General features: G+C 42.5%; 6 protein-coding genes across 37 annotated transcripts; 3 read left to right on the forward strand and 3 right to left on the reverse strand.

Moving 5' to 3' along the window:
• Nucleotides 1–5,632: 5,632 nt before the first annotated feature.
• Nucleotides 5,633–73,043, reverse strand: CAB39L (calcium binding protein 39 like). Of its 7 annotated transcripts, none has more exons than XM_074859681.1 (10): nucleotides 73,027–73,043; nucleotides 52,756–52,980; nucleotides 43,808–43,956; nucleotides 32,562–32,726; nucleotides 27,906–28,024; nucleotides 21,452–21,620; nucleotides 17,890–17,949; nucleotides 16,264–16,329; nucleotides 15,455–15,598; nucleotides 5,633–7,547 (listed from the first exon to the last, which is right to left on the reverse strand). In XM_074859681.1, exons 3-10 carry the CDS (start codon nucleotides 43,907–43,909, stop codon nucleotides 7,368–7,370), a joined length of 1,005 nt encoding a protein of 334 aa, XP_074715782.1. In that variant the 5' UTR covers nucleotides 43,910–43,956; nucleotides 52,756–52,980; nucleotides 73,027–73,043; the 3' UTR covers nucleotides 5,633–7,367. The 7 variants fall into 7 exon arrangements, with proteins under 7 accessions (XP_074715782.1, XP_074715781.1, XP_074715780.1 ...); XM_074859680.1 differs by lacking the exon at nucleotides 73,027–73,043 and adding an exon at nucleotides 70,088–70,155; XM_074859679.1 differs by lacking the exon at nucleotides 73,027–73,043 and adding an exon at nucleotides 53,516–53,613.
• Nucleotides 73,044–73,340: 297 nt separating this feature from the next.
• On the forward strand, nucleotides 73,341–96,336 carry SETDB2 (SET domain bifurcated histone lysine methyltransferase 2). 11 transcript variants are annotated; one of them, XM_074859694.1, is made up of 16 exons: nucleotides 73,341–73,425; nucleotides 73,818–74,184; nucleotides 74,977–75,024; nucleotides 77,379–77,501; nucleotides 78,871–78,936; nucleotides 79,755–79,857; nucleotides 80,532–81,098; nucleotides 82,658–82,777; nucleotides 83,992–84,161; nucleotides 84,571–84,799; nucleotides 86,808–86,898; nucleotides 87,850–87,958; nucleotides 88,747–89,075; nucleotides 90,265–90,353; nucleotides 93,077–93,201; nucleotides 94,867–96,336. In XM_074859694.1, exons 2-16 carry the CDS (start codon nucleotides 74,151–74,153, stop codon nucleotides 95,058–95,060), a joined length of 2,397 nt encoding a protein of 798 aa, XP_074715795.1. In that variant the 5' UTR covers nucleotides 73,341–73,425; nucleotides 73,818–74,150; the 3' UTR covers nucleotides 95,061–96,336. The 11 variants fall into 11 exon arrangements, 10 of the variants coding, with proteins under 10 accessions (XP_074715795.1, XP_074715798.1, XP_074715801.1 ...); XM_074859697.1 differs by having other exon boundaries at nucleotides 73,353–73,425; nucleotides 74,036–74,184; XM_074859696.1 differs by lacking the exon at nucleotides 73,341–73,425 and having other exon boundaries at nucleotides 73,454–73,941; nucleotides 74,036–74,184.
• Nucleotides 96,337–100,356: 4,020 nt separating this feature from the next.
• On the forward strand, nucleotides 100,357–127,836 carry PHF11 (PHD finger protein 11). Of its 4 annotated transcripts, none has more exons than XM_074859718.1 (12): nucleotides 100,357–100,445; nucleotides 103,247–103,396; nucleotides 104,789–104,904; nucleotides 107,327–107,462; nucleotides 109,082–109,189; nucleotides 109,945–110,078; nucleotides 113,987–114,033; nucleotides 117,183–117,241; nucleotides 118,702–118,768; nucleotides 120,432–120,554; nucleotides 121,903–121,974; nucleotides 125,913–127,836. In XM_074859718.1, the coding sequence occupies exons 4-12, from the start codon at nucleotides 107,355–107,357 to the stop codon at nucleotides 126,050–126,052; spliced, it is 858 nt and encodes a 285-aa protein (XP_074715819.1). In that variant the 5' UTR covers nucleotides 100,357–100,445; nucleotides 103,247–103,396; nucleotides 104,789–104,904; nucleotides 107,327–107,354; the 3' UTR covers nucleotides 126,053–127,836. The 4 variants fall into 4 exon arrangements, with proteins under 4 accessions (XP_074715819.1, XP_074715817.1, XP_074715820.1 ...); XM_074859716.1 differs by having other exon boundaries at nucleotides 103,247–103,390; nucleotides 104,786–104,904; XM_074859717.1 differs by lacking the exon at nucleotides 100,357–100,445 and adding an exon at nucleotides 101,773–101,919 and having other exon boundaries at nucleotides 103,247–103,390; nucleotides 104,786–104,904.
• A 236-nt stretch (nucleotides 127,837–128,072) lies between these two features.
• RCBTB1 (RCC1 and BTB domain containing protein 1) lies at nucleotides 128,073–153,521 on the reverse strand. Of its 10 annotated transcripts, none has more exons than XM_074859706.1 (12): nucleotides 153,323–153,521; nucleotides 146,990–147,160; nucleotides 145,972–146,122; nucleotides 145,335–145,501; nucleotides 142,557–142,715; nucleotides 141,368–141,475; nucleotides 140,284–140,426; nucleotides 137,040–137,230; nucleotides 133,303–133,429; nucleotides 132,658–132,809; nucleotides 131,833–131,963; nucleotides 128,073–129,033 (listed from the first exon to the last, which is right to left on the reverse strand). In XM_074859706.1, exons 2-12 carry the CDS (start codon nucleotides 147,131–147,133, stop codon nucleotides 128,893–128,895), a joined length of 1,614 nt encoding a protein of 537 aa, XP_074715807.1. In that variant the 5' UTR covers nucleotides 147,134–147,160; nucleotides 153,323–153,521; the 3' UTR covers nucleotides 128,073–128,892. The 10 variants fall into 10 exon arrangements, 9 of the variants coding, with proteins under 9 accessions (XP_074715807.1, XP_074715811.1, XP_074715810.1 ...); XM_074859710.1 differs by having other exon boundaries at nucleotides 146,990–147,140; nucleotides 153,323–153,498; XM_074859709.1 differs by lacking the exon at nucleotides 153,323–153,521 and adding an exon at nucleotides 153,101–153,295 and having other exon boundaries at nucleotides 146,990–147,140.
• Nucleotides 153,522–164,252: 10,731 nt separating this feature from the next.
• Nucleotides 164,253–165,507, forward strand: ARL11 (ARF like GTPase 11). Its single transcript, XM_074861002.1, has one exon. It carries the CDS (start codon nucleotides 164,253–164,255, stop codon nucleotides 164,856–164,858), a length of 606 nt encoding a protein of 201 aa, XP_074717103.1. The 3' UTR covers nucleotides 164,859–165,507.
• A 13,570-nt stretch (nucleotides 165,508–179,077) lies between these two features.
• On the reverse strand, nucleotides 179,078–230,955 carry KPNA3 (karyopherin subunit alpha 3). Of its 4 annotated transcripts, XM_074859721.1 has the most exons (18): nucleotides 230,800–230,918; nucleotides 227,268–227,329; nucleotides 211,209–211,253; nucleotides 199,371–199,460; nucleotides 199,130–199,159; nucleotides 198,995–199,047; nucleotides 198,813–198,908; nucleotides 196,397–196,482; nucleotides 193,351–193,437; nucleotides 192,787–192,956; nucleotides 191,653–191,697; nucleotides 188,934–189,065; nucleotides 187,642–187,770; nucleotides 185,824–185,928; nucleotides 185,617–185,688; nucleotides 185,354–185,516; nucleotides 184,297–184,391; nucleotides 179,078–181,821 (listed from the first exon to the last, which is right to left on the reverse strand). In XM_074859721.1, exons 3-18 carry the CDS (start codon nucleotides 211,248–211,250, stop codon nucleotides 181,723–181,725), a joined length of 1,494 nt encoding a protein of 497 aa, XP_074715822.1. In that variant the 5' UTR covers nucleotides 211,251–211,253; nucleotides 227,268–227,329; nucleotides 230,800–230,918; the 3' UTR covers nucleotides 179,078–181,722. The 4 variants fall into 4 exon arrangements, with proteins under 4 accessions (XP_074715822.1, XP_074715821.1, XP_074715825.1 ...); XM_074859720.1 differs by lacking the exon at nucleotides 227,268–227,329 and having other exon boundaries at nucleotides 230,800–230,955; XM_074859724.1 differs by lacking the exons at nucleotides 227,268–227,329; nucleotides 230,800–230,918 and adding an exon at nucleotides 227,121–227,250.
• Nucleotides 230,956–267,761: the final 36,806 nt, after the last annotated feature.

Here is a 267,761-nt window from a genome sequence, read left to right on the forward strand (position 1 = left end):
ACTCATAAATAGAGGGGAAAAAAAATGGGGCTGAGGTGATTGTCATGTAGGTAAAGGGCGTCGCTTGACTGGTAACAGCACAGGCTGAACCGTGTCTGGGCTAGGAACGGGCATGCAGAGGAAAGCGCTGAGCACGGCTTTTTCCCTGGGGTATTTTGCAGTGTGACATTTATCTTCTGCACTCCAAGTCATCATCTGTTTGTACCTGAAATGTTCCACTTGGCTTTTCCGAGGAGCCAGGCTCTGCCCCAGCGCCGGGTGGCTTCCTGAAGCTGCAGGACCTCTGTGCCTTCTCACTGCTGCTGAAGGGATGGGGTCTGTTCCAGCTTTAACGTCGATGGTACGTCTGCAACGTGTTAACCGCTGGCACTAGGGAGGTGTATTAACAACAACAAAGCCTTTGCAATCTGCCCGTGGTTTTTTTCTCCTCCTTCGCCTTCATTGCTCAACCCTACTGTGGCTCTGGTGAGATCACCTTACTGCTTTGCCAGTAAATTTTCCCCCAGGGCAGCTAAATTTCTAAAATTTCTAACTTGGAGGAAAAATAAGGGATTGAAGAAGCCTGGGGAGACCATGAAGCATTTCAACAATAACCTTAGCAAGAGCCAGGCCCTAGGGACATGTCATACAAATCCCAGCATAGACACATTTCCCACCCCCCACCCCCCCTTCCCCAATATTTCAGAAATGCCTGAAAGATATATGCAAGATAGTATGAATGCCAGTACATTCACCTGCGGTTAGTCTTTCATTCCTATTGTGGGGCAAGACAGATTTAGCTAGAGAAAACAAAAACCAGTAGAAGCAGAGGAGCTTTGCTGCATGGCTAGAAGTGGAATTTATTAGCAGGAGAGCTGGGTCTTTTGTTGGAATGAACATATGTCTCTCCTTGCTTTGCAATGCTTGCCATCCCCTGGGACATGCTGCTGTCTTGCCTGCCAGTCAGCCTGTCCCCAGTGTCACTTTCCTTTGAGCCTCTGACAGGAAGCATGAGCCACTGCTGTCAGCCCACAGCGAGAACCTGCTGTATCCCGTGAGCTAATTGTGGCTCTGCCCTTGACACTCCTTGGGGTACAAGGCGAGTCCATCTGTGAATATCATTTTTCCCCCACACCCAGCTTTAAAACAGGGAGGAGGTGCCATTCTCCACTTCCCCCGTGGGAGTTTGTGAGACCTGCTCCCTGCAGGCTCCTGCTTGTCCTACGCACACAGAGCCCGTCGGGCATCTGACCATCTGCCTGAGCAAATGATGGGTTTGTTTGCTCCCTGCTAGTTGCCGGGGCAGGGCTGTGCCTGGGTGTGCCGCCTGCTGAAAAGCGAACCCTGACTGCATGTTTGCACAAAGCTCTGAACAGATGCAACGGGCTCTGCTCTGACAAGGGTATTTTTAAATCCGCTCCAAACCCTCATCAAGCCAGCTGTTCTCCAAGGAGTTGAAGGGCATTGCCAAAGCTGTGTGTTAGTAGAGGTGATGTACCCAGCAATGTGGAAATAAAGGGCTTCTGTTCATAAGAGTTGAGCAAGGCACCTCATGGCCCCAAAGACGTGGTCCTGCCTTCAGAAGAAACACCTCCATCCATTAGCAGACTGGCAGCTCTCCCAAGGAGAGCTGCGCTGGGGAGTTGGGTGGGTTTTGTTTAACTACAAGGAGCTGCGCTATGGTGCCATGACTGGGCTGGCACCTGTCGTGCAGCCAAAAAACTGTTATACCTGTCACCTTGGTGGTCAGGTGCTTGTTGTGTCCAACTACTTGCAAAACATCAACATGCTGGAGGTGCCTGCTGGCACAGCGTGACAGTTAAAACACACACGTTACACGTTTGGCCATGGCACAATGAGGCTTCGTTCCCAAATCTGCGCTTGGGGGAGAGGATCTGAAGAAAAGCGCACACCATCCCATAGCCCTGTGAGCATCACTATGAAGGAGCAAGCCAGGCACACCAAGGGAGGGAGGAGGTGAGGCGGCATGGGGCACACACTGGGCCATACCTCACATGCTGCACCGCAGCAGATATCTGCAGTCTCACGGATGGCCAGGGCAGTGCGATGCTTTCCTGGAGCTTATAAAGGTCAGTAGCAAAGTCCTCCCAGCTGTTCCCAGTGCCATACGGTGATGAAAAACAGCCACTGGGCCCTTGTAGCAACGGCGAATTACAGCATTCGGCTGCACGAGGCAAGGCAGATGGCTGTCTCACAGGGTGTACCGGGACACCCCCTGACCCATCCCCAGCACACCAGTCAATAGTAAGCCAGCTAGGTGTGGGTGTTGGGGCGGGGCAGTCCCCTCCCCACAGCGGCACGGCTGGGCATGGCCATGGCTTGGCCAGAGCCGAGCTGGCGCTGCACCCAAGGCACAGGCTTTCCTCATGCTGCGACACAGCCTGAGGTGGAAAAGCTTATTTTTACTGTGGCTTTGCAAAGCCACTCATGCCCGGTGCCATAGGAAAGGGGTTGGTTGTTTGATTTTTTTCTCCTTCTTTCACATTCCTGGAAAGAGGGGCCAGCTCGAGGCAGGCGCTGTGGAGCAGGACCATGAGTCAGGAGGGCTGGGCTCACCGCCCGCCTCTCCCTGGGGCTCTCGGGGGAGCTGGGCCAAAGTCACAGCCCTGTGAGATGGTTGGCTTACAGCGGAACCATACGGCCAGAACTGCTAACCTTGTCCTGGGTTTTCCCTCAGCCTTGTCCCATGCTGCCTGCCCAGCACCCACCATGCTGAGAGCTGGCTTGGACCGTTGCTACCTTGTGGCCTCACGCACCGCAGGCTGAGAGATTCCAGCCTTTGCTGGAGTCAGGGCTCCCCTTCAGCATGGGCTGGGGTGGCGGGGGCTTTGGCTCCTTCTCTTCCCCAGGCCACAGCAGCTCTCACCGGCGGGATTGCCTCTCTCGCTATGGGGTTGGACCTCCCACTAGAGGCTCTGGGACACCTCTTGCCCAGCCTTAACTACTTGTGCTGCTCCACTTGGTGCGTGTGTATGGAATACATGTGCAAGGGGGCCTGAGCAAGTAACTCCACAGCTCACTGGGCTTGTCACTCAGTGGGAGAGGAGCCCTGGATTTGCTCTGAACAGGTAGAAAGACTGGCTGAGCTCTCTCTTAAGGTGCTGTCTGGAAGGGGGAACATGTCAGTTACTGAAAGTGGCCTGCATTTAGGCCAAAAACTGAGGTCAGCCAGCAGCCCCAGGACTTGGGGTCCAGCAGGGAAGGCTGCATTCCTCACCGGGGATCAGTGAGTGCTGGGTGGCTCCTGCTCAGACCCCAGAAGCACTGCAGCCCAGCAGAATTTCTGCCAGCTATCTGCTCTGACAGGAAAGCAGCTGGCCACTTTAGGGTCATCAGTGTAAGAGCTATGAAACAGGCTTTCATTGCTTGGCAGTAAATGCAACAAATCCTTATGGTCTATCTACATAATCCCTCAGTTGCTTGATGCTGTTCAGCTGCAGACAGAGTGTACAAGTCCAGTGGGTGATGCTCAAGGCAAACACAGAGTGGGCTCCACGCAGGGAAAGTGGCAGGTGCCAAAATGAAAGTCCAAAACCGGTAGAAGGCCATGGAAACCTACATTTTTATGCAAGAGTGTTTAGTCAAGAAGGGGGAGAGCTAGGTATAAATTCCCTTTCATGTCACAGAGACCAAAACTCATATCCCCTCTGCCTCATAACAGCCTTTACCGCCAGGCATAAGGTGTTCTGCAGGAAGATGCTTCCAGCCAAAATGTTGAAGTGCTTCTGCTTCAGACAGAAAAATGAAGCATTTGTTGGCCCAGAGAAAAAAACCTCTCTACTGACCAAACATCACTGCACCCTTTGGAAAGAGGCCTGGGTTCTCTTAGCGCCGCTCCAATTTCATAGACAAGAGCAAAGGACACACTAGAGAACAAATGGGATCCAGATCTCCTCTCCCTCATGCGAGTGCTTTTGTCATTAGATTACAAGGGCCAAGTCATTCTTTCCTTCCCATCTGATCTTGTCGCCAGAGCATGCAGATTAAGAGGCTCAGGCGCTGTTAACACCCACATTTCTTGAAGGCCAGAGTCCTGCATCCTCCCCTGGGTTCACACCTGCTGGCGTACATGCCATTGCAGACAGGAGAAGCTGTTGCTGCTTCCAATCACATTTTTCTGATTTCAGCACAAGCTGCCCAAATCCCAGGACAGAAGCTTATGGTTCAAAGATTCCTGGCACTCTGCTGTATCAAATAAGGTTTTATGTGCAGGATCGTACATTGCATGTTGGCAGAGATTCATTTGTACGATCCAAACCCCCCTGAATGTTGGGTGGGGATTGGAATGGAGAGGCTGCAGTCCAAGCATCTTCCAGCTTCTTTCTTCCTCCAACTTCTTTCTCTCTCCAGACTACAATCTTCTTCCCTGTCCTCACTCTGATGAACTGTGTCCTGCATTCACACAGCTCCCCCAGATATTAATTTCAGAGAAATTGTGAGTTCCTGGTGGGAGCAGTCGCTTAGGCAGAAGAACCACCTTGATTGAACGCACCAAAGGAAACTGGGGAGTTCTATCGTTATTTCAAAGTTGCATTAGAAAATACCTCATTTTCATTTAATTAGGAATGTGTCCCCACCTGCTGTGAAATATTATTATGGTGCTTAATTACATCTTCACCGTTTGTTTTGTTTTTTCTTTTTTCAGAGAGCTAAGCAAGTCAAGCTTGGGGAAGACCTGATTACTTTGAAGCATGTTGGCAATATCTACTTCAGGACCAGCTTCTTTTATGATAAGCTGCCAGGGGCCTGGCACAAGTAATTTCACTGTAAAACCTCTCCTTTTTTCGCCCTCTTTCTCGCAGACACACATGCACACAGACCCCTTTTTCACAAGCCCCCCCCCACTTACTCGTGCAGTCTGATGCATGCGCGCCCTGGGAAAGGCTGCAGGGATGGGGCCCATGGCTCGGGTGCCCATTGGCCCACCACATTGCTGCCTACACAAACACCGGCGTGTGGGTGTAACCTCGCTCCTCATATTACAGCCAGGTTTTGACGCCTTGGAGCATTCTTCTGTGTCCAGACCACGCAGACAAGAGCAGCTCACAGCGCTGACCACCCTCACAGATGCGCCGGGCACCCCTGCATGGGTTGCCCTCACGTTGTCACGGGCAGGCATACCCCAGCAGTACACCGTTAGACACTTTTTCCGAGCGCGGGCTGGGAGCCCGATGTTCTCATGTGACTCCAGAGGCTGAGGCAATGGACACGTGTCTCTGTGTTAATCCAGCCCTGGAGACCGGCCCCACCCCAGGAGCTCAGAGCGCAGCCGAGCACCCTTCAGTTTCAGGCTCCAAATCTCAGAGGACTTAAATGATCAGCTCTGAGGACTGCGAATCTAGAGCCAGTCCTTTATCGACCCACAAGCTACCACTGATGGTGAGCACTACCCACGGGGCTGGGGGAGACGATCGCAGTCAGGCTAAGCTGGCCTGCAGCCTGGGTTGCCAGGCCCCGTGCCAGCCAGGGCTGCAGATGCGATGCTTGCGGAGTGCATTAGCTCTGAAGAAAGTGCTCAAGCTCCCTCTCTCTCTCCATCTGTTGAAACTGGTTGGCAAAGGAGAGAAAGAATTTAGCACTGCGCAGAGTCTGGCTATCCAGAAAGGCAAGAGGAAAAAACCAGAGATAGAAATAAAGGGTGGTCAGTAACCATGCCTTTAATAGCTTGTAAATATTTATTTTTAATTCCAGGCAACTAAGATGTACGTTTGTTGTGTATATTTGACATCTGAAAAAAAACACGAGTCCACAATCTGTTCCATTTCATCTCTTTTCTAAAGCACATAAATTAAAGTATCAGTCACCCCAATGTACAACAGTTTTATGAAGGAAAAAGTCTTGTTCTGTTTTTACAATTCAGTGTCACCTTTTTATCCGAAGCATTAGCTAGAGTTTTAGCTAGATAACTGCCTTACAACAAATAGGAAAACTCAGAACTTAGGCTGTCCAGAAAAATTCAAGAAATTTCCACTCCTTGCTCTCAAACTCCACTTCCTAATAAAGCATCAAAGTAACATTTTCATTTCCCACTAGAAAACAAAAGACCCCAAAAACCTCTTCAAACACACCTGGGAAACACTGTTTGGACCACAGAGCTTATATAAACTTAAAACATTAACAGTGCAATGATTTCCCCGTCTACAACTTCAATGCAGAACCTGAATTCACATCAGGATGAACAAGGATAGAAAACGCCAGGCCTTTGGAGCCTGGGGCTGCTTAAATGGCCTCCCACACTTGATTTAGGTATCCGATACACACTCTAAGGTCTGAGAGCTCCTGCAGACTCGGGGACCCCAGGCCACTCAGCAGTTCAGGCTGAGGCCATTTCAGCGTCCCCTTGCTGAACTCGGCTCAACCCCACTGAACTCGGCTCAACCCCACCTCACGCAGCCGGGATTTGAATCTGGATGGGAAGATACTGAGCACCCTCCTCTCGCACTGGTGCTGGGGCTCAGCGCTTGGCATGATTCAGCCACGTAGCTCCAGCCACCACCCAATATCATTCCCACTGAAACTGATGACAGACTTCCTGCTGATTTAGTAGGTGCCGGCTCACTTTATTAGCAATACAGCAGGGGCCTTGACAGAGGAGGGTTGCTCTTGCCTTCTTCCCATCTGGTGGGTACACGGGCACTGCATACCTGGGGCTGCTCCTCATCAGTCTGCTTGGGAGCTGGTGGGAACAGCCTGTGCTCTAGCCCAAGGTAGATCATGTACAGGAAAATGGGAGGCAGGCACAAACAGCTCATCTGGCTGATGTCTTCATCTGTTCCCTAGCACTGAATAGAAAACCTCTGATCTAGGGGAAAAGAAAACTTAAAGATGAAAGAACTCAAAAATAAAGCAAAAACGTGACCTTTACTGCATTTTCATCTCTCACTGTTTTGACTAAAGAACCCAATCTATAAGTGCAGCTAACTCCAGAGACGAGTATACTCTTTCACAGTCTTGTGTGTGTGCAGCGCTAGAACAAAGTCACAACTACAGGTGCAAAGGGACAACGTTACAGTCCTCAGAAGACCTACTCTGTGCACTCACCAACAGCTTGAGTTTGCTGATAAAGTTAAGCAAAGAGGTTCATTCTTCTTGAGCACAAATGAAAATCTGTCAAACCAGCTTCTATTACAGAGAGATTCTAAACTGACATAAATAATTATGGTCTTGATTAAAAATAATATATTATTCTCAATTTTTGGTTTTTTAGTTTTCATGAAAAACCCCTATACTCTTGACATCTAGGAACAAAGACAAAATAAAAACCAGGCACTTGCTGTGCCTTCTCAAGCACTATTGTGGTGTTTAAGGGACGCAGAGGAACTTAACAAATGAGATTAATGCCTACAGTGGAAAACGAGAGGAGTTCTTCATGCCGTTGGTTTTTTCAAGTCTCGGATTTGCTTGATCAGGTAGTTCTTCTCATCAGTGAATTGTTCGTCATCCATCCTCTCTTTCTGGAAATTGCTCAGAAACTCAATTAGCTTGGGTTGGTTTTTCAACAGGATCTCCACAATAGGCTGTGTTTTGTTTGGACTGGCCACAAAAACCTAACATGCAAACAAACCCAGGCACAGCGGGATGGGGCGGGGGGGGCGGGGGGGGAGAGAGAGAGAGAGAGAGAGAGAGAGAGAGATGAACATCAGTCACAATATCGCCGTAAGTTATTTTCTAACAAGTCAGCTGAAGGCTGGCAGGCAGATACTCTGCTGCTACACACCTTGTCCCAAGGCGCAGAGAGAGGAGTTACAGACATGTCGGTTCAACAGCAAACTGAAGCAAAGTTATGCTTGCATGTGATATCGCTTCCCTTTAATTTTGCCCTTTGTTGATAAAGCGTTTGATTGCAAACCAAGCTGTTGAGAGTGGGCTATCAATTCTCAGCCTCTTCCACATTCAAGACTTAAATACACAGCAATTAATTATCAAGAGAACGGAAAAGCTTTGTGTCAGTATTGATACCATTTCCATACTAAACCAGGCCTAAAATTAGACTTGCCAGCTTTGTTTTGATTTGGAAAAATATGTCAGAGGCTCCACTTCCCCCTGCGTAATCCATTCATGGGAGCGTGGAAATTTCCAGGAGCAGGAGCGCCGTGGTGCGCCCGACGCTGCCCTGGCCGAGCAGAGCAGGAGGGCAACGCAGGGAGGTGACGTGACACGCAGATACTCACCTGGCACAGCCAGCCCAGTGCTGTGGCCTTACTGGTCTTCTCAAATAGTAATTTTCAAGAATAAACCTAGCCGTGCTCTGATTTTTCCTCCTGCAAAGCCTAAAGTCACAGAGTTTTCCAGCTCTCAGCACAACCTCCTACTCTGCAACACTGTTTCTTTAATGTTTTCTTGGAAACTTAAGGCTGGTTGTAAAGGCCAGTGGTGACAAGCTCTTCCCAGGGACCTCAGGATACCACGGAGATGTGGGCTCTGCGGACATCAGTCACGGGGGGCAGACGGGGCGGGGGGCCGGCAGTGGGAACACACGCACAGCACAGCCCCGGCCACCCCGGGAGGAGCTCCCACATCTGGCTCACACCGAGGTTACCATGGCTGGTCAACAAAACAGCGCCCGAGCGCTTGTGCAACAACATAAATAACTTGAGTTATTCTCTACCCGACGAGAAGAAATTAAGGATGGACAGGACTGGAAAACGTCCAGTTTCTCTACAAGCCTGTTCAAACCAGAATGAAAACAAACATATGCTGACAGTACAGAATGGCATGTTGTCCGGCCAAGTGCAGGCGGCACCACCACTCACCCAGCCCCAGACCTTCTGCAGGTTCATTTATCTCCACTGAGATTGTGCCCACATGAAAACCTGGGCCACGTCCAGCTGCACAGGGACGTGCCATGCTACATGATGAGGAACATGCACACGCTGTCCCGGGGGGCTGTGTTACAGCCCCTTGCCCCCAGAAACAACACCTGGTAAAGCCTGGGAGAGGATTCAGACCGGACCCATTGCTAGGCTTTGTACGTCCCAGTTACGGGATTTTATACAAGTGGTGTGGAAAATGCCACGTGTGAGGAATGTGTGGAAGGAATGGGGCTCAGCACAGATCAACAGTGTCACACTAAGTACTTCTGCCCAGACAGGGAGGTAAGACTGTTTTTTTTCTTCCATAAAGGTGAGGCAAAGAACCTACTCTTAAACTCCAGCATCCTGATGCCCTAAGAGTCCTAATCCCTGCCTATGCTTTTTTTCTCCTCTGGACCCCTCCTCCTCAGGTAGCTCCTAGGAGTCCCTGCTTCAAGGTACTTTTCCCTCTGGGTAAAGAGCTGCAACCTCTGCCATGCTGGGTGAACGCTCCCTGGTCCCAAGTCTTTTACAAAGTTTTCCTTGATCTAGTGGCCAGGCATGGTCCCTGTGACAGTAAAACATCTACAGTTATTTATGTCTTCTTTGCACAGGCCTCCATGTCACCTTTCTCTGAATACCTTGAGCTATAATCTCAAATAATTTCTTTCTATGCCTACCTGCCACCTAAAACTTCTCAAGAGTAGCACCAACAGCCCCAACTCTCAAGGATCCCTTCAAGGCAGCCACTCTAAAATAACAGCTTTCCTGTGAGAGGCTCCCAAGCACTCAAAGTGCAACATCTTACCAGGGATGCATCTGTTAGTGGGTCGGACAGCCACTTCACAGCTCTCACTGCACTTAATGGACTGTCAACAGCTGGTTGTTCCATCACTGCCTGCAGTATCTGAAAGCAATATCCCTTCTCTTGCAAATAAATTCGATACACTGCTATTGATGCATCAGTTCCCCATATGAGAAAAATAAAAGCTTTGGGGATGTAAATCACTACTGAATGTACTTTACAGCTTTCCAGTTTGTGCCTTATCCAAGGAATATGAACCCTGAAATCTTGTGGGTACAAATGTTTGGCTCTGGCTGAGACTGCAGCAGTTCACGGTCTCAGCTCAAGCAGCCCCACGATGCAGCTCCCCATGTGCTGACCTACAGCAGGTCACCACACTGATGGAGGTGGGATTCTTCAAGGATGTGTACTGTGATAAGTTCCAGGTCATCTGGACAAGCTTCCTTTGAGAAAAGCAGTACGTAAACCCATGGGCAGGGATGAGGAAAGTAACCATTACAGATCTTCATTAAAAGTTTTTAATTTTGGAGTTCAGTTCCCCCTTTGTGACCAGGAGAAGACAACCATCAAGTACACTGTCAGGACCCACATTTTCAGAAATAATCTGATTACAGGGCAAATGGGATCTGTTAAAGTAGTGTTGAACATCTTCCTTCAATGAATATTAAGCCTCCTTACAAAGGTAGGTGAAGGCTGACTCTCAAAATGAAGAAATCTAAATCACTTCTTGTAAAAGCTATCTGGTCTGCAAACAGACCCAGAAGGTTTCAGTGGTAAACCTAGTAAATACCAGCATTTCATAATGGTCCTACAACTGGTATTATCATAGCAGATAATTAAAGAACTTAGTTTAATAGAAGACATCACATCCTGTTTATCTTCCTGCTTGATTATTTATAGATTATATCTTCTCCTTGCAAAACTGTCAAACTGAACTTTCAAACAAAGATCATCTTGACTGCCAGTCTTGTTCAGTGTCAACAGGGACTCGTAAAGAGAGAATGTTAAAGGACCAGAGAATTCCTGAAATGTTATTCAATACTTTGGCTAAGCAAACAGAATCAGTTCTGCCAGTATCAACTAATCAGCTTCACAAAGCCCAGGATTAGGACCACCATAAGACTTTACTTTTAAAAGAGCCCCCCACATTCAGAGTTCTGTATTGACACGGAGGAGGAGATAAACCCCTGAAAACATAAATCATTATTAACTCTGTCTGGAACATTTCTGCTAAAATGAAGTATAACTGAAGCTAAAACACTTCACAGACAATTTTAACCTATGGTTTTAATATGAAAAGTTACGTATTCTAGAGCACTTAAATCAGACATATGAGAGAGACAGAGACCAAAATAAAGAGAGTATTCATACTAAAATTCCAACTCTAAAAATAGCCATTTCAGCACAGTTCCATTTTGTGAATACTTGCCTGGAATGAAAATCAGCTCTGAAGCTACAAAAGTTGTCCAAAGTGGAACTATTTCTCTCTTCTCCATTAAAAGTCATACACTGTATTTCTTCAAACAAATACCAAAAGCACTTGATTAAAGAATCTGACCTTGTTTCCTTCGAACTAATAGCTGGGCATCACCACCCTCTGGGACTACAACAGGACAAAAGCGAGTACAGAGGTTGGATACCCGGGATTGGGGATTTAAGATTTACTCTGGGGTCACGCACAATCTTACTGAGTCAGGAAACCACACAAAAGTGCCTTATGGTTCATGTTAGTTATAGCGCAATGCTTCGCCTGACACTTCTTGCCCTTTAAACTCTTCAGCTAAGAGACAGAGAGGACACATCCCCACAGACGTGGTTTCAGCTTCGTACCAAGAGGAAACTGTCAGTACAGTCAAATTATGTGAGCCCATTTGCAGAGCAAGCTGCAGGAGGTAGCTCTGTAGTGTCCATGAAGGAGAATGGAAAAATGAAACTAAGGTCACAAAACACAGTGTACCCATTCTATTTTTAGATTTAAACAGTTAAATATCTCTTGCTAAATGTCTGCTTAAGAACAAGAAAGTTGCATAATCCCAATTCACCGCTACAGGATGTTTTCCTCAAAATAATCTAATTGTTTATGAGAAAACCAAGGGAGCCTTTATTTGTAAATCCATAAGGTCAAAGGAATACCTGCACCATGTTCTGAAAGCTTTGCTCTCCCCTACAGGCAAACTCAAAGCAGCCTCTACTAATAACTCTCAAATCCACCACAGGAGCTAGAGAGCCCTTCCCAACATTTGGTCCTCAAAGTGTGCATGCTCAAGACTGGGACCTCTCCACTGAAATCAATGCAGAGAAGGTGCCAATGCAGGTGACTCTCAAAGCCTACAGCTCTAGGTAACCCCATTGGATTATTTATGGATGAGGAGGAAAGGGGTGAGGTGTGTTAGCTTTTCCTAATGATTAAACAATGGCTGATCCTCATGCATGCACGATGTCTGAGACATGCAGCTTTACAAAGCAGCTGCAGGCCTTTAGGATGGTGCCTCAAGGCAGAAGCTTCATTTTGCTCAGGCAAAAGGAAGAGAAGGAGCTGGAGCTAGGAGGAAGATCAAGCACCTCCCCAGTGGAGAAAGGGAGGAGACACTGCATGTGGGCATTCTGGTTGTCTTCATTTTCCCACCCAAAGCACCCTGGATGAGTGAAAAGTTCTCAGAGCTTGAAGGGGTACAGTCCTGGTTTAATCTCAGCCAGCAACTAAGCAGCACACAGCTGCTTGCTCACTCCCCCCGCTGGTGGAATGGGGGAGTGAATCAGAAGGGTAAAAGTAAGAAAAGTCGTGGGTTGAGATAAGAACAGTTTAATAATTGAAATAAAATATAATTATGATAATAATAATAATATAAAAATGTAATGGAAAGGAAAATAACAAAAAGAGAGAGAAATAAAACCCAAGAAAAACAAGCGATGCCAATGAAAAACAATTGCTCACCACCAGCCGATGACCAGGACCAGCAGTGGCCCCCCCAGCCTGCTTTCCCCCCAGTTGATATGCCGAGCATGTCGTCATATGGTCTGGAATATCCCTTCGGCCAGTTTGGGTCAGCTGTCCTGGCTGTGTCCCCTCACAGCTTCTTGTGCCCCCCAGCAGCCTCACTGGCAGGGCAGTATGAGAAGCTGAAAAGCCCTTGACTTAGTGTAAGTACTGCTCAGCAACAACTAAAACATCAGTGTGTTATCAACATTAGTCTTATCCTAAATCCAAACCACAGCGCTATACCAGCTACTAGGAAGAAAACTAACTCTGTCCCAGCCAAAACCAGGACAGGTACTGGCATTTTCAGCCACAAAATGTTCCTGCAAAATATTTTTGCACTAGAGGTGCTCATCATTTTAATCTCTATCTCACAGTTTTGAATCTTCAATAATTAGAAATTGCCTCAGGGAGGTAAGAGTCATATGCCTTTTTTTGGGTCAGCAGAGGCATGGGAGTGTTGGAATCTGCATGCTTACAAAACAAGCACTTTTTCATTTCAGCTGTGTCTAACTGGTGAAACATCTAAATCAGGTAATTTAAACCCAAATCTTTTGGCAGCTCAGACAGAGCAGCAAGTATCCACTTCTCAGCAGACCTTTGATTTCAAATCACTGTGGTTAGTCTACTGTAATTTCAACCAGGACTGCACAGATATTTTGCAAGCACAATTTAAAAATGCAGGCACAGTTTGAAATTTATGAGATTAAAAGCTGAGCATAAGATTCCTCTCGCAGTTACATTAGCATGGAATTATTACAGCTGACAGGAGAACTGGGCTGAGGGACACTAGCCCGGGAACAGGAGGCAGGGACACTGCAGAACAGGGCACAACCAGCCAGTAGTGTTTTCCCCCATTCTCTTAAATGTTTAAGGATTTCCTTCAGTCGTTGTCAAGAAGTTAGAATTCAATTTAAGAAGTGAAATCAGAGGAAAACAATCTTCTCTGACCCGCTCTACAAAGCTAATTCACAATGCAATTTTCCGTATCATACCCTATAACTACCCTGCCCACTGGGGAGAAGCTGAATGCTTCTACATCCAGCTAACCCAGATCCTCAGTGAGGACATAAGAGGGGAGTTCTGCTGCACCTCTAAAGTTACTCTAGTGTGCTACTGATGGTTATAAAAGAGCAATTTCCAGCTGACCAGGTTCTGCTCTGAGTCTGCAATCTCTCCACAATGGACCTCATGCGTGTGAGATAGCGTGAGGAATGCCATGGCACTACTTAAATGCTGCTGATGGGTACCACTGGAAAAACCCAACATCCCATGGAGGTTAGTGTCTGAGGACAGAGTTTGGCCCTTTGAACTGAAGAGTTACCACCGCGCACTGTTTCTTTTGCTCAGCACCCCAAGGCCTCAGCATTATGTCCACATGGCAGCAATTGCAAGTGGTCAAGCAAGGCTGAGCCTACAGTATCTCCAACTATAACTGGAAATGGGATGCACATACTGGAAAAGGAAAGGGAGGGAGGAATGGGAAGGCAGAACGGGAGCAACAGCAATGCGTGACATGGTTGCACACTGGAATCCTTTCAAGTTATTCCAAATCCTTTAAAATGCCTCTTAAAATAAGCGAAATCAGCTGTTCCCAAGGCCTGGGCCGTGCCTGTCATTAATTCAGGAACAGCAATGCATGTGTTTCATACATAAAAATCTGGCATTTATTCACAGAGTGGCTAAGAGAACCCAATCCTCTGATCCCTTCCCTCCATAGGCATCTCAAAGGCTTCAAGTGTTTGGAGCCTGACTGCTCACTTATCTTGGAGCCACATACCTCCTGATAAGGAGGAAGAGTAGAAGTTACAGTGGTTCAGCTGACTATGGGGGAAGTCAGCAAGGGAACAGCTTACCAAGCTGCTTATTTCAGGAAGGGATTTTTTTTTTTTTTAATTCTCCTTGAAGCTTTTTTTTTTTTTTGAAATGAAAAGCTTTTCGGAGAAGCTGCACATTCTCTAAACCTCCACACTGAAGATCTAAAAGCTTTTTTCCAAATCAGAAATGTTAGACGTACAAAACTCAACAAGTCAACCTGAATTCGTGGAGGGTGATGTAACCTTTTTCCTATAGCATGCCTTTTGGTGTGATCTGGTATCTTTCTTAACCATCTCAGGGAAGGATACCCTTACAGGCTCAATATTCCTCTTCTGAAAATCATTAACAACTCTATTTACATAGTTTGAAATTAATGTGTTCATTACAAATTAAAGGTAGTTTTGCATAATAACAATCCAACTCGCCCTCTGTCCCAGAGCAGAGAACTTTTTTGATAGGAAAATGGTAAACTTTTCACTTATTAACATTATTCATCATGAAAGAAGGGACACTGGTTGGATCTGGCAATTGTTTTAAGACTGCATTAATGATCACTGCAAAAGGACGGAAGGATTAAACTCATTTCAAGCTCAGATTTACCAAATCTTTTTAATACCTTTAAAAAGCAGATTGTGTTCGCACTGATGCACAGAGACAGCTCCCTCTATTTGTAGTCTTAATGTAGAGTTTTAAGATTTTTTTTTTTTAATTTTTACCCAGAATCACATGGTAAAATGACCTAAGAGTTGGGGGAAGGTACCCTGAATACTACCTAGAAGCTGTGTATTTTGTTACCTGTAGCGTCCACCTCATCACTACTTGACTGACTACCCTCAGCCCAAACCAAAACTGACGCTGCTTTAAATATCACCTGAGGAAGGCAAACAGAAATCAGAGGCTGAGCGATAGAAAGATTTTCAATTAAAACATTCTCAAATGCTGAAAGTGACTGCAAATCCCAACCTTTGCCTTAATTTTCTGGGCTTTCTCTTGCCCCTCTTGAAAGATACTTTTATGAGGCGAAGAGAAAGTCTGCCACCTCTACAGCTCATACTAGCTCACCTTGAACACGTGGAATGCTTCAAACTGAATGTTGGGGCTTTTATCTCGCAGCAAGTTCATCATCAGCTTTAGATTTTCTGGTTTGCTGATGTATTTTGTCATGATGGCGAAGTTGTGTCGGTCCAGAATCAATTCACCCAGCAGCTATAGACACAATTACAAAAAACCACAGTTTTTTCAGTTCACCACATTATTTTTGAATGCAAAGAAAGAAGCAACATATTTTAATGCTTGCTTAAGAGGTTCCAATATCACTACCTTTTAAAAAGAAAGTAACTAGACTTGTTATCATGCAGTGAATTACTTAACACCCAGTAATGCTCATCTTTTAAATACTTCAGAGAGGGATCCTACATGGGCTGGGTGTCGTAGGAGCTGGTGTGAGCCAGCTAGGACAGAAGCAAGCGTAGTGCAGCTGTCCCACAAAGACACCTTCATTTCATTCAGATGTTACATGAACACGCCCATCCGCAGGCCATGTCAGACTTGGTGCTGTGGCAGCAAGCAGCACCAGACAAACAGAGGCTTTCACGTTACTCTCAAGTTCATTTAACCTACGTTCTGTACAGATTTGAGGTCTGAGGAAAAATGATAGTGCTTGTTCCCTAGAAACAGTCCAGTGCTTCACCAGAGATCCAGGAAAGAAAAAACACAGCGAGGTCTTGTGCATTGTAAGAAAAACATCCCAAGCACTTATTTCTTTTCTATTAGAAAGTATGTGGCTGCTCTGTTGCCATACATGCATCTTGATATTCTGCATAACAGGGAGTTCAAATTTAGAAGGAAAGTGCTAAGAGACTTGACCTTACCTTCAAAGATTGTCTCTTTGTTACGTAATTCTCAGAATGAAGGAGTTTTTCATAATCCTCAAAGATCTAGAGTAACAAGAAAACACAAATGCATCTGGTTCATGTTCATCCTTCCTCCTCCCAGTCCTTCCCACCCCAGAGGAGCAGCAGAGGCCACAGCAGTGCCACCCTCTAACACTTCACTACAATGCCAGGCCCAGCTCTGATGGCTCTTTTTCTTGGCTGGTTATCATGCAGTTAATTAATGCCCAGGAACACTCCTCTTCCAAATACTGCAGAGAGGGATACCACATATGGACTGGATGTAACAGGAGCTGGTGTGAGCCAACTAGGACAGAAGTAAGCCAGTGTCTGTACAACCTTCTCTTACAGGAGGGTGAATCTGCTGCCAGGACACGTTGTCCAGCACGTGACATCCACTCATTCATATCATAGTCATGACTTGCTGTGTGATTTAATACAATATCCCAAATTGGTGATGGTGCATCCCATAGTGGCGTATGCCAAAAGCTCCTTTTGTGAGGTGCCACCTCACCTTCCTTCAGCACCCTCACTTGTTACAGCCGTTTGCCCAACAACGGTCACTAGGAGTTGAACACGTGCTGGCTTTTGCAGGATTGGGCCAAGGGAATCTTGTGGTCAAGAAGACTGAGAGAGAAGGCTACAGTATGTTCAAACCATCTACCAAACAAAGAAAAAACCCCAACACTGCTGTCCAAGAATCATCTAAAAAAATGCTCACTTCCACAATTTATACTTAAAAAATTTAAATGTTAAATAAACATAGAACAGGGACTGTTCCAGTGCAGTACTTCAGGATTAAGAGAAGAGATTAGCAGAGACACTAATTTTGCTCCAGTTAAGCTGCATTTGTGACTCAGTGATAATAAATCTGATCTTTATTTAACCTTCTTGGTAACTCTAGAATGAAAGAAATAGTCTTCGGCCTTTTCACTTTGGCAATGAAATAAAGAATACCTCACGAGAACATAACCTGTAGTCTAATTCCATGATTCATATCAGTCCAATTTTAGTTGATTCCAATGGAATTTTTCTGACCCACATTTGGTTCAAAACCAAGCCAAAAAATCAAAGTGAAAAATGGCAGAAAACCAAGGGACTAATTGCCTTTGGATGGTAAGAGGAATACTTACACCTCAGTCCCCCATTTAGGTACATGTAATTTCCAGTAATGCTAAAACTTCTTCCAGTAACTCTTCTCCTCTGTCCCAAAGTATTCTAAATAACACCAGTATGGCCCTATTGGTGCTGGGATATCACATAACTGTTTAAAAATGTGCACTTTTTTTCCCATGATCTATTGACATACAAAGTTTACAGGTCCATTCACATATGAGGAGATACGATGCATGCAGAGAGGAATAAAACTTGCTTTTAAACTACGAGTGCTCCTGAAACCTTGGTGCATGTCCCCATGTGTGTGTAGAGGGGGTACCTGTATTTCAAATGCCATGCGAGGATTCTGCTTTAGTAAGAGCAGTGTTTAGTTTTGCAGTCCTGTGTGACTATTTTATGTGGAGCATGAAATCCTCTGCTATTGAAAGTGTACTTTTTCCAGCTAAGCACTAACAGATTTAGAATAATTCTTCTAGCATTTATACTTACTACATCATAATTTTGTTCCAGAAATTCTGCTACCAATAATTTGTGTCGTGTTAACAGGTCCTGGGGAAGAACAGAGAAAGGTTACCTGAGAGACCGTGCTCATTTGATTGTCCCTTGATTCTCAAATGTATTTTACCAGGTCATCTTTTAGAAGGTATTTACAACATGATTTCTATAGACAGAAAGCATTTAAAGACAATACTGTGTTTAGTAGGATTTTAAAGAGAACCCAGTTAATGATAACAGAATCAATATAAAACTATTCTAACACTCTCTTCATATTCCTTTTCCCTTCTACCTTTTCTTATGGTCATCAGTCATAGTGCACAGTACTTACAATAAACTGGGGTAGGGGAAAGGAAGAAAGTAAATTAACCCTTTATGGAGGGATCAGCTGTACTCTCAAAGCCAGAAGTGATCTACATGCTGCTCCATAGTTGAAAATTATGCTAAACTGGATCGACTGCTATTGCTCATCTCCAAGAATACAACAAGAATGACCCAAATTCAATCATTTATTTATTGTAATAGATATATATATATACACACACATTTATTTATTTAAAGCCTAAAAGTTAGGCACCAATCTAAGCTAGTCATCCAGGCTCCCTCCGCAGAAGGGGGTCTCAGGTAGGTGGGATGAATCCCTTCTGCAGCTCTTTTTCTGCCCAAGGTGGGCTTACTGACATAGGCACAGCAGACCTTTTAGACAGCTGGATGGGCTGTCTCCCATGCTAAAAGGCCAACTAATTAAAATTTAAATTAAAGCAACCTCTCCCACAGAATGGGAATGCTGGTGCTCAGCAACCGAGATGCAAATATTCAGCTCCAGAAGAGATCAAGTCTCTTTACTGGATGAATAGCTATGAAATGAAGTGTCCAGTTTGAGGCATTTAAGTTTAATTTTTATCTTATTGCCTCTTTTAAAACATAACACTGATCACAATAAATGCCTGATGAAGTCCACTGAAGTTGATATTTTTTTCAGTGAATCAGTTTCTGCTCTCTTTTTCATCATCTCTTCCCTGGTTTCCTTACTCACAGTCAGAGACTGAAGCTGATGAGTAGCTGAAGCAGATGCACAGACACACCCCTACAGCATCACAAATACAAGAAATCCTTTACATACTAATCCTTTAATTTATTTTTGCCATCTATTATAAGAGAAAAGCAGAGTGCTATAAAATCCAGTACATGTTTTTAATACATTCCTTTATTTAGCAGAACTACAATGATAGCCATTTAAAAGGCTGAGTGCAACGAACATGATTCACAAGCTTTTGTGCAGGGCACTTAGGAGGCAAGTACAACATTTTTCAATAGGGGGCACAAATGGAATATAATCCAAAATGAGTTTTTTGTAGAAAATCACAAGAGAGTGTAGAGCAGCAGTATTCAATCAGTACTCTTCCAACCGCTGCTGGTACCCTCCACAGCCGACTAAATCTCTAAATACAAGCTGCTTTCCTCTGCATTTTTAGCAGCTCTGTTTCCTCTGCAGTGCACCTGGCTGAATTTAATTAAGAAGTACATCTCCAGATCATCAAAAATTCCAATACTTCCCTACTATAAATACCCTCAGAATTTAATGCACATTTAATTAGCCTTCCTCTGGTGCACAGACTATCCAAGGCTTTCAGCTCTGATCCAGACACCCTGGTGGCACCACTACAAACCCAACATGGGGGAAATAGAACTGAAAACATGAGTTCTGTAATCCAGCCAGCGAGCTGGTAATAGAAATGAGGTAGCTCCATATTTCATGATTCAGTCACTTCCACATCACTTCTTGCTGTCCCAGCTATTCAGAGTAACAGACAGATAGGAGATGAGATGAACAGCTGGTTTATTTCCAGAACTGACCTTGTATCAGATCATGCAATTTAAAATAAGAGGCAGTTTTAAAAAATGCAGTTCATAGATTTTCCCCAAGCATTTTAAAAGGTGATTTCTGCCCTATGTCTGAGGATGAACTGCCCTCATACTCCTCTCCAGCGCGCATGAGGATGTAGAATCCTATTTTTAAATCCTGCTAAAAATACATGCAGATCACAGGGGACAGAAGTAAGCTCCACAGCTGTAGACCCGTGAACGACATCAATCCCTCTTTTCCGGGGAGGGTCGCAGCAGTCTGTGGTCCCTGCCACAGTTTAACTGACCCTTGTCCCCGTCCTGCCTCCTGGCTGAGCTGAAGCCTGTCCATCACCAACCACACACTGCTGTCCTGCTCAAAGCAGGACCTGGGGAAAAGATGTAAATCTCTTCTGTCAAGCTGGGAACAGAGTCCAGGAGCACTTTTGCTGACCAGAGACAAATACTCTTCTGACCATAGGGTAAAATGACAGAGACAGGGGATTTAAATATCTCAGTTCTGTTGCATTTTTATACAGCCTACACTGTACTTTTACTTGTCTGTGTTTCTGTGCTACTTCCACTTTCATAACATTTACCTGATGAACACAATAACAGCACAACTTAAAATAATGGAAATATGCTATTGAGGTGGTTTGAACTGGTAATCCTGCTCAACTCATTACTGAAGAATGCAACATTATCTCCTTATGCAAATCTTTACCGTATTCTGTAGGTTAGTAAAAAATGAGGCCACGTTTCAGTATGCATTGAATTGCTGAGCTGAACTAACGTTCCTTACAGTTATTCCTAAGGTCTATCTAATCATGTTTCTAATTAGCTTTGAGAGGAAAGAATGAACAACTTGTTTCTATGACAGCAAGGAACTCAATGACAGAATAAAAATGGACTTACGTCTATATTTAGAAGAGTCTTTACCTGAAAAGAATTTTCCCCAGCTTGCTTAAATTACTTTTCAGAAATAAACTAATCTTCCCTGTACATTAAGCTCATAAGCACCAAATTTTGCTCAAAGATTATACTAGGACCTTGCAGGAAAGATGATGGTCACATACAAACTCCAAGAAATTTGGCAAACTTCACCCAACTTCATTTTTAATACAACATAGAAGCTCTATGCAGAGTCTACGCAGTGCTGTCACCTGCTTAGCTCTTTGTAGTGTGGTCCTTACACTGAACCATGGATCACAAAAGTAAGCATATGAATATGTTGTAAAACAATGCATGGACACGGCATTAATCTAAACTTGACTGCCATACTCAGAAGGGACAGCAAAAATTACAAGGATTTCAAAAGTGAGTTTTAAATGATTCCTTCTATTTACTGGTTGTGATCATGATGGGCAGTGGTTTTGTCTCTGGGGAAAGGTAGGGAGAGAAAAAGGTTATGCATTTTACAAGAACTGTATGTAATACATGATTAATTTGAGTTTTAAATGGTTGCATAAAAGACCTTGGGTTATCAAGATGAAGAGCATTAGTGAAATGTAAATCGGTATTGAATTAAAGATTCCTTGCAGACTTCATCACTGCTGTGAATTCAGTTACAAACAGACCAAGGATTAATTATGCCCTTTACTGTACAATAAAAAAAGCCACCCAGTTTAGAGGCAACACAACATTCAGTGATGACTATTGATGGAGTGCCATTTTTGACCCAATGATATGATGCAGGTATTGAATAATTTACCTTGAATGTAGCAAAGGCATCAGAAGCTATATCAAATGTTGACATTTCCACATATTTAAAAAAGTCTCTGAACTGTTCCGAAAAAAGTATAATTTTGGCCAAGGGTTCATGCCGGATACATTCTCTCAGCATAATTCCACAGCGTAAGGCAATATTTGGGGATTCATATCTGAAGAATGAAAAGAAACAGAAAAGATCAAAACATGGAAGAATAAAGATAAAAGGGCACTCTTCCAGCAATGGGGAACTTTGTAGTATAGGGAACACGTGCACCAGAGGGGACACAACACGCAGATGGCAGCTCCCAGTCACAGCACAGCAACCAGCTTCAGGACCTCAGCCCAAAGCTAAGGAGCAGACACACAGATAAGGCTGCCAGTGTTTCACATCGCAAAACCTCTGCCTTCACAAGCCAAAACACATTTTGGTGTGTAAATATGCACTACACCTCCTCTCTGGAAAGACACTGGGGAGTGTGTAATGTTTCAACAGAGTTCATTCACCCTTTTAGATTTATGAGAAAGCAAAGCCCATACAATATAACAATGTCCCTTTTCAGATTCAATTCTGTGGTCCTCAGTTTATCCGAGAAAAAATATAACACCTCATGACCATTCATCACCTCCTACTCTTCTTCTAGAGGATGTTGCTCTAGAAAATTAATGTCTAATGAGGAAGGTAGGAAGAGTCCATCCAGGCAGTCTATACAGGATTAAGTTTTCTGTAGCTCTGAAGATCTTTTTTGCAGTTTAGGAGGAATTCTGCTCAATCCCTCCTCTGCAGAGACTACAACTTTGTTCAGGAGATAAGTATTCGTTCCTCAAATTACAATCCTGTTATGGCACACACATTCAACAGCCAGGAGCCAGCACACTTCTCCATCTTGGAGAGGGAGGGAGGAGGGTAGCAATTCAGATTATTTTCTAGTTCTATAAAGTCTTGATTTCTTTAAAACTGAAATTAATCTGAAACAAAACTGTTAGAAACACAACTTTAAAAAAAAAAAAAAAAAAAAGAATGAAATCCAGCATTCAGGAATGATGTAAAATGAACTTCTTCCAGCAATCTTTAGTCATGTGAAAGTGGTGAAGCCCAAGGGGAAAGAAAGTCCTTCTGTTTCAGTAACCTGGTTATACTATATCAGAACTGTGTATTATCACCCAGAGCTTATCAGCATCATTTTTCCTTTGCACAATTAATTTCTATCACTAGGCCAAAAGAGAAGAAAAAAAGAAGAAAAAACACAAAATGCCATCTGTGCTGTGAGTGAGTGGGCCCTCAAATTTACCACCAGCTTGCAATTTAAAAGAATGGTAGTGTTTTGTGAGCATACCAGAGCTGCATACTTCAACCTGATGTCAACAATAGTTGGCTTAATGAAAAATGAATTACTATTCCAAACAGGCAAATGAAACTTCCCACCCTCAAGGAAATGCAGGCACTCAAGCCCCTATTTGTTTCCTTTTGGGAAGCATTTGCAAACATGAATTTATAACTCTTTAGACAACGGAGATTCACTGATGTTTCCTGTTGAGGTATACCTCTCCTCAACTCCGTTAACAGGAATACTAATTTTCAAGGAAAAAGAGGCGGAGTTGCTCCTAGGAGTGCAGCCAGGAAAATATTTAATAGTTGGCTAAGGAATATTTTGCTTGGAATAAAAGCAAATTACATTGTTTCCAGCACAATAACTTTTTAAAACATAAGTATCAACAGAATCATTCTTAGTCAAATGCTCCATTATCTGGAAGTGGGTTATGGACCTTTGGGTGTTCACGTAAGTGAGGGAAGTTGGGTTTGGCTCTTGGAATATGCCTGGAAGAAGTTTACAGGCTGCCCAGTCATAACTGGCATGTTCTTTGCACCCACACTTACATGCAAAACCATCAGGCAGGAATGATAGAAATGTGTTTCAAAATCACTTCTAATGAGCAGAAGAAAATGCAGCAGAAAAAAATATTGAGTTCTTCTCTGCTTGGATGTACTTACAACCTAAAGAAACCCCCACATACTGACTACGGGGGGCAACCAGAAAAGGAAATAATGGACTTGAAAGATTTCAAGATACTTGTGGAGGCTGAAAGAGGCAAGACTGAGAGCAGAGATGCATCTCAGTGCAAAGGGAATCATACTTCCATGGCTAGTGCAGAAGATGGTACAAGGTAAGGAGCGCAGGCAGACAATTAGGAAGGCATCGAGACTGGGAGACACAAGGTCTTGACAAACATCTACAGTCTGATCTGATTTTACACTAACTTCAGCCAATATACCATTAGAGCTTTAAGTGCACTGTGATAAGAAGAGGTCATCACAGAACAGATCTGGGCAGTGACTAAGTACACTAGAGATAGCATGTGGCATGACACACATTCACAAAAGACCTTATAAATTTGTCACTTGTGAGAAACAATGCAAGTGCCACAAACTTCAAGTCCTCTACAGTCACTGTATGAGAGGGGAAAATACTTTAAATTACAAAGGACCAAAGTTGTTTCTGGGCTAATGCAATATGCTGACACCAGAGAAAAAAATTGGCGCAAATACATCCAGTACTCTATATACACCAAACATTGTACTCATCTGAAATCCTACTCATACACAAAGCCTGCACACACAGAAAATAAGATACTATTAAAGCAAGTCCTCATGCAGCAGGAAGGTCAATTAACCTACCCAAAAAAAGAAAAAAAAAAAAGTAGTGAATTATGTGCTGAATGTTTTTCTGAAGCTGAGAAGCTGGAAGGAAGTAGCCAATAAGTAAAACGAAGCCTAAAAGGTAAGAACAGTTATCTCAAACTGGCAGTGCCGCTGGAGTATTAGGCAGGAAACACTGGGCGGGAGCTCCAATTCAGGATCCTTCCCACTCAACAGAGCTCACATTATGCAATGAAAAAGCAATCTTTTGTTGGTGGTGTTGGGAACTGACTGTCAGGGGGTAGAGGAAATTTTGCATCCAATACAAGTAAAACAATGACAACCCTTCACAATAGTCCTGAGCTGTTTCTTTTATAGTCATGGTAGAATTTTTTTTTTCTCTCTCCAGATAATGTCATGTAATAAACACTGAATGGTACAAACCAGCCAAATCCACTTTCCTTCCCTTTAAGTACATTTTTATTTCATATATTTCATTTAGCATTAATGTGCTGTAGGCACACATTTTAAGTACTGTTTTTAGACAGTGCCAGCAGCAGGACATAGGCAGGTAAGTGTGTTGGGTTTGTGTGTGTGTAACAGGGGGTTTTGGTAGCAGGGGAGGGGGCTACAGGTGTGGCCCCCTGTAAGAAGCTTCTTGAAACTCCCCTGGCTCCAAGTCGGACCCACCTCTGTCTAAGGCCGAGCCAATTAGCAACAGTGGCTGCGCCTCTGTGATAATGTATTTAAGAAGGGGAACCTGGGAGGAGGAGTTGGAGTTGTGAGGGAGACACATCTGTGAACACTGAGGTCAGTGGAAGGAAGGAGGAGGAAGGGGAGGAGGTGCACCAGTGCAGAGACCCCCCCTGCAGCTCGTGGTGAGAGAGCAGGGCCACTCCCCTGCCACCACAGAGGTCACCAGTGGAGCAGATGTCCACCTACAGCCCGTGGAGGACCCCAGAGCAGGTGGATGCACACGAAGAAGGCTGGGACTCTGAGGGAAGCCCCCACTGTTGTAATTCCTGTAGTTTAGTGCTGGAAGGACTCACGTTGGAGAGAATTCATGGAGGACTGTCTCCTGTGAGAGGGACCCCATGCTGGAGCGGGGGAGGAGTGTGACAAGTCCTCCCCCTGAGGAGGACAGGGGCAGGACTGACTGCACCCCCCATTCCCTGCCCCCTGTGCTGCTGGAGGGGAGGAGGTAGAGAAATCAAGAGCAAAGCTGAGCCCGAGAAGAAGGGAGAGGTAGAGGGAAGGTGTTTTTAAGATGTGGTTATACTTTTCACTGTCCTACTCTGTTAAGTGTGGTTAGTGTTTGAATTAAATTGATGTTCTTTTTCTTTCCCTAATGAGTCTATCTTTTGCTGGTGACCATAATGGGTCAATCATCCCTTGCTGTCCTTATCTCTATTCCCAAGCCTTTTGTTATATTTTTCTCCTTCCCATTCCTAAGGGGGAAGGGGTGAGTGAGTGGCTGTGTGGTGCTCAGTTGTCCTCTGGGCTCAAACCATGACAGTAAGGCAGTGTCGTGTTTGACATCATTATGCCGTTCTGCAGCAGCTGCTCAGATACCGTCAGGGCAGGATAGGACTGTCTTCTGGACTACTGCTGATGAATTCAACAGCACTTTTTAACAAGAAACTCCAGAAATGGCAATTATGATACACTGCAGTGCTGCAGAGAGATAGTCAAGAAATCAAGAACAAGGCGCCTGAGGACCAAACTAACACAGACACACCGCTACGTGCAGCAACAATCTCAAAAAAAGCACTTAAGTGATGCCATTTAAATACATCCACTGTCTCAGGTCACCTACAGTAAAATGTCTGTCAGCAGCAGATATGCATAACACAAAATCTTTACTATCGTCTTAATATTCTCAGTTGTTACAGATGCAAAAGAATATCTGGGACATGATCCAAAAATATTTTTTAGCTTTAAATAAAGCCCAGACGTATGGTAGTGATACATGTGCAATGTGCAAAAACAAAGTGAGTGAAAAATCAAAAAAGCAAAGACATAGAAAAAGGAAGAAAATTATTGTATCTGTATATGAAATTGAAAACAGTTGTACAGCTTAACGACAACAGAGATAATTATCACCACCATCCTGAAATGACTAGTTTGCAATTTATATAAATCGTGAATTTTAATGAACAAATCAAACCAAAAATCATTTAACTAGCTTACTGGTTTCCTGTCTGAGGAAGCTGGCATTTAGTAACACAAAATAAGTCAAGACTTTCAAAATTAAAGCTAAATCACAAGAAATCATTATACTTGTAAGAGCAAGTCCTAGCTCAGCCCAGCCACCTGCCCAGGCTCCCCACCGCCCTGCCTGCAAGGAAGACAGTGGGTCCACACCTCCTCCTGTCCAGGCAACCAAGAGCTTTGCCACCACATTCAAACCACAAGCTCACAGTTCTTGAAATCCCTGGTACTGACCAGTCCTCTTGGTTACTTTTTTCCCTACTCAGCTGTGCTGGAATGTGGCCAATTTTGAAGGAAATCACTATTTTAGAGGAAGGAAATCACTATTTTAGAGGAAGGAAATCACTATTTTAGAGGAAGGAAATCACTATTTTAGAGGACTCCTGTGCCTATCGCCCTCCTGGCTTGGGTCTGCCCCTGGAAGAGGGGGGAGGCTGGATGAAGGGAATTTTACCCTTGGGGCTGTAGCCTTCTCATGCACAAACCTTAGATGGTGCTTAAGTATTTTCCTAACTCTAGCTGTGGAGCAAATGGTAAAAATGTAAATCTTCAACCTCAAGAGCAACAAAGACACTTAAAAAAAAATAATCCTCTTAAGAACCATTAGTTTAAAAGGCTTATATAATGCTTTTGCACGGCTATTACTAGTGTGACCAAGCAACGACTGTGAAAGTCTACTTGATTTCATACTGATCAGCTAATAAATGCACTTTTTTTCTACATCAGTTATTTAATCCCAATCATATACATTCTCCTTTCCTTAGGGAAAAACAAAATCTTAAAGCCAAAAGAAAACTGAGCAGAAAACAGTAGACTACAAGGGTTGGAAAAGCAAAGCTTCTTGCTGAATGCAAGGTGCTTTTAGTTAAAAATAAAGGGGACAGAAACCTCAGAAGTTTTAGGCCAACACTTGTGCACTCCTGTATGCAACTACAGCAGATGTCCTTTCCACACAGCAGTCTACTACCCCTCCCTGGCCAACTTACCTGGGGAACCACTGGGTTACTGCTGAGCACTGACTCCCTCAAAGGTTAAAAGACACACAAAAAAGAAAAATTTAATGCTGAAAGTTATGGAGTTCATCACAGAATTAATTTAAAGTTGAAGTTCACATCTAGCTACAAGCACTGGAGAAGTCTGTCCCACAGACATGACTATTCTTTTTACGCATTTTTGCCTCTCTCTGTTCTACCACATAGTGGTCCAGTTTGACTCCAGTTATTTACAGACACCACTATATCTCACTCCTGCAATGCAAAAAGGTCTAAATGAAACAGCAGTCATCAACAATGCTACAGAAGAGTTTAGGGCAAGAACTGAAGTACGCATCATGTGGGGAGCAGTCAAAACCAATCAGCATATAATTATTCCAACATGAAGTTTGATGAAGAAAGAACAGCCAAATAAAATAATCCAGTCATTAAAAAGTATACAGTTAAGTAGAAAGTCAATATGAAAGAAACAAAATAACAAACCTGAAACAAAATCTGAAAACCCTTTTTTTTTTCTTTTTTTTTTTTTTTTATCTAAAAGTGAGAAAGTAGATCAACTGCAATGCCAGCATGTTCCAGGCAATGCTCTTTAATGAAAACCAAATTAAAGTACCCACCCTTTTAGAAGCATGAATAGGATATGTGGATGGGCACTAATGTATTCCACAGTAGGGCTGCGTGTGCCAATCTGTCTTCTCAAGATGTTGTTAAATATCTGGGAAACATCCTTTTTGCCCTGTTAAAGAAGCAAAATATATCTTCAATTAGAAAAACATGAACAAATGATCATTTACTATAATCTCTACTTAAAGTGGAAATGAAATTGAAAACAAAACAAGTCAGTCTCTTTTTTTGGGCTATCCACAGACCCACCACCTCATACTTGCTGTTTCTTCCATGCCACAAGAAGGCTTCCTCCATCAGGTGGCTCTGAAGACTACCAATCCCCCCACTCCTATTTACACCTTTCTTTTTCTGAGTTAAGATGTGCATCCCTCTTATTCTGTCAAGCAAGTTCCTGGCTATGTTAAATAACATTAAAGTACCAAAAAAGCAAGCCACTACCCTGAGCCAAACATGCTTTTGCAGTGTGTACTATTGCTCCTGCAGCCTCCAAATTTAAGTTGTCAAGCTAGTACCAAGTACACCACCCCACAGTCTAGACTTACAAAGCTAAAGCTTTTCATTATTCAAATGCAATCAACACCAATTGTGCATGCATTTTTGAAAATCAGGGTTAAATTTAAAACTGTGCCCATTATTTCACCATAAAGAATGAAATAATCACAGCTGATAAAATGGCTGCATCACATACATGTCTCTGCTTTAGTCACAACTAAGATCCTTCATTTTGTCCTAATTTTCTCCTGTATACACACATCTGCACAAACACGTTTTGTCTTCAAATGCTTCCCTGTGCGAACAGCTTTTCAGAAGGTCTTTCCAAATTATGTTCTATTCAACCACAGGGTTTGCCAATACGTCTTGCATTAGAAGTCCCTTCCTCCCCCACTGCTTTCTCCCCTGGCCACGGGAGACAAACTGACGTGTGAAATTAATGGAGGCAGGAGACTGCTGCATTAATGACCAGTAACCAAGTCACTGAGTCAACAGCAGGTCACTATGCACAGGGCAAGCTAAAGTAAAAGGTTACTTATAATCTGTACATGCTCATTGATCTGTCTCGAGAGAACAAACATTCCTTGGCGGGGAACATATTGAACGTTTGAAGCCAAGGAGCAGATAGTTTCACACAGAGGGAAATTCCCTGGTTTCACCTCTACAAATAAATCACTGCTGAGAAACACAAAATATTCTGCTTTCCTACTCATTCCAACCCAGCTGGCTTGGAGACTTGGGGACTCAGGGAATTAAATAGGCGAATCAAATTAGAGCAGGCCAGTCCATCTGCCTGCAACACTTTTGACCCTTGGACATTCTCTTAATTAGGCTAATTCTTTATAAAGTCATCCCATTCTCCCCTATCTTTACAACACTTGTAATGTATGCCTGGAATTCTGTGATCCCCAGCGGCTTCAGCAGTTACTCCAAGATGAAAACAATCCAGACAGAGAAGAGCTGTTGAAAGGACGAGGTGAAAATGGCCAAAAATTAAGTGATCCTCTCTGCACTGCCAAATTTTATATTAGTTACTTAATATCAGGTGCACTGCAGCATTATATGCAATAGAGGAGAGAAGATTATTAGAGAGAGAGATCGAGATCTGTTTCAGAGAGATCTATATATCCAGTTATGTCCAATTTTCTAGAGACCAGCAATGATGAAAGCCAGAGAAGTTGGTCTCTCTGGGCTCTCCTGCAGGGAATGGAGGCAGGTAGGAGAGAACCAAGGCAGACTTCCCGCACCAGCAGATATTTGTAAAAATTGTAGGAATACTTTTGCAACACTTCCTACTTGGATCTGCAATTTGATTTTGCCTTACAATGAAATACATATGGCCACTGAAGCACAAGAACAAAAAAACTGCAAAGGATGCCATTATATAAATAACAAATTGCATGATACCTATACCATAATTTAGCTCCTGTTTCAAGACAAAGTAAGGGAAAGCTTCTAACATCACAAGTCCTGGGCTTGTGGCTACTTACTGCCTCTTTTAGTGGCTTTACAGCTTGGGAACCTTTAGGCTTACACACAGTTGGTAACATCTGCTTTTTTAGTTGACTTTTTCTGTATGCACACTTTCCTCAGTTCTTCAAAGTTCATCAGTAAATTTCATATTTTAAACTTCAAAAAATCCAGTCTGATCTTGATTCTGGGCTCCTACCCAAACCCAACTTTAGTTCTTCATTACAATATCATCACCAAAATTATATCTTGTTTCTTGAGTGGCAGAAGCAATAAATCTGTGTTTTCTATAGATGTGTGACGGACGTGTGCAAGTCTCCCCTACACATGCACTCGCCCCCAGTCACACATGCTGTAAGGGTACTGGCAGATGAAACACAAATGAGACAGGACTCGAGTCTGTGCTTCTGCCTTTTTCTCAGTGGGTGCATTAACTCTGGCCTCACTCCCTCTAAACAGGCATCAAGTTTCATGAAGACTTTGAAAACACATCTTCAAAGGGAAGTACAGTTGTGCAAAACTGCGATCAAAGTGGGCAGCAGGGTTGGTGAGGAAGAGACAGGGAGTCAGGATAAGACAAAGTAACCTACATAAACAAAGACAAAGTAACCTACATAAACATTCCCTTCAGAAATCAGATTTTCAAGTAATTTATGATTTTGCTTTCTACAATTACATACATATCAAAAAATTAATTTGCATGTTATGAAGTGATTAAATTGCTTGTTCAACAAAGAAACCTAAATGCCAACTATGGCCACCAATAAAACAAAATGGAAGCAGAAAAGTTGATAAACTGAAAAAGTCAATGGGAATATGAAGACAAAGCAGCACATGCTCTTACTATCCTCTTGTTCCGTGACATTCCTTCTACTGTTTTGCCAAGAGTATGTATAACAGCTTTGCTAAATGCTTCAAAAGGTTTTATCATGGAAAAATCTATTTTGCAGTAAGTTATTAGAATTGTTTGTAATAACAGTAATTCAGCAACAGATTAGGAATTTCATTCCCTGCTTGCATTTGAAGACTGTGGGTCCAATATGCCCATACAGAACTTGCTGTCTGACAAAAGCAATACAGACTGTCAGGTAACTAAAAAAATGCAGTACGTTCCCTTCTGTGGTGTATTTGATAACAGTATCTTCTCTTCCCCCCTCTCCCTTTTTCTTAAAAACAAATAAATAAATTACTGGATTTTTAGGGGGGTTGGGGTTTTTTTTGGTTGTTGAGTTCTTTTTTTTTTTTTTTTGTAATTAAGACATTTAACCATAATCAGGGGTGGCAGGGAGAAGACAAATTAAAGGATCTCAATAAATTCTAGCATTAAAAAAACCTCCTGAATTTAAGACCTGAGGAAGAATGACAGGACTCCACTAACAACATTTTCAAAAATTAATACAAAATAAATAAATCAGTCCCTTGAATCCTGGTTTTACTGGGATTTTGGGGATGAAGAGGAAAATGAAAATCTCCCATCATTCCTCCCTTTCATTAATTTACAAAATGGAAAGAAAAGTAAAGTAACTTCAATAAGGGGAGAAAACTTCCACAAGAAAGTCACTCCCCACAAAAGATGGCTCTGAGAGCATCAGACAATCTCTCCAGGGAACTGGTTTTTAAATTTAGCAGCCACCCTGCCCTATACACTGGGTACTGCTGTGGCTTCAGACCTCAGCAGCAAAGATTTCATTCCTGGGAGCTGGGGATTTCTCACCGTGTGGAGATGCTTGGACACTTGTGACAATTCACCAGCACCTGGGAGCCATAGAAATTGCAGGACTCATAAAAGCAGTCCCTGGGGACCACTATCCGGCTAACTGTGGACCACAGGAGTACCATAATGACCTGCCAGTGACAAAGTTTCTTCCCAGTCCAAGGTCAATTAAAAGGGTTTATATTTATCCTGAATTACTGCAATCTTTTCTGTCACCATAACTCTTCTTCTCCTTACTCATAAGCAAGGTCAGTTGTCTTAGTAGTTGTCTACTAAGTTTTTGGCTTTAACAACAAAACTGACAAAGAGTTCCATGGAATATATAATTTTATATATAAATATATAAAATTAAATAATGTATATACATGTATATTCACATTAATCTTTCTGCTGGCCAAAAAAAGTTGTATTTCTTTCTTTTAATCCAAAGAATTAACTGGGGGCAACCCAAATTTACCTTGCCACCTGCTCCCAGTTTTTAACACCTTTTTCAACACCTTTCCTCTCAACTAAACCATCCTAATTTTTTTCAGTCTTTGTCACATGAGATTTTCCCATGCTTCCAACTGTTTTTATTCCATGTCCCTGGACCCCTTCTAAATTGGACACACTCTTCAGAGATGGCGGTTGGCTCTAGTTGCACTATCCCAAAGAAAGAGGTTCATCACTGCAGCTTACAAGGTCAGTCATAGACAGTATTCTCAGCATTATTTCCTATCTTGTTTGTATACACATGGCACTATTTCTTTATTGGTTTTGTTTTAATAAAAATATAAATCAGATGCATTGCATTTACTTCCCATATACGAGCACATCTATCAGGACACTGACCAATCTACAGCAGCTACTTTCTTCAGCATGTGAAAAACAGTTTCAAATGCAATAAAATTATTTAGACTTCAGAAGAACACAGCTCTACTCACTGACAACACTGAAATCAAGGAGATAAGATTTATGGACGCTGACCTACCTCAAAATCTATCAGCTGCAGGTTGGCAATAAGTGTCACTAGAAGGCCACTGTTGTATAGCTCTTGTGCCAGCTGAGCCACAATTTCTGTAGGTGGCTCCTTGTCTGTGGTCCCACACAGAATTTCCTTCATTGCTTGCAGAGATTTTGACACTTCCTCTGATGCCTGGTCACCAGTGGATATGGGTTTGGTTTAAGAAAAAGAAAAAAAAAGAAGTGTTTTATTTTAAAAGACAAGCAGTTCAAAACAAAACCGGCTAACTGTACTTACAATGATTGTTATCTATTGTAAAATGGTTTAATAATTTTATATAATCACTGAGGCTGGAGCATCCACACTAGGTCCTGCAGGTCCTACACAGGCATACAGATATATTCAATTTAAACATGGCATGTCATCCCTTACAGACCACAGGCATAAAATAGGGACAGGAATGCAATACCAACCAGCATCAGCAAGATCCTTTATGGGTTTGGAGACAGACACTGCCCTGCAGAAGCAGCAGCACTTTCACCATCGCTCCCCCTGTCCTCCCCAGTGGGCTCCATCAACACACGTGGGGCAGCGTGGCCGTTGTGTGGCTTCCCCATGAACTACTTGTTGATGGACTGTCCTGGCTCCTCTACCGGTAACCCAAATAAATTCTTGCATCCCTGCCAGCTCTGCATTGCCACCACTTATTTCTCCTCATCATGTGTGATTTGAGCAGAACCTTCCACAAGGAATCTGCCTACTGACTGTGCGGGCACTTCAGTCTCAGATTGGGAAATTAATTAAATTAAACAATTTGCTTTAGTAAAGCTCCACAGCTGCCACCAACTGAACTAAAATAAGTCTCAACTTTTTGCTCCCACCTACCGTGAACTAATTCTGTGTTTCAGGTATCTAACGTAGAGGACAAATCAGGAATTACCTTACAAAATATCCTGACCAGAAATTTTACAACAGGAAAATGAAAGGCAAACAGGTATAAACAGGTACAGCTTAGCATTCATGGCCATCAGCAGGTTCAAATCAGATGTGAATGATAATGTCCCACTTCCCAAGGGAAATGGCCACTGGCCACAGGGGAGCAGCTCTGCTCACGGCTTTCCTCCCAGGTTTGCTCCACCTCCTATAAATAAAGACTTAGTGGAGCAAAGGCCTTATTTTTTCACGTGTGTGTGTGTGTGCGCACGTGCACTTTAAATCCCACCTGCTCTAGCCATGGGGCTATGGAGGCAATGGCTCTTTCTGGGTTGGGGTATATTTAATACACATGTGACCCACAGCAAGGCTGGTTAGACTTTTTGGCAGGGAGTGGGAAGGAAGTAAGGGAGAAGTTTGAAAGCAAAGCCAAGAATGACAGCAAAGTGCCAGGCAATTAAAATGCTAAAGGTAAGGCAGCATTTCATATGTATATTGCAAAACATTTATTTGAAAGTAACGTTTTGTTAGCTTAGCAGGGGGCAAAAATAATAACAATCAACCACACACAGAAAACCCAAGAGTCATTTGTAAAAGCTAACTGAACATCAATGGATGTTCAAAGCCAGATCAATAATTTCAATACATCTCTCACATAAGATGAAAGGAAAAGTGTCATGATTTCAAATACCACCTCATCTATCTGCATAAAATAACTCCACAGTGCTCCGGAGAGGCATCTCTAAACTGCTGCTGATCTCCCAACATTTTAATACTGATTTAAGTCACAGATTTTATTCACATTAGTGAATAAAAAGCCTAGAAAAAAGCCTAGAAATCCTAAAAAAAAAAAAAAAAACAAAACAAAACACCACATTAAAAAGCCACTTTTACACTGCATCTACCTGGAAGAGTCAAACATTGATTTTGCACAGCATAAAGCAATGTTCTCTCACAATCTGTTTGTACCTACTCTCAGTTTTCTGCTAGTTGAGATAGGTCAGCATGAGCAGCATGTAAATGAATATGACTATGTGATAACTTTAACCATAGCAGAAGTCTTGTTGTTCCTTAACGTCGCTCAGCAAAAGAGCCTATTTTTACCTCAAATGTTAGTGGTATGTCACTAGAGATATCCCACAGAGTACAGATGGGATTAACAACAGGGGTGCTATCTTGGAAACTAAAGCTCTAAATCTTTATAAGAGCTGTGCAAATATTTTCATATCAAAGGAAAAACCCATACATTTTTGGCTTTTCACCAATTCTGCTGGGCAGGGTGTGAATATCTCTGGTATTCTCTGGTTAAAAAAAAAATAAATGAATACTTTTCCTCTCAAATATAAGTAGCCCTTTTTGATATGCAGAAAAATGTCTGCAAGACTCAGCTTTAGGTTTAATTCTCAAAAAGGAAGCCAAAAAGTAAAGCACTGCAGGAGAAAATGAAACTACAAAACACCATGGTATTGATGGGCACCACAGCTGTATTTCTCTAATCATCTGCCATCCCATCCGCTCATCTTCTCAACTTTTCTACATGCAGTTTACATTTCATGTTTAACTTCCTCCCTCTTCATATCCTCTGGATAGTCTGTGGTTTGACATTTAACCCGCCACAAAAACCTATTCCCAGTCAAATCTGAAGACTGCTCTTCGGTGCCTATCCCTCATAATGTATCTGGAGGAAAACCATAAAGCTGAACACAGATTCTTAAATTAACAGCCACTTCTAGCCTCCACTTTGACATTTCCACTTAATCTTACAGCATTTTTAGACTAATACCCTAAGTACATAAGCACTGTTTCTGGGATAGAAACTTGCTCAAGACTCAGGGAAGAAAAAAAAAAAAAGGACATTCCAAGATACAAAGACCCAAGATTTGTCCAAAACAAACAACAAAGCAAATACGTTCACTCGAATACATGGAAAATACAAAATGACAGAAATGTAGTGCAGAACAGCTTGTCATAAGAAGCCAGACTGGTCCTGATTCTCTTTAGGAAAATTTGCAAAAACCATCAAAAACCTCAGCAAGACACCCTTCCCCCCAACAATCCCACAAACAGACTTTCGGTGACAGAAAAAGAGATTTGCTAGAAACTCCAAAGTCTATTATGACTTCTGTACTACTTTTTATTTTCCATCAGTGGCAACAGCAACAATAGCAAAGTGCCGCAACTGTCACTTCGGCAGAAGTTATAGAGGAAAAGTTTTCATGAAATATCTAAGCACTTGAAGCCATTTGCCTCGTTCTTGCAATTGAGCACAATCTTATCTCCAGCAGATTTTCCTTTTACCCTCTAGGTATGATTCCCTTACATCATGACTGAATTTATGCCATTATATTTAGAGAAGCTGGTATTTACAGAGGGAAAAAAGGGGGAGAGGACAAAACTAAACAGAATACTAAACAGAACCACTTATATATATTACGTACAAATGTCAAAAATGGGATATGCTGAACTTTGGACAGTTAAAGTTGCAGACAGGGACAACAAAGCACAAGATGAAATGCAAGCTGATTCCCAGCACACACATCCATTTAGCGTTTGCATTGCTGTCACTGCACAGACATCAGGATCTTGACCTCCAAAAGCAACTTGCAGGTTTCTAGCCTGCAGGCATTTTGGTTCACAGTGTCCAAACTTGGCACGATCCAATTCCACCACAGAACACTAAAATTCAGGGTGGATACATATGTAAGTCTCAAATGAGTTACAAGGTTGATTTGTAATAGCTGTGTAAGGGGACTGAAGGAGAGCACAACCCGTACTCACCTGTGCAATGAAGGTAGTTTTTTCAATGATGGCCATTTCTTGTCTACTTTCACCCAACACAAGACTAACAAGTTATTTCCAACAAGAAATAACTCTTTATCCACAGAGGATACTTTACAGTGACTGGCAACCCACAACAGGTTTCTGGGTCCATTTTGAAATACAACATTTGGTGTAAATGTTGAAATCTAGCAATCCTTGGATTATTCTGCCTTGGAGCTGGAAAACTGACGACACAGATAAGCCTATATAACTTCACTAAGTTAAATTATAAACCGGTTCAACCTCCCCTGCTTATAAAGTTGATTTTTTGTCAGCATTAATCTGTTTTTCTAAACCTACCAACAGCTTCAGCAGGTGGAGAGAGAGCTGGAAATTATGAGTTGAAGAACTTGTCTCAAGCTTGTTTTCCTTATAGATCAAAGTCTTGTCATTGTTGACTTGATGGGATCATAACACAAAGAAAGGAGCTTACAAAGAAATTATTCCCTGAAATTCTACATGAAAAAAAATCTTCCCTGAAAGACCTCAAGACCCTCCTCTCCGCAGCCTAACACACATGTGAAGACCAGCTGATCTTGTTGCAAAGGTCCAATCTGTGTTACAGAAGGGGTAACACTACTATGCCTATATTGAAATATTTCCATACTCCAGTGTTGACATACCTTTTCCACAGTGCTAATATTGGGTTCTTCAGTTTAACTTGCTTTGTCAGGTCTAGAAAACAATTTCTGAGTTTAATCTATTTTTTTTGTACTGATCTCTACAGGAGGGCCAAAGTGCATGACAATGTCCTTCGGGCAGTAATTTAGCATTGCTAAGAAATGCTGCAAAACAGTTCATAATTTTTTCTCTATATTCCACAAGTATACAGGACAGATCAATAAGGAGTTTTTTTGTTTTTTCATTAAGAGATCACAAAGAAATCCTCCAAGTCTTAAATTTTTCTGTTCTTCTAAAATCTTCCAGAAAGATTTTAAAGAGTACATGGAAAGCTAAAACAAAGGTCTTGTCTGTTGTTCACACAGAAAACTGAATTTTTATTTCCATAATTACATGAGTTGGGACTTTCCATACTCAAAGGCTAAGCTGTTTTAACTGCAACTCTGCTTGTGCATGATACAGATCTTCTGCTTCAGAAATCAAGCTTCATATGGACAGTTTTTTAAAAATCCGATAGCACAACACAAAGATACTTTACCAAAAGTCCCCAACTTCAGCAACTTAAATCTCTAGTTATTGCAACTAGCTTAATAAATACTTACTAACCTTGCCCTTCCCCTCTCCTTAGCTACTTACAGCAATTTCACATTTATCTTAAAAGTGTCTTATTAAGTGCTTATGATCCAGACCTACTAGGCTTGTCAAAGACAGAGATGGATCTCCTGTTATGTAATGTAGATCCATTGCATCTTTTTACTCTTCTCCAAGGAAGATTACAAAAAACATAAGGGGAAAAGTATCAGGCCTTGAATAATCAACAGTCAAAGCTCCTACATCTGAACTGTAACTTTTCAAAGCTTTCAGTGGGTTGTCTCCATTTTACCTCTGTTTCACCAGCAGGTTAGAGGTGTCACACATACGTACATATGTTACAGGTTAGAAGGGCTTATTCTTGCTTTTATTCATCTGGGGACTTAATACAACATTTATGACCAACCATAACAGTGAAGAAAAAACAGATTGCATGAACTTTTTCCACCTTTCCAAACTCAAGTACCAAATATACATAAGAAAAATACAGGATGCCTGACATCCGGCATCTGCGTAACGATCAGGAAATCCTCAGTTGTTCATAAGAATATGGTGAGTAAGACTGTACAGCTTCTGTTTGTGTACCCAGCTTATTTCCAGAGCAAAAATCTCTTTCTAAACTGTTGCTCTCTTGCACAGCAGCAGACAGTAACACACATAGATGCCTGACAGCGTGATGTTAAGTACTCCAATGTGTGATTCAGTGAACTGTGAGTACTCCACACCATGTATTACAACCAAAAGCATAGAGCTCCTTGGTTTGGCTTTTATCTTGTTTAAAATTATTCTGTGTGATTCAAATGAATTTTTCTCCTAAAAGAATATTGTTCTTGGTACAATTTCATGCTAAATGGATATAGAGGAACAAATTGTGGACATTTTGGATCAGGAAGCATGAACTCTGTCATTTAGCAAAAATATTATGGCCTAGTACTCAAGGAAGTTGGCAAAGTCAATCTGGCCAAGCAGGCACAACAGGGAAACGCCTTTTAAAAGGACACAGGATTAAATGGAAGAGACAGGTTTGCCCCACCTGGAAATAAATTCCTTTCCCACTATTAATCCTGCACTTAAGACAGAACTAAAGGTTGTAAAGTCCTTAAGAATTATTAAAAAAAAAAAAAAGGCAACCAGAAGAGACAGGTTTTAAACTCTTGGCACCAGCACCTGATAGCATCTGGAGTTTCTCCCATCTCTAGAGCAATAACAGGCCTTAGCAGAACAGGAAAGCTGAAACATGAAACGCTCCACAAAACCCCAGTACATGCAGAGCTAAAAGGAAGGGGTGCCAAGCCCTTCTTATCTCATTCCCTCGGTTTCAATGTGCAGCAATGAAGTTGAAGGCAATTTTGCAACTGACTTTGGCAGCTGCACAATCACATCCATGGGTATTTGTGTTGACAGTAGTCATGCAACTGTTCTTCCATGCAAATGCACATCACATCCTCTGCATGCACCTCATCTCACACACCGGTCCCCAGCTGCTTTATCAGTGCAGGAGCAAGCAAGGTGAACAGAAGCTGATAATGGCTTCATTGTTGCTATGTAAAAAAGCAGGATTTATTGATATAAATATTTGTTCCATAAATCTTAGTCTTTTAACTGTAGCCTTAATAAAATGCTGCTCTCCTGACTCTTGAACAGTACCAAATTTGTTACAGTAGATGGAGATGAAACAGAGGACAGATTACAGTGACCTTACCCGAACAAGCAGTCTTGTTAGATATATTTCAGTGAAAGGGGAAGAAGAGACACTTCAGGTTATTTTACATCTAGCTTCATGACGTTTTTGAACACTGACTAAAGGCACTGCAGCCTGCCAGGAAAGCACTCAGCACAGCACCCTGAAGCAGCTCTAACTCACTTGGGTTCATCTTCCATGACAAACACAAGTCTTGGACCAGCTACACCAGAAACTGCAAATCTTTCAGCCCATCTAGGCCAAACTCAAAGATTAGGCCAAATTTCAACAGCCCCCATATCCATTTGCTGTACTAAATTAAAAGCCTGTGACACTCTGAAGAGTTTTGCTGCAGGGCAGGTTCAGAAAATGTTACCAAACCTGTAGTCACTGCAGATGGCACTGAGTCACCAGTGCCCCACCCGAAGGTGTTTGGTTACCAGAGAGAGAGTGATGTGTTCACGGACATCCTTCAGTGACATACTGGATGCCACCTGCACTGCTTTGTGCTGACCAGACTCAGTGGCTGCACACAAGACTTTAAGAAATTGGGATGTCAACCCCCTTTTTTTTGTGAGATGGGCCAGGCATCCTTTCTATTAATGTTCTTTTATGACATCCATCAACAAAAGACATGGCAGCATATCAGTAATAAATGAAGCAGTATGACCAGCATGTCACATGCTGTCCATTCTTCCTCAGGTTCAACAGATCTGTCCACTTGATAACAGGGTTTCTCCTCTCTTGCTCCCTATTTGCATGCATCCTCCGAACACTACAGAAGTTCATGCCAGAAAGAAGGAAGACAGTCTAAAGCGCAGAAGGCTTCATTTCCTAGGTATTTAAATACCCCCCTACTTTTCTAGTTAATTCCAGAAAGGATATTTCTCACTGAATCCGAGCACAGTTTGGTTCTACATGACCGAGATTAATTTTTTATGGCATTTATAGAATTCTGTAATAAAACATAATTAATTGTTCTTCACCGCATCAAAGCCTGAATAGGATGTCAGCAATTGCACGTGCCACAAGAATACCTTATTCATTTCAGATGTTGGAAGAGAGGAGGATGGTTGATAAAGAAGGCTTTAGTCCACTTACCCTACTTATTCTCCCAGTTGTTACATTAGATATGCCAGTGCTGCAATACCTTCTTTAAAATAGATGCTATTTCAAAAAAATTTTAAAAGCAAGGTATTAGAAAGAGCACTTCAGAGGAAGAGGAGCCATGTGTGGTGGCACTTCTCAACCATCAGAATGTAGCTGAGAAAATGTCAAAGCCTTAAGGACACATACATTCATGCAAGCAAGCAAAAAAGCCCACCCATAAAATAACAGTAAGAACCAAACATTCAACTTAGCCTATTTTTCAGTTGAGAATGTTTAAAAAGCATTAGGGCAACACTACACACATTAATAGTTTTAAAAAAAAAAAAAAAGACAGACACATGGGGGAACTGGGTCAAATTTAACCCTTATCTAAGAAGACAGATGCTAGTGCAGTCAATAGAGTTCAGTCAAAGTCTGAACGGGTCCTATTCTATGACGAACAAGAAGCATCATGAAGAAAGTGTGCAAACTTCTGTATATTATGTGTGTACATGGAAATGTGTCTTGGAAAAGATGTATAATTGCCTTTACACTTACAAGTGGCTTCTCTGCATCCTGTGTATCAAGTCATGTCCTCCCCCCTCTTCCCATTACTCAGAAAGTCTTAACTGATCTGCTGTAAGGCTCCCTCTACCTGCATACTGCATAGCTTGGTAGGAATGATAATTTCTGCATTATCTAAAAACAGTCCTTTCCGAGGCACAGATGGTTCCTGCTGAAAGTTGCAAAAAGTTGTATTAGCAGCATCAAGCCTCTCCCTGTCCAACCTCACGCCCCCCGGGCTGCCCAGGGCATCTTCGCCTCATACCTACGATTTTTCAGCTGGGAAAGGAAACAAGGAGGTTCTCCGCTAGCCCTGCAGTTAATTTAGGCTTTGCCACACTTCTCTGCCAATTCCGGCTGTATTAGCAGCTTTTAGCTGTCTCAGCCCACATACCACACTGGCTGTGCTACAATAACAGCTCAATTGTCACAGGATAAATCTTCTTGTTTAAGCATCTGAGGCAAGTCCTAGTTGGAAGCTATTCTGCACGCGAGCAAAATCGGGGATGCTGTGGAGCTGTACCCCAGAAGTCCTGTGAACCTTGGTTTTATGGTGAGGCAAAACAGCACCTCCCCAGTTCACATGGAAGACAACAAGGAGACAGAAATCTGAAAAATCAGAGAGTCCTGATTCCCAAGCTTCTGCATTCACATGTCCACAGGGTCCAAAACCAGCTCTGGGATATCCAGGGTCTGTGGATCTTGCAGGAGCCAGAGCTCTGGGCCCTTTTGTGAAAGTTTGACACATTTCATCTCCCTTTGGAAATCAGATTGAAGGTAAATTTAAAACATTGCCAGGTTATGAAAAGCACAGAGTACAGCACTGTACTTTGTTTTTCTTTGCTTTTGTTTTCAGTTAAATTTCTCTAATCATACTCATGAAAAGACAAGATGCTATTCATTAGTATTACCAAGTAAGTTTTGAAGACCTGTGCGCACTGAAAGTCTCCCCATCATCTTTTCTTCTCCAATTCAAAATGCAAACAACACTTAAAAATTGTTTTACTAAGCCCACAAACCTGTATGGATAGTAAGAGATGTGATGGGGTGATTGTTTTTGCAAGAGTTATTTTTCCTGCCATTTTTTGAAGTTTCTTGTTGTCACAGTAATAAAGATATTCCTTATGATTTACTTCCCTAAACTCAGGAGAATGAATCCTTCTATTTTCTTTAATAGGTATTTATTTCAGAACAGCTCAGTGAAACACTGTAGAGGAAAGGTAGTGCTGCTGAGGAGTCTCATATCTTGTCTTCTGAAGGGAGAAAGGCCCTATGTGCTTCCTCTACATCGCAGCGCAAAGTCCTGAGTCAACAAACCACATAAAGCATATGTGTAAATACCATGCAAAAAAAAGGCTGCTCTCCTCCCTTTCTGCCTTGCTGCTGAAGTGCCTGCCTTATCCCCCCTCTCTCCTCTCCCCAGATCACCCACATTCACCCCAGGAACAGCCTCCATCCCATAGTGATAAAGTACGGCAGAAAACACTGAAAAACAATTTCCTCCTGTAAAATAAGCGTTGTCATTAAATTCACAAGCTGTTTCCATCCTAATACGCCGGGGGAACGCTCCCATATATTTTGCTGCGTGAGGAAAACACACACCAGCTGTTCTGACTTTATGAAAAATTTACATCGAGTTCTTGATTTTCTAAGTCTGAATTTCTCCTCCTTTGTCACTGACACCCAAATAAACAAACCAGCTCAAAGCCAGAAATCCTCAAAACCACAACGCAGAGGAGTCATGCTGCAAAGCAAATCAAAAAGAAACCCGAGTCTAGAGCTTCTGCTTTGAATGTCTTCTTTAATCAGGCTCTGAAGGATGAATTCAGCAGGGGAGGGCAGATTCTCTTGGTTTATTTAGTTACTTATTTTAAGTTTTAGTTCAGAGTCAAATTCTCTCGGTGCTTTTCAGTTAACTGAAGGTATTTCAGCATGAGACATCAAATACCAGAGGCCTCCCTGAAATCCGTGTGACTGACTTACATAATTAACACACACTGAGCTACTTGCTTTGAACCAAAAAGTTTCAGGACGATTTCACTAAGGGCACGAAGGGCTCCATGCCTGCCTTTTGGGTTGGGTTCATTTTAATACAGGCTCCTGCACAAGGTGGGGGAAGCACAACATGCACACACAAACATCAGCTGCATGAAAATTGTGTTAATATCGCTTATCAGCTATTTCTCTTTCCACTGGCATTCAGTTTTAACCTAAAATTTGTTTGTTGTTACTTAAAATCATATACTTCTACTACACTAAAAATATAGAGGGTCAGAGTCTCAGATGAAAAAAAAAAATATTTGATTTTATGTAAGCACAAATTTCTAATTGGGAGCATTTTGTATGCTGGGGTGCATCTTCTCAACTGGTCACTGGGAGAGTGGCAAAAATAACTCAGGTCTGTGTCACAGAGTTAGAGGAGAGCAACAGTATTAGCGAAAACCTAGCACAATAATTAGAATATGAGTAGCACTGCTCATTTAGGAAGCACTAGCACCCAGAAGATTGGAAAGGATCAATAGAGTCAGGTATCTTTTATATACATCTGAATACCTACAGGTTTGCTGTTTTATGTGAACAATGTTCATCAGGAGTAAGTTTTGCTCTGTGTGTACCTACACATTAATTGGCAGTCTCATTTGTTATCCTGCTAAAACAATTAACAGTAAAATAGTTTTCAAATAGCCTTCCAAGCTGTTTTGTTAGATGCATTACTATTTGAAGTAGTAGGAGATCACCCTTTGTTTTGGCTGAGGCTTCCGGATCTCAACATTTTCTGCTTGACCCCCAGATCTGTTGTAATTTATTTATGCAAAAGCCCCCTGATTTCAGCAGAACTGTTCAAACACAAAGCTACTTACATGGGCAAGTTCTTGCAGGATCAGGGCAGTGAGCGAACACAATTTTATTCCCTTTATTCTACTGTTTCCCCGGCATAAAAACCTTATTGGTCTTCTACAACATCACCTCATACCTTGTCAGTCTTTTTTTCTTGTTTTTCCAATATGGCCATGTTTTCTTTCAGAATTTTCACAATCTCAGCCGGATTTTTGTGCGATTTACTAAACAAAGGCATGGTTTTTCTTCACCCGGATTTCTTCCTTCAGGACAGAAGAGGACTGCCTTCAATCAAACGAGAAACAAAAATAGCTTTTAAGGTTTATACGAAAATGCAATAAAACCACACAAAGACATTATGAACAAGAAAAGGTTATGCCTCAGGCACTATATTTTGCTTCAGCTACTCATTAGAGCAGTAAAAGTTCTCATGTACAGTTACTGCAAGTTCATCCAGAATTCACAAGCCACCATTAGCACATGGAAAGCAACTACTCAGCACCTGCACAGGAGCTGCATGCTTCCTAAAGACCCTGACAGGTAGGCTTGCTCCAGCAAGTTTATGCCTGTGTCCAACATATTTTGAACACTGCATATCTGGCAGACTCCACTACATTTCTAATAGCGGTTTCTGCCAAACTTCACTGGTTTCATCATGATGCAGATAACCGTAGACACCAGCATATCAAAAGCATCCTTTGTTTAGAGCATCACAAGATAAGGTCCCAGCTTCTCTGCCATCACTCCTTCTTCTTCAGCTGTTTTTCTTTTTCAGCCTAAAGCTGAAGAGGAAGCAGTTTAAGGTATCCCCTAAGTCTGACAGACTTCAAGAACCTGTGGGTCAGATCTCACGTGTGTAAAACATTGCCTGAATTAAATAAGGAACAGAGGATCAGGCCCAAATATGGACACAAATGTTTTCATGACATTTAAATGAAAGAGAGCATTTTAGAGAAAATGGTTTTGTTTGTTTAATTTAAAACATTGTTCCTCTGTATGGTTAGAAAGGCAAATACCACGTCACTGTATTTACACATGAAAGAAACCAAGTAGTTTAGTTTCTAATCCTACATAGCATTAAGTTATGAATTCCCATGGGTTTTGCTGAGGCTCCAATTCAAAGATGTACCGAAGACAATGGACAGACTACAGAGAGGAATATGCTCTGGTTAAGGCAGTACCACTTTCCAGGGAAAGCTCAGCAGCATTACGGACTGCATTCCAGTTTGTACAATAATGAAGATGAGGTAAAAAAAAAAAAAGCAAAAATAATCTCAAACTTTCATCTCCTTCCACAACAGAATACCACCATCGCCATCCCTCCCCACACACATTTGGAAGATTAGTCATGAAAACATAAATATATACCACAAACCACTTCAATCTCCTGATTCTTCTTCAACTTTTATAATTAAAAAAAAAGCTTTATACAAGAGGTTTTAAAGGAGAGAATTAAACGAGCACAAGACACACAGTATAAAGAAGAAAAGAGAACAGTGTAACGTTTTCCCAGTCGTCCTGAAGAACCCACTCCTCTCATGTTTCGTTGTTGCTACTGTCACACTACAGAGTCCATCAGGGAGTATGACCCCATTTGTGCCATACATCCATGTGTTACTAATCCCCAAATACCCTATGGAATTAATACCCAGATTAGATATACATTCTATTACAACTATAAATAGCAACCATAACAAACAGCCAAGTACAAAATTCAAACCATAGAGGAGTACTTTACTTTAAAAAAATCAAAAATGTAAAAAAAAAAAATCTATAGAGAGTCTGTCCTAACATCTTATTAAAAACATTTTTTCAGATTATCCTTACAAGAACAGTTTCTATTACATGCAGGAAATACTTTTAAATGCCTTATTTAAACCAAAAGTTCCTTTATAGTGTCCAGAGTAGGTGAAATTGTATATAGTTTCTCATTTGTTGCTAAATCAGTTTTACAGGAATATTTTCATGTTCAGCATTGGAAAGTTCACCTCTTTTGGATTTCCATTTTCAAGCTCCTCATGGTTCAGTTCAAATTCACTTTTATTTCTGCAGTTTTGGCTATGTAACCTTCACTCTGTGGCCCAGATCTCAACTGCAGAGTCCTGCTCCCATGGAGCTCACAACTGCAAGCTTTGGTAGCACCATCTGACCAGCAACACAGCAGAGTCACACCTCAACCTGACAACACGCAAGACTGAAGACCAGGTACACTAATGACTAACTCATTTGGGCACGTTCAACTACATACAAGCACTGGAAAAGACTGGGTTGCCAGTATTATACAATATATTTATTTAAACACTGCTAGCAAGCAGCAAGCACCCCATAATTCTGCACATGTTGCAATTAGAAGATTAGTAATTCACAACACACTTTGAGAAGGACCTGATTCTGCATGTTTTTATCATTCATGAAGACAGGGCATGAGGATGTGAAGGTACAAGAAAGAGAGTCTGAGAGCAGGAGGTTAACAGGCACGTTGCATTTCAGAAAATAAGTATTTCCATCCAAGGTGGCGTAGGTTTATTCAGATTGCTGAAGCCAACCCTGCATTTTCTCCTTTTAGAAGTCTCCACACAAGGAAAAGCAAAGGGGGAAATAATTTACTTTTCAAATTGAAGCTAGAGGTTCTGAGGTTTTTAAAAAATGAAGTCCACATTTCTAACTGAAATGTTGATTATAAATTATACACATTTTTCTCCCCAAAAGTAGCTTACATAGCTGTCTAGAGTATGGTGTCTGCATTTCAATGATCATTAATTTTGCCATAAAACTCCAACAACCAGGCCACCACTTTTCCACTGTATGGTTCCTGTCTCACCACCAAGTCACCAATGCACTGCTCAGTGATAAAATACCATTTCTCTTCAATTCATACCCTACCAGTGTCCTAATTGCAACAGCAAAACCACTGATAATAGGGCAGGAAGGGACTCAAGAGACTGTTTAGTTCATCCCTCTGCTGAACAGAGACAAGTCTGCTTCACTTTATTTATCAGTCTTACAAAGCAAAGCACCTGATGTATGCAAGGGGAGGGACGCTGAGAGAAAAAGGGGAAGAACCCCAGATGTGTATTGAAGAACATTTTTGGATTTACCCCTTTTCAGGACACATTTTTTAACCCCTCAGTATCTGGCAAAAGATGATCCATCACTTTAGAAAATACACACTGGCAACTGCAGGTTATGATCCCTTTTGCTTCTCCATGCAGAAATCTCCTGAGGGGCACATGCTATTCACAATTACAGGTAGAAGCAAACAGAGATAAAGTCCCTTTGCTGATATCTGGGAGTTGTACTCCTTAGTCTTATGGCTGGCTATTCCATAAGGCACATGGCAAAACAAGGGCTCCTCTCCTCCAGCTTTGCTCCTCATGACTGGATTCTCCATCATCAAAGAAAACATGAGCTCTTGCTAAAGTTCTTTACACAGCTGGGCATTTCTGCCCTGTCCTCCTCCTTGTATCAGCTCTCTGCTCTCTAAGCTTTACTTGGAAGGTCTTCTCTTCATTCAAGGACTAATTTGGTTTAAATTCCCTATTCCTTTCATCACTTCTTTTCAGTCCATTTTCTGGATCTTGGTATTTTCCAGGCATCTAGCCCTCTGTCAAGGTTGGTTGAAATTAGCCAGTAAGTTCAAAAGTTACCGTGGGAAGAGAAATAGGATGAGAGATGAACAGTGTGACCACATAAGGTTCATTTTGTCAAGAAACCAGTCTAAAAATAACTGAAATACAAAGATGAATGACAACTGAAGAGAATGCAACACAGGCTTACCAAAGGTACCTCATACTAAAATCCCTCATGAATATATTTTTAGACAGAGAAAACACAGCAGAACTCATACATCTAACATGGAAATACAGTAAATTGAATATAATAGAAAAAAAACTAGTCAAAGGAAAACTATCATGTAGAGGGAGACTGTCTGAGAAGGTAAGAGCAATTTGGGGACGGGATCATATTAGAGAGGCATAGGAATTAATGGGAATAGGAAGATATCAACACAGAAGAGAACTGGAATATCATTACCTGAGAAACTAAATTGCCTCAAGGACTGAGATAATAAAAATGGGATAAAAATTAAGACTGGAAAGTATCAGCTAATGCTGAATGGCAGAAGAGACAGAGAGTTTGTAGATGCCCCATCCCTGGAAACATTCAAGGTCAGGTTGGATGAAGATCTAAGCAACCTGATCTAGTTGAAGACACCTCTGCTCATGGCAGGGGGTTGGACTAAACGACCTTTAAAGGTCCCTTCCAACCCAAATCACTCTATGATTCTATGAATATCTGCATCAAGCTGAGGACTTACCGTGAGAAATGACAGACACCTGGTGACTACACCCGTATTTTAAAGACAGGAGAAAGACAGACACAAATCTGTGATGAATTAAGAAAGTAATTACCAGTAGAAATACAAAGTCTTGATGGAACTTCATACAGAACATTGTACACAATCCCGAACACCTGCAGCCAAGTAAAATTAACAGATAAGAGCGGATGTAGAGAAGGACCCTAGGCTGGCCAGAAAAACAGGAAGACCAACATGTCAAGGAGGCTGAAAGTGCTTGCCTTGGTAAGCTTAGAATAAAAATACAGAGAAGACAAAGAAGTTATTTCAGCTCAAATAACAATAACACTTTATTTATGCAGAAGCAAATGGCTATAAACTGCCAATGAATAAACTTAAGCTGAAAATGTAAAGGTTTTCAGCCACTGGAGCTTTGAGATTTTGAAATTACCTACTCTACTAGGCACCCTACAGAGCATCAGTTCATAAATTTTTGACACTGCTGTCTGGCAGCAAGGGACAGGGCTGAATAAGCCCCTTTCTTTCCTACTTTCTAGGAAAACTTTTCCATCTAATGGTTATTCAACAGCATATGTTTTTATAACATCAGAAACGCATTGTGGACACTCCTGAATTCATAACGGGGGACTAGCCAACTTCTAAAACATTTAGTTGTGATGATGTTATTTCACTGGTGCTCTTGTGAGGAGCTTATGAGACTGAGGAAAGAAACAGCTGTATCCCACTGGACTGACTCCCAGCCTCAGAGGTTGACTCTCCTGGTCACACGGGGAACGCCCTGGCAGCACTGTAGCAGGAACAGAGGTTTCCAAAGCTTGCTGTTGCCATCAGTATGAACAGGACGTTTTAGCCGCCAGAGCCGGATTCTCCAGCACATTTTACGAGCCCTACTTTTACAAAAATACTTTCAGGGAATATAATTCCATGTTTGTTTGGGAGAAAAAAAAATGGGACCAATTTTATTTTAGGTAAGCGACAAAAACACCAAAGGGCAATTTTAAAGCACAACTTTCTAAATGTTTGGCTGTTTCTGTTCAAGTCAGAAAAAAATGAAAAATACATCGCACAGGCTAAAGCAGTGAGTTGAATCCAGAGGTGGGTGAGGTTTACAAGATATGAGTTTTAGGGTATTCAGTAGCCTGTCAAAGGTAACATAACATCCCTTCATACTCAGGGCCTGCCTTCCCTCAGAGACCTCCAGCTCTGCAAACATTTAACCAAGATGAAAAACACACTTCCAAAAAACCCTATATTCCTGCTGTTACTCTGCCCCCTCTGCAAAGGGAGAAGCTGAAGCACAGAAAGATTAGAAGATCACAAAAAAAAAAAAAAAAAAATCACAAAAAAGTTGGTGGCTGTGTCAGGAATGAAACCTAGATCATTTGACACCAAAGTCTATGCTCTATCAGTCTTCAAAATATCACTTCTGCCAGTTTATCTGCTCATAAAGGGAACACACTAAAAAAAAAATTAATGCAACTTGAACTCTTTAATACAGCTATAAAATACAGTAAGAGATCTAGTTCTGCTTACAGGCACTCTCCCCACTTTCTTTGCTCTTAATCATATACTTTCTGAAAAGGTTACAACTGACCTCGTAAGCACGATAAAGGAAAAATGCAGATGGAAACATCACTCTATTCACCGGCCCATCCCACTATGAAGTGACTCAGTTAAGCAGCTTGGTAACAAATGCTTCCTTCTGCCCACAAAGGCAAGAGTGGGAGAGAGCACGTGAGTCCATCCAAGTGCTGTTCGCAGACATTCCTCCAGACAAGCCATTTGGGCTTCAAAAATGGATGAGCGAAAAAATTTCCTTCCCTTCAAGTATCAGACATCTGTCTTATCTTAGTTTCTAACCTTCATCAGCTTATTGTTCACAATCAAAACATTTCAGTAACTCATACTGGGTGAGAGGTTCTTGAATGGAAAAAAAGACCTTCATTTTCCATTCACCCTAGTGTGCCTAAAACTCATATTTGGGGCCTGAATTAGCACACTTTCTTCATAATTTTGCCTAATTCAGTCTCTACGTAAGAGAAGAGACACTTTATTCCCTCCTCATTTCTCCCTCCTGCCATATTTGGGAAAGTTGCAACAATTGCAACAATTACAGAGTCACAGGCTCAAACCAGGGGATGGAAGCCCCCACGTGTGATGATCACCTGGAGAAGTCCAAACCATCCTCCCCCATGCAGTTCTCTGACACAATGTATGTTTCATTCGATACGCAGAAGTTATCAAGGCTACACAACAAGCAACCTCTGCAAATCCACAATGAGTTGCAGATTTTGGAAAGTACATTGCTAATGAGACAACATATTAACAGAAGAGAGGATCAGTTTTACGGTTAGGGTGAATAAATGCCATCTCTGCTTGGCAATAAAATTATTCCAAAAACTCAAGAATTTACTCAACATAAGCCTTGCTTATGGCTACTTGTTGCATTACCTGGAATGAAGGTGAATATTGGTGAAACTTCACCTGAACACACAAAACACTGCAGTAACGCCTACCATTGCCACAAACATCTTTTTTTAGCAGATGGCAAGCATCCTGAAGATCAGACATGGAAAATAAGTAGGCAGCTCTGCCCTTAATCTGATCACCTCTACCGAATGAGAATAATCTCACATAGTTGTTCAACACTGTCATGAAACTGAAGGCATTCATGGTGACACTCCACTCAAGTGCTGTGGTGTAGCTCCATGGAAGCACTCAAAGAAATTAATAATTCTATTTTTAATTGAGTGCTTGAATGTCCACTCAATAAAAACCAAAAAGCCTATATAGTCTCTCAGCAAACACAGGGGATAAAATGAAACACCAAATAGCTACCTGGTCACTTAGGCCACGGTTTGATAAATGCTTGTTTCATGACTGTGCCACCCTGCTCCACATCTATTCACATCCCTACAGCCTCTGTTGGCATGGGTACAGCTGTTTGCAGGGCCATGCAGTGAGCCAGGTCAGGGAACCAACCCAGGTTAACAAAAAATAGCCTGGTGGGGAAAAAAAGGTCACATGGGTTTCCAGTCTGGTTCTCCCCACAGTCTTACAAAGAGCTCTACCAGCACAAAAGGGGAAGAAGGTAATGGAAGGAGGGTAGAGACACAGGGCTGCTGGAGCAAATGCTACAGCTCAGGTGTTCACCAGCCAAACCCAGAATGAGGCAGTGATGATGACAAAGGCAGTGTAAATGTGTGATGATATAAACTTCATTAAAGTATCCTGAGTAGGGTACAGAGCACAGATCACATTGGCACAGATAAATAACAGAATCAAAAACAGGAACTCTCTGAGTGTTTGACTTCGCTGCCTAGAGTCCTTTTATGCAGCAAGTCCTGTGCTACCACAGCTATTATTATTATTATAAAATATTTATTACAAAAGAGCATTTGCACACTGCAATGCCAGGTAACGTTCAGATTCTAATCCCATGCAGAAGTGGCATCCTGTGGCACCATACTCACACTGGCATCCATTATCTCTGTATCACAGGATTACACAGGCTCTCCCACTCATGCTAATGAACTAGATAGAAGTAGTGGGTTATTACTTTACGTTGAATAAAACTAGAAAGATAAGAAAACAGCAGTTTTACAGCCACTGAATTTGCAGGATTTATGAGTCAAAAATATCTGGGATCTCTATTTCCATTTGTCACCATGGAGGTCTTTCAACGCTAAAAAATTAAGAATTCAATTCCATGCCTAGCTGTAGTCCACAGCAAAACTCTCACAAGCTCAGTCATGCAGAAAGAGGTCTCTTAACTAATGTCTCTGAAATACACACAATTGAACAGAACAGCCCTTAATAGCTTTTCATTTACTTAAGTAAAAGGGAAAACAAGTTAAATTTCCATTTCTAGTAGTAATAACTGTAGAAATAATGGAAACTGGTAATATAATTTAAATAACATAGGCAGCAGCCAAGAGGGAATAGGACTTCTTCTAAACCCATTACCGAGGAACGTGAATACTATTTTTGCTCTTTGTGCGATATTACTGAAAGTTACCTCTCTACACAGCATTCACTTGACCACATTTCTTAGCAAGCCTGCTGTGTTACTTTCAATAGCTTCATAACACATTAAAATAATTTTCTATAGCAGCAATTTCACTTCACTACTAGTATTAGCCCAAGAAAGAGTCTTTGCTCAGAAAAAAAACTTCCCTTAAGCTCAATGAAAGTTCTGCCTGATAACAACTTCATGAATAGCCCATTGCACAGAATTGGCATTTCAGGTTGACAAGACCTATTGACTATAAATAACGAGATGGTTAATTTACATACGCCGTTTCTTGTGACAGTTCACACGCACACTCATCTTCCCTTCATCTCTAACTGTTTCCCGATGTCTTATGCAAGTGGCCACGCTCTCATTCCTCTGCATCTCAAGAGCCAGTCCGCAGCTGCAGGCAGTCAGCGGAGAGGAGCAAGAGAAATGATATATTGCAGATATTTTATTTTTGGAAACCACACTGTAAATAAAGCCATTTCCAGAGATATTCCATGGACACAGAGCACTTGGTCGCGGAGCCAGTGCCTTATGTAACAGGAGGAGTATTGTTTAGGGTTGCCTGCTTTAAAAAGCCACTCCTGGTAACACAGTTTACAAAGCTATAAAAAGCTAACAGCGTAACTATCGAGAACAAGCAGGCAAGCGGTTTATTACAAAAAGCCTGATGCTAACTGGAAAAAGAAAAGTTTTATTAAATCACTTAACTTTCTGTCACTGGGAGGACATCATCTCAACTGACACTTACTGCGTGCGGAAAGGTGGGGGCTCCTAGGCAGCCCCATGCAGCCCCATGGCCAGGTGCTGAAGACAGCTCTGCCACCTCCCTGCAGGCCACGCCGCCAGCAGCTGCCTTTAGTTATCTTCCATTTGATTCCGCTTTCTGCCCCCCTGCGATTATTGACACGTGGCAGAGACAAGGGATTCCTCGACTCGGCCTCCCGCTCTTCTTCTGCCGAGCGACCGTCAGCCTCTGGAAAAGCGTTAGCAGAAAGGATCGCTTGAACATGCACAGGCGCTCACAAGCAGCTGTAAATTTCCACTCCCCACTGCCTGCGGCCGGACTCCCGGCCTCACTCCGGCTCCTCGTCGTTCCTGCTCCAACTAGCTCGGTGGCTGGGTGTGCATTTTTCCCCACTGCCCTCCCCGCTTCCCACTCCCTCACTCGTCTTACTCGCAGGCTCACCCCCCACCCCCCCCCCCACCCCCCAACTCCACGTCAGAGGAACGCGTGGAAAAGCAAAGGAAGAAGCGATCGCTCCGCCGACAGATTTCTCCAGGGTTAAGGGAGGAGATGCGAGGATTTCGCATCACTTCTGTAAGTTTCCATTCCCTTCCAAAGTCTGTCGGCACAGGGGAGGCATCGCTGACGGGTCCTCGCACCATCACGTGGCAGAGGCTGCTGGAATTAAATTATTCACCTTGCTGTCCTGCTGAGAATGCAGATAAGGGAGCCCAAGAGCGGGTTGCTATTACAAGACAATAATAAAATCAACATGCTCACATACCACATCTTTCAGCAGAGTCCTGCTCAGAGAAGCCAAAGTTAAGCTGCTTCCTGCCTGACTATATATTATAACATAAAGATCTGAATATTTTTCCACAATAATAATGGAAGAGGAAAAAAACCCTGCAGTATACTTTAAGCAAAATTTAAATCCCACTGAAGAAAAACATTAGCCTAAAGTATTTTTTCAAAGGCTATTGCGATGGGGAAAAAATCATACTATTATTCTGAAACAAGTACTACCAGCTATTATCAAGCACACAAATATAGCAAAATGCAATTAAAGGAATTTTTAATGCTTCACTTTTCTCTCTTGGCAGCTATCGCTCAGCAAGCGCCACATATTCCCAAAGGGAATGAATGGCAAGTGCCTTTCCCTCCACCCCCCACCCCCCCAGCTGTCTGACAGGCGCTGAGAGCAGGGAAAGGCGGATGCTTTACCAGCCACCACGGGCACTGCAAGATGGGATGTAAATCCCATCCTCACCCAGATCTCAGCCAAGCCCCAGCGAAGATAAGACCCCAGCATATACTTATGTTGAGCTCACCAGCTCAGGGGGACATTTCACCTCCCAGCCCCTCTTCCTTAGGGCAAAGCCCAGCCAAAGTCTCACATTATTATCAATAATTCTGTATACTACAATGTTTGCTTGGGGAGATAATCTCAGCCTCTGCCACATACCAGCACTACAAGCGCATCAGATCTTAATTTAGGACTCACCTGCAGTAGCTATTCAGAGCCCTACATTAGAGGCAACCGAAAAAGCATGAGAAACCTCATTTCTGAAGAATACAGATGCCAGTCACCTTTTAAATGGCTAATATCCTTTGCTATCAATCCCAGCTCCTAACCAAGGCAAAGTATCCCAGATTCTCACTTTGAAGAGCCAAGAACTACCAGCCTGCCTGGCTTCCGTCGCTCCCGTACCTCCCGGGCTCAGAGGCAGAAGCAGTTCCTGCTCTCTTAACCTCCCTGAATTTGCTTCTGCGTTTGCACAGGAGGTGCTGAGCCGACCTCAGATGAGCAGATTTATGCTCTTGACTTATCTGTAAAGCACGCCGCTGTTTGTGCTTACGCTTTACCTATCAGATCATCAAGATACCTCAGCCCCATGGTTTTGGACTGCCTTGAACAGTACCGGGAACAGTCACTAGTGCTGCTCCTGCTGCACCCAAAAGCACTGCAACAAGTGACACCAAGTGGCAATTTCTGCTCCAGACCCATAGTGAAATATTCCTCCAGCACAGAATTAAAGGCTTCATGTTAGACACCCCTGGCCAGGTTTCCTCTCTAGGCCACCTCCAGAGAGAGGTCCGCGAGGATGCCAAGCTCGGAGAGGGATGAGCCTCCCTCCAAAGCAGCATCTCTCCATGAAGCTTGGCGGGCAGGTGGACAACCAGCACAGGCTGACATTTCATGACATGAAGGACTTGGGGGAAAATCCAGCGCCAGGCACCATTTCATGGGCACCTTGCTTTGCCTGGCTCACTGGGGAGAGGGAGGGGGCACTGCGCCCTGCAGCACCTTACACCCACTCTGGGGTGGGTCCTTTCTTTTTTATCAGATACCACAGCCTTTGAGTAAATGTCATAGTGAAAGTCAAACGATAAAAGCTCTGCCCTTGGGCTACTACTGAAGGTACCGGCCTTTCCTAAGGCAACACAAAAATCTAAGTATACCATGTCATTAATTTGCACTGTGTGTTTTTAAGAGAATAACTTTTTTTCCTCTAACTCTCCTGAGAGAAATTATACCCTTTCCATAGTGTATCCACCACCACTTCAACAGGTAAACCCCTCTGTTGCCCCAGAGTTCAACATTGGTGGGTACTACCCTGCAGTTGAATAACCACAAAAAACATTCAATAATCATTAAAAAGCTGTTTTAGTTGCACTTTAAGGGGCCCCACTGGATAATCTGTGTATCACTGAGTTCCCTGGAGTATTCACAGACTATTCTGAGTAAGCAGCCCTTTGGAAGCATAAGAAATTTATCAAGAAAATTACCATCCTCTGTTTTGGACTAAATATCCCTGTTTTCCTAGTTCTGAGGAATAAATTGAATACGCATTCAATTACAGTTCAAGTCTGTTGGTCTTCTACTTGAGGAAATACTTTTGGGCTTCAATAGGAGCCCTCTACACACCAGGAGAGCAAGAAACACGCCTGTCCCCATCCCTGCATTGCAGCAGGAGAAACAGTGCAAAACAGAGTAGCTAAAGGGACAGGGAAAAAAATTTCTCTGCTATACCAATACTCTGTTTCATCTTCAGTGCAGTTAATTCTCAGATGACAGGAGAAGGCCCTGAAACATCCAACAGGAATAAAGCTGTAATTACTTAGTGCTCTTACCTGTTTGGTTTTTTTGTTGCCAAGAGGTTATTAAATATTTCAAAAGAAATGTTTTCTTCGATTCTTAATTTGTAGACATCTCAAATCTGGAATGATGTAATTATAAACAGCCAACAATTCTTTATAGTCTGAAAGTACACTGGAAAAAAAAATCTTTGTGCACTGCTAAAGGACTCCAGCCTCCACATATTCAAATTCTATTATATTTGTTTCCTTTAAAGTGAACAGAGTCCTCAGGCTAAAGCATGGTTAGAGTACTTTTGAGAAATGTTTAGCCTTGCTTTTGTAACTGAAAATCATTCCATCCAATAAAGGCCAAAGGAAGAAAACCCCAGTCCATTATTCCTGCCCTTTTCATTTATTTTCTGAAGTGGAAAAGAGAAATTAGGGAACTTGAACAATGAGTGTGGTAGCAGTAAATTACAACAGCAGATGATAAACACACAGTACATATATACTAATTCTGCCCATTTAATCACCCACTTCCAGTCTGTCTACCTCCTCCGAGATTACTTCCAACATTCCAAAGCCCTAAGCAACCTCAGATAATAAATTAATAATAATAATAATAATTCCTTTCTTCCCCCCAGATTGCTCAGTGCTAAGGCCCCAGGCCATCAAAATTCAGTTCTCCACAGTGACAGGTTTAGTTGTGTAATACTAGATATCAAGAGGAGAAACTTCAGAATACTAAAAAGATTCCCCCACCCTCCAAAACCTGAAAACTAAAGAACCCACACACACGCACACAGGATTTCATCCCACTCTTACAGATCCCAAGATATCAACATTATGGCAGTTTATCAGGGTGGAGGGGAACTAAAAACAAATTACTTATATTATCTACATTGTAAAGCTGTTACACTTTAACTCAAGGCATTTAGCTTTACGACAAAGTAATATAAAAAGCGTGCCTGACAACACTTCTAAAACCTCAAAATATAAGAGGAGAGACTTTACAGTAACTTCGTGCTTCTATGTAATTCCACATGTCCACAGATACTCATTTTCCTCAGATGCCCTGCAAGAGCCACGCAGTCACTCCAAATAAATGCCATTAAAACTCTTCTTCATCTAATCAATCCCCCAATACAGACATACACCAAGACCTCCACTTTCTCTCTTTCTCAACCATATAATCTCAGAGGGAGACAAGCTCAAAACTGAGCCTATACACCAATCCTCCCAAAACAGCCACCAGCACCCAAAGGCGAATTAACGTTTGGTTGCTCATCCAAACACAAAGCAAGGCAAAAAAAGGGGCTACAGTCTACAGAGGGGCAGGTGGTTTTCCCTATGGCCATTTAAAAATCAGCAAAGCTTTGGCCTCTCTCAGAACTAGAAAATTGAAATTTCTGTAGTGAAGCATGGGGGAACAGAGAGCAGCCAGAGGCAGTGGCTGAGCTGTAGCTGCATTTTAGCTAAAGTAAGCGGTAGGATTTAAATGGATGCTTTGTATAAGCTACTCCTAAATATGTAAGCATGTCTTCAATGGTTTTCCCCTCTTCTTCCTCCTGGCTCCCTCTAGTGCTTTTAAGTACATACTGCCTTTTCCTTCCTGTTTTATTTCATGCAAATATACACGTTTATATGCTCAGATGGGATGCAAAAGGAAGGGCAGGGACAGGTGACATTATAGTGGGGGTCTGCTGCGGGCCACCCGACCAGGAAGACCAAGCAGATGAGGCCCTCTATAGACAGATAGGAGCAGCCTCACATTCACAAGCCCTGGTCCTCATGGGGACTTCAACCACCCCGATATCTGTTGGAGGGACAACACAGCAGGGCATAAGCAATCCAGGAGGTTCCTGGAATGTGTTGATGATAACTTCCTTCTCTAAGTGACAGAGGAGCTATAAACGGCAGGTGCTGTGCTGGACCTTGTTCACACCAACAAGGAGGGGCTGGTGGAGAGTGTGAAGCTCAAGGGCAGCCTTGGCTGCAGTGACCATGAAATGGTGGAGTTCAAGATCCTTAGGGCAGCAAGGAGGGCACACAGCAAGTTTGCTACCCTGTACTTCAGGAGAGCAGAATTTGGTCTCTTCAGGGATCTGCTTGGTAGAGGACCATGGAATAAAGCCCTGGATGGAAGAGGGGCCAAAGAAAGCTGGTTAATATTCAAGGATCACCTCCTCAAAACTCAGGAGCAATGCATCATGACAAATACGAAGTCAGGCAAAAATGCGAGGAGGCCTGTGTGGATGAACAAGGAGCTCCTGGACAACCTCAAACACAAAAAGGAAGCCTACAGAGGGTGGAAGCAAGGACAGATAGCCTGGGAGGAATACAGAGAAATTGTCCAAACAGCCAGGGATCAGGTTAGGAAGACCAAAGCCCTGATAGAGTTAAATCGGGCCAGGGATATCAGAGACAACAAGAAAAGCTTCCATAGGTACATCGGTCATAAAGGAAGACTAGGGAAAATGTGGGCCCTCTCTGGAAGGAAATGGGAGGCCTGGTTACCCAGGACATGGAGAAGGCTGAGGTACTCAACGACTTTTTTGCCTCAGTCTTCACTGGCAAGTGCTCCAGCCACACCACCCAAGACACAGAAGTCAAAGGCAGGGACTGGGAGAATGAAGAACTGCCCACTGCAGGAGAAGATCAAGTTCAAGACCATCTAAGGAATCTGAAGGTGCACAAGTCCATGGGACCTGATGAGATGCATCCGTGGGTCCTGAGGGAACTGGTGGATGAAGTGTCTAAGCCACTATCCACCATATTTGAGAAGTCGTGGCAGTCTGGTGAAGTTCCCACTGACTGGAAAGAGGGAAATACAATCCCCATTTTTAAAAAGGGAAGAAAGGAAACCCAGAGAACTACAGGCCAGTCAGTCTCACCTCTGTGCCCGGCAAGATCATGGAGCAGATCCTCCTGGAAACTATGCTAGGGCACATGGAAAATAAGGAGGTGATTGGTGACAGCCAATGTGGCTTCACTGAGGTCAGATCGTGCCTGAAAAATTTGGTGGTCTTTTATGATGGGGTTACAGCATTGGTGGATAAGGGAAGAGCAACAGACATCACTGAAACTGTTCCATACAACATCCTTGTCTCTAAATGGGAGAGACATGGATTTGACAGAGCCACCACTCAGTGGATAAGGAATTGGCTGGATGGTCCCACTCAAAGAGTTGCAGTCAAGGGCTTGGTGTCCAAGTGGAGAGCAGTGACGAGTGGTGTTCCTCAGGGGTCAGTGTTAGAACCCATGCTGTTTAACATCTTTGTCAGGGACATGGACAGTGGGATTGAGTGCACCCTCAGCAGGTTTGCCGATGACACCAAGCTGTGTGCTGCCATTGACACGCTGCAGGGAAAGGATGTGCCATCCAGAGGGACCCTGACAGGCTTGAGAGGTGGGCCTGTCCAAACGTCATGAAGTTCAGCAAGGCCAAGTGCAAGGTCCTGCACGCGGGTTGAGCAATCCCATGCACAAATAGAGGCTGGGTGATGAGTGGATTGAGAGCAGCCCTGTGGAGAAGGACTTGGGATATTGGTGGATGATAAACTGACTATGAGCCAGCAATGTGCACTTGCAGCCCAGAAAGCCGACTGTATCCTGGGCTGCATTAAGAGACGTGTGGCCAGCAGGTCGAGGGAGGGGATTCTCCCCCTCTACTCTGCTCTTGTGAGACCCCACCTGGAGTACTGTGTCCAGCTCTGGGGCCCCCAGCATAAGAAGGACATGGACCTGCTCAAGCGAGTCCAGAAGAAGGCCACAAAGATGATCAGGGGGCTGGAGAACCTCCCTTATGAGGACAGGCTGAGAGAGTTGGCGTTGTTCAGCCTGGAGAAGAGAAGGCTCTGGGGAGACCTTTTAGCAGCCTTCCAGTACCTAAAGTGGCCCTACAGGAAAGATGGGGAGGGACTCTTTACCAGGGAGTGTATTGCTAGGACGAGGGGTAATGGTTTTAAACTGGAAGAGGGTAGATTTAGATTAGATATTAGGAACAAGTTCTTTACTGTGAGGGTGGTGACACACTGGCACAGGTTGCCCAGAGAAGCTGTGGCTGCCCCCTCCCTGGCAGTGTTCAAGGCCAGGTTGGACGGGGATTTGAGCAACCTGGACTAGTGGAAGGTGTCCCTGCCCATGGCAGGGGGGCTGGAACTAGGTGATCTTTAAGGTCCCTTCCATCCCAAACCAGTCTATGATTTGTTTTTATTTTTTTGTTTTAAAGAGCTGCACTAACTCTTATACACTGCTCGGGAGTTTTTACCAAACATATTCACATGTACATCACTCCAGCAGTCACACACTGACACTGGCTGTTCTACCAGAAACCTTTATGTATTAAATCCTTTATGTACTCTTCAGTGTATTTAAATTTTTTCTCATTTCAAAGGCATCCATTAGCTCCATCCTTAGAGAAAGTCAGCTAAAATGAATCCCCTTCCTTGCACATTCCCACCCCCAAACAGGAACTACGTCTAAGCAGGAGGTTACTAAAGCCCAACAGCTGAAAAATAAAACAGATTAAAATTTTATGCCTGCTCTGAAGAGTCACTTATAAAATGTTAATTGCATCTCTTATCTGCTGTGTCCCAACATAAAACACAATTAAGAACCACACCTGCACTCCCACTTTTAGGAGTGGAGGAACACTGAACTCATGACAATATCATGCTATTATGCTTTTTATCTGTGGACGTACGCAAACAGAAACTATTACTCCAAAATCAGTAACTCCCTGAAGAGCTCAGCAGGTATTTTTTATATAATTAAAGCCTTTACCTATCCAAACTGCTTCTATTCCAGTTCTGTATAGTCAAATCACTTCAGTGGCCATGTTTGTTTGTTTGAAGATCCATTCACAGAATTAAAAATGTCAAAAGGAAATCTTATTTCAGAAGGAACGACAAAAAGAGCTTTGCTGAAGATCTAAAATTTAACCTCTCATCACACGTGTACCATGAGAGGTCCATTCTTACACTTTGTATCACAGCACACTCAAAAAAAGTTATTTACAGTAGCAACAAACAAAAATTATACACGACCAAATAAGCCCTCACTGTCTAGTATGCTGGAAGATAGTCCTTGCATCACTGCCAGCACTTTTCTTCATAGATTGCAAAATTCTTTCATGTGTATAAGAGCATTTATCTGCCATCTTCCATTTCTAAAATATTCAAACAATATTAGTACAGTTTAGTCTTCTTGCAAATGCTGAATTTAGTTTGTTGGTTTCCACGTAACTTCAGCAAGCAGTTTTCTTAATGTTAGGCACATGTTAGTAAGAGAGCATGGGGTACTGCATGTTAAGACATCCCCTTCCAACATTGCTCAAGTATGCAGAAAAACCCCTGTATATGTTCCTTACAACTTCCTTTGCAGTGAAAGACAACAGAGCATCCCTAACCAGAACTTTAAGCTTCCTAATAGTGCTTGAAGCTGAAAGCTGTATTAGTGCAGATTCCTCTCACTAATGGTGATGTGCAATGAAAATACTAGGCATATCAACTGCCTTTTGATAACAATTTCTTTATACATAAAGTGTGGCTCTGTTTCTGACAAGGTGGAAGGCAATTTGTGACTAAGACTTTTCCTCCATTGACCACTACTATAGAAGTCTAAAGCATTTTTCATTAGATGCTCTCAAGATGACTTGCAAACAAACAAAATAAGCTTAATTTGAAACACAAGTTAAGCACTCACTGGAACACCCATTTTAGTATGAGGAAACTGAGGTGCCAGTAAACACCCAAAGATGTGCACTCTAAAATATACTGTTAAAGAATGTCCGTAGATAGGAACCATCATTCTGGATCAGACAAAGCTCTATCAAATTCCATCTCCAAGAGCAGCTGACACCAAGTGCAAAGTAGAAAAAGAAATATATACCAGAAGAAGGACCACTCTACTCTTCTCCTGCTTCTGGCAATTTGCACCTTTGAGATTTCCTGAAGTGTCATCCAAAATCACCATGCTAAATAGCTACAAATGGCTTCATGCCCCTTTGCTTTAAAGATCCTAAAAAAGCAACTATTTCTCTTCTTGGCTGACTTTGAAATCATATCTGCAATACTTAGATACAACAAATTGCTCCAGATTGCTTCTGACTCTCAAGACTGAGCAGCCAAAATAACTTTATCTCCATCAAAATTTATACTTCTGAAGGGTAAAAGACTGCTACTGTCCACTATGGGAAAAAAAAAAAAAAAAAAAAAAGCCATGATTAGCACTCAAAGGTGTACCCCCTCACAAACAAAAAAGGAGTCTCCCAGACACGAGAAGTTATCAGTATCTTTGCAAAAAAATAATATTTACATCATAGTCAGAAGCTATCTGAGTCTGAACAACTGCAGAACGCATTTTCTAATATCATATACGCATTCAAGACCTCCGTTCTCTCTCCCATATGACATTTCTCAATATCAGGTCCAAGCCTAACATCACAAGGAGACAAAATTTCATATCTACTAAATCAAGAAGAAATTCCCAAAACCAAGGAGTCCAAACTGTAGGCCTGATAGTGGAACTGAGAAAGAAAAGTCCCAAAACCATATCTATCAAAACAGCAGCACTCATAAGGACATAAAATCATGTCTGGCATTATTGCCAATTTTGGAGTTTCCACCTCAGTACCAGTGAAAAGAAATGGCTTGTTTTCTGAGACCAGGCAGAATCCCGTGAGAAGGTCACCTAGCGAGAGTCATACCAGTTCAACTTCCCATGACCACAGCAAAACAGCCTTTACTAGCTGTCATCATGGGATGAAATTACTTTCACAAGCATAAGACCTTCCATTGAAAGATTGCAGCACACAAAGACCTGTATCCAAACAGTTGCATATCAGCCAAGTAACTAAGGATGTAAAACTAAGCTATTTAATACCTCGTTGTTCGACCCAACAACCACACCACCTATTTTTACGTTTTTCCATTTTAAATAAATATAGATGGCATGGTCAGGAAATTTAAAAATAACAAGTAATAAGAATCTGTGATAATTTACACAAAACTGGCTTTTCTTTCAAAATTGAAGACAGGTTCTATACGCTTTCTATAGATTTGTAAAATACCTTATTTGGAAAGAAAAGTTTGAAACAGAATTTTTTCTCTTCTCAAAACAAGGAATGAATATTGCTACTATCAACAAATTAATTTCAAAATTGCAAAGATCCATTCTGATTCTCACAAAGCATGAATTATTGTCTGATGTAGCTCAACAGTTTCTTGAACAAAAGCAGCTTCTTAAAAGATCTTGGATCTTGACATTAATTTCAAGTGTTGGAGAATCTATGAAGTCGATCAATAAATTAGTGCAATAGTTAGCTGGCTTCCACTTTAAATATTTTTTCCTTTTATGCAAGTTCATATTCTTTTTTACTTTCTGCTTCCTGTTGCTGACTCCTGTATTTGCAAATGTATGCTCTTTGAAGGCTCTCCATTTTGCTCATGCATAGGTACATGATCAAATCACTTCAGCAAACTCAGAGTTTACTTCTTCATTACTATCTACATTAAGTGTAAGGTAAGTTTTTCCAACACTTACAACTAGTCTTGACTTTGATTTAAAAATATGTCTTGAATTGAATCCATCAAACCTGATTATATACCGGAAGTGAGGTCAATAATAATGGAAAGGAAATCTCCCATTCTGCATTCAGTGTATTCAACTATTATCATCTCTTAGCTGCCACTTACCTACAGGGAGTGTCTTATCCACTGTCAGTTGCCCGTGAGCCTCAATACCTTGCAGTACTGTTTTTCCAGATACTGTTCCTCATCCTTAACGTGCACCCAGCCTTTTTTCATGGTGATTAACTTCCCAAAGCTTTGAGTCCATCTCTCAAAAGAGTCAACTAATGTCTTCTTTAAATCAACCAAATACATGAGGCTATGCCATCATTTGTCATTTTTCTACTCTGCATGGCCTAGATAAAACTGTCAGGAAGCATTTAGCACTTTCTTCCAACTGTGTGTTCGTTTGGGGTTTGGGTTTTTTTGCAAACAAACATCCAAGGACTGAATATCACAAAATTATATCTTAATTCAATGATTCTTCATGGAGTGTAACATTTTCAGGAGTCAGTTTCTTAGACAGTCTAGATCAAACCCTTAATCCAACTAATATCCTAGACATTTTATAATACCCTTTTTATTAATCATCTTGAATAGCATTTGCTACATGAAAATCCTTAAAATTCTTGAGTTTTACGTTAGCCATTTAAAAAAAAAAAATCCTCAGTCTCCATAAATTTGTAACACAGATTTTCAAAGTGATCTTTCAGTCTTTATTTACTGCTGTAACATGATGGATTTATTTATAGTTATATGATTATTTGTAATACTCAGCTTCGTTCTCACTACAGATATACATAACAGTTCTGTATTTTCAGCATAGTTGTTGACAACTTTAGTGCAGCCATCAGACATATGTCACTGTTCTTTTTGTTCCTGATATTTTTAGAATGTCTCCTTATTAGATCCTAAAGAAAATATGGGGATTTTTCTTTAATCATCTTTATAAAAAATTACTTATACTTATTCCTATATATTGGCTGCTGCCCTTGAACCACTTCTGAATCAAGATGGGACTCTTCCTTTGCTTAATCTATTTTTTCATATTCAGGTCTGCACATTCTGGATAGCCACATGTTCTTGCATTTCCCCGCCCCCCCACCCCCAGCTTTGAAAGACACTCTTGTAAACAATGTTAGAAGTATATTAGTGATGTAACAGCACGTCACATCAGAAGATTTGCTTAGTCCCTCATGTTTTTTATCCTCAAAGACAGGAATGTTGTGTAGTTTTGCAACCGTCTTCTCCCATGACCTTAGGAACTGTGATAAGACCTTATGAACCATGAACAAGGAGATACTCAGTTTACAGGGTGGAGAGAGCTCAGTGAGAGAGGAAAAACAATGGGTAACATCTCTGTGCATGTTTTCTCAGCATTTAACTGCTGCCCAAGAAACTAGAATAGCGTGAAGATATCTCAGGAAACCCTCTGGCAACATCTTCCATCCCTGAAAAAAGGGTGGAACACAGATTAATTGCAGGGGCATGTATCTCCTTACATTAACGTTGTTTTTTTAAAGGGAAAAACCTTTTCCAAACAAGACACGACTTAAAGACTACCAAGCCAATTTGATCTCAGAGTTTATTCAAACCTGTCTTCATTCAAACTGCCTTTGACCACAAGTACTTTGTCTTTTACTTTTGTATTTTGCCCAAGGCTGCGTGCGATGCTTGCAATAGAGAAGTACAGATGTCACAGGCAGTTACAGACCTAAACACAGGTTGTAATGTAAATGACAAGACCTATTAATGGCCTGCAGATGAGGAGTAGGACCAAAGGGCAACACAACTTCTATGTAGTAAGCTTGCGTTTAGAAGGTTCAATCCTTCTTAGCCCATTTGCTTAAACAACAACAGAACAAAAACAAACCAAACCAAAGTGGTATAAAAAAACACCCCAAAACCACAGACTTTTCCCAGGAAGGGATTATGGGATATTTGCCTTAACAGAGGACTACAACCATCCCGCAATCCTGCCCTCACCCTATAAAGTTCAATTTGGTGCCTTATTTCTAACAACAAATTAATCATATATTGCAGACAGCTTCTCTTGTATCCAAAAACAACAGGTAGTGAATGATCACTGTGAATTGGTAGTCCTTTGTTTATTTGCAGAAGTGAAAGACATCTGCCTGACTGCCAATGAACTGCGGAAAGTGAGAGTACACAATTAAAAAGTACACTTGAGGAGGGAAAGCTGATACAGCCGTGCCTCTCTGCTGACGTATGAAAAAGGTGTAACAAAAAGCTGAATGTTACATGTTGCTCAGATCACTACAGCTGCTGGAACTGAACTCTCCTTCCACATAATTTTGATCTCTTCCTATTCTGAATCCTATCACTGAAGAAGTGATCTTCAGCGCCCTTACCTTAAAAAGCCCCATACAACTTCCTTTGCACACTTAAGAGCAAATGCACTGTATTCTTTGCTGCAATAAATTTGTATATATAAATTTGTACAAGTACCTTTGTAGTAGATTGACATAGGTTCTTTAACAAAGATCACCCCATCCAACAGTTGTCACTCAGCTGTCCCCACATTTCAAAGTCTAGTTATGCAGCAGTACTTTCTTCCATCTTAATTATTGTCTCTTGCAACAGAAAACACAAGGCACAAATATTACTGAGATAGCAGAAGTTTTTTTAAAACTCATGCTGTAAAATAATTTAAAGATGTTGTTTCACAATTGATTAAGTTGCTCTAAGATTACTTTGTTGCTGAAAAGGGAAGTCCAGCCCTTACTGCCATCATCTCCTTGCATCAGTTGTAGGAATGGCACAACTGCAGAGGGAGACAGATCAGCCTGCCGGGCACCCTGAAAATTTAACAGCTGAAAAAAACCAAACCCCTTTTACCTCCCGTAAAAATGCAGCTTTTGGAGAAGTGAGAGAAACTGTGGGAGGACTTAGTAAGTATAACTTGTGTGAAATTTTTGGAACTACCTTTATCAGTAATTTCTAACATGGACAATGCAGGCTACAATACTGAAAGAACAAAAGAAAATTAAAAAATCCATCCACCCATGAAGACTTTTTTGGAGGAGGGAGGATGCAGTTTTAAAATACTTCTACAATGTGTGGTGGCAAACACAGTTAAAAAAAAAAAATCCTGTCCCTTCCTTTTCATTCCAATACCCAGGCTGTAACCACACATCTTGATCTGCTAATGCAAGGGTTGTAGCACCTTGATATGAATTTGTTAACAAAATCAATTAATCTTTAAAATAATCCTTCACTTAAAATTTATGCTATCAAACCACAACTCACGTAACTGGTTCATCATAAAGTTGACAGAACCCATATCTGCACACTCAACTAAGCTAACCAGCAGTACTTGGTGGACATTTTTTTTTTTTTTGGCAGATACACATGAAATCTATTTGTCTAGCAGCGCTCAATCTTAGTACAGCTTTTTTTTTTTTTTTTTTTTTTTTTTTAATGTCAGTCTGCATGCAATCTAAATTGATTCTGGTATTACTTTGTAACAAATAGCACATGTATCCACTTCTGTGAAAGCAGTGCCAAACTCATACATTAGAGTCACTGAAGTAACATTTCTTATGAAAAAGGGTTGCAAAGTTTTGGGCCCACAGTTCACTTATTCAGTGCTGCTGAAAGGACATCTCACACATTTTCAACATAGCTTCTCTGGTCCCAGTCATTCAGGAATTTTACAGAATAATTAAAAAGTTAAATTCAGTCACCCCCAAAAGAAATCCATTCATCTTCACTGTCTGTAAAAAGCTGAAGGGGCTTTTGGTCTAGCACAACTGAGAACATAGAGGGCTCCAGGCTTAGGACAGCTCTGCTGTGTGATGGAGACTGTCCACAATAACCCCGATAGAGTAAGTGTTCTGCCTATACCCCCTTTTGCTCATTCTAAAGAAGTAGTTGAAGAGATACTTTAAACTGGGATAAATAACACAGACAATAAAATTAGAAAGCAATTCATCTATCTCCAGATGCTCATTTTGCCCCCAGTCCAACTCCAATTCCATAAGAGAAGCTGAAATACCAAGTAGCTGCACAGCAAATTAGGTGGGGAAAGTTACTCAGATAAAATTAGCTGAGCCAAATAAGTAACGTTTTAAACCCCAACCAGTTCCCTGAGCAATGACACAAATGGACAGGGGAAGGCTGAGAAGCACAGGGAGAACAGAACTGTTTCTTTCTTTGCCAATGCCAATTTAAAATTTTCAGGGGACTGTGCCTTCCCTAACCCTTCATAATGCTTATTAATAAAACCAAACACAATAAATATTAATAGGACAATACTGCTTCCCATCCTTGCTCCTCCTATTCTCCACACCTTACTGCCAGTTTCCACACCTCTGCAAAGTTAGGCCAAACCAACTGCTGATGCAGCACAGTGAACTGGATCAGGAAAAACAATCAACTAAAAAAATAGGGTTTTCTTCAGCTGAATTAGGTTTTCCACAGGAGGCTGCAACTAAGGACTACTTAGTCCAAAATATTATTTTTAATAGCCCAATTGTTGAGCCTCTACACCATGACATGTATTTACCCTGTTTTCTATGGTTGTAGTCAAACTCCTTTTAGTATATTTGAAACCTTACAGGCTTCAGTTTTACTTGAAAGTGGTTATTCCATTTACATACAATAATGACTTTAAGGTTTTGCCACATGCCTTCTTTTGATGGCTTTTTTTTTTTCTTTTTCCGGTCAGGTCCAATTGTATGCCAGGCACTCGCTCCCTTGCCTTTGTACAGCTGCTACCAAGACCAGCACTAACTGACCAACCTTACATCAGCTGGCATCACCTGTAGAGGACACCTTCCTCTACACTTTGATTTAAAAAATAAAAGGCAAATCAAAAAAGTTGTGAAGGACCTCACAGAACATCTCTTAAGAACACCACAAATCCATTAAATCTGAAAGACTGCTTAGAAATTTTTGTCTACTACATCTTCATTTAATGAAAAAACTTTGTGCACATATTTTAATCTGTGTGCAAACCCACAAACAGAGCCCATCAAAAGGGTCAGAATACTTTACAACCACTAGGTTTACTTCAGAAAATACTAGTGAAAATTTATTTCAGATAAATATATAGTTATGTTCACATGGAGAAATGAAGATAAAAAAGTTTTTAGGTATCCTTTTATTTTTGGGTTCCTTTCATTATATATTTCTACTGCCTGGTTTCCAGAGATCTCAGGCCCTTTCAAGTGGAACTGTAATCACAGGCTTTCAGATCTTGTTAATTCATCTGAGTCACCCAAAATTAGAGGACAGAGTTTTAGGTCTTGATCAGTATATTGTGGTGGGGCTGCGGCACAGTGAAGACAATTCATGCTGCCCAACTTGGTCCGACATTATCTAATGTTTAAACCAGTCCTTGCTTTCTGTATTCATGCAACTGTCTGGAATCTGTTGGCAATGAATACTTAAACTGTAGGACAGAAATATAGCTAAAACTAAAAACGTTTCTGATACATAAACAGTCTACAAAGATGAAATCCATTACATTACCAGTCTCCAAAGGCAGACCTTGAAGGATATGCCAGCTAGTGGATGGTTAAGAGTTTCAGCATATTGGGCCAGACTCCAAACCCCTCAAGCCAGTTGGTAATTAACAGACATCTAGGTCCTCCACATGAAAGAAGTCTATTGTTTAAATAGTGACACAAATTTTTCCTTTCCATTTCATAGCCAGTCTCTGCCTGTGTTTTAAGATTCTCTTAGGACCATAGCAGCCTATGATTTTGGAAGCTCCACTTCTCAAATAATTTGTTTGACTTTTAGTTGCCAGGAATGCAAATGTGCTTACATCACAGGTAGAACAAAACCATTCTACAGACTTCTCAGAGATCCTAAATCTCCCCTTTCGTTGATTTAATAGCTGGGAAAATTAATATCCAAATACCCTAATTAAAATCTAACATATCTACAATAGCAACAAAATTACAAAACATAGTAACAAAACATACTGAGGGCCTGTAAATAGTCTGTGATAAGTCCAATTTGTCAGCAACATACCTACAGGGAACATTAGTCTGTGTCTTCATAAATAATGATGTGTTACAGCAAAACTAAGATAAACCAAAAGACACTCCACTGAGTACATTTTGTAAAGAAGGAATGATCTATGATCTGTATAAAATTGCCTGTTCTCTGATCAGTTATCTTACTCAAGATAGATTAGATGTGTGAAAAACAAGAGACTACATATAAACCACACTTAAACTAATCAATGTAATAAAAGAGAACATTATGGTGAGGTTGCATTTTGAAAGAATAAGGTGTGGACACTTACCTATAAGGGAGCAAGTTAAATCACCAAGAAGGATAACAGGGAGGATGTAACAGAGAAGGTGCTGGTAAAAGTACTCAATTGACATGAAGATACTTTAAGAAGAGTCAATAAAACAAAGAGCCAATCCAGTCAGAAAAGGACAAAAAGCTAAATGAGAATTATGAAACATTTTCCAGATGCCCATTGCTTTCCAAAGTCTATGGCTTTGACTGCTTTGCTATTTTCTGGAGTCTGACTGGCATCTCTGTACCTCACCCAAGCCTATCCGGCCATATGAGAAAACATCCAAATCCCCACCACATTCAAGATGATAAAAACATCCCTGGAGAAGAGAACTGGATGAGATAGTTCCTTTTGGACCAGCTTCCATCTCCTCCCACTCAAAGGAGCCATTTGTGGTCTGTCCGTCTATGCAAACACTCACCTGAAGTCTCTAAATACAGCCAGAACTATATAACACAAAAGCATAATTCAGCAACTCAGTCAACAGCACCATTCACCAGGACAGTCAGCCCTTTCACTGTCACCCTAACAAAGGCGCTAGCAAATATGTAAGCATGTGGAACCAGCTGTCCTCACCTCTAGGTGCAGTTGGTCAGTCCAGGTCTAGACTGCAGAACCCCAAGAAGCTTGTACGGCTGCTAGAGGAGTACTGCAGGCAGGTTACTGGGATGTCAGCTCAGCATCGCTTGTGAGCTTCTGCCACCTAACAAGTTTGGGAAGAACTGAGATCACTGTCTCACTGGCAGAATTTGCTGCTATGTTGCAGAAAGCCTATCTTACAGTTCTAGATAAAAGCAAAACCAAGGAAACTTGGCTGTTTCCAAACTGCCTTCTTATAGTCATTAATTTTGTTTTAAGAAAGACTTACTTCTCATTCCTTTTGCTTCAAATAACAAGCAAAATGTATTACTAATTTCTCCTTCATCTGAGAGGCATGCAGTCATGTGCTTCCAGCTTCTTCCATCGCTCCCAGCTGCTGACAAAAGCTTCTGAGTGCTGCTAACACTTCATAAAGAATAACAGAGATTACACCACTGTACCTCTTCACTACGTGTCCTCTGCATTCACTTGCTAAAATACAGAAAACTGCATTTCCAAGCACACTGACGTAAAGCACATTTATATACGCGTGAATGCAAAGGTCTGATTTCAATTGGTCCTAAATTTCATTTTAGTAGCTTCCTTGAGTTAGCCTCCACAGACAGCCTCGGCACTTCCCTGCTCTCTTTTCTGGAGCTAGGCCTCACCGTGAGTGACCACCACGGACCGCAGTGGTGCGTGCTCACTGACAAGTGCCAGGCGAAAGACCCTGCTATGGCAGATGGAATAAGCTCCAGCAGTTTGCTCAGAGCAAAGGGGCTGCAGGATAATGCCATTGACTGCTTCCAAGTAAAACCGGCATCATGGTGAGATTCCTAGTACTTACATTTCAATGAATTATTGCTGGAAAAAGGCTCGAGCTCATTTGCTGCTCATGACCATGAAGCATACAGCAACTTTATCATCACAAAAACTCAATCAAACCATCACCCTAACCATAGGAGGCAGACAGGCATATACAATCCTGTTATCCAACCATAAACACAATTACTGCACAACACTCATCATGAGATTGCTATATCATCTCCATATTGCTGATTAATGCTTACCATATAGTTTCAAAGCATGCAGGCAAACACAGGTGGCCATTTAGGAGTCATTTAAGGAAGGAAAAGTATGAGGAAATAATCTTTTAAAATAACTTCTAATTAATAGAGATCATTATGATGCTTAGCGCCATCTTCTCTGTATTTGATATATTCCTCATATACAATTTGTAAAGCCACAGGTGTTTCATAACACTCAGTATTCACTTGCATGTGCACATACATTAATAATTCAGTAAAATGAAATTACTTAATCTGCAATCATCATCTCATAATGCAGTATATTCCAAGAGCAAGAAAAGCTTGTACTTAATTTTAAAATAAACAATTACAGGAGAGAAATCTCTCTTTTTCAAACATAAATTACTATTTTTATTGCAGGATTTGTCAGCACACTAGTAATGCTGAGCCACCCTGTTCGCAACAATGTTACTGTTAGTTGTTTCATTTCTCTCTGTAGTTAGGTAGCACTCACGAGCTAATCAGTGAACTTCAAACTCAGGCACAGATGTAGGCATGCCTATGTAAACATTTAGGTTTTATAAAAGTACAAAGCAGATGCTGGACATCAAAATCTTCTCGAGGATCCTGAGTCTGACCAGAGCTCCCAGTCATGTAAACATAACACTCCCCCACAGACAGATTAAATTTCTATTCCCCCCCCCCCAACTAAATACTTTGAGTAATATCCACAAGATTGAAAATGCTTTGACAATTATTTGAGCATATTATGTTTATCTCTACAGTTTAATGTGGTGGTAAAAAGAGCGACAAAAAAGTGATGACAAACCACTCTCCCCACCTTTTAAGACTGGGTTAATTTTTGCTTCTGAAAAATCCCTTTACATAGCCACAACACAAACACTTTTAAAGTAATGCTGCTGAAAATTTTAAGGACAATATAAACTTATTTTCACACTGTGAATCAAAAAAGCAGTAACAGTTTAGCACCTCCCAGGGTACAGCTAAAACCAGCAAAGGCAAATGGTGGGAGCCAGCAGTGAAGTTCAGCAACTCATTCATTTACCAAATATTTTAATTTTGTGGACTGGAATCAAAAGCCCAAACACCCCTCAGTAACTTTTTATTCTCCCCTGCTCCCCACCTGTGTGCCTGCAGCCCCACCGAGCTCAGCCAGCTGCCGGGACCCCTCCGGTCAAGACAAACTTGCCACAGGGGTCCAGCGACTGCCCCGACTCCCCGCAGCTGTGGGAAACCCCACAGGCGTGGGGAGGGGGGTTCAACAGGTGCTGTCACCCCACACCAAGCCCACACCACACGCTGAGAGACACCACGTCCCCCAGCGCCTGCCAGGCCCAAAATAAGCGGCCGGGGCCATCCCTGCAGCCCAACGCTCACTCAAGCAGAGCAGCTGCCTCAACCAGCCCTTTCCCCCTCACCCTCCCCGGCCGGGCGACTCTGTGCCAAGATGGCGACGGTCCCACAGCGCCCAGCCCGCCTCGCCACGGCCACCAAGGGGTTACGGCACCGCCCCGCCCCCACAGCAGGGACACCCGGCCCGGCCCGGCCCGCCCCGCCCCCAAGATGGCGGACGCACCTCCCGGCTCTGCCCCCGCCCCCGCGGCCTCTCCGCGGCAGCACGGCCCGCCCTCCCCCTCCAGCGCCGCCCCATTGGCCAGCGCCACGAGCGCCGCACCCCCGCCGCAGCCAATAGCAACAAAGAAAACCGCGCGGCCTTCCGCGAGCGGCCCACCTCCTGCGTGCCGCCATTCGCTCGTGCGGTACGGCCCCGCCCTGCGCATGCGCAGTAGCCACAAACCGGAAGAGTCGGTGTCCAATCATCAAGGACCGCAGGGGAGGGGGAGGTGCTATGGGCTCGGTGCATGCGTCCTGGCCCCAGCCGGGCGGAGGGCGGGGCTGTGTGGCGTTAGTGCGCATGCGCGCTTCCCGCCGTAGGGGCGGGGCGATGGCCGGGGGGGGCAGGAAGCGGGGGGGGCGGGCAGCGGGGGGGCGTCCCTGGAGGGGTGGCGCCCCCTGGCGGGCGACAGCGGCGCCGGTGCAGAGCGCGCTCCCGGTGGCGGAGCGTGCCCGCGTGCGGGGGGGAGCGCGGCCCGGTCCGGCCCGGCTCGGCCCGGCCGTGCGCCGCCCGCAGGTACCGTTAAGCGGGGACGGGCTCGGGGGCGGTGGCGAGCGAGAAGGAGGAGGAGGAGAAGGAGGAGGAGGAGGGCGGCGGCGGCGGCGGCGGCGGCTGGCCGGGGCCTGGCCCGTGGCTCTGCCGGGGCCGCACCGTCCCCTCAGCAAAGCCCCGGGAGGCCTTGCGGCGGTAAATAACGCCGGTGGTGCAGGCGGGGCCGTGTGGATCCTTGGCCCCGGCTCGGGGGCTGGGCCTGGCCTCTCCCAGGCCGCAGCCCATTGCTCCCCACACCCCGAGGAACGCCTGCCTGAAGGAGTAGGGGGGTCTGGGTATCCCCCGCGCCTCAGCATGGCGGTGTGACCTTCTGTCGGCGCCGCCCGACTTAATCCTTTTCTCTCCTCCATCCCCAGATGAGCTGAGAGTCATTGGCCAGAGGAGGGTGGAAGGTGCTGGGGCGAGGCCTTGAATGGTGTGCGAGTGTCCCAGGGCCGGCCCCAGGGTGGTCCCTTGATCAGAGTCTCGCCCCCAGGAGAGGTTCGCCCCCGCCCCAGGTTCGCCCCATGTCAGCCCTTGGCGAGCGCTGGTGCAGCGCTCGCAGCCTGACGGGCAGCCTGGCTCCTGTCCGCAGGCCCCTCTCGCTGACCCTGCAGTGGTGTCGGAGGACAGCAAGATCAACGCACCGCTCTCCTACCTGAGCTGGGCTCAGTGCTGGCGGTATCCCAACGACTGTAACAGCCCCCTCCATGCAGCCGCCCCAGAAGATGGAAGAGAAAAGAAGTACGCCTTAAAAAAAAATGTTTTGAGCAGTCATTAGGCAGATGGTGTGGAAAAGTTCTCTAGGAATCAGCAGTCTTCACTTAACCTCTTCTCCCAGTCAGCTAAATGAATTTTTTATGACAGAATGAATAGGAGTGTATTTTCAGTTATAGCATAGAAAAAATTAAGTAGTTAACTTATAAATATGGTACATTTTATGTTCTCTGTGTCATTTGTGGTGATAGAAATATGGTGTCTTCGATGTGGTCGAAGAATGCTGCCTTACTTCTACTGAGTGTTATTACAGCGGAGATATCTTGTTTTATCTTGCATCTGTTGAGAAAAGATTCAGTAATTTTTTTACCCAAGAAAGCCTTAATTTTTTCCTAAATAAATTAGTTTAGTTGCAGTACCAATGTACTGACAGCATTAATTTTAAAAAAAAGAGAGTAATGTGAACTAATAGAAAGTGGGGATTATGTAGGCTCAGCTGAATGTGCTGGAGAGGATGGGTCATCTCGTGACAGATTCATGCTTGAGGGACAATAAGAAATGACCTGTGTGTAAAAAAAAAAAAAAAAAAAAAAAAAATTCCTCACACAGCATGTTTCATTTGAGTGTTCTTCAGCTAGGTCTTGACAAGACATGGGATGACTGAAAGTGGGATGACTATTTCATCACACCTCTTTCTCACAGTGCTCCCACTGATACCTGCTGTAGTATTTACTCGTATAAATCTTGAAAAATGAAGTAGCTACAACCATTTTAATTTTTCACCTGATCTCTTACTTGTCCATTCTGTACCTCTTGCAGTGCTTGAAGTGCAGGACCTTTCCAGTTCCAGGGAGGAGAGGATTGAAGGTAGTATAATTTTGTTTTATGGAGGGAAAGGGGAAGGTAGTATATATTTGGCATCACTTCTGGTGTGAAAATGGTAACTAGATGATAATATTTTGCCTTTTATGGTGTATGCATAAGATGTTAGTCAGACCTGTTAGTCAGGTCCTTTATAGGAAACACGCACCCAAGTATTTTTTCCGGTGGCTGGCATAAGTAACCCTGGCCTTGACTGCCTGTTTCTTACTCTAGCATCATTCCCCTGCACAGTGCTGAAAAAATATGGCCACAGGGGTCCTACAGAGGGAAAAGAAAATCATCCCAGAGATAATGGCCTCAGCCAGGTTTAGAACTTTAGAACTATTGCCACCAGATGCCAGTCCACACCCTGAGATCATTTTGAATGCTGACAGGGTAGATGCATCCTGTGTCTGTCCATTTCCTGTCTGGGGTTGATAATAGCAGCATTAACACTGGAGAGATTAGTGATGTGGACATTTGTCTTATTTGAAATTAAAATTATTCTATGAACTTCATATGCAATCTTTGCTTTTCTAGGCAAAAGCAAGTTTTTGCCGCTAGAGTTTTGGGGCACTCCATCATGAGAATTAGGAAAACGTTTCCAAGTTGAGTGAGTGGTTTGAGCACTACATGTAGTAGTATATGTTTTATTTCCTATCAGCCTATGCAAGATTAGAACTGATGATCCAGAAATGAGAAACTGTTCTGTCACCCATCATCTGAAGTAATCTATCCACCAGTGCTATCCAAATTTAGTAAATGTTTTGAAATATCTGAAACCAGATAAGAAATATGGACAGCAGTTTTAATCTGCAGTGGTGGAAATTCTTACTAGAATTTCTAAATGTATATTTTTAAATACAGATATTAAATATTCTTATTTCTTGGTATTTAAAATTTGTGATACTGTCCTGAACAGCAAAAGGATAGGAATGGCACAGGGCAGATGTTGTCTCTTGGAGCAGTAGTGTAGGTTTCCAGAAAGTGCTGTGGGCATTTTTTGTAACAGGACTTTGACCTTTTCACATTTTTTTTAAAAAATTCTTATGCATATAAAAGCTCATTAAATGATGTTGAGTGTTAGTGTCAAATCAGTTATTTTACAAGATAAAGTACTTTCACCATTGCCTATTGATATTAAATATGATCTTTAGCTGCTGGTGACATAAGCAGCTGGGGTTGTGGTGACAAAAGATTGTTATTTTCTTCACCGCTATCATGATGCTTTTGAGAGTAGCCATAGGCTCTGTACTACCATAGCGTTATTTAGCTTCTGGTGTCTAGGGCAGCAGAAGTCATTCTCTGCTAAATCAAAAATTAAGGAAGTACTTTTTCACTAGCCTTACAAGAATGCAGTAATTCATGACTGCTGGGGAGGTGTCACCCTAGCACATTTGCCAACTGAGATTTGCTGCCTGAAACTGAAATGTAAACCTATAATGGTGACAGTGGACTCTGCCTCCAGAAATGGAGTAGGAGAACAGATTTCCTTATTCTTTTGTGCTTGATCACTGAAGAAGAGAAACGTTAATCACGAGAGAGAGCCTGTTCTCTTTTCTGGCATCGTCTGTTGACACACTGAACCATACTCCATTTTCAGAGTCCTTGCCAAAGGTGCACTGCTAATGTTTTAACAAGAATTTCCATGAATGACCTTAGTACCTCAAAGGCACTTACACTTGGAAAAGAAGAGCTTCTGAACCAGTAGCTTGAAAAACATCTTTAAACAAAATGTTCTTTATAAATATTTCTAGTGGATGAAGGAGGCACGATATAAGGGGTATATAAATTACTACAACTGATATCGCTTGGTGAACAAAAATTATCAAACTAGTTTTATCTGAAAATATTTTGAACATTTTCTTCCCTAGAAAACATACCAAAAATATTGATGGGACAATAGAGTCAGCTTGTGTAGCCAAGGCAGGTTACAGCTATAAAAAAATTTCCAAATTACTTTTGTTTAAAAATATGTTCAGTTCATTCAGTTGAAAATATTCTTCCATTTCATTTCTGTGAGTTTCAGTGGTGATTATAGTATAATTTGCTAGTGTTTGGAGAAAGGCTTCCACAGCACTCTTTGTAGAGATGCCTGGAGAGTTACTTGAAGGGAGCATCACGTACCATCAGAATCCACTCCGTTTTGTCACTCGACTTCTGGTTCACTTTCATGATAGGTTTAGGAATAGACTTCTGAAGGTTTAAGCCTACGAAAGAAGACAGCTGTCCTGGCTGGTTTTTCAGAAGTGCCTCCCAGTGAAATGAGTGGGAGCCTTTGAAAAGTCCTCTAGGAGCTACTTGTGGTTTTAGACTTCTTAGGAGCTTTACAGATTTGTAAATGGAAATTTGTATTTCAGGTGATTTGAAGACGTTTTGGACACAACTAGGAGGTAGAAGAGTGGACGTCATATTTGAGCAGGTGCAAAATGTGCTGCTGTTGCTAAAGCGAAAGATCAAGAATGGAACTGCCACAAACCAAGGTTTGAAATCCTTGCAACGCTTAAGCTGGACTGCAGGGGAGCTGTGGTCTGCTTTGTGTAGGAATGCGTGATAGCTGCCACAATTCAGATACCTTTGACTTTAAATTACTTGGCGTTTTTAAGCACTTTTAAAAATACATCTGCTTTTTAAAAAAAGACTAATAATTTCAGATGCGTTTTGCCTGTACACTTTTTCAAACAATGTGTGGCTCTTAAGCACATGGAACTGAAACGTTTATTCTTGAGAAGTAACAAAATATCTGCAGTGTCTTGTGTTTTATCGTCAGAAGTTTTAGCCTTTCAAGCTGATCTCAGTGATTATAATCATATAAGTATTATTTCATGTCAGAGACACCATTATAACTTGAAACATTAGTAGGAAAATGTGACAGCAATGTGTTTCAGATTGTTCCTGATTTTCATGGAAATAAGTTTCCTTTATCCACGTCAAAATCAGAAGTCTGATAAGCTTGGAGCAGTACATAGGTTTATTTTTACTGGTTTATTTAATTCAGAAAAATTACTTTTTTTTTATTAAGTCTCCATGTAAATGTAATCTATGGATCTTATTGCTTTTTTATGCAAGAAAATGTACAATAGTGTAAGATGCTTTTAAATTGGTATAGCCACATGCTCTGCATTGTTCTGCTAGCTCTAAATTGGTAGCTCAATTTTTTGTGTACTTGAGCTCCCACATCTTGATTTTTATGACAAAATATTGCAGCAGTGCGGAGATAAAAGTTGAACTTGAATCCCCAGATGACACAATGAATCTGTGACATAGTTAAATTTGAATTTTTCTGTGCTTTGTTCTGTAACAATTTCAAACTAAAATATTAACATGGATTTTTCTGACATTTGCCTGCCACCTTGAAATATTTATTTTATGGGGTAAGAGGTTGAGAGAGAACTGGTCTCTTCTTTTGTATTCTTACTATCTGAAGCCCATTTCCACCAATTTAGGAGTAGTGTTAACTTGGTCTACCAAGATCCAGCCCTTCTTAGCAGGAAGATGACTAGTCTGATGACAAAGTAAAGAGAGAAACTTACACTAAATTGTGTTTATGTTCATTACTGCCACTGGAGGCTACTGGTTTGTGTGTGTTTGGAAGCATTCCAGCAGCTTTCCAAAAGCTGGAGGATATTTGGTGCTGATTCACAACTACTAATATGAGCTGTAATTTTACTGTAATTCATAGGTGTTTCTATTAAAGACTGTGGTGCAAAAGGTTTCTAAGAGTATCAGATTTGCATAGTAAGGAAACAAGTGTCTCTGGAGGACTTATACCTTGTTTTTCCTATTATCATTGTCCCTATTATCATTGCTTAAATTACACTTATTATCTGTTTTGTTTTGGTTTTTGCATAGAATGCTGGCAAGCTTGGGCACTGGTGAATGAAGCTAATCTAGGTGATCTCCTAACCTTGACAAATGGTATGTACATCTCAATTGTATTTTTTTGGTACGTGGATTCAATTTGTCTTGTTTTACCCACCAGGAGCTTATTTCCCTTTGTTGAAATCACTAAAATAGCTCTGAGAAGCCTGTTAGCATTACAAGGGAAAAAACCGTAATTTTTAGTTTCCTCAGGTACTGAACTGAGGACTCTCAACCTGGGTTTGTACTTTTGTGGTTTGTGTATACGTGTATATGGCTTGTGTGAAGTGAAGAGAGTTTGAACTAGTAAGCCCTGATGAACCTGAGCTGGCTGCAAGCAGAGTCATCTTGTGCATGGCTCCGCTAGCTATAACACCTTGGCATCCTTTCACTTCAGATAATGAAGGGAAATCTGTATATGTGTTTCATATGCGTGTTGTCTCCATGCTCTTTGAAAGCTACATGGAAGATTTTAATGTGCAAATCACCTGGTGGTCTGTGAAAAAGGGTAAACCTTCATGATGCATTTCTGCCTCAAGTTTGTCAATGCACACTTAAGTTTTTCCCCTTTGGGGAAAGGGAAGGAGAGAGATGGAGGGAGAGAAGAGGAGCAGGAGAGAAAGTGTGAGAGCGTGTGTTGTGTGTCAGCTAGTCACTCACTTGCACACCTATATGCAAACACATGACTTAGTTATAAAAAGCAGCTTCTTTTTTTAGTAGGGCACTTGCTAGCATGCTCTTTGTCAGCTGTAGTTCATAGCAATGCATTGTTTTTAATGTATTTTGACAGGTATCTCTTTAGTAACTAAAGTAAGTTTGATTATAAATTGAAATGTGGATTGCTAATTTTTTGCTTGCATTCCATTTTTTTTCAGTAAGTGATGTGTTTGATGGAGAGGGCATACAGGAAACCAAACCCAAATCGCACTGTCTTCTTACAGATGACAACACTGCAAACTCTGTAGAAGGTTCTCACAGGTCGGTGTATTTAATAGTTTATTCCAGTTCCTTATTTGACACACTCTTTAGTGCATTTGAGAGAGATTTTAATCTCTCTCTTGTATTTCTAATTTTGAATTCTGCCAGTTTTCAAAGTGAAAATATTTTTTAACTTGACCTACATGGAATACCTGAGGTTTTGAGTAGACTTGTCTAATTTACCATGTGAGAGCGTTGCAGAGTAAAACAGGGCATTAGGTTGTGAATAAAGATCCATGAGTATTTTCAAGGTTAGGACTTAACAGTTTTTGAGTTCAGTTCTCAGGCTTTCACAGACTGTGCAGATTGTCAGGCACGTGACTTAGTGTCTCTGTATTTAGCCTTGGGTACTGATTTGGAAGATGTGGGTACAGATATCGTTCCTTTTTTTTTTCTTTTTTTTTAATGTCCGTTCTGTGTTTTAGTATGTAAGTTCTTTCTGGGAAGAAGCTCTTGCATTTTGTTTTTTCTTTCTTAATGTCACTGAATATGTCTTCGTATGATGTTAGGACAGTAACACAATGCAAACGGTGATTCAGTGAAACCCTTGACCTTCTAGCAATGGGCTGTTTCTTTCCTGCACTAATAATATTGAACCACCAAAAACCACCATTTTACTGGTTGTCTAACATGCTGCTTTTTTTATTTTATTTTTTTTCTTTTATTCCAAATAGCAAAAAGGAAGAGATGGAAAGAACAGGTTCAGGGAGTAAAGAAGCATCTAGTAAAATTCAAGATTTACCTTTAAACCCGCAGTATCAGCACCACAAGTGCTCTAGTGCATGTCTTGCCAACAGATCAGCGGGCTTCTACAAGGGCGAAAATCCTCTTAAGATACCAATCCTGTTTCACTTTCAAAGACGCCATGCAAAAGCAGATTGCCTTTCAAAGTCACTGGATGTGAATTATAAAGCTCCTTGTGGTCGAAGTCTGAGAAGCTTTCAAGATGTGCAAAATTATTTGTTTGAAACAGAGTGCAATTTCTTATTCGTTGATCACTTCTCCTTCAACACATACGTACTGTTGGGCAGGAACACTGTAAATCCCGAACCCCTTGTGTTTGATTTTGATATTAGCAATGGGGCCGAGTCTGTCCCCATTTCCTTCTGTAATGATCTTGACCATGCAAGACTACCTTATTTCAAATATCGGAGGGCATCGTGGCCACGTGGATATTATCTCAACAATTTCTCCAGCATGTTTGTTGATTCATGTGACTGCACAGATGGTTGCATTGATAGGTAGGTAGAAAAGTCTAATCCCAAACAAATGACACATGATGCCTCAATAGTAGGGTGGTGGTGTAAGTGTGAAGGCCTGCAGTACCAAACAGTGCCAAATAACGAAGGACTGATGCTGCTGAAATATCTGCGGTGGTTGTCTTGTGCCATGCTCTGTGTTGACTGACACCACTGTGTCTTTGTCTTCTCCAGAACTTGGGTGCTCCTACCCGTCCAGCCTCTGTTGTAGGGAAGGAAGCGATCAACAGGTGGATTATTGTGTTCCTTTCCCTTTCTTCCCAAATTGGCAGTGCTTCTCCTCCAGGTGGAGTTGGGAAGCAGATCTCTCTGCTTTGGGAAGGGAGTGGGGAAGGGAGAGTCTTGTGCCAGCAGAGGAAGGCTCGTTTTCCTGGCAGGCAGGGAAGGATCCTGCATGACAACTTCTGCTGCAGCTCCTGCTGTGGGATGGTATCCTAGAGATGGGATGGGAGAGCCTGGAGAGACCAGATCATTTGGAACTCAGAAGGTTACTGAGGGAAGAGGAAGAAACATCCCCGTTCACAACCTCTACATCCCATCCTTCCCTGTGTCTAATCAGAAACTCAGAAACCCTGTGGTCACAGAACACACTGATGTTCTGCCCAGTTCAAATGGTGTTGGTCATTGCTGTCTTTTTCTAAAGCCCAGTAACTCTGGGCTACATATTACTCTGTGGGAACCTGCCACAGTTCACATATGTGAGTTTGGTGATAATTTTGTCTGCTTTCTTGAAGGGTGTTTGTCTTTGACCTGATCTTTGCCTGTAGATATTATTTGGAGTTGAATCCATTTTATATTATTGATAGCTAGGGCAGTTCCATGTGCTAGTGTGCGGTGTAATTGCCCATGACCCAACAAAAGCTTGAAATCACAGCCTAGTATAATGAAGCTTCAGTAATTAAAGTTATTTAGATCCAGCTGAGCAGTGGGGAACAGCAAGCACATAGCATGCTGCTTCTTTGCGCTGAACTCTCCCAAGAGTTGAGGTGCTTTTGATGTGCGGTTTTCGGGTTCGGGATTTGGTCCATTGCTGTTTGCACAAACGCTGGGGGTCTTTGGAGTTATCATGACGTAAGATGGTGAAGACCAGCATTATTGTTTGAGTTCTCCACTCCACACTGTGAAATTCTTCACTTCCTAGGGGCTAGGGTGGGAGGAAGGTAGCAAAGGGATGGCTAACAGGCTGGGATGCTGTGCCAGAACCGGTCATTTTCATTCAGTCAGTCCATTTGACAGCGTCCTGTTTATAATAAATTTCAGTTGTACTTCAGCTGTTTGCATGTGCCTTTTAAGGAGCTTGACAGAAGAATGGGGTTGGGGTGGAGAGAACATGATTATTGTAAAGCACACATGACCAGCCAAGAGACAAAGAGAAGGGCAGGGTGCCTGAAATTGCCTTGTGGAGTGAAGGGGGGTGGGGGAATATAGGTATATATAAAAGTGTGTGTGTGTATAGTCAAGTACATTTTAAATTATCTAGATTTATATTGGATTTACGCTGCCCCAGATACATTCTGAGATGTTTTACTGTTATTTTTTAGGTCAAAATGTGCATGCCTACAGCTAACAGCAAGAGGCTGTAGTAAAATTTCCCTGTCTCCAAGTATTAAAACATCCCGTGGATACAGTTACAAAAGACTGGAAGGGCCTGTACCTAGTGGGTAAGAAAGATCAAACTATAACGTTATTTTATTTGTATGCTCTTATTTTACTTCTGTAGTGTAAGTGCTACAGGACTAAAAGAACTGCAGTTTCTGGATTACTGAAACCTTCTGTTTTTGTCACAATTCTACAGACAGATCAGGATGATAAAAAATAATTAATGTGACTTGAGTAATAGGAGGAAAAAACCACTTTTGTACTGCAGATACTACAATTTTCACAGCTTAGTTCAAGGTCCAAGAAGAGTGTGAAGAGTAACATAGTATTAGCTGGTTCAGGAGTTCAGGCCATATCTGGTGCACGTGCTGGTTCATTCAGGCATGCCAAGGGGAGAAGGGAGAGGGGAAGGAGACCTGCCACAAGGGAAGGAGGTTTATCACACGATCAGCACAGCGTATATCAGCCAAAGAAATGGGAAGCGGAAGTCACCCTTGCTTTTTGCCCTGTATCTTGTCTGCCCATTTGCTCTGTAGCACCAGAGTCCTAAAGAAACATCAGCCAGTTCCTGTTGCCAGACTTGGTTATGTGTGACTATTCCAAGAGTCTTCAGGGCTGTCCCAGTGCTGCAAGTGTTTGTCCTCTCTCTTATTCAGCTCCCATGGATTAATATGTGGCCTGGGGAAGGTGCCAGTAACCTCAGGTGCTTAGGAGAGGAATTGTGCAAGGTGGTTTTCTGCAGTAGCCAAGGGCTGAACACACAGGCTTAAGGAGGCCCTTTCAGTCCTTTGTTGCTGTGTGATGTTAGTTTATGGTCGGCATGCAGAATTAAAGCTGCCAGTGAACCCAGAAACAAATGCAAAAAAAGCACAATTGTGAATTCTTTTAGAAATATTTTGTTAAATCCTAAAACTCATGAGAGCTACAGTGAGATCCAGGCAGACAGGATGTCTTTGCTAAAATCTGTTCCAGCATAGAATGAGGTGCTTCATAGGGGTTTCTGCTTCTGTGTAATTTATTCCTATAAAATAAAAAGGTAGCATTTATTTTTTCTTGTCTACCTATACCAAAATCTGGCTGACAGACTTAAATTTAATGAATCAACAATCAAGAAAGTCATGAGCTTCAGAGCACTGCTGCACAATCAGTTTCAGCTAGAGTGTTTATCTTTTTAGTCAACTGCCTTATTAATGCTGAGGAGGGAAATTAATAATAGCAACTTTGTTTTGGTAATGCATTCTTTTATATTGTGTTTTGTTTTGCTTCCTCTCAACAGAATTTATGAGTGTAGTGTGTTGTGCAGGTGTAACAAGATGATGTGTCAGAACAGAGTTGTACAGCACGGCATTCAAGTCAGGTTGCAAGTGTTCAACACGGAGAAGAAAGGCTGGGGCGTCCGCTGCCTAGATGATATCGACAAGGGGACATTTGTTTGTACTTACTCAGGTAACAGAAGATGCATAGTATAATTCTTCCTCTTCTGTGGCCTGTGCCCTGGAATATTTTTGAGAACCAAGCAGAGAAATACAGGGTTGGAAGAGAAGTGAGTCAGTATAAGCTTAACTTGCAAGATGATCAAACAGACAGAAGAACCTTGAAGAACTCCACACGGGAATGGTGCTGGAGAAACAATCAAAACATCCTGGAGTAAAGCCTATCTCAGACTGTTGATTTTTCCCTCACGGATCTGTGCATCCTGTGCCAGGACTAGTTTTCCTTCAATATTAACTGCATTTTATTTTGCTTTCCCAAATAATTTCCTTGTATTTTTTTAGTGTAAGCTTGAGCTGTGATAGTGAGTGTGACCCATCTTAGCAAACACACAGTTGAAAAAAAAAAATTTTTTTTCTTCCAGGCAGATTAATGAGCAGAGCTGAAGCTCAAGTATTGGGAGATGCTGGTCAAGAGCTGAAAGAGAAGAGTGCTGTGAATGACAGAGGCCATGGCTTTTTTTTCAAAAAAAGAAAAGTTGACACTGATTGTTCAGACTCTGTGATTGAACTAGTGCAGACTGGCAAAAATGACATTCCTGAGAAGCAGGAATCTTTGTCTCGGACTGTGCATAGTGAAAACAAATCAACCCAGTAAGTTTACCAAAGCAAACTTAAGCATAACAAAACTAATATTCTGCTATTCTAGAAAGTCCTTTGTAAAACTCAGAGTAGAACTGAATGTCCTCAGCTGAGGGTGGGTTTTTTTCTTTCTCAAATTTTTTGTTAATCCCTGATTATTTCTTCTAGTGGGACAGTTTTTCCTCTATATTAATTTTACTTACTGTGTGTACCACTTGGTGTTTTCTAGAAATCCAATTCATTTCCTAGGTATAGTTGATCTGTTCAGGGCATTAATCATTATGCTAGTTTGAAAGAATTAATAAAAGATACTTGAGATAAATGATTTAAAGATACTTGATGACACCGAAGGGTTTGATAACAAATTAGCCACCAACTTTCCTGTCCTTTACTCCCAGTCTCTAAACCTCTTGTTCTTTGTAACTTAACCCTTCCTGCAGGAGTCTTAACCTTTCCCATTAGGAGTGTGATGACACCTCACTTTTGCAGTGAATTACACAAAAGTTCTGGTCCTGTTTTCATTTTACAGTCAGTGTTGTACACTATCAGGATTCCTAAAGTAAAATTGCTGCAAAATAACCCTGTGGCTTTGTCAGTAGCATGCTGTAGTCTATTCAGAAGGAAGTCAGGATCTTCTTTTCTTAAACTTTATTCCTTGCTCTGTCACAGTATTTTGTAAATGCTTTCTTTGTACTAGCCATAAATGATTGCAAATTCTTGCTCATTTCATAGTAGGAGATTATTGTGGATCTTTGAGAAGCACCATGAAATTGCAAATGGAAACTTTTTTCAATACCTGCCAGTATATTCTCACTTGCATTTCAGTATCTTGGAAACCTAATGAATTCATAATTTTGTAAATTACATAATTATCAGCAATCAGCTAGATTTTACTTCTACTAAGTGCTGTTACTAAAAATTGCAGGGAAGCACAGTTTTAAAGTTGTGTTTACTGCACTGCTACCTTAAATTTCATAAATTTCCTTTCCTGAGGATAAAAATGTTTGGCATGTGGGCTATGTAAAACATACGACAGACAAGACGACTTTGTTATTCTGCCTCTTAAGAAATGACAACCCAGCTGAGCTGAGGAACCTTTGAGAGGACATCAGTGTGCTAAGCTTGACATGTCATTCAGCCAAACAGATTGCCTTTAAAAGGACAAACAATATAATCGTGTAATAAGGTCACAATTTCTTGTGGCTACTGCACCTTTTGAATTTACAAAGGTTTTTAAGTCATAAGAAAGCCTTAAAGAGTAGCATTTGTTGCCATTATCAGTAGCCCAGAGAAGTGCCATGAGGTTTTTTGTGGCAAGAAAACATATATACATTTTTCATTGAAAATTTTCTCAAATAAAAGCTGTTTACTTATTGCTAGACATTGTACAGATACTAAGATTAGTTTTGAAATGTGTTTTCTACTGCACTCTGAACATAATCCAAATGAATGTGATTTTAGATGTTTTAAATGTATGTGCCAGATACTGCTTTTCATACTTCCCCAACCTTCTTTTGATGTGAAGGAGTGACGTTCTTCTGTGGGAGAGTATTTTCTGTATCTGCCATATATTGCCTGTCTCCCCCTCTGTCTCTCTGTCCCTTGTCCCTGCAACAGTTTTGCTTTCCTGTTTGAAAGCTGCACTGTCAAAACTGTTGAAAGTGGTATCAGGAAAAAGGTTAAAATGTCTGTAGGTGCTCTATTTTGAGATGATCTGATATATTAATAGTAAGAGAATTTGGTTCTTGGCTGGAGAACTGGAAAAGGAGGTAAAAGCATCTGCTGTTCTCTCAAAAAAGCATGAATAACTGGAGGTTTTTTAACAAATACTATTGGGAACTTAACCTAGGTCCTCAATTCTAAAAGGCAAAATAGTCACAGAACTTGGGGCGAGGCCTGGCTGCAGGCTCTGGTGTAGTCTGTTTTTTATGAACTAGAGACTGTTAGAGAAATGTGTGTTGCGAGAGTTACTTAGGGGTCTTTCTGTCTTTTATAATTTCCTTTTGACCTTTCTGTACAGGGTCCATCCAAGGAATTTAAGTATTTCAACCGCAAGAAGGCCTGGAACTAGAACAGTTGCTTTTCATAATCACCAGCTAAAAATGGTAATAGTAAGTGGCTTTAATGGATTCATTTTGCACTGTGCTGAATATGTATGTTAATATTGACCTTTTCATTTTATACATTTAAAAAGTTCTAATGATCTTTCTTCATGAGATCGTGTCACACTGTGAGCTAAGCTGGTGTGCTGGAAGCTATGTATCAGTCCTTCAGCATGTTCCCTGAGACCAGCACTAACTACTCCCACAGCCTCCCCTTCTCCGCCCTTCACTTACACTCCAGCCTTGAGAATCTTAAGAAATCACTCTTCTCCTCCACCCCCTGTTGTAACTAACTCCAGGGTTAGGTGGCCAGAGTGGTTATATTTTTGTGATGTCTCCCCAAAGAATGACATAGCAGGGAGAGAAGAAAATCTTGGGAGTCGGATGCAGTTTTCTCATGCAGTGGCATAGTTGGGAGAATTTGATCTGGGTATGAAGCGTTGGAAAGGAGGGAATCTGGGGTAAACTTACTCTGTAGGTTTCATTGGTTTCATTGCACTTAAGAAATGCATGTGGGATTTTCATGCTAACGTTTGGCAGTGCTGTCCATTCTGGAGCTCCCATAACTAATTGCCTTTTTGGGGTGGGAGAGAAGAAATCTTGCTACATCTGTTCATTTTACTCAAACTTTTTACAAAGCATGTTTGGGCTTTGGTTCAGCAACTTACACAAATGTGTTTAAATTCTGGTGACATTGTTGGGACTTAAGCACTTATTTAAATGTTTTATTGAGTGGAGAGCTCCTTACAGGTTATTCTGAAGGATAATTTGAAATGAAGATAAATGTTGCATTGCAGTAAATGTATGAACTTTTGAAACTCAGCCATAGCCATGCATTATAGTAGGTTTGAAACTTCAACCTTAGAGTCCTAAAAGCCACTTGCTATCCTGTGTTGACCCAGAGTTGCATACAGCAACAATATATCACAGCCTTTTCATTATCTTTTATTCTGTTTAAAGGAGATTGATACACTGGTGCACAGTGCCAGCTCAGATGAAGATAATAGTTCTCAGATTCATCAGTCAAGCAAAACAAAACTAACCAGTGGAACAAAGAAAGGAAAAGAAAGTAGGTTTGCAGAGCTATAAATACTGCACTGTTAGTACAATTGTGCCCCATCAGCTGATAAGACTTAAAATGTAGAAAGTGATCTTTGGATGTGGGCAGGCATATTCTCAGAGTAGAATAATGTTGTCCACATAATGCTTAGGCTGTCTTAAGAGAGCTCAGCGGTACAGAAAGTATTGCTGCCTTGCATAATACAGTACATTAACTGGTACAGAGCAGTCTTTTGCCTGCAAAGTTGATCCTGGGTCATGCTGAACATTCCTGACAGCAGCTTCTCAAATACAGTGCAATTGTGGGAAAGTCAGTCTTGCAAATCTGTGTCACACCCAATATATGTTCCAGTCAACAAAATTGAACAGGATAATATAATGCAGGGGTGGGGGGACCTCAAGTTGGAGAGACAGTGTGAAACTGATGCTATTCACACATGCATCCTGTTTCTGTTTTAATTACAGTTTGTGATTTTCTCAGGAATTAAGGTGGAGAATGGTGATAAAATGCTGTGTGGAAGAAGTCAATCTGGAATGGGATTTGAGAAGAATGAGAGACTAGGTCACTCACAGGAGACTTGAGCAAGTGCTTTAGGCACCATAGCAGGAAACAGTCGTTTGTGGGAGGATTGATGAGAGACATGGAAAAGGGCAGTTGTGTTATAGACTTGTAAATAGCAAGGAAGCTGCGTACATTTTGAAGAACGAAGGGTGGGTGGATAAGAGTTCAGGGCCAAACAAGGGAAAGGCTTTGGCCCTAAACTGGTGTTGACAAATAACTTATGTGTTCATTGACAGAACTCACTCAGCAGCAGAAGGAAGAATATCCAATGGAAATTGGACAGACTGAGTCTGCTGACATGGACAGTGCAGAATGCAAAAGAAAGAGTCTGTCTCTGCAGGGTGTTGATTGTGGCAAGTCAGGTGTGCTGGATGACACATGTGTTGTGAGGCCATCCAAAACTGTACCTCTAAAAACTGACTGCAAAGAGGAAAATCACAGGCAGTCAAAACGAGACACATTTTGTGAGGAGACTGATGGTGACAGGACACTTATGAAGAATGCTAATGAAAATATTTATGTACTGGATGCCACAAAAGAAGGAAATGTGGGTCGTTTTCTTAACGTAAGTAAGAAGTTGCATGTGTTCTCTTAGTTATCTTAGTTTAAATAAATAAATGATGAACTTGCATAAACTAGAAAGCTTTTGCGCATAAACCATATGTGTGGTAGGTGCACGATGAGGCAGGCTATGTGGTACTCCCTGCACTCCGAAGTGACAGAACAGCAGCTTGGGTCAGACCAGCTGTTAGTGCCTCCATAAGATGATGCATGCTACGTACTAGCTGTAGTTTTTTGGCACCACTAGGTTCCTGAGTGAAATATTCCCCAGTAATGAGTGACATCTTTCTCCTGAGTTTTTGAACAGCCTTTTTTGGGGGTCCAGAGAGCAAATGCCAGATTTTATTGAACCACAAGCCTTCTCCCAGCCTCATTTTTTGTTCCCCAACCATTGTAAATTCTAGCTTGTACTGATTTAGGATAAGTGTTGCGGTATTGTAGGAAATTTCTCCACCATTCAATCATAGTTTCAGAAAATGGTCTGTCATAATGTGTACATATCTGCTAAATATGTCTCTCAATTTTGACTTGCCAAGAAATAGTAATGAATTACCAAGCATCTCCAACTAAGATGAATGGTTCATAGACACATCTGCATGTACTCTTCGAGTAACTTATTTCTCTTCATTGGCATGAATATGTATCTTACAGCAAAATCCTTGCATATGTTTAAGCTGTTCTTCATTGCAGAGGTATTGTGATGTTAAGATTAGTGGCATATCTTGCTGAAACCTTTCTTCTGCATCCATGAGCACATGTGTGTTCCTGCATGCACCTGAATGACCTTTCACATCTCGCATCTCTTTGCCAACGTACGCAATCATTTGATCTATTGCTTGCTCCCTAGCACTGCACCCCTGGCTGACAGTGAGATAGGTCTGTCACATATTGATTATTTGTGGTGCATCCTGAATCTAAGATGAATTCTCACCATAAATTCTGGAGGACAGCTTGGTAAAACAACTTGGTTTTCCTAGGCAAAAGTACCTTCATAATATGATGGAAATCATATTTAAGGAGGCACAGTTACTGTAAAAATAAGTGGCAATGGCATTGAGTAATAGAGATTCTGTGTGGGCTGGAGAAGGGAAGGAAGAAACTGCCTTTAGTAGTGACAGATATCTGACAAAATAGGTTCTTCAGCCAACAGCAAGGTGTTTCACTATTTCTAATTCAGATGTTCTGTTTTACAGCACAGCTGCTGCCCAAATCTCTTTGCACAGAGTGTGTTTGTAGAGACTCACAACAGAAGTTTCCCATGGGTGGCGTTCTTCACAAACAGGTGAATTTTTGGAAGTTTAATGTTGTTCATTCAAGGCACTAGGAGAAAAAGCAGTGTTTAGTTATTAGGAAATAATTATTCTAAGGGTGTGCAGACACTTTGTTTTGCTGATTAAGGATACCAGTTAAACTCAGACACCAGAGTGAAAAGACTAGGCCTATTTTACTGGGGATAACTAAATAATGTAACAGAGTAATACAGAAAACATACAGTGAGAAAAGACAAAATAGTGCACTTAAAGCAAACAAATGGGAAAATACAGGGTAATGCATCAAATCATTACTACAAGAGAGAGAGAATAGTGATTAAGAAAGATCCATCACCACTTGCATACGTTACCATCATCCAGACCCGCAGGCGCTGGGCAGCCCCGGTTACAGCGAGGATTTGGAGAGCCTGTCCCAGCAAGTGGGAAATCCTACGCGGTGCGTCCACCCGTAGGTGAGGCTTCCAAAGTCGCTGTGAGCGGGTCCAGCCTTATATACCTAAAAATCAGCTAGCCAGAATAGCTGGCACCTTTGTTTTAAGTGGAAACATCTGGTTTCACTCTCACATTAGATTCCCCCAGAGCCTGGCCAGGGCTCAGGGAAGAAGCTAAGGGATTTTCCCTGCTTATCTAATTTATTTATGAGCAAGGTCACACATCTGGTCACAAGGCCAGACAACTGGCTCCATGGCCATGTGAACTTGCCCCTACACAAAGAAGGATAAAGATATATTCAGGATAGACATGTTCTATGATATCTAAGCTACATCTTTTGTTAACGAGCATACATATTTCACTAATGACTACATACAAGTTAGCAGCTTTGGCTCAGGGCCTGTTGTTCAGGCTTCAGTACTTCAATGCTTTAGCACTTTTTACATCAGAGTAGGTGGTTTGTTATAACCTAGTACAATACCTACTAGCACAATAGTTATCAGTTATAAAACATACAGGATTCACCTATAGGTCAACTCTGGCTTGGGCCTGTTGTCCAAGCCCTAGCACTTCACACTTAGATCATGAAACCATAAAACTACCTTCTTATTGGTGACTTCTTGCTGTGCACTAAAGACTGAAGGAATACAGCTGATGATTATCACTAAATGAGTTTTTCTTCAGTTTTGTACTGAAATGTAAAGTGGGGAAGCTTAATTTTGATGCCTCCATTTCAGTGATAATCTTCAGTGGAAAAATAGGTTTAGCTCAGCATGGTCATTTTGAAAGACAAGATTCACTGATCCCAGTGTTGTGTCTCAAGGAATAGCCAGCAGATCTGGGTCCCACAGTGCCAGATTGGACCCTACAGGGTCTTAAGGATGAGACACTTTGTGGGCCAAACAGGCAGGCTCCAGGCCTTCTTCTCACAGCTACCAAGAGGAGCAAGACTTTGTGTAGCACATGTCCTGGGGAGATGGCATTAGGATACTCAGAGTTGAAAGCTTCCTCTGAAAGCAAAAGATGTGGGTCTTCCCTTAGTGGATGACAGAAAGGGAGGTACAGAGCGCGGGTGCCAGTGAGACACAAGAAGGTGGCAGCTAAACTCAGGAGTGGAAGGATTAATTGTATGTATGAAGCTAGCTGAGGCACATGACAGCGGGAGTACTAGGTAAGAACTTAGAACAGAGAGGAGAGGATTTGCTCCAGACAAACAGACCCCAGGGGACACATATTCTCTTTGGAGCCTTGCAACCCTGGTTCATACTGACACAGATGCTGTGGATTGTGCTGTGAGAAGGGCTGTAAGACTGGAAGGAATACAGAGAAGAATGCAGAGAAGGAATACTGAGAGGAATACAGAGAAATTGTCCAAACAGCCAGGGATCAGGTTAGGAAGACCAAAGCCCTGATAGAGTTAAATCGGGCCAGGGATATCAGAGACAACAAGAAAAGCTTCCATAGGTACATTGGTCATAAAAGAAGACTAGGGAAAATGTGGGCCCTCTCTGGAAGGAAATGGGAGACCTGGTTACCCAGGACATGGAGAAGGCTGAGGTACTCAACGACTTTTTTGCCTCAGTCTTCACTGGCAAGTGCTCCAGCCACACCACCCAAGACACAGAAGTCAAAGGCAGGGACTGGGAGAATGAAGAACTGCCCACTGCAGGAGAAGATCAAGTTCAAGACCATCTAAGGAATCTGAAGGTGCACAAGTCCATGGGACCTGATGAGATGCATCCGTGGGTCCTGAGGGAACTGGTGGATGAAGTGTCTAAGCCACTATCCACCATATTTGAGAAGTCGTGGCAGTCTGGTGAAGTTCCCACTGACTGGAAAGAGGGAAATACAATCCCCATTTTTAAAAAGGGAAGAAAGGAAACCCAGAGAACTACAGGCCAGTCAGTCTCACCTCTGTGCCCGGCAAGATCATGGAGCAGATCATCCTGGAAACTATGCTAGGGCACATGGAAAATAAGGAGGTGATTGGTGACAGCCAATGTGGCTTCACTGAGATCAGATCGTGCCTGAAAAATTTGGTGGTCTTTTATGATGGGGTTACAGCATTGGTGGATAAGGGAAGAGCAACAGACATCACTGAAACTGTTCCATACAACATCCTTGTCTCTAAATGGGAGAGACATGGATTTGACAGAGCCACCACTCAGTGGATAAGGAATTGGCTGGATGGTCCCACTCAAAGAGTTGCAGTCAAGGGCTTGGTGTCCAAGTGGAGAGCAGTGACGAGTGGTGTTCCTCAGGGGTCAGTGTTAGAACCCATGCTGTTTAACATCTTTGTCAGGGACATGGACAGTGGGATTGAGTGCACCCTCAGCAGGTTTGCCGATGACACCAAGCTGTGTGCTGCCATTGACACGCTGCAGGGAAAGGATGTGCCATCCAGAGGGACCCTGACAGGCTTGAGAGGTGGGTCTGTGCAAACGTCATGAAGTTCAGCAAGGCCAAGTGCAAGGTCCTGCACGTGGGTTGAGCAATCCCATGCACAAATAGAGGCTGGGTGATGAGTGGATTGAGAGCAGCCCTGTGGAGAAGGACTTGGGGTATTGGTGGATGATAAACTGACTATGAGCCAGCAATGTGCACTTGCAGCCCAGAAAGCCGACTGTATCCTGGGCTGCATTAAGAGACGTGTGGCCAGCAGGTCGAGGGAGGGGATTCTCCCCCTCTACTCTGCTCTTGTGAGACCCCACCCGGGATTCTCCCCCTCTACTCTGCTCTTGTGAGACCCCACCTGGAGTACTGTGTCCAGCTCTGGGGCCCCCAGCATAAGAAGGACATGGACCTGCTCAAGCGAGTCCAGAAGAAGGCCACAAAGATGATCAGGGGGCTGGAGAACCTCCCTTATGAGGACAGGCTGAGAGAGTTGGCGTTGTTCAGCCTGGAGAAGAGAAGGCTCTGGGGAGACCTTTTAGCAGCCTTCCAGTACCTAAAGTGGCCCTACAGGAAAGATGGGGAGGGACTCTTTACCAGGGAGTGTATTGCTAGGACGAGGGGTAATGGTTTTAAACTGGAAGAGGGTAGATTTAGATTAGATATTAGGAACAAGTTCTTTACTGTGAGGGTGGTGAGGCACTGGCACAGGTTGCCCAGAGAAGCTGTGGCTGCCGCCTCCCTGGCAGTGTTCAAGGCCAGGTTGGACGGGGATTTGAGCAACCTGGACTAGTGGAAGGTGTCCCTGCCCATGGCAGGGGGGTTGGAACTAGGTGATCTTAAAGGTCCTTTCTAACCCAAACCATTCAGAATTCTCTGAACTGTGAAGACAATATTTTGAAATATGTCAGAAAAAATTTTGGTTTTAACTAAGTCTTTTGCTCAGGTACTTGGTAAAGAAGTGTGTAGTGGGGACTGAGGCCAGTGGAGAGAGGTAATAGTGGTCAGCAGAAGACACTTAGGGAAGAAGATTGTTGAAGGAATGTTCCCCTGGCTGGCCCTCTTGCTTTCTGGAAATCACCCCTTTACAACTTTTCTACATTAAGGACTGCATCTGGATCATCGAGCTTAATTGTGTATCTCCCGTGAACTTGCCCAGTCACCTTTTAGTTGTTTTACATTTCTGGCCTCCAGAACAATCCTAAGGCAGCAAGTCCCAGGGTGCAATTAATGTGCTGTTTGAAAAGTCATCTTGTTTGTTCTCAGCCTGCTGCCTGCTTACTCACTGGATGTCCCTTATACCATATCCAGTGGGATAGTAAAAATAACAAAACTGTCTGTGTTCTCATTTAGTTGTATTCACTTATGTGTTTTTTCCTTTTTTTTTTTTTTGTTTGATTTTTCTTTCCCAGAATTAGCCTTGAAGTTAGAGCAGGTTGTTTAGACTCTGGCCCTATTGCTTGATAAGCGATTCTTTTCTCATAGTTGTGGGTATTTGTGCTCTCCATAGCTCTGGTAGGCCAAGCAGCATGCATGTGCCAGACACTCCATATCTCTCTTGGTGCTCTCCCAACAAGCTGCCTGTGTGATGCTCCCTGCCCCCTACGATTTTGGGGTTTGCATGTGAGTTGGTGACAAATTGTAAGCACAGTACTGTTTCACTTAGTTCAAACAAATTGACCAAATGTTTTAATTTCTTAGGCACGTCAAAGCTGGAACTGAGCTCACGTGGGATTATGGTTATGAAGCTGGAAGCATGCCAGAGACAGAGATTTCCTGTCAGTGTGGAGTTCAGAAGTGCAGGAAAAAAATCTTATAGGCAAAGCTTTCCTACTGTCAACACGTCACGTACCTGGAGATTTGTATGCTGGAAGGGACTACTACACAGAAAATAGTACACTTCAGTCTGTGGTGCTAATTACATTCAACTAAAATGCCTTTCACCTGATCGTTTTTAAAATTTACATTTAATTGTTATTTTTGTAGTTTACAGAATTAGAACTGTTTGTCATAAGAACAGGCGTCAAACTTTTCCTAGATAATTTCTGTGCTCCTGGTCTTTCCTCCCACCCCTTCATTTGCAAACAAAGTTCACAGTGCACTGGAAGAAGTCATGCTTCTGTGCTGTCTGCAGCAGAGACATGACCAATGCAGAGCAATGGTTAGTTGATGTTTTCTGTGCCCTTCCACAATGCTGAGTTAGCAACACTCAGTTTTCTGAAACTCATTATGAGTGCAAGTCTTCCTGTTTGGGGGCTAAGAATTATTAAAATATATCCAAGCCTGATGGATCCAGTGGGACAGATAGTCTTCAACAGAGATGAGATTAATCAGAACAAGTTTGCAGAGCTGTGTTCATGCTAGAAAGTAAGCTGGGCAAGCCCTGCTGCTGCAGGAGAGAGATGACTGTTTTTTGATGGGTTGCATCCCTCTCCATGCTTGTGACACACAGAGTAGTCCTTGAGAAATCGAGTGTGCCTCATTTCAGTGCCATATTGTGTATTGTGGAACAGGTGGGCCACAGAAGTCCCTGCTATGTGGTTTGTTGATAAGAGAGAAACAAGCTACATTAGGTGACACTGTGTGCAGATGCAGGGGGTGGCTCTGAAATGAAGCAAGGGGTGCAAATGGTGCAGGTGTGTAGCTTTTGAATGTGTTGGAGCCTTGTGCAAAGAAGGTGGTGTTGCAGACAGGCGACTTAGACTGCTTGAAGAACCACCACCAAAGGTATCAGCAAAAGTGGTTTTGTTGAAGTAAGGTGTTGTACAAGTGAGACTTAACAAAGGTTGATGGCAAGGTTCACTCTATTACTTAATGCAGAGTATATAATGATGATTCAGAGTTACCAACATAAAATGAAACTTACCAACACAAAATCTAGTGCACTATAATACAAGGTTATGTGCAATACTCGTCACTTACCAAAGATCCGCAGTTGGTACGAGGTCTCTCAGCCTTGAGGAGTAACCTCGAGAGGCGTCCCACCTCAAGGGGAGATCACTGCTGTGCAGCCAGCTGCTTAGCAGGGAGAGCTCAAAGCTGGCTCACTCACGCTATTTATGGAATAAAGTGCTTGGCTTATAGTCAAATTACCTGCGATGGAAAAGGTAAGCATGAGACTCCTTGTACCCACAACTTTCTTTGTTCCTTGATAAATGAGTCTTGAAAGAACCACCTGCTATTCATGTATTAATTGTGTGATTGGTGTTCCAGTTTCCAAGCCCATACGCATCAATGCTCACCATGTCACCCTGTTCCTGTGGGGGTTTTCAGAGAACAGGCTGGAACTAGAGTTTTTGGCCCCATTATGGCAAGGCCTTTGCTTGCTTTGGAGACTGAACCAAGCTACCACGAGTTTGGTCAAGGAGTCGAGTACATCTGACACAAGTGGATTTAAAGCTGGCCCTGCAGTTCACCTTACCTTCACCTCCTGAATTTGTGGGAGGCCGTACGTGGCAGATCATGCAGAATTGTTTGTTGGTATTTTCTCGGCCATTAGAAGATTTTGTCATTGGATTTCCTGTTTTACAGAGCAGAGAGAAGTACTGTTTACAAGACTTAGGGATGATTTAGGCAATTGTATATGGGAATGAAACATGCCTGTGAAAGGCTGCCATGGCCACAGAGTAGAGATTTAAAGCCTACAGCTATACTGCAAAAGAAAGGGAAGCAGGAAGCAGTTCTCAGCCCTGAGGCCAAGAGGCAACAGATGGCTTACGTCCACATGGCTTAGGGTTAGTCCTCTTTTAATTGGGTTGCATCTCTGCTGTGTAACTGTGGACAAACGTGGTACCTGTGTCCTTAAGCTGGTTTTTTGAGTTCATTTTGGATGCTTCAAGCTTAAAAAACATGGGGTTGTGCTGCAACACACAATGCTCTCGAATTTCTCAACAGTCTCAGCATGCATGAGGAGTTTAAGCCTGTTAAAAAGGGGTCTTTAACAGAGATAACAGACCTGTGAGCCATTCTGCTCACAATGAAACCTCAGCTCTTCTCTCCCATGGCCCTGTTTGAGAGCTTGATATATCCATCAAGCAAACCCCGCCTCAGGTTTTGTCCCAGTTGTCCTACTACAGGTTTGTGTCTTCAGGGCTAAATGCAGAAGAGCAGGGTTACACCCAATGTTGGTGCAGTACCCCTTCAAAGGGTCAGAGCCACTTACTCTTGCCCTGATCAGGCCCCTTCCACCCCTCTGTCGCTGAGGACCACCACCATGTTAGCAGCAGTCAGCATGCAGCTCAGTTGCTTCTTGCTTCGTTGAAGATCTGTTACTCAGAGGGAATACACCTTAGGATAACGTCGTGCAGTGTAAAAACCTCCAGAGACACGCGGAACTGCGTGGCAAGGCCACTGGTAACCCAGCACTGGTGTAAGCCTTCTAAACAAGTGAGGATGTGGAAAATATCTGTCTCTAAGCTCGACTTGGATGTGGAAAAGCAGGTGGGAATGTCATTAAAGTATCAAGGGAGGAGGAGTACATTTTACTGCTGTTGATTATGTTTTTCAGATCAGTAGTAGGAATTACAATCCTGGGCTGTTGAGAAAAAGCTGTTTCTTGCTGCAGAAAACAGACCTGATGTTTCAAAAGATAAAGCACGTACTTGCTCTGTGTGGTCTGCAGCTATCGAGAGCCTGCTATCAGCATGGATTTTACAGTAGGCATGTGTGAGATGGGACTTTTTGGCTAGCTGTGTTTATCAGGTCTGTCTTCAGGCTGGTGCTTTTTCATTCTCCTCCTCCACGTGAGGATACACTAATAGCAGTTGCAACCCAGCTTCTAGTCCCCTCGCAGTCTGATGCTTTCACTGCTTGTGAATCTGACATACCAGACCAGAGATCATAGCCTGTCTTCTTGCGAAATTACCTTACAAGGTATGTTTTCTGCCTGGTTTTGTAATTTTATTAGAATGGGTTCTGCTGAAGGTGGCTCGCAAATATCCTCTGCAGATAATGGCTGTGCCAGTTCAACAGACATTGCGAGAGTGCTCATCTGAACTTGCTCTCAGCTATCAGTTGCTCTGCTTGCCTTTACATAGCTCAGAGATGAGTGTATTTCTGAACATAGCCCCTCCTGCCACCTGTGCTTTAGCAGAGTGTCATGTAAAAGCACTGAGCACAAGCACCGACAGAAGAATAGGTGGAAATGCTCCAAGTGAAACAGCCAAAAGCACCTGTGGAATTACACATTTGGGACTTGTCAGCCTGTCAGGGGTATCAAAAGAGGAGTGCCTGATGGGAATTAGTTGCATTGAGACATGAGGCAGAGCTCTGGAGATGCCCCAAAATCACAGTTTCTATTGACCTGCAGGGAAAGTTCATTTTGGTAGGTTTTACAGCACTGATGGAGGACCTGCAGAGGGGAATTCTGAAACCAATTTAGGCTTTTTCAGGGTGGTACCTTGTTCCTGTGAAATGGTGTCATCCAGCCATACAGTGTAGAAATTGCTGACTCTCTTAGGGTAAGCAGGAGAGTGAGCAAGACTGTCCCAGTGGAGGGACAGTAGGCATGTGAGGACGTATAAGGGCTCCATGACCTACAGGGAAATAAATATTAGCACCCAAGGTGAGCATACAAATGCAAAGGCAACTGAAATCACCTATGGCATAGGTATAAAAGAAACTGGAATGGAGCACATTACATTGATTTTTTTTTTTTTTTTCAAAAAAATTACTGAGCACTAATTTCCAGCTCCACCTATGTCAGCAGAACTATATGGCTCTGTAGAGCAGGGGTTTGGAAGAAGAGATCACAAGGGATTTCCAGCTGGGTTTCCTCCACAGATAATTATTTTTTCCGTGTTGAAGAACAGACTTGTGTTAGGAAAATTTTCTATAGTAAGATTTATGCACCTGTGAGGGTGCTTGAATCCAGTTGACTTGTACCATCTAGATAACAGATTTGGGAATTGGTGTTGCGTAGCAGCATCTGGCTAATAGATGCAATCTAATTCAAGCCTGGGCATGAGGACTGACCTTAGCTCTGAATTGCTGCATCTGGGCAGGCAAAAGGCATTTGGGAAATCAGCTGGATTAACACCAGTCAGCCCTGAAAAGCCAAAGCTCTTCTAGCCAGTAAAGGGAACGGATCTTAAAAAGCTCCATCTTGTGTTTGGTGTGACTTCCCAGTAGGCCAGAACATGCCTGTTAGGTTGTGCCTGGTGAGCTGTATGGGGGTGGAAATCTAGGGTTTGTATCCCACGCAACGCAGAGGAACCTCATGTGAGCCTAAACCTTGGTGTCACTGGCACAATTTTGCCTTAAGCCTTGAATTGCTGATGTTACATTGCACCTGTGAGAAGCAGGAAATCTCCCAGTGATGTGTGTTGTGTTGAGGCCTGCAGGGCAACAAGCTTGTCCCAGTATTGCTTATGCCTTGCTGTTAGCTGGTGCACACTCATCATCTGTTTGCATGGGCAGCTGGAGGGGATCAGCCTGTGTATGAACCATCAGGAGCAAGGACACATCAGCAAAGCAAAGCCCTGCAGCGAGGAGCTGGCACAGTAGGAAGTCTTATATCCCTGGTTGCCCAAGGACAAGCCTGTCTTTGACCTCTTGACCAAGGAAAGCGCTGACCAGCAGCACTGGGATGGTCTTGTCCTTCGTTTGCTGGGTGAGCACCACCAGTGTGCCGCGGCCACCTCTGATGTGGAGGGACTGACTGAAGGAAGGGCCTGGTGGCTGCGGGAGGCACACCGCCTTGTCCCTGTCTTTCCTGCCCATCTCTTGAATCAGCTGCTCAGTCAGATGTCACCCTGCCAAGCCCCACGCTGGGCACTGATCGAGACCTTCCCATCGCCTCAGGCCCCCACCTGCTGACCCCACCTACCGGCCTGCCTTCCCTGGTTAAGGGACGTGCGAAAATGAATGGGGGGCGATGGGAGGATGCAGGATGTCCCCTTCTCCATGGGGAAATCCCTTGGGAAATGGCCGACTGACGGCGGCCGCCGGGCGCGGGTATCGAACCGGCGGACCCCGGCCCCGGCACGCCCAAAGACGCGGGGGGATGGGCCGGGCGCAGCTCCCTTACCACGTGACCGGGGGAGGCGGTGCGCCTCCGCCCCCCCGCCCCGCCCCGCCGGAGCCGCAGCCAATGGGCGCCGCGCGCCGCCGGCAGGCGCAGGGGCGGGCGCTCCTTGAGCGTGCTCCGTGCCGCCGCCGGACACGCCCACTTCCGCGCGGGAGAGTTGGGAAGCGGGGCGGGGGGGCGGGCGAGCGCGGAAGCGGCTGTGGGCGCGGGCTGGGCTGTGAGGACGGGGGTGGGTGGTTCCCGCCGCCCCGCGGTAAGTCACTGCGGAAACGGGGGAGGGGGAGCTGGGGCCACCCCGCGTTCGGCGCCCCCCAAGTGCCTGTCGTACCCTACTTCCACCCCCCCCCCCCTCCGGAGTCTCAGTGAATGGGCCCGGCTGGAGCTCGGGGAAGAGCGGGGCGGGGCGGAGCGGGGGGGGGAGGGCAGGGCTTCTCTCCGGTAGCGGTGGCCGTTGTCCTGGAGGCCCCCCGCTACCAGACCGGGTTGGCCTCAGCCCTGAGCCTCCCGGGGCTGCTCTGGCGGCTCTGCCGCCCCGAGAGGCTCAGGGCCGAGGCAGGCCCAACTAGGTGATAGTTCGCCCCACTAGGCCTCGAAGCACCAGGGCATGAGGGAGGACATCACTTCAGCAGGCCCCGGCCTAGCCCTGCCTCAGCGCCCAGGTGTCCATATCGGTGGAGAGTCATCCGCACCCTTCTCCCTGAAGTTCTGCCGTGTGGCACTTAGTGGTTGTGTCAAGGTGGGAGCTGTTAGTCTCTTAAAAATGATGCTGCTGTGTTTAAAATGCTGGTGGTGGCATGTCAGTAGAGGGTAAGGTGTTATTCCATGAAGCGTGTCAGGGAGCAATTGAGGACTTCTAACACCAGAATTCCAGACATCTCCCATCTGGAGTGCTGTATCTGTCTCTGGGGCCCCCAGTACAAGACAGACATGGACCTGTCAGAGTGGGGCCAGAGGAGGGACATGCGAATGGTCAGAGGGCTGGGACACCTCTGCTATGGAGAAAGGCTGAGTTGGGGTTGTTCAGCCTGGAGAAGAGGAAATTCCTGGGAGACCTTTTGTGGCCTTTCAATATATAAAGTGGGGTTGTTAAGAAACACTGGGACTTTTTCTCAGGCCCTGTTGTGACAGGACAAGGGGCAATGGTTTTAAACTGAAAGAAGGTAGGTTTAGATCGGACATAAGGAAGACAGTTTTTATGATGAGGATGATGAGACCCTGGCACAGGTTTCCCAGAGAAGCTGTGGCTGCCCCCTCCCTGGCAGTGTTCAAGGCCAGGCTGGACAGGGCTTTGAGCAACCTGATCTGGTGAAAGGTGTCCCTGCCCTGGCAGAGGTGGGTTGGACTAGATGATCTTCAAAGGTCCCTTCCAACCCAAACCATTCTATGATTCTGTGATCTTTTGAATAGGTGAGAGTTTAGATCTAATGAGGAACCCTCCAGTCACCCCCATCACTTGGATGGGATATGTTACCATATGCCTTTCTTAAAGAAAATATTTTTTTATAATCTTAAAAATATTTCCCCTGTAGCAAGTGAAAGCTGATGAGAAAGATAGATTTCTTTGATTTTGTTCTGAAATCCTTGCAAAGGCTGGGTGTGTTTATGCTGCTAATGACTTGGGGGAGAATGGGAGGCGGTTTGCGTAGGTCATGCCCAGCTGATATGTGACCAGCAGTGCTTCTTTCCCCACAAAGTGCAAGTGGAGGACAGTGAGTGTGGGGTAACAGGTGTGTAATTTCCTTCTTTCTCCCTACTTCAGTAGATCAAATCCTTCACAATTCTGGGGTGAAAAGGAAAGCAGAGCAGGAGCTGGGGCAGTGGATTTCAGTAACGTGCTGGAAGTCAGGGACTTGGGTTCTTTTCCTTACTTCCCTACAGATATGCCGAGTGACATTCGGTGCCTTAGTTTTCTCCTGTGTAAAATGTGTGTATTTACATACAAGGATGCTTTCAGAATTGGTTCTGGAGAAGAAATACTTAGACAAACTGGTAATGTTTCAGCAAGGTTTATTTGGAAGTGGCACAATCCGTGTGCAGTTGTCAACTTGTCCCTTTTTACTTTCTGTTTTGTTTCCTGTTTTCTTTTGTTTTGTCACTTGCAAAAAAAACCCAAACCTGCTTGTATCAAATGGCACAGGTACCAAAGAAGCAGCCAAAGGCACATGACTGTTTCTTTCCCTTAGCTGTTTCTCCTCTGTCTTCTGTTTTGCAGCTTCATTTGCTCTGTCATTAGTGGAGAGCAGTGGAAGGGTCTCCAGCTCTTATATATGAATCAGTCTCCTTAGGTTCCCACAGTCCATTTCTATGGTAGTGAAAGCTGGCTGTGAAGAGCTGTAGAATTTTGTGACAGTGACTGATTTGACTATAAAATAGCAGGTGAAAGTCCAGCATTGATAAATGGAAAATTATGCATTGGTCAGAGCAACAATCTGATGCCCTCCATACTATCTGATGCCATTTAGGAGAGTGATCTGGAGGATTATAATACGTAGTGCTATGAAAGTGTCGGCTCCATGCTCAGAAGCGGTCTAAAATGTGATTGAAATATGAAGAATTATTAAGAAAATAAGAGAAAAATACAGAGTGCCATTGTGACTTTGTATTGTAAATGGTAGCCAGTCCACCCTTTTGAAGGAACATAGCAGGAGTAGAGAAGAGATTGAGAAGTGACAGGGAATGGAGTCCGTCCAGTCTTAAGACCTGCGGAAGCAAGGGGTTGTTTACGTGAAACGTAATTAAACGATGGAGCTGGAACCATGCTCTTAGCCTCTCCCTTCTCACTTGAGAGCACCCAGCTGGATCCATTGCCCCATTTAGCTCAGCATCCTCTCTCTGGAGGTAATCTGTAGCAGCAAGCTAGGGAAGAGCACAGGCCTGAAGCAGTGCTCCTGTGGGGGACAGAATACTGAGCTAAATGGGACAGCGGTTGCAGTCTGGCTGCTTCTGCAGTGAGGAATGGCTAAGAGCTGTCCTTCCACCGCTTCAGGGTTCCTGGAAAGGCACTGGCGTAACCCCAAGGCTGACCTTGACTGCATGTCCTCTGTTCTCCTACAGCACCAGGATTTCTCCTCAGCCTGTAAGAACACCAGGGACTGTAGACTCCACCTTCAGCCTCTCCCTCACGAAGTTCCCAGGGCCCCCGAAGCTGGATCCTCTGACTGGGCCTGAGCAGGGCCTATGTATCTGCACCGATTCCAGGTATTAGTTTGCTGCAGAGAACTTTTCTGGAGTTCTAGGCCATTCAGACTCTAGCTTATTCTGCTTTTTATTTTTTTTCCATCTTTGTTTTCTATTCTATTTCTAATATTTCTATACATTTATATTTGTTTCTATCATATTTATTTAATCCTTATGTTCTGAGACTCATGTGATGGTCGCTGTATAGATGGATGTTTGAAATCAGTCCCTACCTGTGTGGTTTGAGCCCAGAGGGCAACTGAGTACCACGCAGCTGTTCACTCACCCCTTCCCCCACCAGCACTGGGAAGGAGAAAATAAAGCAAAAGGCTAAGGAATGGAGATAAGAACAGAGAGGGGTGGCTCACCCGTTATGGTTACAGGCAAAAGACAGACTTGTTAGGGGAAGAAAAAAAAAGAACATCACTTTAATTCAAACACTAACAAAACCAATACTTAACAGACAGAGTGGGACAGGGAGAAACGTTACCACATCTTAAAAACACCTTCCCCCACCCCTTCCCTGGCTCAGCTTTGCTCCCAATTTCTCTACCAACTCCCCTCAAATGGCACAGAGGGTTGGGGTGCAGTCGGTCCGTTACACGTCGTTTCTGCTGCTTCTTCCTCCTTAGGGGGAGGACTCCTTGCACTCCTCCCCTGCTCCAGAGTGGTGTCCCTCTCACAAGAGACAGTCCTCCACGAACTTTCTCTGACATGAGTCCTTCCCATGGGCTGCAGCTCTTCACAAACTGCTCCAGCGTGGGTGCCTCCTGGGCGTTGCAGTCCTCGCAGTGCCAAACTACAACAGTGGGGACTTCCCACAGAGTGCCAGCCTTCTTTGGGCACAGCCACCTGCTCTGGTGTGGGGTCCTCCATGGGCTGTAGGTGGGCATCTGCTCCACTGGTGACCTCTGTGGTGGCAGGGGGGTGGCCCTGCTCTCTCACCACAGGCTGCAGGGGAGGCTCTGCTCTGGTGCACCTCCCCCTTCTTCCTCCTCCTTTGTTACACTGACCTCAATGTTCACAGAGGTGTCTACCTCACAACTACTCCCACCCCTCCTCTTAGGTTCTCCTTCTTAAATGTGTTATCACAGAGGCGCGGCCACCATCACTAATGGCTTGGCCTTAGCGCAGAGTTGGGTCTGACTTAGAGCTGGGGGAGCTTCTAGCACCTTCTCACAGGGGTCACCGCTGTAGCCCCTTGCCCTGCTACCAGAATTCCTGCCACACACACAGAAAACCCAAACAGGTTGGCTGTTGAAAGCTACAGAAAGGTTGTGAGATGTGCTGGACTCTGAGGTTTCCCACCTGTTTTGTACTTAAACCTTACTGCCTTTCTTTCACTAGAATAAATTAACTTCAAATCTTCTTGTTTCTTGAAAGTAAAAACAGACTTTTCTTACCCTTATCCTGCAGGAGTTTGTGCTGTCAGAGGTGACGTCTCCAGCAAAGGGCAGTTTGGAGTATCACACCTAGTAGGAGTGGGATATTGTTGAAGATTTCTGCAGTGGACTTGCACAGCAACCACAGACAAAGTAAAACTTCTGCTAATAGTGTGTGGCATGATGCTGTAAACTACCGGTGGATGTTGTGGGTAAAGGCTTATACAGAAGCATTTAGTCTGTTTTGTGATAAGTAGCTGGCCTTAAAATTTTGCAGCTGCTGGGGAAAAAAAGAGACTGTGTGAAGAAGAACAATTAAGACTTGAGTGAATATGTCCACAAAAGGAGAGCAGATGTCCATGGGGAAAATCCCAGGGTATAGAGAAAATTATGTCACTCATGTTAGTGTTCCACCTCATTGAGAGGGAGTGGTTCAGATCTCTTGTTTCTGACTCTGTCTTCTGCCCTGTTGTCATGGTTTGAGCCCAGAGGACAACTGAGCACCACGAAGCTGCTTGCTCACCCCTTCCCCCTCAGGAATGGCAAGAAAAAAAATACAACAAAAGGCTCAGGGATTGAGATAGAGACAAGGAGGGAATTGCTCACCCATTATGGTCACAGGGCAAAGACAGACTCTACAGGAAGAAAAAGAACATAGATTTAATTCAAACACTAACAACAACAACAATTAACAGAGTAGGACAGTGAGAAGTATTAACCACATCTTAAAAACACCTTCCCCCCACCCCTCCCTTCTTCCCTGGCTCAGCTTTGCTCCCAGTTTCTCTACCTTCTCCCTTCCATGGTGCAGGGAGCAGGGAATGGGGTGGTGCGGTCAGTCCTGATTCTTCTTCCTCCTCGGGGGGGGGACTCGCATTCTTCCCCTGCTCCAGCATGGGGTCCCTCTCACGGGAGACAGTCCTCCATGAACTTTCTCTGACCTGAGTCCTTCCCACAGGCCGTAGCCCTTCCCAAGTTGCTCTGGTGTAGGTCCTTCCTGCGTGTTGCAGTCCTCCCAGTGCCAAACTACAACAGCGGGGGCTTCTTCCCTCAGAGTCCCGGCCTTCTTCAGGCACAACCACCTGCTCCAGTGCTGGGGTCCTCCATGGGCTGCAGGTGGGCATCTGCTACACCAGTGACCTCCATGAGCTGCAGGAGCACAGCCTGCCCTCTCACCATGGGCTGCAGGGGAGGCTCTGCTCTGGTGCACCTCCCCCTCCTCCTTCTCCTCCTCCTTTCTTCCACTGACCTCAATGTTTGCAGAGGTGTCTCCCTCACAACTACTCCCACCCCTCCTCTCAGGTTCCCCTTCTTAAATATGTTATCACAGAGGCGCAGTCAGTGTCACTAATTGGCTCAGCCTTGGCACAGAGGCGAGTCTGACTTGGAGCTGGGGGAGCTTCTAGCACCTTCTCCCTCCCCTACTACCGAAAACCTCACTACTCAAATCCAGCACATTCCACCCCTCACCTCTGTGAATCACATATTTAAGAATTGTCATTAAAGTCCATATTCGTTACACAAGACAGTATTCACAAGCTTACTCACATTAACACAAAAAAAACCCAAAACAAAAAACTTCCCCACACTAAGCTAAAAATAACATCATCACAATACTGAAACACAACCCACCCCTCGTCTCTCCACTACCATCGCAACAACAGAAATTCCCTTGATCGTTCCACTAACAAGGTTCAGTCTGTGTTTTGCCCGTTACCTCTCCCAATTATTATCCTTACCTGCTTGCATTCCTCTGCCCCATGTTGAGCACCAAAAAGGACTGTCAGGACTGTGTGGTTTGAGCCCAGAGGGCAATTGAGCACCATGGAGCCACTCACCCTTTCCTCCCTCAGGCATGACAAGGAGAAAATACAAAAAAAAGACTCTGGAACCTTGATGGGGGGGGTGTGGGGGTGTGGAATGACTCACCCATTATGGTCAAGGGCAAAGCATAGGCTTGTTAGGGGAAGAAAAAGAACCCCTGCCACCTATACAAACACAACACACCTCTCCATGTTTCTTTGCTATATCCTTTTTACAGGAAGGAATTAGTGGTTTTGCCTTGTTTTCTGTGAACTGGAAGGCACTGGTGAAATTTGGCGACAGCTATTTTTCTCTCCTTGGTTGACTTGCAGACCCACATGTGGCAGAACTAGCTTAAGGAAAGCACTGATATGAATGACTGCCCTCCTCCGAATAAAAAGGGTTTCACATCTAGGGCATGACTTGTTGGCCCGCTCTTGGGCCTGTTGTTGGAGCAGATACTGCCGAACAAGCTTGAAAACTATTGTATTGCCCATTATGACTTGTTAGTGACTTTCCAAGAGGAAATAAACCCATTTTCCTTCTGCTCTAACTGCTGGAGCTTCTGGGATTTGGTTTCCAGCCCACTGTTCTCCCAAGAGCTGTCTTTGCCTATTCCACTAGTAGTTGTTGCTGGAGAAGCAAAGCACCAAGGTTTAGGGGATGCAGGTGAAGGAGCAGTTAGAGGACAAGCACTGGCAAGCTCTGCTTTTCTCTGTTCGTCCTGCTTGGCATATGATAGTTGCATGAATTGCTTTGTGTTTTGTCCCAGTTTTCCTGCTCTAGGTGTTTTCCGAATAATGGCGAAGATGGTGAGAAGAACATGTGCGTTTTGTTCAGAAGGGGAGGCTGGTTCTGTAATGTATATTGCCAAAGAGCGAAATATTGCAGCTCATCAGGATTGTCTGGTGAGTGGCTTTTAGTTGGTTGGTACCTAAGAGGAATGGAGAAGAAGGGCTAAAGGGGAAGTCTCCACTGTGTGTCTATTTTTGACTCTACAATGGTGTCTGAATTAAAAAGTTGGTTACCCAAACCATCAAGTTTATATTAGTTTGAAAAGCTATGAAAAGCAACAGGGCTCGGCCAGAATTTTGGAGAGGGGGAGGACATGGCTGCACCGCTGGACATGTTGGTTTGCGACATTTTCGTGAATGTGTGTTCCTGGTCAACGGTTCTAGACACACATACAGTCTAGCAGTAGGGATAGGTCTTCCTGAGACACTAAATTGGATGAGGTTTCTCAGACCACAGAAAGTTGTGTATTTACTTAAACTTTTGCAGGAAAATATTCACATCACTTGATATATCAAGGTGAAAAACTTCCAGTCTGTGCCTTATATAAAACAAGGAATAAAAGTATCAGAAGTTTATTAAATGAAAATATCTGTGAAGCTCTAAAGTATGCTGTGATCCTAGAATATATTTACTCTTCTTGCTGTCAAAATGTCTCCACTTTATTCTGGGATCTTAGTGGAGCTGGTTCTTGGTGTGCAGAATCAATTACAGATGCCATATTCTCCCTTAAGTGAGGGTCGCTTAGTGCAGATGTGTCTGCTGCTGGAACAGCTTTTTGGCTTTCACTGTTCCAACCATCTTATTCTTGCAAGTTTTATGTTTACATCTTAGTTTTTCTACCCCTTTTTTTTTTTTTTAGTAGCAGAACGTTTCAGAAACATCTGATACCTCTTTTACAGTGTTACTTGAATGTTTTGTTAGGACTCTAATGTTGCTTCAGTGTTGAAACTTTTTCTTTTTTTTTTTTTTTCAGTTAACTTTACTAATTTCTCTGCCTTTCTGCCTTAGGCTTCTCTGCGCTTTTTGGCTTTTTTGTGGTTAGCTATCACCTTCTGAACAGACAGACTGTGCCTGCCAGTTGACATAAGGGTAGCTCACTTTTGTTTGGAATTAGTTATATATAACAATTAGAAAAAAGTTGCTAAGAACTTCTCTTTCCTCACTTGTTGACATGGCTCAGCACTTCTGTGGAAGTTAAGAGTGGCCCAAGTGTGCATGTATACCTTTTTTGTGGGTTTCTCCCAGGCTTTGTACAATGTTCTTATGTTTCTCATGCAGTCAACTGTTGTCAGCATTGGACTGTGTGGAAATTTTATTAGCATAGAAGTGTTGCATCCAGCTGTAAGGCTGAACAACTGGGCAGATAACAAGATGTTCAAGGTGTGGAGGCCTGTCAGCCGAAGTGCTTCTCCTCCTTGCTCTGGACAGCCTGAACTTCCAGACTTTCTTCATTCACACTTCTTACTAAGTTCACTTTTTCACCTTGTTATCTTTTCTTGGTTCACCTTCAGGTCATGTGAAATCTCCTATATAGACAGAGGAACTTTTGACTGGATAAAGGTTTAAGCACAGCTCCTTGTTCAATGTAGGTGAAACCTGTTAAAAACACAGAGAAAAATCAGCCTTCTTAGGTAGGGCAAGTGCAAGAAGAAAAGATGTACCCTTCCTCTCTTTTCTGCCCTGGTGACTGAGTCCCTCTATTAATTCGTAATATTGTTTCTTTTGTCTTTAGTTATTTTCCTCAGGATTTGTGGAATCCGAAGAATATAACCCAGATAATCTGGATATAAGGTTTGATGTGGCATCAGTGTTGAAAGAACTCAAGAGAGGAAAGCGGCTGGTAAGGAGTTTCTTTCTGAATCTGCCCTTAGTCCTATCTCACAGTACTGAAGGTTGTCTGGCCTGTTTTATGCTTGGAAAAAAATGCAGAAAAGTACTTGGTCCTAATCTACTAAGGTTAAGGAAATTGCAGATGTAGAGTTAGAAACATTGATTTAACATTTTATTTGGTGAAATTTAGTTAATTTTGTATTAAAATGTGTTGTTCTTCCTGGCCTTTAAGTCCTTAGTCTGAGTTTCCTGAGACTTTGGTAAAGGGCTAAGGCAGTGCCTGAAACAAAATTATGCAATCTGTAAGCATAAAGGGAAACACCTTCTGGTTTTAGCAGAAGGAAGGTTATTTATATGAGGTTTTCTTATTGGCTTTGTCTCCAGCTGCCCTCCTCCCTTACATGCTGGGTGGAACTCTTTTGATTACAAAGTTAGCCTAGAAAACATAAATACAAGCACTAATACCGATAGGTATTGAAATAACTTGGGCAAGATTTAGGGGAGGGGGCAAATTTGCCCAGTGTCCTCACGTGGCTCTTGGCATCATTTTACAAGTTTGTCAGTATGAAATAGAGATAAGATAGCAAAAAGGTGTCTGAAATAATGACCAGGGTAGGAGTTTTCAGGAGTGAACTAGCCTGATGAGTTAGAGGCAACTTGCAACAAAAGATTTGATTTTCCCACAGAGGATAGTATTTGCCATGTATGGCAGGGTTTTCAGTAGCTGCCTGTAATGCTTACCTGCTAAACCTCATCCTGTTCTAGGTGTGCAACTTCTGTCGCAAGAAAGGAGCCACTGTGGGATGTGAGGAAAGAGCCTGTCGCAGAAGTTATCACTACTTCTGTGCACTCTGCGATGATGCTGCAATAGAAACAGATGAAGTAAATGGAGTCTACCGGTATTTAACCAAGTATTTTCTAACTAATTATTGTTTTGGTGGTGGTGTCAGGAAGAGAGACTTAAAAATTGTGGTTTTTAAAGTTTTTTAAAAAGGAAATATGTTCTCTCAAAGTGATGCTCGATCCTCTGTTCACAAGCAATGGGGGAAATGTTTTCCTTTCACAGCAAAACAGAACAGCAATGGGAAGAAATCTATTCAGTGTTTGAGCCTGCAACACACCTGAAAGGTCACTAGGCCAAAACCAAGGAAGTCAGACTATCTAGTTAGTCTTCAAAGACCAAGATTTTTGTTAATGTCACTCAGATTCTCAGTTTCTGTTGGTTCAGAAGCTTCAGTAAATGTGGTCTGAACACAGAGCAGGCTATAGCACTTCTGGATCTGTTCACATTAGGCAAATTCTGGTAATTTTCCCTCCGTATGCTAGCAGAGAACTTTGTATTCCCAAAGTTATATTTTGAGTATATTGCTAGCATTAACACAATTAAACAGACTTAAACTTTTTGTCTTAATCGTGCTAGTCCTGGTGTCTGCTGCCCGTGGGCTGCCTGCATTGCCGTTAGTAGATGGAAAGAGTTGTTTGGAGGATGCAGATGAAGGGGTTGAGAAATTGGGACTTTAGTGACCTTTTGAAGTGCTGAAGTTACAGTAAAGTCTGAGGCGCATAAAACCCCCGATCAATGTCCATTTCTGTTCAAGGCCAGAGAGATCACAGGCCATGTTAGTCTTAGATTAATCTGGTAGACCATCTAATCACTACTTGTTTCAGGAAGAGGTGCAATCTTAGGTAGCAGTGGATGATGGGTCCTTTTGTGTCAGAACACTTGCACTCCTGGCTGCTTCATTAGGGCTCAGTCCAAAATAAATACGTCTTTCTGCAAGGCTGTAAGCCCAGCTGTATGGCGAAGGTGATATATTTAGCTTATGCTTATAAAGTCTTTGGAAATCTGCAAAGTTCTTGAAAGAGTGTAGCTGGGAAGATGAAAACCTTCTGTGATCACAGAAGTAAGTGGCTCTCATCATATAGCTTTAGAAAGGTGTTTTGCTGATTAAGGATACCAATTAAACTCAGACACCAGAGTGAAAAGACTAGGCCTATTTTACTGGGGATAACTAAATAATGTAACAGAGTAATACAGAAAACATACAGTGAGAAAAGACAAAATAGTGCACTTAAATAGGAAAATACAGGGTAATGCATCAAATCATTACTACAAGAGAGAGAGAATAGTGATTAAGAAAGATCCATCACCACTTGCATACGTTACCATCATCCAGACCCGCAGGCGCTGGGCAGCCCCGGTTACAGCGAGGATTTGGAGAGCCTGTCCCGGCAAGTGGGAAATCCTACGCGGTGCGTCCACCCGTAGGTGAGGCTTCCAAAGTCGCTGTGAGCGGGTCCAGCCTTATATACCTAAAAATCAGCAAGCCAGAATAACTGGCACCTTTGTTTTAAGTGGAAACATCTGGTTTCACTCTCACATTAGATTCCCCCAGAGCCTGGCCAGGGCTCAGGGAAGAAGCTAAGGGATTTTCCCTGCTTATCTAATTGATTTATGAGCAAGGTCACACATCTGGTCACAAGGCCAGACAACTGGCTCCATGACCCTGTTATCTTATCCACACACAAAGAAGGATAAAGATACATTCGAGATAGCTACATCTTCCATACATATTTCACTAATGACTACATACTGAGTTAGCGGTTTCAGCTCAGGGCCTGTTGTTCAGGCTTCAATACTTCCACTTTTTACATCAGAATAGGTAGTTTGTTATAACTTAGTATAATACCTATTAGCACAATGGTTATCAGTTATAAAACATACAGGATTCATCTATAGGTCAACTCTGGCTTGGGCCTGTTGTCCAAGCCTCAGCACTTCAAAAGGATACATCAAGCTGAAGAAGACTGAACCTCTCAAGATGTTGAAAAATGAGCTGATAACAGCCTAGGTACAAACTGGTAAAGAACTGGTTGAATACATGGTTTAATTTGGTGGTTTTCTGAACTGGTGACCTTGGAAGTGGGACCCTTAAAATGCTTTGTATTAAGTCATGGTGTGAGACTAGTAGCTTGTCCTATATAGAAATACAGGAAACTAGGCTATAGCAATCTGTATTGAAGAGATGGAGAAGGACTGTATTAGAGAAAGATTGTGAGGCAGGTTTCAGGGATTTGAACGCAAATACTTTTGCACAGTATTAGTGGCATAAATAAAGCACAAAATTTGTAGCTAGCTTGAAATTATTGGAGAGAAGACGAACAAGACTTGAAAAACAGTGGACGTTGATTGACAGCCCCCTGCACTTTTTTTCATGGTGGAAGATAACATTCTGAAAAGCATATCAAAAGAGAGAATCCCTTACTTCAAGAGAGAGAGACGGTGTTTGTAAATTCTGAGTTGCCATCATTGTGATGATGAGCACTGATTATCAGAACAAAAAAGAGAGGGCGTACAGTGCTATGGAAGTGGCTAGTAACAGTAGAGGTGGGGAAATAAGCGTAATTTGTCCTGCCACCTTGCAAAAATGGTAGTAGGGAAGTGATTCCAAATAAAGTGGCCTGAGTAGTAAAAGTTATTGTCTTGTACTTAGGAAGGTTGGTTTTAACTGGAAAGAATAGAATTAAAGGGAGGGAAGAAAAAAAACAGCGTCCAGAGAGTAATAGTAGAAATTCAGGGATGTAAATAAAGTGTCTCCAGTACTTAGCTTTCTGATTGAATTGTTAGGCATGCATAAATCTGGTTTTTTGTACATCAGAATGCATTTCATGCAAAAAAGCTGGCTCGTCAAGGAAACAGACTGCGTTTCTAAGGTCAGTGCTTCTATTTTGTTAAAATAAAGGAATGACAATAATTAGAAAATGTCCTAGAAAATGCAGTTCCTTTTAAAAATTGCTTCTAAACACTTGAGCATTAGTCTTGGCAAGTAGATTTGTAATGAAGAGATCAGCTAATCACACTCTTGACAAAGCAACTTTGCTTAAAAAGTGATTTGGGATCCTTCTGTAAGAAAGGCATATTATAGAAGCTGATTCACGTTCTTTACACATTATTGTATCCAGAAGATAAGGAATGCTTCCAGCTGTATTTGTTGCATTTTGCCTCTTCCAAGGGATTCACATTGCTCTCCTAGAACCAGAGAAAATATTCCCATCTCACATATTACTAAAGTCTTTAAGGAATGAATGGATTGAGCAGCTTTAAGCTACTGGATCTCAGAGAGGGTGCCCTACTTCCTCAGGATTTGGGGAACACCTCATCAGCACTGGGCAGCGGAAAGGGAGTGGCACAGAGATCTCCAAGCAAGTAACTGGTACTGTGTGTGGTGGTGCCGTGCCGTGTGGCTGTGCCAGCATGTCAGGCAGGGCTTATAAATTCTTATAAATTATAAATGACTAGTAAGCAGATATGTCTAAAGAGGTTCTGGACCTGGCCTGAGTGGTACAGGGCAAGGGGGCAGAACTTCTGTAGCTACAATCAAGCAATATGGGTACTGTGGTATTTCATCGTGATGGCATTAATCTCGTTTTAATAAGGTGTTTCAATAAGAGTACTTCTGCCACAGTGATCGCTGCACCAGATGAAATGTGTCTGACTCAGAATTTGAACAGTGAGCAAGTCCAATCAGAGTGGGGTAATGGAACTGGTAATTCAAAGCTTCAGTGTTCAGAATCCACTGAGGCTCTAAAAGTACAAATACAAATTTGTGCATGTACGTGACTTTACAATAGGTGCTTTCCTAGGTGGATAATGCTGAACAAAAATCCTGACAATTCTTTTAAGCGTCTTTCAGTTTACATTCAATGAAAAGAGGGGAAAATATCTGTTAAAATCAGTCAGCATAACTCTGTTTACATATTTATTAATACTTTTTCTCTTTTTCTTAAAATTGAACTTAAATTTTAGAGTGTTCTGCCCAAAACATGACCCAGGCAATAGGACCAATCACTATGGTGAGTTTCTTTAATGGCTTCATTGATTTCATTTGTTTTAAAAGTTTGCATCCTACAGTCAGTAATTCATTTGAACAAAATAAATGTTACTCCACCTTTATATTGAGCGGTGGATTTCTAATCTTGCAGGAGTGGTTTGGTTGAGGTCCATGTGTATGCATAAAAATTGAGAAGATTTTTTGAAGTAGGAAGTGTTTATATTTGATCTTCCCTGAATCTCTTTCAAAAGTGACTTAAAATGCTGTGGACCTGATCCTTCATGGACTTATTCTGACTCTGTGTGGGCAGGTAGGCCCAAGCAGCCTGTAAAATCCATGTGAGATATGAGAGCCACGCTAACAAGCGATACACAAGCTTGCACTTGATTAGCAAAGAGACGGCTGTTACAGGAGTGGTCACCTTGGGATTTTTATCTGTGTTAAAACCTTCACATTTGCATTTTCTGTATTCACTGCAGTAGTTTTTAACTAGGGCCTTTCATTCTGAAGGATCCCAAAGAGCTTTTTAAGTGTAACAAAAGGGTTATACAACTCCTGCTTAAGGATTGCTTCCTTTGCTACAGAAATGTGGCTTAATTTGGCAGTCCTGGTCCTTGCTGATTCAGAGGTGGTCAGGAATCTCACTGAATAACCAACCAAAGCTGTGACTTTGTTAACCTAATGTATACAGTCCTGCCCAAAACGGAGTGAGTCCTAGACTGGCCTTCACTTTGAAGTTAAGCTCAATCAAACTGTGAGCACTAATGCTGAGAGTGGTGTGCTCCCCCTGAAGTCTAGCAAACTTTAGCTAATCTTCTTGAGAAAGTCTGGCTCCACCCTGATGTCACTCAAGGGGTGGGTTAGGTGATTATCATTTAAACTTTTAGTCATAGGGTCTGGGGCTTCTTGGCCAGACATACAGTCTGTTTAACACCTGATAATTGCTGTGGTTCACTAACCAAATGCAGCTTCTTATTTCACTAAGTAGTTTTGCTTTTTACTTACCTGTAGATCTGAGGCCTGACATTCCCTCCCTTTTTAAAATTAGTTTGATTTCTGCGGTCTAATGGTTGTCAGTCTGTTGGGTCTGTCTGGGACGCCAGGTTGTCTCCTGCCCAAGTACTAGACAGGGCCAGGATTGCTTTTGTTTTCAGTATGATATGAGATTAAGGCATTAGGTCCAGCCCTGTAGACCACCTCCTTCATAAGGAAGACTTAAATCTTATGAGGTTGAAGGTCTTAATGTCTTCAAGTGCTGCATATACAGTGTATGACCTGTTCCCTGAAAAAAGAGTTTTCTCCTAGAGGAGATCTTCCAGAGGCACTTAATTTGGAGACCCTTTGTTTATGAGGGGTAAATGGATTCTGCTGGCAGTGTCTGCCCTGCCTCCTGAATGAGCTTCTGTCTGAGAGAGTAGCTGCACCCCAGGAGGTGGGGAGCAGGTGCGAGAGTTGAGTAAATGACACTTGGTTCTCCGAGCCTGATGTCTCCTGCCTCTGAGCAGCTCTCGGACGCATGCGTGGCACCCACAATAGCCAGGGGTATCTGCTGATGAGCTGGCTGAAGCAGCATGTTCTCTGGCCCACTCCTGGCCCGTCTGGGCAGGCAGAAGACACCTGTGCTGAGTGTGCTTGCAGGTCCACACAGGGTGGGGGGTGAGACAGGCTGGGATGGAAGCACTGTGGCTCCATGGTAGAGTTTTGAATTTCAGGATCCCAACTCAGCTGAAGCAACTCAGCAGTTCCTCTGGGGCAGGCTGAGCCAGTGCTAGGCTGTGTGGGAACAGGAGCTGGTACAAAAGGGCTGCCTCTCCAGGCTTGTTTTCCCTGGTAGCTTGGAGAAAATGGGATCAAGGAACATCCTCTTGTTCTTGGTCCAGACAGCATTCCTGTGCTGAAATGTCAGGGCTCTGCTGTCCTTGGAAGGGGGGGATAGTGTGCCTTAGGGGCCAAGACATCTCACTGCAGCTCTGTGCAGCAGGCATGGGAGGGCAGTTTGGACTTGGAAACAGGCTCCAACCTCCGCTTAACTGGAAATATTGAATGTGCAGAGAGTAAAGGCAGAAGAACAGAAAACACTGGGTAGCAGGAAGGGTTGGGCTGTTCTTCAGACTGTGTTTCTCTTGTTTTATAAGACATCTCTAAAGAAAACATCAGAAAGAGCTGAGAAAAATCCTACCACAGGTCAAAGATGTTGTGCTAGACAGCAAAGAACACTTTGTGCCTACACCAGTGTCTCCTAGACTGCTCCAAATTAAGCCACCCAGTTTTATTTTGGATTAAATGAGAGGCTATGATTTCCTTTCAGGACGTGAAAAATGCAAATATACAGTGCCAGTACCCAAAATCTAGACTTGTTTCAACAGTAACTCCTCATTCCTCTTAATAGGATGGTTTCTAACACGAAAAACCTTACTAAGTGATGCCCAAAGGAGGTAGAGTTAAATGAGAAGGAGACATATAACCCCGCTGCATTTAAACCCCGCTGCATTTAAAAGCCTCAGGTTTTGGTTCTCTAGTTTTCTCTGCTCCTGCCATGTGTTCCTTGCCGGAGTTATCCTTCTCTGCTTCTGATGCTGCAGCTGTTTTCAGCAGCTGCCAGTTCTGATGTTGGAGAGAGGCTGGTCCATGCTGAAAGAAAGGACAGAGTGAAACAGATAATTTTGCAGAGATCTCATGCCATGTCACTAAAAACACTTTGTAGTGTAAATAATATTAAACTTACAAGTGAAATTACTTTTGGAGGCTTTCTAGGAGGTTCATTGTATCAGTGAAAAACCTAATGCCCTTTGTATGTCTTTGGGACACCTAAAATAATTCTTTATGTAGTCTTAGTTTTGAGGGTGTATTGACATAAACAAGAATTGACTAAAAAAAAAAAAAAAGTCATCTTAAATTTGCCTTAAGTTTTTACCACATAGAGGTAGTGCTGCTGCCGGAGAGAATAAGTTCACTCTGCCACAGTCAAAAATCTTATGTTCAAAACTGGGGTTTGAATAATGTGAATTCCACTGAAATGTCAGGTATTTGGGGAAGCTGAAACATACTCTTGCCTTGCCACCCAAAGTGCCTCACTTTTGTAGCATATTGGGAAAAGAGAGAATTTGAATGATGTGAAATCATCAGTCTGGGATTGACACATTTGTAACTTTGTTGTTTCTCGATGCCTAGATGCAGCTAGTAAGAGGAGAAGATATGAATTGAAATCTTCCACCATCACGGAACAAATGGTAATTCTGAATTTGAGTAGTTCTAAAACAGGAACCCACATCTGCTACAAGCAAAGGATTTTCTTAGTGAAGTATTTTGACCGTGTATTCAGACAGACTTCCTCACAGAAGCAGTAACTTTTTCTTTACAGCTGCCTTGTTTTGATCTTGTCATGCTGTCAACACAAAACTGTTTGCGTGCTGCCCTCGGGTATCGTGGCACAAATGCGATAGGAACCTCCAAACCAAGCTGACTCAGTGCCTGTGATGTTGACACCATCAGAAGTACTTCCTTTTCTTTGGAAGTACTACATCCCTCAGGTTTGCTTAGGGCTTGACACAGTTTCCATGAAAAACTGCTTTTGATGAGTCTCTTGGCCTTTTAAATGGGCACTTAGCTTGTTTCTGAGCCTGTGCTCATGGTAAATGTGGCAGATTTTCATTGCAGATCAGGCAGTTCTCAGCTCTGCTGATGGAGATGGCCTTCCCAAGCGTTCAGGAGCTATCAAGCATCCCTCTGGTTGCAGGGGAAGTGGTTAAAAACTGTTAACAACAGTGAGCCCGTTGTTAAAAGACCTGTAAATACAGCTTATTTTAAGTTTTGAGGTGATTCTCTTGGCTCCATGGAAGTATGCATGGGAACTCTCATTGACTCTTGGAGGGATCGGGATTTCTCCTTTCTAAAGGAATCAATAACCAGCTTTCCTTGGTCTTGAGGTCTTGAGATTAAAGGGGGGGGGGTCACGTGAGGGAATGTGGATGATCTTTGCAGATATTATGTAGTACTCTCGTAAGGGTAGGTTATTTGTCTCCCAAGAATTTCTCAGCTGTAGATCTGCTTCCTGGTATTACAACTGAGATTCGTTTGACCTGTTACCAATGATAGTGTGTCGTTCCTGCTGCTCTCCAGTGCTAGCCACCTCGGAAATCAATACAAACACTGCAAAATGAGAAGCTGAGGGGCTCCAGGTTTTACCACTGCGGGATAAATTGTTTACCATTGTGCATTCTTACAGTGGTGGAATTTTGTGACCGAGCTTAAGAATTGTTTGTAGAACTGTGGTATGATGTGGAACAGCAGAGAACAACTTGGTCCTGTCCAAAGGAAAAGAAAAATATTCCCCCTCTCCTCTCAAATCCTTTTTAGTATTACATCAGGTTTAGGGAACTAAACATCATTTGCACTGGGAGTTAGCAGTAGGCATTTAACATCTGTGCTATTTGTGAATGCAATAATTAAGGAGGGTGGTGTCTCTGGTGTTGGGCTTTTCTTAAAGAGTTTTTGCTTTGAAGCAATTTCTGCTTCCCTTTTTAAAAATGGAATGTTTGGAGAGGAATAACATTAGCTGTGCAAAGAAGCTGACTGTACTCACGTAAATATGAGCTGCTTTTTTATCTTTCTGATAATACAGAGGTAAGATAATGAAAACAAAGCAGTAAATATCAGTATGATGTAAAAGTATGTTTTGATTTTCTTACAGAGCACAGAAGAGATGGCAGAAGAAAACAGTTTACAAATGCTAAAAAGAAAAAACAACAGGCATAAAGGTGCGACTCGCTTTATAGAACAACTAGGAGATACTGTGATCTGTTATGTTGAAGTTCAGAGCATGGAGATGGTTGATAGCAGCGATGCTGCAAATGTATCTTTTTTATTCTCCTGAGACGAGTGACTCTCAAAACTCTGGCAAGATAGTGGAAGCCTGATTTGCAGAATGACTGTGCAGGTTTTAATAATTGTGCAGCAAACAAATCTCTGTGCTTTGGCCGGCGTTCGCTGTGTGATGTGAGCTGGTGAATTCACCCGGGAATGTCCCTGCGCCGGTTGGCTGCTGTGTTCAGCTGTGTGTCTCCAGTAAACAGGGGTGCCTCTGCCTGACCCCCTCACCCCCATGTCGATACAGTTACATTTGAAAGGGAATCACCTCGGTCTCCTGGTGCCGAGCCTCTCCTGAAGGAGAGGGGTGCCGTTCTGCCGGGCAGTGCTCTGGAATGGGTTAGCAGAGGAGGTGCTGTGAGGAGCAGGGGCTGAGCAGCAACCCAGCAGTGAGGGGAGTTCAGCGCACCTCGAAGAGGAGCTCTGCCTCACGGGGCAGGCGTGGGGCTCGCTAAACGCTGCTCCAGTTGCTGCTGCCACCGCGTGCTTATCTTACCTTTTGAACCCTAGGTGGACATAGGGTGCTTAACACAATGTAGTATTTTACTGCTTAAATATGGTACTGCAACAGCGAAATCAATGACTGAACCCTTCCTTCAGTTCTGCAGTTTTCAAGTTACCCTAGAGGTCCTGCTGCAATTGCTTGTCAGGATTATGCTGTCCCTTGGAAGCTTGGGAGGTGTTAGTGGTGATTATTCACCTTCCCATGGCTATGCTTAGTACATGGGCATGGTGTTGTAACAGTAGGTGGCTGCCTAATGTTTTTTCTGAATTTTTACTACCACTATAAAGAACAGGGAACCTATAAAGAATCCTGGAATATTTGTAGGGCATCTAGTGTAAGTGAAATGGCATTTTTTTTCTCACAAATGTCTCCAGTAAAAAAGTAACATTGTTTTTAATGGAGACTGGCAGACTTCTGTGAGCTGTCCGATAGCTCTTTCCTTTTGAGCAGCCCATCAGATTGATCTTACTGAAACCTGTCACTGACCTGCTGCTCTGAGATGAAGAAAAAAGAAGTAGTTATTTCCCTAGCAATCCAAATCTGAGAAAGCAGACATATAAAATGGGCTGTAATAAACAAGTTTAATGCCTGGATCACTTGGAGTAAAAGTGGCCTTAATTCTCTTACCAAATCAGTACTGATTCACTTCTTGCACTATTTTCTGTCCTTTAGCCCGTTTAGTCCACAGTGTGGCCCTGAGGACTGGGAAAAAAAAAAAAGCTAGACAAATCACTTGCTTTGCTATACTAGGGGGTGTCAGGAGGCTTTAGGAATGGTGCGTTTAGAGTTGTGGAGATACTTGCTTTTGATGAATGAAGTCAAATCTAGATCTCAGGTAATTTTGCACCCAGCACACTGCTTAAGTTTGCCTGACCACGTTTTTGTTCCTACTGAAAAGGGCTGAGTGGGTAGCTGGAGGAGCCAGAGATTTGCATAAGTATTTGTTACTGGAAGGGGGGACTTTGGCTAAAGTTTTAGTTTCTGAAGCAAGCGAGTAAAGCCCGCTTTAGAGATTACTGCTGTATAAGTGTGTTTTTGTGTTTTAACAGTCCGAATAGACTTTCTTAGGAAATGCAAGCAAGCCGGGCTTCTGGATGACATATTTGAAGAAATGCTGGACACACTTCACCTGGCGCAGGAAAAACTGATGGATGACAACACTTCAGAAACAGGTATGGAGACCCATGGGGGACTCTGCTCTCAGAAATGCTGATCTGAATGCCAGGCACTTGGCCCTAGGTCACCTTCCTGAGGGTTCTTCTGTAGTGCCAAATAACTGGGTCCTGTCTTATTTCTGCAGCTGCACAGCAGGTGGAGAGAGTATTTTTTTTGGTATACCCATGTGAGCAGAGGGGAAGAGCTGCCAACTCAGCATGCTCTAGTAAGGCCTTCTAACCTGAATTTTTGAAGCTACCTTTTAGCCGTTGGCAGAAGCATAGGTGGGTTCAGCCTGACGTCTTCTCCCGGGCACTGAAGAGGAGAGAGGTCCTGAATAGAATTGGAAGGTTTTATTTGGCTCATAAGTCTGTGTTGTTCTTACAGCTTCACAGAGGGACCAGCTATCTGTTAATATCAGTACTCTCTTTTGAGGGAAAAATCCCTGAGTATGTACATTTTAAGTCTTTGGGAGATTGGTTAGAACTTCATTGTCAACTGTTAGTGTGTGTTTGAGGGTTTCATCGATTTCAGTATCAGCTTGTATGAAGCACTTTGTTCTTGGAGGATTCCACTCTAATGTTGCTTTGTCCACAACACAGTGAAAAAAGAAAATACCAGACCTTCCTCTCCTATTGTCCTCCCAGCTTTTCAAAGTTATGAAAATACCTTTGGATAAAGAACGCTAATTTATGCAAAGTAACTGAAGCACGTGCATGGGAAGTGAAATGTCCCACCTGGCTAAATCTTCCTCACGAGCAGCTTGCATGTAACATGACAGCAGCTGCTAGAAGCAGTAATGAAGTCCAGGACACAGCAGGGATTCAAAGGTTTTTGCCATTAAGGAAACCTCTTAATGGTCATGTGAACTCTGTAGGTGTTTTGTATTTTGTTTCGTTGGAAGCCTCAGTTATGAAATTGAGGCATAATTCTGGGCTGGTTTTTACCATCTGACAGTGATAGCACTGTCCCACGAGTCACGTGATCTGTCAAGAGGAATTGGTATGGTTGGCCCTGCCATTACACATACAGTCCTGACACAATGGAATGAAATATCATTTAAGTATATTGCTCTTTTTTAAATGGGCTGTTCACGTGGTGCAGACCCAAGAAGGGAATTACAGGTAGGCCCCGTTTCCTATTTTCTGTATGAAACTAAAAAAAAAAAGTAGAACTGACAAATTGATCCTTCTTTCTCAGTATGGATTATATGAGAAGAAAGACATCTTAAAACCTCAAGCAATTGGTATGGTATAAAATAAATAATTGTTGTTTTGTGCTACTTCTAATGTAGGGCTCTGCGTTAATGCGAGGGTTCTGTAAACCTTTACTCAGTAATATTAAATCAAATATCTCTTTCCTCAGAGTATGAAGAGACAGTGATGTCACTCTTTGACTGTGGACTGTTTGAAAATATACTGACCAATATACATTCAGGTATGTGAAATAAGCTGTCAGAGCAGTAGCAGTTGGTATGGCTTTTGGCACTGAAGTTATTCTTCTGAGCATTTTGAGAAAATGACCATTTAAAATGAAAATGCCAAAGAACATTTTTCTCAACATTATATAAACAGTTGAGTAAAAGCCATTGCTGCCTGAATCTTTAGAAATCAGTATGTCAGATGTGGCTGGCTGACCTGAAGAGGGAGGCAAGTCACAGTTCCACAGCTTTAAAAGACCAAAGGGTCTCCACCCCAGAGGAACTTCCTCTCCCGCAGGGTGCACTGGTGTCCTGTTTCTGCAGGTTATTTCCCTTCCTTCTCCACAGCCTCCCTTCAGCAGCTCGCCCGCGTTGCAGCTCTGCTCCTGTCTGATGAATGCTGGGCAGACTGACTGTTGCGTTTCAGTTAAGAGCATTAAACACTAGGAGCAGAACTTACCTGGACCTGATGGCAGTTGTAACGTGCTTTGAAAAACAAGCTGGGGATGCTCAGAGTGAAATGAAAACAAGGGCAGGAGCAGTTGCTTGGGGTCACCGCTGTGGAAGGAAACTCTGGGGTTTGGACTCAAGTCCCAGCTATATTGTAAGCAACAAGGTTAAAACTTTTTCAGATCGGAAAGTCCCTTGCTCCCATTTCCCTCTCTAACAGCTAGCAGCCTTGTTCTACCTTCTCCTTTAATTTATCCCTGTGAAAAGGGAAATGGATTTTAATTAGCTAACGCTGAGGTTCAGTGTGTGAAGGTGGTGTTTGCTCATGTTTGCTGTTTCCCCTTCACTTGACTGAAAAAGCCAGGCTCCTCTCTTCAGTCTCCTGTTCCCGCATTTAAATCCCTCTTTTGCAAAAGGGAGTGACTGGTGTTGCAGTTATCTGACACAAGGTTCCCCCAGTGCCTCATCTGAGGGCATTAAAACATCTCTGTTCAAAACTCCTCATGTGACACCACCTTGGATCACACTTGTTTCTTTCACAGCTGCATCAATTACTTCATCCTCTTCTCAGCTTACAGGAGAAATGCTTGATATTGGCACCTACATACACACAACCGTGTGATTCTCAGGTGTAAAAGTTGTCTCCTCTCCAGTTCCTCACTATTTGAGCAGCTCAGTTCTTCCTGTACCACACAATCTTCTTTTCTGATACCATCAGCCTACTTTTAATTTCAAGGTCAGTAATGAAAACACACATCCAAGAGGAGCTCTTAAAATGAACTGGTGAGAAAGGAATGAAAACTGTGTTAGCTATAAGTGAAACTGTAGGGAGGGAAGGACATCTCCAGCTTTTTTTTTTTTGTTGTTGTCCTAATCAGCCTTCCAAGCTCTAGCTAGCAAGTCTCTGTGATGACTTAAAAAGTCTAAGGCTAAATAAAGTAGAACTAAAATAAATACCGTGTCTTCTTTCATCTTTCTCCTGGAACTGATGATTTCAGGTCATCTGACATGCTTTACCTTCAATCGATTTTTTTCTTTTTTTTTTCACTTCTGGGATCGTCATGCAAAACCTGTTCTAAAGTCTTATGCGTCAGCACAGCAAGGTTACTCTGAACTCTAATTGTTGATACCAGTTTTTTAAATCCCTTTTATGTATAGGAATAAACAATTATTTCACAGCATGCGGCTTTACTGCACACTTGACTGCATTTAAAACTTTTCATATGGGACCTGCTATTGCCTCAACAGCAGTTTCAAATTTCTAGGGTGGAGGTTCTCGTTCTCTCCTCCAAGGAAGAGTGACATCCTTTAGTTTTGCTTTCTGTTCTGTTGTCGTGTGTCCTGCTCAGAGCAATACCTCAGTCAGCTTTAATCTCCCCTTTGTGCTGGCCAGCAGTCTGTCCAGTAGCTTTTGAGGTCCTTGGCAGCGTTTGTTTTCAGGGGATCTGCCGCAGTGAATTCTGCAGTTCAGTTGTGCAGAGGAAGAAGGTGATACTTTGTTTTCACACTGCTGTGCTGCCTGCACTGAGCACCTGGTTGCGCTTTGCCTCCCTGTCGAGACGGTGGCCCCCAGCCAGTGGCCGAGCTTAGTTGCCAGCTGGGGTCAAAGCCCGACCCTTAGGGAAGAGCAAGCGCAGCCCTTCCAGGTCCACATTCCCCCGGCCATTGCCGACTTTACAGAAATACATATTGTTTTCCTTTAGGTGATCTCCTGTATGAGGTGGAAGGTTCCCAATCTGTTACGTGCCTTCCTGGGAAGTGCTCCCACAGGCCAGTCATTCCCATCGCTGACATCTTTCTCTGGGCTATTTCTGTTTCTGCCACATCCTTTTGGAAGGAGGGAAATGGAGCCATATGTCCTCCAGCTGTAGGTCACCCATATGCTGAATACAGTAACACAATCGTCATGCTTGCTCTTTGTTTTATTTCTGATAATTTATTAATTCGTATCCAAATATTCCCTAAGAGATTTTTCCTCCAGCTCCCACTTGTCCAGTTTTTTCTTCAGATTTGTGCCTGCTCATTCTTTTAACCGCACAGACTTGATACCCGGCGGAGGCGCCATGAAGGCCGCTGGTGGCCAGCAATGAAGATGGCAGTTTCCATTGCAGTCTTGTCGACTAAACAGTGGGCACAGCCTGGGATGGGGCAGAGATGGGATCTGCTGTCAAGTGTTAAGTGTCACCTGACAGCAGAGGAAAGCAGAGGGAAGAGGGGTCACCCGCTTTTTTTTGGTCAGAGACGTCAGGTGAGGTGTCAGGTCCCTCTAATGAACCCTGCCCAGAATTTTCAACAGGCAGTGGGCACCACCATTGTTGGGGCTGTCCGTTTGCAACATCCGCACTCAAGCTCAGTGGGCAATGTATGTAAAAATGCATTACAAAAGTGTGTGCATGTACATAATCTTCTGCGTACACACACAAACAGCAGCAGTGATGGGCTTTCTGCACAAAGAGGAAGAAGCAGGGGGGAGGCAGAAGGCCAAAGGAACTTTTTTTTAAAAAAATCACAGTTAGCTATGGTTCAGGCTCTGTAGTTCAGAATGAAAAGGTCAATGTCTGGAGGTGCTTTCCCCACTCTACCCATTACAAGTGTGGAGACCTCCTTCAATGTCTTCCCACACACACACACCCAAAAGAGAAAAACACATTCAGGTTTGTACAAAACACCCTTTGCTTCTTACTAAAATCTTAACTCTGACATTCCCACACACCGTTTGTTGTTCACTGACTAACTTTGCTGCTCAGAGGTTACCGACACCTCTTTGTGTTTTGTTACTGAACAAAGCAAGTGCTTCATTTAAAACTCGCAATTACCAATCTAAGGTTGTGGTAATGCTTCTGAACTCTAGCGAGGCCTGTTAGGGAGCCCTCACTGACTTCGTCTTTGCCTTCAGGGGAATGGAAGTGGTAGAGAAGCAGCAACTCGGGCAGGGAGGGCTTTGCAAAGAAGGTAAAGAACTTGGTTAATCCCATCAGCATACTGGAAACAACTATTTTGCCAGAAGCAGGAACATTAAATGCTCCTGAGTCATGTATTTGAGAATCCAGCTGTTGTATGCATTTGTCCAAACCATCTCTTTTTAGGTTTAATGTTGTTGTTGTTGGCTAAAATCCAGTGAGCTCGTAAATTTGCTTTAAGTGTGTAATTGTCTTTAAAGATTTAAAATGCATCTTTATTGGAGGAGTCCCCATACAAATGGATTCTGAAAAAGGAACTGTTAAAGCTCATATGCCAAGTAACATTGGGTTAAGTCACTAAGCTAATAATTTGCTGTGATGGTTTAAATTAAATCTATAATGTAGCTAGTTTTGAGATTACAGTATATGGATGACAAAGTATGTAACTACTTTTTTCTTTTGACACTTTAATACTTCAACTGGTCTCTTTCATACAACACACAGTCCATCTCTATGATGAGACCAAGTGTATATATAACATGTATTTTAAATTAATAATAGTTACATATGACTAAAAGCTTTTATCCCTTTCTTTTTCCTAATAGGAACGGAGGAAAAAATCCAGGAACTTCTGGAAAGTAGAAAAAGACTGGATAACAAGATTGAGCTACTGCGGGACTTAAAAGAAGTCGTCCTTCCTCCCCAAGAGAACACCGCTAGTACCTCCAGTACGGTGTCTGAATAACCCCTCAGTCTGTCTGTAACGGTGTCAATATTTAGGGTCTTCTAATGATAGAAACCATAGAGCACTTCTGGTCAGTGTCTAAGTAATTCCCTGCCCGCCCCCCACCCCCCCCACCCCCCCCCAGGACAGGGACACAGCAAGAACTGGGCGTTTTACTCATTTTTTTATACCTCACTGTTGCAATAATTTTAAGTTGTCCGTTTCTTTCAATTTTACAATGGATCAGTGAGTGTTAAACACCAAATTTAGCTTTTTTTAAAGCTCAACAAAACCCTCTAATGAAGAGTTTTTTTCTCAAAGACAAGGCAACATCAGGTGCCACAGAACACTCGTTAAAGTCACTTTAGCTGCAGGAGCCCTCTCCTGCCTGTGTGCGGTAGCTGCTTCCCTGTCTGCATCAAGACAGCGATGTTTTATAAGGATCATAGTGCTGCTTTGGCTTTCCAAAGAAGATAAATTAGCAGAACTTGCACTCAAAGAAGCCTTCTGAATTATGAACAGGAGTTTGGTTTTTTTAATTAAATGATCCTTGATTGACTGCTTAATATAAAACTCATTCTGCTGTAATGGCAGGGGTGAAACAGTGTTTGCAGGCAGACCAGAAATTGTTGGGCATCGTAAACAACATGTACAATGTAAAATGGAGCAAACAATGGACTGTATCTTCCTTTCTCCATTAAGGAAGGATTTGACTTCCATGTGGTTTGTCTTAAAAAAAATGGTTTGAATACAGAAAAACATTGTTTAGCTACAAAAGGGTAAGTTAATGAAATAAAATGTTTTTAAGAAAGCTGTGTAGTCATGCTCACTAGCCCTGCTGTTGCATGGGCCATGGTGGAGGAGGGGGTGTGCTGTCACTCCGTGCCCTGACGGGCTGCAGCACCATCCCCTTTGCTGTTGCAGCAGCTGTGCTCGCTCTAGGACTAGTAACAAGTTGTAGCTTGCGCTGGTTCTGTGCGAGGGTGGAGATCAGTCAGCACACAATAACAACATCCAAAACATAAGCTCTCGGGGTAGAACGATTAGCTGTGCCCCACAGAACAAGATACTAGTGGTTTTATGTGCTTATACAGCTCAGGCCCGCTGGCTGGCCAGAACTCGAAACACCAGCAGTTTACTGCCTGAGCCAAGGACTCGAGCGCCACTGCTCAGCAAACTGCCACCCAAAACAAAAGTGCATTAACGTGGAGCACAGCTTTATCTGTTCTTAGGGAACAAAGAGAGATGCAAATCCACTGTAGGAAAGACACAAAAGCTCATGCGAGTTCCTTTTCCCTATAGCAGCACTCTGAATCACTGACAAGCTTCAGAGCAGCTTAGAGGTGAAGTCCTGTACTCTTTGGTTCTACCTGCACCCTGCCAGGCCTTTAGAACTTGCAGTCCAAAACAAGTTGTTCATTAGAAACATTTATGACACATTTGAAAGCCTTTTGTCAGGCTATCCTAGCCCAAACTCCCAACATCATGCTACAGCAGCTCCCTGGCCTCCTCCAACAATACAAAATTCTGGGCTTTGCAAAACTTCACAGTCATAACCCCAAAATCTGACCCGTAGTTAAGCTAAACTTCAAACCTGAAGTTCCAGGTCCTCTGCTTTAGCGCCTGATTGGTGCAATGTAACGCCTTAAAAGCACCCAATAAAAACAGTAGGTGTGTATGTCTGTACATACCTGCTGTAAGGTTACAGGCACATGCAGATTTATTAGTGAAAAAAAACAGATCCATAAATTGTAATCACTGGGGTCTACATTAGTCTCTGCAAATAAATTTGCTGTTTTCTGAAATTGAGGTCATGGGTATTTGTCAAGCACTGTGAAATCGGTAAGATCCAGTAATACACACTCTGTGGGGCTGGTTTGGTTTTTGGCTTTGGTTTGGGGGGGGGGTGGGGTGTTTGGGTTTTTGGGGGCTTTTTGTTGGTTTGTTTTTTTTTTTTTAAATACAGCAACTTAGATGCTGTACATAACACAAAAAGCTTGCTATTTTCTTCAAAGTCCAAAGAAGTTTGCCAGCAAACAGGTACAAAAAAAAGTTAATTTTATTACATGTAGTTTAAATTTATACAACACTTAAATGCAAAACCCCCACTTTCAGACCAGTGTACCCCTTCCCCTCCAAAGGAACCAACATAATCTGAAGTCAACAAAGAGGGAATTTTTTCCATTAACCATTATAAATATTGCTTGAACAGATTACACAAAGTATACATTATAACTTATATTAAGGTATACCCAAATACAGAGGTTTACTTCCAATTAGATTTGCTAGCTACCCCTTTCTTCAAAGCTACTTGTGTAGGCTGCTTTGAGGATATATTATTTTTGCACACTTCTCTAAGCACTGAATACACTTGGTTAATTACACACAGCAAATGGCAAATTCATTCACAATCATGCAAATGCAGTAAGAGAGATCCATGCCATTTGCTTCTCTCTAATCCCAGGGAGTTAATGATTTGAGTGACATCATTCAGTGGCTCAGGTCAGATTACTCTCCAAAACGTCAATTGAAAATATTAACAGGTGGTGCTAGATCTGACATTTCCTAGGCTAAAAAGGTAAGTGCTTATCACCGGCTGGTATCCTTTGCACACTGCAGCGTTGCCTCTCTCCATCCGAAATCTTGAGCTGGTTCCACCATCCAGGTTTGCCAGATGTAAGTGAATATTTTGCTTGACATTTTTACAACAGTTCACTCGGCACAGAAAACATTTGTTTTCACTGTGGCCTTTCATGTCTTCTGGTACGAGACCAGGTAACGCTCGCTTTTGCCCATACAGTTATGACATCCTGTTATAACTGCAAAAAACCCTACAAACACCCGTAACTTACAGCCTCATTTCAGTTCTTAAAGGCTCCACATTTACTGGCTTTAGCAATGAACTCCTTTAGCAGGGGACCATCCATTTGCCAAAACGCTGTAGTTTGTGTCACTTCCGTCAAATGATTGACACAAAACTTAAAGCAGAATTCCTCTAAGTCCTAAACAGAAAAAAAAAAAAAAAGAAAAAAATCATCTTATCTTTGCTTCCATCACAGAAAATTACATTCAGGCATAAGTGCCTGTATATGCTTTATTTTTGCAGAGAATTAGACAAACACATTAACTCAGTGGCTCTCAATGTTTTTCCCCCCACACAGTCACTATGTAAATGCAACAGAAAATTTTAATTCTACCCATGTAGCATGGTTACGAGGGGGAGAGTAATCATAATTTGGTTCTCACTATATAGCTGCAGCCACAAAAATCTGAGCAATATATATATTTTAAAAGTTTTCCCACTTGAAGAGTTTCATCTACATTCACTGACAACTATTAAATCCAATACAAATAGGAGATCTTGGGGTAATGATACGTAACCAAGACTGTAGATTAAGAAAATTCAGCTCTTTAGTTCCATAATACAAACTCAAATCTATTTCCTGCTTAGTTAAGGGCTTAACTAAAGCCTTGAAGTTGCATGTCACCAGGCTCAATGCAAGCATATACTAACGGGATAGTTTTAAAGTCAGGTTTAGGCAGAAAGCCTTTCTGTGCATTAGACTCGTGTTACAAATCTACTCTTTGTGGTGCAGCTCTAAGCTGCTGTAAGGAGGATGCTGCAGCCCTGACCAAATAACAACTCCCCACCCTGTTCTAATTTCTTTATTATCTTACAAGCTTGTAGAACTTGTACGTTATAGGTGAGAACACACCCTCCCTTAGCTGCTCAGCAGACTGGGCACTGCAGTAAGGCGTAACAAATTTGCTCTTTAAACCTCATGAGGTATGAAAGGCTGATTAATATTCATGTTTTCACTTAAGGTCAATACTCAAAGCTAGAGCAACTGTGTGCCAGTGAGAGTTCTTGACACAATAACATAAAAATATGTCCTGGCCTAAAACCAGGCATTCTGAAGCTGCAGATCTTGACTTGTGTGGCATCTGTGCAATGAAAAAAGACAAGCTTATTAGAACTGAACACTGATGGTTTTCTTTTTTTTTCTTTAAGTAACAGAATGAACTAGCATTTTAAACAAAATTACATCATACACATTACGATATTTTGCACTGCTTTATTAAAAAAGAAACGATATTCCAAGTCAATGCAACAGAAGCATACAATAAACAGAAATACTGTAGTATTAGTAATTTGGGGAAATTCAAAGTTCTGTATAAAAAAAGGCTGAATTTTATTTGCAGATGCATGCACTCCCAGAAAACTACTTAACATAGATTTCAGTGAATAAAGGCACAAGGTACATCCAATGATTATTTTAAAAGCTACAAGGAGCCAGACCTGACCTAATTCTAACCACTTCAGTCAGTCACCAGAAGAAAGTATAGGAGAGTTTCATGTCATGGAGGTGTTTTAAATTAGTGAAGCAGCTTCTTTTAAGTGCTGTCTTCCAGACGCACAATCCCTTGGAACGAACGACATCACTCAAGCAATTTCAAGTCCCCACCCTCCATTACTGCACTTAAAAACCCACTTTTTACTAAAAACCAACCCCTCAGCATCTCCCATTCTCTCCTTGATGCAGCATTTAAGCCTACAGTTCTAACATCATTTCTAACTTCATTTAGCTAGTGAGATACAGCCAAGGCCTAGTAACTGGACTTCTACCCTCTACAAGCAGAATCCATCACACACTCAAGACTCATCCTGCAAACAATCTTGTAAGGCTAAAATATGTAAATTTCATATTTTCCATGAACTCCCGTCAAAAAAATTGTTACTCACAGTAGAGCTGAAGGCACAATTCAGACACTAACACAGCCCTGGGGGTAAGGTGTATTAAACAAGCAATACACTACAAGGCTCTGAAATAAGTTAGGGCATCTGCATGCCGATTGCTGGACAGTAAGTACAAGAAAAAGCAGTGAGTTGATTTACTGAGTACCAAAACTGCTTTATAAGCATAAGCAGGAAATTAAAAACTAACCAATCACAAAGTTGCGAACATGATGCACAGATACTATGCTGAACACAAATAGCCGAAGCAAGCCCAGGAATACTTCCTGATTAGTTCATGAAGCAGCGTGTTAGTGATCTAGTAGTGAAGTCAGACATTATGCAGTAGGGAAGTTTCACTAGCCTTCCCCCCTTTTCACACAATGTTTCTCCATCTTCAACATTTATCAGGGCCATAAAGCAGTTCATATGCTGTCATTTCATTAGCATACTGTGAAGACTTACAATGTATTTGACTGTAGCTAATCAAAACAAAAAGCCAACAAAATAACACCCTGCCAGTGAAAAAAACCCCAGATGCATTCAATCCCCAAACCTACCACCATATAACATCATACCACCTTACAAATAAGTAACTTAAGGCTTACAAAACTGCTTTTTGTAGTGTTACCGGGTTTGTTTTGTATTTAAACCCTTCCCTTGCTTAAGAGTTAGTGTTTTCATCCTCAGAAAATTTTTGTTACAGCTTTCCCCGCCTCACCCAGAAACAGTAATTCATGAAGCTTGGCACAGTGTCATAACCTTTTACCATAAAATTAAGCAATGCAAACATTTACAGATTCTGAGTCTCAGCCTGGGACTTAAGTCAGCTTTAGATAATATGTATATGAGTTCACCTTCTCAGTACTGGTTTATGGGAAAAAAAAAAATCTCTTATGGCAAATACAATTTTTATAAGTCCAACATTCTCAAATTCTGAAAATGGCAAATACTATTATCTGATAATAAGTGAGAGAGCGCTTATATGAAAATATAACTGGCTTTTCTCCATCATTTAAGTCAGAAAGTAGCCACCTATTTAAGAGATTGAAGTTTAGAAGTTTACCTCTGCATCGTATCTGACAGCAGCAGAGAGCAATGAAAATGCATTTTCCACAGTAATTCCTCTCTTGATAATGTGTTGACACAGTTTTTTCAGTCTATTTTCACAGTACGAAGTAGCCAAATCCAAAAGCCCTGCAATTAAAATGCCATCATATTAGTCAGTTGTAAGACCTCTGCTCTTTCAACAACAGTTCATGCTCCTGAGGTACAGACTGCATATGTGTTCTATATGCAATGTTCTATATGTCTATAACATGCTTTTTGCAAGTAGGTCACTATTCAGAAAAATTTATTTTGCCATTACACAGGAAGAAAGGCCTTTTATTACCTCATGCCACAATCCTGTTAATCTCTATAAATACACAAGCAGTTCCACTGATTTGCATACCTAACTGCTTGCAAGAGTGGAACTGTCACAAAATAGGCACCACAACATGAGCAAAAAGCTACCATTATAAAAATCCGTGCTTGAGTTACAGCTTGCTCTTTGCTCTGCTGTCCAAGTTTCGCCTGTTAGATCTACTGAGATTCTTTGGTATTATCCTAAACAATAATTCACTCAATTTAGTAAGATATATAAGTATTTTAACCCAGAGAAATAGTATCTCTCCCAACCTTGAAAAAATTGCTCATAGTTTATTTCTAAATATGCACCACTTTTGCTGTAGTAAGTTTGCTACAATAGTATTTTAAAGACAGATTAATTAATCACCAGTAAAATGCATTATAGGCTAGACTAGAAACCTCTATTAATACGTTATTCTGCATTCCCTGTCTCAGTTTTTCTGGATGCTGCTTTCCGATGTAATTGGACCGTAAGCAATACCTATTGCATCTTCAGGCGGAAGGTCAACACTGTCTGTATACAAGTACTCAAGAAAGGCACGATACACAGGATAAGAAAATTGGTCTATTTCTATCACTTCCTTCATATCCTCATTCCAGTATGACTGGAACATGGTTCTGAAGTGTTCACACCTAAGAGACAAAGACATGATCTGGAACACTGTAACATGAACACATGAACGTTACATTACAGTTCCTCTGAAATATGTATTTGGGGCACTCTGCAATATTCACAAATATTTTACCATACCCCATCACAGCCAGTGTTCCACATTTTGGTTCCTAATACTGTGGGCACTGTTACACTTATGTATCAAGATAAAACTTGTATTTGATCTATGCTACAGAAGCGTCTGCATATACATTTCAATCAGACCAACTTAACAGAATTTATTATCCTGGGAACGACAAATAAGGTTAGTGAAAATTGAATACAGACCATTTTAAGACACAGTTTGATTCAACTTCTTTTACAATCACTTCATTTAAAGTGAAAATGGATACATAGATGCTATATATTACAGGTTTAGGCGTCCCTCCCTACCCCTTACTTTTTTTCCTCCCATTAGATGCAATACTAAGAGGTTATTCTGTATAAACAACAGCTGTGAAACGTGACCACTACCTGATTTTCAGAACAGCTTTGTGGACATGGATGTACTTCCCATCCACACGGAACTTTAAGTCTGAGGTTTCTGGGCTGTCAAACTCTTTCTTCAGAGACTCTGCTACTGTTAAAAAGTCTTCATGCTCTACAGAAACAATTTTAAAACAAACAAAAAACACACTAAACATCTTAAACGGAACACACACATCACTAAAGCTAGCAGCTCAACTAAGAGCATGTCAAGGAAAATAGGTCAGTATCAGGGCTCCATTGGCTTAAGTAATGAAGTGGGAAGATTGAATTAATCCAACACCATTTCCTGTTGGCAAGGACTGCTCCACAACAGCTACAGGCAGCAGTGGTCAGCAGTTCCTGTTCCAGCTCATTGCACAGAGGTAGCACAGCACCAAGGGAAGTACCTGGAGAACTTTCTTACTCATTCTTGGCCTGGGCACCACCCATGAATTTGTGCCTCCTGGCAGCTCAGTGCTAGTGCCGGGTCAGCTCAGCCCTGCAACCGAGTCTCTGTGGCTAACCTGCAGACTGCTGGTAATGGGAGTCTGCAGCATCACTGGCAACTCACTTGAGACACGGTGTACAGTACTTCAGCCACACTGACACGGTGTGATCTGAGCCTAAAGAGTAAGAAAACATGTCAACAGTTGGCCACTTTTTTGTGCTGACAGATCGGATGTAGCCTGCAGGTTATCTGTTAAGGTCTTTGCCAGGGCTCACTAATGTGAGCTATCACTGACACCATTATACTCAATTATTAGTCAGTTCTGACAACACAAAATCCAACAGCAGTGCTGTTGAAGACAGACAGTAGATCCTGCGTTCTTGGTACAACGAAGGACACAGGACTTCAGCAATTTTGGAAGTAGATTAAAGAGATATCACAGCTCTTTGACAGTTCTTTATATTAAGGCCTATGGCACTGGTCCCACAGAGGTTCCATTCTGTGTCTCTAGAAATCATACATGAGTTGTAGCATAAGTTGGCTAAGGCTTGGGGCAAAGTAAGAACCCTGAAGTTTTAGAAAACCTAATTTAACCCACTATACTTCTGTTGATGCATCTTAAAAGTGTGTTTCAAAATACGTGGCTTCTAAGAAGCAAAGTATAGAAAAGAAAAATAAGTGGATTTCCAATATAAAGGGATGTGGACTGTCTCCTGTGTCCCAGAGGACTGAGTATTGTTCATCCATATACAATCCACAAATTACTCTTCACCATTAGGGATAGCTAAATTAGGTGGTATTTAAAAAGAAATACTGCTATAACAAACTGCTCTAACAGACAAGTCATGTTTGTGGCACAAAAGACCATACGCTCCTCCACAGAACCTGCATCTCATCAGGGCTAACCATGCTCCAATCCCCCTCCATTTGCTCATGTGATTTTTTTTCTAGGTCATCAGCTTAGCTTAAGCTTTGCAGTAGATCAACTATCACGCCAAATATCTTAAGTTCATTCCTCAAAAAAGGCTGCAGATTTGCACTTCACCACAGCCAACCCTGAGTGACCGATTCATTTTTTTGGCAGAGCCATAACTAGAAGTAGAACAATAATCTTTATGCAGAGTTAGCTCTCACTAAGGAAAAAAAACGAAAAACATAAAGAGAAAAAAAAGGGGGAGTTTGACCTATATGAATAAAAAAAGATGGGGAAGGAAAAAATGTATATGGAAAGTGGAAATTAAAAAAGCCCCCAGAATTAATGCTAGTGATTTAAATATTCAGTAAGTAGGATTATCAGAATAAGAGGGGAAGAACACCCAAAGGCTAAGAGGAGTTAAAATGCAGGTACAAAATTCAAATACCTTGTTATACTCAGTTTGGGAATACTTCATAAAAATCAAGAACTTGAAAGAACTGAAACTGAAACTAGGGAGAAGTAATTTCAACAGCTGTGCTGGTTTTTGCTGGGATAGAGTTAATTTTCTTCATAGTAGCTGGTATGGGGCTATGTTTTAGATTTGTGCTGGAAACAGTGTTGATAATACAGAGATGTTTTTGTTATTGCTGAGCAGTGCTTACACAGCATCAAGGCCTTTTCTGCTTCTCACACCACCCCACCAGTGAGCAGGGTGGGGTGCACAAGAAGTCGGGAGGAGATACAGCTGGGACAGCTGACCCCAACTAACCAAAGGGATATCCCAGACCATAGGACATCATGCTCAGAATATAAAGCTGGGGAAGAAGGAGGAAGTGGGGGATGTCCAGAGAGATGGCATTTGTTTTCCCAAGTAACCATTACATGTGATGGAGCCCTGCTTTCCTGGAGATGGCTGAACACCTGCCTGCTTTGCTAGCGTGAACAGCTTTTGCTTTACTTACTAAACCATCTTTAAGTCAACACATGAGTTTTCTCACTTTTGCTCTTCTGATTCTCTCCCCCATCCCACTGGGGGGCAGTGAGTGAGCAGCTGTGTGGGGCTTAGCTGCCAGCTGGGGTTAAACCATGACAACAGCCTTCACTATTAGCAAAAGGCAACAGACCTGGACAACCATCAGACCTCTACAGAGGGCAAAACTAACACATATCGCAAGGATTAGAGAATGGAGAAAGTGAGAAGTGAGACAAAATAAGACTTGGATTTACCAGAAGCAGATCACTCCAAGCTAATCTTCTCTCTTTAGTAAAACTATTCAGTTTTCCTCTATAGATGAGATGCTGTTTTCTGGACCTCTATAAATGTGATAACATGCTAAATGAGAAGTTAAGATGGAGAAGCTGGGTTAGGACAAGTCACATGCAAAGATAAAGTCTGAGTCTGGAGAAAGGTTACTTAGTATGTGGTCCCTCCACAAAACCAATTTTGTACAGGGACTAACAAAATTAGGATCTGTTGTCAATATGAGAACAGATTAGATCTCCTAAATGATCTTGAGAACTGAAGCGGCAGAACATGTGTGGTTTTTAACATGAAAACACCTTCATGTTTTCAAGGAAGTGCAAGCTAAGTACTTTATAGCATATTCAGGGTTAAATAAGAATCAGCAGCATGTGAATCAAAGATAATCAAGAAGAAAGGCTTGGGCTTATTTGTTGGTCACAGCAACTGCATCCCAATGTGTAATCCAAGGCAGTACAAGAGAGTTCCAACAGGGAAAACAATTATATTAGGGTCTTGCTTTACAGGAACTATTATTTACAAGTCTGCCTGTCCTTGTGGAAAGTCAAACTAAATCACGTTGAGAGAAATTATCTCACAAAATGAAAACTTGGAATTCTGTTACTTTACTTTCCTAACACGAAATACAGGAGAGATTTGTTCCTTCACATTCATATTGGAAGGGTAAATACTACGGAGGGAAAGCTAGAGAAGACACTTATAATTCAAAGTTGTTAGATACCCAAGTAACAAGCGTCAGGAGCAGTCTTCCAAGTAGGGATAGTTTTAAGAGAAAAAAAGTTGTGTTTAATGATCCAGGAGTTCTTCCCAGTCCTGAGCTGGAGCTCAAACAATACAAATGTAGGAAATACACAATAGTCACAGTGCAACAGTAAAACAGGGTTCTCTCCAGATGTATACTGGCAAACAAACAATCTTGTTAACCCTATTCTGGATCCTTAGCTGCTGAAGTAGACTGTTTTCTTCAGAAGAAAAAAACCCTAGCTAAAAGAAATAGTTTTAATTGCCGGTTCTCCTTAAAGCAGGAACCACCCTGCTATGGAAGTGGTATCCTGTACTAATCGCTACAAGTGTACGCAGAGATTATAGCACTGACTGCCAATGCAACTTGTGCTCACCTACTGATAGAAGGCGCCACATAACGGCAGGGGTAGCAAAGCAAGCAAACACATCATCAGTGCAGGCAAAGTGAGTGAGGTGGGGAAAGATCACGGACTGCCCACGGCATTGGCCCCACATGTACACCTGGCCGCTCTGCGTCTTGGCAGCCGACGTGTGAGCAGAGTGGCAGGCTGCGATCTCCACAACCCTGTGAACAGAAGAAACCTTGTAAGGTACTTACAGGTACGGAATCAAGTGACTTTCTAAATGCCAAAATAACAGCCAACCAAACTATGCATCTATGCTCCTGTACTTCTTTCTTTGTCCTGCATGAATGTGATACTGTTTGAATAGATATTTTAAAAATGCAATGACATTTCCAGATTGTTTGTAGATTTTACCATAATCAGATACTGCTTTAATTAGGTCATTCTCATCAGCTGACATTTCTCCTTCCATAACCATGGGAAAGGTATGAAGAAAAACAAAGTTTTGTTTTTCCCCTTTAAACCCAATGCACATCAGACACTTCTCTTAAGAAGAAATGCTTATGGAGCTTATGGAACTTCCAGTTAGGTAACAGGCAGGGAAGTTATCCTACTAAGATTTTTGCAGAGCAGTTTTTGGAACTTCTTTCAAAAGATGTAAAAATTCCCTCATTTTGAGATTAAAGTTTCTATGTATTTTTCAATAAACCCTTTATTAAGAAACCCTTATACCCCCTTTTTAATCTGTTTTTTGTATGTACACAGAGATCTGACCTACTGCCTGTATTTCTGACTTCTTATTTTGCTGTGAGTTTCCTTTCCTCAACACTGAAATTCAGCACAGAACATGGACAGTCCTTCATTTGAGGAGAGGTGAATACATGCACTTAACTCCACATTCTTGAAGAGCTACAGTTGTTTAAATAAAGTCTATATAGTATTTTCACCCAGTTCACATAGTTCCTTAAAATATTAGATCTGCTGATGCACACTTAATCTATTCTGCTCTCCTGTTGCTCAGGCAATCCCTCTCTTGCTGTCTGAAAAAAGAACTAAGAATCACATTTCCATTAAAAGGACTGCAAGGACATTTCCAGTGTCTCTGTTCACACAATAAGCAAAAACCAGGGGAAGTTCCAGCGTTAGTTCAAATTAAAAGCTACGCTTTCCTGGTTTTTTTCCATGCTAAAAATGCACGAGAGGATTTCATGCTTTTGTGCCAGAAACAGATCAACTGGGACAAATAAATGTCTTTCCAAGCAGTCTAAGAATATACATATCAAAATGTTTGTTCCTTTACGGAACAATATCCATGAAGAGCTAGCTTTTCAGGCAAAAAGCTTTTTTAGCACAAAGCCTACATTATAAGTGCAAAAATTATTTCAAGATAAAACACAGAAAGAAGCTACAATCACTTTCAGTATATGTATCAGTAATTTCTGGCAGATAAAAGACTAATGGGTTGTTTTACACCATTATGAACTTATGAACCTCTCTGCAACACTGAGGTCTTTCAGCATCTCTGCAAGAGACATCATAAAATAATTATTTTAGAGACAACTTACTTGCCACCATAGCTATCCACCTAAACTAATTCCTTCCCCAAACTTTCTTTCCTTAGCAGAAGAGATTCTTATTTTTAAAGTAACTACACTATACTTAAGAAGTACAGTAGAACATGTACTATAACACATGTATAGTACATGTACAGTATACTTTCAGTATACATACAGGATAACATTAAGCATACACTTAACATCAAAATTCAGGAAGCTGACCTTCATAGCTGTTCCTCCAAGATAACACAAAATAAAGTCTAAAACTTCCTTACAAGCTATATGTGCAATATCCTTCAAGACAGCACCAAATGCCACCTCCTAAGGAACTGTCACCAGCATTACATATAAATGACAAAAGAGTTATATAAATGACAAGACCAGGAGAAGCAGCAGTAATGTGCTTCATGGGAAATGACAGCTCACCCACTTATAGCACTGTTTCCAAGGGAGCCAAGTCAAGAAAGATGAGTAAGTTCAAGTGACTTACCTCTCCCTTAGATTCCAAGCAGAAGTTCTATGATATTTTCTCCCTCCTTTAGTCATTGAACAAATGCCAGTTTTATTATAATCCCATGCTTGAGTTCACATAGAGTTCTAAATGCAACAGTTCCCCCCCCCCTTAGTTCACTCAATAAATAAATTGCTAAGAAAACAAAGTTTATCTATTTGCAAACATATACATGTATCTTCCAGTGCTTTTCTAAAGAATATTTCATTTTGCTTTGCTGGTATCAATTCCTTCACAGAAAAACCAGCCTCAGCTCTGTGGTTTCTATTGTGATGGTTCCTTTCTTCTTTCCTCCCACCCATTTTTTAAGCTCTTTTAATCTTTTAATCTCAATACTGTGCAGCTTTAATTTAATGTTAAGTGTGAGAAATAGGAAAAAATAGGAATAACTTCCCAGGAAGACAGTTTAGAAATGGAGGAGAAAACCATTCACAAGTGCTTCCTAGTTAAGAGGAGATTACAAATTAAGAAATTTGCAGGTTAAGGGATTTATAGACTAAGAGGTTTCCCAACTGAGGTACATTAATCTGTAGGTATACACATGGGCCCAGAGAATGGGACTGAGATCCAAGTTTGTATGTGAACAGCAGAAGAGCCACCCCAAATATGAGGATGACAAGGGTGCTGGAAGAGAATGCACAAGAATTAGGGTTATTTTTTTATGAATCTAGGAAACTAAGAAACTACAAACTGCTAACTGGTACCGTTCATAAAATTGGTATTATCTGCCCTTAGCTCTAGCAACCTTGCAAATCAAGTTCTGTTTACGTGGTTGGCTATTGTCAGCCCTTCAGAAAATTGTTTTTTCCTTACATGTCACTTCTTACAAAGGTGGTGCTTCCTTATCCCCTCTGTTTTGTTTTTTTTTTTAAATGTAGGCCTCAATACAGCTTAAAAGTTTGGCTTATTGATTTCACAGCTCCAAATTTTTAACCAAAGGAACCGTATTTAGAATAGCCTAATACTTAGTCATTCATTAGCTTTCGGTATCAGTTAAATACAAAATACTTTTACTTTCAATAATCATTACAGATAGCTAAAAGCACTCAGTCTATAGTAAACAGTAAGTTACCATCCTTTCCTATGCTTTTAACATTAGTAACAGAAAACCAATCCACCAAGCCCTACACATGCATGCTTCCAGTGCTAGAGGCTGCATCACACATGCTCAGACTTATCAATCCAGAAACAGCTTCAGCAAGATTACCTTTCTTTTTCCATCATGATCTGCACCGGGCTTAACTGGTTACTTTTATTGCCAGTTCCCAGCTGCCCGTAAGTGTTAGCTCCCCAGGCATAGAGCAAACCCTCATCTGTTAGTGCTAGTGTGTGCGCATAGCCACAGGCAATCTGTAAGTAAATGTATAAGCATTACTACTAAACAAAACAGAGATGAGAAACAAAATTATTGCACACATTACCTTAGTCTAGCTGACGTTAAATATCCCGGGCATTCTTCACTTAGCACTACAATGCGTTATTTCTCAGTACTTAAAGCTAAGACAAAATACATTAACTGTAGGTACTGGAAAGGTCCCAACTTCATATAATGTTCACTGGTTACTCCTAAGTAATTTACTGCACTCTTGCAAAGTCTCCCTAACCTTTACTTGCTTTCAGCTGCAGACTCTTCACACAAAGAACAGTGAACATCATCATGTCTTGTAACTTTGAAATACTTTCAGAATTTGATGTTTTGAAAATTATACAAATTATGAGAGCTGTAGTTCAACAGCCAACAACTGTTCAACCCAAGTTATCACAAGAAACTCCACAGAAACTTACTGAAAACCCAGGAAATCCCAAATTTAGTTTTAGTCTTTAGCTGGAAGAAAAAAAAACCAAAACCACAAAACAACCCAAAACCAAACAAAACCCAACCACCAAACAACCAAACCCACATCCTTGACTCTCATTTTTCCTCTCCCCTCACTTCTGAAGTTCTAATTAGAATATCAATGTACAATCTAATTTGAACATCTTGTTCCCCTTCATTTCTTGTCTTTGCCTAGTGCATCTCATTCATTCACCTTTGTAACAAAGATGCAATTTGTATCCATAGCATAATTTACTTAAAGGTACACTAGCTAACTTTAAATAATTCAGAACATTCAGAAAAGCAAGTATTTTACAGCTTACTTGCACTTTTTATAAGCTTAATATAACTTATAGGAGCTAAAGAAAATCAGTATTTGAACCGAGAAATCTAGAAGCAGGTATAAGATTCCAAAGATACAGTTTTAGCAGATGCTAGCAACAGGAATGCATTTTCATTTCCATGTTAGACATACCTGGAGTATACACACACCATGTAACGCTGCTACTCTGCATGGCGTTAGTTGGTTGCCGTTGTTGCCAAGACCTAGCTGACCATTACCATTGTAACCCCAGCCATAAACCTGATTGCAAAAGGGAAATGAAATTAAGCCACTCCTCTGCAGAAGTACAGAACATTTAACAGTTAGTATCAAGCACAAGTCAAAAAAGCACATCTTATTAAAAAAACATATGCTATTTCACAAGCAATATAGACAAGGCTGAAAGATATTAAGTATACTGCAATGACTATATTCAACTTTTCAATCCTGCATTTACCTTTTAAAGAAGCTTTCTAAAATATATTTGTCTTTGAAGTACTAGGAAATCTGCAATAAACTTATAATACACCAAAATCTCTCCTAAGCATCAACATTTCAGTTGACTTCTACACCTTCCTTTCTCCTTACTACTTTTTCTTTTTTTAAGGAAAACAAGAAATTAGTTATTCTGATCACATGATTAGCTATGATTATGATTAAACTGAAGTGCCCAGTTTCGCTCTAATTTTTCCTTTGGTTTTGTTATGCTGGACACATCAAGACAAAGTATGTACAATGAAAGCTCATCTCAACCTCAGGGACTTTTATGGTCCCTCCAGTCCCAAAGAAATGCTACACTCCCAGTTTGGTGACATATAGTAAAATTGAGGTTACAGTTCATACCTAGAAGCAAAATACCACCATAAACTTCTGTGAAACAGAACAGTTGCACAATACTAGGGCAATGTTCAAAAGCTAGGTTTGGTTTTGTTGCTGGCAATTAAGCAATGTGTTTAAGGATCAGTCAGTGTATTCTTGCGGAATGATTAACTATTTAATTGTGCACGCTTTCAAAAAAATCTAATTAAGACATATGTTAATCTATTGAAATGTGAAGACAGACATGCTTAATACAACTGTTCAAATTCTTGCAGTTGCAGACTCAGTAGGAATTACATTCCAATGGTCTTTGCCATGAGAAAGAATGTTTAGTGTAAAGACAGCACCTCCAGTTAATTTCAGAGTTTTCCTTAAATTGGTCTCACAGAAGTTATTAATGTAACTCTAATATAACTCTATCAATACAACTCTACCTTGAGCATTCTATGTCAGCAGTTCTCCATGTTCAGACATTAACCTCATAAGTTCAGGTAACAGAACATGAGAATGCAGCAATGCTTACCTCACCATTGTTTACCACAGCCATGGAGGAGGTCTGACCACAAGCAATGCCAACCACCATTTTACCCTGTAAACAGTTCGAAACTCTACGAGGGGTTGGCTGGTTTGCTGTAGATCCAGATCCAACTTGACCACAGTTATTATAGCCCCAAGCGTACAGCTGTCCATGAAAACAAACAAAAAATGGCAGTTTAAGCCTTAATAATAGTAACAAATGATAATCTTACTGTAGTCATCATCAGATTGGGTAAAGAACCCCATTTAACAAGCTAAAATGCTTAAAATTAATTTTCAACAGCTAAAGATTATAAACAGCAGTAGGACTGATCTAGCAAATATGAACATAGCACTTTTTTCAGCTTCTTGCTACAGAATCAGAGCATCTTACTACAAAAGGAACATATTGCCATATTAAATATGTCAGACTATAAGACAAAGAGCATAGTGAGTAGACTGTCTAATACTTTCTTGATGATGGAAAGAGAAATGTAAGCCAGAATGTCATTTGTTTCCCAAACAAGCTGAACTCCCAATTTACAGCCATTTAGTTTTCTTCACAGAACTCTAAAGCAGGTTATTGCTGGGTACTCATCACACCTCTTTTATATCTTTCAAGAACTGTGAAAGGAGATGGCTTTGTCAGCCCATGTTTCACAGTAACAAAACTCTATTACACAATGGCACTAACAAAAAAGCATTACATCTCTGACAGTTCAAAGTTTGCCAGTAGCAAACTAATAATAAAACCAAAAATATCTGTTCCTATCATCTAAAAGTGCAGAAGACAGGGAAGCAGTTTGCTATTAAAAAATATTTATAGTTTTGTATTTTCAGTTCCTTCAATTTTTATTACTTGCATTCACACCCAGAGTCTGGCATAAAACTACTTCTGATAGTTCATTCTCTGGTGCTTCACCCAGTTAAAATGCTTGTCCTCTTGGAAATACCCAGCCACTGACATGCCAGCCAGTAAAAGCACACTGACAGATACCTTAATATGAAGTCTGCACATCCTTCCTACACCAAACCAAAAGTCAGTCATTACAAACAAACACCTCCCCTGGCACCGAAACAAACAATGCACCCCACCAAAGACAATAACAAAAAAACCTCCCAACACAACTCACCATGTCTAATAGGAACAAAAGAAACCACTAGTCCTTTGCTTTTTGCTACTTCTATTTGCTGGATCTTTGATTCCTACTGAATATTTGAAAATGCTCCAAAAATATCTTAATTTCAATAAGACATAAAAAAAAAATATTGAAGTAGAGAATTTCAGAAAGTAGATCAAAAAACCAAAAAGCCAATCAGTTACCTCTCTCAGAGAAGCATGAATGACTGCAGTCCTTTAAGTCTATCATTAAGATACTTTGCACTCCATTAAAATTGCACTGAACCAACAGTACAAATCACTTATGACAAGTATTTCCATGAATACTTCAATGCCTCTCTGAAACTCCAGATATATCAAGTCACAAGGTTTTTGCAGCCAAACCTTTCTGTGAATAAAACTCTAGTTAACACATTTTGCTGCTCTCAGTATGATCAGTTCTGGTACAGATAAAACCTCTGAGCACAGACAGACAAAGATACGGCAAGGTACATTAGGGATGGATTTATAGTACATTAACTAGCCACAACGGCAAGCAAGCTGCAAATATCAACTCCATGGTAAATACAAAGAACCTTCCCTGCTTCCATTGAGATTTCAAGCATGCTACATTTATTACAAGAGACAGCATGGCCATCACAGGCAGCTACCACACAGCAGCTGGCACCACTAGTTTAACTAATACAAGAACACCCTGTCCTTCCTGCATGCACACCAAATTTTATAGTTTAGCCAAGTCAAACATGACTGCATGAAGATCTTTCCTAAGTGTAGGCTCTCCTCTCAGATACAACACAGACTGCTTAAATTAACCCAGTGTCCCTTTCCTACCCTCAAAATGCTGTTTTGCTACTTGCTATTACTGTTGCACTGACTCCATACCGAACCATAACACAGACATGCTCAGATTACCAGGATGGAAAGAATTGTAGTTTCCCTTTTCATTGTTAGGAAGGTTTTAAAATTAGAACTCTTCTTTTGTTAAAGAAGAGCTGAAACCAGGCCTTCCTCCATGCAGTAACATGCAACACACATTGGTCAAATCTGACTAACTGGAAACTAATTGTACATGTTTCCCATGACAGATAACCTTAAGCCATGTAAGCAAATAGTATAAAGCAGACTTGGATATGAACCAAGTGCTCTTTCATTAGCTACACACAAAGGTACTCAGGGGTGTGCAGAGCAACCTTCTTTCACAGTATCAGTGTTGAAATCATGAAGGCTACAAGAAAAAGATTAAACAACATTAAGCAGTGAATACAAAGAACTCAACATACCCCTTAAATAACAGTATTGCAAAAAAATAACAATGTTATATTTTGCACCTCACAAACCATTCTTTCACCGGCAAGTGGCCCAGCTTCCTGGCCTCATCCCTGTGAGACATACAATAAATGAAAGTCACAGAAGTTTACTGAGCTTTTATTCCTTTGTTTTTGTGGTTGGATTGGGGGTTTTTTGTTGGGGTTTGTGGGTGGGTTGGGGGGTTTTTTTGAGTTGTTTTCAACTCTGCTCTGAAGAAAAGAATACCCTACTTTGAGGCAGCAGGGGAAAAGGTTATGTTGTAACTACACTGTAGGGAAAGAAAGAACTTCAGACTACAAGAGCGTGTGCACTATTCGCTTCAAGAAGATTAAGAGATTTGAACAGGTTTCAACTTACATCCCCATCAAACGACAGTGCCATGGAATGATGAGAGCCACAAGCTACTTCCACCACTTTCTTTATTAACAGATTTGTGCAAACTTGAACAGGAGTAATGCCCTGATTGGTTGTGCCATTCCCAAGTTGGCTGTAACCATTATGTCCCCAAGCATACACTTCACCATCTGCAAAAATATTTAAGTTTGTGATAAAAACCACCAAAAATTCCAAGGAAGTTAAGATAGGCAGAAGTCTAGGAAATTAGCAAATGCCAACATGAAAGTGATAGAACATTAACAAATAGTGAAACTATTACAAGAATCATCCATATACTAAAAAATATACTCTGTATAGAACTATTTTATACACATATATCACAGTATAACCTCTAGATTTATTGTGGAAATATATGAAAGTGCACAGATAAGACTGGGTATGTCATAAATGATAGAGTAAAACTCTACATAATGGAAATGGAAATTCACTTTACCTATTACAGAATACATTTAGTCCCACTTAAGACCAGTGAGAGTCCTTTAGTGTACATTACCCAATTAACAAGTTAATACAATTACACCTTAATCCATTCTTGTTAAAGGTAAGTGGAACTTAAAATCTGTGACTTATGTTTCTATACTAAATGTTAATTTTCTACCTTCAGTGCAAAGTACAACATGGGGTCCACTTCCATAACTGAGACTGGAAATCTTCTTTCCACATAAGGCTTCTAATTTCTTTGGTACTATTGTGCTCTGATTATCTCCAGTTCCCAAACAATTACTGCAATTCAGTCCAAAAACAAATACCTGAAAAACAGAGGAATACTCATTTTAAGCGATTTATACTCCCATATGCACAGATGTGGTAATATCCAGGTCTTCATAAATCCAGGACTGAGTTTTGTCATGGACTCTCAAGAGCCGCAGACTTCCCTCATAGACCTTAAGAAGCTCAACAGTCATCACTGGGACACTTTGGAAGTTAACTGAGGAGCCTGAATTCTTCAGATCCATGCAGGCCTGGAAGCTAGGCTTCTCATTTGCAGGAACTATACTATGAAAAGTATTAAACTGTGAAAGTGGAAGACACCACCTTCTTTTAAAAGCAGCTTTTAAAGGGCAGCCACAGCTGTACTGTGGGAGGCTCATCCTACAGGCAGCTTTGATAGGACTTAGGGGAAAAAAAGTCCTATTCTACCCAGTGTTACAAGAAACCCACCCATTAATACATGCCAGAACATCTGGCTTGTTTTCTTTTAGCAGCACAATGCTAACTCGCATTGAGTTTCTGAATCATTAAAATCCACAAATAAACTTCCACTGTATTGTTACTTAGCAAGCCATAACCTCATTTTATATCTTCATACCTGGAGTGCTTGCACTTAATTTCAATCTACCAAAACTTCTTTAAATTCAGACTGTCTTCAAAAGTGTATGTCATTTTGCAAATTTTCTAAAAAAACCCAACACTTTGCCATTTGCAAGTTTTCTATATACTCCATCTATATTGTCCCCATACAAGACTAGAAAAAAAAATTACAAGTTACATCCACCATGTTTTGAAACATACAAATTTCACACAATGCTTTTGAGATGCTATTAAATTACAAGTATTTGGTGGGCTCTGAAAACAACTAATTGTAGGGTATATGTTCCACTTCATTACAGCCTTACCTCATCATTGTGCGTTATGTATATAGCTTCATTGGCTGACGTACCAAATACACATGCTTTCCGAATAGATGCTATTTCTTGAGGTGACAGCAAAGTAAATATTGGCCACTTGCCTACATCCACCATGATGCTGCTGTGTGTCATGACGTTTCTACAAGTAAAATGACGTTGCTGTAACAAAAACAAAAAATTACACTATTAAAAAGCGTATTTTGCACTTGCAGCAACAGGCAATAAAATAATTTCCTTTAAATGAGAGAAAAGATGTATCATGGCTCTGGAAGTCTAACATTCTATTCTATATGAAATATGTAATTCTATTTCCATGTATTAAGGTTAACAAATACAAGCCACTGGTAGGACATTGGAAGAACAGACCTTTTCTTAACAGCGTATCTAAGTAAACTGTATTCAATACAACTGAACATCTGCTGTTCTACAAGAAAACTTGTAGATCTAGCAAATATCCATTGGTGGCAGAGTGGATTTCTGAGGGAATTTTCAGGGGAATTTCAGTTTGAATTTTCATTTATAAATGAAACTATAAATTTTTCACTCATGAAACTGTTTTGTAGTCTTACAACTTACATATGCCATGTAAGCAAGCTGCTGATGTATATGTGAAACCTACAAATAAGAATAAAGCTAGGGCTATTGAGCACACGATCCAAATCTGCCATCTCTTGCATAATCAAAAGCTGTTATTATGGTCAAAAACTATTTGGAGAACACAAAAGCATGAGATAAACTCACGAGTGTGTATAATTAGGTAGTGAAACACATCAGAGAAAAGTGGTTCAGTAAAATTGTCATAATCTGTTACTTAGAAACAAGTTGGACCACATTAAAAGCTGGAAACATGACCGGGTACAGGCATGATCTGTCAATGAACACAGATGTATACAATCCATCCTACAATGCTCCTTCTTCCCAGTTGCCTCAGGACAATTGCACCAGCTCAAGAACAAAGCTGGCAGTCAACATAAACATACAGAGATTATCTAGGCCTTCAATCCTGCACATAAAAGTTGTAACATCACTCATACCCTGAAGGGATTCTGCCACTGACAATCTATGATTCATGCTCAGGGGTATCAGCAAGCTTTGTGAAATCTGAAAAGCATGAGGTAGAGAATTCCACAGAATGTCAGTGACATGATACAAATCACACCAAACCATTTGGGAGAGAAAAAAAACACCTAAAAATCCACTAAGGAATTATTCAACGGGTAAGAAATGTAGTTACTATCCAGATGCCATCCTCTCATCAACATTTAGTTCTTCCCTTTTCATTTGTTTGCTCCAGTCCTATCCCATCCCCCTATTCTTTGCTCTGTGGCTTTCACGTCAGACTTCTCGATGCTGCCTGGGTATCATACACAGACAACAGTGAGAACACAAGAGAGCCTCTTTCCTTTGTTTCTGATGCTTGGTTCTCAAAACTGTGCTGACAACCAAGACATGGCTTCATAAAGCTATTCAAGACCAGCAGTCAATCCTAAAATACAGGTTGTTCAGTGCAGATGTTTTTTGGAAGGAGGGGATTATTATTTTTTCTAAAGTTTGAGAAACACTGAGGTTACAGTGAAAGTATACGTACAAAAAAACCCAACACAAACAAAACCCAAACTTGTCTCCTCATCAAATTTCTTAACCTTAGTCCAACAAACCCAGCTTGCTCTACAGACACCTCTCTCACTAAGAGCCTGGCTTCACTCTATCTTTCATATTGAAAGCAGGTCTTGAAAACACCTGAAGTCTCCAGATGGCACATTCATAATAAATTTGTAGAACAGCTTTTGAAAGTTTACTTGATGTCGGGACCACAGCACATTCTGCACAGCTAAACAGATTTGAATGCATTTAAGCCTTCTTAGTTTCTAGTCTAGTTACAAACTCAGGCTAGTTAGCTGCTAAGATTTGTTACCTCACTTTGGCAAATCTTTTAACATATGACACTACCAATCAATTAAAAGAAGAGAGCCATGACTTGTTCTTTTGCACAGACCAAGTAGCTGCCCCTTCTGACTTTACCTATTTAATTTGCCTCATATAATCTACAGCCGGCAATGCACAAACACGTCATAAACTGGACATTAAGAAAAACACTTTCTTCACTGAAGTTCTTTTCAACACATCCTGTCAATTTAAGACATGAAGGGAAAATGTTATTTGGATGGAGAATGTCCTAGTAAATTAACAAGTTCTACAGCACCCTGAGAACCTATTCTACTCTAAAGGTAACCAGTTTAAAATGTGCTACTTTATCCCTCCCTTTCTGATCTTTGCACTAGGTCTTTAATCCTCTTGGCTTGTTTTCTACTACTGTACGACTCAGTTAACCACTCCTCTGTGACAAAACCTTTCCAAGAACTTCCAAAACCTATGTGAGTTACACTGCATTTCCCATACATCAGAGCTCAATGGGATATCTTTTCACACAAACTAATACCAGTAGATAAAAGCTTTCAAGCACACAACACTTCCCACATTGAAGACGTGAGCAATGAACTTCATCCACAAATGAAGAACCTTACAGTTTTTGACAGGTGTAACAATGCTTTATCTAAAACAATGCTCCATATTTCCAATTTCAACAGTTACTACAATCCTACAAAGTTATTTCAAGGGTTTTCCCTGAAAGGTTTTTAATGACAACTCATCTGCCACTGGCAGGTTAGTTTCTTTAATAAACCTCAATCCTAAAGCCTCTCCGAATTTAGCAACCAATGAAGGTTCACAAAAACCCTTAAAACAAAACCAACCAAACAACAGAAAACATCTCTTGCCTTTTATAGAATATCTACTATTTCTCCTCAAACACACAACCTCTTCCCCTCCTCTGCAAATATTAACTATTGTCCTTAGATGCTGTCATTTGCTGGACTACCTATCATCGTTCAGTTGCAACATTTTTACAGTAGCAACAGGACCTATTTTGTTTATGCTTATGTCTAAATGAGTGAAATAACATACAAACCTGAAAGTTCTGGGGCTTATACATGGACTACTGCTTCTTAGCTTTAACTGTGCATAGAAAGCTGTTTTAACTACCTATTCTCCATTCTCCACAGAAAATAAATGTGCAACCTAGGCATAAGCACCACCTTTTTCCTCTCTAAAGATGGATTCCTTAGCAACACTAGCCAATTTCCTAGTTTTCTGATAAAAGTTCTAGTTGCCACAGGAGGGGGAAAAATAGGTCTACATTAGGAAAAAAGTATTTGGGGAATAGATATTTATATATAGTACTGTAAATGGAGATGTCAGTAAACTAACTCAGTGTTATCAAAACAGAAACCCAATTAATTTTAGCATCCTCTAAGACATACTGCACACTTTCCAGAAGGGTAGACACTCTGCAATATTGTGATTGACCTTTCACACCAAACACACTCAAACTTCACCCTTGCAGAACTTTTGTCTGAATACGGGGGGGAAAGGCACGTGCAGAGCTTCTTCGGGGCAAAACCTTGCTATGAAAGGCTGATCTAGACTTCAGTCATGTCACTGCAAGCAGTGACACAAAGAAACACAATGCCCTTCTCTTACCCTTCCTGTACTGCATCAATAAGAGAGCTAGGGTTACTGTTTACTTATCCTGATAATCAGATACAGGCCTGCACACTGCTATATTATGTACTATGCAACCACTGCACCCCAACTGAAAGTTTAAAGTGCAACATAGTAGCAAATGTACCAGATGGAGTCCAAAGTAATGAAGTAATTCTAATCAGTTTGCAAATAGCTGTCTCAATACATTAGCTCTCAAGCTATTGTTTAGATTCTGCATGCAAGATAGGAGCACCAGTTCTAAGGAGTTTCTCACATATCATCATCTACATTTTAAGTTAATTGCAATTAAAAGTCTTATGAGCATAAAAGTCGTAAGCTTAAACTTGGTGCCCTGGTAGATAGTTGCTTTTAGAAACACTGTGGGTTGCGGCTTTAAACTGTCTTTTCATTTCTGCTGCATGATTCAGTGATAAACAGCTACACACTATATAGCTTTATTTCTACTGCAGAACTAACCAGCAGAGGGAGTTTATGGCAACAATACCTCTTCTAACTGCTCTGACATCTTTGAAATTATCCAACAATCTCAGCATACAAACAGGAACGGAAGCAAAGATGATTGTTTGAATTTCGGCTAGAGGCTAAAAATAAGCAAGAAAGGATGACTTGTAGAGACAGAAACTGAACTAGCCACATATTGTGATAAAAAGAAACTGAACTCAGAGCGGTCACCAACATTAGGGAAAGAAATCCAGAGCTGCTCACAACTGAAAAAAGCCACATGCTTTCAGAGACATAAGCCCTTCAAAAATTCTGTGCTAAACTGCTGTCTGTGCATTCAATTTCTCACTAGTTTGCTTTCTAAAGTGTGCAGGCTGATTCTCAGTGATATATGTAAGCAAACATGAATCCCTGCCTTGTTAAAAAAAAGACAGTGTTTACAAAATGTTTTGTTAAATGATTTTAGATAAAGTTTCATAGAGTTTATAGTTCAGCTAAACAAATCCGTGCCGGAGAGAACAATAGCCTAACACAACATCCTACCCGGAAAACAGTACCAATTGTCATCACAACAAAAAAACTATAGTTAACTCCTCAAAGATTATCCCCTTATTTGTAAAGGCTATTTGAACACAATTGCGTGTTTGTTTCACTCTTTCCTCAGGCTCCAATGTCGAAGTTTATTCTAGCTGGGCAGACTTATTCCTGCACAGAAAGAAAATGCAGGCTCAGGCCTTCATTTCTCCTAATTGTCTGTGAGAATTATAAACAGCAGTGAGAACACAAAAGCTGGGATATCTGGCTTTAGAACAACAAGTGAACTGGCACACTTGACCCTTTTTTAATTTTAAGTACACCTTAACCAAGAAAGAGTCAAATCCTATACATAACACTAATCTTCAGTGTGGTTTCTCCAGTTTATGTTTGTTCTTTTAATCTCATATTTCAGTATTGAGAAAGAACATGGAAACAATACATACTATTGACAATCAGATGCATGAACCAAGTGATGTTACTGCAGCTTTCTCCCTGCCAACAAAAAGATATTGCACTCCCTGAAATCACGTGCCTTAACTTTCTTTCCTTAGACCTTACATAAGGCAAGATTGCTATGACAAAACCTGTGTATCCAAACCTCTGCAAGATTTATTTTTGGATGCCTTTTATGAGCAATACAGAGAAAGAAAAACCTGCTGATCTAAGAACTGACAACCAGACCTATTTGCTTTGAGTAACCAGCTGAAAGACATACAAGCAAAAACCACCACACACATGAATACTGTTCAACATAAGACCGTTTTAGCCATAGGAAAAAACCCTCAGTAGGATGACAGTCATCCTCACCACAACAAAACTGTAACTACAATCACAATATGCCTTCTTTTTATTTTTTAAGCTGAGCCATTACTGCAACTTATTGGAGCCATTCACTCAGGACAAGACATCTAAAGCAATATCTACACTGCAATCTGACACGTACAGAGATAAGCATTCAAAGGAAAACATTCATATTAAGGGTGTAAAGAATTACTGCATCTTCCAAACACTGTTTTTCCTAAAAAACTTTGTGCTCCAAACACATTTCCATCTACGACGCTTAGTATCTTCTCATAACCCCACCCCTAGTTTAAACGATTAAAGTCCATTTTATCTTTTGTCAGTAGACAACATGTGTTCTGAAAGAGGTCACTTCAACTGTCTAAATTAGAACTCTGAAAGTTTCTTTAAAAAAGTAATTATTCCTTTAACATTTAAAGAACTGTATTAAAAACTGAAGAAACACTAACTATTCATATAAAGCCCAGTGAGGAAAAAAAAATCGTTGACAGCCCCGGTATTTTGGTAAGAGAGATCTCAGCCTTCAGGAAGCAGACAACAAAGGGAAGGATGATCTGAAACACTATGAATCAGAAAAAAAATCTGTAGAGAACATACTGTGAGCTACGCCAAGCAGGAAGAGAGAGCTGTGTGGGAGAAATTCCCAGGCGGACCAAGAGAAAGCTTCGCCGAGTCACTCGGATGAGGACCCCCAACCAAGCCCTGTTCATGGGAGAGGGACACTTTCCCCCCTCGGATGGGTATCACCAGCCGTACCGACGCCCACCGGGGTCTCCGCGGGGTCTCCTCCGTCCAGCCGCTCCGCACCGCCGACAGCTCCCGCTCCCGCCCACGCCAAACCGCAGCCCTCACAGCCCCTAACGGAAACGCAAGGGGCGCGAGGAGCCCGCAGCCCCACGCAGGGGAGGCCCGGCCTGGCGACGGCGGGGCGCCCACCCGGCCCCGGCCGCGCCCGCTACCGCGCCGAGCGCTCCTCACCCGGCACCCGCCACATCCCCCGGCAGGCTCCCCGCGGCCCCTCCGCCCGCCGGGCTGGGCGCTCCCGCTGCCTCCAAGGTGCCCCCGCGCAGGGGCCAGCGGCCCTCGCCAGAGCCGTTAGTGCCGTTAAGGCCGTTAGGGCCGCCCGGCGCTGTGCCCCGCCGGCGCGCGCCGCACGTCAAGGGGCCGAAGGGGCGCGCAGCGCGCGCCAGCACCGCGCACGTGACAGCGGCGAGCCGGGGGAAGGGGGGCGGCGGCAAGATGCGAGTCACGTGACGCCCTGCCTCGGGAGGGCCCCCTCCCGCTTGACCGTTCGCGCGCGCCGTCACGTGGCCGGAGGTAGGAGGCCCTCCCCCCCTTTCCTCACCTCCTATTGGGTGCTGCTCTGAGCGTCGCCACGTGACACCCCCCCCCCCCCCCCCCCCCCCCTCTCCTGAGGCGCGGAGCCGCCGCTGGGGCGGCCTCGGGCCCTGCCGTGAGGGGGGGGCAGGTGGCGCTTGGGCCTGAGCCGGGAGCTCACAGACCCCTCCTGGCCCTGCGCTGCGGCTCCTGTTCCAGCACAGCCTCCTGCCCCGGCTGGCGGCCCCGCAGGCATCGCCTTGAGGGCGCTCAGGCGGGCCCGGAGGTTTGTCCCGTCGCGTCGCGGGCTCGTGTGAGGCCTCTGGGCGGGGCTCCGTGGCCGACCGGGCCCAGCGAGCAGCTCCGCCGGCTGCTTTCGCTCAGTGGGGCCGCGGCAGGACCAGGCCGGCGGGCACGGCTGCCGCTCCCCGCGGCGGCGATGCCGGATGGCACCTTTCTGCCCCCTCATCCTCACTGGCGTGAAGTCGAGGTGGGGTTGCAACCAGCCCTGGCCACAATCGAGCAAAATCTCACAGGGGTGTGATGGGATCCGTGCTGGTTATACTTCAGGCTAGTTCCTGTAACGCCGGCAAACAGCTGGATCCTAGACATAGAGTTAACGGTCTTCTGACACAAGTCACATAAAGACTTCTCTGCATTCAAAGGCTTATAGCCAGTATATAAGTACCTGCTAGAATTTAGCATTTAGCTAATCTCCTCTCTTCACAGTTCTGTGTCTATACCTGCAAATTAAGTAGGAGACACAACTGGGGGAGGATCCAGGAAAGGGAAGATTGGAGACCAGCCCTCCCAGGAGACCTCCTTTGTTACACAAAGTTGTTAACAGGAAATGGCCTCCGCTTTTCTTAAAATTTACTTATTTTCCTTCAAAAGGCAGCTGGCATTTACAGTGAGTGAGGAGCTGATCAGTTTCAAACATAAAGCAATAGGGTAGAGCCTACTGGAAGTATCAATCTATCTTTAGGCTGGTCAATTTAGGAGAAAGCTGTTTAAAGAGGAAATTATAATTTAAAAAAGAAAACTCAATTTCAGTACCCAGGAGTCAAGCGTGGGTGGGTTGTTCTGAGAGGGAATCAGTGATGCTGAAGAAATTCTGCCCTGGAATATGAGGCGATGAAAGCCCGGCAGTAGGCCCAGGGTAAAAAGAGATTTTCCCCGCCAAGTTCCTGCTTACTGTGGTGTTGAGTGAGTTTAGCTGACATCAGGAAGGCACTGCTGAATAGGTTTTGCAAATTCTGGAGCAATAAAAAGAGAAGGCATAAATAAGAAGACATGGAAAAGTGTCATCAGAGCCTCCACAGGAAGCCCTAAAAGAGCCGGAAGGGGAATATACACAACACTTATTTTCAGCTTGTGTTTGTAGCTCCGCAGAGGAATTGTCCATCAAGAACAACTGCCTTTCCTGACATTGCTAGGAAATGGTACAAAGGTGGAGCTATGTAAACCAAACTTTTATCCTATTTAGTGCTGTAGAACAGACCTGCTTAGTTACAATATATAGAAACCCAGTTGTTTTAACAAGTACTGGAGCACAAGCTCCCAGTCAGTTTTTTATTCACGTGCATTTAAGTTTCTTTTTATTCTCTTTATCCTTCTTCTCACTGATTAGTTTTTACCATATGCAGTAAGTCTTTAAACAGTAGTTGCACGTTATACTGTGTCTGAGCTATACAAGTGGCTGAAATGGCTAAAGTGCTCTGTATGGAGCAGTGGTAATTTTATCATCTTGCAAATAACTAGTTTCAGTTCTTGTTCTTTCAGTTTGCCTTTTTGTAAAAGCCAGCAATAACACAAAACAACCCCCCCCCATCATTTTTTCTAGAAGGAGAATGGATATGAAACCTCATATCTGTCTTGGAAAAGTTATAACAGGCTGGAAACGTTTTGAAAGCATTAAATAGGCCAACCAAGAAAAGCAATGATGTTCAGAGACAAGTTTTGTAGAATAAAAGGAATTATCATTTAAGACACTCTACAGATAACGTGTGTTGCTGACTTTGGTGGGTTAGCTCAGGATGCTGATCCCTCTCTATTACACTGACAGTCTCAGCTTACATCTCTTTTGATAACCATAGCAGGTGACTCTGAAGTGCTTTTCTCAAGTGACTGAACTGGGAACATTTGAGATTTGAAATGGACAATAGCCTGGAATTACACGCCGAACCCTAATGCAACCAGAATCAGCAGTTTCATTCCCAAGTATACGTTGTTGAAACCGGAGATCACAAAGCTGTGCATAGTCATAGATAAATGCAAGTTTAGGACAATTTCTAATCTTGTCAGTCCGTTCTGTATCTGCAGCGCTATAGGTGACCACAGTGGAGAATCATGACGGCAACTATCAGCGATCTGTTAAAGGATATTAAAAGAAGAAAATTCTTCAAAACGTTTCTCTCTTCCGCATTCAGCATTATTTTTTCCATCAGTCGGTTGACTGTTTTCATTCAAACTGCAGAGTCCTAGGATACGATGCCAGTTAAATCTGATATGAAAACAACCTGGAGCTAGATGTCACCTGCACATAGCTGGCGTCTTACTCCAACTCTGTTCTGCAGTCCTCGCCAATCAGCTTTCTGTAGATGTGAAAGAAAAGGTACAGAAAAAGACGTACAGCTGTTGTTCAGCAAAACCTGTTTCAAAGTGATCCTGCCGCAAAAGGGTGCCAAAGGCCTGAGGGCTCTACAAAGGGAAGTCCTCCCCTAATCAAAGCAGGAACCCTGACATCTGCGGTTTGGCAGGAGCCGTTTGATTTCTGCGGAGATAGCCTCTCCATCGAGAAATGTGTGGGATAACAGTGCCGCTCTGTGGCCAGCCAGACAAAATGCAATTTCTGAATTTTCAGTTTTTCTTTGCCTTCATCTATTTTACCAGACAAAAAGGTAGTAAAGAGCAGTTTGTAGCTGTCATTCTTTTGGATAATTCCCAGTATCTTTCAATACATTCCATTTGTTGTTATAAAATGTCCTAAACATGTAAGCTAAGATGAAAACTAAAAGTAAATGATCAAACAAAACCTTGCATCCAAAACCCCTGAATCTGAGGAGCACTGAAAGTGAGAATCCACTGTTGCTCTGGAGCTTGGCAAGCTGTACAAAGTGCATTTTCAGGTCCATACTTACATTGTCATTTTAATCACATTACTTCCTGTGGAACTGGAATGAGGGAAGGCCCCTTGAGGGGAGCTGCATTTGGATGTTGCAAAGCAGAATTTCCTCTGGACTAATCTGGAGAGCTGAGCTTCATCAGCGTACTTCCAAGCTGAAATTTTACCTCCCATAGAAGTAACAGATTCAGATAAGATATTACCTATAGTGCAAGTAGGCAGTGAGATTGAGCATTATTTGACAGCCTCTGTAGGGCTTCCTCTTGACACCAACTGAAGGAATAGTAAAAAAAAAAACTTCTTGCTTCGTAGTTTTTACATGCAACAGATGGAGAGGCAAATACTAGCATACGTGAGAGGATGGAGTAAAAGCCTTTTTTTGGCACGCATAACATCAATATTTTTATCAGTGCACCCATTTTTTGCTCTTTTTTTCCTTCTCAACTAGAAACATTGAGAATAATGGAAGAATTGAGATTAAGGCATTTCAAGATAGTCAGAGCTGTATTTTAACTAGTTTCTAAGGTGGAAACTGCATGTGTGCGGTACATAGCATAGATGAACGTATGACGTAAACTGGAACAGAGACCAGCCATAAGAGGAAGAGCTAATGAATAGTCTCAGAAAAGGAAGTGGTGGTGTTAGGCTAAGTAAAGAAGCCAAAGAAGCTCAGTTTTTAATTGCCCTGAGGAAGCAAAGCTGAGATGTTAGGAGTCAAGGAGGAAGAGATCTGTGAAGACATAAGAAGGAAGACCTGGAACGAGAGTTCAGTGGTATAGACAGAAGAGTACAGAGCATTGTCAATTTATGTGGGAAAAACTAAAACAATTCAGGTAGCACTTGAATAAATGAATCTACAGAGAGGACCTGCATTCTGGTAAAATTCTAAACAGCTTTGGAAATTATAAACTCAGCGGTCAGAGTAACAATATTTATGAAAAATATTCTGCAGTAATATACAAAAGATGTGGTAGTTCAAACAGAAATCAAAGCAAGGAAAGTACTTTTCCTTTCCTCATCAGCTGTTGCACACCTGCCAGCTAAGGGATGAGAACATGAGAGAAAAGTCTTTGCTCCGTTCCATATTTGTCCACGTCTACCTCGCTGTCAGGGTGCAATGAGGGCTCCCAAGGGGGCATCAGGGCAAGGTCTGGCAGCCAGGACCCATCCTACTGCCCCCGCAGGCAGGCTGGGGGGCATGCAGAGACAGCCCCAGCTTTGGGCATCAGGTACCTCCCTGAGAAAGGGAATGGGCTGAGGCCCTCAGGGCCCTGACATCTTCTCAAAAACTTTGTTCCAGCTGTATGAGGCATACAGAAATTGAACAACAGGGAAATACTAAACAACACCAAAAAAAGCATCAAACCTTTCCCAGATACCCTGGAGCATATACCATGTCTTTTCAGGAGTGCCAAGGACAAAGAAATCAATGCCATGTCATGGTTGACACTGTTTCAGGCAGTGCTGGTTGGTCATGATGAGGAGAACGTTGCTCATGGAAGTTCAAATGGAGGCTCTATTTGTACCTGTCCTGGGCACTCGACATTTCCAGGTACGAGGACCAGCTCATTGTGTCCATTCAACCTGTTGTGAACACTGAGCCCAACCACAGAAGGAGCTGAGTTTCTGTCATGCTACCAAACTCATCACAAGCAGCAGGCTGCTGGCAGCCATAGCCACATGTAGGGAAGGTCTTTGACTGAGATTTCCCATCCTGTAGTTTTCAAATCCAAACCTGTGACATGGGGGGAAACTTGTGTGGTTGTTCTGCAAGGCAGAACTCAGAAGTAAGTTCTTCTCCTCCAAGCTTAGCCATGGCCAGTTCAGTGCTCCTGGCCAAACACCTTTAGGCAATTGGTAGGCACCACAAGTTGTATTTTATCTTAAGCAGTCTGTCTCTCTTGCTGACAGCAGAGTGCTCTGAAATGGAAAGCAAAGAAACATCCAGCCCCTTTCATGGTATCCAACTGTGTTGAGCAAGGAGCAGGACCTCCTCACGCCTTTGGGCATGCTTGTGTCCTTGTGGCTGCTGTCCTTCAACACAGGGGTCGTGGCAGGCTGGATGGGTGGGAACTAAGAAGAGACAAGGACCAAGCTTTCTCCTTTGAAAACTGTGACATGGCATCAGTGAGGGCATAGCAGGTGACTTTTTGTGCTCTCCAGCTGCAGTCATATACTTCTGGGCAGAGTTAACTGTGATGAGGCAAGCGGAAAGCCGATAGCATATCCACTGCCAGTTATGCTATCAAAAAACATTTTCCTTCATCAAATGTTTGTCCCCAGAAACAGGGGCAAAACAGAGACCTCGGGATGAGCTGGGCTGACAGAACAGCATCCTATTTCCAACCCTACCAGGAATACCCTGGAGGTACCAGCACCTCTCTCATAGTGCTTGATGAGCACCTGAAGGGCAGGTGCTTAACATCTGCTGTGCATTTTGTTGTGTGAACTTGTTACTCTGAACTTTTGGAGTCAGTCAACAACTTTGAGCAATTGTGAGTTGTCAAGAGATGTCACCACAGGCAGACTTTTCTACAGCACATCAAAGCCTGTGGCTGTATTTTGTAGCTTTCAGAGTACACTAAGCCAGCTTTCAAGCCTCTGGGACGCCATCTCAGGAGGAAGCAATTTGCCTTCAACTGCTGGCTCTCACACCTACCCATTGACCCTGATGGGACAGACAGCTTCCCGTCCACATGCCACGCGAACCAGCATTAGTCTGTTAGCAGGAGAGTGCTGGGGAAGAGCATGAGGTGAGTTTCCCATGGGTGTGCCAGAAATCAGGGGCAGAACAAGAGGAACAGACCAGGATACAGGAAAGAAAAAGGCCAAACTTCCCTAAGCCTGAACTGTCACATTTGGTTTTGTTGTGGCTTTGGCTTGGGGCCCTGGCTAGGTCAAACCTGGTGGTCCCCTGAAGTTCTGCAAGGACCTCTCACAGCCCAAACTTGGAAGAAGTCCCCTTCAAGATGGCTGCCATCAGGTAGACAGGTGAGCTCTCCAGTCAACACATCCACCTGTGTCCAGGGCCTCCTTCAGCTCCCAGCAGGCTTTCTCGAGGGTTGCTAGTCTGAACAGCCCCTCCATCCATGGTCCTTCCACATATGACATAGGAGATTGTGCAGGAAACACTGGCAGGGCTGGGTGAATGGCAGCTTTGGTGGCTGTCCTCAGAGACACAAGCAAGTCTGGATGGGGAGGTACACTCTGCCGTCACTGGCCTGGGACCTACTTGTTGCTCCAAGCAGATTGCTATTAGGATGAAAGCCCATGGTAAGGACCAGATCTACTCCTCTTATTCCTGGCTCTGCTGAAGGTTGTGTGCCCCAGAACTGCCTTCCAAAGAGGTGACACGGGCTGGACCAACCCCCCACCGCAGGTCCTTCCACCACTAGGCAGGGACATGCCCTCCGGGTTGTGCCTGTCAGAGGGGTGTGTTGCTGGGAAAGCAGGGGTGTGCTGCTGCTCCTGACCTCGGCAGCATCACTGCCAGGGACACTGCCTGGGGACACTGCAGGGACACCCCCAGGGAGGCTGGTTAGGACCAGTGAGGCCCCTCAGTGCCCTCAGCACCCTGACACTCACATAGATATTGTGAATATTATTTGGGCGAGATTTGTGAGGTCATTTAGAAATGACCAATATTATCCCCATATTATCTACATATCTACAAAGAAATCCAGTTTTGGATGAAAAACTATTTATGATGAAAAGCTATTTATAGTTTTAGTGAAGATAATCTTTTGTTTTTGGCAGCAAAGGGAACTAAGCTTTCACAAGCCTCTAATTACGTCTTTGATGCAAAGGTCACTGCATGTCTAACAGAAGAGACAGAGCAGCAGTAGCTCCGCAATGCCTGTGAGGCCATTACTGGGGAGTGTTTTGCACTAATAAAAGGGAAGGATTGACGTGCAGTTTGCTTAGAAGTTTCTGCCTTGCTTTTTGGGATACTTCTGGTAGATTGGCAATGTGTAACAAGGGGAACTGCCTTCTTGATAAGTGTTTCTGGTGGACTCAGCCATACGTTTGCTACATGATCAACACCAATTTCCAGTGAATTGGTTAGAATTAGACCTACCTGCTTCAGAGCTCACCTTGTTTTGGTGTATGGCATCGCAGCCATGAAGACTATCTTGACAGCCATGCTCAGAGCATCGTGGTCTAAACCTGAAATGATGTGGTCTCCCTAGGGAACCATCAGCTATCGTCTTGTTCTCCAAAGCCCGTGTCTCATGTCCTTCTGCAGGTCACAGAACCATAGAATTGTAGAATGGTTTGGGTTGGAAGGGACCTTTAAAGGTCACCTAGCCCCCCCCTCCCTGCCATGGGCAGGGACATCTCTCACTAGATCAGATTGCTCAAAGCCCCATCCAGCCTTGAACACTTCCAGTGATGGGGCATCCACAGCTTCTCTGTAAAAAATGTAAAAAATTTCCTCCTTATGTACAATCTAAATCTACCCTCTTTCAGTTCAAAGTCTCCTTCTTCCTCCTGTCTGTGCCCCGTGGAGTGAGGGCAAAATGCTTTGATGGTGAATTAGCGATTGGGACAAAATTCCAGTTATGGGAGTATTTAGGGGATGGGGAGGAGGAGGGATTCTCTCCTATAGTACTAGTTCTGATTATTGCTCTTTGTGATGAATATCTAGGAAACGGGGGAATGTATGCCTAACAAACAGCAAACAAATTAATTTACTGAAATTCTATTAAATTATAAATGGAATTAGCAACCCCTGGCTTTGCTCCTGTGAATTCAGAGACATGAAACACAAGGCAAGAACATTTGTTCTACCCACATAAGACATAGCCGGGGTAGGGATTGTCCTCGTCTCTGAATACATTTTCTGAATTATTTAGCATACAGCCTTTCTGCTCAGGCAATAGACTCACTCAGAGCTCATCTTGTCTGCTTTTACTTTCTTTTCTTTCATTCTTTCTTAAACTGACTTGCAATTGCTCCCATATATTATTTATTGGAAATACTATGCTTTTATAACATAGATGTGGGTGGAACAGAATCTGTAGGCACAGTTTGCACCCTGTATTTGGAATAATTGGCAGGAAGAAAGAAAATAGGCTGCAGTTCAATGCATAGGGTATGAGAATGTAAAAAAATAAAATAAAATACAGAGTTGCCTCTATTTGCCCATGAATTACCCTATTCTGTGCCACAGAAAACCTGAAAGCAATCTTCGATAAGACTGCACCGTAGTTGCATTCTTCAGTCTGGCTTTATTTCTTCTTTTTATTTTATTTTATTTTTTAACAGAAGCAGCCTATTTCCGTAGCATGTTAGAGTGCTGCAATAAAGACTCCATCACATCATATTTCAAATACTCAATTACTTGTCGGATAGTAGAATCTCCACCCTTGCTTCCTGTATCTATATTTTAGTTTACTTAAAAGAAATTTCAGAGCTATGAATGTCTGGTCAGATGAAACAGATGTGTACCAGAGCCTCCTATCAAGCCTCAGAGAAGACAAGCAGTAGAAAGGCAGAAGAAACATGAAAAAATCGAGACAATTCACTTGACCCACTAGTATGTCAAAAAATACCAACTACATTGATCTTACAGTACAATGTGATATGGAGAGGAAGTTTTTCCCAAAATGAAGAACAAGCAGATTAAGAACCAGACAACATTATAACTTATTTTTAAGAACAAAGAACTCTGACAAATGGGTATCCCTTGGGCAGCAGCATGCACTGCAGAGTGTGCAAACAGAAGGATTGGGATCTGCTGCACATAGTAGTTCTCTTTTTTTATTCCCATCTAGAGAGCTTCCTGCCCTTTTTCCGTTTATAGACTGGTTTCAGAAAAGATCACACATGAACACATACCTCATGATTTATCACATGCGTGGTGGTGTGTTTATACTGTTAGATTAACTCTGCAACAACTGCTGTAAATAAGCATTAGCTTTTGAATTAACCTAAAGCCTGACCATAGCAACACATTTTACATACCCACAAGCTGCACAAAGCTCGTGGAGGCTCTTGGTGCCAACCAGCTCTGTGGGTTGACTGTAGGAGAGACATGTATCACAGAAATATCTTGCAAAACATGGTCTGTAGGACCCCTTGCAATCCCATGCAGCTTATCTGGGCTGGAATCCTTGTTTTGTTTTGTTTCTCATTCATCTTCCTTTCTTTAAAAGATGGAAAACTGACACATCTTGCCCCCAGGGTAAGAAATATGCCTCTGGTTGACCACCAGTGACCTGGTCACTGACCAGACAGTCCCTTCCACGTGATGAACTTCATCCCCAGCAAAGGTGACTTGCGACATGGAGGCATCATGAGATCATCGCTGGGGAAACTGCATCTCTCACAGACATGTGGAAGTTCCCTGCAGTCCCAGGGAAGTGCAGATGAATAACATTTCCGTCTTCATCCTCAAAGGTGTCTGGAGAGGAGCTCTGTGTTAACGCCACAATGAGATTTGCAGCCGCTTTCAGTTCTGCACGCCTCTGAGCATTCTTTTAGGAGCAAAACCCAACCAATAAAGAAGGTAAATACCAGCTTTGCTGGGCCTCTGCCTGACTGCCGATCATCAGCTGCTCTTGCACAAGCAACTCTGGGAGCTGTTTCAGCAGCATATTTTTGCCTCTGGCGTGTAAAGTTCAAGTGGTGCTGTCTTGTTAAACATTTTTCCCTTCTTTTAAAGCGTTTTTTTACCACCTCGGCCACAGAGGACTGACTTTGCTTCACTTAAAAAAGTTAAAATGTAGTAAATAACTTGATGTAAAGAATTTTATAGATTTTCACCCCAGGGAAGGCATTTTGACTGGTTGTATTTCAATGAGACATTAAAAAATCATGCTTGTGTGCATTTTTTTAAATTGCTGTCATTACTGTCTGTGCAACAGGTAGTGAAAGCTGATGCTACAGAGATTGGTTTTGTACTTTCTCCCGTAAGACTGGCAGAAAAATTGTCAGTTGTGCTGTTGCTCATGTTTAAATCCACACCCTTGAGCTGTGATTCAGCAAATTCCCAGAGTAACTCTGGTCTGAAACCCGGGTTCCTCCTTGTCCTGTCCTGCCGGGGGTGGATTTCCCCTAGAGAAGCCAATGAACAAAAGCTAATTTATTTCTGTATGCAAGGGGGAGGAAACTTGCTCCAGCATCTCCCCACCTCTTCCTGCAAGACATTGGCTCTCTTTTGCACTGATCATTTCAGGTCGTGAATGAAAATGGAAGTTAGCGGCAGCGGAGCTGGGATATAGAAATTGTTGTTTCCAACGGCACTCCCTGGCTCTGCTCCATACCTCATAAATAATAGCTCTGACCTCATTTTAGCTACAAAGAGAAGCAAAAGCAAACTGCCTGTGTCACTTCAGCAAACCTAAGTTGCTGTCTTGGAGAGGCAGAACTGAGCACTCTGTTATTAACTGACATTATTGAGGAAATACTCTTGCTTTCTTTTTTTTGCTGCAATTTTTTTGCCACAGTTGTGACAGCATCTTCATGGGGAAGCTGATCTCCAAAGGCCGCCGCAAAAGAGATGCTCGAGTTGTTATGCTGGGGCTTGACTTTGCTGGCAAATCCACCCTTCTGTACAAACTGAAGAGTGGCCGGGCTGTGGAGACCTGCCCAACAGTGGGCTTCAACGTGGAGTCTCTGCAAACTCCCTGTCACATATCCTTCACCCTCTGGGATGTTGGCGGACAAGACAACCTGCGGGCAAGCTGGCCTGACTACCTGGAGGACACCAACACCCTCATCTTTGTGCTCGACAGCACAGACACGGCCCGTCTGCCCGAAGCGATGGCAGTGCTGGAGGAAGTGCTGAGCCAGCCCAGCATGGCTGGCGTCCCCGTCCTCCTCCTGGCCAACAAGCAGGAAGTGCCAGGAGCGCTGGCTCCCGCCGAGCTGGGGGAGAGGCTGCGGTGGGGGCAGCTGGCGCGACGCCGCTGGGTCCTCCGGGGCTGCAGCGCCCACACCGGACAGGGCCTGCAGGAAGCCCTGGCCATCCTGGGATTGCTGCTGCGGGGTTGGGAGCAGACCACTCTCTCCCAAGAGCTGCCCCTCGCAGGGCCGGCGGGGACGAGGCAAGCTCTGGAGCAAACCTGAACCTTGAGTGGACCCTTCCCACTTGTCGGTGCCCACAGGTTTGCCACAGAGGATCCCAGCCTCCAAGTGACCCCTAAAATGATCAGACCTGCAGTTGGAACATGCCATGCTGAAAAACACCGAGCCGCTTGCCACCGAAACCCACCAGGAAGACCGCCGAGCAAAACTCTCACCATGGAGCATTTTTGGCTCCATCTCTTGGACTCTCATCACCGGCCACAGATTGTCCTGCAGTCACCAAGCTCTGCTCATCTATTGTGTGTGTGTCCAGTGCTTCAGCAGGGATGCTTTTTGCCAGAGCGATATAAATTATACCAGAGATGCGCACAAGGGATAGAGGGGGTTATTTTCTTTCCGCAGCTCCCAGCCCTGATGCAGCTATGCTGATGGAGTAATCCCCATGGGGGGCAGTGTTTGAACATGCCCTATGCCGCTTCTTGCTCAGCTCAAATCACTCATTCATCAGCTGGAAAAGCAGCAGCTGCTAAAAGGGAATGGCTAAACTGTAGCAGTGTAAGCGCAGGACTTTGAACAGCCGGCAGCTAAGTGGTTTTAATGTGGCATCTACGGGTATAATCTTTGAGCCATGGACGTGAGTCCATTGGATGGTGTAATGTGGTTCAAGGATGTGTATATATTAATTTCTGCATTTCTTGGTTTGGGTCTTTCTTTTCCATTTGTTATTTTTATCAAATACTGATTTCATGAAAATGGTACCTCATTTTCCTTGGATTATATTTAAATATAAAGAAATCAGATCTGACTTCTAGATGCTTGGAAACACGTCTGCATGGTCAGTCAACCTCTAAATACCCTCATGGTGGTCTGAACAGCTAAGATTAAGCTGAAGCCCATCTCTCAGACTTTCTGAAACTGAACGAGACCACTCTATGGGCAATGATTGGTAACCATGGGCTCCTACAGGCACAGGCAGGTTGGTAATCAAAGGGCTCTCCACACTCAACTGTGTCCAAGGCAGTCGAAATGCCCCTGGCAGCTCACGACGGGGCTGGGTCCCTTGTTGCAGTGATGGTCTTTGATCCCACTGAACCTACCATTGGAAAGACCTATAAAATGTGTGCCTGAGGGGTCCTTGTACCCGAAATTTTGTTATTCGGGGTTAAAATTAAGACATTTCATAGTAGTCCCTACTTTATTATGAAATTAATGAAAGTGGTGGAGGAAGGAGAGAAAAAGAACAAATTTTTCAGGCAGCAGAAGTCAGCTGCTTTCCAGGAAGAACTTAATTCAACCTAGAAGTGCCAAGGAGAAATACACAGCAAAATACTCTTCTGTTCATACCAGAGCATTTTACAGTTGTTAAGGAATTAATCATCCAGCTGTTACTGGTGCTGTTATTAGCCTCATTTCATAGAAGGCAGCAGCTGGAAAACAAGGCGTAAACAGTCATGAAGAAACAGAATATGACATTTATAGGAAGGTCTCAATAAAAGAAATCCTTCCCAGTGGAAAAAGTTACATTTTTTAGCTGTGTTAATACGTAAGAACTATTATATGCTGTAAAATAGTACTCCATTGTTGATCTGGCCTAAGTGATCATGGTTATGAGTGTACTTAAACAGCACTGAATCATATAATGAATTATATGACAAAGCTGTGTGCATGGTAAGGAGGACAAAATAACATCCTTAAATCTTTGCAGTTAACATAAGCAGGTTAATTTGCCTTTGGCTTGTTGTAGGTGGTCATCATTTACTTCTAACACACAAGTCTCCAATGCACATGTTGCGTATTTGACTGTCAGAGGTGGACCAAGTAGTTTTTGTGAGACAGCACACATGCTAGTATCTAGACAGAGATGAACAAACACAGGTCATCTATGCAACCTGGTTGCCAGTGCATGGAAAAGCCACATCTTCTTGGGGGCCCATCTGGCCATTTTGAACACCAGTCCTAGAGGCACAACACAAAAGGCTCTGTGTTGTATTGCCATGCCAAAACCAAAAAATCTCTTTATTGAGTTTGCTGGTGTTTCAGTTTTGCATCATCTCATGTGGTACAAAGCTGTATGTTAGGGTGGGGGATCGGCAATAGTTTAAACTCAACACAGACTGAAGGGTTGTCTTGATGATGTTTTAGTCGAATTTGGCTCTTGATGTATGCATTTAGCTCTACAGGATTGTCTGCTGGTGGTTAAAAAAGGCATGGAAGCCTTCCCATTTCCCCATGAGTATTTTTTAAGCCCTTAAAGAGAAAAAACAGGCTACTCTGGCAGTAAATAGAGGCAACCACCAGCCTTTGGTAGATATCACCAATTAAAAATGAAAATAGTGAGGTAGGAGATGGGGAAGAAGCGGTTGTTCTTGGCAGTGGGAACCCTGAATGTCTGAAACTGATGAAGCAACATCCCCATTACTTTCAGTGTTCTCACTTCCCCTGAAGCAGTAATTTGGCAAAATATCCCATCTCATGGGGCATCATGTGACTTACCATCCTTGTTTTCTGGAATAAGGCTTTTCTAGATGCTCGGTCACATTACTCAGCTCATTCATGCCATTGTTAGAAACTGTCAAAACGATGCTGGGTCATAATGTTTGAAACAGCAACAGAGAGTTTACTTCTAATCATTTTCTCTTTTTTCCTGTGTTAGAAAGCACGTTAAAACACGTCTATCTAATGAGCCCTGCACTGTTCTAATCAAATTCTTGCAGAATTTTCACCCAACAGTGCTTAAATGTTTCAGTGTCAAAACTCCTCCCTGGTTCACAGGGAGAGGCACGGGGGTTTGCAGGAAGAAGCCAGCTCTAGGGAGGGAAGTTTGTTACCTCTTTTTCTTGGTAATTCTGCAGAAGAACTGCTGCCACGTGCAGTGGTATTAATCCCTTAAACATCTGCGCTCACACACTCCACCCAGGAGGGCACCCTCGAACTTACAGTTTCCATCTTCCTGGGTGTGTGAGAGGTGTCACAGCCTCTGCACTGATTTCTGAAATAACAACACAGCTTCTGTCTTAGTAGCAGGCAAAAGAAAAACCCTTAGGACACTTTCTTGTTTCAGATTTCTCACAAATTTGAAGTATCCCTTGGGTTACTGGCCCCAGAGCCCACTCTGGTTGCTCAAGATTCCTTTTTAGCAGCTTTTCTGGATGCTAAATCCATCCACTTGCTATCCCTGATGTTGGCTGTCTCAAAGCCAGAAGGAGACGTTTAGAACAGCTGGCTGTTTCTTTTTTATTTCCTTTCTGTTTTTTTCAGCAACAAGTATTTATTTGGCTCTCTTTATAAAGGAAAAGTATTGCTTGGGAATAGTTTCACTGCTCTTTTTTCCCCACCACCACCTTTGTTATAACTTGCATCCCACTTCCAGACTCTGCTAGTAGCTTCCCACAGTTTCATCAGCTCTCTTTAACTGACCTGATCACTATTTAGTTGGTAATGTGGTCTACTTTTCCATGATCTTGAATCTGGTGGTTATGGGCTAAATGTATTGGCAAAAGTGGCCGACTCATAGGATAGCAAGGTTTGGAAGGGACATCTGGTCCAATACCCAGCTTAAATTAAGTTGCTCCAGGTCTGATGCATCAGTTTTGAATGTCTCCAAGGATGGATGTTCAGCAACCCAACACCTTTAGATGCACTCTGGTATGTATTACAGAATCACAGAATCACAGAATCATCTAGGTTGGAAAAGACCTTGAAGATCATCTAGTCCAACCATTGACCTAACACTGACCATTCTCAACTACACCATATCCCTCAGCGCTATGTCTACCCGACTCTTAAACACCTCCAGGGATGGGGACTCCACCACTGCCCTGGGCAGCCCATTCCAATGCCTAACAACCCATTCTGGAAAGAAATACTTCCTAATATCCAGTCTAAACCTTCCCTGGCGCAACTCGAGGCCATTCCCTCTTGTCCTATTGCTTGGTACTTCATTAAAGAGACTCATCCCCAGCTCTCTGCAACCTCCTTCCAGGTAGCTGTAGAGGGCGATGAGGTCTCCCCTCAGCCTTCTCTTCTCCAGACTAAACAACCCCAGTTCCCTCAGCCGCTCCTCGTACGACATGTGCTCCAGACCCTTCACCAGCTTCGTTGCCCTTCTCTGGACACGCTCGAGTAATTCAATGCCCTTTTTGTAGTGAGGGGCCCAAAACTGAACACAGTAATCGAGGTGCGGCCTCACCAGTGCCAAGTACAGGGGTAACCTTTACAGTAATGAAATCTGTAATTGTGCATTAATCTTCCCAGTCACCATTCCACTGAGAAGAGCTATGTTGGTGTCTTCCCTTGTTTGGAGCTGTCCGAGCAGCCTCCTTGCCCAGGGCCATCAGCTCCTCCAGCTCTGGGACCTCCCATCCCTCCTCAGCTTTGAGGGGATCACTGCAGTGGGATCTGCCTCCAAGTCCTGCTGCCTCTTTTGAGGACACCAAGACACTTTGGTCATCTTTCACATTGTTTATGAAAGGACACAGCTAATTACTCACTGATTTACTAACCTTTCTGTGGGACTGGTTTTTAAGGCAGCTTCAACAAACCCTCTTCAAAACTATGAACCCAGAACAGATGTATTTTTTAATTTCTGACAAGGAGTTTTCCATCTGCCCCCAGAGAGAAGGAAAGCAGTGAGCTGAAAAAAAAAGCCAACCAATGTTAAAACCCAGTACAGGAAGGACAAGTCACCTTTTCCTCCTCTCTTTACCATATAGGAAAGGTGATTCACCTTTTCCCCTCTCTTCACCAGTACAGGAAGGACAAGTCACCTTTTCCCTGGTCTCTTCACAATTTCTGTATTTCAGCAAATCCATGACACAAAAGATTTTCTACTTGTGTGTTAGCTGATTTCTGCTCTTGGCACTGTTTCTGTTTTTGGATGGACCTGCAAGGCGTTTGCCCTACAGTTACTGATGGGGCTTCTCTGATGGGTTTCACCATGGTCTTGGCGAAGGGCCTCAGATTAGAGGGGAACCAGGCAATCCCAGGGCTGCAGGGCGAGGGCATGAATGGTTGCTAATTAACTATTTAAAGAGGGAACAGGCGGCCACAGGAGTGCATGAGAGAGAGCTGTGACCAGCTGTAACACCGCGAGAAGAGTGTTAGGGCAGCAGCCAGAGACCTGGGAAAGGCCTGGAGGGAAAAAGGTCCATAAGAATTTTTTAAAAATCTAAGAAGAGCTTTCTTTTCAAATACAACTCGAAAAAAAAAGAGTTTGCAAAGAAACCCTTTTGTTAGGAGACAAGCTGTATAATGCAGTGGAATGTCTTAATTAGAGCTTTAATGCACCTAATGGCAGTAAATTAATTTCCTCCTCTTTAAGAAACCCTGAAATACGACCTATAAAGATTCACCCATGTAACTCATCAAGAAGAAACAAGGAGTAAAACCATGTGTGATGCCACCTCTTAAAAAAATTAATACCCTTGCCAAGTAGTATTAAAAACCAGTCATGCAATTATGACTAAGACAAATGACAAACTACAGTTCAAGACATTATATCCTTCAAAGGTTTCTGCAGTGAGAGGGAAAACTCACATGGGCCCACGTGAGATTTGATAATGGAGGGAAAGGACTTTGGAGAGACCAAACTGGAGGTTTCCTCAGGAAGAAAAATACCAGCTGAGAGCAGAGCTGGGGCCCTCATTTTCCAGTGGGGAGTACAATCAGGTGAGGCTCCATTCTGCTCATAGAGACATGCACTTTACACCTCATTATTTAAGTGGCCTTCACTGAAACTTTATGATACTTGATTTTTTCATGATGCATTTGCTTGAGTCACAGCCCTGAGCTTGTTGTCTGGGCATTGTTAAAAACGCCAGGTGAAGGCTGGTGTTTGGATTAGGACCTCAGCAATGCATCCATGGCTGGGAGCATGTCATCCCCCCACCTTATACTTCACAGAATGTGATTTGTATAAAATTCCTGCAAAAAGGAAAAAAGAAGATAAATTAGGTGACTGCTGTGAAAGGCAATGCCAACCCAGACCTGGCAAGCACGTCCCCCTCTGCCCACACACCTGCCTCCCTGTGGTCGGACCAAAAGTGTAAACCTCTGCTCTGACCCAGTCTGACATCTGTCACCTCCAAAGCTCTGGCACCATCAGTGTCTTGTCTCCTAATTGCTGTGAGAAACAATCTCCCTGGAGCTCCCAGAGCTGATGAACTGTTCTTAAATTCTCCCTTAGGCCTCAGATTTTTATTGATCTTTTTTGGCCTGTGCTGGCTAACTACATTTGGATGTGGCAACGAGGGTTTTTCAACAGACCACAACTAGTTGCACAAACAAACACCGCTTGGTGATCGGCAGCTATGCAATAATGCTCTGCTTTGCCTTGGACATAGGAGCAATATTTGCTTTTTGACCAAACCAGGGTTTATGAAACCACTGGTTTCTGCAGTGAGACGGACCCACGTGAGATTTGATAATGGAGCTAAAGGACTTTGGAAAGACCAAAGTGGAGGTTTCCTCAGGAAGAAAAATACCAGCTGAGAGCAGAGCTGGGGCCCTCATTTCCCTGGGGTGTGCGATCAGGTGAGGGTCTGTTCTGCTCATAAAGACACATTTTACACCTCATTATTTTCTGTCTTTTGACAGCACTTAACAGTAATCCTTTTCTTTAATAATAGTGTAAATGAAGACCAATGCTAAAAGTCCATCTGCCTACACAGGCAGTATTTCCAGAGTCATGAGGTTTGTCTCAGAACAAGGTATCTGCACAGCATGCCTCAGGGCTGAACTTCCACAAGGATGGAGAATTACCTTCCTCCTGTTCCTGGAAGGTCAATAAGGAAGCAAAGTATGACAGACCATTCCCGGAGATACCACATTTCTGCAAGATGGGATGGAACCATCACCAGCAAAGCAAGGGAAGCTCAGAAATGAAGAGCAGGTTTTGGGCTGCAATCACCTGAAAGTGGTCCCAAGTCTCCAGAGCTGCCCTGGGAGGGATGGGGACGATGTCTGCCGTGCCCCCAAGAAAAAGCAGGGCTTCAAAGACTGCACGTGAGAAGGATGAGGAGGGCAGGGCACACATCCTGGTGGACGTAGCTGCAGGCAACCCCAGAGCTTCAGGCAATATGGGCACCAAAGCCTGGCAGGAAGGAGCTGGTTCAGCCCCTTGGTTCCTCCCGGCCTTTCTCCCTTAGAGAAACCTTTATTCTACAGTATTTTCTCCCTCGGAAGAAGCGCTTGTGATTTACTTCAATCAGATGCTGCTCTGTCTTTGCTAAAGAAAGCAGCCTCCATATTTTTGTTGTTCTTTTCCACACCCTATCTTTATCCCATATAAAAAAATTGCTCACGATGCTATCTATCCCCCCAGCACCATCAGCAGAGGTGATAAATGACCTTGTTCCCTCCCCTTGCAAATCCGAAGACCCCATTAGCCACCTCCACCACTGCATGGGAGCTCATGCGCTGACAGAAAAGCACTAATGCAGGAACATTGCAAGAGAAGAGGTTCTCAGAGCATTATCTCTCCAGGAAAGATCAGGGCCTCGGCCAGTGCGAAAAGCTGAAAATGCCGCAGACTGGCTTGTGGCAGGCTGAGCGTCCTCAGGGCTGGCCCTGGCCAGCCCTGCTGTTGCCTGTCACTCTGATCTTGTCACCAGCAGGCAGCAGTCCCCTGCCCACCCAGTTCACAGGGGAGCATCTCATGGCCTCTGCCATCTTCCTCGTGGGAGATGCATCCTAATTAAATTATTTCAGTGTCATTCTGGTCCTGGAACTTAATGGAGCTTCTTGCCATTTTCTTGAAAGTGATATACCTCAGGAAAGAAAATAGGTGCAAGGAAAAGAGCTTTTGAGAACATACTTGGTGTGAATTTCAAGACTGCATGTTATATCCATATAGTACTGCACTAAAAATACTTTCCTTTTAAAAAGGAAAAAAGATAAGGTAGCCATTTAAATAATACATTTGTGTAAAAAAAAAAAAAAAAAAAAGAAAACAAAGCCCCAAACCCTAAAAATCAGGGACAGTGCAGGAAGTTTCAGTTGCAAAACAAAAGCTACACCCAAACCAGGCTGCCTCATTAAAGTCATCAACTACGGAGTCAAGAAAATTATGAAGTTGGGGTCAGACTCTTTGTTTTTGTCATGTCCTGCCTGGATTTTGGTTTATTTACACCTAGTTTGGGCCGCAGCATTGTGTATTCCCAGCACTGCACATCTCTATTCAGCGACTGAACCCAGCACGTTCAGTCCAAGGGAATAAGCCACAGCCGATACTACAGTACATGCTCTGAACTGTAGCTTCTGGACAGAGACCTTCCCAGAAGCAGAAACTATCAGTGCTCCATAAAAGTTTGATTTTGATTTTTAAAAGTTTAGAAGCAGTGAAATAAAAATAATTTTTAAAAGCTACAGTAATTTTTCTAGGAGACTTTGTCATTCCAGGTTTGGCGATGCAAGAGTGATGCTCACCTGAGTCAGTTGCGGGAATGGTTGGTGGGAATCTCGCTGGGCCTTCACGCTGGTTTAACACTTGGTGGACTGCAGCCACAGCAGGCTTTGTGCAAGGAGGCACCTTTTTTTTTCCAAATGAGCTGGAAGCAAAGTTTTTCCCCTGCTGCACTATCCAAGCTTCTCAGTGGCAGCATCCTGCCAAACACCTGCTCTTTCCTGGGCGAACACCCTTGGCAAGCAGGAGGGACTGGGAACAAGGTGGTCTCAAGTCGAGGGATCCATGTAGGGAACAAACTTCCAGAAAACCTTGAAGACACCAAGATTCCCACCCTGCAGGAATTGCTGCAGAAGCGTGCGCTGGTCTGTCCACAGCCATAATTGAAACACCATGCCCAACAACTGCTGCTGCTGGGGCTGAAATGCGCTTAATCTGCAATGGAGCTAATGGACATCTCATGAAGCCCAGCAGAAGGTGTCAGGTTAAAGGAATAAAAAAAGCAAGTGGGCAGCACAGGGGTGCCCTGGCTGCTGGTCCCACCACAGGCAGCAGGGAGGGGTGCGGGTGGCTGCTGCAGTGGTCGACAAACCGTTCCTACCCTAACATGTGCCAGGGGCTCTGGTGGGCACAGAACCCCATTCCATGGCTACCTTGTCGTGCCACTGCCCACACCAACATGACACCAGAGCCTGACTTTTGGGAGCCTGCTGGAGAGGAGCAGCACTGTGGAGCACCTGCTGGAAGAGGGGTAAAATTCAAGCTCCTTTTGCAAGAGAATGTGAAGTGCAAGAGTCAAAAAAAGGGGACCATGCAGCATGCCCTGCATGTTTGGAGGAGTCAGGACTCCAGCCAACCACCCTGCAAGCCTACAAAGCAGCTGGGCACCCATGCTGCTGCGCTACAGGCCAGACACGTCTGCCTCACATCCCCCCCACTTCCTACAAGGCTGCAAAAAGCTGCCCTTTCTCCATCGAGGGACAGGGATGAGGGACTGGGATTTCACCTGCCAGGGTGGCCAGTGTGTAGCGGAGAGCAGGGGCTCGGCTCTGCTGCAACCATGCAAAGCTCTTGCCTGGGAGGTGTTTTTCAGCCTGCAGAGTGATGTTCCCTTGAGCACTTCAAGCCATTTTAGCAAATGTGGCCGTTGCTCTGTGGGCACAGGAATACCAAAGGCATGACCATTTGCCCTGGGGGAATGCAACTTCTGATACCAGCTAGGCAAGAGGAGAGGCCAAGAAGGCATGGCCATGCCCAAGTCTGCTGGTCACTCCCCTGCTCCCTCCCATGGGACTTCACTGACAGGGTGGAAGATAAAGGTTGTGTATTTCTCTGGTGAGTCTCTCCCTATCCATAGATTTTCTAGCATCCCTCCTAGACTCCTTTGTGACTACATTTCTTGTCTTATTCCCAATGGGCATGGAGACTAATATCTATTCCTTTCAGCTTTGCAGCTGCCTTTCATATATTTAAAATGTTAAGCCTCCCCTCAGCATTCTCTTCTGACATTATACTTAAGGAGGCTTTAAACTCTGAGTTTATGTAGAAGGTGAGGTCTAGGCTAGGACATGGCTTTTGTGGGAGTTTGCTCCAACCTCTTCACCCAGCTGATGGGAAAGATGCTTTCCAGCAGAGCTGGTGGTGCTGGAAAGCTGGAGATGTCCTCCAGAAGCTGCACTGATAACCACAATGATCCCTGCAGAGCTGGAGGAAAGGTGTTACACCTTGAGGTAACCCAATGCTCGTAATGCAGTGATATGCCCATATAAGGTGTTGCAAAGGGACAGTTTTTAACCTCTTATAATTTACAGTCGTCTTCTCCAGGGTGCAAACTGCCATTGAAAGCCTCTTAAGCAGCAAACTGCCTCAAGCTGGTTGTTGGGTTCCCAGAGACAAGCAGCGAGCCTGCCTCCATGCAGCCATCCATTTCGCAACTCCGAGCAACTACACACTGAGTAAGTTAGGAGCAAGTTACACACACAACAAGTTTCTCAGGTGTAACAGAGAACAGCCTGACTTGGGAGGTCAGCCCCTGGGCATGGAGCCTGCAGCTGGTGGTGAAACCTGCCCAGTGAGGAGCTTTTACCTCTCTGCCACCACTTGTAGCTCTCACACAAACTTAGCTTGGAAGCAGCATTGATGCAGTTTAGCAACCTGTTCTTTTGATGATTTCTAAGTAAGAGGGGAGAAGAAAAGAGCCTCCAAGTCCTCAGTGTTAACACTTTAATGCTTGCAGTGTTTCTCTCCAAGTAGGCAACAGGGGCTGGGGCAAAAGCAAAAAACTAATGGGGTCAAGGGCTCTGAGGAATACTTGTAGCAGTATTCCTGCAACTGAAAGCATGAGAAGCAGTCCCCAGGTTACATCAAGAAGAATCGTGGAGTTTAATGAACTTCCATTTCTAATGTAAGATTCACATTTTCAAATTTCCTCTCCCATCTTTAAGGGCCAAATCTTTCTTCTATTAAATTTAGGCTAATATGCAACTGCTTAGGTCAGTAAATCTCTTGGATTATTTCAAGAGCTCAGATGTTGACTAAAATACAGAGAAAACTGTGACCACTACAAGCAGTGATTCCTTCTCTTTCCAACAGTTTTTAATATTTCAAGCACAGATCTCTGGTTAAGCTCCCCTGAAAACACCTCCCTGGATATCGATAGCCATGCAAAGCTCAGTGCAGACACCTGGCTCCATGCTGCTGACAGTGAGGTTGGGTTTAAAACTCCAGCAGTTTGATAGCAGGGAGAGTAGGAATATGCTCCTGCTGCAGAAGCAAGATGCCACCTTGCTAAATACTCCCCTTGGACCGTGCCCTTTTCTCAGCAAAGGGTTAAATATTTCGGCACAGAGCCCTGAAACACTGAGATTACAAAAAGAGCTGGAAGCGAGTATTATGGTTAAGTGTCCGACACAGTGTCTGCACATCCAGCTCCTTGTAAGCATTCACAAACGAGCCCTTTGGACAGAAATTTTTCATGTGAGATGCAAGTGTCAGCATGTTTTAGCACCAGTTGAACCATTTCTTTTCACTTCCAAACATGCAGAAAAAAAGGTGGGTTTTTTAACTCACTTTTTAAAAATTTTTCTTTTTAATATTTGTTCTAAACCAGTAAAGACAACAGCTCGGAGACTTGAAAAATGACAGGGACTGAGGGATGCAAAAGATGGAAGACTACATTTTTCAGGAAGCTACACATTTTCAGAAGAGTTTGTATGTCTTTGATTTAAATGTGAGAATTTGACAAGTCCAAAGATTCCCACTACTCACATTTCATTCCCTAAGATTTCTTATGCCCTGCCATGCTCTAAAGAGCAAAAACCAAGACCACACAAACCATTCCCAAAGAACTAATGTCAAATACTCTCCTTCCTGGTTACAGGGACAGGGCCAGACCTCACTGCGGTCAGTTCTCCCGTAAACTAGGGTAAGGAGAACTGAAGGACTTTATCACTTATTTTCAATATTATAGAAAGCAGGCAGTATCTAGATTTCAGGGAGCCCTACCAGGATGTAGAAGTACGAAAGGCAGGGGAAACCAGCTGTAAACGACATCAAACAGAAAGGAACAGTGAGTGATGGGTCTAATCCCAGGGCCAAAGGGGCAGCTTCCCTAAGTATCTCCCTGCACAAATCTGGAGTACAACTTGCTGAAGCCACTGGCAAAATATTTCCATTTCATCTTCCCTTTTCATGTACAGAGAATTTGTACAGGGGATCACTTGGCTTCATGAAGTAGGGTTAAAAAAAAGAAAGAAAAAAGCCACCAAAGATGATCAGCTTGCAAATAATTAGGATGCAGACACAAGTTCCCTTATGCTTCATTTCAGCACATTAGGAAGATCCAACCACCACTATCTTCTGCAGGACCCCCTTAACTAATCTTCCACCGCTTCATGCATGCCTGCGCCCTACTTAATGTACATTGAGCAAACAAGAGCTAACCTCAACCTGCAGCTCCCTCACTGTGTCCAGGGAAGAGCCTTCCTGCGGTGTATCTGAATCTGTCACAAAATTTTTCCTCCGAGGTTGCAGGTTAACATTGACTCTATTTTACTGCTGATGGATGAAGGCAAAAAAAAGAATTTAGCTTCATTTTAAAACACAAGAATCATGGTTTAAATATTCATAGGTGTGATACACAATGCTGTAATGTTCCCAGCACTTCATTTTAAAGATACAGTTGGAAAAAAAGAGATCCTATATTCCTTTATAAACTTGTATGCTGCTCAAGAAAACTGTTATCATGAACACATTTGAAAATGAAGCTGCTCGTGCTGCTGCAGCGGCAGCTGGAGATCTCTGGGTCTAAGCCAGCAGCACAGATCAGGCCTGACTGTTACCGCTTCTGTGGCAGGATAACGTACACACAAACCAGAATCAGGAAAGTACAAAGCTACTCTAGATTGTAACTCCACATCTTAACACAAGACAATCGTCCTGAGCAGTCTGAAGTAACGTACCCCCCCAAAGCAGACCTGAGCAGCTCAGGCAGTTCCAGCTGTCCACACTGCCTTGGAGTTGACAGTAGCATCGTGACAACCCCCTGTGGCAAAATCTCCCAAGGCTTTGCCTGTTGGAGCCCAGAGTTTTCTACTGGTTTTTAACTTTTCTTCACAAAAAGTGCTTTCTAATAGCTTGGCATAATTTATTGTCCTACATAGGTTTGAATAGAAGCATAATTATGCCACAAAAGGGAGCATTTTTTTATGCAACAAAATAGAAGGAACACAACACAACTAGGCTACTTGGGTAGAAATGACTGGTTTGAAACACACTCCAAATCTGGAGAGCATTATAGAACAAAATGGGCCTGAACTATCACTTAGTCCACTGAGATTTTTAAACAATTTTTTTTTTTTTAAATATGCCTATCAGTGGATGATCTTACTCATTTCTCTGTTTAGCAGATCAAGCAAAAAAAATGAAAATGTCTGTATTTTTAGAGATATGGGGAACATTAAGATATCCTCTAGGTTTTATTCTTTCTAAATAAGATATCTCTTGAAATAATGCATTCTTTATTCCAGTATGAGTGTCTTTCAAGTCATCTAGGTAGGACCTACTGGATGATTAACAGGTTGCAAAAACCAACACAATTCGAGTTTCATTTTGTCAACTGAAAGCTGAAGAAACCAAAGAAATTAAACTGCTTTTGGAAATGGGAGTTGGGTTCTTTTGAAACCCTTATCCTTTGCATCCCCATAGAATATTTGCGAAGATTTAAATACAGCACTAGAATCTCCATCATCAACCTCCCCACAGAGAGGGGCTTCTCCAGGAAACTCACCCGACTGACATGGAGCAGGGATGGCAGAGCCATAGCTGCAGAGTCGCAGGCACCCTTCAAGCAGTTCAAGAGGTTTTTCTCCACTGGTGCTGCCACGTCATTAAAGCAGGGCTGCGCTAATTAGGAGGCTGCTGGACAATGCAAGTCTCTGACAGCTCCAATCTATCCCTGAGCAGCATCCCAGGGGGTCACTTGTGCCGGAGGTGAGGGACACCGGCCACCCCTCCCAGCTATGAGTGCTGTGGAAGGCCAGTCTGGCCTTGGTGCACTCCCCCTTCCCGACGCACACCGGGCAGGAGGAGTTGGGCCTGCTCGTACAGCACCCCAAGCTTAAAACCAGTGCTGAGTCAGTCTAGCACTGGGAGCCTGGAAATGACATTTCTGGAGGTAGAAGACAACTGTGAAAGTTCCTTGACACTGGTGCACCTTCAAACCTTTAAACTGAAGTCACTATTTAATTAATAGTTATGTGGATCAGCTGCCACCCACTTACCACAGCCTCCTGTACATGTTTGGGAAGCATCTCCTTAAAAACCATAAAACTCTGTACTGGAACAGTACCCAAAGTTTCAGAGAGAACTGCATTAGCTTACTTTATTAATTCTTGTAACATACTTCAAACTTTGATGTGGAGTTCTGCTAAGTTATATCTAGTCAAAGACAAAACCCCCTAAGTCAATCCGTGAAGACTAAGCGGTTTCATAATCTTCAAAAGAAGTTCTTGAATTTTTTATAGTATTTGATAGCAGCTTTTTATTGGTTACAAAACCTAAGCCCATATACAAAATTAGGAACACATTTAGATGCCTCTTTGAAAGAACGTTTTAGTCTATTTTAACTGATAGTTTAAAAAAATAATAAAAACAATGCAATTTTAAACACTGTTCTGAAAACGTAAAAGTGCAGCAATATACTTTGTATCCTTTATTAACTATGAAATGGTGCAATCCCAATCAAAAGCTGATAAGGTCACAACAGAAAGAACTGAGCAAATGCTTTGTCCTGCCTTACCCAGTTCTCCGATGTTCACTTTTAATGTAATGCATTGAGTGCAAGAAGAGGATCAAATCTTCACAGTAGTGGAAAACTGTTGTTTCAATATCAATTTGTATGTAATCTCTAGGATAATAGTGAGTGCAGGCTGAACAGGGTATCCGTCAGTCTATATGGCATATAGGGAGACTAAATTGAATTCGAAGGGGGGAAATATTTGTTCACAATAACACCTGCTGGAACTCTTAATTCCACAAAAACTTTGTGACCTTACCCAACTTTGACTTTTTATTGTTTAGTTTTTTAGCAAACACCACACAGTTTCAAGATTTTAGACTATAGTGTGTGAATAGGATGCAGTTACCATATGAAGCTTCAACTCAACTTTTGGGAAAAGAAAAAAGGCACAATGAACTTCAACTCAATTTTATGTGCACAAGAGTTGAAAAATCTGAGCCACCTTAAAGAGAAATTGATTCTAAAATTTATAAAACCTATAAATAATCAGAGGCCAAACCACTATATTAAAACAGATTATCTAGCAAGTAAAAATCTTGCAGTTTAAACATACGCTTGTATCCAGTTGAGATACAAGACAACTCACTCTTTAAAGTGGCTCCACCTTGGCAGATATATATTTAATGAATGCACACCTGCTATGCGTTGTTCATCAGTGGAAAAACAGCTGATCCACAAAGCTCTGATGGCATCTGTCCTTATCTTCATCACAGTAAATACAACCCACATCCAATAACTAAATTAGTTTAGATTTTTCTATCCCTTCACATCAATGCATTGGGAAATTACACCCAGTAAACAACAGCAACAAAACCAGTTTGTGTGATAGCTTACAGAATTTCAAAAGTATCGATCTTCACCCCAGCAATACCAAAATCCCTTTGAAAATGACTGGGTCAGACGATTTTCCAAAAGCAATGACCTCACATACTTTATGTAAAGTTATTTAATGTGCGCTGCACATCAGGTTTATGCTGAATAACGGCAGCTTCCATACAGCCTCACACATCAACCAGTTTGTATCTTTTTAATCACGTGAATAAGGTTTGAGACTACTTTCTGAATTACTCTTCCAATACTCCAAGAATGAAGCTTTTATGACGCTTCTAAGTAGTTGCTGGTTTGTTGCCAACCACATCATCATAAGCACTGGTTACTAAGTAAAAAATAGTTTAAGACTAAATTACAGTAAACATGAAAGCTCCACAGTTTAAACCCAATATAAATCAACCATATCCAATTATCAATTTAAAACAAAATATATTGACTACTGAAAGTTGAAAGCAAGATTCTTTTTAACTAATACATTTTTGGACAGAATTTTTTCTTTTCTACAGTCTGGGACTCTTGCTTTCAGCTTAAACAGAAGTTCAAGTCCATAACAGGTTGTAGCTCAGGTAAAATACCATGCACAGCATTTGATTACTTCAAAACAGCAGGAACACACAGGCTGAAGTGAGTGGTCAAATAGGGCTCGCTGTTCTCAAAAATTAGGTATAATGGCAAAAGCTTTACCAGTCCAAATCTACAGTTCATTCTCCAACCCTGGTTTCTGAGGCAGTTAATGAACACACATCAATTACTGATAGCTGAAGTAGTTTTTTTGTTTGTTTTAAACTTAAGTGTTTAATCAATTGCCAAGTGTTTGTTTTTTGTTTTTTTTTTTTAAGTTACTTTTATTTCAGTTTCACCAATGAAATTCATTTGGCTTGCATTTTTGAATCTATTCTTCCACATAAAGTATATGAAAATATGTTTGTGGAGGACGATGATGGAGGCTCAGAGCAAACTGGGCCCCTGTAAAGTCTTCCAAAATGTACGCATCATACCAAAGTGTCTTGATCCACAGCGCACCATTTTCCAAAGAAGCTACTTTTCCGTGGGAAGCCAATGTGCCACCACTATGGAATATTCTTAACAAAACTGCAGATTGCGGTTGTCAGCATGTGGCACCAGGAAAAAGGCAAAAAAAGGTAGTTGGGACTGTTAAAAAGAATTCTGAAACAGTTTAAGAGATCATGCATATGCATTTACAGTCCATGTGATAGTGACGTTTGGCAACTGCAAAGTGACCGATACATGGCTTGCTTTAGAAGCATCAAAACGAAGAGGCATGTGTGTCTTGGAGCCTTTTGTTTCTTCACTTGGTAGCCATCTGGTGGTGCTTCATACTGGTGTGGGACAGAGAAGCTGCACTTTTTTTGAACTTAAAAATTAAACTCTTTTGTTTGAAGGTTGGCTGTTGGGTCAAAGTTGTAAGTACCTCCTTGAGTGGCTTCAGGAATGAGACTGGGATCTTCATCGATCTATAAAATACAACAACAAAAATACATGAGAGGCCAATTCCCTGCACAATTCAGTACACTTAGAAGAGCTTCACAAATGTTCTCATTTTCTTTTTTTAAATATTATTGCAATAAAATTAGATCAGTTTTTTCATTCAGTTCCTCAAATATGTTTAAAAAGAACAACACATCAACTCTGTCTAATACCATTAGGGAAACAGAAAATTGTAATGGTTAGAGACTGGATTGCTGCCTGGTCAAAGCAGTTGCTATTTTAGCTGTGCGATTTAATTTTCAATGCCAATTTTTAGTACTTCTGGAGTTGGCTAATCACTAGTTGTGAATTCCAAAATTAGTTTTGTACTTTCTCCCGTTTTCGTTCAATATGAAAATAATCTTTATCAGCAGCTGATAGAAATACTTATATAAAGCTTAAAAGAGTACTCAGTATCTCCTATCAGAATCTGAAGAATTTAGAATTACTAATTTCAGAGCAGTTTTATATAGCTCTCATAAGCGCAATCTGAAATTTTTTTTTAAACTAGAAGTACTTCATTACTCTCTGGATATAGAATGAAAGGCATCAAGTATCCAACTTCACCCAACTTCCTCAGAGCTAGTCATTTACTCCTCTAGGAACAGCAAAGAACACGGTCAGTAGCGTCAATATGTACAACTTCAAAGCCTACCCATCCTCCTCCAAATCACCAGCTGCACCTGTTTTCTGCACACGCCACCTCCACGGACCAGGCTGCAGGAACCACAGGCCTCACTTCAAACTGTGTGTCATTCCGAAGCAGGTAAGAGCCCTTGTGCGTGGGGTCTAAATAGCTTTCTGAGATCTGGCCTTGGAGTAGCATGAATGTCAGAACCCACTCACCTAAAATCTTTGTTTCTCTTTACTTTGGGTGACAATACCTAAATGGGAGGGAGAGATTAAGGCCTCTGGTGACAGCAACAATCCGCAGGAGGAAGTGGGGCACGTCATGCCCAAATGAAGATCGATTCTTGTTTCAGAATGCTTTGCAAAATGTTTGAGAGTTGATAAATTAGCACTTCTGCCTTCTGCAGGGGTACTACAAAGTAACATTACCTAAGTTCACATGCTTTTAACACAATAAACTAAAGTCAGGAAGCCATTAGTGCTTGTCCTAAAGTACATGCCTGTGCACTTTGCTCAGCAAAGGAGCAGATGGGATAAACAATGAAGGGATATCTAGTAGCCAGCAACATCTCATGAGAATACAGAAGATCCTGAAGTGACAGAAGGCAGGAATAACCCTGGGCAGTCAATCTTAGCACTGCCAAGCAGGCTAACATAACCAGTCTCTTGCCTCCCTAGGGCAAATTGGATTTTTTTCTGGTTTAATTTTGGTTTTTTTACCAGTCCTCAAATGACAAGGGAATAATTTTCTTACTTTAGTTACTGCCTGAAAATTTGTCTGGCTTTACATTTTAACTCTTATCTCCCAATCATGGAATTTCTACAATTCTGAGTTTCAGAAGCCCCAGAAAACATGGTAACAGTATATACAATAATCCAAAGTAAAGTCTTGCTCCTGATTAAAGGAGGTAAATTCAGCAAATCAGGCACAGATTAAATTGCGTAGGTTTATGTAAAATTTAAATGCACAAAAGGGATATTTTTTCACCTGCACCAAGTAGACTGTGCTCTTCAGTTAGCTACAGAAGTCTCAGAGCACACAGTCATTACAAGCACTGGGAACTTTTCACATACGTTAACTTCTGGTGACTAACTTCGCAATCACATGATGGGCCCGTGAATTGAAAATTAATGAGTCTGAAAGTTAGAGCTGGTATCTAAAGAGCCAGTTTAAGAGAAGAACTGAAGACATAGCTCTGTTAGGCTGCAGAACTACAGACACCGTGGATGTCTTAGAAAAGATAATTATTATTTATCTTCAAATTGCTTGTTGAAGTGCTTCTGAGGCACTTAGAAGCAGCCAGTAGCAGACAGAGCTAGAACCCAAAGTGTCAAAATACCTAATTAGGGTGAACAAATACCAGATGGTCTAGATCAATCAGCTGCAGAAAGCGTTAACAGTTTTGATGACCCTTTTCAATGCACAATCCAGACTGAGCAGTTACAGAGCTGAAATACAGTAATCTATCTGAAAGTAAGGATCCACCACCCCCTCCAAAGACTGATGTATGAGAAAGTAAAAAGGATGGCCAGAGAACTGTTTAGATTCTAATCACAAGTTATTACATGTCAATTTACATGTCAGTGTGACAAATCAATCAATTTATTAGGCAAAACCAGAGTAGTCATCTTGATGTTGCTAAAAAAAATTTTTGGTATTGAGAAACTCTTCAAAGACTTTCAATTAAGGGAAGTTGTACTGAAAAAGGAGCAGGAAAACTGACTTCCCAGATAACTTATGTTCATGACAATTGGAACTGAGGAACAATGACAGTGTACTTAACTAAGCTAACAGCACAGCGCATATACTCTTTAATCTTTAGCATACTTACATCATCACCAGAGAAATACTGATCTATGATTTCAAATGCTAATTTATAAATGTCTTCATTCTCATGCTGTTGCAAGGCTTCGATTTTCTCTAACCCTAAATAAAAGAAAATGGAGAAGAGATTTTATAAGTTTAACTGGAGTTACTAACTCCTTCGAAAAAAATAAGAAAAATAACAAAACATTACTACTGAAACACATGAGAAAAAGAGTAGCTCGGTTTGCAAACATTATCTACACCGTAGCTATCTTTGTCTCTAAGAGAAAAAGAAGTAGTTTGTGAACATTTGCATGCCACGGAATATCCCATTTTATGAACAAGGGATAACGGAATCTTCTCTCTTTTTTAGATAAAACTGTACTTAATTTTTTAAGACTTCTTCTGTCTACTGTATAACTTCTGTTTTAGTCATTCTGCTTTCTGTGTATCACCAAAAGGAAGTGGCTATATTTGTGTGTTGTGTACACATTTAAAACAACAAGGCTACAAAGCCTCACACCAAGAGCAGCTTAAAACACTAGTCCTATTTTCAAACTGGACATGGAATAATACAAGGGAAAACTTCCACGGTAGTACGCTCTTCAACACCCCTTTATTGCTATCTTACTCTAATACATTAATTAGCATGTTAAAACTTGGATTGCAATATCCAAAGGACTCCTCATTCTGCTTTGGACTGTAACGAAATTATGATCCTAACAACTGCTTCCAAGGCCATGAACTAAAGCAGGAACTGGTTTGTGTTTTGCCACTGAACAAAGTATATGCAATAATCAAATGAAAAGAAGTACAATTCTCATTCAAACCTAGACACTAAGCTACAGAAAGCTCCTTCAACACTTGCCTCCAACACTACCATCTTTAAACCAAACTAAACAGGAGAAAAAAGTAATTTTGAACTAAACAGAAAAAGGTAATTTCTCTCATTACAAAAGTCTCACTTGCTTATTCAAACAGCCCATGGCAAAAAAATACTATAGTAAATATCAACAGCAGCAAGGGGTAAACATAATAATACCCAGCAAATTAAATTTTTTAAAAGCCTAGTAAGCACTTACCTCCACACTCTTCTATAATTTCAGCTATTGTGCTAGCCTCATCACCAGCCATTATCAGGATGTTTTTGAGACCATCCAGCACCACCTGTACCACTTGAGAGTCCTTTACTGAGAGTAGATTGCAGAATGGTGGGATTACATTTTGCTGTACAAGGTATTCAACCTAAATAATGAAAAAAAAAAAAGTGCTTTCAACATTGTGCTTCTTACAAATGGCTGCATGTGCAACGTTTTAGTGACAATCTGAAATCCACTACACGTACCTGATCTTTTCTCCCACTTATTGTCAAATTGCTAATTGCCCAAGCAGCTTCCTTTTGTGTTCCAAAGTCCCCCTGAAAAATAAAATTAATAGCTCATTAAAATCAGCATGGAAACATCTGTCAAGCTTATTATTAAAAATCACAGGCTCCTCATGTCAGATTTATAAAAAGAGGATGACAACTTGCATAGCTGATAGTTTGACTGACCTTAGCCAGCTGGTGTATGATCATAGGGATTAGCCCAGCATCTATTACAGCCTGAACTTGTTGCTGGTTTCCTGCTGTGATATTGGAAAGGAACCAAACTGCTTCCTACAATTGGACAAAACAAAAAAGCAAAACACTTAAAAACTAGACAACAGATAAAAAAAAAAATCAAACCACTAAACAAAACCACCTTAAAACCTAAAATCGTTCCATGTCCAATCACTAAACAGAACCTCCATGTTACCCCCCGCCCCAAAAGCACTTCTAGCACAAAATTTTATTGCACTGTGAAAGATAAACATGCAGCAGGTCAATGTAAAATTGGTATGATTAATTCATGGGCCCAGATTATTACTTATACAAGGGGTGTCTCCATACATCGGAAGCAATACTGACTTAAACTTTATATCCACTTTGCACTGCTGGAGTCACAACCATGTTTTAAACTTTCAATCAGTTTTGCAAAGAAAATAGGAAAACTGATAAAACCTGGTATAAAAAAAGACTTATCCTGTAACCCTACTAATGACAGCTCAGTAGTAGCTTTCTGTGCTGATACAAGGAAGACCAACTCCAGCTCCCATTTTCTTCCTGAAACATGAAGTGGAGCTCACAAAGCTCATTTGAGTATCAGACAGGACTCTCAGTCTTGAGACTTTACTCAGCAGTTATCTCCTTCAGGTGGTTCATCAACATAGCTAACATCTATCTAATGGCAGTTACAAGTTCCTGGTTAGAAAGGGGTATAACTGTCAAGGTAATCCAGAACATCTTAAAAAGGCTCCAGTCTTAAATAAAAGACAAACAGATGTGGCAAGCAGTCAGTTATGAAGTACTGCAGGAAAAAAACATAATGGGTTCCATTTTTTAGGGATGTGTATCGTGCTTTTGCTTGTATTTGCCCTTCACAACATACACTTAAAACAAAACTCAAAGCATTTCTAGACTCCCCTTATACAAACATTATTCTTTTCTTGGCATTCAAAAAGAGCTCTTCATCATCTTTTGTAAGGGCTAGAAGGGCAGGCAGAAACAAATCACAGCAGTTTGAACTGTCAAAGATAACTTCTTCAGAGCTCCTGGCAGTTGACAGGGCCTGAAGAAACAGAGATTCCTCTCATTCATAGATTTCCCCTCAATGGTACGCTAAGTGGGGGAATCGTGCAAGCTAAACAAAAAAAGCCTCCTCCTCAGCCAGACCCATCTTTGCACTGGCATATGGCACAATGATTTAAAAAAATGCAAATAACATGAACTACAGCTCTGGAAAAGAGGGCACTGATCACTTTCTTTCATCAAATTCCCCCTATTCCATCCAGTCCTTGCAGCAGCGAAGTTACCTCTGCCAAAAGGAAGGAAAGGAAAAATTTTCAGAAAAGGACAGTGATACTCCCTTACTGCATTGAAGGTGAAGATGGACAAGAGAACAAACTCCACTATGAAAAGTTGGAGTGGAAAAAATGGATCAGTCTTACTCAACTCACTGGACTCAACCAAAAGTAACACTCTTTAGTTATGAAAAACTATAATGCAAGTTAGCCAGTTCTTACTTCGCAAATGAAAACAAAAGTATCATGCTCCAAAGCAAAAGCCATCAGTCCTCCCCAAAAGCACTCGGCATCAACACCAATGCATGGATCCTCACTGTGGCTGTTTGGCTTTAGCCCTAATTAAGCACCAGCCTCAAATGCTGCATCTTTATACAAAATTGCTCACATGATGGAAATTATAGCTGTAAGAAATTCATCTGTAATGTTCTACAGATTACAGTTTTATTTCTTAAACAGAAAGATTAAGTTAGGAAGAAACAAATCATACCTTGTTTATCTTCTCTTTTGGATGCGTCAGGAGATTTGGGAAATAAGACAAAACGTCACAATTGAGAACAACTTGTGTCTGTTCATCAGTACCAGTTACTATGTTGCCTACTGCTCTCAGTGCTGCTGTCTGAATATCCAAAGTGGGAAGGAAAAAGAAGTTGCATATTAAAGACAATGCTGTTACTTATGCTAAAACAAAGATCATTTTAAGATGTCTCTTTATAAAAACACTTTGCAAAATACAATTTAGCACTTCATCCTCTGAGCTACATCCTAAAAATGGGTACTGTTTCATTAAAACAAACACACAGTACAGAATTTTACTGAATAGATGCACTGCAGCTCAACTCAAAAAGTATAAAGATTAGAAATTAAAAGAATATTAAAACAACAGAAGAGTTAATTCATCATGTATCTGATCTGAGTTACAATTGCATTAACTGTTTCTAGGCTTTGACTATGTCTGCCAAGGTTGTTTACTTCTCCATCCAGCTCTCCACCACAGACTTAAAAAAAATCCATGACTGCTTTCTTGTCATTGCCTCTCAGTTATCTTTCAGAAATGGACTTTGTATCTTTATATACTGGTTAGTAAACGCTTTACAAGTGACAGAAGACTCCTTTTCATCAAGTGAACTGGTCTGACAAATTTCAACAGTCATCCAAAGTACAAACTAAACAAACATGACAAATGCACAGATACATAAAAAAAGCTCCTAATTACAGCGGTTGGTTTATAAAAAACAACCACACATCAACTAACTTTTAGTTTCCCTTTGTCTTCGAAATTAATCAAACAAGCTCAGTTAACCCACCTTTTGTAGCTAATTAGAAATTTACTTTACTAAAAGGACTCAGCATCCACAAATATTTTAACATTCAAAAAGTCCCAAAATATTAATTGGTTTCCATGAGCTATTCAGACAGAATATGACAACCTTGTATGCAGCTACAGAAAAGATATAACTTGAATTCTGGAAAAAGTAAAATCTGTTGTCATTAAATATTTTAGGACTACAAAAGGAAGGCACCCCTGGTAATCACACAATGGAAGTTAACGTTTAACCTGTCACTTTACTTAAAAACTATATTAGAACAGTTTTGTTCAAGGTTTCTTTCATTTTAATAATCTTTCTTCCCCAGTGTAGGTAGCATCTTTTGTTCAGTTTTACCTGCAACAAATGTAGCTATAAATGCTCATCTCAGTACTTCACTAATAAATACTCTCAGGCACATTTTTTAGAAAATAGCTTACAAAGGACTGTTCAATAGCAACTGAACCAGACTTACTTGAACTTTAACCTCCTGATGACTCAGAAGGGGAACTAGAAAAGGTACAACTCCTGAATCAATCACCATTTGTATCTGTTCATTTCCACCGTCTGTTAAGTAGGACAAAGCCCAAACAGTGTCCACAAGGATCTACAAATTGGAGAGAACATGGTTTACACATTGAACAGTAAAATCCAGATAACGGAGGCTTAATTTAGTGATCAATATTCCACATGTCTGGGGTGAAAAAAGCATGCAATTTAGTTACAGGAAGAACTCAAAACCTGATTATGACAAGACCTAATTAGTAAAATGTTAGACTATTATGTACAACTATGAAAACTGGGGCCATTTGTTCCATAACAATAATTTCTATATGTCCCATCTCAGATTTTTTTTAATTCAATACCACCTTTTGGTGCATAAAGTGACAGCATACATCATCTCACAAAGGTAAACTGTTGGGCTTGATTTGCATTTCAAAGATAAACAACCAGCTCAGATAAGTAGTTGGGCCAGTAACTTTCTGAAAAGAATACCAACCCAGCCTCCTAGGTACTGCTGTAATTTGTCAGCTGTGATATCCTTTGATTACAGAATACATGAGTTCCCCTAGTCTCTAATCCATCTATCTATGCCTTAGCATTTCTGATCCATAGTGCAGTTCTCAAGTGAAACTGCAGACATATTCTGGATGTATTCCTTTCTATGCCTTCATATTAAGACTAAAATCCACAGCAAAGGAATGGAGTTCTTATACCAACTAAAGGACTGGGAACTATTGTAAGGTGGCAACTGTTCAAGCAAAGCAAAAACCCACAGAGAAATTATTATCATGCAGGGCAATCTTAGTATCTTAAAGAATATAAAGACTAAGTCACTGATGAGTTGAAAAGGATGATTTCAGGGCCCTCAAAAAAAAGAAAGGTACAAGTTACAGTCATTAAAAGGTAGTATCTGAAGCAGAAACAAAGCCAGCAGAAAGAAGGATATCACATCACTTAGAGATGATGTTAGGAACTGCAGGAAGAGAAATTTGGACCCCACTGAGGACATCATCTGTTGAGGTACTCAGACCTACTCTACTTTTAAAACAGACACCCATTTAAAATTCCCAGCTATTAAGATAGCTAAATACTACAGTACTGAAAGGTAGGAAGGACTTTAAAGTCCTGACCCACAGGCTGCTTCCACCCAGCTCCAGGGACCAGAGAGCACAGACCTGATGCCTTCTTGACACAGCCTGCTGCTGCCCTCATCTGCTAATGCCCCAGGGACAGCAGAATGTGCTGCAGTGGAGCCAGTATCACAGCAGAAGCAGTGAGAGATGGTGCCTCACCAGTTTGCTGCCCCACAGCCCTGTTGGTGACAAGAGCAGCAGCCGCCAGAAGCGCTCACAGGACTGTTGGCTGACCTACCTGCATCACTGACTCATCTCCAAAGATAGGTTTGCTGCTCCAGTACCGAGAGGCTGGGACCAGACTGGTACCTCCAAACTAGCACCTGACTCTCAGGATCAAAAAGACGGGCACCCTAATTGAGATCAGTCAAAACCTGGCATCACGTAGTCTCGTATCTACTTCAAGAAGCTCTCACACAATCATTGCTTGCAAAAGCTTTTAAATTTGGCAGGAAAAAAAAGCCTATAGGCTAGAAGCATGTTTGGTTTTGCTATGAATTCCCATTCAGGTTTGTCCAAATTATGAATTGGAAAGTCACCATGTGCTGTCTCCCACTCACATTACACTGGGAAAACCCTGGCAAAATCCCAGATTAAACTGTTTGCAAATATTTTGTGGAGCCAAGCCCACTTCAGCATTAAAAGAGCAGCAGAAACATCACTACCACAGAGTGGAAGTAACAAAAGAGAGTTCCACCAATCTTAAGCTCTATCCCCAGACCCACCACAAGGGTTCACTTCCTGCTTCTCTAAATTGAAGGATCACTATAGGGAGCAAGAGTCAAAGACATTACAAAGTCCTGACAGGAGGAGGAGAGCAGCTCCGTATCCCTTAGTTACACAGATCTTTGTTCCTAAAGTTCCAATATAAGACTTCAGGAGGTAAGTCCATCCCCTAGGACTTTACTCAGAAAATTTACGTAAACCCATGGATCAGGAATGTGGGAAGTACTGAAGGTTTAGTATTAAAAACCTGAAGAAAAGTTGTCAAAGGTGCCACAAAACAATAGTTTATTGCTGTTTATTTAAGTATATACTTAAGTATATCTTTAAGTATGTGATTTCCTTAAAGAGCTTGCAAAGTCAGGCACCCAACAGGTTACAAAAGTCAGATCTACCCATATGATCACAGTACTTGATTGGACTGATACAGAGAATTACGTTTGTTTGGTTTTTTTCCTACACATGCTTTATATATCATCTATGCAAAATTACAAATTGGGGCAGAATTAAAGTGAAGCTGATGGTAAAGCTGTCACTTTAAATTTCTAGTGCTCAATTCCACAAGATAGGATTTTTTTAAATGTAGTTTCTAACGTAAAGGATAAAAAAAACTTTTAGAAAAGATATTTCAGAAATGGTATTTGCACTTTCTTTTTCATGCTCTGAACGACTACAATTATATTCGTCTTCATATTTAATTGTACATTTACTACTTAATTATACATAAATTAACATGCCAAAACCAAGTTTGCCACTTAAACACAATCTTGCAGTATATTTTCTCTAGAGGAAAAAAAAGAATCTAGAGTATCTAAAACTTCATAAATTACTTACGTTTATATCTGTATGGTAAATGAGAACACACAATGCTGGCAAAATCTGAAAAGAAGTTCATCAGTCATTACAGTAGAATAAAATTGGCTGTACAGTCATGAATCCAAGCATATTGCATTCACACACTTCCCAGGAGCTGGTTATTCCCTCAAAGTATGTATAAATATATATATATTTAAAATTTGTAAAAATACAAGACAGTACTATATTTCAAAGACACAGAGAGCAGACTATATTTTGAGGGAAAACAAGCAAACTGAGATAAGACATCCCCCTGCTATTTTGAAAGCTTTGTTACCACACAATATAATAAAAATCACTAGCCTAATATCAATATATAAAATCCTCTTGAAGTAAAATTTTATTTTTGTATTCACATATGGAGAAAATATAAAATTGGGCCACGATAAGACCGCTTCGAACAGGGTTTTTTATTTGTTAAAGTATTGAAAAAGTTTCCCCATTCTCTGCTTCATTTTTAAAATTTCATTAAAGTTTAGTTGCTAACAATATTGTACTTCACATGGCTTCAAGAACTATCTACACTTTTGAATGTATCTTAAAACAAAGAACTTCATGTACATTACAACTATAGTTCTAGTCAAATAGCATCACTTTACTAACTGTGCCTACTCTATAAATGCTGCATTTGCTCTGTTCACCAGTTTAAGAGGATTTTCGGATGCTTCTCTTCAAGTGGGGACTTGCCATTGACAGCATGTTCACAGCTAGCTGAAACACAAACTACACTACATTCACTAGTTTACCTACACTTCCTCTTACTGAAAATAATTACATTTGAATACTTATATATACAGAATCACCTTTGTAGACTTTGATAAAAACATGAAATGCTGAGTATATTAACACTTTCTAGTGTGGTTTTTGTTGTGTCGATTTTAGTATGTGGCTCATCAGTCTTTAGCCTTACTCAGTTTCAGATGTTACAAATACTTTTATTACATCCTTAGTAAGAAGCATCAAATTGGTCAAATTACTGCATTTAACAACTGCTAAGTGCCACAAGACAGTGGCAGAAAAACACGCATAAATTCATAGTATGACAACGTAAAACGTTTGGCCTCTAGCCCAGAATATAAAAAAAAATTATCTGTCTCGTAATTCTTTATTTACCTCCTGAACTGTCTCCATAGGCGGTGGGGGGTCCTTATTCCTGCAGAGATTTACAATGACCCATGTGACGTTCCGAAGGAAGGTGATGGGAATGGAGGGATTGATGAAGGACAGAAGAGGTTTGACAACTCCCAGTGATATGACATAATCTCTACACTGAGGACCATCACCTACAGAAATGAAAATTGTTGTAAAAGAAATTACATTAAAAATGGAAAATCTTGAAATGTATGCAATGACATGTTGGGATACTGAAATTCTATGTTTCCTCACCAACAGTCTACTACTAAAAAGTCATGTTCAATTAAATATACATACGTACAGATGTGTATGTATATTTTACAAGACACAAAATTTATCTTGCTAATATTTTGTGTAGTAAGTGATACTATTCTTTAGAAAAAAAATAGGCTGTACATACGTAATTCTGGCCACAGAAAAAATTATATTAAGTCACAGAATTTAGAGGAAACATAGTCTCATATGATAATGCCAATGTTCAAAAAGTCAAATTCTAAAATGACACGCTCCCTGAACTCAAATCATTACAACAACAAGAGTTACCTATAATATTTCCGAGAGCCCAGACAGCTTGCTCACAAACATTCTGGTGTGGTGAATGAAGTAGTCTCAAGAAGAGGGGAACTGCATCTGCAGAACGCAAAAGTTGGGTTTGTTTTTACTGGAACATAGTATATGCACAATTCTTTCATTGATTAATACAAAACACTTTCTCTACCATGCCTTATACATGTTTCTATTATGAAGAGCATACAAAACCTCAGTTAAACATTTCTATATGTATCTAGAGAGGGGCGAAAATAGACTGAAGGACAATCAACTATTAAACAACAACGCTCCCCACATTTAAACATTTCCCCATATTTCTCAAAGTGATACGCAAGAACCTCAAGTATGTATGCACTAGGTTTCACATCCTGGTAATTCAGATTTTCCAGTTATCCAAGATCACAATACATAGCAGAATGACATGCCTACTTGTGCAAACGTGCTTCAGATCTTGACTTCAAGAAAATAGCTTCCTCCCAAGAGGTGGCTATAGTTAGTTTCTATAGTTAGTTTCCATATGCAGTGAAGATTTACATCCATCTGCCGGTCCTAAAACATGTTTTAATTTGCTCTTATATAACACAGGCAACATACCAGATTAAATAAGTGGCACTGATTTTAGATATCAGTCTCTGCTGAATTAAATACATTTAATAGAGATAAGAAACCATCCCTCTACTATTTCCATGCACTACTTCCCTTCAAACAACCCATACTGTTTGAAAGACAGTAATTCCTGCAGCAATTTTTTAAATCTATATATGATCATATTCATCCTATAGTCTTTCTGAGCAAAATAGATCAATTTATATACTGTTGAAGGAAAGAATATTTTTTCTTGTAGAAATAACTTCAGAAATTTTAAAAAATTGCAACACAATTTGTGAGCAACTGTGAATCAATATTCTGTTGATAATGTAACATGCGATAATGAGCCAAAAGCCCTGATGTGTTTTCCTGAAAAATACAGAGTGATGAAGAATAAAGACAACCTAAAATTCCTTCCCCTCCCTAGATGAGTAATTCAGCAATTGCCTATAACTGACAAGTTCGGAGGGACAGCAACACACCATTGCTTAAGAACACTCTCTCTGTTCTTGTAACCATCATCCCACTTCCATTAGCTCAAGTGGAATATTCTAGCTTCCTTCTCAGTGATTACTGAGATTACACTTCAGCCATATGTGTATTCAACACATTTCAGAGAGGAGGGTCAAGTATGTAGTTTTTATTAGATTGCAATCCTGGTATGCTTTCAAAAGCAGGAATGAAATTATTTCACATCAGCACTCGGGGAGGAGGACAGTCTGAGAAAGCATGAGTTGCAGGTTATCTGATCTACTGCTCTCAAAAAATTAATTATTTCTGCTCCAAATTGGCTCCTGCCAAGATCTATTCTGTGTATATAGTACTTCTCCTCTTTTGCTGGGCCCTCCAACTGCCATCTGTCCCTCTTGACTGCAGGAGGCCACCTTCTTTTGTATTTAGGCTGCACCAGCCTCTCCTATAGCTGCAATGGTGTATCACTTTGTTTCCTCAAACCATCTCTTATCTAAAGAGAGTAGAGCTGGGAGGCTGTCTTCCCTTAGCCATCTCCTAGCCAAAGCAGCAAGGCTTTTTAAGCTAGACTTCTTCCATTTTCTCTTCAAGGATAAAACCTGGAAAATGTTTTTTGCTTATTTAAAGTTATTTTATAACATTTTTTTCTTTTCAAGCATCAGCTAAACAGATTTTGGGAGAAACATACCCCAGCCTGAACTTCTAGTGATTGTTCAGGTAACAGCAACGCTTTTGGCTGTGCTGTACATATTTTCATTGTAATTTTAATTTTTTTTCCAGATATTTTTCTGCAAAGCTAAAACTATAAACAGCCTTTTTATTAGATTCATTCACTCAAATATGGTAACATTATGGGACTCGAAACAGGAAGAAAATAATGGCTAACCAATGAACAAGTTGGGAAGGATGAAAAAACTTGGGAATACATTTTCAAAGATATTTAGACACCAGAAAAACAATCTAAAAACAGAGGTGCACAAATCACATCAGGATTTTTTTAAACAAATTCGAGACATTGGTTTGTTTTTTTTTAAAGGCTTTGGATTTTTATCCAAAGCTCATTTTGATAAGCATTCCTATTCTATTGCTCCAATATCTTAACTATACAGAATCTAACAATTAGTGAGATATTTTATTAGCTATTAAAACTTACAAAACAGCATTTTGATTTGAAAGGCAGGTTCATACACTTAAAAAAAAAAATCAAAAACCTAAGTCACAGTTTTCCCATATAAAAACACTGATTATGAATAAGCCAATTTATTATATATTTGCTTATCTAGAGTCTCCTGTTTAACAACAAAATGTTGTTTTTAGCATAAAGGCAATTGTTTTAAGATAAGCATGCTGATACATAAAAGCTATACATATAATCCTGAAAAATTAATTTGAATAATTTATCTTCAATTAACTTTAGATTTTATTTCCTATCTCTTTTCATAATGGAAGTCTCACTGGCTGGTTAAGCAAGAAATAAAGGCAGCACAACAAACTATATGTATAGGAGATACTGATCACATGGTCAAGAACAGGATGGTAATTTTCTTAACTCTGTATTTAAATGGGCAGCCTTACATAACTATATGTGTTTAACAACTTTATTAAGATTTATGAACATATCTTTGAGGTAGAAAGAATTACTTCCTAACATAAGTTACAGCCGTAGGGGAATTAACAGTACATGATTTCAGAAATCAACCCAAGAATTAGAAAGGACTAACATTTTTTGTCATACTCATTATATCATCTGTCATTCTCTATCTTCTTTATGGGAAAATCTGGTCTGGGATCCTTAATATTAATCGTTAGTGACAAAGAGATTAATATTTAAGATGAAATGTAGACTTTTTCGGGGGAAATGTGACAGGCATGCATTTATTATTTTAATGGTTTAGATAACAAATGGCATTTGTTATCCAAATATTTCCTTTCCCCTTTTATCCACAATATCATCACTCACCAACCAAATTATAATACTTACTAGACTGTACAACAGCTTGAGTCTGCGCAGAAGTGCCTGATGCTATGTTAGTCAATGCCCATGCAGCTTCAAATTGTAATGAAGGACTGCAATGAAATAATTTTATAGTAATAAGTTGAAACATGATCTGCAGATTATTTTATGGTTCATTTCAGTATTACTAAGTTGTATCCACTCTGAGACACCCTACATTTAAGCAATGTCACTGAGCTAAAAGGTTTTTTTAAAAAAACAACCTCTAAGCCTGGACATTTCAGAAGAAAAGCTATAAGAAAAAAAAGATTTTACATTCTATGACCTTTTGTAAACCACCCATCATTTTGACTTCATATTAGCAATAAAAAACCCCATAAAAATACTTGTTGACGCACATACCAACCAGTGAAGCTGACTGCTACTACAGTCAACTAATTATTTCCTCTATGAAAGATTTCTAGCACCCCTCATAGTAAAATTTAATTATGCCTCTCTAATGGGTAACTGAGACCTCTTCACACCCAGCTGATACAAACACCATTTATGTTTAGCGAAAAAAGTGCAGCTGTCTTGCTGCTGTTAGTAGTTCTCAATAAATTAACCATGTCTGACCATAACTACTAAAAACTTGGTCCTTCTAACATTACATCCCAGATCAAGTGTAAGCTGGTATACTGGGATAAAGATATTTTTCTGCTCCATCACAGACATGGGAAAAATCTACCATCAGTATCAAAAGACAGCATCATACCTGTGTTAAAACTGATTTATTAAATGCAAATGAGTTACAAATATTATGAAAGCTGGGGGAACATCTCTTCCAAGATGTCTGTCAACTATTGTCTATGCCAACGGCAGTTTAGTAAAACAGTTTGTGTGAAAACTGTTGTTCAAGCAAATGCTAAAGGTTAAGAGTTCTAAAAGCTATAAAAGAGTTTACAGCTTATGGTGGTTAGTATAACAGCAAGGTGTCTGGCTTTGGGAGGAGCAGAGAATATTTACTGTTAGGTGACTATTTTTCATTTCCATGCTTTTTTGGGTCTTTATCAATTATGTTTTAAATATAGCCATAGCACCTGTTTCCTTTCAGCTTTTTTTTGTGCATTAGTTTTCAAAGCATTTTAAGGTTTTATTGCAGATGGCATTGGAAAGAATTAGATAGGAGGGCCCAAGATATGTAAATAAGGATTTGTAAAAACAAATAGTACCTGTCAGCAACTATCTACAAACCTTTACATTCTAGGATCAAATGCATTAAAATTCTAGTTCTAGGTTGGTCCTTTTCCTCCTCTTGTGATAAGCTTTCAGTTTTAACATGAACAACAGCTTTAAAAATCTGTTATACAAAGTCTTTGCAGAGTTTACCTCTACTAAATATTATATAGCAATCACAATTAAAATGACTGCTTAAGAAAGTGTTGAGTTCAATTTCAAAAGGCTTATTAAACATTTACAAGGGTAAATCATACAAAAACTAGACAGAAAATTCAAATTAAAAGAATTTTCACAGCACTGAATCATCTACTTCTAGAGCAAGCATTCATGACCCATTTTAAAATGCTAGCCTGATTTCAACATTATTGCCAGCTGCCTTCTAAGCAACTTGTTTTGTTAAACAAGATAGAAACAAAGCTACTCACGCTTCATGTTTTTGCAACCACCAAATTATACCTAAAATGCCAATGTGCATTTTTGAAGTTTCTAGCCCTCGTGGCTACAGAAATAACCTTGAAAATGGAAATACTGTAAATACATTTATGGCTGCCTGAGACCAAAGATAGACTAAAACATTTACCTCAAATGTGTTAATCCCCATCTATCCGAATAAGGGGCTCGCAGATTGTGGAACATGGCATTTTTCTTACATGCCATTAAATTCTTGCAACTACATGCTCAATGTTCTCTACCTCCTTTACTGAAGCTCTTGTTTTCCAACAAAGAACCATGATAGAGAGCATGCTTACTGTGTTGTACCATCACATAAAGGAGCAGTGCAGAGCCAGAAGGAAACCCACCTTGCAGTGAGAATGAAAGAAGCTAGAAACTTAAGCTAATAACCTTTATAAAAAAGACAAGTGTATTCTGGCAAAGAGGCCTGTTCACAACCAGGCATGTTCTGTGCCTTCACACAAATACCAGTAAACCTGAGACAGGCTTCTTAAAAACAGTTAGTAGAAGAGTCTGAAATATTCAAAACCAATGAGAAATTCAGTAAGGTTTTCTCCATTAGCTGGATATGCTCATGCAAGCTCCAAAAATTAAAATGACATTTCAGTGGCAGAATAAATACTCCTGGAGAATTTATGGTTTATCATCATGGAAAGTGATCCACTGTGTCAGATTATATGGTGCTATGAATCCTCAGTTTCATTTGAAATAATGAGATTTTTTTTGGATGCTGATTTTCAATAAAGGTCAACATTTTAAAAAGTATACTTACTTATCATCCCTTTCTAGGCATTTTACCAGGATTGGTAAAATTCCTGACTTTATTAAGTCATCAATAGGTGGATTTCTGTCACTGGATAGGAGTTTTCTGTGAAATTAAATGTAAAAGTAAAATAAGTAACATTCATAATTAAAAATGTGTAGGAAATATATTTCTGTGCCTTTTATTTTTACCTTGCCGCTTGCACAGCACTCAGTTGGATCACTGGGTTGTCACTTGTGGCGTTCTGAAAAGAAAAAAAAACAGTAAAAACTAAAAATGCACAGAACATGCACTTCTAATTAAAAAAATAGTTAAATATAACATACCTGCAGTATAGCTTCTAGTGTTACGTTTTGCTTGAAAAGAAAAAAAGAAGTTTTAGTAATTTTGTTGCTAAATTATATTCTTTTTAAACTTTTAATATAATCAAACTAATTTTAATAGTGTATTGGTTCATAATTTTACTTTCAAATAACTGCAAGACTTCCAGTGTTAAAATAAAAATATAATACATTGTTTTGAGACACCACCAGTTTTAAAAAATAATTCCAGAATCAAGGAACTTACTGCTTTGAAGTCAGCATCAACATCAGAATCTTCTAAACTTTCTTCTTGAGGAACATTTCTTTTTTTCAAAAGATGTTCATCTCTTTTGTTCTGTAAAGGAATGACGAAAAATAAAGACACTTAACGCTTATTAGTCAGGGTGACAACATAATGACCCCTTTCAAAACAAGTTTAGGTAAGATTGCTTTTTTTAAAGGCATCTATAACTGCAAATAGAATTTACAGTGTTTCAGCACTAAGAATCGAGCAGCTTGCTAATCACAGACAGAACTATGACAATCCATGACGTCTGAATGAATTAAAACTTAGTTTGGGGACCAATTTTCTAACAGACATTTACAATACACGTAGATCTGTATGACATTAACACTTAGCCACACATAACAGTGTTTCAGTGTGAAGTCTTTTCCAGCGTAAGATTAGTTTTCAGCTAAATGTACTTCAAAGTTCCCTGGCTACATGTATTTTCATCTTGTGTGTAAAGGAGCATGCTCCATGTACGCTGACACTTGTAATATTTCCCACTCACACTGTTAGCCTAATTTCTGACTTAAAACAAAGCACCCTCCAGCCTTAGCTCCTTTAACAAATTACTGAAGAAAAAGTTACCTTTTCAGTGGAAAAGTACTCATTTAACATTTTTACCTTGCTTAATTGGAATATTTGAACACCTAAAGTCCTAATTTAAAAAGAAAGGAATCAAATCATCAATTGTAACTGTATCCAAATGCACTTTTTTACAAATTTAAAATGTATCAGAAGTATTATTCCAAAAGTATGAAGTGGTCTGCTCTAAATTTTAGACTTTATCTTTTGTTTGGTATGTCTAGAGGTACAATCAAAGATAGAAAGAGCAATAGAAGATGACGATGCAGCATGTATATCTGAATACCTTTTGGTGCCTTGTTTTGTTGTGGTTTTTTTTTTTAATAAGCATATTAAGATTTCAATCTCTAATGAAGCAAAACATTGAAAAGGTGTAACAAACAGCTGTAATACCTAAACCAAATCTATTATACTAACAAGGAAAGGCAGGCTTTTCAGTCTCCAAAAAATTATCTGATAACCAAACAGTACTGACTACAGAGACTGTATTACATCATGCCTTGATTGTAATATGTAAAAAAACCTCTAAACAGAATTATGTTTTGAAGGAGCCCCCACTATTTTATTTTATGTTAGGAAAACCAGCAACTTCAGATCAAAAATTTCTGGGACTTGCTTACTTTTTAGATATTTTAAAAATAATTAAAAACAACTTTTCCAGCACCAGACTGAAAGGCTCCCAAACAATATATTAAGAGGTTTTTTTCAGATAAGAGAATACTAAAACAAGCAACAAAATTAAATAAGCCTTTAATGCAGAAGACAGCATTTCACAAACTTCATATAGTTTAATTTTTGTCAAGTCTAAGTACAGAAACTAAATCCTCAGAGAGTACACAAGATCACCTAGATTAGGTGTACAGGAACAACAGCACATTCGGAGCACATCGACACACACAAGTACTAAAGGTATTTTGTTGTCAAGTGTTTTTGGAGAGAAGGAAAATGGAAACAAGCAGGCAGTTAAACACTGAGAAAAGACTGTTATACAGATAAACTGCATCAGGCAGGTACACACTGATGAATGGATTCACCATAAAGATCTATAATGTATTTCTCTTATTCTTCACACCAAGTACTTGGCCCTGCCATTTAAGCAAAGAGCAAGCATCATTCAACCCCAGTCAATCTGGCTTTGCTCAAGTAGAATTCCTTTTCCTACCGTTTGTCTAAACCACAGCCTATACTTCGGCAACTGCAGGGACCAGACCCAGTTTCCAGAGGCCCTCTCCGTGATCACATCAGCTTTCCTCCCCAGTACAAAGCTACAACACACATCCACCTGTGGAGGACGCAGTTCCTCCCTGCCTCAGATGAATGGCTCCTACAGGATCAGCTGCGCTGTTATGATAAACAAGGCAATACTGGGAGAAGGAACTGAAGCTGGAGGAAGGTCCTGATGTCTTCAGTTAACTGTCTTCTTCCTACCCAGAGGTATCATCACAGATCATGGCGGTGAGCAAGACCACACATGCATGAATGAACAGGAAGATGGATTTAGTTATGAAGGTGGTAGATGTTGGTCCAGCAGACACTCACTGCCTGTCTTCAGAAAAGGTGCAGCCTGAAGGAACGGGGGTCCTAGTGCAGAACTGTCTGCTGCAGCAAGTTAAGTGTTTCATATTAAATCATTTACTAGGAAGGGTAAACTACTGTGGTACAAGGCAGGGTTTTCCAATTCTGCTCCTCCTAAAATATTTGGCTGGACTTTCTACATCTCATGCTCAGAAAATTCAGGGAAAGAGCTTTGCTGGTTTCTAAAATATGTTTGATGTAAGAATTGTTATCCACATCGACTCATCTGGTGATACCTACTTGTTTTTCAAACAAATGATTCGTATCAGTGGTGCTCAACTATGTGTTTTGCAACATCTTGCAATAAAGACAGGTAATCTTTACTTCTAAATTTCTGTAGGAAAGTATTTTAGATGCAGGCCTCTTACAGATCCTTTTATTTAAAAAATGATGAAATATCTAGAATACTCAAGAATTTAGCAAACAAATCATTTTTATTGAGCTTACTGAAAAGGAAATTCTAGTTAGGAAAAGTCATATTCTCTCATTTGTTATTTTCAGGTTTCTTCTGTCAATAAAAAATGACAAAGCTTTTTAAGAGCTCAAAGAGTAAATTCTCCCATTTAGGTGTTTCATACCACATTAGTAGACTCCCACCACCACTGAATCCTCTGACCTTAAGAAACTGTCCCCACATTTGGGGAGAGAAACTGGTACACTGCCATTCCACACTGCTCCCCACAAAAGCATCTATGCTGGCACAGAATGGATGTACCTCAGAGAGCTTTGACTGAAATCCATCCAAAATGCAGAGGGTACGAAACAGCCATTTAAAGTCATTACTTCACTGCTATTGTAAGTGGAAACTTAAATAAGGCAAAAGTCTTCTCAACTGTGTTGACATTAAATAGATGGCATCCACTTGGAACAAAGATCACATTATTGAAATGGAAAAAAATATTAGATGTTCACATACATGTGGGCAGCATTTATCATGCACATTATTTCCACCCTGGTTAATTTTCCTCCCAAAAAGACATTAACCAGAAACAGTTGAAACCACATCATGCATTTTCTAGCTTGAAAGATCTATAAGTTTTTGGATGCAAAAAGCAAAGTCACACTGCAACAACTGTGGTACTGAATGTGTACCCCTCTGTAGATGTGTGTGTCTCAACATATACAATTACATCATTCTGAGCGATCGGTGTTTGTCAGGGTTATGCCTCTACTTAGAGCGTAACATAAGAGCTATGATACCCAGTTACTCCAGAGAGCAAGAATGAAGATGTATCTTGAGATTGTCTCTCAAACATTCTGAAATACCAGGATGGCAGAGGCTGGAATACAGCAGTGAATCATAAAATGATTTGGGCTGGTAGGGACCTTTAAAGGGCATCCAGTCCAACCCCCCACTACAACTGAGAGAATATAGTTGGAACAAAGAGAGAGTCCCACTGTGCGTGGCTGAACAGCATCCTCACAGAACGGCAGGAATGAGTTGCATGGCCTTCAGCAGCCGAACAGCTGGAAAATCACCTTTCACAAACACCAGGCAGTAAGTCTAGAGCATGCCAGGGGACAAAGCACTGAATTATTCCATGCCACTTCACCCAAAGAACTTCAGAAAGACTACCTGCCTGTAACCATTATTCAATACACACTTCATGTTTATTCACAGTGAGCACATTTCTATACAAGTACTGTTAGATGAAATAATGTGCTTGAGTAGTATTTAGAGAGGCATGCCCAAATTCTCTCTGCTTGTGGCCACAGAACTGATGATGAATGCTTTAAGTTCTTCCAATTCCCTAGAAATCTTTCAGGGACTTGGAGGAAGAGGAAAGGAGGGCAGGTTGTAAATGAACACATACTTACAGAAGACAGTAACAGAACAGTAACTTGTCTCTCTCCTTCAAGCAACTGTCCATGTGTACACTGATGCAGTGGGTATCTCCAAACAGTACTCCTCACAAAAACTCCATTTACCTGGAGAACAGTCCCGTGAATCCCTAGATGAACAGACACGGAAGGACTGTTCTCCTAATGGCAGCAGCATGCTGAGACGTGAAATAAAACAGAGCTCCAGCTAACTGTTCTGAGGCTATCAGGAATGAAGATATCCCACTGGGAGGCCACCAGTGGTGAAGATGGTAACAAAAAATGTTTCAAATTCTGGCCCATCAAACATATATAGGTTTAAATTCCACTACATGACAGGGCCTCTTGACAAGAGAAAAACTGCATCAGACTAATTAGAAATCTTAGCATGGTAAGACTGAACGTGTTGAGTAACACTGCAAAACCTTCCATTTGTAGCTGCACGTTAAAGATGGCCATAATATACATCATAACTGAGCTAACCAAGAATCTAGTTCTCTCCCATTTCAGCAAGCAAGTTAATAGGTCCTTAGCGAGCCTTTTATACCTGCATGCACAACTATTCAATTCCTTTGGCAATGTGAGTATGCCTAAGAGAATGCTTCCTAATGTTGATGTTAACCAAAATAAGTATGAGTTAAGTGTGTATATGCTAATGCCAAGATATTCTACCCTCCTTAAGAGAGCGGGCTGAACTTCATAGGACATAACTGACTGCAGGTTGACACTAGAATTTCTGTGAATGCAGGCAACATCTTCAGACGGTCAGTCATATGGCACAATGTGCTCCAGGGAAAGTAAGAGCAAGCAAGAATGTTCCTGTAGCTACTCACTGCTTGCAGATGGTTGGGCTGAAAAACAAACTGTCAAGAACATATATAAAGGAGCTTCCACAGCAGCCTGAAGCAGAGAGGCTAATACTTATTGAGAAGCACTAAAAATTTTTTACTAAGGAAAAGCTATTCTTATTAGCATTTCTTATAAAGTCAAAGTGTTCGTGAAACCTTCCAGTCCTAAAAAGTGGCTCTAAGACTATTTGAAACAGCTCTGTCCATTTGCAATAGCATCCAATTCCTGGACAGCTAAACTACTGTATGCAGTAATTTGATAGACCAATCACTCCCCTGCATAAGGTAGAAGAATGTGATTTGCAGCTTGGCATGATCTTAAAATGCTTGCATTTTGTCATACTGTGACAAACTCAAAAAGTTTTTGCCTAAGTCACAGCACCAGCCTCTTCTGCAGGCTCCTGGGGTGAAAATGAAGACAAATGAGCATACCTGGATAAAGACATCCTGTTCAAAGCCTGGTGAGACAGTCCTTTCAAAAGGAGAGGCATCAGACTGGAATCCCTGATGAAGGGTAAGACCTTGTCATCAACAAAACTAAGCAGGTCTCCTTCAAAAGGGAAGATCCTCAGCCACTGCCTGAACCATGCCTGCTATGTACAATGAAGTCTGAAAGTTTATAAACAGTAGCTGACCGCTGGTTACAAGCACTCCAACATTCTGGTAGAGATCCCACTACAACAATCTACAGAGGCTTCTGTACAAACAATATGTGGACATAAATGCCAGGCGAAAATGCCAAATGATTAGAAACAACAGTAATGATACCACGAGTGAACTTTCTTGTCCAGTGTGATGATCTGTTAAGAGTTTTTAATGACAGATACCCATCGTTTGTTTCACCGGCAGTGGGAAGGTCAGGCTGTATGAACAGTAAATATGCAAATCCTGCAGATCCTGGTACTTCTTGTTTACCTTCTTGGAAGATGACCACAGGATTAAAAAATATGCCTATCAATGCAAACAAGTTTTAAAGACAACATGATTAACAGAAGTAAAATCCTTGCGGGTAGAGTATGTCCACCAAGCTCTGTGCTGCATTCCACTTAGTACTATAGGACATGGCCAATAGGATACTCTAATGGAACTATGAAAGGTGTTAAATATAAAGGTATAAACGCTTTTCAGCATTTGACACATGGGAAAACTCTATGAAGAGTCTCAACTCCATTGGGAAGCTTCAACATCAGAAGGGAAAAGAAATAAACAAGAAAATCTTTGCCCTCACGTAACAAACACCATTATGAAATGCTGCTTCAAGTCAGGGAAAAGTTTAGGAACTCAGCAGCTAGTAGGATGAAAGATTTTTTGGCATGAAAGTTAAGATATTTACATTTAAGTCCTCTGAGGACAAAGAGAACTTCTAGAAAAACTCAACATTAAGAAATGGAGTACCAGCCATCATTAGCTATACTCACAGATGACAATAAACAGCTCTTTCCTCTGCTCTTACATTCTACGAAAGACTAAAGGATCAGGCCAGTGATGGAGTTAGATTCAGGTTGTCTGGACGTCCTTTTGAAGCTACCACTGTTGTGACAGACTGAGCTGAACTTCTAGATTTCACTTATATGTAATCTCCAATTTTGGTTTTTGGGGGGTGAGAACACCTGCTACAGACCATCATGAAGAAAAAGAGAATGCCTATCACTCCAACCTCATCCTGTTAAAGGGATGCTCTGAAAACCTCTATTGAATATCCTCCTATTGAAAGTTTTCTTAGGTGAGCTATCTAGCCTGAGCAAATTTCCAGTATGGATATGAACCTGGGGAAAGATTCAATTTCTTTAATGGTTGGGAAAGGACCATTAGTTGGCTCTACTCACTGTCTTAGAACTCATTAACATCTAGAGAGATTTAAAAAATCCCTGTAAACCCGTAAAAAGGCTGAACAGATCAATCTGACAATCCTACAATCTATGGATATCAAAATTATATCCTACATGCTTAGTGAACTAAGGCACTTGCATCCAAAGGCAGTCAAACAGATTCCAAGACTGTTCTTCAGATAACGAGCATAGCTACAAAGGCAACTGTTAGAAGACAAAGGCAACTTTTCTACATCTGAGTTCTGCTAACCCACCTTTGTGATAACAGACAGCAGTCAGCGTTCCTGTTTGGGTAGTGCATATCTTTCTCAGAAGATGAGCAGGCTGACTTAAAAAAATAAGTAGACGTGTACACCACAGTGTGGCCCAACAGCCCCAAGCACAGACTGCAAAGATTGAGGCCTGTTAGGCAAAGGCATGCTCTTATTAAAACTAAAATTCAAACAAGCCTCCAAGGAATTTCTTCATAGCCCCTTTCAACTAAGTCTCCAGAAGAATACATCAGGAATTTAATTTTCCTCCTAGGGTCTTTTTTTTTTTTTTTTTTTTTTTTAAGGAATTAGTCAAGGCAGGCTAGATGCAAGTTCTTACCCAAGAATCTGCGGTACTAACCCTGGATAGGGAAGCCTCCAGAAGAACATACTAATAGTGCTTCAGTCTCCCTGTGATTGTAGGTTTCTTTGAAGTTGGTAGACTTACACCTAAAAAAACCCATACTTTACAGTGAATGAAAAGCTATATATTCACATTGAACTGGAAAAGATGCATAACAGAAGCAAGTTTTACTATCCTGACCCTACAAATGTGGATTTTTTTTTTTCATTTTGCGTTCCTGGACTTCCCGAGAATCAGAAAAAGATTATTCCCACCCTAGTTCTCCCAGCAACATGAAAAGAGACCCCTTTCTTCAAGGCTCACTACTTTATTTAGGAGTTACTGTGGACATAAGCAATCTTATTTAAGAAAGATCAGAGTAGGGACAAGAAGTACAGTATACCAGAGAAACAAGTAAAAAGAGACATATGCCCATGGCTCCTTGATCCCCCATTTATTTAGCAAATAATTGCTTTGCCTTGCATCAAGCTTAATTGGCAATTAGAGCTTTCATGAGCTCATGTCTATGAGCTCTCAGAGGCAGCTGAGTTTGCCAAGAAAGTAAAAAATAAACCTTGTGTGAGATCCTGGAAGTTCTTAGGATTTCAGTTAGCAGGCCTTAAAAGAAGACAGGATCCTGTTTCTGCTGAGGTTAGGCATGTTAAGGCCTCCTTTGAAGGGTGGCATCTAACTCAATGACCAAAGCATTGACCTGGCTCACAGCAATGAAGTTACCAGTTCCATTTAGATATGGAACCTTAAACTGAATCCTAACCATTACTCATCCACTCCACTCCCCTTTAGAGTGAGACTAATCAGCTAGTTTAGTCAATTAATTCCAGGGTCCCTGTTGCTAACAGAGCAGCCTTCAGGTTTCTGCAATGCTGAATAAGTGATAAACATTCTAAATCAGACTTCACCAAAACACTACACTGAGTTTAAATTCTAAATCCTAAGACACATCTCCATCACCACAACTGACATGGTTATCTTGTCTGTCTGGTAAGAGAGATGGCTACTTTTTAAGCTCTTAGGCCCATTGCTGCACTAACAATATAGCCAGACACCAAGACCATTTTTCCAGAAATGTAATAGGTCCATTTCCAAAACATGTAAAACATATGCTCAGCCAGGCCAATATGTAATCAGGAAAGGGCACCTGACCATCAGGAGTGTCATCTGACTGGCTCACAGTGCCAACCCATGCCTAGGATTCTGCCAGAAAACTGCTACCCTTTTATGTCAGAGATAGCTTTGTTAGCTTAATTCCTAAACAAATAAGTGATTGGGAAAAGAAAAAACAAGTAAAAAAACCATAAAGTTTCCTTCTGAATAAGAGCTGTGGCGTGAAGATAGTGAATAGAGATAATATATTCTTGAAACACAGAACGTGTGGCAAATGCACCTTGATGTCTAATCTCAAAAGAATAAACACCTCACACTAAAGCATGCAGAAATTGTTTACTACTGTTCAAAGCTGTGAATTTTTTGATTTATTCCATCTTACAAAACAGAGATGTAAGCAACTTCATCAGATCCATTCATTTAATACTTATACACACGTTGATTCGAGAGACCAACCCACGAGTGTGTAGTGCTTCAACTGTACAGATCAAGAATACACTCAATTTGCCTGTTTTCTTCAAAAGCCAGGTGTACACTCAGTACCGGGATAGATGGGATAAAGGGAAGATACCCCTTTGTTTTGAAGAGGCACTGGTGGATTACTAAGGTCATGGCAACACATACATCCTGAATTTGGCATACTCATGCTAGGGTAGCAATGCCAGCTGTAAAGATGAAGACTGAAGCAATGATATTACATCTTATCCTTTCCACTGCTGGAGCTTAATATAATATATCTGTTTACATTTCAGTCCCTATTCTGTACCAGAAGCAATGACCTCACATCTGACAGTTCCCACAGCAAACCAGTTGCCCGCCAGCACCAGTTCAGTTACTGCAAACCAACAACTTGGACACATGCTGAATCTCTTATTAAAACAGATTTCTTCTGCTCTCTGCAGTGGAAGATGTTCAACAAACACTCCAGAAGAACATAACTTCCTGCGTTTAAGAGTTCTGCAGCTGCTGTTCACTCTTGATTTTCAGTCTGACCTACATCCAGTGCTTCGTCTTCTCTAAATGTGTAACCAATCTTTGCATGCACAGTTTTCAGTGAAAAGTCACTAGCAGTTCATAGGCTTCCTCTTCCTCGTTTTCACTTATGTACTACTGGTACATGCAAGATTCCTTCCACACAGAACAATCCATTGTCTTGTCTTAAGTGTATGACTTATTCCCCACCATGCTTCTGTAATAAAATGGCCTTGAAATTGTGACCTGTTACAAAAACCAATTATGAGAATTAAATTAAAATTGAAATTCTCACTTTGCACTGCAAATCTCTCTCCAAAGACAGCATTGCAATGCTCACATGTAGTCTCAATTTAACAAGATGTGTGAGGATATGCTGCATTAGCTAAGCCATCTTTTACAGCACTGCTTTGCTAGCAGGCACAGGCTGCCCAAGTGCTACGAATGACTCTTCCCAGTATGGATTTCACAGTTATACAGTGAGTTTTACACTGAGTCAACACACTAGTTCTGAACAGAGAGGGCCTCTAACATGTCAACATAAACTTCAACTGCTGATAATTCAGATATCAAAGTTACCTGAACCTCATTTTAAGCAAAAACTGGCTAATTTCATTTTTCACTTGGTACCTGCCACTGTATGTAAAAGCAGCTCTCTCCACACCTCGGTCATCTGCCAGTACTGATGAGGCCATAGTCAGTTTAAGCTACACAACACATTCAGACATCTTCAGCTAGTTTCTTTGATTAGGAAAATATGAAAGCATTAAACAATTTTTAGATGACACATCATGCTCATGTAAGTACTAGGGTTTTTTTTCCCAGTCATCTGGGTCCAGTTAGGTTTCTTCAACTAATTCTTATAGTCTCAGGATGAATCTTAGAAATATTTAATTTTTATATTGTAATGAGATACAGAAGTTTTTCTATAAGACCTGAAAACAAACACACAAAGTCTCTTTTTTTAAGAAGAGCAGAAGGATCCCAAGAAAATACTAGCACAAGATTTTTGGTAGCTCCTACACAATCAGGTGATAAGTGCAGACAAAATTTCTCAAAAACAAGTCAAGCTAATTTCTATCAACATAAGTTATATTTACAAACCCTTCACTTGGAATTTAGCAAGACTTTTGTCTTCTCTCTGTCTGCAAATAATGAAAAAAAATTATATGAAATAGGGTGGGTCCCCAATTTTGCTCCTTAGCAAGCACCACTCAGACTGTCAGTGCTTCAACTGGCAAACTGGAGACATGGACCAGATGGGGGACCTAAAGGAGCTTGGCCTGTATCTAGAATATTCAGAGCACACACTTCCATCAAGTTATTAATGAAAATATTAGAAAACATGGGCAATACCAAGCTGGGGAGGCCGTGAAGGATATTTGGGATCAGAATGGGAATTCAAGCTCAAGAAAATCTGGGAAAAAAGATGCAATTCAAAAGACAAGCAGCAATCACGTTTAAAGCTTCTGCATTTATTTAACTATGCGAATAGAGAACATAAACAACTACCCTTGCACTTTGCGGTACTGTAGGAAGTGGCCAAAGAATATAATGGATCACAGACTGAGTGCCTGTCAACAACATACTCAATATAAATAGGAATACTGTGTTAAGAATTGTTTTTCACTGTCCTATTTAAATCTCAGCTGTGGCCTGCATCCTTCCAGACCTCCACACTTTCAGAAAGATACAGGCAATTTGGATTTGAGGAGCAGCAACAAGTCAAATGTAGGAAACAGAATGTTCAAGGGTAAAGAACTGAATTTGCCTCAACAGAACAAAACTAAAGGGGCCAGTATCAGTCCTCAAATATATTGAGGGTACCCAAAGGCAGATAAAAGTTTATCCCTTCTCTTTACATACATAACCCAAGAGTAGTTTAGCTTGTGAAAATGTCCTCCAGCAGCAAGTCTTTAAGGTACCTAGAAAGGCTGTAAGGAAAGTTATGAATGACAAGGGTGTAACAAATGCTGCATTTAGGCAGAACACTGAACTAGATCACCTCTCTCATGATCTTCCCAGCTATATTGGCATTTATCCAATATAACCAAAATCTGACCCTAAAATTAACTCCCTCTACAGTACAGAAGCAGTAATTTCCAGAAAACAAAATAAAAGAACATCCACACTTCCTAAATGCTAAAACTCTCCCTTTTCCCATTTGGAGACTTTAAACATTTGAACAGCTGACAGCTTCACTGTAATAATATGAGAACTGGTACAGAAACTGAATATGGATCATTTCCAAGCGATACACTGGAGTGTAACAGTACTGTTCTGCTGTACTGAGCTTAACAAATTGGAGAGTAAGACTAACATCAGAATCCACAGTTCATAATCTACAAATTTACAACTTTTCTATATAAGTTTGGGGCCATGAAGCAAAGCTTATGGCAAAATATTTACCTAGGACACCAGAGCATAATTAGCAAAGTAACACAGTTGATAAAAAAAAGCAGACTCACCTTCCGCAATTCAATTGTAACTTCATTTCTGTGTCTTCTCATAGTCTGCAAATAAAAAAATAAAAATTATTTTTATGTAAAGAAAGTAGTAATCTAGTTTGGAATCAGTTGTTTCTATGTTAAAAGTGCAGTTATTCATTAAAAGATAAGGAAAACAGTGTGCATAATTTTTAACTCAATCTTTCCTAGCAAGATGCACAAGTTTTTTGTGGGATTTTTCTGTTTGTTTTAAGATTATACACCTTACAGAAAGCTTTGTCATAAACCACAATAATTATCCCAAAGGCAGAAAACATTGACTTCCCCATGGAGTTTCACTGGAATGACTCTCCAGGTGTTCATATGTGCACACCAAAAGAAGCAGTAAATAAAGCTTAGACAGTCTCATAGGATCACATTCACAACCTAAACACATAACCTATGCCAGTTATCTGGCCAAAATGAACCATGAGTGACAGAAGATGTCTGAGCTCAATGCAAACAAGACAGATTGGGCTTGTGGCAAATGGAAACAAAGTAGTACAGTGGTACTGAGTCTATTTAGGATCTATAGACTAAACACTGTACAGGAAAACCAGCTCATAAACATCTCAGCTCCTTAAAGATACTGGGAACTCAGGATGCATTCCCTACAATGCTGCTATACCTCTTAGCTAAGAGAGATCAAAAGACTGAAAAAGAACAATTTCAGCCTACTGAAGGCAATCTCCCTAGGTTGATTTTACAATCAGTAGAAAAGACATGTACTGTCAGAATGCAGTTCAGAGAAAATCAGGGCTGGATGACCGCTGGCAGCCTAGAAAGATCACCCACACTAACTAAAATTAGCCTTTTAAAATACTTTCTACGTCCTATCCTTGCTACTGACCTTCACTGCTGCTATCACGTTCCCTTTGAGTTAGGGCAAATAACTTCCCTGAGCTAAAAAGTATCAGTGAAGACCAGCAGTACACAGAAAACACCAGCACTCCCCATCAGCCATGTAAGGAAATACTGAAGAGGCTAAAGCTTAAACACAGGTAAATTAACTGAGCAGACTTCACACCATGAATGTATACAGTACATAGTTTCAGTGCTTACAACATTATCCTAGCTTCACTGTTCTCAACCAGTTTGCATAGCAGCATTCATGTAATTATCTTAGGTTGATTTGAGAGTAAGGAAAACTTGTCTTCCTGTCCACTACTTGATTAGCCAACTCACTCCAGTAAACGGAGATACAATTCTCATTTTTACATCTACAAGCATGAACTATATATACTACTTTAAACAAAGCAAGTCCTCCTTACAGGTAAGAGGACATTAGCACTACAGCTTCTATGAGAACTACGCTCCCCACCCCCTCCCCTCATTATTTTGCTAAACGTTTGATTCTTGTGACCATCTGACCCTGCCGCAAAAGCTTAGTGTGATAGGACTGGATTGCTGGGGAATGGGAGGGCACTGGATAGGTGGGGAACCGACAAATGAAGAACCTGAAAAGTCATTGCATGCAACCAGCAAGACTGGTCATTCAAGTTACTCATTCTATCAGAATTTTATATTTGAATAATCTTAATAACTGTGTCAAATTTAAGGGCACCAAATAGCCTAGAAGTGTTTTTCAATACTTCTTCCCCATTATAACTCTGCATTTCAATGGAAAAATATAGTTAGACAAGGCTGTCTTAGATTTCCAACTGTAAGATCTCCTCTTCTTGATCATTCTGAATGTGCTAGACACCAAAGATCTTTACGGAACTTTCCATTAGTAACATTGCCCCACCTCACCCTAAAATCTAATCTTTTACTCCTACTTAAATTTTAAGGGGTACCCCATCACATGACAAATCAGTTAACCTGAGTTTACCTAAGTTCATTAGCATTTTCTCCCCAAAATCCAGTATTGTATGTACCAGATTTGAAATCCCAGTGATGTAATTGATGCAGACACAATTTACTTTTAAATTTGCTCTCTAGTTACAATTTACTCCTTCATTTTTTCATTTATCTGTGATAATACTCTACAATGTTTTCTACTGAGCAGAAAAATCAGACCAAATCTCAAGCTCTTTAGGGCACAACCATAACATTTGCCACCTATCATTATTCTGGAATGAAGGCAGATTTAAGAAAGACTATATGCTGTGTCCAACAGTTCAGCAACTTAATATTTTTGGTTTAGAAAAAAGCAAATACAGTGCAGTCCCAGGCAAGGCATTACTGTTCATTCATCAATTTACTCTAAAACCTTCTCTAACAATGCTTTGACTAAAGACAGTTACTCAGAGTCATCCATCCATAAAGGCTCTACTGGGAAGACTCTAAGCTTCTTTCTAAAGGCAAATAATTCACTCAGATTTTCAATCAGGGTTTTATCTTTGTTTCATACTTCCATTATTTCAGCCCCACTGATCCTACCCTATTCCAATTGTCTCAATTTTCTTACACTAGTGTTTTGCTTTTATCAAGCTGATCTTCAAAATATTTGACTACTCGATTATGGTTTTACATTTAACGTGCAAGAATCTCCCATCTTTTCCTCATTTAGAGAGCTAATACTCTTTAGAAAGATTCTTGAGAAAAGGTTATCAACTATGCAGACATTTTTGCTGACTAGTAGCATGCATTTTCTGAGCTTTAATACTCTTCTTAAGGCGATCTCCATACTACCTGGGGTTTACACTTCTAGCTGTTCTTTTTTATTTCCTTTTAAACTTATTACATGCAGTTTCTCTTTCAGAGCAGCTCTGACAGATTTTCTTTTTTCCTTCCTCCTTTAAAAGGCAGAATAGGCAGTACTCACCACTAAGGCCAGAGCTGCTACCTTCATTCACAGAGCAAGCAGGTTGATAACTGGGGATATTGCTTAGCCTTAACTTCACAGAACTGATGAGAGTGTTATCTGAGACCCCCTGAACTAACGGCGCCTAGTCTTGCAGAGTCTCCTGCTGGCATATCATCTTTAAAAATTCACCATGTTGGGGTCACCAGGATCATTCAAGAACCAGTAATACAGTGTTAGGGCTAGAGTGTTCCTACAAGTATATGGGACTGAAGTTCCCGAAGCACCTACGGTGCATTCTGGCAGTTAAACTTGGTTGCCATGGTCAGATCACGACCAGTGCTCTCAGCTAGATGTATGCTGACATTATTTCTAACCTGACACTTCATGTCCCTGACATACGAGATGACCATTGTATACCAATGTATTTAAAACCATGGATTCCACTTCATATATGTCAACTGTACATGAAACATGTATGCACCTGACATTGGCCCAATTTCTTAGTTTTATGTTTGCTACTGAATTGTGATTTGCTCAGACTGTTCCCCATCTTGATTTTCTCCTCTTTACCACAAGAGCTGATAAACTAGTGATGAACTGCTCTATGACAGACCTTTGAATGTCTGCAATTTGGCTATCCTTGCCTTGAGAGACCACACTCCTAAGACCAAAAGCATGCTTCAATCCCATCTGATTACAGGAAATGCAGGTATACATATAGCACCATGCTATATACTGGACTGTCCTGCTGGGCTTTTGCAAGCTTTATTTTAAAACTTGCAGACCAAGAGGCACAATTTCTAATCTTATCTGTTGGGAGGGAAGGTTAGTAAAACTCAAATTTTATTCCCCAAAAAAACAGACTTAAGTGATCCAGTTAATTTTTTGTCCTGATTTGGCATTTCTTAAAAAGTAGGTATTTAAAACTTCTGTTTCAGATGAAGCATTTTAGAAATACAGCAGGTTATCAGCATCCTCCTACAGCCTCAGAAGTAGTAAACATACTATAATCCAACAGCATATGAAAGCAGCAGTCTTAAGTACCACTGCAAGCCTCCCTTTAAGGAAGCATTACCACTGTAAGCAGAATACCAGACTTTTATATTACCTGCAAGCTGCAGTACACAGGGAACTGATAGGCATTTACAAGAGATTTATACAGTAGTAAAAAGGTTAAACATTCTCCCCAGGTGACATAGGTCAGCTAAAACAGAGAGAACAGACAAAATTATTTTGCAGCTTAACCCCACGGATTCATTACCAACTTCCAGGCTAGGACAACCATCTGCTGAAGTTTATGTATGCAACACTGTTGAAGCCTAGCGAGATGTTACCAAGGGATCTGATACAGTGTTTGACATCCACAGCATCTGACTGCAGTGACTTCTCAGCTTAAGGTACTCAAACAAGTAACTTCATGTCACACTGAAACAGCACATCTCAAAACTATCCCCCAAGACAAAGCTGAACCGTTTCACTGAATCAAAAAAAAAAAAAAGAGAAACTCCAAATCTCAGAAAGGGAAAACTCAGCATAGGCAAAACTCTACAAATCACAAAAATGACGACAGTTTATTCCTGCAGAATCTGAATCGTGAGGCCACTCCTAAACACAAGGGTATTAAAGCACCATACGCAAGGTACAGAAAGTAAAAATTAGTAACTATCAGTCCAGCATGTACTATTAAGAAACAAGAACATACAACACTTACCAAGTTGTGCTACAACATTACATCTCAATTGTTACACGACTCAAATCAGACTTAAGTTCATAAGGCTTTTGTAACATGAGATTTCTCCTCCCCAGTTCACCATCTGTGAAGAACAATTATTTACCAGTGTGTTTGACAGGCTGGCATAACCACAGTAATGCACCAAGTACCATAAATCTTGTTACAAGTCAAAAGTATAAGTTCAGTAGTATTTCTAATTCAAGTTCTCAGCATTTTGTTATTTTGTAAAGTAAACCAGAAAAAACCCAAAAGATCTACTAGATGCTGTTAGATAAATCAGTGTTCTCACTTCTACCCTGAATTTTTGAACACTCTTCCAAAGCCAGATTCAAAGCATTACATGCCAAGAATCTCTCCCTAACACCTTCCACATGAAAGAAAAATAAGCCCTAGTTCCCTCAAAGTATCAAAATGAAATTAACTTCATATGCCAATAAAGAAAATCACTACACACATTAAGGCTGTTAAGGGCTGCAAGAGAACCTTGTTTCACAGCAATACAAAACACAAAAAACGATAAGCTGGCAAAAGAGATTTAAGAGACACTAGACCTTGAAAACAAAGCAAGTCTCAAGTCAGTGCCCAAAATAAGGCTTCAAAGAACGCCACAGCCCCTGTAAAACTGCCTTTGACACACTTAATGGGCAGAAGCACACAGAAGACAGCCATCCTCATCAGATCAGTGTTTCAGCTCTGATACCTCTCTTCAAAGAAGCAGCTGACAAGAAACTCAAAGCTCAGTTTCAGAGACATCTGTGGAAAAGGGAAATGTCTTCCTGATTTTTCAGTTGATATTTGGTTTACGACAACACAAAACTGTACATAAAACTCTTGATATCAAAAAGCAATGGCTAAAGATAACCCTGTGAAATCCTGAATTATCAGCATAACAGTAACCCTTACTGCCAGCACATTCAAATAATTGTTTTTAAATGACTAAACATTTGGGACCCTCTGGCTCAACCATGCATGCTTCACAAGTTCTGTTTGTGAAACCCTGCACAAAGGTGCACAAGATGCTCACTACATGTTAAAGAGCAAGTATCACTGCTGTAACACTACCACCTGATGCCTTAAGACAGCCCATGCACACCTTCCTGGCAAACAAAAAAAAGATTACTTTGAAGTTTTGAATAGCATTGAGATTCTAAGGAGAGAATTAAGTCTAGCAAGCTTCTCTGGCTTCTTGAGCCTTTTTCTAACATAAAAAACATTTATCTGCAGAATACATCAAACTACATGAAAAAGCAACTCATACAGCTTCTGTAAACCAAAAAAAAAAATATCAAGGAATCCCAAAAACCAATCATCTGTACCTGCCTAATATACATCAGAACAAGATAACATTTTCCAAAACCGTCTGTAGCAAATACATAATGTAGTGTGTTTTTCCAGGACAGGGAAACAGACATGACACACAACAACAAAAAAAACCCAAACAAACAAAAACCCAAATAATCCAAAACCCTACCAAAGTCATACAAGACTACAAGAAGAAAATTCAGGCTAATTGAAAAGGTCAAAACCACATCTGAGACAAAGCAGTCAGAATAGTCCTTCTATTTATGAAAGAAGGACTTAAAACACTGGTACTACTTTATGCAAGTTAGATCTCATTCACAATGAAATATCAGAACTAGTCTTAGGGTTTCTATTAATTTGAAATTTCTACTTCATATCTAAAAATCAATCTTAATTGATTATAAGCACTTTAAAGTCCCTTAAGTATATCACTTTCAGAGACAAGAAATTCTGGATGCTTGATTAGATTACTTCATCCCCAGTTACAGTACAAATCAGAAAACCAAAACTATTTAAATGTGTGAATAATACAACTAGTGAGAAGCTCAAGTCATTACATTCCCTTTGTTATGCTGGGATAAAGATTTCTTAAATTAAATTAAAAATGAAGTTTCATGCACAAGGTGTTTAATAATGTACATTCTCTGTCCAGAAAAAAATAATTAAATACTACAACAGGAAGAGGTATGAATTTTAAACGTTTTAACCATCTTTAGCTATACCAATTGTGTCAGAAGGAAGATTAAAGCATAGCCATCATTTAACGACTAAAAATCTACCTACCATTGTAACAATGAGATCTGGAGCTCAGCATGATGCTCACCCAGACTAGCTGCCTCATTAAGTGGGATACCTGAAGAGTGTCATCTTTTAATCAACACATTTACCACTTCCATTGCAACAGGAGCAAGTCCAGAAAACATCAGAGATGGAGAGGCAGGAAACAGATGTTTTTATGCCATCCAGCATATCAATATTGCCAGCATGGCTGCCCTGCCAGCTGCCGCACAAGCAGCTAGCTGGCTACCCCTGCTCTCCTGCAGGCTGACCAACAGGCATCAGCCTCCAGCTAGCCCACAGAAGTGGGAAAGCCAGGCTCACCTTGACAAGATGAACACCACACACCAATGTCAGTTTTGGCTATTCTGTGTATACAAAAGGTACATTTTCATGAACTTGGCAAGATGCGCATTTAATTCCTTTTGAAAGTTCAGCTCTTAAGTGGAAAAGAGAGAATAAATTGACTGACTAATTTCTCTGCACCTATAAACTTCATTAAAAGATAACTGGTCATTTAAATTCTTTATTTCTGCTCTTGCCTCTCAACATTACAGAAACTGGTCTCAGAAAACCAGAAGATACATGTTTACAGGAAAGAGCTACCCTGAATACATAGCTGGGATAGTAAAGTAGCTTGATTAAACATACAGGGTACCGAAAGAGCTTAGTATTTGCAAGTCAATTCCAGACTACCTCCACCTGCCTAACTGAAAGAAAAAAAACCTGGCCCAGTTCCAACAGCTGGATTGGATTTAACTAATACCTCCCCTCTTGCATATGAGCATACCCTAGAGTATAGTTTAAATACTTTACAACATAGGTGTGGGTGCAATACAGTGAAAGGAGAAGGTGTTTGCGCTGATGAAGTAAACACTGTTCTTCCCTAGAAATCGTTTTACTAGCCTTTTTTCCTTATTTCTTCTCTGACACCTTTTAACGAGCATGAAATACTGCAATGCACATGAAAATGCAGAAGCCTCAGGAGCTGGGCTGGTTTTGGGCAGAAAAAAAAAAATCAAGTGCTTGTTTGTATACAACAGTTGAGATGATTAAGGTTTGTCATCTGCCTAGCTTTGGATAACATTAGAAGTTAAATATTCCCTATTTGCATAGGAATATAATTTGTTAGTATATATAAAATTGAGGCTTCAACTGACAATATTGTTCTACTTATCCTGATACAGCTGTCTTCAGCCAAAAACAAAGAGACAAAGGGGCACTGATAGGAAGTGACACTGTTGTTCTACCTGTTCACATTTTCAAAGGGCATATAGCTTACTCCAAGAATTGCAAGCAAATCACAACACATAAAGGAAAAATTCTGGGACTACTAAATCGAAATTCTGGGACAGCATCACGATGGTCTGAATGCAACTGCTTAATCAACTGAAAGAACTGAAACCAGTGATGCCGTGCACACTGATCCTCGCTATTTCTTTTGGACATGCAAAAAGATTTTACATCCATGCCAAACTAAATCAAATGTTTAGTCAAAATTAACCTTTTCTGTTAGGTTTATTCCTTTAGTTACCAGGATCATGGATTATTATCCCGCCTTTTTTTCCTCCCCAGTGTATGTTCTAGGCAGACTCTTCTTCCCTACACCCAATTTTGAGATCTACCTAATTATGAAGTACTCCCATAAAGCTCCAAATTGTCCTAAGAAAAAAAATGATCTTTTTTCAGTCATATTGACTACAAAGTTAGAACAACTTCACCTCTGGCTTTGTTATCATAGCTCCATATTAAATTATGCTGACCCAGTTAGAAATGCAGGCAGGGGGCATGGATTCCACAGCACAAGCAACAGATCTACCAAAGCAGCCAAATACACTTACTGCCTGTACCCTGACCTGAGACTCCCAAAGAGTTTTATTTCATTTGATTACTGTTTGACTCAAAACGTATTTGCTCCTATTTTAGGGAAACATTCTTATTTTGCAGAAAGTATTAGAAATTGGTTCAGATTCTCTGTGTGCTGCAGAATTTTAATACTATAAAGTTTCCTTTTGGCTTGTAACCTTTAACGCAGTATTAGGTACATTAGGAACAGAGTGCAGTATTTACGCTACTGCATTTTATGCCATAATCTGTCTGGGACTTGCGTTTCTCAGGGTTAATAAAGGCCACTGAAGGAAAACTAGTTCTTTTGCAGTTGGAGCTGCCACACTTTTTTTTGTAATCCCCAGTTTGGGGCCCCTAAAATGAATACCAGCTGCTTTTTGTTAGCCAGCCTGTGGGCAAGATAATTCAAGTATCTGAACCTGACTAGTCTCAGCAAACTGGATGCATGAGATACCCACTGTGACTCTTTCACTTAGTGATGGGTAATGACTCACTCAACTCAGACATGCATGCCAATATAGAAAGCCACAAGCCTCCAATTATTGTTGCTTATGGTGCTGACTCACCTGAATGCCCTATGGAAGCAGACAAAGCTGCCCATCCACATCATCTACTGCTCCAAAAGATCTTGGCAGAAAAGCAATTGCTAAGTTTATTTCTTACCAGCTCTTTTGTAAGCGTATTCTTTGAGGTTTCGATATCCTCTCTGCATTTGTTTAACTGGCATACTGAGCTACTACCAGCAAAGTAGTGAGATCTGAGCACTCATGTTTTAATTTCCATATAGCAATTACCCAGTTTACAAGTACAGACATACCAAACAATCCTCATAAGACTGGACCTGAATCAATTTAGTTGGCTTCATTCAACACAAATTGCACCAATATTGAAGGACACAAAGCAGTCCAGAATACAATCAACATTTTATCTGCTGTTTTAAAATAGAAGAGCTGGAATTCTCTCTTCAACATCAAAACTGGGGGAAGGAAGACAGAATCTAGTAGATTTCCAGTTATTGCTGTTGTGTGAATCAAGGACATTATACCTAGTCAAGTTTTACAGCATTTCCATTCAGATGTAGATCTAATACTCTTAATCACCCCTTTACTGACATCAGACCAAAGACCTCAATGCAGCCATATGGGCTCCACCTGAAGTCAAACTGAAGTTTCCAGGTAATCCCACAGCACCCCAAGCTAACTCATCACTGTGCAACAGCTAGTCTGCATAGACCAACAGACAGGCAGCAAGAATCACCAACGAATTAAAAGTATTCATTTTGTCCTGTGGTCCTAACAGGGCAAGGAACCTGTCCATGCAGTGTTCCAAAGAGCAGTGGCAATGCAGCCACTGCAATCTCCACTTTGACAAGAGCCCACCTTGAAGAACTGTGGAGTTTGGTCATTTATACTACAACCCAAAAGAAACTACTGGTCTGAAGGACACCCATATCAAGTCTGTCTTCTTTTCCTGCACTTTTTGGAAACAGAAGGACATACTGAATTTTACAATAATGACAGCTCTGCCTTATCCAAATACTGTGACATGCCAAATATGCCCCAAGAATAGTGGATAACCAAGACGGCCTAACTACAAATGATTCCTACTCACACTTTTTTAGAAAGAATTGATGATTAAGGCTTCCTGACACACTCTAAATACATAGAAGACAATTTGAAATTTGATACAGTTTTGTTACAGGAATCTGCTTTTGTCAGGACACAAATTTCTATTCAGATGTGTGAACACTAAAAAGATATTTGTTATTTTCCTGTATTGCACAAATGGTGTAGCAGATGCTTTAGAATCTCCTAGAAACAGAAGTTTATCCTGTCCTCAAGGGAGAACAAGTGAACCACTGCATGACTGCTTGGTCTCTCCCAACATGTGACACCACCTCTGTCCGCTCCTACTTCTAAGCAAGCATCCCTCCCATTCCCTTACAGAGGAGGGAAAGTACACCAACCTGTCTATTCAAGCAGAACAGCTGACTGCCATTGCAAAAGAGCAGGAGGCCCCTTCCCCTTCTGTAGTCTAGAAGACCCCAATTCAGAGGTATAGGTTCAGTATTGTCTAGCAGATGCTACCAGAAATCAAATCCACCACTTTTAATGCAATACTTCACAGCCAAAATACCATCTTCACTTGTGTACAGGACATAAAAACAGAAAACAGTAGAGCAAAATTAAAATGGCTGTTCACGGTAACTAGGTGCAAACATCAGATTAAAATTTTCATCTTTAGATCAGCATAAGGACTTAAATTCTTTTAAAGGTAAAAGCTTTTATAAAATTGTAGATAACCACTTTCGAGAATCTAATTACAAAATGAAGTGTTTGGTCAGAAAGGCCTCACAGACTTCTGGGGCAAATGCCACAGAAGACCAGACATTCTTAAGCTTGCCAAATATTTATACTAGTTTCCCCTAGGAACAATAAAAAAAAAAAAAAAGAAAACCTATTAGGCTAAATACTAGCCAGATACCTTCTTGAGCAATCTATGTTTGAACAAAGACACTCCCTTTCCAGATACTTAGTCTTCAACTGTAATATCAAAGTACCTCAGACAATCATTCTATGATTTGATGATGTATTTATAAGTACCTCCCTGCAAAGTGAGGAAAAAAAGTCCTATTAGTCCATCTATAAAATGAGAAACAATAATTGCAATTTGTATACATTCACAGGGTGCCATGAAAAAAAACAACAAATCAAGTCCCTAGAGAGGGAGCTAGTCTATATTCATCCACAGCAAGCTTTTTGCTGTAATATTACAGGGCTCAAATGAAATCAGATTTTTTTTTCTATTTTTTGAAAGTTATAATCAAAGAGCAAAAAAAGATTAAACATGTGCTAGCTGCCTAATTAAATCTATGAAGAGATCATTCTGCTCAAGATGCAAGAAAAAACAACAAACCCAGCTGACAACCCAGGAAGAAGATGGAGCATTAGGAATTAGAAAATATACTCCAGCAACGTTCCATGATCTTTTATGAACCCTGTCAGTGACCCTTCTGAGCTAATCATTTCAGTATCATGAATTCTAGATGTCTCTACCTCACTTTTTAATGTGACATAAGCCCCGATCCCGTGTTTCTGCTGTTTGAACATTTTGTATATCATACTTCTCTCCTTGAAGATAACTTCAAGTTTCTTAAAATTCCAATTTATACATCCTTCCAATAAAGGGTATCAGCTAGCCCTACAAAGTCACTTAGGCCACCAAAAGCGGTCCGGTTTCGATGGATAAGAACCAATAGAAAACTCCTCCAAACCTCACAGCTATGGGGCCCACCAAAACACATTACACTGAGCACAGAGGTATAGTGTGCTGTGCCCCTATTGGCAACGGGCACGGGCAGAGGGTACTGCCAGATTCTGAACTGCTGCTGGCAGCTCATGATGCTCAAAGGCACCATCACATTGATTTCCTGTGTCAGAGCTCCTTAAACGTCTCTCTTGTCCGGAAGGCTGCTCTTCACTGCTGTTTGTTCAGTGTTATGAACACTACCCATTACCAGCCTACGTTCTTCTTGCATGCCTGACAAACAGTGGTTAACAGGATCCTGCTGACTGCTAGCAGGGCTCTCTCATTTCAGGATTCTCTCTTGATGTGGAAAGCCTTCTATATCTGGCTGCAAGTCAGACTTTTGGTGCAGAGAAATCGCTACCGCTGACTTTGAATCTAACATTTGTGTGCATGAAAAGAGGCAAGAGACCCTGATGCCAAAAAGCTGCACGCAAAGCCAGTATCTGCTGGTTAGGGTGACCTGAACTTACCTGAGAGAGACACACAATGTCTTTCTGCATCACTTCATCAACTTTCTGACTTACACTGCAGTTGATTAAGAAAAGGCAAGGACTAGGACATTCTTAGAACTGCAAACCTGAAACCTCGCACTGCACCTGGCCAGGAACCCCTTATTGCATCTCTGAAAACCTGGCCACAAGCACCCTGTCTGACCACCTTCTCCTCATGCAGATGAGCTTTGACTATGTTCCACACCTGCAAGTTTGCAACAAGGCTTGAGCGCTCATTAAAATGCATCTCCATCAAGGCTAACAAGTCAAACTATGAGGAAGCCATTTCTCCAAGTTGATTTTGCAAATCACCTATTCTATCACCACCTCCAAAGTGCACCTGTTACTGAATCTGACAGTAACCGAGATTAAAACTGCACAAGAAGAGATCCTCAGCTAGTCAGACAGGACAGAATATGAGGGAAACAAGTCATTCAGTAATAGGTGTTTGAATGGGGAAGATACTAATTTTGTCTCCTGTCTGCAGCCATTCATACAGCATATATTCCTCTTTTGTACTTGCTGTATTTATTAAATATACACACACAAAATCAAGTTTAAAACTGACTAATGTTTGCTTAACCTGAGAAAGGAGACAAGTGTCAGCTGACCCTGAAGAAACAATATGGAGCTTCCTCAGCAGATTTAATGGTGTCAATCTGACTATGAAGGGATAACAATCCAACAATTAAATATCACTACACAAAGTATACCTTCTCCCCTTCACAGTGACCTTTTTGAGCCAGCACTGGTCTTCTTCAGACATGAAAGGCTGGCTCAGCAAGCTAAGGGAGCAGAAAATTAAAGACACATGAAGAGCTTTGTAACTAGTTCACTCCAAGGTTTTAATGCAGGACTAACTTTTTGGAAGAAACCAGCTCCTTTGACTACCCATGTCAAATTTTGTGAAATGGAATGCAAAGTCCACAGCTTCTGCAATTGTAGAAGTAATCAGGAATACCAATTCAGTATCAAGAGTTTCAGTGCCAGGTATTTTGGAAACAATTATTAGACTCTATTCTTGGAAAATATATAGGTTTTACATTCCTTTTTCATTTCAAGTCAGTTCACCTGGCAATTTGTCTTTACTACTTGATGACACGCCCCATCAGCTTCAACCAGTTCACTGCATCTTCTAGTCTAATCTTACAAATTAGATGCCTCATTCCACTTCCAATCCCACAATAAATACAAATCTGATCACTCACTTGTAGCTGGTACATCCTCCTAATCGCTGTCTTTTCAGATAACACAGTTTTAGAGGACAAAATGTCCTGCTTGGATTTGTGCTGGAACTGCACAAATATTATGAAAGCCTCAAAGACTTATGTAAAAATAGTTAAAGAGCTCTTAAAACTAATATGACAGTTACACTGCTACCAACTTTGACCAGACTTTGACAGTTTACAAGTTAAAAATCAATCCTTTAAATAGAAGCAGCCTTAGAGATACCAGTGCAACTGCTGTAGTGTTAGAAATACACAAGAATGAAGAAAAATTCTGTAATCACAGGAAGATTAGCGAAGGCTTGGTATATCACAACAACAAACAGCAATAATTGGGCCTCAATACAGGAAGCACAGATCCCAATCAGCTTATGAAGATTATGTTCATTATGAGATGCCATCTCCAAAGTGTTTTCTCCACAGGTATTTCTGAAACAAACAATGACTTCCTAGGGTATGTGTGTCTTTTAAACGTTTTAAAATGCAATGGATTCAATTGATTTTGAATCTCACAAGGAAAATACAAGACAGTATATCTAAGTGGACTTACTAGGTGCTTGCTTTCTGCCAAGAGTCACATACATTTCACAGCATAGTACTATTTACTTGCAGACTAACTAAAGTCTGTATTTTGTAGCAATAGCAATCAAGGCTGCTTCCCACATCTACCTCTTATTTCCTACTCATGTAATTCTTTCCAAAGTAAAAAAAATGTACACCTGTATTCTCCCAAAAGCATATATACTGGCCTGAAAGGGTAATAAAGAAGCTGCAGGAGTCAGGGCTTAGAAACTCTGCATGAGAGTACTGGATCTTATATTAAATCCAGTTCCCAACAGGAAGCTACCTGACACCTGTGTTTTCACTTAAACTACTGAGATTCACCAAGCCAGTAAGGCTATTACAGCAGCAGGTCCACAGTACCTTAAACCAACCTGTATCAGCTATAACAGCCCTACTCCCTCTCAGCCCTTCTTTGCCAGTATCCATTCCTGTGCCAGCAAAGTGAAAGGCAAAAAATGATCCATCTGTAAAGTGAGCTCCTGAAAGAAACTGGATTGTTGCAAAGTAGCTGGGAGTAAGTAATGGGCTTTCTGGGATTGCTACAAGCCTTATTTGTTTCATGTAGTGTTTGAGGGGAGTACAGGGAGACAGCAAAAACACTAGTCAGTGCACAGAACAGCATCAAAAAACAAGCTGGTAGCAGCATGTCTACTCATTCATTAACACTGTGCAGCTATGGTACCTCCACTGCACTAAGCCTTTGACACTTGATGGGAACATGGCTTTAAGTCAACCTGTACCTTTCTCATATGCCCAGAGACTGTGTAGATTTGGCCTCCCCAGAATGATATTCCTCTGCTTGCAAAAAAATTCACGGCAGCATGACAGAAAAACGTGAATAAATTCAAGCACCCTCAAGAACTAGATCCACACTGTTAGCAAAGCAGCAACAGTAAACACACCAAAGCTGCCAAAGCTGATGATGGCGATCTGGGCTAAGCCCAGCTTCCTCCTCTGCCTCATCTGGGGTCGGGATGCTGAAGGTACAGAATAAAAATGGATCCTTCAAAGTCCCTGGACCCAGAGGTGATACAGACCAAAAGGTGATACAATTACCCCCCAAAAAACTGTAACTGGGGAAAAGACATCAGTGGCCAGGACCTCTCAAGCTTAAAGCAAATAGAGCAGGAGTAGGTGAAAGATGACAGTGGCTATGTCTCCTCTTGGGAAACAGCCTTCAACAAATTTCAAGGGCTTCTGTTCGTTTGACTTCTGATTAGTGGTATGACAAGTATACGAAAAAGAAATTTTAATCCCACTCATTAAAGTGTTTTTACAGAAAGTTATTTAGGTTATAGCACACTAACTCTTCACTAGTAGTTTGGGGTTTTTTTAAAATGAGTGCACATGGAGGTTTACTTTTGATCCAGTGTGCATTTTGCTAATTACATGACCACACAGTCTCATTGCATCACACAAAACCAACATGCATACATGTCATGCAGACAGCCCTACAAATGGTAACATCTCCATTCATCAAGAATTTTTCCTCGGTTTTAGTCAGGAATCCTGACAAAAAGAAATGGGCTGAATCGTTTGATCTGTCACCTCAAACATGAGAACAGTGACCCAACATATGGGTGCCTGCTATTGTAATAAAGAACAAGTAACACTTCTAGTCCAAGTTGGGGGAGTAAAAAAGGCTAAGAAGGATGTTACTAGGCAAAGAATGAAGCTGAAGAACTGCAAACAGAAAAATCAGAAGGTTCGAATTAGGTTTTCTAAAAGCTAGACTAGCTTAGATGTCAATATAAACAAATAAACGCAGCAGTTACAAAGGTTATTACAAATTAAGTGATTGCAACTGTTTAATCTTATCCCGTAAAGCCCCAATTGTATCGGAATAGTCAGTGCCATACATTTAGAAAAAACCCACTGAGACTTAAGACTACATGCCTATGATCAACACAGGAAAGCTTTCTCTTCATATATGGGGCAATTTAAAAAGCTCTTTCACGTATCTGGAGAATATAAAATTGAGAAGGTTGTGAGGAGAAGCTGTTCTGGCAGTTGTTTGTCCAGATGAAGCCACTAGTGTCTTGCCTCCTTATTGCTGTTCTGCAGGTTCAGGTTAGCTCTGTCTGTTGCTAATCACATGTCAGGACCTATAAAAATAGAAGAGTCTCACTAATAAAAGCAAGAACACAAACTCATATTAAGTGAGTAACACTTCATTTCTGGCATTTGATTTTGCTATTATCTCTTTTGGGGGCTAAATACTTTTTGGGAGTATTAATATCTCAAAATCAGAATTCTAGTTCTATATACACAGCTCTACCTCCTCAACAGAGGAAGACAACAAAAAGGTAAGAAACTTCCACCCAAACCTGAAACTAGGAAAAGCCAAGTGAACCTGTGCAGGTCAAGGATTCAGAAGCTTTGACTTCCACTCAACAAACCCATTTCTTTGCTCTAAGAAAAGAAGCATAGTGAGAACTTGCATGGGGTACTGAGGTCTGTCTTAACATAAAACGACAGTACTCACTCATCTTTTGTTTCCCTTAAAGTTGCATTAACAAAAAGCAAAGACAATTATATGGCCTAGCAAACCCAGTAATAAAATACAAGTTAACTACAAATTAAAGGAGTAGGTATTTTGGTCTGCCAGAAGAGTCTGTACCCAGAGGGGATCAATAATAACTCATCAGTATTTATTAGAAGCCAAAGGAAGATTACTAAAGAATGTATTCAAGCCTGGTGAGTTCAAAGGCAGCGACTGTCTCCAGGCAGAAGGTGACTCAAACACCACTGGTTTGAAACTGAACTTTAGAGCATACAGTTTTGAATATTTTAGATTTTCCAAAGGATATAATCTAGATATCAGACCATGATTTATTACTCCGTCATCCTAACCACTTATTTTCTCTTTGGTGGAAATTGACAAAATGTGTAGATTCAGATCAATGCCAACAACAGCACAGATGCCTCCTGATTTATGAAGTTAAGTACAGAAAATTGGAGGCAGGATCTCTACATAAAACTCCTCATTGCAGCACAGGGACCAAACCAAGTGTATTTAATCACTGACAGTTGGGAATTACATATAATATTTGATTTAGAAAAGAAACATTTGGTGAAGAACTGATAATTTTCACTAAATACAGACAAACTGTTCAATCAGCAGGTCAGTCTGTGTACCAGTATCTTAAAAGAAGGACAGCAAGTAACAGCAACTATGTAGCACTGCTGCGCTCCTTCACTCTCTACTATAAACTTAACTAACATTGGTTTACTTCCAGAGACTTAAGGTTGATATAAAGTTTTGTTAGAAGGGTACTTCCAACACAAACTTTTAAATAAGTATCACAATCAGAAAAGTCAAAAAGGAGGTGAAGTAGAAAATTTCAGACATTTAATACAAAGTCGGTTGTTTTGAAAGACACTGACACATTTATAATCTTTTACAGTCCTTTAAATGAATCTAAATTTCATTTTAGCATATCTCCATGGGTATACAACTTCTATGTACTTCCATGTTTCATCAAAAGAAAGATGCTTCTTAGACTGTAACCCTTGTCAAAAGCATGGATGAAAGCTTTAACCACATTAACATTGTTGGAGTTCTCTACCAAACAGTCTTAGGCTCAGCCATGAAAGGAAATCAGTCAGCATGCTGTAAGATAACCCTAGAGGATATACTTCCCTGTAACAGCAAATACCCTATTCCAAAATAATTACTCCTCTTCAGGACGAAATGAGAGCTAAGCTACCTTAACTGGTCTGGTATAACTGATTTCAGTAAAGCTTAAGCAGTCAATTCCCATCTTCTCCCCCGCAGAGGCAGATATTTAATTCCCCTAGTCTTGGGCATGCTATAATATAAGCAAGTATGGATGACAGATCAGTTCACACTAGGCATGAACATACCTAACCTTTCCCTGTTTAGAGCTCTGATGGATTCAGGCCAGTGACAGAGAAAGCAGCAACAAAGCCAGGAACCAATACGGGGAGATGAGACAAGGACAAAATGAATGAAGAGCAGCAGGAAGAGTCTCACTGGATGAGAAGGGGAAAAAGAAACCCACCACGCCTCCTCCTTACCCTGAAAAGCAACCGTTAAACAGAAGGACGGGCAATTTTTAGTTACTTTCTAACATTTACTAATGTTAGCTAGAAGTGTTGAAGTTATCATACTCTTTACATACAATATTTTCTGTGATAAATATTCACTGTCACCAAGTTAAACAAAAATTAAGATAAAGATTCGTTTACACCGTGAATGTCATCTTAAAGACACTGCTGCTGCTAAGCCTGACCTGCATAAAATTGTCTCCACCCAAACAATAGCAGCAGAGGTGTGAATTCTGCTAAAATACAAAACGTGCTTTCTAGGGACTAGAATTCCAGCCCTACTGATTACAGAAGTGAATTTAAGTGATAAAATCAACAGAAGCATGGAAAACACCCTCAGGTGAAGTCAAATTAATCTGACACATATTGAGGCTTTCACTCTAGAGAATCCTAATCCGATTTCAATCCTAGTCTGATTTCAGAACAACTCCCTCCCCCTTCCTTTCCCATTACAGAAACTTAAACACAAGATTTGGGATTTCTTCCCTTTTCAATTGCGACTAGAATTGAAGATGCCCCCGGTAACGGCACACAGATTCAGAAGACCTTTGGAATACCTCCAGGGAATAAACTCCTAATCAGCGTCTCTCAAATTCGGGGGAGTAAACTACTACCCCGTTAGCCTTAGTAAGCACCACACTCCTTCCCGATTTGGATGGAGACGCCCAGCAGACGATTACTTATGTGCCTACCAGTACAAAAAAAAAAAAAAAAAAAAAGAAAGAAAAATATTGATTTAAGACATTACAGGGAGAAAAATCGGCCAGCACTGTACACTGCAAAAAGGCTCATCAGAGCTTGGCAGCGGCCCCTACCACCAGCCCAGGCCCCCGTGTGCGGCAGCGGCACGGCGGAGCCCGGGAGGGCGGGCAGGGCAGCCTCCTGCCCCGGCGGAAGGGCTACAACCGCCCAGAGGGGCCGGCACAAAAGGCAGCGGCACCATTGTCCGCCCCGTCCAAGCCCCAATCCCGCCGAGCACGGGGGAGGGGGCGCAGGGAGGCGGCAGGACGGGGAGGCAGCCGGGCTGGGAGAAAGGAGCTGCAGGAGGAGAGGGTGGGGGGGGGCGGTGGTGCATCCCGCCGCCTGCGGGCCCTGCCCGGGCACAGCCGCCGGCGCGGGGCCCACCGGGCCCTCCCGCACCCCGGCAAGCCGGGGAGGCGACGACGGGGGCGCGGCGGGGCCCGCTCACCGCCCGCCGGGGCCGCGCTCGGCCCGGCCGCGCCAACCCTTCCCCCCGCCGTCGCCGCCTCCTCCGCCCCCCGCCGGCCGCGCCCGCATGACGGAGGAGAAAAAAAAAAAAAAAACACAAAAAAAAAAACCGCGGGCGTTTTCCCCGCCGCCGCCGCCGCCCGCCCGCCCGCCCCGGGAGGCCGCTCCCCGCCTCCTTCCCGCCGTCCGCCGGCGGCGCCGCGAGCGCGGCCAGGCCCCGGCCCCAGCCCCTCCTCTCGCGCCCGCCGGAGGCGGAGGCCGGGCCCGGCCGGGGCCCCGCCGGCCCCGCACCTACCTCCACGTCGCGGCCCTTGTTCTTGAAGCTCTTGATGCGGTGGTTCTCCAGGCCGGCGGCAGCGGCGGCGGCGTTCTCGGCCATGGCGGCGGCGGCTCCCGGCGGCGGCGGCTCCCGGCTCCTGCGAGGCGGCTCCGGCGGCGGCTCCCGGCGGCTCGCGCGAGGGGAGGGCGGGGGGGGGGAGGAGAGGGGGCGGGGGGAAGCGGGACGCTCCGTGACGAGCGCGAGGAGGGGGGGGGGGGGGGGGGGGGGGGGGGGGGAAGGAGGAGGAGGGCGGGGGGCCGAGCGCGCGCGCCGTTGCTGAGTGACTGGGAGGGCGGCCGCGAGCGCACGTGACGCGGTGGGCGGACTCCGCCAATGGCGGCGCGGCCCCTCGCCTCGCCCCGCCCCGCCCCGCCCGCGCGTGACGAGCCGGGGAGGTGGCCCCGCGCGCCCCGCCCCGCGGTGCTTGCTGGGAGGTGTAGTCCTGGCGCGCGGCCGCCTCGCACGTGGAGCGGGCGGGAGCGCGCCCTGCAGGGCGGGCGGGGACGCCGGCGGCCTCACGCCTCGGCCCGGGCCTGCGCGGGTCTGGCGCGGGGGTCCCAGCACCGTGCTGACCGCCGTGGGGCGCCGGGAGACGCCGCGGGCGGCGGGCAGGGCCTGGCAGTGGTGTGCGTACGCTCCTCCGTGGCCTCGTGCCTTCCGAGGGGGCCCGGGGCCATGCTTCCCCGTCGGGATCAACCCTGACAGAGGGGCTGCGGCGGGCTCAGGGCCACCCCGGCCTCCAGCAAGCTCCTGGAGCCCCCGCGCCCTTGTTTGCTGCGGTTTTGTCTCCCCGGGAGCACAGCGCAGTGACCTCGCTGGCGTGGCTCACCCGCCAAGCTGGCTTCGGGCGGCGCCTTCAGCCAGGGGCCCCTCGGGGGTCCGCTCCGCAGCTCCCTCTGCTCCCGGCGACTGCACCGACATCGCTGTATGTTGCCTGGGTAATGCCGTACAAGAAGCATCCAGCAAATCCAGATGTTTTGGGAAGCCCTGAGTCTCCTGCTGCTCACCTCAAGCGAGCCCGACCTGGAAAGCAAATCCAGCGCTTTGCAAACGTGCCCTTCCTACCACACGCGTGCGTGGCAGCTCTGTGCATCCCCACGGTGCAGTACCTTCTGTAATGCAGAGCACAATGGCCTCTGCCAGTCCAACAAATTGCCCCCAAATTGTCAAAATTACTGCAACCACCCCCGAGTCATTAGTGTAGCTGTGATGGTAGTTGTATACGCTGTTAACAGACCCAGGACTTCCAGATCGATGGTGACCTGGGCACAGCAGGTTGGGTCAAATACAGCTCCTCGAAGTTGCACCTAGTATTTCCAGGCTAGAAAAGAGTGTGTGTGGGGGTGATGTAATTGTAGACAGTGGTAAGCTGTGATCTAACACCTTCCATGAAACAGAGTATTATTTCTTTGGAAGAAAAGTATCCAGGAAAACCAAAATCCCAAAATAACAAAAACATGTAACATTCATATCTAGCTCATCTTATACCGCATCAGGTTCTGCAACAGACCCTTACAGCTATATATAAGCTTTTCACAGACCTCTTTCTCTTTCAGAGTCTCTCCCTCTAATTGACAGCTTGGCTTTTTAATTACCTTCCCCCAGCCCCTCTTTATATCATTCAAATGACTGTAACTTGTAACTCACAGTTCTGGCAAAACAAGGCTTGCAGCCTGATGGAGATGAATAAAAATCTGGAAGACTAATGCTCTTCTTCACTGTCATTCAGCTGCGTGCCAAATGTTCTTATCTGAGGGATCAATGTAGCATTTCCATCCCTCTCATATCCAAGTAGTTTCAGCTCCCAGTGCACATTCCTCCGTGCCTTTTCCCAACGGCTTTGGGTGTGCTGCACCATTATTGCTAGTAATGGAAATGAAGAAGGAGCCAGGAGCAGGCAAAGCCCAAATGGCACAACAGATGTGACTGGTGTTTGTCCGGATCACTAATGTCAGAAATGGCTTCCAGGCTCTGGCATTTGCTCTTTTGAAGGACAATTGAATCCAGCTGTCCAGCTGTCTTTAAGAGAGATGCTAAAGCAGATTCAGTAGCTGAGAGCTTTGTTTTACCCGCCAGGGAAGGTGACCGTAGCTGCCAGCTGTGGCTTACTCAGGCCTGGTAGGACATCAGAGCAATGCTCATCTGATCCCTGCCAGGCAGGGGTGTTGCAGTTATCCTCTGGAGGAGTTGCTCACTGTTGCCATGAACAAAAGAGCTCTGTTCAGCTCCATCCAGCATAATCTGTGAGGTAAAAGGAAAACTTGCAAATAGAAAATGGAGTGTCTCCAGACTGGGACAACTCAATTTACCAATCCATAAATCTATACCCATTCCACTAAATAGTATTTATAGCTACAACAGTGGAGATGTCTTTTCTTTCCCATTTCTTTCTATCCATGATATAAGCCTTTCAGAGTTTCTGTAGCACATTTCATTAGTCTTAGTAGACACTCAGGAATTGAATGTCTCTTAGACAGAGCTACATGGAAGTTTGATTAGTTTTACTGCCTGAATAAAGCTTCTTGGTGGAGCTCTTGACTAGATAATTAAACTTGCATGTACTCAGAGAGAAAACATTTTGATATAGTTAAGCAAATACTACTTTTTGGCACTGTAATTATCAGACACTACTACAATATAAGGAGTAAGTACTTTGCTTTTCAGCTTTTCAAAGTTGAGAACTGAATGAACCACGTGATTCAGGGTGGTCATTCTTTCTCACCATATGAGTTTCATATCAATGTGTTCTTGCTGCCAAGACCTGCAAGATATATGTCAGGGCTGTGAGCACATTAATAGGATTTAGTGGCCCTGAGGATCCTTCCCCACAGTCCATTTCAGGCCCCTGCCCCAGTGATGCTGCAGCAGTGCCAGTCTCCAGCTTCACCACGGACCTGGCCCTGATGCTCAGGCTGATGTCCTGGCTGGGCTGAAATATGGCTCCTGGGTGATGGGAGGGGGTGAAGGGGAGGAAAAGAGGCTGGTTAGGGCCAGCAAGGTCTGTGGGTGCCTTCAATGCCCACAAAACGTAAACTTCATAGCTTAAAGAGCTATGGGGAGGAAAGATTTTTCATAATTCAAAGATGTAGAACAATAACAACTCTTCCAGTGTCCCATTACTGAACAGAGTTTTCTCGTGTCTGTTAGAGGCAGCATGACCAGTGCAGGCTCAGGCATGTATGCAGCCAGGGTCCCTGCCCGGATCATCTGCAGCTGTCCCTACCGTACCTATAGCTCTCCAGCAACCGGCTGAGCAGCGTCTCATTGGGTGTTGCTGCTCTTTGACAAAAAGGGATGAGTAACGCATAAACTAAGGCAAAGTGCCCTCAAACAATGCCTTTGACACTCATTTTCTCTTAAGATACATGTATCATTTTGGTGAGATTATTAATGCATATTTACAGTTCTCTCCATTGCTGAAGTAAAAATTTGTCTTCATAGCAAATGACTTATGTTCTTACCTCATGGTAACTAAAGCTTAGTAATGAATGTGAGGTCAATCCTGGTAAAGACTCCAGCTTTGTCAAAGGCTGCCATCAAATACTGTGGATGTTAAGAGGTAACACACACTCAAGGGGAGATGAGATAGGTCCACTGAAGAGAAGCCCATGGAAAGTTGCTGTGTACAAAGATCCACACCCCCAGGTCAGGAATCCCCTAATCTGAAAATGGTTGGAAGCTGGGAAAGTGCTGGGGGAACCATCACTTTTTTTCCCTATTCTTATGCTTTTCTTAAGACATCCATTTACTGGTGACTGTTGCAGTAGCAATACTGAGTAAGACAGGCTTTCGGTCTGACCCGCTACAGTCCTTATATTTACAGCAGAAAGTTAGTGCTCAGTGAATCACATCACTATGAATCTGGCACCCAAATACTCTCAGGGTACAGTGTGGTCCTCCAGTTTCAAAGCAGTAGGTTATGGGTGTCACCAGGCTGTCCTGTTGATGCTTTGTCCCTTTCACACCAGGGTCTCCAGTCACCCACCCTGGAGACAGCTTACCTTGTGCCAGACTCCAGCCTGGGGTGAAAACAGCTGCTCTTTTGGCAGAAAACTCCAGCCACAAGCTAGGAAGGTGCACACAAGGAAAACCTGCCCTGGCTACAGTGGGGATATATACCTCATCCAGTGTCCTTTCCCAGTCCTTCAACAGTGTCTGAATGGACCTGGCAGTCTAAATACCTCTCTGCGGTGGTGCACCATATCCCACTACTCATAGGCAGCATAGTCAGTGGCGCTTTGCAAAAACAGGCAGCTCCACTGGGCTGTTAGGAGGTGTGTGGACTGATACAGGGCTCAGGGAAATGAGGACCCTACTCAGTACATCTGTGCCAGGACCAGTCCCAGGGACCTGCCTTTGCTGCTGGCAGAAGTCGCTTCAGGGGGCAACACAAATTGCTGGTGAAGGAGCTGTCACGAGGCTGGCTTTGGAAGAACCAGTGAACATCCCAGGGTCAGGATTTATAAATGCCTCATTATCTGCAGACCAGAAACAGAAGCACTGAGGGAGCAGCTGTCTGGTCTGCTAGTGTTTCCAGAATCTGGGGGATGTTGTTAGTGAAGGAGGAACTGTAAAACCTCTGGTTATTCATAGGCCCTCTGTGTTCAGTCTGAGCCAAGTTGCTGTCTCAGCATCTTTGTCCACACTTTGACTGGGAGGAGAATTAGGGGAAACTCCTCCTGGCACAGAGCATCACTTTCCTCCCCCGCTATTCTCACAAGAAACCACAAAGTACACACCAGTTCCTCATCTTCTGCTGTTTCCCACTGTCAAGCAGCTCCACACAAGAAGGTGAGCTGGGGTTGAGGGTGACAGCAAGGTGGGCATGGGGTAGGGGCTTCACAGACAAGAGCCTGCTGCCACAGTACCCAAGCAAGAAGAGCTTGCTTGGGTGATGGTAGATGAGGTCAGTCAAAAGCCCAATCGCCAGACAAGACCATAGTGATGAGGCAGGTCCCAGGTCACATCAGGGTCCAGACCGATGAGTTGTATGGCCAGGTACAGGGATATCTGCAGTGGAGCTCAGGCAGAGGCCAAGGGCAAGAGCCCTGCTTATAAGCAGTTCCTGAGATAAGGGGAGTGAGTCCCCGCCAAGGCTCCTCACAGCTTGTTCTCAAACAGCTCTTTGATTCAAGGCCAGGCAGCTGCACTGTCAAAGCTGGCCCCGGGCCCAGGCAGTCCAAGTCCCAGGAGGAGGGGGATGTGCTCAGGGCCCAGGCACCCACCTGGAGCTGAAGACATCTCTTTCTCCTGATGTCTGAGCTCCAGGCTGACACAGAACCAGAGGGGTCACAGAGATTTACACCAGGGCCTGGACAGCTTTCTCAAATTTAAGGCAGATGGTGATCAGGAACCAGAATGTCATTCTACCCAGAAGTTTGATCCAAGCAGAGCTCCTGAAATACTGTTTGCAGAGCCATGGATCCACTAGCCTCCTCCTGCCTTGGGACACAGGTTCTCAGGAGGCTGGGCTGTGCTGGGCTGTGCCACAAACACCAAAACCTGATGGTCTCTCTGTTTTTTCTGGTAGGAACAGCTCTGGGAAGTCTTCTCTATGGCCCAGAGCCTTCGGCACAGGCAGCCCAAAGATGCACTGGTTGAAGCCCAGCCCCAGAGCCAAAAAGGGCCAGAAAATCACTGGCACAGACTATGCTGCGCCTGAAGGAGACATCAAAGGGATGCAGTTTACAGGAAAGGTCCCTGAGGACCTGGGAGTGACTGTCCGCAGGTTGACTCTTTTAATTTATATTTCAAAGTGGATAATTTAATTGCCATAACTGGGCAGTTTTTTTCTTCTCTTCATTATGGATGCACTGAGTATCATAGTAGAGACAGCGAGAGGGAAGCATGTCTGGGAGGAAGACAACTGCAGAAGTAGTCTGCAACCAGGTAAATAATGTCATCCTATTTGGGAAACTGCAGGGGTAATAAAGATCACCTTTAAACATGCTAGTCATAGGGTATGGGGTATCACATTCCTCACCCTCTGAAGCAGGAGAGGTTTACTTCTGTGTCATGGCAAAGAGGAGGGGAGACAATGCTCCTGGGTGATATCCTTAGTGATGCAAGCCAGGTGTTATAACCCTGGGGGCATGGTGCAGGTAGCCCTGTGCTAGCTGTGTGATCATGTGTGACTTCCCACATGTTTCTTCTGCCCAGGGAACCAGGCCCATCAGCCATAGCTGTGCTGTCACTGCCAGAGGAACCCTGTCTTGGTGCATCCTCAAGGCAAAAGGGCTCCTCAAAGCACTCATGCAAGCTGTGGAAATTGGGGCAAGGCAGAGAGTGTCACAGCAGGTGAGGGAAAGCCTGTCTTTGGAGCCCTGGGACTCAGGGTCAGCCACCCAAAGTCCCCCATACTCCATCCTGCAAGAGTCATGGTCCCAGCTGAAGGTTGCTGCTCTCCATCTATGAGGAGATGGCCACTGGGCTCATGGGGACAACTGTCATCAGCCACAGTGCATATTTCAGCCTGTAAGCTCTAGCATGAGGAGGACCTATGTGCTTCAAGGCCTCATCTTGAAGACTGTGAGTAAGTTTGGGACAATCCTCTGTGGTCAGACCTCATCAGCATCACCTGCAACAGACTGATGGTACTGCACATTTCTGTGTGGTCACAGTGTGTGCATGAGATGGACAATGTGGAGCTGGGTGTGCTGGCCAGAGCTGGTGTTGGTGAGGTTCAGCAGTGGACAGGCAGCTCTGCTGTCACAGCCCACTCCTGCTGGCTGTCAGGACACATGCCCGTGGACATGTCCAGAGGTATTGAAGTTCCTGCAAATCAGCCTGTATACCCATCGCAGGGCTGTGGTTGGACAATGAAACACGGGAGAGATGTGACTGGTCTCCCAAACGCAATCTCGACAGAACGACCTCATTTTAGTGAGCACTTAAAGTGTCTCTGGAGCACTGGTAGTCTGCTGGGTCAGGCCTTAGCTTGCAAATTCCCTTGTGCTAACAGCCCCAAGCAATGAGAATTTTGATGCACCTCAGACAACTCTTTGTATTTCAGCAGCACAAAGGAAGAAGATGGCTTTTCTCTTGTAGCCTCCGGTTTGGTGGCACTGGAGGATCACTTCTGAAGTAACCTAACTGCAGGTTTGGAGCTCTATGTTTGGAGTGACCTTCATCACCTCCAAATCATAATGTGAAGCCATACTGCCAGCTTTCTAAACTCCATGGTGCTGTGACACTGCTGTTTTGAACAGGTACTGAGTGATATACATTAATTTGCACATGTTAATGTCCATAGATGGATGAGGAAATGGTGGTTTGATCCACCATAGCCAGATGTATTTAGCTAGCACAGATGTGAATAGCAAGTGTGTTACCATCTGTATTGGGTTTGCATGGCAAGGTTTTGGTAGCAGGAGGGCTACAGGGGTGGCTTCTGTGAGAAGCTGCTAGAAGTTTCCCCCATAGCCGATACAGCCAATGCCAGCCGGCTCCGAGACGGACCTGCCACTGGGCAAGGCTGAGTCCATCAGCAATGGTGGTAGCACCTCTGGGATAACATTTTTAAGAAGGGTTAAAAACTGCTGGGCAACAGCAGCTGGAGAGAGGAGAGAGAACATGTGAGAGCAACAACTCTGCAGACACCAAGGTCAGTGAAGAAGGAGGGGCAGGAGGTGCTCCAGGCACCAGAGCAGAGATTCCCCTGCAGCTCCTGGTGCAGCCCATGGTGAGGCAGGCTGTGCCCCTGCAGCCCACGGAGGTTAACGGGGGAGCAGATCTCCACCTGCAGCCCGGGGAGGAGCCCATGCCAGAGCAGGTGGATGCACCCGAAGGAGGCTGTGACCCTATGGGAAGCCCATGGTGGAGCAGGCTCCTGGCTGGAGCTGTGGACCCATGGAGAGAGGAGCCCACGCTGGAGCAGGTTTGCTGGCAGGACTTGTGTGTGAGCTGACACCGGCAGGACGCAGGAACAGTCACAAAACCACGGATGAAATGCAAAGAGTAAATTTATTCTCCTTACCTCGCAACCCAGGGGATCTCTGCAGCAGCACCTGGACAGAGGCATGCAAGCAGGGACGCAGGCACCACGGAGCTTGGTCCTTGCTAGCCAGAAGGAGAAGAGAGAAAAGATCTCGAACCCGCTGCTTTCGCCTGTATATATCAGGGGTTTTTGCAGGCATAGTTTTCCACTGTGCTTTGATCTTTCTCACAACAGGGCAGAAATCTCAAGGATGTTCAGTAAGCTGCCTCTATCCTAGGCCTGTGTTATCTAAACGTAGACATTCTACCCATCAAGCACACAAAGCTAAACAACAATTAGTATGATATATGTGTTTTTTGACACCCCAGCTGCAAGTCACTTGAGCGTGTTTACAATCCTCCTCACCAATCTTCTGTTGTATTACCACAACTTGTGACCCCATGGAGGACCCACGCTGGAGCAGTCTGTTCCTGAAGGACTGAACCCCATGGGAGGGACCCATACTGGAGCAGTTTGTGAAGAACTGCAGCCCATGGGAAGGACTCACATTGGAGAAATTTGTGGAGGAATGTCTCCCGTGGGTGCAGGAGCCAGGGAAGAATGTGAGGAGTCCTCCCCCTGAGGAGGAAGGAGCGACAGACGCAATGTGTGATGAACGGACCACAACCCCCATTCCCTGTCCCCCTGCGCTGCTGGAGGGGAGGACGTAGAGAAATCGGGAGTAAAGCTGAGCCTGGGAAGAAAGAAGGGATTGGGAGAAGGTGGTTTAAGATTTTGTTTGATTTTCTCATTACCTTACTCTGATTTGATTGGTAATAAATTAAACTAATTTCCCCAAGTTGAGTCTGTTTTGCCCGTGACAGTAATTGGTGAATGATCTCTCCCTGACCTTATCTCAACCCATGAGCCTTTTGATATATTTTCTCTCCCCTGTCCAGCTGAGGAGGGGATTGATAGAGAAGCTTTGGTGGGCATCTTGTGTCCAGCCAGGGTCAACCCACCACACCATCACAGAGCATGATGACCCATTTCAGATTTTGGCACATGTTAGCAATAAACTTTTTCTCCTAAACACAGTTGCTGAGAGCTGCAAGAATTACACCTGCACTGCAGAACATAGGCATTTTTTAGCAGATGTGTCTCAAAGTGGAATTGCAGTGACACCAAAGTATCTTTTGTGCTCATATTGTTAAAGGTTATCAGGAACCTTCATGTATATTTGATCTGATTTCATTAACTCAGATTAAGAATCTTTTGTATAAGCTAAGACAATTTAATGCAAATAATTATGACAGACATGGCAAATATTTACTGAGATGAATCTGGGGGTCTTCTGGTTCCCACCCCTCCCCTTGGTCCCAGCAACACAGCATGCATTTCCGCACTGCCTGCATGTTGTGCGACCAGCACCTCCCTGCACGCACCCAGAGCTGTCTGTCTCTGTCCCTGGCTAATGCAGCTTTGATTACAGAATCCTTAGAAAGGCAGATTTTCTTTCGTGTTCTCATATCCAAGTATTAACCTGCCCTGACATCGATTCATTTGCCAGAGCTGATAGCACAGCCTGAGATCGCTTCACTGCAGAGATTATGCTGAAGTAGAGGTGTATTCCTATAACTTCTGTTCTGAAAAACAAGTTTTAGTTTCAACTCTGGTGGAAGTTTTTGTATTTTTTTGTATTTTTTTTAATATGTCTCTCTCTCTCTGTATAATAGCTTGTCTTGCTGCAGAGATAAGAAAGTCACCAATGCAGTGCTATGCGAATCTGGAACAAGAGACACTTCCTTTTGTGTGCCTTGTTGAAAGAAAATTCAAGTGTAGTTATGCTTCTGGTACCAACATGGACCCAAAACAGCTGGCTACTGCCACCATCTCCTGCTCATTTGAGGAGATGTTCTGCATATTTAAAACCAGCAAATATTTCACAGAATTTCACAGAATCATCTAGGTTGGAAAGGACCTTGAAGATCATCTAGTCCAACTGTTAACTTATCACTGACAGATCCCAACTACACCATATCCCCAAGTGCCATGTCAACCCGCCTCTTGAACACCTCCAGGGATGGGGACTCCACCACCTCCCTGGGCAGCCCATTCCAACCCCTAACAACCTGTTCTGTAAAGAAATGCTTTCTAATATCTAGTCTAAACCTTCCCTGGCACAACTTGAGGCCATTACCTCTTGTCCTATCGCTTGGTACTTGGTTAAAGAGGCTCATCCCCAGCTCTCTGCAACCTCCTTTCAGGTAGTTGTAGAGGGCGATGAGGTCTCCCCTCAGCCTCCTCTTCTCCAGACTAAACAACCCCAGTTCCCAATATTTATACATTTGGTACCAGGCTGTTATGAACAACATATAATAGTCATCTTGTTTCGGTAACTTCAATTTGTAAGAAGTCACCAAAGCAGCAAGTCCCCACTCTTACATATTGAAGCTGGTTTCACATGATTATTGGCAGAAATGGCAATTTTATTTTAAAACCTCCTGTGATCTGATCTCAGGATCTATTTGGATCTTCAGTCCCCATGGCAATAGCTTCTCAAATCCTGAAAATAACAATGTGCGCAGCTATTTTGACTGAATAAACCAGACGCCACACATGCATAAGTCTAAGCATATGGGTGCATGCTTGCAGGGAGAGGATTTCATTTCGGTCACGAAAGTAAATAGCTGTTTTCCAAGTGCACATAGAGGTCTGCTTTACTTGGTCAGATGTGTCAAGTGAGGGAGTGCTATTTTTACATTGTCACTTTTTAAAGCAGACTTGCATTCATCCTTTTGAATGGCTTTCTAATGATACCTGATGTGGTTCATGGACACCGGGAACACATCAGGCTTCATTCTTCCCAGCAAAATACTGCTGTAATGGTGCCACAGAAAAGGGGAGGCAGGAAAATGGATCCTAACCTTGTTTTGTATATTCATGTGTTCCCCCTTTGGACTGGAGTTTGTAATCAAAACGGGAAGCCTTGTGAGTTGTTTTGGTTAAGAATAGGAATTTGTTTTCATCTTTGATGCTGCCTTAAGTGTTTGAAGATAGTGTATGTTGAAGGAAGAATCAACTACACAGGCAGCTGCTTTGCTCACAGCTCTCTGCCTTTCTGATGGACCTTGATTTGGTCCTGTGAGGGTGCTCCAGCAGGGCTGTCCCTGGTTGGACCTCTTCCTGCAGCCCACTGGATATCACATGGACCTCATCTCCTGGTTGCCCAGCTCTGCATCACTCCTGAAGCCTGCCCCCCATGTGATCCCAACGCAGGAGTGCCAGGGCCTGGTGGGCACCAGGTCCCACGGGAAGATAGACACCATTTGCCATCAGTGCTTGTCTGCTTGCTGACACTCAGCTGCCCACAGCCTCCCCCAGGCTGTTGTGTGAAGGATGTTGTGACAGCTGGACCTGTGCAAAGATTTATTCATTGGGGTATGTAGCTGGTGGCATGGATTGACTCCAGAGGTAATAGCTGCTTTTTGGGAAAGATAAAAAAATAAAATGAGAGGAACAGGAGGGAAAGGAAAACTCACCCCCCTGGCCAGCTGGGAGGAGAAGGAACAGGAGGTCCCCAGAGGAGTATCCTCCCCTGAGTATCCTCTCTGGTGGTGTGGGTGCCCTTCCTGCAGACAAATTTCCCATGGTAACTATATGTATTTTTCTTTTTTTTTTTTTGACCCCCTCATACTCACCATTGGTTGTTCCTGCTTACAAAGCTGTTAGTGCTGATGGGAGCACACGCTGATGGGGCACACTGGTTGGGTGTAAAGCTTTGTGTATGCATTTTGTTGGGTCCTCTAATGTAAGCTGAGAATGACAGCCCAGGAATAGGAAGAGAGGTGGGAAGGAAGGTGGTTCTCATGGGAGACCATCGTAACAGGACTTGCAGGTGCATGGCCATGAGAATAACACAAAACCAACATGGGTTGACAAGGCAAAACCACCACACAGAGGCTCAAGAAAACCCAGCAGCATGGAGAGGAAGACATGGAGCAGTGAGGAGCATGCAGAGCTGCAGACAGGAGCCCTTAATGTCGCACAGGTTGAGGCACTTCAGGCTCTGCCCAACGCAGAGCAAAGCTTGGGCATGTCTGAGAAACATGTGCAGAGCTAGGAGCTGGGAAATGCTCCTGGTTGGAGCTGTACAGCTCTAAAGTGACTCTTTTTATTATTGCAACCAGCAGAGTGGGTGACGACAACCACTTGTTACAATGGCATCTTACCAGCTGCAAGCGAGCTTGCTTAAACTCAAGTGTCTTCAGCTCCTTGCTTGGCTCTCACAGGCCAGCTGGCACAAGGGCACATGATGCATCCCCATGGGACTCAGCCAAGGTGACCAAGGACCCACGGCTCGCTGACCAGGATGGGGCAATGCCAGGCTCCATGCCAGATTTGCTGGGGTCATGCTGGAGGAGAACGGGGTCCATCACCTTTGAGCTTGGCATGGGGTGTCTGGCTGCAGCCTCGAGGCACCACTGCAGTCAACTGCCATTCCTGTCCCCGGCATCCACCGGCAGATGCTGTCATCCCAGTGCAGGGACATCTGACCCACTGATGAAACGGACTCACCAACTGCTGTTTTCCAGCAGCGGGCGTTGAGCTAAGCCAGTCCTGAGTTTGGCTTTGTCTTTAGAGTGAACCTGGCAGGGATTTTTCAGCTTTTCTTCATCAGTGCAAGAAAAAGGGCAAGGTAAGGGGCAAGGCAAGGGAGGAAAAAGGCAAGGCAAGAAAAGGGCAAGGCAAGGCAAGAAAAAGGCAAGGCAAGACAAAAGAAAGGAGGGCAAGGCAAGGTGAGGAAAAGGCAAGGCAAGAAAAAGTCAAGAAAAAAGAAAAGAGGGCAAGGCAAGACAAGAAAAAGACAAGGCAAGACAAAAGAAAAAGCAGACAGAGGCAAGAAAAGACAGGAAAATAATAGGGAGGAGAGGAGAGGAGAGGAGAGGAGAGGAGAGGAGAGGAGAGGAGAGGAGAGGAGAGGAGAGGAGAGGAGAGGAGAGGAGAGGAGAGGAGAGGAGAGGAGAGGAGAGGAGAGGAGAGGAGAGGAGAGGAGAGGAGAGGAGAGGAGAGGAGAGGAGAGGAGAGGAGAGGAGAGGAGAGGAGAGGAGAGGAGAGGAGAGGAGGGGAGGGGAGGGGAGGGGAGGGGAGGGGAGGGGAGGGGAGGGGAGGGGAAGGAAGGAAGGAAGGAAGGAAGGAAGGAAGGAAGGAAGGAAGGAAGGAAGGAAGGAAGGAAGGAAGGAAGGAAGGAAGGAAGGAAGGAAGGAAGGAAGGAAGGAAGGAAGGAAGGAAGGAAGGAAGGAAGGAAGGAAGGAAGGAAGGAAGGAAGGAAGGAAAGAAAGAAAGAAAGAAAGAAAGAAAGAAAGAAAGAAAGAAAGAAAGAAAGAAAGAAAGAAAGAAAGAAAGAAAGAGAGAGAAAGAAGGGAAAAAAGAAAACTAATAAGGAACACTGTAGTTCCTACTTCACTGCTTGTCTCAAGCTGCAGTGGATTGAAAGTGCAACCTCAAACAGCGTGAGTGTTAGCAATGTTCTGTCTAAGCCAAAGCATGACGAAGACAACATAACATGAATAAAAAATATGAGTGTGGAGTAATTGAGAGGGGAGGGATCTTTTTGTAAGCATTTGTTTGCAGATAGTTGTATGATGATTCAACACAGCTGATGTAAAATCTGGCTGAGTTGAACTGGGTGTCAGCCAGCCCAGTGTGGCTACTAAAATTTATCTGAAATTGATATTTTATACCAATTTATTTAGGTGAGGAAAAGGGTGCTGCCTTTTGGGGCAGCATGCCCCCTGCCACCCAAGCCACGAGGGCTGGTTCTGCTCCCTGAGCACCCCTGCCATGAGGCAGTACGGGCAGTTGGCAGGCTGGTGGTGAACCAGGTCAGAGAACTGATCCAGTGGGAAAAGAGAAGAAGGGAGAGAGAGTTGATTTTTTCTTTTCCCAGGCTGTTTTTCCTGCACTTGGCCAGCTACTAAGCAAGAGACCACCAGGGCCTCCCAGAAGCCCTCCAGGAAACCTGCAGCGACATGACTCGGTATTTCCCCTGCTGCCAAGGTAAATACAAGCAGGGAGGAAAAACAATAGCGGTAAACCCCAAAACCCTGCAAGACTTCTTTATCCACTTTAAACAACAACAGTGACAGGGGCCCCCATTTGGAGGGACTCCTGGGTGAGTCCCCTTCAGAGAGCCCCTCAGCAGACCCACACGCTCCCTCTTGCTCCTTGGTGGGAGTGCTGTTCACTTTATGAAATGCTGAGCTGCTCTCCCCCTTGCTCTGCACATCACCAGTTCCCTTGTCAGCACTCAGCAAGCTGGTATTAAAACAAGAGGGAGGCCAAGTGGAAGAGAAGCTGAAAGCCGCCCTCCTGGTTACAGGGAATTCCTTCCCTGGTAGAAAATTGGCACCAGCTCTGCCAAAATTCCCAGGATTTCTATCCTTCCAGGTAAAAAGTGAGAGTTCAGGTAATTATGTCAGTGCCACAGATTTTAATTTTTTAAAAAAGAAGTTGTATAGAGCATACTTGATGAATCCCTGGCATTGCTCCATCAGTGTAAAAGGAATAGGGCTTCCTTGTATTTGAAGAGATAACAGTGCTCCAGGCTACAAAAGATAACTGTGCTTTTTAATTTAAGCATACAACCATGACAGCAGTGCAGGGGGTCTCTCTGCTCTAAATATGCTCAACCTGCATTGACTGATGGCTGTTATATCTGAAACCTTCTAGGTTGCTATGGGGAAAGTGCCAGAATAAACATGTCTGCTTACTACAGAGGCTCAGAAGGCTGAGATGCAGTTAGATGTAAATATCTGGTTTGGGGTTTGTTCAGACTGTTGTTAGGTGATGCTGGTGGTTTGCTAATAATTACAGTTACATTTCTGCATGGTATCAAGCACTGAGAATATACATCAGGGTCCTGAAGCTGGAGAAAAAATCCTTGCAGATTATGAGGGGAGAAGGCCACTCACTATTCACCTTCCCTTTACGTTTAACTTTTACATTTAACAATTAAGGCAGAAATGGTAAGATTTCTGTGCAGATCATTAGAAACCCATATTAGTAGGGAGAGAGTGAAATACGAATGCATTTTGTAAATCTACTAGAAATGCAATTCAGGAAGATGAACGCAGCTATTAAAACTTCATGTCTTAGATATATTTGACCAATATACACATGTTATTTGGAGCTGTAGTTTTTGGAAGTTACTTATAGCATTAAAATAGTAATAAATCCCTCACAGGGAGTATTATTTAGCATCTAGGTTTCAGTTAATTCCCCAATAAGATGCCAAGAAGTGAAATGATGAATTAGAGGGCAGATACCTTTCATCAGCTCTCCTTAATTGCTGCCCAGGTTGCATTTCTGGCAGATCAGCAGGAGACCTCTGCAAAGACCAGTCACAGTGATGAAAGAAGCCATGGTGATAGGCATGGGAAACACCAGCAGCAACCGGGATAACTGTCACAAGCATAGGTCCAAACCAGTCTATTACAGCAGTGACTTCCAAAGGTGCCAGCCCTGTCCACAGCTCAAGGAATTAGCTTTTTAATCCAACTGTGAGAAGTCAAAAAATGGGGAAGGGACCCAGAGCAGGTGCTTGCTGCTAATGAAGTGGGGGCCACAAGTTGGATTGCTTCAGACCTAGACTGGCTGCCACCTTTCTTCTCCTATGTACCCTTCAACACAGTGGGTAATACCATGTCAGTCCCTTTCCGAATGCTGTCCCATGAGTTTTAACTACAATTTGGTTCTGAAGGCACAGTATCTGCTCTCCTCTATGATCTGCCCTGCACTCGGTGGCAGCAGGGACCTTTCCCTGTCACCTACGCACTCACCATTCTCGCCTGCCGGTATTTTGCTTGCAGCATTCAACAAAGCTCATGCCCTGGTCCTACAAATCTTTTCTTGAGCAGCAGGGAGCAAACACAGGGGAAAGCAAAGAACCCAATTAAGGCTGAAGTAATTAGTTTTCCAAACATCATCCTTCATCTTTAGATTTAGCAGGCACAAGTCCTGTGGTGGCTGGTTTTGTTGCACTTGGATTTCTTCATGGTGAGTTTGGCTGGCATGGGATTTTTTTGGACCACTCTGATGGGCCCCCATAGCAGGTTTCCCAGGAAACACAGGCATGGCTTTGTCACTACAGGACTGTTGCTTTTCCCTTGTCTTTCCTTCTTTTCTCCAACCTGTCCTTGAAATGACAGGGTTATATGTAAGAAACCACATGCTATGACATAAAAATGCCTGATCTCCACTTGGCTTACCCAGATCAGAAGTGGATTTAAGCCAAACCACAAGAGCACCCCCTCTGCTTTTGATATTGATTTAAACTGGGAAGAAAGTAGGAGGATTAAAGATTAAATTGTCTCCTTTAGCCACACACACCAGCCTGCCTGAGCAATGAGCATGGGTGGTACAGGCTGTGCCCGTCACCTTCAGCCCCCAGATGCACATACTCTGGGGCCAAAGACTTTTTAAATATCCTTGACCTAGCAGAGAAGCACATATAAACGATGAAATTATTTGCCATGAATCACGTATTCATTATTTTAAAGAGAAGACAGTGCCCTTGGAAATTGCTGAGGGATGCGAGTCACTCTCTTAAAATCATTCATGGCTCTTGGTGCAACGCAGGATGAAAAGGTTAAATGAGCAGCAACACTTGTTGAATTGTACACCGAAGTGGTTTCACAACAACATGACTGTTTCAGTGTACCGAGTGTCTCCTGGTGATGGACACAGCAAACGGCTGACAATGTTGGATTTTAGGTGAGCTTACAAGGAAGACACTGAAGCACAAGGGTTGTTTCTGGTGCACAGCAATCAGTGTGTCTGGGAAAGAAAGCAGGGGAAAACTACTGCATTTTTGTGCCTCTTCTGGGTGACAAAAATTGCAGTCATACCATATACCATTTTGATAACTATATGCTATCACTTATTTTCAGTAAGCTGAGAACTTGCACTTTACCCAAGAGAAAAGGACCTTCTCCAGGTTTCCATACTGCTGTGGATTAATATTCTTCTTCGATGCTGCCCTAAAAAGCATTACCTCCTCCTCTGAAGTTTTCTCCCCATGGGTGCTGGGACCTCTGCCCAGGTATAGGCTCCAGTCGTGCAGGTCTCCAGTCAGGACATGGACCACAAAGCCCATCCCAGGTCTCCAGCAAAGTGACCCTGCTGTGGGAAAGGGGGGCTATGGCCCAGGCTGTATCTCTGCATGCACATATCTGGCAGCTGCCCGGATAAACCTATGAGCTCAGAGTTGTGAAATGTGTTTCCTTGATGGATCATCCTATAAAATCACCAAGGGATCCTGAGGCAACCTGACACCTGTAATTGGCTGGAGGAGCAGATATTTCTTTGGAAGGCGACTTGGCAGGGGAGGGCAGAGTATTTTTCCCCCACATTTTTCCTGTCTGCCTGGTCATGGTGGGTTATTTGACAATTGTTTAAACTGGCTAGAGAATAATTGTTTTTCTTTTGAATAAACCCGAGCTGAAATGAAAGAAAACTGTACAGTCTTAAGGCTGTGGGGTAGAAAGGAGGAGGAGAGGGCAGGGCAGTGTAAAATTGTTCTGTCTGAGAAAGTCACAGGAAATTAACTGCTTACATCCCCATTAGGCTTCTGCTGAAGAAGGTGAGTCTGGTTTAAACTGGAGGAGGGTCTCCATAGGCTCTGTTGTTGCAGGGAACCTGGAGCAACTCCTACCCAGCTGATGCTTACAGGGGTCACACAGTGCTCAGTGGGGTGGCAGCTATGGCCCCACACTGCCCTGCTTGTTGCCATGACCTGTCCCCTCCTCTGTCCTGGTTTCATCTGAGATAGAGTTAATTTTCTTCCTAGTAGCTGGTACAGTGCAGTGTTTTGTATTTAGTGTGAGAATCATATTGATAGCACACTGATGTTTTAGTTGTTGCTAAGTAGCGCTTATCCTAAGTTATGATATCCATTCACAGTTATTTGGATGCAATAGAGGATTGCTCCAGAGCTGGGCACCTCCACCCCAAAGATTTACAATGCTCTCTGTCCTCTCCAGTGTGCTGGCAATGAGGGCCAACCTTCTGGAGCAGCCAGTTTTGGGCCAGCATGGTAGTGTGGGATGTGTCATATTGGCTGCAAGGTGCCATGTGCCTGTGCCCAAAGGGCACTGCTGTGGCCCACTGCAAAGGGAGATGACGGGCAGAGCTCAAGTCTTATGGGAAAATGTGGATACCCTGAGCTGATGTGCTAGGTCACACCAGGTTGCAAGACTCTGGGTTGGGTGAGCTCTGACAGGTTTGTGCAGGTACAAGGAGCATTGTCGCAGTGTGTAGGACTGTGGATTTCACACCAAGAGCCAGCTGGCCCCGAGCAAGACGTTGGGATGTGGAGCGACAGGTTAATCCCCTATGGGAGCTGGGATTGCACAAGTAATTTGGGAAGCTGAAAGCTGAACTCAAGTGGCATCAGTTGTGCCAAAGAAACCATAGTTAGCCCCCCACTTCAGCAACACCACATTGCAGTGCTCATTTCATCCAAGGAAGAAAAATCTCTTGGAGCCTGGATAAGCTAACATCAATCAATCAGTACTGGAGCATTTGATTTAATGCTATTTGCTATTTTACATTAAATATTTTAAAATAACAAGCTAGGAAGTTATTTGTGTCTTTTTTACATCCTCATTGCAGGAACACAATACTTTTGGACTGATGGATTTGTAATTTAATCTGTTAGTTAATTCTTTCTCAATATTATCATTCCAATAAGCAAAATTAATATCAAGACAAAAAGCAAAAAAGCTGAATGAAGAATATTTACACTATCATTTGCCACATGTTAGTTTTTGCATAGCCATCATCATCCTTATTATTATGCATATTATGATTAATCATCAGCTGTGCAATGTCCATCTTCAGGAATGCCCTGAGCTTATTTCTCAGGCTTCCCTTCCACAACTGATATGTCCTGGGGAGTTAACTGCTATGAAATTCAGTTACAGATGATGCACAGGAATTTCAGAAAATATGGAAATGAATTTAAAAATTCACAAGGGATAAAGATGAGAAAATGAGGAGTGGGCAAATCAACATTCAGTGAAGATAAGACACTTTTGTTAGTATTTTGTTGTGGCTTTCCTCTTCTGAAGGGAGTACAGACTTAGGATGTTCTTGTTAATATGTCTGCATGCTTCAGAAAACAGAAATTGCAAAACGCTGCTATTTTGGTTCTTACATTTTTCTCTCTCACTCTCTATTTAGGGGTTTCATCTGCCTGCATTAACTCTAGCAGCCTTAGGATGGGAAGGCTGGGTTAGCACAGCTGGCTGCACTCTCAAGGCTCAGACTGAAGGTAAAAACCCTTCTTAGATACCTGGGTTTATTTTTGGTTCTCATGACTCAGCATTTTTGCTGATTTAACACAGGTGAGTACATCTGGCCAGCTGCCATGCCACACACAATCCCAGGTCCCTTCAGGGTCCCATAGCAGCCAGTGGTTGTTTTGCAGTGGAAGGTACATTTTGGGGTGCACCACACCGAGATCCTGCTCCAGCAGAGGATTTAGTGGCTGTGGTTAGCTCAGCCCACAGCTCCCAAGCCTAAATCCAGAGTTGTGAACCTTAAAATCGTGCCCAAGCTACTGCTGAAGCTTGGAGAGGGTTCAGGCTTGGGGTGCACCTCATGCTTAGAAAGTAGAAGCAGCAAGAGCCAGTGACCTGCAGCTCAGCCAAGGCCACCCTGGAAGGCCTGGGGCGCAGGGACCTGCTTTGGGTGGTGGTTCATCATGCTGAGGGCAGCTCCTTGTCATGGTCCTCCTCCTCCTGCTCCCTTGGTCAGATCCGGGCTACCACAAAGTTACTCTAATCTGCAGATGGACAGCTTCAGGCACCAGCAAGTGGGGTGAGCTGAGGAAGCACCTTCTCCCTTCACGTAAGGGATGTGATCTAAAGCAAAGCTCTGGGCCTGTGCTTGCTAAAGGTCTCCCTGCTCACTGTGTTGAAGCTCCGAGACCCTCTCTCCATCCCCATCTGCAGTACCCAAACCACAGGCATCTGCCTCTGGGCACAGGCTTCTCTCCTCGGATGTGTGGAAAAAGGTTAGTCTGAAAAATGTCTTATTTGAGCTAAAATCATTGACTCAAGTATATTGCATAGTCATAATATACATCGTTATAAATGTAAATATATGAACATAGTATAGAAGTATAGATTTGTGTTTGTTATTATATAGTATCAATATATGTTTCATATGTAAAAGTTGTACATGTGTATATATAGATTTATATAATCTATATCATTTTTGTTTACATAGACACATTATATATTAAATACATATTTGTTTATGTTACATTTTATATTTTATGTACCTAGTGCTGCACTTTCATTTCAAACGTGGGTGGAGAGGCTTTGACACTGTGAAGAGTGCATCTTTGAAGCACAGCGTGCAGAAAGGCAAAACACAACCGAGCTCCAATCAGTTTAATCCACGCCAAGGGATGCTCCAAATTCCTCCTGAAAACGTCATTTTGAGGTTTCGATAGGAGAGATGCAGAGGTTTTGTGGAAGGCAACGGGGCCAGCTTTCTGCAGGAGGGACAGGTGGTTTTGCAGCCTGTTCCTGGCAGAAGGACAGAAGTGAGTGATGGTGAGTCTGCGTGTTCACGTGGTGGGGTGACCTGGGTGCTGGATGTGCTCAGCCCATGATGGGAGGCACAGACATTCGTGGAAGAGGAGAAAGGGTGAAGGAAGATACTGAGGGAGATTGAAGCATGCTGGGGCTTGGGCAGGGATGGAATTCCTGGTGTTGCAAACCACCTGCTGCAGGATGCTGTGAGTGCAGGGGGCATCGCAAAGGTGCCACGGGGAAAGTAGCCATGCAAGGTCTGGAGCTGCTTGGAGATGACCAGGCTGCTCCCCCTGATATTTGGGAAGCCAGATTCCCCCTCAGTCAGGTCATGCTCTCAAAGCAACAAAAAGATTTTGGTTTTGGTCTGAATCAGAACAGAGGGAGAAAAAAAATTAAAACCTGGAAATATTTGAGACAGGCACCATCTTCTTGCAAGGGAGAGGGGAATCATCCCAAAGTGATTCCTTCCCTGTGGGAAGCATGTGGAGATGGTGCCTGTGCAATGGGCAAGCTCTGCCCTCAGCAGTGCATCCCCATCCCGCTCAAATGCAGACCCCATGTGGGAGCTGCCTGGGCAGAGCGCAGCCGGGAATGGCCAGATCTGGCCCTGGAGAGCTGGGCTGCTGTTAGCAGAGGGAAACCATCTGGCTGGGATGGAGGAAGAGAACCTGTGGCTGCTGAGCCATGTGCGAGGTTCCTGTCCGTCTCACAGAGACTTGCCTGTGCAGAGCTGTTTAGGAAGGCTCTGCCATGCTTGGAGGGAGAGGGCAATTATCTCCCCTGTCAGTGAGTACTCAGATTTATGTATATCCCCGCGCCTTCCCCTAAACAAGCTTTCAATACAGAAATTGCAAAGCTGAAGAGATCCTCTGCAATTAGGGGAGAAGACTTCTCTCTTTCAGCTAACATGAGAAAAAGGGCCAAATGAAACCATGCATTGTTAACACGCTTAGGCTTAGTCACTGGGGAGGGTAATAAACAAGGCAGACTTGGTTGGGATAAAAAAAGCGTCGAGTATGGCGAGATTATGAAACAATAGGTACTGATAGAGAGGCAGCACAGAGCCAGCCGCAGAGCAGAAGCTTTACTGAATGCCTGGGTTTGAATGAATCCTAATGATAATCACAGGCTACATGGCAATTCGTTTAAATAACGTGCCTCCTGCTTCCTCCCAGCCCGGCAGAATGAGTCCATACATGTTAATTGCTTCATTTTGAAGAGAAAGCTCCTCTCTGTGGGCGATATTATATATTTAATTTTTGCTGTTTATTTACTCTGCCCTTCTTCAAGCCTTTTGCTGTCTATAAAGGCATCTGCTGCTGTCATTTTGCATTTCGAACAAAGGTGTTTGCATTCAAGCTCTGAAGCCGTTACAGGGAATTTCGCAAGGAAAAATAGAAAGGACTGATTGCTGCCCAAGATGAGCCAGAATTCAGGAGGGAAGAGGAGTTGGTGAGCCAACCTACACATCAGAGGTAAGAAGCCCAGCACCACAAGTCCTCTAAACTTTGTGAAGGGTTGGGGCAGGCTGCAGCTTGACCCTCTCAAGTGTCCCACTCCTTTCCAAGCAAAAACTGCTGTGAAGACTCAAAGCACACCCAGGAATATATCACTTAAGATTAACATCAAGTGCGTTTGCTGGGCATGCACAGTGGAGAGGTTAGCATGCTTAAAACAGGTTTATCAGAGAGCAACCACAATAACAATAATAATAATCAACCAGGTTTTAGCAAGATTCCTCACTGATTACATGCCATTTCGTTGCTGAAACAGAAGTGTGCTCCACCACGCAGCTGCACTACCACAGTATCGGTGGGAGCAGAAGCAGAGGCAGTAGCACCTTTCTGGACATCTACAGCCAGACTTCCTGGTGCTGCTGCTAGACTTAAATCCCGGGTCTCCTCTTCTCTCCCTGCTTCTGTTCAGTTCCTCCCTGCGAGCCTTCCTCTAAGGGTGACTAAGCCACTATTGCTGCAAATTTTTTCTGTGTCGAAAAGGCATGGGGAATTCAGTCCCAGCTGCTTTTGCTCACAGTAGTTTATAGGTGCGAATTAGCATCCGCTAAGTTGTATTTCCTCTCATGTGGTGTTTGTTCCCATCTGACGGCAAGTCTGTCCTCTCCTGTGGAGTGCTACATTAGCTCATTTCATTTGCAGAGGTTTTTAAAAAGGTTTTTATGGGGCTTATCTCAAAAAGTGGTCATAAAGGTCACCCTGTCCCAAAACAGCTTATTCCCCAGAACACTTGATACTCAAGCTTATCACTTAATTTGGGTATTTCACTTTCCCCCAAAACCTGCTGATTAAAATGCTGCTACCACACCATGGGATATTTACGAAGGGGTTACCGTGATTAGAAAAATTCATTAGAATATACTGGATAAAAACAGGAATGCTTCTTGCAAATGCAAGTAGTGTTGCTAGTAGCTATTTCCCCATGTCTTACGACCTATCTGAACGCAGACAGAATTGCTGTTTGTTTCCTGCAGTTAAAAAAAAATAGTTTTTCTTCTTCATTAACATAATTAATGACATTAGAAATCAGATTTCAACAGCTACATATTCAAATGGCACCACGTATGTATATGCAATACTATTTATGACTATTAAATATTATTTATTCTAAATTTTATTTTTTAAAAATTATTTATTCTAATACCTCTAAGCAGTGCTTGGGGAATGGATGGAGCTGAGGCCTTATGTTATTTGGCCGTTGCAGCCTCACTTAGTAGCAAAGTGCTGGAGAAGAAGCAAGTCCCTGCTCGTTGCTGTCACTCACTATCCCCTTGTGAAGTTGGCAGAAGGATTCATGCTTTCAGCTAACTCCCAGGCTGGCCTCTGCCTGCACCACAGGAGAAAGGCTCGGTGTCATTGTAGAGGCAATCACTGAGGAGGGGAGAAGGACCATTCTCTATGTTGGGTCCAGAAACTCATTACCAAGATCAGCTCCTTCCTAGCTACAGGACTGAAGGTGCTCCACAGAGCTGGATCCTCCCTTATCCTGCACAGCCCCAGTGTTCAGACTGTACCAAAGAAAACTATAACTAGTTTTGGTTCCAAGTTTTAACAAGTTTTTAGCTACAGTAATGAATGTCTTTAAAAGGATGCAATTGCACCTACGTTTAAGTCACTCTTTTTTGCATTTTTTTTTGTTTGTTTTCACTTATGCATTTTAAAAAACAGGTACTTGTCAGTGAAGGAGAGATGGTTTTACATGACTTACAAGACAGATGGATGTATTATGTGTCCTACCACAATCACTCTGCAAATCTGGAAGGCACGGGCCTTGCCCCTGCTCCTTTTTGAGATGAAAGATGTGGCCATACATCTAGGCTTCTTGGAACTGAAATTAGCAACATTTTACTTTCTCAATAGGTTGAAAAGCAAAATGCCTTCAACTGTAGGACCTTGCTCCCTCAAAATGCATTAGAAAAAGAATTACCAAAAATAACAAAAGCTATCTCTGCCACGGATTGACAGCCTAGAATTAGTCTGAAACATGCGGCTCTGCAAAGCAGTTCCCAGATTGTACTGCTGCTCCTGACAGACAGGCAGGCCCCATCCAAACACAAAAGTTGTTTCACTTTCATTCTTCTAGTAGAGTATGATCCCCATGCCTCTTTCTCTCCTCACCGAACACGGAAGCAGATATTCCAGCCAAGAAGTATTAGTAGTGTGATTTATGTCCTTAAAAAGGGGGAAATATATTATTATGCCTAAGTACCTGTGCATGCCACCCTGAATTACACCTCTGTAAGTGTTTCGGAGGAAAACTCCACCACTCTCCCAAACCCTGTAGCCTTTCTCTTGAACAACAGAAACACAGAGTACAGACTGGGATTCAGGCTTCTGTCTAGAAAAAAAAAGACAGTTTTTTTCTTTCCTCATTCCCCTCAGAGCCAACACAACCGCTGATCATACTTTTTCCCCCAGTGTTTTGCAGCTGGATCTGTTCCTGGTCTGGACAGCTCATGAGATTTTATGGAAGACTAGTGCCAGCAAGAGGAAGAGGATGGGCATGGACACCCTTATTGGTGCCAATGTGGACTTCTAAGTCAATTATGTGAATATTTCTTAAGTCTTTCCAAAGACCCTGAAATTACTGCACAAGTGCTATATGCCTTTGCCTGTTTTCCAGGAATGGGGATTGAAACAGTTATTCCCTCTGCTACTGTTGAATACCTTTTCCCAAACACTCCCTTGGGAATGGGCTGCAGACTGAATGATGCTTTCTGGAAAGCTTCATGGGTTGTAGCTAACCACTACTGCTTTGGGGTGGAAATGCTGTGGTGATGCCTCTTCTATGTTGCCTGCACTATTTATTTATTTATACTTTGGCTCTGCACACACAGTTTTTGACCAGGACGGGGTAACCAGGCTCCTCCATGGCTTGCAGAGTTTCAAACCACCTACCTCCAGGACAATCCACTAACAACCAGGCTTCTTCTCTGGGCAAGGGGGTCACTTCACATCTTAGGTCTTGTGCTGAGACTTGTTTTCTGATTTGCACTACACAAGTGTTGGATAATCACAGGGTATTCAGGAAAGCATCATCACATGACTGCCATCTGCTATGGTCTTCCCTACAAATCCACTTTTGGCCACTGTGCTTATGGCTCCTGTTGGACAGTGTGTTGGAGGGTGCATGCTGAGCTGAGCAGACTTTCACCTTCACCCTATATGGACTTTTTATTTTAAAAAAAAATGTCTTCTTCACAGCTTTTAAAAGAACATGGGATAGCTACTGGTAGTTAAAAAGAGAGTCAGAGCAATTCAGGATGCCCTGAGCCACCTTCAGGCATCACGTCCTAAGTGAGAACCACCAATGCTCTGGGCAAAAGGTCTAATGAGTGGACAAGTGTATGCCAGATCCTGCCCCACTGACAGCCTGGTAGAAGGGTTTTGCATGATTTACATGCTGCCATCAAGGTAAATAAGCCAATGAGTGTGTTTTATCCTTTGCAGGCAATTTAACACTGCAGGCTAAGAGTGACTCAACAAATACATGTTACCCCTACTCAGGGGTGTAGCACTCCCTGACACTCCGCATTGTCCAACTTGGGAAAGCGGGAAAGGCATTCTTGTTGCCAGTTGTTTGCTTCTGACTCTAGCTGGCATCAACCATGTCTCATGGCACCATCCAGGGTCATTATGCAGTTAATGCTGGTTTGCAATGCATTTTAGGCAATTTTCAAGCTAATTTTTAGTACTTGAACATTGTGCTGTGCTGGGCACCTCTTTCAGGACTTCATATATTGCTGCAGTATAGGTTTTGGTAACAGACTGGGAGAGAGCACAGATAAAGGTTGCTGATAAAAGGCACCTTTTTCAAACTCATACAGATTGAAAATAAAAAGCCTTGCTGAAGTTCTCCCAATTTAAACAATGACAAAAGGCCTTGATGAGACATACTGAACAGAAACTGTGTCTAGAATTTTTATTGATTACTGATTTACACTGTTGTCTAAATGCACCCTTCATGGGATCAGAATACCTCATATGCTTTGTAACGCATCCATGGCATGCCTGAAATTGTGTAACCATGTTTCTAGAGCAAGCTGTCCTCGTTTTAACCTGATGTGACTGGGAACATGTGTATGGCACAGGGAAAGGAGGCCCACACTGGGCAAGAGGCTAACTGGCTGGGAGACCAGCTGTGCCTGGATCAGGGTTTTGTTTCCAGCCTTCTTGCAGGCCACCTTTGACTCCTCCTGCTTGTTCTTCTCTAGGTGCCATCCTGCTTGTAGCTCTGCTCAATCATTGTAATAGTATCATCTTTGTATATGGTCAAAACAGTTTTGCAGGACTTGTGCTTATTCCTCTCCTCAGAGGATAAGGAAACCAGGACCAGGTGAAAACACTGTGACTAGGTAGAGCATTGAGCTAACTAGGAGAATGTGTTAGATATATTTTCTGGAGCACAGAAGCAAGTGGAGCCTGGCTACAGGCCAGCACAACTCTGCATGAAGACAAGATCATGCAGATCAAAAGAGGAACTGGGCAGCAACCACTGCAGTGTAACTTACTCTAGTGCAAAATGACTCCAGGCTCTAGGAGGAGTCCAAGCTCCTGAGCAATTCACCAGTCAGGCTAACACCAGAAACTGCAGATCCTTCTACGTCAATGCAACAGGGTTTGTGCTGGTATAAATCATGCGTGTCACTACATTCAGAGACAGGAAAATAAGGAAGGAAGAGAAACAAAGGGCAGCAACAGAGATGGCCCTAAAAGGCAACTTATTTTCTTACAGAGCAATCCTGAAAGCAACAATAAGGTACTGAACAATAAAACACGGCTAAGCAGTTTATTGCTACACAAGGTCACAGTCTACCTTCCCCCACAACCGCCCTCAGCGGGAGGCTCATTGTGGAGCGACGGATGCAGAGCCGAATTGACAGGTGAACCTGAGGGATCTGGCTGTTTCCCCAGGATGGATCTGACATCCCTGGCTCTTAGGATGAGGACAAAGGGTGAGGGAACAGAAATATTATGATTGCCATTCTACAGAGAACGAATAGCAGCGTTAAGGCTATCTGCACAACAGGACAGCTTTATCAGTACTGGAATAGCAGTGTGCTATCCTGCAAAGCACGTCTAGCGAGGACAGAGCTATTTCAGTAAAACAGGAAATTTTTTTTAGCAGAGTAACACCCTCCTGAATGCAGTGAGCAGCAATGCAGCTACAAGAAATGTTTTTGACAGTTTAACACTCACTAGCCCAGAAGATCCTTCCCACTTGCATGGCTGTATTAGCTGGGGATATCAGCCATTCCCTCTCCTCACCGATAGAACTGGCTTGGTTCACCTGATCAGACTTTCTGTGTGACCTGGGACAAAATATTTAGGGTAGAGCTCTACCAGAGCCCTGCTAGAGTGGGAGAGGTGTGCTTTCCCATGAGTTACAGTCACTGGCTTTTCCCTTCCCACCCTACTGGGACAGCGGCAGCAAAGAGACCAAATGCAGAGGATTTTGTTTTGCCCTCACTGTTTGGTCCAGTTCTGGCTCCTCTCCCTGGAGCCCCAAGATTCAATGTGTTGATGTTGCTGAGAAGCCTCCAGGCAGCTTGGTTTGCTTCCTTATCCCAACCAGCATGGCTCTGCAAGGAAAAGCTCCAGCAATACATGGAGAAAAGGAAAAAATGCCATCTGTCACTACTGCTCACTCTGTTTGAGGAAATCATTCAAACAGCATCACCAGAGCTCTTTTGCTGCGTGACACGCATCTCCCGCAGGGGGTTTAGCTGACAGGATTATGTTGACCATTGCTTTTTAAGTAGAGACAAAGTTTCCCAGAATTTGGGAATTGTCAGCCTGCGACAAATAAATGGCTGGTGTATCACTTGTTTTGATACCAGTGAGAAAATGGGCCTTTAGAGAAGATGGAAAAAAGATCATGAATTAGATGAGAAGTGAGGAAACAGGCTTTAAGCAGCCCAATCCTCTCCTAAAGAAATCTCTGGCAAAATACAGACTCTTAAGATAATTAGATGGCCCTCCCTTTACTGTAATGTCTGAAGGTGTGTTCACACCCCCTACTCAGGGAGCTTAATTTAGAAGTTATAACTACTACATTCAAATTAGTCATGAGTGATTCAGACTGCTCAGACTTGATTCCTCAGACAATGGAGAGATGGAGTTGTGTCAGGCATTAGGGTGCAAGCAGTCTGAACATGGCCCCGGCTGCCTCACGCTCCATAGATGTGTTCTCCTGACGTCCCCCCGGAGTGGGAAGCACTATTTCCATCCCATGTACAGGAAAAGATTACTTTGTCTGGAGCAGGCTACCAGCTTGCATGAAACAAGCCGCTTCTACCAGCTAATCTCGATTTTGCCAGAGTTTACTTTGGCCAAGAGCTGCACTTTTTCCACACAAAATCCTCACCGAACTACTGCAATCATTATTCAGTATAATACTTTTTCACTTATGAAGAGGTCATAAGCCATCTTATACTGAGTGCAGATATTTTAAGGCAAAAGGGAATTTAGATTTCTCAACAATGGGGATTTTAACATGTACTGCTTGCCAATATAATGAACACATCCAAGAAATATGACTCAAGTCTTCATGTTTCTTGAAGCTAGGAACTGTCTTGTCTGCTAAACGTGCCAGAGTTTTCCATGGATGTGACTTGGCTTCTATTTTTGCTCTCCCTGTATTATCTTGAATTAGACTGCAGGCACAATGCAACCTAAATACATATACACAAAGATATAAATTTTTTTCTTGACATGTTCTGAAATTAGGGGAAAGTGACCTTAGTTTTATTTATGCACTTCTCTTCACACTGAATTTCTGGCATTTTAGCAGATGACTCCCCACGAGAATGTTCTTTTGATCTCATTTAATCCCCAGCCTACCTCTCTTGACTGCAGGAAAGGAAATTCCAGTGTCTAAGCAACTATTCCTCTTCCCTGGAAGTGTCAGATAAAGAGCTCTTCTGCTGACTCATCTTGGCAGCCAGATCAGGTGGACTTCCTTAGGTCCAACACAGGGCTGGAAAAGGGGCTAGGAAAAGCTAAAATGTGTGGATGGGGGAAAAAAAGAAAAAGAAGGGCTCTTGTACAAGCCAGTTCAGGAAGGACCAGGTCCTAACAACTCTATGTTCTTGCAAATACTCAACATGCAAAAATTCAACATTCAAGCCACCAAGATTTGCCCCAACAGAGAGTTTACATGAAGCACTCAAGAAAAGCAAAGGTCTGTCACTGTACATCTGAAAGCTCTCCCTAACCCTTTGAGCTTTTGTCTAGAAATCCATATCCAAGATGTCAATAACCTGAAAAGTATTTTATTGTGGAACTAGGCAAGGGAAGGAACAGTGAAGAGGCACTTATATTTGTTCCAAATCTTCTGCCACAGGGTTCCTGCAAATACCTTAGTGGCATAGTTTCAGACTTATTTATGCAATCAAGTCCCTCACTACAGCAAGAGGAAGTAGTTAACTCCACTTCCAAAAGCAACAGTGGCTATTAACACATTAGGTATCTTGGGGGGGCCTGGATCCTTGGGTCTTAAAGCCTGGATTCAGAGAGACACGTAAAAATCTATGTTTTGCTGATTCTCTTCTGGACCTTTGTGAAACCTTATCTCAGCCACGAGCTTGATTGGTTATCAGTATACAAAGCAACATCAACACGAACTGGTATCAAAGAGGAGTGAGTACTACAAAAGTAATCTCAGAACTCAGTCAGATAAAGGTAAGAAATTCACATCAATTACTAGGACCCTGTTCCCTCTACTGTTTTTGAACACAGCTGTATGCATAGCAATGCATTCCCAAGAAAGCCTGCAGAAAGGAAAAACAGCATGAATACTCATGGAAGTCTGTATTCTCATAAACATTTGCACCTGAATAGCATGTCTTGCCATCTCTGAACCTTCTTTGTAGGCCTGGGAGTAGAACTGCTCTTAGTGGAATTTAAGGGACCCAATGCACATCACAAAGTTTCTCTTTGCAGAGCATCTATGTTACCGTATCCTGGCACGATTCTTTTGTGGAAGAGTACCTTTTCAGGCAATTCTTGACAAGTATTTCTAGATTTATACTATCCAATTAGGATTTTAAGCTCCTTGGAACAGTACTACCTGACTTCATCTATCCCTGAAACAACATAAACAGTTCCAGTATTATAAAAATAACAACTCAACTGATCTATATGCAATCTGTATTATGTGCCCTGTCAGTTCTATTGATTTGTGGAAGGAAGACTTCGTATCTTGCTGCCACAGTATAATCTCAAAAGGACTCAGAAAACATACAGGATTAGTCAATACAAAGTTTTGCACTCGAAGAGATAGGGTGTTCAAATTATAACACTCAAAGATTAAGAAAACATTTGGGTACAAACAATTAGTGGAAATACCTCAACCATTTCGCTGGGAAACATGATTCATTCTTATTAAAAAGAATTTGCTACTAGTAAATATATTGCTAAATCTTACTTTCCAGTGCAACTTTTAGAAACAGGTATTGCATCTCATTTCTCTGGGCAAAATTGGGACTAGGAATACATCTGGGGAAAAAAAATCTGGGTTTATTATCAGATGCTGAAATGACATGCTGAGACACAAGTTAATTCACATTCTATTTCTGTGGCCCATCTTCTCACCTGTGCAATGGAGTTAACTGTACCCTTGCTTCTCTTATGAACTATTACCACAAAACTTATTTTCAGGTGAAAACTGTGCTGTCTTTCCATTTTGACAAATAGATGGTAATAATCTTTTATTCACCCCCACCCCCCCCCCCCCCCACTCCCCCATACTTTATAACGTTTCCCTGTATCACCAGTTATAGAACAAGAAGTTTTCTGATTTTTACACAAGAGGTGTAGTTACATAGCGTGGTATTACAAATGCATCTTACTCTGTTTAAGATGAGAAATGAGCAACTTTGAGCTATAAAAGCAGGATCTTTTCATACTTTTGGTGAATTTAGCAGCTATTTTGAATATTTTATATTTGCCAAAATGTGTTCAGTTTTGGGCCCCTCACTACAAAAAGGACATTGAATTACTCGAGCATGTCCAGAGAAGGGCAACGAAGCTGGTGAAGGGTCTGGAGCACATGTCGTACAAGGAGCAGCTGAGGGAACTGGGGTTGTTTAGTCTGGAGAAGAGGAGGCTGAGGGGAGACCTCATCGCCCTCTACAACTACCTGAAGGGAGGTTGCAGAGAGCTGGGGATGAGTCTCTTTAACCAAGTAACAAGCGATAGGACAAGAGGGAATGGCCTCGAGTTGCGCCAGGGAAGGTTTAGACTAGATATTAGGAAGCATTTCTTTACAGAAGGGGGTTGTTAGGCGTTGGAATGGGCTGCCCAGGAAAGTGGTGGAGTCCCCATCCTTGGAGGTGTTTAAGAGTCGGGTTGACATAACGCTGAGGGATATGGTGTAGTTGAGAACGGTCAGTGTTAGGCTAATGGTTGGACTAGATGATCTTCAAGGTCTTTTCCAACCTAGACGATTCTGTGATTCTGTGTTTTCCATTTCAAACACCAGCTTTGAAGAAGACAGCCTTCTCTGTATTTTAAAGCAAGTCTACATTAAGCCTAAGGTATCAGCTTTTACTGTTAAATATTCTTAAACACAGCAGACTTCAAAAATAGTTGTTTGCTGGATGCAGTTAGATAAAGTGGTCAGAATTTCTTTAAATACTTTTTCCTTTTCCCACGAACATGAGAAATATAATTCCGCAAGAAGCACATTCATCCCTGTAGTCTTTCATGGCAAAGAACCACTGTTGAAGGCATTGTTGAAAGATATCAAAAAGGAAAAAGGATACACGCCTTCCCTTTCCTTTTATATATATCTATATCTCTCTATATATATGTATGTATGTATATATAATCATTTCAAGTTTGAAGAGCTGACAAACTTGATTACAGAAACATTATGGTATGTGTCAACTAGTATAGCAACATCACCTCAAGGAAGAATCACAGAATAGTTGAGGTTGGAAGGGACCTCTGAAGGTCATCTGGTCTAACTGCCCTGCTCAAGCAGGGACACCTAGAGCCAGTTGCCCAGGACCGTGTCCAGACGGCTTTTGAATATCTTCAATGATGGAGACTCCACAGCCAAGCTGTGCCAGTGCTTAGTCACCCTCACAGTAAAAGATATTTCCTGATGTTCAGAGGGAACTTCCTGTGCCCATTGCCTCTGGTCCTGATGCTGAACACCACTGAAAAGAGCCTGGCCCTGTGTTCTCTTCACCCACCCTTCACATATCTATACACATTGATTAGATCCCTCTGAGCCTTCTTTTCTCCAGCCTTTCCTCACAGGAGAGATGAGATGCTCCAATCCCTTAATCATCTTTGTGGTCCTTCTTCAGACTCTCTCCAGTATGTTCATGTCTCTCTTGTGACTGGGGAGCCGAGCACTGGACACAGCACTCCAGGTATGGTCTCACCAGTGCTGAGCAGAGGGGAAGGATCACCTCCCTCATCCTGCTGGCAATGCTTTGTCTAATGCAGCCCAGGATACCATTCGCTTTCTTTGCTACAAGGGCACATTGCTGGCTCATGTTCAACTCGGTGTCCACCAGGACCCTCAGGTCCTTTTCTGCCAAGCTGCTTTCCAGCTGAACAGCCCCCAGCACGTACTGGTGCCTGGGCTTGTTTCTCCCCAGCTGCAAGACTTTGCGCTTCTCCTTGTTGAAATACATGAGGTTCCCGTCTGCTCATTTCTCCAGCCTGTTGCGGTCCCTCTGGATGGCAGCACGAACTTCTGGCACATCAGCCACTCCTCACAGTTTTGTGTCATCTGCAAACTTGCTGAGGGTACACTCTGCCCCATTATCCAGATTGTTAATGATGTTAAACAGGACTGGACCCAGTATTGACTCCTGGGCTACACTGCTAGTTACTGGCCTCCAACTAAACTTAGTGCCACTGATCACCATGCTCTGGGCCTGGCCATTCAGCCAGTTTTCAGTCCACCTCACTGTCTGCTTATCCAGCCCATACATCAACAGCGTGTCTATAAGAATCTTACGGGAGACAGTATCAAAGATTTTAATGAAGTCGAGGTAGACAATATCCACTGCTCTCCCCTCATCTATCAGGCCAGTCATTTCATCATAGAAGTTTATCAAGTTGGTCAAGCATGACTTTTCCTTGATGAAGTCATACTGACTACTCCTGACAATTTTCTTGTCCCTAATGTGCCTGAGAATGGTTTCCAGGATTAGTTGCTACATCACCTTCCTAGAGATAGAGGTGAGATTGACTCATCTGTAGGTCCCTGGGTTCTCCTTCTGACCCTTCTTGAAAATAGGAGTGACATCTGCTTTCCTCCAGTCTTCAGGTACTTCTCCCAATCACCACAATTGATCAAAGATTATCAAGAGTGGCCTCACAATGATATCAGCCAGCTCCCTCAGCACTCATGGGTGCATCTCATCAGTGCCTATGGATTTATGGACATTCAGTTTGCTTAAGTATTCCCTGAGCTGGTCTTCTTCCACCAAGGGTACATCTTCCTTGCTCCCGTTCTCCCTTTCTTTGCTTCCTTTCCCTCTGGTGTCTGGGACTCCTGAAGGTTCATCTTGTAGTAAAGACTGAGGCAAAAAAGGTATTTGACACCTCAGCCTTCTCCATGGCCTGTGCCACTGGGTCTCCCACCTCACTGATCAATGGACATACATTTTCCCTAGACTTCCTTTTGTCTTCTGTGTACTTATAGAAGTCCTTCTTGTATTTTCTGACATCCCTCGTCAGATTCAATTCCACCTGGGCTTTAACCTTCCTAACTTTGTCCCTGGATGCTCAGACAATACTTCTGTATTCCTCCCAGGTTAACTGTCTTTCCTTCTGCCCTCTGTATGCTTCCTTTTTGTGTTTGAGTCTGGCTAAGAGCTCTTTTGTTCATCCACACAGGCCTCCTGGCATTTTTTCCCGATTTATTAATTGGGATGGAACTCTCTTGAGCTTGAAGGAAATGAACTTTGAATATTAGCCAGCTTTCTTGGGCCACCCATCCTTCCAGGGCGTTATCCCATAGGACTCTTCCAAGTAGATCTTTGACGAGGCCAAAGTCTGCTCTCCTGAAGTCCGGGGTAGTGAGTTTGCTTTTCACCCTCTTCCGTGCTCTCAGGATCCTGAACTCCACCATCTCATGGTCACTGCAGCTACGGCAGCCTTTGACCTTCACAACCCCAGCAAGCCCCTCCTTGTTGGTATGAGGTCCAGCAGAACATGTCTCCTCATTGTCTCCTCTATCACTTGGAGGAGGAAGTTATCATCAATACATTCCAGGAACCTCCTGGATTGCTTCTGTCCTGTTGTATTATCCCTCCACCAGATATCAGGGAGGTTGAAGGGGAAGTCCCCCATGAGGATCACGGCCTGCAAACTTGAGGCTGGCTGATCCTATCTGTCTATAGAGGGCCTGATCCACTTGTTCTTCCTGGTCAGGTGGCCTACAGCAGCCATCCACTATAAAGACACCTTTACCTGTCCTCTCTTTTCTAACCCATAAACTGATCTCAGTTGGCTCCTCATCCATCCCCAGACAGAGCTCCATGCACTCCAGCTGCTCTCTCACACAAAGAGCAACTCCACCTCCTCACTTCCCATCTTCCCATCCTGTCATTCCTAAAGACCCTGTATCCCTCCTTTGCAGCACCCCAGTCATGGGAGCCATCCCACCATGATCCCAGTAAGATTGTAGCCCAGCAACTGCACACAGATCTCTAACTGATCATGTTTATTCCCCATTCTGAGTGTGTCAGCGTACAGATACTTCACAGAGGCACCCCAGCATGGTGACTTTCTAGAAAGGATTTAGGGATTTTTCCATAATAGTGCCTTGTAGGTACTTCCTTGCTTACATGCAAGCACTGGAGGTGGCACTGCTTAAACCTCATTTTGTTGATTTTGTGATCCCTTCCTGTCACACCACCTGTGCTCTTTGCTCAGCAAACCTGCCACTCCCTCACTCTCTCCCTCCTCCATCATCCTTGGTTTAAAGCTCTCCTAATAAGGTCAGCCATCCTATTGGCCCCACTTATGTGGATCCCACCTCTCTCAAGCAGACACTGATCTGCAAACAGGGTCCTGTGGTCACAGAACCCAAAACTCTGTTGCCAACACCAGTTCTGCAACCAATTATTGACTTGTCCTATTAGTGCCCTCCTCTTTCCCCTCACAAGCAGGACTGAGACCACCACCTGGCCCCCCCATGCCCATGACTACCACCCCCAGAGGTTTCCCCTGGCAGTATCATTTGCACCCACACGGTTTAACAGCAGGAGGTTGTAGTCAGAGGGCTGAATGAGCTTCAGTATTTCCTCTATAACATCCCAGATCCTGGCCCCAAGAATGCAGCAAACCTCTCTAGATGATTGGTTGGGTTGACAGATGGGTGCCTCTGTCCCCTGCAGCAGGGAATCACCCACTACAATGACTCATCGTTTATTCCTGGTAAGTCTTGCATGGTTTAGGGTTAGGTGAACCAGGTTCTTTGCTTGAAGGCACATCTAGCTCCTCTTCAACTTTGAGGGCAGTGAACCTATTCTGCAGTTGTAAACTCTTAGGTAGGGCAGGAACCTTCCTCTTGGTGCCAGAAGTCACCAACTTTCATCCTTCCCCTTCTCTAGAGGTTTTGCTTACCTGGACAGTGTGAGGTAGACACTGCCTGCTTCCCTGTTGCAGATGGGGTCTGAGGCTCTTCAAGCTGTTAAGTCTCAGAGAAGATCCTGTCTGTCTCCCTTTCATCTTCCCTGATGAGGTACAGCCTGCTCACTTCCTCCTGTAACTCCTTCTTTTGGCAGCACAGCTTCTCCAGGACAGCACGCCTCCTGAAGGACAGAGGGCCATCTCTCCTGGCCTCAGAGAGAGGTCCCAGGCACTTCCTGCAACCTGGGACTTGGAGAGCCACATCAGCAATCTGAAGCTCAGTCTATGTGGAAGCTGTATGGGGTTTGCATGGCAAGGCTTTGGCAGCAGCAGGGCTACAGGGGTGGCTTCTGTGAGAAGCTGCTAGAAGTTTCCCCCATAGCCGATACAGCCAATGCCAGATGGCTCCAAGACAGACCTGCTGCTGGCCAAGGCCGAGTCCATCAGCGACAGTGGCAGCGCCTCTGGGATAACGTATTTAAGAAGGGGAAAAAACTGCTGGGCAACAGCAGCTGGAGAGAGGAGAGAGAACATGTGAGAGCAACAACTCTGCAGACACCGAGGTCAGTGAAGGAGGGGCAGGAGGTGCTCCAGGCACCAGAGCAGAGATTCCCCTGCAGCCCCTGGTGCAGCCCATGGTGAGGCAGGCTGTGCCCCTGCAGCCCACGGAGGTTAACGGGGGAGCAGATCTCCACCTGCAGCCCAGGGAGGGCCCCACACCGGAGCAGGTGGATGCACCCAAAGGAGGCTGTGAGCCTGTGCGAAGCCCACGCTGGAGCAGGCTCATGGCTGGAGCTGTGGACCTGTGGAGAGAGGAGCCCACGCCGGAGCAGGTTTGTTGGCAGGACTTGTGACCCTGTGGGGGACCCACGCTGGAGCAGTTCGTGAAGAGCTGCAGCCTGTGGGAAGGACTCATGTTGGAGAAGTTCATGGAGGACTGTCTCCTGTGGGAAGGACCCCACGGTGGAGCAGGGGAAGACCATGAGGAGTCCTCCCCTTGAGGGGGAAGGAGCAGCAGAGACAACGTGTGATGAACTGACCACAACCCCCATTCCCTGTCCCCCTGTGTCGCTGTGGGGGAGAAGGTAGAAAAAATTGGGGATGAAGTTAAGCCCAGGAAGAAGGGAAGGGTAGGGGGGAAGGTGTTTTAAGGTTTAGTTTTTATTTTCTCATTATCCTACTCTGATTTGATTGGTAATAAGTTAATTTTCCCCAAGTCAAGTCTGTTTTGCCCTTGACAGTAATTAGTGAATGATCTCCACCTATCCTTATCTCAACCCATGAGCCTTTTGTCGT

Source organism: Strix uralensis, chromosome 2, assembly GCF_047716275.1.
Source record: "Strix uralensis isolate ZFMK-TIS-50842 chromosome 2, bStrUra1, whole genome shotgun sequence".
Taxonomy (NCBI): Eukaryota; Metazoa; Chordata; class Aves; order Strigiformes; family Strigidae; genus Strix; species Strix uralensis.

Bases quoted from the DNA above. Each gene is read 5' to 3' on its own strand.
- CAB39L (XM_074859681.1), bottom strand. From the start codon at position 43,909: ATGCCTTTGTTTAGTAAATCGCACAAAAATCCGGCTGAGATTGTGAAA. The intron at 21,621-27,905 runs GTGGGTACTTTA...TTCATTCTTCAG, and splicing joins CTATTCATGCTTCTAAAAGG to ATATGAATCCCCAAATATTG. The intron at 16,330-17,889 runs GTAAGTATAAAT...TTGTTACTCTAG, and splicing joins TGGAACAAAATTATGATGTA to ATCTTTGAGGATTATGAAAA.
- PHF11 (XM_074859718.1), top strand. From the start codon at position 107,355: ATGGCGAAGATGGTGAGAAGAACATGTGCGTTTTGTTCAGAAGGGGAG. The intron at 109,190-109,944 runs GTAAGGAGTTTC...ATCCTGTTCTAG, and splicing joins TCAAGAGAGGAAAGCGGCTG to GTGTGCAACTTCTGTCGCAA. The intron at 114,034-117,182 runs GTGAGTTTCTTT...CTCGATGCCTAG, and splicing joins CAATAGGACCAATCACTATG to ATGCAGCTAGTAAGAGGAGA.
- RCBTB1 (XM_074859706.1), bottom strand. From the start codon at position 147,133: ATGACACACAGCAGCATCATGGTGGATGTAGGCAAGTGGCCAATATTT. The intron at 140,427-141,367 runs GTATGTCTAACA...ATTTACTTACAG, and splicing joins ATGGTGTGTGTATACTCCAG to ATTGCCTGTGGCTATGCGCA. The intron at 133,430-137,039 runs GTGAGCACAAGT...TTGTTTCTGTAG, and splicing joins GTGGCGCCTTCTATCAGTAG to AGCATGAAGACTTTTTAACA.
- ARL11 (XM_074861002.1), top strand. From the start codon at position 164,253: ATGGGGAAGCTGATCTCCAAAGGCCGCCGCAAAAGAGATGCTCGAGTT.
- KPNA3 (XM_074859720.1), bottom strand. From the start codon at position 230,883: ATGGCCGAGAACGCCGCCGCCGCTGCCGCCGGCCTGGAGAACCACCGC. The intron at 211,254-230,799 runs GTAGGTGCGGGG...TTTTATTTGCAG, and splicing joins ACAAGGGCCGCGACGTGGAG to ACTATGAGAAGACACAGAAA. The intron at 198,909-198,994 runs GTAAAAATAAAA...TTAATTTCACAG, and splicing joins AGTGCTGTGCAAGCGGCAAG to AAAACTCCTATCCAGTGACA.
- SETDB2 (XM_074859694.1), top strand. From the start codon at position 74,151: ATGCAGCCGCCCCAGAAGATGGAAGAGAAAAGAA. The intron at 87,959-88,746 runs GTAGGTTTGCAG...GTTCATTGACAG, and splicing joins AACAAAGAAAGGAAAAGAAA to AACTCACTCAGCAGCAGAAG. The intron at 89,076-90,264 runs GTAAGTAAGAAG...TCTGTTTTACAG, and splicing joins ATGTGGGTCGTTTTCTTAAC to CACAGCTGCTGCCCAAATCT.